We start from the raw sequence: 285,634 nt of genomic DNA on the forward strand, positions 1-285,634 counted from the left end.
GGGCCTACTAAATAGGGATAGAAATCAAGAAAGTGTGGTATCAGCAGAGGGAAAGACATAGATGAATGGAACAAATCTGGAAATAGATCCACACAAATATACCCAATTATTTACACAGAAACAAAGGCAATTCAATAGAAGAAGAGTAGTTTTTTCAATAAATAGTGCTGGAACACCATCAGCAGAACATTCATCAGCAGAAAAAATGAATCTCAAGCTAAACTTTACACATATTAAAAACTCAAAAGGGATCATGGATTTAAATGTAAAACTTACCAGGGCACCTGGGTGGCTCAGTGGTTGAGCATCTGCCTTTGGCTCAGGTCGTGATCCTGGGGTCCTGGGATCAAGTCCAATGTTAGGCTCACTGTGGGGGGAGCTTGCTTCTCCCTCTGCCTATGTCTCTGCCTCTCTCTGTCTCATGAATAAACAAAATCTTTTTTAAAAATGTAAAACTTACATAAAATGTAAAATGATAAAACTTTTAGAAAAGAGCATAAGGAACAATCTTAAAAATCTAACACTTGGCAAAAGTTCTTGGACTTGACACCGAAAATACAATCCATGAGAGGAAAAAATGGGTACATTGCATTTCATCGAAGTGAAAACTTGTTCTGTAAAAGACCTAGTTAAAAAAAATCGAAGGACAAATTAGAGATTAGCAGAAAATATTTACGAATCAGCTTTCCAACAAAGGCCTTATACCTAGAATATATAAAGTCTCAAAAACTTACAAAAAATCCAATTAGAAAATCAGCAGAAGGGCAGCCCCGGTGGCGCAGCGGTTTAGCGCCGCCTACAGCCCAGGGTGTGATCCTGGGGACCTGGGATCGAGTTCCGCATCCGGCTCCTTGCATGGAGCCTGCTCCTCCCTCTGCCTGTGTCTCTGCCTCTCTCTTTCTCTCTGTGTGTTTCTCATGAATGAATGAATGAATCTTTAAAAAAAAAAAAAAATCAGCAGAAGACCTAAGACATTTCACCAAAGAAGACATACAGATCGCAAACGCGTGAAAAGATGTTTAACATCATTAGCTGTTGGAGAAAGGCAAATTAAAATCACAGTGATACCATTACACAACTATCAGAATGGCTAAAATGAAAAATAGTGATACTACCAAATGCTGGCAAGGATTCAGAGAAATTGAGTCATTCACATGTTGCTGATAGGAATGTAAAATGGGGCAACTACTCTGGGAAACTGACAGATCTTTTCAAAAGTAAAAATGGATTTACCGTATGACCTGACACTTGCGCCTGGGCATTTATCCCAGAGAAATGAAGACTTATTTTTACATAAGAACTTGTACATGAATATTCATAGCAGCTTTATTTATAGTAGTCCCAAACTGGAAACTACCCAAATACCCTTCAGTGTGTGAATAAAGTGTGGTACATCCATACTTTGAAATACTATTCAATAATAAAAAACAATACACATGATAACTTAGATGAACCTTAAAGAAATTATGCTAAGTGAAAAAGCCTGTGAAAAAGATATGCATGCCACATGATTCCATTTATGTAATGTTCATGAAATAGTAATTGTAAAGATGTTAGTTATTGATGGGGATTGAGAATGGAAGAGAGGATGGGGGTTACAGGAGTCTTGTGATTGCACTGTTGAGTATTTTGATCATAGTGGTAGTTATGCAAGGCTACACAACAAAATTGCATAGTGTGTGTACACACATAAATGAAGGCGCATCTAACTGGTGAAACTTTAAAAGCTTTACGGGTTGTACCAATGCCATTTGTAGATTTTTATATAGTTCTGTAGTTGTTTAAAATATTAACACAGGGGATCCCTGGGTGGCTCAGCAGTTTAGTGCCTGCCTTTGGCCCAGGGTGTGATCCTGGAGTCCCAGGATCGAGTCCCACATCAGGCTTCCTGCATGGAGCCTGCTTCTCCCTCTGCCTGTGTCTCTGCCTCTCTTTCTCTCTGTGTCTCTCATGAATGAATAAATAAAATATTTTAAAAAAATAAAATATTAACACAGTGAATTAAGAGAAGTGTGCACAGGACCTCCCTGTATATTTCTTTGCAATTTCCTGTGGACCTTTAACTTTCAAAATCAATAGTTTTAAAATTCTGGGGTTGCATTGATCATGTATTTAAGGATTACGTAGGTACTCCTTAAATACCTATAAAAAAGGTAACATTTTTGCCAGGGGTGGATAGGACACAGTGGTCTATGATGTGCAGTGTCATTACAATTATTCAAATTATCACCAGTGGCATCAAGGAACAAAGTGCAAGTAGAGGGCAGGCATTGGATGACCAAGTATCTGTGGCACTTAAGTGACAATAGCGATTTATAAAGACTCTAGAGTCCTTTGATTCTTATGGCCCAGTGAGCAAATTTAGGGGACAAAAGTTATGAACATATGATTAAAACTGGCACAGAGAACAAGAAAGCCTCTAAGACAGCTTTGAAGGAGTTCCTTATCTGGCATCACAGGGCAGGTAAGGATGAGGATCCCTGATATGACACATTCCCCTTGAGAACCTGCTAACCACTTGGTTGCTGATTGACTATATTCAACCCTTCCCATCATAGAGGATGCAGTGCTTTGTCCGCACTATGAATGTACATATTTCAGGTATGGATTTTCCTTCCCTGAACTCAGGCTAAGAGTATCACCATTTGTGGACTTACGGATGGAGTTTATCATCATGAAATAACACTCAACATCACTTTGAGGAGGAGATATATTTTTTGGTAAGTGAACTTGCGGGCCATAGGCTCGTGCCCACAGACTTCACAAGTTTTACCACGTGCTCCATCACCCAGAAGCAGCTGGCTTGATAGTTAGAATGACTTAAAGACTATTTATGGCACAAATTGGAGACATCTTGGGAAGTGTGAGTATTGTCCCACAGATGCTTTATATACCTTAGACAGAGGCCAATATGTGGAACCAACTCACCCATGCTTGGAATGTATGGGTTTGGGAATCAAGGAGTAAAAGTGAGAGTGCTCCCCCTCACTATTACACCTACTAACCTACTTCAAGGATTTCTACCTCCCAATAAAGTCCAGGATTATTAGTTCTCTATGACCTTAGCCTCAATCTTTTTGGAAGTCCAAATATCCAAAAGAAGAATGCATAGAGCAGACATAAGAGCATAATTCTAATGAATTGGAAGCTGAGACTCCCCTTTCACATCTTAGGGTTACTCAAACCACTGAACCACAGGAAGAGAAAGAGTTTGTTGTACCTGATATGATGATTGGTCTTATTTACCAGGGGAGAATTCAGTTGCTGCTACACAGTAGGAGCAATAATGACTATGTTTGGAACCTAGCAGATTCATGAGAGTACTCCTTATGACTGGCCCAATAGTCCTGGTCAAAGGAAAACTGGGCTAATCTGTACTGACAAGACCAGAAAGAACTCAATCTGCCCAGCCTTCATGCTGGCAGAGGTAAAGAGGAAAATAGAATGAGTAGTGGAAATGTTCAATTGTGATTATCAACATAGACCTTGTTATCAGATACGAAGATAGAGACTATAGCAACCATGCTATATGATTTTTTTTTTTTCAAATCTTTTTCCCATCATTATTCTATATGTTGGGTGTAACAAACTAAGGATGTTCTGACAAGTACCCAATTCTAAAACCACTAAGAGGCTTGATTATGAGTAAAGATAGACCTCAGAGCCTAGGCTTGAAGGGGACCACCTGGAAGGGGAAAGTGTTCTAAAATGTCAGTAAGATCTGATTTCTGGACCAGACACTGGGCAATGATTGGGCAAGAGAGAAAAGCAGTTACGAAGTACTGTGACTGGGTAGGAAATACTGTAGCAAGCTTTGTCCTGTTCTCAGCAGGACCTTTGGCTCAGTCCTATTTCTCTCAAGCCAAATATGTGAAGAACTTCAAGAGACCTTCCTCAGCTGACTCTAATAAAAGAAAACTCTTGGTAAGGGTGAGAATTTACCAGAGTCAAGGAATTAGGTGGGTGCCCAGGGTTTGGGAGAGCCTGGTTAGTAGAGCATGTTGTAGAAAAGCAGACCCCTACAGAAATGACAGGATTTGGGCCTTGAAAACTGATCATTGCTCTGGCCAGCATACAACCTTTTTTTTTTTTTTTTTTTTTTTTTTTTTTTTTAATTTTTTATTTATTTATGATAGTCACAGAGAGAGAGAGAGAGAGGCAGAGACACAGGCGGAGGGAGAAGCAGGCTCCATGCACCGGGAGCCTGATGTGGGATTCGATCCCGGGTCTCCAGGATCGCGCCCTGGGCCAAAGGCAGGCGCCAAACCGCTGCGCCACCCAGGGATCCCGCCAGCATACAACCTTAAGTATACCTTCTGCATCTGCTTCTCCAATCAATTTTTTCTTGTTGGTCAGGATTAGATTCCATATAGCAGGTCCCTTCTTTCTTAGTTCATCTTCTGAGAGTTGGAATTGTCCCTAAGGTAAGTCTTATACCAGATGCATATCTTTGAGTTAGTGTAATTTCCCCAAATGTTCAGAGTGGAAGTCTCTCCTTACCACCTCAGCTTGTGCTTGTACTACAGTCATCATCTCCATTAATCATGTTCTTCCCCGCTCCTTTAATCCTCACCTTTAAGCCTTTCTCAAATGAGTGTTGGTGAGGATTTCCATGCAGGGGTACATCTTCTTGATCTGCAGGACTCTCTTGAGTTCTGGTATTTATGCTTCTTTGAACCAAGGGTATCTTACACCACTTTGTTGAGCTTATGTAAGTACCTCTACTGTTAAAACCTCAAATGCTTCTGCATGGTATGAATGGTCTGAATGTTTGTGTCCCTTGAAATCCATATGTTGAACTCCTAACCCCTAAAGGTTAAGGATTAGTAGGAGAGGCCTTGGGAAGTATTTAAATCATGGATGTGAAACCGTCATGATTGGGATTAGTGCCTAAAAAAGAGGCCCCAGCAGATTCCTAGCCTTCTTCCTCTGTGTGAATATACAGTGAGAAGTCTACAACCTGGAAGAGAGTCCTCACCTGACCATGCTGGCACCCTGATCTCTACTTCCAGCCTCCAGGGTTGTGAGACATACACTTCTGTTGTTTATAAGCCATCTGATCTATATTTTGTTATAGCAGCCCAAATGGACTAAAAGAGCTTACAACATTTTTATAAATGCCAGAGACCATAAATATTGTGGCTTCATTTCTAAAGTTTTTTTTTTTTAAGTTTTTTTTTTTTTTTTAAGATTTTATTTTTAAGTAATCTCTACAGTCAATGTGGGGCTTGAACTTACAACTCTACATCAAGAGTCAAGTGCTGGGGCACCTGGGTGCCTCAGTCAGTCAAGCATCTGCCCTCAGCTCAGGTCATCATACCAGGGATCCTGAGATTGAGCCCTGCATATGGCTCCCTGCTCAGCAGGGAATCTGCTTCTCCTTCTCTCTCTGACCCTACCTCCCCCCCCCCCCCCCGCCTCTTGTGTGCTCTCTCTCTCTCTCTCTCAAATAAATAAAATCTTTAAAAAAAAAATTGGGGTCAAGTGCTCTACCGACTGAGTCAGCCAAGCACCTTGCATTTCCAAAGTATTAATCTTATGAAATAATAGTTGCACATTACAATAGTAATAGCAACTAACATTTATCGAATATTCACTATGCACCAGGCATATATATGCAAAACACTGTACTAGAATTCTCCAGAGAAACTGAGCCAATAATATATATAAAGAGATTTTATATAAAAAAAGAGATTTTATATATTAATATATAAAGAGATTTATTATGAAGGATTGGCTCTTGGGATTATGGTGGCTGAGAAGTCTCGTGATCTGCTGTCTATAAGCTGGAGGCCCAAAAAAGCCAGTGGTGTAGTACTGGTCCCAACCCAAAGGCCTGAGAAGAACTAGGGCAGCCAATGGTATAAGTCTCAGACCAAGTCCAAAGGCAGAGAACCAGGAGCACTGATGTCTGAGGACAGGACAAAAAGGATGTCCCAGCTCAAATAGCAAATTTGCCCTTCCTTTGCCTTTCTTCTATTCAGTCGATTTAGGCCCTCAGTGGATTAGATGATGTTCCCTCACATTGATGAGGGTGATCTTTTCTCATCTACTGATTCAAATGCTAATTTCTTACAGAAACAGCCTCAGCAGATACACCCAGAAATAATATTTTACCAGCTATCTTGGCAACCTCATCTCAGTCAAACTGACATGTAAAATTAACCATCACAAGCACTTATCCCATGAGGCAGATACTCTTCTAGTTCCTATGTTATAGATAAGGAAACCAAGGCTCAGGAAAGTAAGGTAACTTGCCTAAGACCATCCGTTAGTAAGGAGAGCTAACATTTGAATCCAGATAGTCTGACTCTAGAGTCATCCTTTTACACTGCTACAATTGTTCTTTTCTTGTCCTACTGGTTTTACAGTTTTTAGCTGAATCTCACTTACCTCCCTCCTCTTCCAAAGCTCTTTTTCCACTTAAAGCCAATCTCCAAACAGTCTTCTCAGTGTTTGTGAAACATACTCCATCTGAATGCAAGAGTGCATTTGTCTGGCATTTTAGGTTATGATCCAAAGAGCCAAAGCGTTTTCTTTGATGCTACTTAGGTCAGTGATTCCCAGTCTTTGGTCTGCAAAAGAGTAAGCGGAGAGTTTTAAAAAGCCAGACTCCTGGGCATTTGCAGACATTTTGGCTCAATAGATCTACAAGTACAGAGGGACCCAGGTGTCCATTTCTTTACAAGAAGATTCTGATACAGGAGACCTTCAGATTGACCCAACTTGAAACACTGACAAGTCAAATATTCACTTTTCTTGGTGTCTTTTCTTTACCCCAAATCCCAGCCTTCAGCCAAGGAAGGAACACTGAAAATGCCACCAGTACGTTGCCCTCTTAATTCCTGAAAGTATTCTTCCTTGTGGTGTTGTCTCTCCATGAATGAATAGGAATTCTTTGGTATGGAGCTTCAGAAAGCACTCTGCCTAATCTCTGCTCTAAGACACACACCACGGACCCTTCATACTTGCTCCCCCTCACCTGCATCAGCTCTGCCTGTGCCCTCATTCTGTACCTTTTAAGGGAACCAGCCATCACTAGGGCCAGCTGGGGCCTGGAAGAGGTTTCTTCACATTTGCTAAGATTGCTGCATCCTGGGAGGTTGTGGCCTCTTCCACAAGATGAGATAACCTCACTTTAGAAAAAGTTTAATTCCTATTCTATCCCACACTCCATCTGTTTCCTCAGAAGCTCTCTGTCTCATCCCCTCTCACTCTTTTCCTTCCCTCCTTCTCTCCCAGTGTGTGTGTGTATAAGTGTATCTGTAGGCTTTCTTTCATCCAGTCTAGAGACTCTTCACCCTCTGAAATAAATTCAAAAGGAGGGCTGTGCACACAGATGGACCCACTCACATAGTCCCAGAGCTGTGTTCTATGCATTTCAGCAGACAAGTTGCTCTCCACTTCCTACTCAAGGGGAGAGATTTCTGGGGGAATTTCAGACCAGAAGAACCAACCATCCATTCTGAACATACTCCTTTCGGCTATACCAGCACCCATACCTGAATGGATAATAATAGTTTCTATTTATTGTTTACCAAGTATTTATTATGGGAGATTCTCAGGAAGATCCCTTTCATGGAAGATTGAAATGCTCTGAAACTATCATGAGTTTTCTCCTTAGGGGACGCAGATAAAATGACCAGAGTGTGGGATCCCTGGGTGGCTCAGTGATTTAGCTCCTGCCTTTGGCCCAGGGCGCTATCCTGGAGTCCCAGGATCGAGTCCTGCATCGGGCTCCCGGCATGGTGCCTGCTTCTCCCTCCTCCTGTATCTTTGCCTCTCTCTCTCTCTATGTCTATCATAAATAAATAAATAAATTTGAAAAAAAAATGACCAGAGTGTAAGCAGGGTCTGTGGTTCTCAGGAACCTTTGCAAAGATCTGAGAGAACATAGACAGCATACACATTTTCCAAATTACCTCTTTTGTTAAAAATCTGCTTTTTATCGTTCTATTTTCTACAGGAAATAATATCAGACTTGCTCCTTGATTTCTCAGTGAGGTTGAGGAGCTCACCTTCCTTTTCTGCCCCCAAAACAATAAGCAGCAAAAGTGCTCTGAATGCCTGTCCTTTTCAACAATGGTCTGATTGCCTTGTTAGAGGCTCTGTGTATTTGCTTCCTGAGGCTGCTCTTACCAGTTGTCACAACTGTGGTGGTTACAAGTTCATACAGTTCAACCAACTGTGGTGGTTTCATAGTTCAAGAGGCCAGAAGTTCAAGATCAAGATATCTCTTTTTTTTCCCCCACTGCAGAATTTTCTCTACTTTCCATGCATGTGGCTTCTTCTGAGCCTCCAGTTTTATTCAGCTCAGTTCCAGCTACACACAGAGGCTAGTATCTCTCCATCTCAATTACAAATTCTTGGGAAGATACCATCAGATTGTTTCAGTGTTGAGTCGGTTGTTTTTCCCTTCTCCAGGGGATGATCTCAAAGAATGTGGTTCTTTGCCATATAGAAGAGACCCTAAACATGTCCTCCACATTGAGGAATAAAGTTGAGGTGCATTCTCACTAGGAATTTATTTCTGTACCGACTGGCCCTTGTGTAACAAGTTTGAAGAGGGAAGTGTCTGGACAGTTCAGTCAGTAGAGAATACAAGTCTTGATCTCAGGATCATGAGTTTGAGTCCCATGTTGGGGGTGGAGTTTACTTAAAAAGTCTGAAGAGAACTTGCCACATGAATAAATAATGTAGAGTAGTTGCAAGGGGGATATTTAACCTATAAAGGAAACTGATTCTGGTCAAATCACTTTAGTCACCACGTTTGCAAGCAGCCAGGTGCTTCTGAGATCCAATTTTAGCTCTACCTTAGAGCAGGTTCATGTTACTTTATACATCTGAATAGAGCCCAACTGTACTTCTTTAAAAATAGATCCTTGGGACGCCTGGGTGGCTCAGCAGTTGGGTGCCTTCCTCCGGCTCAGGTCGTGATCCTGTGATCCCGGGATCCCAGATGGAGTCCCGCATCAGGCTCCCTGCATGGAGCCTGCTTCTCTCTCTACCTGTGTCTCTGTCTCTCTCTTTCCGTCTGTGTCTCTCATGAATAAATAAATAAATCTTTAAAAAAATAGATCCTAATTTGGGCTTTCCCTGTATCAGCAGAGCCTCTTGTCCTTCTTCTCAATAAAATTACATTTTACTCCCTACTTGGTACCCATCTCCAAAACTTGAATCTGGCAAACTCCTGCCACATGCAAGACACCCTATAAATAAGTGTTCATTAACTGAATGAATGAACAAGTCAGTTACTTCATCCAAGCTAGAGTTGTTTTCTCCAACAACATATAATGGCCAAGGTTAGCAGCAAGAAATCTGATCTCCTCCACTTGCTCTGCAGAATGTCCTTTCTACTTCCTGCCAGCTTTCCTTTACTTCCTTCCAACCCCACTCTCACCACCTTGGGCCAGGTCACCATCATCTCTCACTTTGGCCCTCTACTGGAGCTGCTGCTGCTGCTGCTTCTTCTTCTTTTAAGATTTATTTATTTATTTATTCATGATAGACATAGAGAGAGAGAGAGGCAGAGGGAGAAGCAGGCTCCATGCCGGGAGCCCGACGCAGTGAGTTCAATAGCAGGATTTCAGGATCACACCTTGGGCCAAAGGCAGGCGCTAAACAGCTGAGCTACCCAGGGATCCCCCTCTACTGGAGCTTCTAACTGATCTCTTTGCCTTCAGTCTGGCCCTTTCTACTTCATTCTCCAAAAAGCAATTAGAGGGAGCTTTTGAGAAGCAAATCAGATCCTGTCATTCTTCTGGACTTCCTCAGGTTCTGTGTGGTTCTCTCAGCCTCACCTCCTCCATCCCTCCCTGTCTCCCCACCCCCAGCCTGGTTCTCCAGTCACAGTGGTCTTTTTCTTCCTATCCCTCTCCCCAGTGCCTTGACCCAGAGCAATCTGTTACTGCTCTAGAACACCTCTTTCCTCTGCCCCAACCTCAGTCTTGCCCAGTGAACTCCTAATTGGCCTTCAGATCTCATCTCAGATAGCTCTCATTGTCCCTACGATTATATGAGGGCCCCATTTTCTGTCCTTTTTTGCATTTACAGATTTGTAATGGTATTATGATTGGCTTGATTATTTAATGAGAGTCAGTTACCTCCACTGAAGTGGAAAGAAACTCCTTGAAACCGGAGACTTATATTAGTTTTCTCAAACTGCCATAACAATATACCTCAAACTGGGCAACTTAATAGAAATTTATTTTCTCACAGTTCTGGAGGCTAGAAATCCAAGATCAGATTATTGATTTGACAAATTTGGTTTCTTCTGAGGCCTTTCTCCTGGGCTTTCAGAGGGCCACCTCCTGACTGCATGCTCCTAGGGTCTTTTCCTCTGTGTGCATATACCCATGGGGTCTCTGTGTCCGAATTTCCTCTTGTCAGATGGAATTAGAACCCAGACTTGTCTTAATTTAATCACATCTGTAAAGGCCCTAACTCCAAATACAGTCACATTCTTAACTGGATGGTTATGGCATATGGATTAACATATGGATTTTCAACATACAGACTGGAGGGGAGGTGGGGAATTCAGCCCATAATAGGAACCATGCCGCTTCTGCTCATCATTGTGTCCCCATTACCCAGGACAGTACTTGGCATGTTGTAAGACTTGAAACAAGCCTGTTAAACGAATGACTTAATTTCACCACCATCCCCCCTTCTCTCCTTCCCAACCACATAGTGCTCTAGAGGCAAAGAAAAGACACACAAGTTGCTGCAGGAGGACCATAGGTAACCACAGGAAATGTTTGCTCTCCTGATCTTAAAATTACAGACCTTTCAGGGAATGTTGCTGCTACCTAGTAAAGCCAGTGGGGCAAAATAGCCCCTTCTTCCTGTCCTGGGTGTATGTGCTACTCCCCTGGGTTGCTGGAGGAAAAGTTTTGCTGACAGCTGCACACCCATTCAAACTGCCCTCTTTAGAAGCTGAGTCACCCTACTTTGGGGAGTGTGGATCTATACAGGTCCCAGAAAGCAGCTTAGTATTAGGTACTGGGACCTAAAAAAAGGCACGTCCTGCAACCATATTCCAAGGCTGAGAATTCAACCCAAGGAACTAGCAGAAAGGTCTCAAGGTGGGTTTATATCCCAGGCTTTATACAAAAAAAGTATTTCCCATTATTATAATAGTGTGTAACAATGGAGAAAAGCTTGGTAAATCTAGTACATTTGTGTGATACAAAATTATGCAGCTATTGGGCAGCCCCGGTGGCTCAACGATTTAGCGCTGCCTTCAGCCCAGGGAGTGATCCTGGAGACCCGGGATCGAGTCCCACGTCAGGCTCCCTGCGTGGAGCCTGCTTCTCCCTCAGCCTGTGTGTCTGCCTCTCTCTGTGTCTCTCTCTGCATCTCTCATGAATAAAAAAAAAAATGTAGCTACTTAAAAAATTGCCTATGAAAAATTTATAATGATGCAATAAAATATTACATGAAAATACAGGACACAGAACTGCATATACATTAATCTCAGAAATATAATAAATACTGTAATTTACACGCGCGCACACACACACACACACACACACATTCAGAGGTAAAAACCTGGTAAAATCCAAAAGTCAATACTATTTTTTTTTCAGACTCCAGAGATTTTATTTCCTTTGCTTTTGTGTTAAAAGTAACAGATGTTGCGTTTACAGCCTAAAAATGGGGGGACAGAGTTTTTAAGGCAGCGGCAGGAGGCGGGTCGTCGAGTCCTCACGCCGCGGGCTTGGGGGGAAGCGCGGTCGGTGCGCCGGGTGCCCCCCTGGTCCCCCGAGCGGCCGGCTGCCTCCGACGAGGGCTCAGAGGGCTCGAATCCCGGCGGCGGGCGGAGGCCACAGGCTGGGCGAGGCGCACCGGCGGGGGAAGGGCGGGGGAGGGACGAAGCCTTTCTCCCGTCGGCTGCGCGATCCCGACCGCGCGGGGCGCCCCGAGCCCTGGGCCAGCCCCCTGCCATCCCGCCGCCGTTCCGGCCAGGTGCAAAATGCCTTGTCATTGGGACAGTCCGCGGCCGGAGCATTGAATTACAGCTCAGCCGAGCCCGGATAGGGCGGCGGGGGTGGAAGATGAGCAGAAGCCCCTGTGCCCCGAGCGCCCGCCGACCAGCGGGATAAGCGCGGCCGGGGCCGGGGAGGAGGGCAGCCCGCCTCGCTTCCAGAACACGAGATCGGAGCCGCAGCCGCGATCCCAAGCGGCCTCCCTCCTCCAGCCGCTCCAGGGAGGAGCCCCGCGAACTGCGATCCTCCCCGACCTTCCCCAGCCCTCTCCGCGCCCTGGGCCCCCGGGGCCCTTACTCGTGCCAGTCATGCTGAGGGTCTTCATCCTCTACGCCGAGAATGTCCACACCCCGGACACGGACATCAGCGATGCCTACTGCTCTGCGGTGTTTGCAGGTAGGAGGGGCCTGCATCCTCGCAGGGCAGGGAGGGTGCGGTCAGAGGGAACCCCCGACCTCCACCCAGAGAGCGCGGGGATGGGAGAGAAGAGACTCCACGCCAAGCCTGACTGACTTTGGGGTGCTGCAGAGGCACGTATCCTCAGGAAGGAGTGACCCAGAGGGGAACTGAGACAATGAGAGAGGTGGCTGAGCTGCACTTCTCTTGGGGTCTGGAAGCTGAGCCCAGGTGGGGCTAAGGTGGGCCTGGAACATAGGGCCGGCTTCTGTCCTCTCACTTTCCTGGATCTCTTAAAAGAGGTCTTTCCGTGCTGTACTGCTAGGATCCCCTCCTCTCCAGGGAGGGCTGGGTCTCAGGCTTATTTATAGCCCAGCTCTCTTCCTGGGTCTGGGCCTGGCCTCTGTCCTAGGCCTCAGCTCTCTATCACAGCACCAGTTGGCAGGCAGGCGGCCACTGGGGGGCAGAGAAACCACCCACTGTCCAGGGACCCTACTCTTAATTTGGGAACAGGGTGGGAGAAATTTAGCAGCTGGTACAGCTGGCCCCAGCACCAGCCTCTTAGAACTTTCTTCCCTCTCCCTTCCCACCAGACTGGAGCTGGCTGGGGAGTGGTATCTGGGGTGTGGTATCTTCATCATCCTTGCACAAAGGAGCCTGCTCCCCTATCAGATTGGGAACTTCCACAGGAGAGTCTTCCCATGGTCATGACTAGATATTTCCTCCAGGAGGTGATGGCCAGGCCCTGTCTGCTTACCTGGAACCCCCTCAGAGCCAAGTCAGAGCTTCTGTCTGCCCAGCTGGGTCTTTGGGTTCCGAGCCATACTGGAGGAGAAAGACCAGAGTAGGAGAGTCCAACCCTTCACTAACCTTGGGGGTTTGCTCTTAATCTCCATTACCTGTTACTTCCCTTCTCCCGAAAGACCTGGCTTCATTCCAGGCCCCCGGAAATCATAGCCACATGGGTCCCTGACCATTCAGTAGACCTCTCTTTTCCACTTCACGAGCTCCTGGATATACCTGTTCCCAGACGCCTGTGTGCAGGTGTACTCCCAGACTTGTGTACACCCAGGAATGCATGTGACATTTAGGATGTTCCAAGGGATAGAGGTTCAGAGAACACAGGCGTGTGTCCACACAGATGTATCAGAACAAGGGCATATGCACACACACACACACACACACACACACTCCTGGATGTGAGATTTAGGCTTTCTCGAGGAGGCATCACTGAATGGACCAGTGGCCTGGAAAGCAGCCTGATCCAAGAGGAGGCACAGAGGGGGAGTGGGAGGTGACACTCCAGCTGTGCTTTTTTCGATGACATTCTGCTTTGACCTGTTCTCTACCAGTTTCCCACAGTTGCCTCCGGAAATGAACTTTATCCAGGTGTTTCCAGGGGGAAGACAAAGGCCTGAATGGGGGACTTCCATACTTCCTCTGCATCCTCAGCATTGGACAGGCCAGGCCAGCAGCCTCACCTAGGAATCTGGGCTCCTAGTTGCTCAACTCCAGGGAGCACCGTGCCCACTGTGAACATTCCCCCAGCTGAGTGGAAGGAGGATACCATCACCTTGGAGGGAGCGGGGAGCCCTGTGCATCTAATAGCTGCCTCTTGCTCCAGTGCCCCTTCCTTGTCACAGTGCCCTAGTCCAAGGTCCGAGCAGGCTTTGTGAATGGCACTCTAGAGCTGCCCAGTACATAAAAGAACCTCAAGGAGTGTGGGGGGGGGGGGGGGGGGGGAGCACCGTACAACCCAGCCCGTGTTCTCAGGGGTCTTGTCTCCTCTGGAGCTATTCAGCCTGAACCAGATTTTCCTTCCTGATCACAAGCTCCATCTCCCACCCCCCCACCCCCACCCTAATACACACATACCTGCCTCACACTGTGAAGTCCCTCTACCCAGGCCAGGCTCTGAACCCTAGCAAGAGAAAGGAAAGAATGAATAATGTATGAGGAAGCACTTTCTAACTGCTGAAGTGCTTTGCCCACAGGAGTACCACTGGTGTGGCTCCTCTTCTGTCTTATGATTTCAACTGCAAGGGCTGTCTGGGGGACAGTCTTGCCCATCCCCCATCTTCCATCCACCATGGGAGCCCCTGACTGAGTCCCTGCCCTCTCTGCCTGCTGCCCCAGGCTCCCCCTTCCCTGGGGAGAAAGGAAGTGGGTTGTCTATGCTGATAGAGCAGTGCCCCCAGTTGGGGCTGCCTGTAGCCCCCCACCCCCACCCATGGCAGTCACTGCCAGGCAGTCACAAGGAATATAATCCCTCCCTTGCCCTGGACACATTCCTACCTCCTGCACTGGCCAAGCTCTTAACCCATGTCCAAATTTGGCCTCCCCACAGCATTCAGGCCTGCTCACCCTCCCCGGAGCCAGGGCCAGGTTGGTGAATGATTACACAGAAGTCTGTGGTCTCAGGGACACACTACTCAGAGCAAAACAGCCTCCTGGGAAGTATTCCTTCACAGGCTAGCCTGGATCTGGCCTTCCCTTTAGGTTAGAGACCCATAAAGCCCCCTCCTTTGGATATCTGATTATAACATCCCATAATTATGCCTCTTCTGTGTGTGCATAAATTCATTTCATGTTCACAGCAGGCTTGTGAGGCCAAAGGGCAGGGATATTATTTCCCTTTAGAGAAGAGCAAATAGGCCCAGAGAAGTGCAGGGGCCTGGGTCACACGGGAACCAAAGCACCTCCCATCCTCACCCCACCCACCTCTCACTGCCCTCTGTTGTTCTCAGCAGCCATGGCTCATGAATAAGAAAGTGCTTTGGAAAGCATACCATGTGCTGCCCACAGCCAGGGCAGCCTGGGCCTGAGCCAGCACAGGGATGGGGACAGTGCTTGGGGTACCCCGCATGGGGCTGAGTCAAAGCAGGGGGAGTACAAGGCTGTAGGGAGCACCATATAAGACAAATGATCAAAACATGGAAGGTTCTGATTTTAAAAATGTCTTTTCATCACAAGGAGAGAGAATGGGCATTCATTAAGCACAAACAACAAACAATGTACCATTTTCAGATGCTGTTTCTTTAAAACCCTATGACAATCCTTTGAGCGAGACATATTTAACTGATACTGAGCTTATTAGGAGCTAGGCACTGTTCTAAATAGAACTTATTTACCATGAGCTATATCATGTTTGGCTAGAATTTATACCAGGCACTTGTATGTAGACACTTAACCCTCCTAGCAACCACATATAATAGCAACTATCATCACCCCCATTTTACAGATGAGAAAACTATGGCACAAGGAGGTTAAGTTATACACTGGTTGAGAGTGGATTTGGGAATCGAGCCCATGTGATCTGGCTCCAGAGCCCCATCTTTAACCACTTCACCATCTCCTTTGGGTCTTAGCTTTGATTTTCAAGAGACAAGCAGTAAAAGGTGGAGGGGCAGGATTTGAACTCAGGTCTGCTCACACCCAGGAGCCCAGTCTCTTTGAATACTGCTTGGCATTCAATACATTTTAACTATTATTATTCTTATATATGATTATACATATATTTATTATAATAATTATTAGAGTTAACACGTGTTGCACAGGTACTAAGAAATCACTCCACACACCCAAGAAGACTATCATTATCTTTTGCACCTGATCATTCTGATCATCAGCTGTTTGTCTAGCTACTGTCCTACCAGTCTGGGCACCATGGCTCATTGGTGAGTGGCCATCCCTTCTGCCTCAAGGGACCCTGGTCCTGTCTCCTCTGATTGCCTCTCCTGAATGGCCCCTTCTGAGCTGAGACATTTGTCCACCTGCCTGCTGTCTGGCTGTGGCCATCACCACGGGGCTAGTCTTTCTGGGAACAAATATCCCTTTGGTGACTCCTCAAGGCCACAGACCTTCTCAGGCCCTCTTCCCAGGCCAAACTCATTCTCTGTCTCTGCTACCTGTATGCCAATCTCTTCCCCAAATTGGTTCATTAGGATGAAATGTTAACCAGAAGAGGGCTACCACCCCTTGTACACCTACTGTGTACCAGCTACCATGCTGGAAGGACTATTGTTCAGTTCAATCCTCATAACAGCTCTGTGACATATTCACTTGATTTCACAGAAGTGGAAACAGACTCTGAGAGGTCAAGTCGCATGCTTCAGGTCACACAGCTAGAAAAGGGTGGACTGGGATGGAAGCCCAGGACTGTCTGATTCTTCCCAGTACGGGATGGTTCTTCCCAGGAGGTCACATAATCATGGCCATAGCCAGAGCCACTACTGCCTGTGCATTCTACACCTGAGGTGGACACGTAGGTGGCCCTTCAATCCAAGGGCCCATGGGTCCAATCCAAGGGGCCTACATGTCCAAGGGCCCATGGATACACAGACTCTTCAATGAATGTGAAGGGAAAGGGCAGAAGGATGAGTTGGACCATCCAGACTCTTGGAAGTGTTAGGGCTTTGGTACGTGTGCCCTAAGGGAATCCTGTAAACTCAACAGGCAGATTGTTCATCCCAAGGTTGATGTCACTGAGCAGAGGTGCAAGGTTTGTTTGCTTCCTGGTCACCCCACATCAGGCCTTGGTTAAAACAGAGACTGAGCCAGAGGAAACCAGCTGGCCCAACTCTAGCAGCAAGAAGAGGCTGTGTAAGAAGCGCTTCTTCTGTGACTGGCAGGAAGGTAGGACCCCTAATAGGTGACAGAAGAGGGGAGGGATCAAAAACTCACATGCTGATGGGAGCCTGGTGGGTGGTGTAGTAAGATGAAGCTGGAGGGAAAAGCACATGCATATTGGGTGAGTTGTGGCAAGTGGGGTGATCTGAGAGTGCATGCCCTGGTCCACAGGGGCCATCCAGAGCCAGATAATCAGTGGCAGGCAGAGAATTTGGGCCCATGTGCCAGCTACTCAGATTTATTTTCAAGAGCAGCTATAAATCCAGACTCGTGTGAGAAATCTCATAACATTTAATTACAGTATTATTTTGTTATAAAACACTGTGCTGCTTAAAGACAATAAGTCTGTAGGCTGGAGGCATCCCCAGGGGACACCAAAGACATCTGAAGCAGTGTTTCTTTAGGTCTTGGAGACTTTAGTCCCGGGCTCTTGGGACAATAGAGAGCCAATCTCCTCTCACTTGGGATTCTCAGGGAGCACCTGTCTGTGACTACACCGATGGGGCAATGGGGCAAATCGAGGAGTGCACTAGTCCCTTCCCCTTTACCTTTATCAGCCCTGAAATGTTGTTGCAGTTAATATGACATCTTAAATAAAGACTGGGCTTGCTATGCGACCTCAGCTTCCAAACACGTCTCCCCATCCCCTTACAACCTCCTGGTGGCTCCTAAGCTGGCCCTACCACCTTCAGAGGGGTACTGGAGTAGTTCAGGGTGCAGAGTAGCTGCCCTTACCTGCAGTGTTAAGTGGGATGCAGACCTGGCTGTCAGTGAGCTCTCACTAAACCATGCTGTGAACATGAGGGTCTCTCACTCACATAACAGTTGATGTGTAGGCAGTCCTACCCAGTAAGGGTCGGACCCATAGGCTGTGGGTCCTCCTGTTTTGCTGCTCTATTATCCCCAGGGATCTCCTTGACAACATGGTTGGTGATGGCTCACCATTACCACCTGTACTGCGGCATGGGCAGGCATGCCACTTCCCTTTAAGGGTACAACCAGTTACATACATCCCTTCTGCTCATCACTTGGTATCATGGCCATATCTAGCCCTGAGGGAGGCTGGGAAATGTTCTCTTTCTATTTGGGTGGCCATGTGTCCAGGCAAAACTGCACAATCTCTGTGGAAGAAGGTGAGAACATATAAGGAGGGGGATGAGTTGAGGTCCCAGCACACTGTCCATGAGAACTACATTCCTGATATGGGGAGGAAACCCACTTTAGGACTAGACTACACTAGAATGTCTCCAAGGGAAGAGTCAGCTGTCTCATCAGGAAGAAGTGAACAGCAGCCAGGCTGGGAAGCTGGAGGTTGTGATGGGAAAGAGGTGTCAGGAAGTGTCCAGGGCTCAGGCCACCAGCTGCTGATTCTCTGGTTTATGGAACAGGCTTGTTGAGCCTCTGTTCCTTGGACACAAGCTAAATGTTTGTACAAGTCCCTTGGAATATTCCTCTGGAAATATTAGATATGCCCCCTATAGATTTCCTGTGTTGCCTCTGATGGATTAGAGCAGGAGGACGTGGCAGGGTGTGGAGGGCTGCGGGAAAGGAGCATAGCCTAGAGTCACTGTGATAGTGAAAAAACAAACAAACAAAAAACCCGATCCCAGATCATCACATCCAAAATTCCCCCAGGGGGCAGTACTGCCCTCCTGGAGAACCACTAGCTTAGCCTCATCACAGGATGGAAGGGCCACTAAGGAGCCAAGTTCACGGTCCACACCACCAACCCCAGGCCAGCCCTTATTGTGCACAGGAAATGCCTGGCCCACTGAAACAGCCTGGGCCATTGACTCCGCCATCTAGCTAGACCTCAAACAGGTGATCGCACAGATGGTTGGTTATTCCTTACAGTTGTAGTGAGTGCCAAGAAGGATAAGTATGGCTGTCAGGTTGTTTGCTAGAGGCGCCCAATCTAGACCAGGATGTCAGAGACCGCTTCCCTAGGGAAGCCATACGAATGCTGAGGCCTAAGGATGAATGGGAGTGGCCCTGAAAAGAGAGAGGGGAAGGCATTTGTGCGTAGAGGGGACAACAGAGCTCCAAGCTGGAAGACAGCTCAGCATATTCCTGAAACTGAGAAACCACTGAAGCTGCAACTCAGGGAGTGAGGGGGTGGAGTGGCCTTTCCAGGTGGGTGGATGTAAGGGATTTGGGCATGATCCCAAGAACAAGGGAGACCTTTGAGGCCCGATCATATGTTTTAAGATTGCCTGGCCCCAGTATGGATAATGGACCAGAAGTCACCAGCCAGGAGGCCCCTGCGTGGCCCAGGCAAGAGAAGGTAGTGGAGGAAATGCCTCAGTGGAGACATTTGGATGCTATGGGTACATGGATGCTACCAAAGTCATGGATGTCAGCAAGGAAGATTTAAGCCTCAAGTAGGTAAAATCTTGTCTCAAATAGACTTTAATAGTATAGTCTTTTTTTTTTTAAGATTTTATTTATATATTCATGAGAGACACAGAGAGAAAGAGAGGCAGAGACACAGGCAGAGGGAAAAGCTGGCTCCATGCAGGGAACCTGACGTGGGACTCGATCCCAGGACTCCAGGATCACACACTGGGCCAAAGGCAGGCACTAAACCGCTGAGCCACCCAGGGATCCCCAATAGTAAATAGTCTTAAAGTGGTCCTCACTCCTAATACATGACCCCTTAGAAAGACCTCCTGTCGAGTACTAGGCTCCGGCAAGATCCAGAGACATAATGGGCTCTGGGCACATACAGCATACAGCTCCGCAGTCATCTTGCACCCAGGCAGACCGTTTTTCCCTCTGGTCTGCTGTCATTGGTGTCTGCTCCATCCTAGAGCTTGTGAGCAATTGGATCCACATGCTTCCTTATTCTCAAGAACCAAGAGAGGGAGTTGGGCTTGTCCATTCACAGAGCATAAGCCCAGCCCTCCTGGAGAAAGACTCAGGACATTTGCCTTTCACTACAGCAATAGCTATTGCCAGGAGATGGCTTCTGATAGAACAGGATCTACCTGGAGCCGGGGCTGGGGGTCATACCTGAACAGCTGGGTTCTGCTAAGAGGGAGGAGGGAGGTCTGAATGCTGGAGAGGAAGCAAGTGTCCACCTCCTTATGAGGGTGGGTGGGGTCGCCCAGGCAGAGTGGGAAAGTCAGGAGAACAAGGTCCCCCGACAGCTAGAAAAGGCACAACCTTTAAGGTTGGCAAGAAGACAGCCTCAGACTTGTCATTGAGGGAGTGAGAGGGGTAGGATCTCATGCCCATGTGGCCAGCTGGTCATTCACAAACATGGGAGAAAAGGCAAAGGATTTGGGCACAGATGCTGATGGGGGTTAGGAGGCTGGGAGCCTGGGGAAGTTCTCTACTCAGCAAATAGGAAGCAAAGGGAGAGTGAGGATGGCAGTAGCGTGTTATAAGTTTGGGGAGAGAAAAGTATGAAATGGTGGTTTCTAAAGAGATTGTGGAAAGATTGCTTGCTGGGCAGCAGGAAGGGTCCACTTGAATCAAGGGTCATGAATGTCAAGTGTGACAGGTGGTTAGCTGGGCGGTTCTCCAACACCTTCAGTAGTTAGAGTGGCGTGGGCAGAGTTGGATTTCACCACGTTGTGGTTTAGCCACATGAAAATGCTGGATCCTGTAAATAAGGGAGGGGACAGCCAGCTGAGGGGCTCTGCAGCAGAATGATGACTAGTCACTACATTCAGGCTAAGGGCTAGTGGCCTGCCCGGGTGCTGGGTGCTGGAGGGTAGGGGTGCAGAGAGATGAGACGCCAGCGCTCCTGTGGTCCAGAGGTCCATCAGCTGGAAAGGAGCCCGACGGAACAGGGAAAACGTGCTCAGGGCTGTCACCACTCTAGGCTCCCGCCTAACGCAATCCTCCTCCCGGTGGGGGCGCGGGGCCCGGAGGCTGCCGTCGGGCCGTGGCCGCGGGCCGGGTGAGTGGCGGGTGGTTCTGTGCTCCAGGGACCGCTAGAGAAGCCGGGAGGCGGGTTCGCGAGGCTCGGGCGGGGGTCTTTCCGGGGCGGCGGCGGGGCACCGAGGGCGCGGGTCCTGGGGCGGGCGGCGCGAGGCCCGGGCTCAGGGTGCAGCGTGTCGCGCCGCCGCTCCGGACACGCGTCCGCGCTCGCTCCAGCGGGGGGGGGGGGTGTCCGCAGACAGTACGCCCCCTCCTCCCGCCTCGGCTCCTTCCTCCTGCGCCCCAGGCTCCCGGCGCCCCCGGAGTGCGGGCCTGGGCAGGGCGCAGGGGGTGCGCGCGGGTGCGCTCCGGGCGCCCAGCGTCGGCGGCCTGGCCGGGCTGTGCGCCCCGCCCCCGCGGCCCTCGCGGTCCCCGCCCCGGGCCCCCACCCGCCCCCCAGCCGCAGGGCGGGTCGCGGCCGAGGCGGGCAGAGGGGTGGGGTGGAGGGAGGGTCCGCCCAGCGGGTGTCCAGTGTCCTCCCCGCGGCCTCGGCCGGGCGCGGGGACTCGGCGGCAGCGCGGCGAAGGCGACAGCCGCCCTGTGGCACGGGTGCGCGGAGCCGGGCGCTCGCTCGCCGGGGCCTGGGCCCTGCGCCCCCGCCGCCGCCCGCGCCGCGCCCCCGCGCGCCCGCTGCGGCCGCACCATGCTGTGCTGCCTGCTGGTGAGGGCCAGCAACCTCCCCGGCGGGAAGAAGGACCGGCGCAGTGACCCGGTGGCCAGCCTGACTTTCCGAGGTGAGAGCCCCGGCGGCCGCGCCCGCGCCCGGGCCACCCGACTCGGCGCGCACGGCCGCGGCTCCGCGCTGACCCCAGCCCAGGGCGCAGCGAGAGGCCTCGGCCCTGCGGGGAGGGCGAGGACGACCAAGCCCAGCCTCGTGCGTAGCCCAGCGCTCTGGAATTTTGGAGAACTGAAAGGGCCAGAGCCTGTCAACAGTCAGGACTTCTCAAGACCCGCACGGAGAGTTAATAAAGTTCGAGCGCTTACGGGGCAGTGGGAGAGGGGTGGGGAAAGAGGTGGGTGCGGGATGGAGGAACCAGGATCACTTAAAACTGGGCGTGTGGATGGTGTGTTTTTGAAACTGTGTCTTGATTTCATTCATTCGCTCATCTTTATTGAACACTGGCCTCTTCAATCAGCCACGTGTCAAAGAGCCTGCTCGCCCACGTGAGGTTCTTAGGCAACAGAGGGTCTCTCTCTGGAGCAACAAAGGACTCGCAGCTCTCCTCACCGGGCACCCTTAACCCATCTTCCTTAAGGCAGACATTCCCATGGGAGGAGGTGTCTCAGAAGGAGCAGATGGAAGAGGAAGGATGTGTTGAGATTAAGAGAAGGAGCAATGGCTGAGTCAGGATCCCAGTTCAGCAAAGAAAAATACATAAGGAGAGGAGAAGGGGTTTCTCTTTTACCAGGAGGAGTATCCTGTGGTTTTTGTGGAATTAAAAAATATGTGCATCACAAAAGATGGTCAAAAGAAGAGGGAAAAGTGGCTGGTGTTTTCAGGAGATTGGAAAACAGTGAGGGCACCAGGGGGCTCTTTTGCTCTGATCCACATTCTCCATCTGGTCCCCAAGCGCCCCAGAATAATAATGACCATAGATGGTAGGCACAATTCGGCAAGGTGAAAACGACTTGCTTTTATTCTTTGTAAGGGGACAATTTACATTTTATTCCTCTTTGGAAAAGCGTGAGTCAAAATATTTTCGAACACGGTGCTCTTTTCGTTAACTGGTGACATTCCTGGGTACCTACAAAGAAATGCCACTTGGCAGCAAGGTCGCTAGCTTATCTGCCTAAACCATTCCCCTATAGATACTGTGGGCTCATCCCCAGCTGGAAGAGAAGTTCTGTAAAGATCTTGAGGCCAGGGGCCTACAGCAGCCCAGATCTCTTGGATGCTTTAGGATCTGTTCACATCTCTCTTTCCCTGGTTCTGGAACAGTCTTGTTGTGGCTCCTAATCTCTCCATTCTGCAGATAAAGAAATGGAAACTCGGGGAAGTTATATGTGTACTTGGTCACTGCCTGGAGTGGGCAGTGCCCATGAGTCAGGAAGGTGACCAGATATGTTGAAGCCCCCCTTGGCGTCGTCCTGGCCCAGGTGCCCCATTCAGCTGCTCTCCTCTAGGTGTCTGCCATCCTCATCCTTTATTACTTATTTGCATTGATAAGGTCCTAGCAAAACTGACACACAATAGAATGTAACATCTCCAACTATTCCAAGCCTATTGTTTTTTCAAAGCCATGCAGCGATGCCACCTTCTCCAGGAAGGCCCCTGAGATTCCCCTGGCATTCATTAGTCTCTTCTCTCTAGGCGTACAACACTTTGCTAGGTCTGCCAGAGCACTCGCCGCAGCCAGCCTGTGCTCTGTGCTCCGAGCCACCCTTAGATGCCGTGACTCCTTGGGAGCAGCAGCCTGTCCTATTCATCAGCTGTCTGGCTGAGCACAAGTAGGTGCTCTGTAGGGTTTGTGTGCTTTCTGGCCCCGGCTCTGGCTGTCCTTAGGATGTGCCTGGGAGCCTCATGCAGTCTGGGCTGATGGTCCTTATACTTTCCTGTCCCTGAGAATCTTCTGGAGAGTATACTTCTTGAAATACAGATTTTTGGCTTCTGATCCAAGAGGTCTAAGTGACCTGAGACTCAGCACTTAACATCCACTTGATGCAGAGCGTTTTGGAACCACACCTTGAGAGAAATTGATGTGAGAGGGGGTGAAATGTGAAATTAATGTCATTCCTTCCCCCACTCCCACCCCAGAGGCTATCCATGCTGCAGTTTGGGGCCCAGTGGATGCTTAGGGAGAGAGGCCATTAGAATCAAACTCAGAATTTACATATCTTTTAGGCTGGGGCGCTCTTCAGAATCACGTGGAGAGCTTTAAAAAAGACCACTACCAACCTTCTTATCCTCTCCTCTCTTGAATCTCTGGAGGAGGGGGCCGGATAGAGGTGTTTCTAAACATTCTCCAACGTTTCAGATGTGTAGTCAGGGGTCAGAAGTCTTGAGCCCGATCCCCTCATGGTACAGGGGGGGGCTGTGGCCTGCTTGCAGAGAAACCAGCCTGCGCTGTGTGCTTGGCTCCCACTTACAGCCCCAAATGCATGGGCTCAGCTGGCCCCACTTCCCCTGCTCTTGTTCCCAGGGCATTCCAGGCTGCGATGTAATTTCAGGACCCGCCTCCCAAAATAGACTGTGAGCTCTGCAAGGCTGGACTCTGAGGGCACTTTCGGGTTTCCTTCAAGTGTTCAGGGTGGAGCCTATTAATGAATATTTATCATTCATTTGTTCTTGTATTAATTAAATAATTAGTTAACTAAAACTCTTATGAGTACCTGGGCTCTGGCAGATAGTTTCGACTGATTCTCTGTGTACATGAGCGGCTTCATTTCCTGTAGCATTTAATGATCTGTACCTCTCCTCTGTCCTGCCCATTTTCTACCAGCTAATGTGATTATTTATGTCTTTCCAAATCCACTGACCAAATATTTGTTGAGCACCTACTATGTGCGCCAGATACCGTTCAAAGTGCTGGGGATATATCTAAGAGCAAAACGAGGTCCCTCTTCCCTTGGAGCTCAGACATCTTATTTCCTTGAGGGTGTGATCTCCTGTGACCTGGCTTGGTGAATATCTACCCTGCTTCACCAGCTAGAAACTGGAGTCATGACTGCTCCTTCCCTTCCCTCATCCTCTCAGGGCCTCTCTTCCTCCCTCTGCCTCTTTAGTTGGCCCTCCCCCTTCCCTTCCTCTGCTCCCTTCTGTCTTTTGGTGGTGGTGGTGTGGGCTCTAGGCTCCCACCAGGAACCTGGGGGCATCTTATAGAACCCTCTGTATGTGGAAACACTCCTGAGGGGCAGATGTGACTCTCCTGTATAGGGAAGGTGGGCTCAAGGCACTGAACTCTCTGTTTCTGGCTTTTTACACATTAAAAGTGACTTTAGGGGCACCTGGGTGGCTCAGTCGGTTGAGCATCTGCCTTTGGCTCAGGTCATGATCTCTGGGTCCTGGGATTGGGCCCCGAGTCATGCTTCCTGCTCAACAGGGGAGCCTACTTCTACCCTTTCCTTCTGCTGCTCTCTCTGCTTGTGTCTCTGTCAAATAAATAAATACAATCTTAAAAAAAAATAAAAGTGACTTTAAAGCATTCAAAATAACATTCTACTTTCCGTGAACTCAATATGTACTCAATGTGGAAAAGGATCTGTTACAGAAAGGTATGATGCAAAAGTCAAGACTGGCCCCAAATCCTGGTACTTTGAATTAACTTGGTACTTAAGATATATTTCCTCGAAGATTCTTTTATCCTCTTTTTCAAAAAAGCAATTTCAGTTGTGAAATATAACACCCGAGTAAAGTCCATACAGTATAAATGTATGCTTCACTGCACTGGCTCTCAGCTGGGGGTGATTTTGTGCCTCAGGGGACATTTGTCAACATCTGGAGACATTTTGGGTTGTTGCCTCTGGGTGAGATGGGGGTAGGGGGTGCTACTGGCATCTAGTGGGCAGGGGCCAGAGGTGCTGCTAAACACCTACAGGGTACAGGGCCTCCCCACGACAGCCACAACAAAGAATCATCCAACCTCAAATGTTAATAGTGCCAAGGGCGAGACACCCAGCTTTATTTTATTTTATTTTATTTTATTTTATTTTATTTTATTTTATTTTATTTTATTTTATTTATTTTATTTTATTTTATTTTATTTATTTTATTTTATTATTATTTTTAAAGATTTTATTTATTTATTCATGAGAGACACACACAGAGAGAGAGGCAGAGACATGGGCAGAGGGAGAAGCAGGTTCCACGCAGGGAGCCCGACGTGGGACTCGATCGGGGGTCTCCAGGATCACACCTTGGGCTGAAGGCAGGTGCTAAACTGCTGAGTCACCCGGGCTGCCCAACCCCCAGCTTTAATGAGTAATGAAGAGGGGGTATCCATGTATATTACCAGGACAAGGAATAGAACCTTACTAGTCTCACTCCTCCATCAGAAGTCCCAGACTCCCTGCCTTCCTCTGTAGAGATAATCCCATCCCAGATATCTTTTTTTAAAATGTTTGAATATTTACATTTTCACTCAACAATAAACCAGGAGCATCTTTCTATGTCAGGAAAGATTCTTTTACACACCTTTTAAAATGTCTGCATAGTATTTTATTATATGGCTGCACCCTAATTCAATGAATCAATCCCTTATTGATGTATGTTTAAGTGATATTAAGTCTTTTTTATTTATATCCAGTGCTCAAGTTATACTGTCACTGTGAGAAATATCCTGGTGATTAAATCTTTGTCCACATATTTAATTATTTCCTTTGGGTAAATACTGGAAGTAGCATTACATCTAATATACAGGTTATAGATGTATATAAGGATTTGCTGCATTTCCCAAATTGCTTTTCGGAAAATCTCTACCAGCTTTACCCTCTCACAAACTGAGTAACTGGTTTATTTTCCTATAATCCTGCTAACACTAAACATTACCATGTTTAACAATCTTCTTTAACCATTTCTTAGGTTCACATAGTATTTGTGACATTTCAATGTTATTACCTACTTGCATTTATTTTTTTACTTTTTCATTTGCCCACTTTTTTGGAGGGAAGGTATCTTTTTTCTTAATTAGCTGTAAAGTGCTCTTTACATATTAAGGATGTTAACATTTTGTCATAGATATTTCAAATATGTTCCCCAGTTCAAATTGGCCTTTTGAGTTCAAAGACTACCCTTCTCAGAGTACATTCCATCACAGCCAGTTGATCCAGCTACCACCACCCCTTCCTGGCTAGCAGTTTCCTGGAAAGGGTGGTTTCAGTTAAGATTCAGAAAGATGGATATGAGGGTGAGTTCCTGAGTGTGAGAAGAGTAGGACTCTGCAGGGAGTGGTGGGGGGAGTGACAGCTGCCCAGTTCTTGAGGTGTGCAGGCTTGAATCAGGCACGGATGGTGGGCCAATGTCAGAGTTACCAGAGTCTACCTCTCCTTTTTGTTGGAGGTTGTCTGTACTGAGAAGTACAGCTGACCTTCCTTCAGCAGAAGCCAGAGCCATCTTTTCTCCTTTCAGTTGCCATTGCCTTTTGGTTTTATGCTGATACTTCAAATTTTTGTCTGATGGATATCCTAAAGAAGTGTCAACAGAATCCCCCAAACAGAGCGAATCCTTAGTACCTGTTTGTGGAATAGTCCAGGCTGCCTGCAGGATCTTAAGGTGCCATGCGGCTTCTGACAGTAGGTGTTGTCTCCTGCCTCATGGGCAGAAACAGCCTGTCTCTCTCTCTGGGAGTCCAGAGCACCCCATACCCTCTCCTGTATGCTCCGTCTCTAAGTGAATGGCACCACCAGCATGCCTACATCCCTCTCAGAACCTGAGACATGTTCTGCTCTTCACCCTTCTCCCTTCCCCACCTGGGTGCTGGTCAGCGTGCCCCAGACCCACAACCTCTGTCCTCACTATCTCCACTTGGATTTTTTTTTTAAGACTTTACTTATTTATTTAACACACATACACTGAGGGAGAGAGCACAAGCAGGTGAAGCAGCAGGCAGAGGAAGAGGGAGAAGCAGGCTCCCACTGAGCAGGGAGCCCGACGCAGGGCTTGATCCCAGGACCCTGGGATTATGACCTGAGCCAAAGGCAGATGCTTAACTGACCGAGCCACTCAGGCGCCCCTCACACCTGGACTTAAAAAAAATGTGACAAAATACACATAACAGAAAATTTACCATCTTAATCATCTTTAAGTGTACACTTCAGTGGTATTGAGAACATTCATATTATCATGTAACCATCACCACCATCCAGCCCCAGAACTCTTTCATTGTTCCCAACTGAAATCTCTACCCATTAAATAATAACTCCCCGTGTCCCTGGTAACTAACTGCTTTCACTTAGTATAATGTCCTCGAGTTTATCCATGATGTAGCATGGTCAGAATCTCCTTCATATTCAAGGGCTGAATCCTATTCTCTTGTATGTATAACTCACATTTTTCTTGTCCATTTATCTGTCAGTGGACATTTGGGTTGCTTACACATTTTAGCTGCTGTGAGTAATGCTGCTGTGCACATGGGGGTACAAATATCTGAGACCTCCTGAACTTTTATGAGAGTTTGTGACTGTCAATGTCTTTATTCCTACCACCCTCTGGCAAGGGTCCTGGGATCTTGAGTTTCTCTTTCTCTCTGTGTAGCCTCAGGACCTCCCCCACCCCCACAAGACCTAGATCTAGCTTGGTCCCTACCATAGAGTAGCTGGACTTCTTACATGGTCACTCAGGGCTCCTAAAGCCATGAAAGCAGAAACCACAGGTCCTACTTTGAACCACAGGGCCAGCTCAGATCAGTGTGGAGGTGTACCAGCTAAGTGTGTGAATGTTAGGGATGCCTGGGTGGCTCAGTGGTTGCACGTCTGCCTTCGGCTCAGGTCATGATCAAGGGTCCCTGGTATCAAGTCCTGCATCAGGATTCCTGCAGGGAGCCTGCTTCTCCCTCTGCCTGTCTCTGCCCCTCTCTCTCTGTTTCTCATGAATACATAAAATCTTGAAAGAAAGAAAGAAAGAAAGAAAGAAAGAAAGAAAGAAAGAAAGGGAAGGAAAAAAAATATGTGAATGTTAGGAAGCTGGCTCACTGGGGCCATCTTTGGAGACTACTATACCAGAGACTACTACTGAAGACTACTATTCCCTACATTTTCAGCTCCAAGAAGCAGGGACCACTTCCTTCTCCATTTGGCCAGGATAACAGTATGGCTGTGGTGACTGCAACCCCTTTAATTAGTCCTGTTCCCAACACAGTGCTAGGCACATAACAGGTATCGGTAAATATCTACCCATCTTTGTTGCCAATCATTCCCCTACATGGGAGTCAGTGTCCCCCATGAATTAGGAACAGCAACTGACTCTTAGTGTTGAGATGTTTCACTTTTTTTGTGCTTAAAAAAGGTTTTCTTATTCTGATAAAATATATATAATGCATCCTTTACCATTTAAACATTTTTAGATATACAGCTCAGTGGCATTAAGCACATCCACACTGTTGTGCATCTATCACTGCTGTTCATTCCCAGAACTTTTTCATCATCCCAGCCTGAAACTTCATGCCCATTCACAGTCATGCCATACTGTTTCTTCAACAGTACCTGCCCGTTCCTCCTCCCCTCAGCCCCTGGAAACCTCTAGTCTACTTTCTGTCTCTGTGAATTTGATTATTCTGGGTACCTCATGTAAGTGCTAGCATATAATGTTGTCCTTTTGTGTCTGCCTTATTTCATTTAGCGTGCTGTGAATTTTCAAGATTCTTTTATGTCATAGCATGTGTCAGGAGTTTCCTTCCTCTTTAAGGCTGAGCCACATCTCAATGTTTGTATATCCCGCACATTTTATTTATCCATCCATCTGTTGATGGGCATGTGGACCTTGGTGCTTTTGAGGTGTGTTGGGAAATAAATCAGCATCCCTCAGCTTTTCTTTGAACCCTCCTTTGACTGGCATAAAAACCTGCCAAATTACAGACTGAGTGCACCCTCAGTGAAAACCCCTGCTTCCGAGTGTGTCTTCTCTATGATCCCACCAGCCCCAAAGACTTCCATCATCATTAGTGTCACTGTCTGCTTCCCATGACCTTATAATTGTGTTGTGGGGAAGAGAGGCTACTGGGGGATTGCCAACTGGCTCTGCCAGAGGTCAGAGGGCTCCCTTCCATGCTGTAACCCCTGTGGGTGTCCAAGGCCCTGGGGCTAACATCTTGGGCTCCTGAAAGAAGCCTGTCACCACAAGATGGGCCTGGAGGTATGAGTGAGGCCTGGGGCCCAGACTGCTGGAGAGACAGTACCCTGGTCACTGACAAGTGAACCTCACCAGGTGGTGAGCAGAAGGTAATTATGTGGCTCCTCACATGATGCTATGACTATGTCAGACTCTAGGGTGGCAGGAGATTTGGGGCTCCCACCAGGGGAGACTGCTTAGCCAGGTGGCCCCAGGTGCCAGATGGGGCAGGATTGGGCTGTCTTCTTACCTTTGCTCTGCTCCTGTCTCTGAGGCCCCTCTCCCAACCTCTTCCCATAGCCATGGTCTTTATCAGAGCTGGCCCCTGCTGAGGGACTAGGACCAGATGGTGTGCTACATCATTCTTGTCACACCCCTTGGCTCTCAACAATGAAGGGCCAAAAGGGTCATTTCTTTGTTCTTCAGTTCTTCTCTGACAGTCTTCATTTTAAGCATTATTTTCAAACCTTTTGGATTGTTATCCACAAGAAACATATTTAATATCAAGACATAGTACACACATATAAATATGTATATGAAAATATAACCCAACTTTTCAACTAATAGTAATTTTGCAGTGAAAGATGTACTCTGATATTTTCTTCTCTGTTCTGTCATTAAAAAGACATATTGGTTATGTCACTCAGTTGATGTCATGGCCTATGAATGGGTCCCAGTGAGCAGTTTGAAAAACACTACCATCCATCAATAAGAGACTCTGGTCTGGGATAGAATCAGGGTGGGCAGGCCTGGGGAAACAAGTGAAGCATTTCCATGGGGACAAACTCTTCTGTCTACGGTAAGTTCATTCTTCTTCGCTGAGTCATTCAGTCTGGAGGAACACCACCAGAGGCTATAGCATAATTCTCATGAGGCCTGCTGGCCCCTAATTCTGCAGAGCAATCCCGGGAGAGGACATGGTCCTCTGTCTCCATCCCCAGCATGACCTGTGGGCTCTCCTATATATTAAACTCTTGAGTTGGTTAAATTATATACACAAAAAGCCATATCTATCAAGGCCAAAATTAATGATCAAGGACAGGACAGATTTAGACCCATGACAAGGAAGGAACTGTTTTCTTGACTGTTTCCTAATTAGCAGGATGCCTTCCCTTCCTTTGGCTTCTGTCAGTCATGTGATGTGCTGGGGTAATGTTTCACTTCTTTCCTGCACCTCTCTGAGGCTATAGCACCCTTCCATTGAAGTGTCCTCCCTGAATGTCACTCAGAGGGTCTCAGAGTTGGTCCTTCTAATCAGACCTAGTGAAATCTCACTGAAGGCCTTTTTAAAAAATATTTTCATTTAAAATCAGTTAATTAACATGCAATGTATTATTGGTTTCAGAGGTAGAGGTCAGTGATGACTCATCATTCTTTTTTTTTTTTTTTTTCATCATTCTTATATAATACCCAGTGCTCATTACATCACGTGCCCTCCTTTTTTTTCTTTTTAAAGATTTATTTATTCATTTATGATAGACATAGAGAGAGAGAGAGAGAGAGAGAGAGGTAGAGACACAGGAGGAGGGAGAAGCAGGTTCCATGCCGGGAGCCCGACGTGGAACTTGATCCCAGGACTCCAGGATCGCGCCCTGGGCCAAAGGCAGGTGCCAAACCACTGAGCCACCTAGGGATCCCCCATCATGTGCCCTCCTTAATGTCCACTACCCAGTTACCTCATCCCTCCACCTCCCTCCCCTCCAGCAACTCTCAGTTTGTTTCCTATGACTAAGGGTCTCTTATGGTCTGTTTTCCTCTTTGATTTCGTCTTGTATTCTTTTTTCCTCTCTTCTCCTATAGTCCTCTGTTTTGTTTCTTAAATTCTACATATGAGTGAGATCATATGATAATTGTCTTTTCCTGATTGACTTATTTCACTTAGCATAATACCTTCAAGTTCCATCCACATCATTGCATATGGCAATATTTCCTTTTTTGATGGCTGAGTAATATTCCATTGTATATATACACCACCTCTTCTTTATCCATTCATCTGTCGATTGACATCTGGGCTCTTTTCATAGTTTGGCTATATGTCCACAATAGCTCTGGGCATTGCTGCTATAAACACTGGGGTGCAGGTGCCCCTTTGAATCACTATATTTGTGTCTTTGGGGTAAATACCCAGTTCACTGAAGGCCTTTGTTTGCCTCATCTTTAGGAAAGCCAGGAAATGGGAAATGCTTGAAAGACACTTTGCACAGGGCTTGGCACTTGGCTTGTTCAATTAATACCCTCCAAGAGCACCAGGAATGCTTCCAAGTGGTCAACTCAAGAGCAGCTGCAAATGGGATTTTCCACATTACTCTTGTAGGTCATGGGAAGTTGATAGGGCAGAGGAAGTAGACACTTAGACTGAATCTCATATCTCTGCAAAACCCTATGAAGTAAACATTCTTCTTATTATCCATTTATGACCAAGCGAGATAAGGCCTAGAGAGTTAATAAGCCCTATCTGAGGTCACACAACAGGGGATATTATTTGAGTGACTTCAAAGCTGTGTCTGCACCCACTGCTGGAGACATACTAATGTGGCCCACAAGGATGATTTAGCCAGGCCAGGCCTGGACTAACTTTGAGAAGATAACTTGCCCCTCCCAGAACACCTCCTTCTCACTGTGACTCTTCTTATCCCCTATGTCCACTGATCTACTCCCCTACTGTTAATGCAGTGTGATCGCATTCCTTGGGAAGAGTGGTATCCCCTGGTGATGGAGTGAACCTGGGGATAAGGCATGGTGTCTGTCCTCTGAAGATCATAGTCCAGCTGGGGAGAAAGAGAAACCTATAGTTCTCGTATGTTCTGATATGTGGTCAGCCATCTCTGTCTGGAAGAGTCAGGCGAGGCTTATCAGAGTAAACAACTGAGCTGGGTATTGAAGAATCAGTAGGAGTTCACTAGATGCATCTGAGTGATGCAGGAGGGTGGGGAGGGCAAGTGAAATGAATTCATATTTAATTAGTCTGCTGTGTGCCAGGAACCTCACTCATACTGTCTTGTTTAATTTTCACAAAACCCCATGGAGAGGTATTATTATGATTTTATAGATGAGGAAACAGAGGCTGAGATATTCAATGAATTTCCTGAGAGTTTTTCCAAGTGTGTTACAGGGACTCCTGGGGGAATCCCCAAGACTCTTTGAGGAGGTTAGCAAGGTTGAAACTATTTTCAGAATAACCTGAAGCTCCTATGTGTCTTTTTCACTGTCAGTATTTGCACTGATAGTACAACAGTGATGGAAGGTAAAACCGCTGGTATTTTAGTCCTAGTGAAAGCCTTGGTGCAAAATTGTACTCGGCACTGAATTCTTCCCTTTCCTGTATTTGCACTTAAAAAAAGAAAGCTAGATAAGATGAGAAATGTCCTTGATAAAGCATTACAATTATTAATTTTTTTTTATCTTGATCTTCAAGTACATATATTTGTAATATTTGGAGTGTTGAGATATAAGTATGCATAGAGCACACCTACTCCACACTGAAAAATGATGACTGTTGCAAGAAGAAGCACATGTATGGCTGCTTGAGTTGCAAGCTGAACTAGCCAGTTTGTTTATTTCATGGAATATTGTTTTTACTTGAAAGAAAGACTGACAAATTGTGACTGTTCAGATTTGGGCATTTGACTGACATTTTCTTGAAAGTGAAAGCATGAGCTTTTTACCTCAAGCAGACATTTATTATTTGTTGCCAATCACAAAATTTGAGCTTTCTTTTCTTTTCTTTTTTTTTTTTTGTTTAAAGATTTTATTTATTTATTCATGAGAGACAGAGAGAGAGAGAGGCAGACACAGGCAGAGGGAGAAGCAGGCTCCTTGCAGGGAGCCCGATGTGCGACTCGATCCCGGGACTCCAGGATCACACCCTGTGCTTAAGGCAGGCGCCAAACTGCTGAGACACCCAGGCATCTCAAATTTGAGCTTTCAAACCAGAATGGGAATCATAGAAAGTTGTATCCTTCAGCTTCCTCATATTTAATGACTTTACTGATGAGATTGATGGTAATATTAATGAATATGATTTTTTTTTGCACTACACAATCAAATGTGTCAATCTTTGGAAGGTCCACATAACACAATGAGCAGAAACTTTCCCAGTAATCAAGGCAAGATATTGCAGAATCATGCAAGATTAAGATATTCATTCAAAGTGCAAGACAGAAACATGGGCTTCAGTGTAACAGAGTACAAAATGTTCATTGACCTGTTTTCAGGAATACTATTTGTTGAGTTTTTGGTGTAGTATCAAAGAAGATTATCCACAGTTATCTGAAGATTTATTAAAATACCCCTCTTTTTCCAAATATATGTCTCTCTCTTTTAAAAAATATTTTATTTATTCATGAGACACAGAGAGAGAGGGAGAGGCAGAGACACAGGCAGAGGGAGAAGCAGGCTCCATGCAGGGACCTTGATTTGGGACTCGATCCCTAGACTCCAGGATCACGCTCTGGGCCTGAAGGCAGGTGCTAAACTGCTGAGCCCCTCAGGCATCCCCTCCAACTGTATATCTCATTGGATTTTTCTTCCTAGATGTCAACCAAAACAAGACATCTCAACAGACTGAATGTAGAAGTAGACATGATAATCCAGCCAGGCATTAAAGAGATTTACAAAATATAAACAGTGGCACTTTTCTTTTTCCTTTGTTTTGGAAGTTATAGTTACTTTTCAGAAAAACATGTCACTTATGTTAACATGGATTGGATTTATTACTGTTAATTTAAGATTAGTTACTAAATAAATATTTTTAATGTAAAAAATTATTTATTTTAAATAGGCTCCACACCCAGTGTGGGGCTTGAACTCATGACCCTGAGATCAAGCCTTAGGCTCTACCCACTGAGGCAGCCGGGGACCCCTAAATAAATATTTTTAAATGCCTCAGTTGTTATTTCTTTTTAAAAAAATTATTTCTTTTTAAATTTAAATTCAACTTGCCAGCATATAGTATAACACCCAGTGCTCATCACATCAGGTGCCCTCCTTAATGCCTGTCACTCAGTTGCCCCATCACCCTACCCACCTCCCCTTTTGCAAACCTTTGTTTGTTTCCCAGAGTTAGGAGTCTCTCATGGAAAGTCTCCCTCTCTAATTTTTCCCACTCAGTTCCCCTCCTTTCCCTTATAATCCCATTCACTATTTCTTCTACTCCCCGTATGAGTGAAACCATATGATGTTTGTCCTTCTCTGATTGACTTACTTCACTCAGAATAATACCGTCCAGCTCCATCCATATCGAAGCAAATGGTGGGTATTCGTCCTTTCTAATTGCTGAGTAATATTCCATTGTATACATAGACCACAGCTTCTTTATCCATTCATCTTTTGATGGACACTGAGGCTCCTTCCACAGTTTGGCTATTGTGGACATTGCTGCTATAAACATCGGGGTGCCGATGTCCTGGTGTTTCAATACATCAGTATCTTTGGGGTAAATACCCAGTAGTGGAATTGCTGGGTAGTGTAGGATAGCTTTATTTTCAAATTCTTAAGGAACCTCCACAGTTTTCCTGAGTGGCTGTACCAGTTTGCATTCCCATCAAGAGTGCAAGAGGGTTCCCCTTTTTCTGCATCCTCGCCGTCAGTTGTTATTTCTTAATACCACAAAGGTCAATAGATACAAGCCATTCAAATAAAAGCTCTTTAGGATCCTTAGTAAATTTTAAGAGTTATTTCTTGTGATCAAAGAGTTTGAGAACCTCTGACCTGAAGTTTCATGGGAAATAAGTGTTCTGTGGTGGTCTGTGTCATTTTGAAGCCCACATTCTTTTTTTTTTTTTTTTTTTTAAGATTTTATTTATTTATTTATTCATGAGACACACACACACACACAGAGAGAGAGAGAGAGAGAGAGAGAGAGAGAGAGAGAGAGGCAGGGACACAGGCAGAGGGAGAAGGAGGCTCCATGCAGGGATCCCGATGCAGGACCCGATCCCAGGACTCCAGGATCACGCCCTGAGCTGAAGGCAGGCACTAAACCACTGAGCCACCCAGGCGTCCCATGAAACCCACATTCTTTTCCTACATCTGTGATTTGCAGCAGGCCATGAGAGGGGATTGGGAGTCCACTCTGCCCCACTTGGGAGAGTTTTATCCAAATCTCCCAAGGGACTCCCTGGAGGCTCAGCAACCATTTTCAACGTAATTGCCTTGGAGTCTACCAAATCCTGCTCGGCCTCTCTCCCTCAGATATCTCTTTCTCCACAATTTTCCTTTGCTTTTTCTTTCTCTATTGTTTCTCTCCTCCAGATCTTCCCCCAAACCCTGCTTGCATCCTTGATGCCACTCCGATTTTCTTTTCTTCCTGCTCTGAAACTGACCAGAGGGAGCTGAGCCTGCAGGTCACTGGCAATGCTTAGCTTCAGAGGAGGACTAGAGGGGTACCAGGAGATGTTTCCAGAGGCTTTCGGGGCTTTCATGGCCCAGACTCTATAAAAGTAGAGCAGTCTCAAGCCTCTCACTATAAAGTCTTGAACAGGCAGGGTGGAACCAGGTGATCGAATGTAAGTTCTGTATCTGACCACTTTTAATCATCCATTGAACACTGAATCATTTCTGTTCTGATGCTTACTGGAAGTGTTGGACGTATTTGTCCTTTTCTGTGCCTCACATCCACTCCTCCATGCCTAAGGCTCCAGAGGAGGTGCTTCGACTTGCTGTCGTCTGGGGCACTGTGGGTCCCACCTCAGCCCTAACATTGTCTGTTCTTCCTGCCATCTACCCTGAACCATTCTGCATTCCATTGGCCCAGCCATTGCGAGCCTTGGGGCAGCCTGCTTCAGACATACCCCTTCAAGGCAAGGGTGGGGGGGGGCTGTTTTTTTTATTGAGGCAAAATTCACATAGCCTAAAATTAATCATTTTAACCATTTAAAAGCACGCGATCTCAATGGTTTTGAGTATATTCACAAGGCTGTGCAATCACCCTCGTTCTAATCCCGGAATATCTCATTACCTCTGAAAGAAACCATTAAGCATTTGCTCCTTATTCTCATCTCCCCTCAGCCACTGGAAACCACTAACCTATTTCCTGTCTCTGCATTTGCCTATTCTGGCTGTTTCACATAAACAGAATCGTACAATATGTGTAGGTAGATGTTTTTAAAATGAAAAATATTTTCCATGCAGATCATTCATTCTCAGCAAATTTACAGTTAAAACCTTTATTTAGAAAGTCATAACTTCCCAACAATAGAATTTGTTATTATCATGTTATATTATCATAACATATTATCATAACAGTAACAAAGTCATTGAGAAGAGGCAGACTGGGTATTTTCCTTTAAAAACATCCTGGGGTTGGGATTGCTGTGTATCAGTCCAGAGCTGAGAGAGCAAAGGCGCATGACTGGCATTGGCCACTCCTTGCAGCCTGGTGGGGTTCTCAGGAATCCCTTGGTTGGGTGAGGTTTCCTCGGGGGCGGGGGGGGGCAAGTGGCAGCAGCCCGGCTCTCAGGAGCTGCCCCGGATTGGGTGGGAGGTGCAGGGCTGGCATTCGTCTCTCCACTCTCCCTTCGTGTCTCTCCTAGGAGTAAAGAAGAGAACCAAAGTCATCAAGAACAGCGTGAACCCCGTGTGGAATGAGGTATGCAAGATTTCCATTCTCCCTCCTTTTCATCTGCTGTCACTGTCTCTGCAGTGACAAGTCAGGAGCTTGAGACTGAGGTGGCTTTCTCAGGGGTATGTCAAGGAGGGGAGAGGTGGCTGGTCCCGCATGTCAACTAAATCTGCCTGGTGCTAGGAACCCGGGAGGACAGTTGGTGGCCTGGCCTGCCAGGTAAATAGAAGCATCTCCTCTGATGTGGGTGTGGCATGGGGAGGAGTGAGATGTCTTTGGTTTCTATTCCTCCCAGCTCTTGTCAGCCAGGTACAACTAGCAGCTGGGTCATTTAGGGGCTCTCTGGCCTGCCTTGGCTCCCTTATCCAGGCGGTTCTTCCTGCCCAAAGCCCACCTCCTCCCCTCAGTCCTCCCTGATTAACCAGGAGCTCAACTAGCTCCTTGCATATGACCCCCTGGTGGTCCTTTGGATGCCTTGTGGATAGGGCTGGGATTCACAGGGGTACCTTTGCTCTGAGGAGAGATTTAGGGCCTCTGGATAGGCATACCTAGTGTGGCACTAATCCATACTGCATGCCACAGGCCTGGCTTCTGCATGAGCACATTGATCTTGGTCCCCGAGGACCTTGTAGAGTCACCAGGCACACACACCATTGCCTCCACCTCTGCACTGTGCTCCTGGCCTGGTTTCCTGGTCATTGGTGGAATTAAGTTTGGGGAAGGAGGCCATAGGAGCCTGATTTCCTTCTCTTTTCTGCTCCCTTCAGCTTTTGCTGTCTCTTCTGAAGCTCTGGAATTCTCATTTATTCATGTATTCATTCATTCGCTCATTCATTCATCCACCCACTGTCATTGTTCATGGATGGCTGTTCAGTGCCCTGGATGGACCAGGGTGAACCAGACACAGTTTCTTCTCCTAAGGGGCCACCCATTGTTTTGTTCTCTTTTTCTTCCAGGGCTTTGAGTGGGACCTCAAGGGCATCCCCTTGGACCAGAGCTCCGAGCTTCATGTGGTGGTCAAAGACCATGAGACAATGGGGAGGAACAGGTGAGGTGGGCAAGGGGCACTCTGTGGCCTGAAGGCACAGGGGGGTTCGCGGTGGACATCGGCTCCAGAACCTGGGCCCTGGAGCGCTGGTGTTTCAACTCAGCGTGTATTGAAGATGTGTCTCTTGTGGGCCTAGTGGTAGATGCCCGGGAGGGGGCGTGCCTGTAGCCTCAAGAACTCAGTATGGCTAAATCTGAGAGCTGTCTTGGCTGCAGGGAAGGGAGATGGGCTGGAATCAGATGTGCACGTGTTTGCACGACAGCCTGCGTCCTAGGGAGCAGGGAGGAGAAGGATCCCCACGTCCAGCTGCAGCCCAGGGGAGCCTGGGTGCGGCCACCTCTCCCCACCCGGTCAGGCTGCTGAGGGCAGCAGTGCACTCCAGCGGCGGCCTGGCATAACAAAACTGCAGCTAGCAGGGAGCTCTTGAGGAAGCCTTCATGGAAGAGGAAGGACTGGAGGTGAGAGTTGGGGTTTAGAAGTCGGAAGGTATTAAAGGTTTGCAGTGGCTGTATACTTCCCTCTGGCCGACTTTTCTCTTGTTTAATGTATGGACTGTGGAGGGTTCCAGGCAGGGGCAGTAGAGGAGCAAAGCTTGGGGGTGGTGGTGGCGGAGAAAGCAGGCTCTTTAAAGGTGGGCAGTGGGTCCTGTCTCCTGTCATTGAACTGGGGGCCTTGCATGTGCCCGGGGGTACTGTGGGGGCGGGGGGCGGGACCAGCCAAGCTTGCAGCTTGATGGTGCTGCTCACTGTGGGGTCAAGTCATCTGGGAAAACTGCCTGTGAGGCCCCGTGGCCTTGTGGCCTTGAACGTGAGGGCAGGGTTCAGCATCCCTGCTGGGCATGGCTGGGTAGGGCTGTGTTAGGTGCCAGCAGGGAGGGGGGATTCCTGCTCTTGGTGTTATGTACTGAGGCATGGGCTTGCTGTTTTGTGATCTACTCAGAGGGGTGCCTTTGTCTGGGAATTGGGTCAGTCAGTATCTGAGGCCCAGAAGGCCTGGCTGTGTTACCCTGTGGTAGGAGAAAAGAGTGAGGGAGGAAGGGAAGAGTCAGAGGCCTAAGGGAGGCTAACGAGGGTCTCAGGCTGCAAAGCACCTGGAAAGTTTGGAATCTTCAAAAGCTTGGAAGAAAAATCCAACTGCCAGGGTCTCTCTGTGACTGTCCTGGTCATGGGTGCAGGGCATGGTATGTGTGAGGAGAGTGGGGGTACTTTTACCGGGACCTCCGCACAGGGGGCAGGGACTGGGATCCATTCACACTAATCGATCCCAACACAGACATTTTCTGGGAAAAAAAAGGCAGCCTCTAATAAGCATGGACGGTGGATCTGCAGGTGAAAGAGGGAGGGACGCTGGGTGCCGGACAGTCTTGGAAGGCTTTCTGGAGGAGGGCCACACAGACTGACTCCAGTGTTTTGGAGGATGAGGAAGGGAGGGCATTCCAGCATTAGGGTGTGGTGGGCCAAGGCCCACAGGCCAAGGCCTCACAGTTGGGGCTCGGTCACATGACACATGCAGCCCAGTGAGAAGGGAGCCGTGGGGCCAGATTGGGAGGGCTTCTCTGATATCAGCCTGAGGATAATAATAGCAAAACCACAACAGCTGATGTTGCCTAGTGTCTGGCCCTTTGCTGAGTCTTTATAATGTAAGATCTTTTTAAATCAGCTGGGTACTGCTGTTACGGTTGTCATCGTATGGAAGGACACTGTGGCTCTGAGAGATGGGGTTTTTTTCTCAGAGGCTGGTGATGGCAGAGCTATTCTTGAAGGCAGGTCTGCAGCATGCTCATAATCACTGAGTCCCTGTGCCTCTCAGAGGCTCCTGGAAGGCCCAGGCGGGTGCTGGACCCTCTGGAGGGTTCCATTCCCTCATGATGCTGGACTTGAAAGGGTGTAGTGAGGCAAGACAGTCTGGGGGCTGCAAGGTACATGGGTTTCATTTTCATGATCATATTCAGCATTTTACAGGCCCTGTGGGGAGATGTTTAAAATCATGGAGACCTGAGCAGGGGCTGTGAAGATATTTTTGATCAATTCAAGGGCCAGGCTGGTCCTCAGGGTGACACCAGACCAGTGCCACACTGGGGGCTAGGCTGCACTGTACCTTGGGGCCTTCTCATTGGCCCTTGTGGGTGTCCTGTAGTTCCTGGGGGGAAGCCAGCTCCCTGAACACCAGTTCACTGCAGGGCCAGTGCTGGAAATCAGTTCCTCAACATCAATTTGCAGAACTGCGAATTCTCAAACCTTTCCAACATACTAGAAACTTCTTTCTTGTAACCACTTTCATGTAGGTTTTGAATTTTCCAAACATTTCTTAATTTTGCACTCCTAGCAATTAAAAACTAAATTTGAATTAAACTAAATTTAAACTTATATTCATAAATACCTGAAGAATTTCAGAGGTTGCCCAAACCACAGTGTCCTGGGTGGAAATAATGGAGTCTGGCTTCATTATGGAACTCCTTGGGGTAGGCAGCCTCCAGAGTAGTTTGCTTGACTGTGAGGGGCCCGAGGGAGAAGCTGCTGGAGCAGTGGCAGGGGGGCAGGAAACCAGTAAGGCCATGCTGTGTGCCCCCGAGACCAGACCTCATGGACTTTCATTTTACACGTGATTGTGAGAAAAGAATCTGAGATAAAAAGTATTAACAATTCTAAAGCAGTAAAAGTAAGAAACAGACCAGGAAGTGACAAGAGCAACCATGGGACATTTTACATTTTGAAAGAAAGAAGGGAAAATATTCAGTGGTTTCACTTTAACAAAAAAATTAAATAGAAAACCTACTGTCTAGGGGCACCTGGGGGTGCAGTTAGTTGAGTGTGTGACTCTTGGTTTTGGCTCAGGTCGTGATCTCAGGGTCATGAGATGGAGCCCCTCATCAAGCCCTGTGCTCAGTGTGGGATCTCCTTAAGACTCTCTCCCTCTCCCTCTGCCCCTTCCCCACAAAAAAATAAATACATAAATCTTAGGGGAAAAAAGAAAAAAAGAACATCTACTCTCTGCTTTCACATTGTCACTGTCCGGTCAGGAAGCAAAGAAGGAAATGACAGGCGTGACAGTGACTGTTGTCATCTGACCCCAGGATTTCAGAAGGACCTACGGGGTCATCACACAGCCTCCCCCGTCATTTCTGACTGTCCCGAGCCTGTGTGCTGTGAGCTCATAAATGGTCCTCCTTGGGCTTCTCCAAATGAGGTGAATCTGAGCCTCCACTGCCGTTAATTATTGGTCTGCCTCTGTCTTGCCTCCTCTACCTCTGCCTAACTTCCCTGCTCTGCCTCCGTCTGTTTCTAGGTGTCCCCCAGACCTCCCTCATTCTTCATAGCCTCTCCCTCAGCACCACTGTCTCACAAGTACCTCACTTTGCCTGTCCTCTCTGCTCCCTCCATTCTTTCTCCCTTCTGGGTCTCCTTCACCTCTACCCTCTTCTCTGTCCCCAGGGTGCCTGTGGCATTTGACACTGCTGTGTTTCCCCTGATGACTGTTGGCAGTTTGATGTGGCCTCCTTATACCAGACTTGTCTGTTGGCCTGGGGTGGGAGCTTGGGGAGCCCTCCATGCCATAAGAGGGGAACAGGGGCTGGGAACTGCCTCCTGGCTGTTCAGCACCTACGCACACTGAGCACTGAGAGAGCCCAGAGCCAACAGTGGCGTTGGGCCAGCTTTGTGTTGATAAAAACCAGGTTTGAAATGCACAGAAAAGAAAATTCCACTCCTATGGATAGGAGACACTCCTGAAAGCCCAGCAGAGGTCCTGGACTCCTGTCTCAGAACAATTTCCTGCTTACTCTGGGCTTCTCATAGGGATGCGGTAAGGGTGGTGATGCTGATCCCTGACCAGCTGTTTTGACCACTGGGATGTTCATTTGAGAGGTTCCTAATCCAGGCAACACAACTGCATCACCTGCAGCTTTTACATACACCAGTGCCTGGTGGGCATCATTACCAACTCCCAGGTATTAGGTATTTCTGCTGTGCAGCCCAGGGTGAGAGCCACTCATCTCAGTCCAGACCCATGCTACATGATAGAACTTTCTGAGATAATGGAAATGTTCTGTATTGGCTAGTTTAACTGAGGAACTGAATCTTAAATTTTATTTCATTTTAATCAATTTAAATTTAAATAGCTAATGTACATAGTGGCTGCTGTGTTGGACAGCAGAGCTCTTTACAGCAGTGTTCCAACTCAGGCTGCATATTAGAATGATGTGGGAGCTTTTTTTTTCAAAGATTTTATTTATTTATTTGAGAGAGAGAGTGAGCACAAATGGGGGGGAGGGGCAGAGGGAAAGGGATAAGTAGATTCCCCACTGAGTGAGGAGCCCGATGTGGGGCTCCATCCCGGGACCCTGAGATCATGACCCGAGCTGAAGTCAGGTGCTTAATAAAAAAGATTTATTTATTTTAGAGACACACAGAGAGAGTGTGAGCAGACAAGAAGCAGAGGGAAAGGGAGAGATTCCTCAAGCTAGCTCCTTACTGAGTGCTGAGTGTGCTTGATCCCAGGACCGAGGTCATGACCTGAACTGAAACCTAGAGCTGGCCACTTAACTCACTGAGCCACCCAGGCCCCCTGATGTGGGAGCTTTTATTTTTTTTTTTTAATTTTTATTTATTTATGATAGTCACACACACAGAGAAAGAGAGAGAGAGGCAGAGACATAGGCAGAGGGGAAGCAGGCTCCATGCTCCGGGAGCCCGATGTGGGATTCGATCCCGGGTCTCCAGGATCGCGCCCTGGGCCAAAGGCAGGTGCCAAACTGCTGCGCCACCCAGGGATCCCGATGTGGGAGCTTTAAAAGAGATTAGTGTTTGGGTTCCACAGCAAACTGATTAAACCAGAAACTCTGGAGTGGGGTGCAGGCATCAGTGCTTCTGCAGCTGTCCAGGGGAGGACAGTATGCACCCGAGGAGGAACACCCACTGTGTTAGGGCAATGCTGGCCCTTTTGTAAAGAAGTGCTCTCAGTTTGTTCATGAATTAGCTAGGAAATAAATATAAACTGTCACTTTTAAAAATTTATTTATTATTTATTTATTTATTTATTTATTAAACTGTCACTTTTATTTTTTTATTTTTTATTTTTTTAAAATTTATTTATGATAGTCATACAGAGAGAGAGAGAGAGAGAGGCAGAGACACAGGCAGAGGGAGGAGCAGGCTCCATGCACCGGGAGCCCGATGTGGGATTCGATCCCAGGTCTCCAGGATCGCGCCCTGGGCCAAAGGCAAGTGCCAAACCGCTGTGCCACCCAGGGATCCCTAAACTGTCACTTTTATAATAGCATATGTGTGTAATTATGGGCAAAAATGATCACCACAAAATTAAAAACCACACACGGTAGAATCATGAAGGGAATGAAAGAGGTTACAATCTTGTTGGTAACTGTAAACCCTGACCTGGGGAAAATTGGACTTAATAGAAATAATTTCATAAGAGAAAACTCAAAATAGAAAGGAGCTTTATTTGGGGCACCTGGGTGGCTCAGTCAGTTAAGCGTCTGCCTTTGCCTCAGGTCATGATCTTGGGGTCCTGAGATTGAGCCACATCTGTTTTGCTCCCTGCTCAGTGGGGAGTCTGCTTACCCCTCTCCCTTGGCCCCGACCCCTGTTCGGGCTCCCTCTCACTCTCTTTCTCTCAAATAAATAAATAAATAAATAAATAAATAAATAAAATCTTTAAGGAAAAAAAAGGGGGGGCTATATTTACTAGAACTTGATATGAACCAAAAAATTGAAAAAAAAAATCTTTGAGCCAAATCTGTGCAGAGAAATTTAAACAAGAAATAGTTGTTACCAATGACACTAATTTCAGTCAAATAAAAATGAAGACTGGAGAAAAACGAACTAGTTAATTGCACTGTATAGAAAATATGTCAACAAATGAAATGTAGTTAGTTTAATTTATTTCGGAGAATGGTTTTTCAGTGGAAATTAATTAATGCAGGTGTATTTTTTATTTAAATATTTCGTAAATGTACACATGAAGCAAAAATCTCCATAGGGTCAAAACATCTACCTGTCAAAAAAACACCAGGATCAAGATGTTCGTCACTGGGTCCAGGCCTAGCCAGGCCTGGGATAGGGTGGCCAGATTCAACAAAGTGACATTCAGGATACCCAGTTAAGTTTGTCCCAAGTATTACATAGGACATACTTATTATAAAAAATTATTCATTGTTTATCTGAAAAGTAAGCCTAATGGGAATTCTGCATTTGATCCAGAGCCCGTTCTCAGGGTGGCTGTGCACCCTGCCTCCCTTTAAACAAGCAGTGTAGGAGGGCCCTTAACTTTACACTGGGAATTGAGCAGGAGGCGCTGATGGCCTTAGAAAAGCCTGTTCACAGGGACACCTGGATGGGTCAGGGGATGAACGTCTGCCTTTGACTAGGGGCATGATCCTGGGGTCCTGGGATCGAGTCCTGAATTGGAATCCCCTGCTCAGGGGAGAGTCTGCTTCTCCTTCTGCCTATGTCTCTGCCTCTCTCTCTCTCTCTGTGTCTCTCCTGAATAAATAAATAAATTTTTAAAAAAAGAAAAAAAAAGGAAAGTTCTTGTTTGTAGTAGCTATTTCTTTGGAGTACTTGGAACCTCTTGGTGACCTGGTGACTCCGCGAAGTGGGGCATTCAGGGTGTCTCTCACCCCCACACAGAGCTTGATTGCCCTCACTTTTCCGTGATCTGGGTCATCAGTCATGGTACCTGCAACTGGCCAGGGGCTCAGGAGGCAGGTTGGGAACCTCTCTGAATGCCTGCTCCTTCTCCCCTTACGATTTTTTTTTTTAAAGATTTTATTTATTTATTCATGAGAATACACAGAGAGGAGAGAGAAGCAGAGACACAGGCAGAGGCAGAGGGAGAGGCAGGCTCCATGCAGGGAGCCCGATGGGGGACTGGATCCCAGGTCTCCAGGATCATGCCCTGGGCCGAAGGCGGCGCTAAACTGCTGAGCCACTGGGGCTGCCCCCTACAATTTTTCTTTTAAGTTTTATTTGTTTTAAAGAGAGAAACAGCGTGGCACACGGAAGGAGGGGCAGAGGGAGAGGGAGAGAGAGAATCTCAAGGATATGCTGTGCTCAGCATGAAGCCAGACTCGGGTCTCAATCCCACGACCCTGAGGTCATGACCTGAGTGGAACACTCAACCCACTGAGCCACCCAGATGCCTCCTCCTCCTTCCTCTTGCAGCTGCTTCTCTCCCCACCATCACACAGGGTTTGACGATCTGGTCCAGTGGAATGAGTGTGGACCTTGGGGAGCGCTGGGCCCTAGTCTCAGCCAAGCTCCCTGAGCCTCTGTTTCTTCCTCCTTAGGGGGCGTTAAGTCAAATGCACAAGCATGTCTAAGGGAACTGCCATGGAGAGGCCACTCCATAAACGGCAGTTACTTTTGGCACATCCTTTCTCATATCTCTCCTGTGCTGCTCTCTGGCTGTGCTACTTTCTTTGGTTCTCACTGACTCAGCTTTTTCCCATCAAAGCCTGCTCTCAGCCAGTGATGGTTTGAAAAAAGACTAATTCATACTGAAGTGTTGGTGGCAGCCTATGGCTTAATGTTTTGCTGTTCTTAGGAGCCTGGGGGACGGTGCTGTCTGTGCCAGACTCTGTTTAGGCCAACAAAGGAAGGTTAATGGTGAGCGGCAGGCACCATGAGAAACCTCTCATGGAGATATTTTGGGAATGGCCAGCTTGCTGACTTCAGTGACTATGGTGTGTAGGGCTCCTCTGAGCCTGGACTAGGCCTTGGTGCCCTCAGAGTGGAGGTGGGGGTGTCTTAGTTCCTCCTGGGACAACAGGCTTAATATATATTAGGGAACGTGAGGGTTTCTAGGAAGGAGCTGACCAAGAGCCTGATGGAAGAATGCACAGGCCATGGCAGAGGCACCTGGGGGGGGGGGCCTGGCCGGCTGCTGCCTGTGGGCCTTGAGGGGAGTGTGTTGCTGGGGGCCAGGGGTTCCATCCTGGCGGGAGAAGGTGGACAGCCCCAGCTGTCCAGAGCCATGCAGGGCAGGGGTGGTGGCACAAGAATGAAGGTTAAAGGCTTCTCTCAGGGATTCCCTCTCAGTAGTGAGCCTCATCTTGACACTGCAACTTGCATTTCTCTGAACCCATTTCTCCATCAGGATAATGGCAATAACAGTACCTATGTTGCATGGTTGTCGCGAAACTTATGTGAGATAATGTGTGGGTGTTAGATGCCTACTTGGCACTTGGCACCTTGAAGGTGTTTAGAACATTGGGACTGTTGGATCCATATGGGTGCACCTATGCAGACCACACCAACTATGAACATACCACCCACACGCCCCATGTGGACACATGACCGTACTAGAGAGTGCACACTAACGAGGGGCACCTGGATGGCTCAGTGGTTGAACGTCTGCCTTCGGCTCAAGTCACGAATCCCGGGTTCTGGGATCAAGTCCCACATCAGGCTCCTTGCTTCTCGGGGAGCCTGTTTCTCCCTCTCCCTCTGCTGTTCCCCCTACTTGTCATCTCTGGCTCTCTCTGCATCAAGTAAATAAATAAAAATCTTAAAAAAAACGAAAGAAAACCCCAAGAATATACAAATTAGAAGTATTTTGTAATAAGCAAAAGTAACCTCCATTCTTAAAAAGTTATAAAGGAAGAAGTGCACTTTTCCTCACCTTTCCCCCTCTGCTGCTTCCCTTCCCTCCTGTGTGTCCATTGCTGACAATATGGTGCATATCTTTCTTGGTTTTTCCTAAGCCTGTGCGAGCATCTGTTTACATATGTGTGTATGCGCGTACTTAAAAATGGAATCATGTTGTATATACTAGTCATTTGCCATCATGGACCCTTCCCCAGGTCAGTCTGTATTGATCAACCCCATTTTTAAAATTTATTTATTAAAGATTTTATTATTTATTTGAGAGAGGGAGAGACAACATGAACAGGCAGAGGGAGAGGGAGAAGCAGACTCCCCACTGAGCTGGGAGCCCAACGCAGGACTCGATCCCAGGACTCTGAGATCATTACTTGAGCTAAAGGCAGATGCTTAACCAACTAATCCACTCAGGCACCCTAATCAACCCCATTTTATTATTATTATTTTTTAAAGATTTTGTTTATTTATTTGACAGAGAGAGAGAGAACGAGCACAAGCAGGGAGAGTAGCAGGCAGGGGGAGAGGGAGAAGCAGACTCCCCGATGTAAGGCTTGATCCCAGGAACCCCAGATCATGACTCAAACTGAAGGCAGATGCTTAACCGACTGAGCCCCCAGGCGCCCCCAGTCAACCCCATTTTTAAGGGTTGTGTGGCACTTCACCAGGTGGGTGATCCATAGTTTATCCCACCATGCCCTTATTGACTGGGATTCAATTTCTTTCTAATTTCTTCTCTGCCCCTTCCATGAATATCTTTATCCAAATGTTTTCATGTCCTTATACTATTTTTTTCTTTAAAATAGATCCATAGACGTGTGATTATTAGGTCGAAGGATATGGGTAAATAACATTTTCATAGATTCTGCCAAATTGCTTTTCAAAAATGTGTCCTAATTTATGTCCACCAACAATGTAAAAAGGTGCCCGTCAATTTTTTATTTTTGCTTAGTGCCATGGCAGGGGTGGGGTGGTGTGTGAGAAAAGTATCTTTAAAAAAAATTTATTTATTTATTCATGAGAGACACAGAGAGAGGGAGAGAGAGAGGCAGAGACACAGGCAGAGGGAGAAGCAGGCTCCATGCAGAGAGCCCGATGTGGGACTCGATCCCTGATCTCCAGGATCATGCCCTGGGCTGAAGGCAGTGCTAAACCGCTGAGCCACCCTGGCTGCCCGAAAAGTATCTTATAAACCATGTTTTCTCTCTCTCTTTTTTAAAAATTTTACTTTTAAGTAATCTCTACATCCAACGTGGGGCTCAAAGTTATGACCCTGAGGTCAAGAGTGCATGCCCAAATGACTGGGGCAGCCAGGTGCCTCCAAACTGTATTTTCTTGACTACTTGTGAAGTTGGGCATCTTTTCATGCATTTTATTGTCCATTTGTATTTCTTCTTCTGTCAATTGCCTATCCTTATATTTTGAGTTGCTTGTTTTTTTCTTACTGATTCATAGCAGTTTGTACGTTTGGGATCCTATCAGGAATATTAGCTCTCTGTGTGTTTTATGTGTGGAGGAGATTTTCTTCCTGCCTGAATGACAAATGCCATTCCCACATAAGAATAGACCCTCAGCCAGATGTGTGCGTGTACTCTTAGACATTTAAAAGGGCAGAGTGGGGGACGCCTGGGTGGCTCAGTGGTTGAGTGTCTGCCTTTGGCTCAGGGTGTGAGCTTCTCCCTCTGCCTGTGACTTTGTCTCTGTCTCTGTGTCTCTCATGAATAAATAAATAAAATCTTAAAAAGTAATAAAAGGGCAGAGTGGTGATTTGCTGTTGCTAGAAGTTGGGAAAAGTAGGCCTAAGTTTAACCTCTGGGTTTCAATAGGCTGGCTTCCAGGTCCCCCTTTCTGGAATACTTGGGAGGCAGGAATATTCACAGTTCACCATCTCATTGTTCTCAGCATGCTCGGAAATGTTGACTGTGCCCTGATTTTCCAAGGATTTTTGTAACTATATTTTGTGCTGAATTCTATCCAGGACGCCCCTGGGGTTCAGAATAGTTTTTCTTTTGTCTTTCTCTGGATTGAAGTGGAAAACTATTTAGTTACCCTAGGGCAGTCCCTGGGGAATCAGATATTGGCAGGAAGACTGCCAGAGGCCAGGTGGGCTCAGGGGGCCGGAATGTCCGGCTGTCCCTCATTTCCTGCCCCTCACTGCCAGGCACACACAGCTGAGGGCTGGAGAGGCCACAGCTCACGGCTGTCTCTTCACAGGGACCTGAAATCTCCCCCGAGTGCGTCTGCACAAGCGTCTGTGCGTCCTGCCAGGACAATGGCTCTCTGACTCCTGTCATGCCTGATTCATTGACTTCAGTTGAGGGGAAGGTGCCTCTGAGTCAGTGATGAATGGGTTTGAGTTGTAAAATAGGTATTTGTAGTTGACACATCCTTTTCTTAGTTTAAAAGATAAAGAATGAGAAACAGATACATGGAAATCCTTCTGGAGCTTTTTTAAGAAATAATTTCGAACTTATAGAAAAGTTGCAAAAATAGAACAAAGAACATCCATATACTCTTTCCTCAGAATCATTAATGAACATGCTACCCCATTTGCTTTATATTATTCTCTCTCCTCTCCCTCCTTCCCATTTTCTTTCTTCCTTTTTTCCTCTCTCCCATTTGAGGCTAATTATAATCATCCTAGCCGTTTATCTCTAAATACTTCAGTGTATATTTCCTAAGAATAAGGATATTTTTGGGACACCTGGGTGGCTCAGTGGTTGAATGTCTACCTTTGGCTGGTTCAGGGCATGATCCCAGGGTCGTGGGATCGAGTCCTGCATCGGGTTCACTGCAGGGAGCCTGATTCTGTCTCTGTGTTTCTGCCTCTCTCTGTGTCTCTCATGAATAAATAAATACAATCTTTAAAAAAATAGGGATATTCTTTTATATAATCACAGGGTAGTTATCAATTTCAGTAAACTTAACATGGCTACCAGACTTCTACCTACTTCACCATTTGTATTCTCTTCTAGCAATTGACCAAATAATGCCGGTCTTTTTTTTTTTTTTTTATGACTTTATTTATTTATTTATTTAGAGGGAGAGGAAGCCAGTGAGGGTGGGGGGAGGGCAGAGAGAGAGAAGAATCTCAAGCAGACTCCTCACTGAGTGTGGAGCCTGATGCAGCGCTTGATCTCACAACCCTGAGATCATGACCTGAGCTGAAATCAAGAATTGGATGCTTAACTGACTGAGCCACACAGGTGCCCCTGAATAATGTCTTTTATAGCAAGCCCCCTCTCCCTCTTTCTCAGTATGGAATCCAGTCTAGATTCCCATATTGAATTTAGTCATTATATTTCCAAAGCCTCCTTTAATCTGGAACATTCTCACAGCCTTTTTCTTTTACAACAACTTACATTTTTCAATAATATAATATACAAATGTTCTTAATTTGGTGTTTGTTTTCATGTTTTTCTCATGATTAGATTCAGTTACTAATTCCTGGCCAGAATATTTTGTAGGTGTGTTGTGTCTGTCTCAGGCTCTGGAGGCACAAGATGTCCCTTATTTTGATCACCTGTCAAAGTAGTATAAAAATATCCTATTCCTCATTAAAATGGGCCCCTAGATTTAGCATCTACAGATGACTCTTCCTGATTTGGTCTTTACCATAATGGTTGTGAACTGGCTTTCCATCCCCAGCACTTCCTCCACATTTACATTCTGTGGGAGGTTCTTGTGATCATGGGGACAACTGTCTAACCCCACTGCCATCACGTATTGGTCCCACTCTGTGCTGGGCCTGGTGCATCAGCCACACAAGCTTCATAGGAGCCTTCCCCCTGGGCAGGTATGTCAGCCAGAGTTGAAAAACTTACGAGCCATCAAGCTAGGAGTCTCATTTTTTCCATCTTTAAGGACAGTGTTGGAGTCAGTAAGAAGCCCATTTCAGGCCTGGATTATTCTATTGAACCATGTCTTTCTCACTGAGACTTTGAGGGTCTCATTTCTATTCTACCATCAGGAAAGATCAGAAATAAATCTAACCTCTTCCGTATGACAACCCTTGAAGCCATGATCTAATGTGGCCCTCACAGTAATTTGGTATAATAGGTATGTGCAGAGAAGGACAGGTTGGTGGTGAATGGGTAGGTGGGCAGTGGGGGAGGAAGGGAACTGTCGTTTCCTAAGCCCCATCTATGCTCTAGGCACACATAAGGGTGTTAGGTGTGTGAACTCAAGTTTTACAAGAACCCTCTGAAGTGTGCACTTTCCCCAGAAGCTCTGATGGTGAGGGAATGGTTGTCCAGTTTGTTTAACCAGTGTCCCCAGTACTTAACAATAGTACAGGACCCATGGTAGGCACTCACTACATATTTGTTAAGTGAATGAATGACTCTGACATGTGAGGAAACAGGCTCAGGGAAGTTATGTCACTTATGCTTAGCACACAGCTGTCATGTGTTGGGCTTCTAAAACACTGGTAGGATGACTTGAGAGCTCTTATTGTTTTTTTTTTCTTTCTTTCTTTCTTTCTTTTTTTAAGAGCTCTTATTCTTAATCATGCAATGATAAATATTTATTTTTGGAGGATGAGAGGAAGGATGCTTCCAGAGCATTGTTATAGGTTGAAAGATACCTGGAAATGTTAGGAGTGACTCAACATGTGAAAATGATGGTTGATGTGATGCTCTAGAGGCTGCCACCTGGGATGTCCCCTGAACCAAATAGAGAGCAGGAGCTGTGTGTTCCAGACGCCTTCCAGGGCCAGTTTTCTTTGGGGCATTTGGGGGAGGGGACATGTCTTACCTACACTTTTTCGTCAGTGTTAGTATGAGCTGTGCCCACTTCTCCCATCTTCCTGCTCCCTGCATGGCTACTGGTGCCTGGGGCTCTTGTCTACCCTGGGCTGCTGCACCCCTTCCTTCTACGGCTCATAGCACCGAGGCATAGGGGAAGGCTTGGGTAACTACGGACAGTCTGCCACCCTCTGTGGGTCTTGCACTTTCTCTCATAAATAAATAAATAAATAAATAAATAAATAAATAAATACTTAAAAATAACAGCCCTATTTAAAAAATACAGAAAAATAAAAAGGCATAATTAATACTGCTTGGAATTAGTTTTTTTAAAAGATTTATTAGAGAGCGAGCGAGAGTGAGCCTGCTTGCACAAGTTGAGGGGGGGGGGCAGGGGAGAGAATCTTCGAGCAGACGTGAAGGGGGACTCAGCCTCTCAATCCCATGAGATCACGGCCCCTTGAGATCTTGCCTGAGGGTTAACTGACTGAGCCACCCAGGTGACCCTGAAATTAGATTAAAAAAAAAAAAAGTTGAATCAGATTAAATATGGAGGCTGGGCCCCCCTTTCCATGCATGAAGCAAGTCAAGGACATCTTGGTTTCTTTCACCATGATGTGTTTCAGTTCATAGTCAGGGAGCTCTCAGGTGCACCAGCAGACCCAGCATAGGTCTGGCAAAGGAAAGCCTTTGGAGTCTGGTTCTGTCTGCCTTGTACTTTGTGTAAAATCAAGTCAGATGCCTTTCTGAGTCCTAATTTTCTGATTTCCTGTCTGTAAGATGAATTGAACCAATAACAGTGCCTACCTCATGGAGCTAGTGTTATTTTAAACGAGAGTGTGGGTAAAGTGCTCGGCACTGTGTCTAACGTGTACTTACTCGGTAGGAGGGGAGCTGTTATTAGAAGGAAGTTCCATGAGGGCAGGGACTGGGTTTTGGTGGAAGTGGTGAATAAGTGTTTGCTGAATGAATGAGTTACAAGATTTTCAAGATTTCATGTACGTTCCTAAATTTAAATTTTGAGTTGGTAAAAAACATAAGGGGTTATAAGGACAGGAACTGTAAGAAAAAATGCAGTGAGAGTTCTCCCTGTTGTCTTTGTCTCCCATCTGCCCTGTTCTTACCCGTTGCCTAGAGATAACCATCATCCTTAGTTTCTTTTGTGTCATTCCAGAGCTCCTATGCTATTGCTGAATCACCAGGAGAGATTTTGACTTTCCTCTTTTTTACACAATCAGTAGCATATTTCGTTATTTATTTATTTAAATAGATTTTTTTTGGGGGGGGTATTGTGGTAAAATACACATAACATAACGATTACCATCTTAACGATTTTAAAGTGTGCGTTTCAGTGGTATTAAACATGTTCTCAGGATCCCTGGGTGGCGCAGCGGTTTGGCGCCTGCCTTTGGCCCAGGGCGCGATCCTGGAGACCCCGGATCGAATCCCACGTCGGGCTCCAGGTGCATGGAGCCTGCTTCTTCCTCCGCCTGTGTCTCTGCCTCTCTCTCTCTCTCTCTCTCTCTGTGACTATCATAAATTAAAAAACAAAAACAAAAACAAAAAAAAACAACATGTTCTCATTGTTGTGTGGCCGTCACCATCATCCATCCCCAAAACTTTTCTCATTTTGTAAAACTGAAAGTCTGTGTCTGGTAAACAATAACTCCCTGCTTCCCCTCCTCCCAGCCTCTGGTCACCACTATTCTACTTTCTGTCTGTGATTTCCACTAGTCTAAGTAATAGGTAGCATATTATACACACCTTAAAAAAAAGATTTTCTTTATTTACGAGAGAGAGAGAGAGCAGGAGCAGAGGGGGTGGGATGGGCAGAGGGAGAGAGAGAGAGAGGCAGACTCCCCACTGAGCAGGGAGCTGGACATAGGGCTCAATCCCAGGACCCCAAGATCACGATCCGAGCTGAAGGCAGACGCTTAACTGACTGAGCTACTCAGGTGCCCACACTCTTTTGTACTCTGTTCTTCACTTTACAATGTATCTTGAAGGTTTTCCAAATATAAGTCTATGGTGTAGGTCACATTATTTTTATAGTTGTGCAGTATTCCATCATATGGTGTACTGTACTTTATCTATCTTCTATGATGGACATTTGGGTTGCCTCCTGCGTTTTGTTCCTTTTTTTCTTAAGATTTTTTTATTCATGAGACACACAAACACACACACACACACACACACACACACACACACACACACAGAGGCAGAGACACAGGCAGAGAGAAAAGCAGGCTCCTTGGGAGGAGCCCAATGCAGGACTCCATCCTGGAACTCTGGGATCATGGCCTGAGCTGAAGGCAGACGCTCAGCCATTGAGCCACCCAGGCGTCCCCTGTGTTTTGTTCTTATAAACAAAATTGTAAAAAAGCCCAATGTTTTGAAATAAAATTGTTTAGATTTCTTTGTGCTTCATTAAAATAAACTTACTTGGCCACTTTAATTTATAGCCTCCCACTTAAGGCTCAGATTTGGAGGCCACTACCCCCTCCTTCTTCCATCTCCAATAGGACAGTAGCCCTACTGGGTGATGAGTCTGGGAACAGTTCTTTATCTGTGGAGGAAAAATGTGTGCGTTGTCAGTGTGTGAACTGCCTGGACCTTTCTCTCCCTCCCACATGCCAATTCCTGACCTCTCTCTCAGTCTGTGGGATGGCAGTGGCGATTTCAGCCCTCACATTTCTCCTCTGCCCACATTCCAGTGGCTGCAGAACCCAGCACTGCCAGTAGGGATGGCCAGGTCTGTGGAGGCTGGGAAAGCAGTGACATTATCCTCCTGTGGGCTGTAGGGGCTGGGGCCCGGGGCCCATAGGGTTTCCTTCCCACCTGCCTGAGCTGGCTCTGAGGCAGCCTGTGCAGGACCCCCAGGCCCTTCCTTGCCTCCTTTGACCCTTACTGAATCCTGTCTGCCACAAGTGGCCATTGGTTGGTGCCAGTGCCAGTGCCACTGAGGCGGGCGTCGCTGGTTCATGTAGGCCCTGTGCCTTAGTCTTGATCTCTGGTTGCGGTGGGTCTCCCTAAGGGACTGGGCCCTCCTCCCCTGAGGCTGCCCTAATAAAGCCACCTCTCCTCATCCTGTGTGAAAGAATGAATGAAGAGCAGCCACTAGGGTTTCCTGTGCTCAAGCTTCAGACGCGTCCAACCTCCCCAGGGTGTCCAGCCAACCCAGCCTGGTCTCCCAGGGCAATCCTGGGGCAGCCCGCTCCTGAGGCCTGGGGACAGGCAACTGCTGTGCTGCCTCCAGCCTCTCCCCCTAGGGGAGGTAGGGGCTTATGAAGGCCGCGTGGCTTCTCCAAAGGACTGGCCCCAAGGCCCATGGCTGGGTGGGAGGTGGGGGCATTTCAAGGTCCAGCAAGACGCTGAGGGAGGAAATAACAAGCCGTGCCTGCTGGCCAGGTCTCCCCGCCTCCGCCTCCGGAGGTGCCTGGGCTGGCAGGGGTGGGGCCGCGCTTCCCGCCGCGCTTCCCGCCGCGCTTCCTCGCATTGTTCCCGCCCCACTTCCGGGAATTCTCCGGGGGCGGAGGGCTGGCGGGCCCGCGGCCAGAAAGGGGCGCTGCGGCCCGCCCCGCCCCGGAGGGAGCGCCCCGCGCGCGTCTGCACCGCCAGCGCCAGCGCCAGCGCCGGGCGGCTGCGCGCTCTGCCTCCGCGTCGGGCGGGCGCCCCAGGGCCGGGGCGCAGCTGTGGGGCAGGCCCGGCGGGCACCTGCGAGCCAGGCCGCGGCCCCGGGGCGCATGGACTCACTGGGCTTTTGCGCCCACTGTCTTGCCTGGGTCCTGCGGTAGCCCCACTGACAGGAGTTTGCTCCACGCTGGGGCAGGCAGAAAGTACACCGGGTGGAGTTGTCGCACGAAGGAAGCTACTGACAGCAATTAGGCTCACAGGGCACACTTCCAAGTCACGACCCCCCACCCCCCACCCCGCCCCCCAGCAAGGGGTGACTGGGTTTCTTTTATCTAAAATATTTAGGTAGGGGAGGCTGGCCGCGCGTGCAGAGGCAGGCGTGAGGTCGGTGATGCGCCTTAAGGAAACACGCCCCTACTAACATTGTGCGCTACCTAGATGAGGCTTGTGCTCCAACCTGGGCAGAGATGTTACTATTATGAGGGGGTAAAGAGAAGTGTCGGTTGATCCGTGGGTCCTTCCGTGGCCCATCTGCGCAGGTGTAAATGGAGAAGTAAGCTGGGACTGGTCCGGGCGGTCTGGGCTGCCAGGACTCTTCACCAGGGCAGTCGTTCCGGTCGGAAGGGCAGCTTCGGTTTCGGTCATGGGATGCTGTGCCAGTGGGGTCTTTTTCTGAGTTGAGAGAGAAGTTGTAGAGAAGAGCTAATGGAAAAATGTGGACAGAGGTCGGTGGGTACAAGCAAGTCAGCGGTTAAAGATCAGCTCTTGGGATCTACCTGGTGACACTGAGGACACTTCAATCAACACACTGGTGCCAGGTGCCTTCCCCACGCTGGCCCTGGGAGGTAGACACTCCAGGAGCCTCTGCTTAGTAAGCTGTGCTGCAAGCCTGCTCTGTGCTGCAGAGGAATTTAACACACGCCACTCCAAATTGTAGAAAATGTGACTCTTAGCATCAGAGGAATGAATGTTAGTGAAAATCTCTTTAGCCCTTTCTTTTTTCTTTTTTTTTTTCATTTTTCTTAATAAAGATTTTACTTATTTATCCATGAGAGACGCAGAGGGAAAAAGAAGCAGAGACACAGGCAGAGGGAAAAACAGGCTCCATGCAAGGAGCCTGATGTGGGATTTGATCCCAGGACTCCAGGATCACACCCTGGGCCAAAGGCAGGCACTAAACCGCTGAGCCACCCAAGGATCCCTAGCCCTTTCTTTAAAGAAATGTTAGAAAAACATTACAAAATTCAGCACAAATCAGGTTACTGCCTTGCTAGGTAGGGAACGTGTAACGTGGCCACGAGTCTACTGGTTCCAAGAAGAATGGAGTCAAGTGATTTTATTGAACAACTGTCAATGACTAATTAATAATTAATAAGCAGCTATTAATTGTTCTTATCATGGTAAAATAACAAAACTAACCACTTTGACTATTATAAATGTGCAGGTCAGTGGCATTAAGTACATTCACACTGTTGAGCAACCATCACCACCATCCATCCCCAGAACTTTTCCATATTCGCAAACTGAAACTCTATAGCCACTAAATAATAACTCCCCATTTGCCTGTCCTTCAGTCCCTGATAACCTCTATTTTACTTTCTTCATGAACTTGCTTGATCTGGGAACCTCACGTACATGGAATCATACAATAGTTGTCCTTTGTGTCTGGCTTATTTCACTCAGCACCACATCTCCATGGTTTATCCATGTCCTAGCACCTGTCAGAACTTCTTTCTTTTTTGAAGCAAAATAACATTTCACAGTACATGTGTTTTAATTTATTTTATTTTAATTTTTATTGCATTTTATTTATCCATTCAGTTGTTTATTTAGGCATTCATCTGTTGATAGATACTTAGGTTACTTTCATTTTTTTAGTGATTGTGAATAATGCTGTTATGAACATGGGTGTACAAATATCTCTGAGTCCCTGGTTTCAATTCTTTTGGGTATATACCCAGAAGTGGAGTTGCTAGATTATATGGTTTGATCCATTTTTGCATTCCTTTTTTTTCCATGCGCATCAACAGAGCACAAGATTCCAATTTCTCCACATCCTCACCAACTTTTGTTGTTTTCTGTTTTTTTTTTTTTTTTTTTGGATAGTAGCCATCCTAATGAATGTGAGGTGGTATTTCCTTGTGAGTAGCCAGTGTTAAAAATCAGCTATTTAGGGGGCGCCTAGGTGGCTCAGTCGGTTAAGCATTCTACTCTTGGTTTTGGCTCACGTCGTGATGTCAGGGTTATGAGATCAAGCTCCACATCGGGCTCCATGCTCAGCTCAGAGTCTGCTTAAGACTCTTTCTCCATCTCCCCTTACTGCCCCTTACTCCCCTGCACTCTCTCTCTCTTTCAAATAAATGAATACATCTTTTTTTTTTTTTAAATCAGCCATTTAGATCAAGACTAAAGTTGTATTTCAATAAAACTTCATAAAATTTATATTCGAATCAGTTGTTATGGACACTAGAAAAAGGAAGGTCCCAAATGGCAGGTGTGCTGTTTATTCATCAGGGAAAAAAAATTCAGAAGCAGAAGATGAGAGCAGCCCTGTGGCTGCCGTTCACCATCCATCTTGACAGTCCTATGCAGGAAGCACACAGGAGTCTGATGCAGACGGCAGGCAGCGGTTCTGCCCTCTTGCCTGCAGAGGTGCGGAATGCACTCTGCCCGTTTCTTAGCCTAGGGAACACAAACTCTTTCCTTGGCACTCTTTGGAGGGTCCCTTCAAGGATCATCGCTCAGTGACCTACTCTTTCCTAAGAACCCATACGTTTATGGAGATGCGGCCTGAGGTGTGTGTGCTGTGACAGTCCCAGGCCTCTCTTGGGAGTGGGCTTGTCTGCCCTGTCCCAATTTGCTTTTCTCCCTGTCTCTGAAGATAGGGAAGACGATTTCTCAGGTATAATCATTGCTGGCCGAGCCCTGGGAAACTGATGTAGGCGGCCTGTGTAGATGTGGGTCACATGAGCTACTGCAGCTTAAGAGTGAGCAGATGTTGTGGTGGGGAAACAGCCCTGCTTTCAGGAGACACTGACCTGGTGGATTGCTGAGGTCGGATGGGCAAGGCAGCCCTTATATGGGAGTACCCAGGTGGACAGGGGTGGTGGGGCTGCGGCTCTGAGGAGAGGCAGGGAGTTGACTTTGGGAGAAGGGAAGTTGTCTTTCATCCTTGTCCAGGGAGAGGGGCCTGGCCCTCCAGGGATGATGCATGGGGTGACTGGGAGCAGAGTGCTAGGGAGCCTTGAAGGGTCCTAGGGGACTACGGTGTTCGAGTCAGGTCAACTTTGTCTGCAGGGTGTTTGTTTTGTAAGGTGGTGGTGGTGGTGGTGCTATTTTGGGTGAAGAGCCAGACACATTACGTTAGTTCTCTACAGTCTGCTTTTCTCTCCACTTAGGTTCTTAGGGGAAGCCCAAGTCCCACTCCAGGAGGTCCTCGCCACTCCTAGTCTGTCTGCCAGCTTCAATGCCCCCCTCCTGGACGCCAAGAAGCAGCCCACGGGGGTAAGTGCCCAAAGGGCCTTTGCACCAGGTTAGTGTCTGGTCTGAGGCCTTGCCTTTCTGACCCTAGTGGTGTATCATAGTCCAGCTGCCAACAACTAGGCCTGGCCCTCCCTGGCTGAGGCTGGGGGTGCCAGGGAAGGGAACTGACTGGAAGAGTCAGATCATCTCCTGGGATTGTTTCTTCACTAGAAACCTGATGACTCCCCAAGGTTCCTAAAGGGCCTTGGTTACGGCTCTCCCAAGCCCCTTGGTAGCCCATCCTTCACCTCCCAGCCCCCATCTCCAGGTCTGGAATATCTGAGTCATCTGGGTCACAGATCATAAGGGAAGGGAGACAGACATCCCCCTTCCCAGCCCGCCGGAACCTGTCAGACTCTCTTCCTTTCCTTCATTGTCCTTCCTGCCCCTCCCCCAGCCTTTCCAGTGCTCTTCCAGTCCTAGCAGACAATTCCCAGCCCTCATCTCTGGCTTCCCGTTATTTTTAGGGAGCTAAATATACTCTGCAGGGTTCTTTCTTCCTGGTCAGTAGAATTCCTGACCTTCCCTCTGGGTCAGCTCTACTTCCCAGGATGAACTGGGGAGCTATTCATTTGGAAATACTTCCTCCTGGTGAGGCCCTGGGGATCTGGGCCCAGTTCTCTTAGACAGAGTGGGGCTACTGTGTGTGTGTGTGTGTGTGAGGATAGGGACCCTTGGCTGGCTTGTTGAGTCAGGAAATAGTAAATCTGGGCAGAACTCTGAAAGGAACCACCACTGGGTACTGGGAGCTGGAGAAAGAGAGTGACGGACAGAAGTCACACAGTGAATCCATGTCCAGATGGGGCCAAGTTGGAGTGTGGCACACCTCAACTCTCAGGGCTGGGAGGGAGAGGGACTTGAATGGACTTCTGGTCCACTGCCTTTCTGATGCTGGAATTTCTTCCTGAGGCATCTTACGCCAGTGATGGCTTGATGCTTCCCTGATGAAGAGAGGTTACTTCCCAGGAGAACCCATCCCTTTCTCAAACAGTGCTCAACGGCAGAGCATTGTGGTTTGGTGCGGTGATCATTTGTAGGTTTGTAACCTCTTCAGGAGCTTCCCAGGTGAAATCTGGAACCAGCTCCCCGCCATTGGAGGCGGGGAAGGGCCAAGGAAAGAGGCAAAGCCACTCCAGACTGGGAGGCAGCAGGGTGAGTAAGCAAGGGAACTTCTTAACCTGTGAGGCTTATCTGGCATGGCAGCAAGAGCAGTAGGTCTCTGCACCCATCTACCAAATCTTCGGTTTACATAGAGGTCTTAACTGGGTTCAGCTTGTATACCATCCAGATAATCTTAACACCATGTCACTAGCTCAAGACTACGCCTGGGGCAGCCTCTGGGAGCAGGGATGGCAAGTGGAACTTACATCCCACCAATCATGGAGGGGGTGAGGAGCCTCAGATTGCCTGGGTTTAGCTCATAGGTCACCTAGTGGGTGGGTTCTCTCATGGCCTCCTCAGCATCACTGAGCTTGTCTCCGTCACCTGCTGAATCTCCCTTGCCCTCCCTGGGCTCTCCAGTACTCATGCAGTCTAAGGGTTCTAGTGCCAGTTTCCAATGTGCATGTGTGGGTTCCCCTCCACACCACCAAGCAATTCTCTGACACCAGCTGGGCGTCCTATAATTCAACTCAATTCTGACACTTGTCTACCCAGAGATAGCTCTGGGTTAAGGGCTAAGTGCTACAAGATCTCTCCTTCCCCTTCCGATGCCAGTCCCAAGTCCAGGTTCCCCTGTGCTTCTAACCAACTGGCTCTAGATGGGACATTCCTATGAACCTCCTGGGGTTTGATTAATTTGCTAGAGTGGCTCACAGAACTCAGAAGAACATTTTGCTTACCAGAACAATTATTATCCAACTTGAAAGCTCTCCAATCCCTGTCCTTTGGGTTTTTATTGGAGGCTTCATTGGCAGTTGAACTTACTCTCCAGCCTGGATCCTCTCCTGGAGGTGGTGAGGTCTGAAAGTTCTACAACCCTCTAACCATAAGGTTGGCTCCAGATCTAGCAACCAGATCCTATCCTTAGGTGATTTCCAAAGTCACCTCATTAGCACAACAAAATTCACTTTTATGGCTCTTATCACTTAGGAAATTCCAAAGAATTCATAAAAGGAGCTCTGTGCCTGAAACAGGGATAATGACCAAATACACACACACACACACACACACACACACACACACACACACACAATTATCACAGTATCCCATCCGTATAGTCAAGCAGGACTCCAAGAACTTCTGGATCCCTAAGAGGACCATAGCTTTCTCTAAAGGTGGAGAGCACTAATGGAGGAACTGTAGATAGGAGCCAGGAATCTTCTCCAAACTACTCCAGCACATCTCAGGGCTGGCCTGCCCCTCTTTTAGAGTTCCTGGACCCAATCTGGGTGTGTATTGGGCCCCTCTTTTAGAGTTCCTGGACCCAATTTCAATGGGGGATGCCCCCCACAACAACATCAACTCAATTCTGACACTATCTACCCAGAGACAGTATCAGATTCCACAGGTTAAGGGTTTAGTCCTACAAGATTGCTCCCACCTCCCACTTTATTTATTTTTATTTAACATTTTAAAAAAAGATTTATTTGTTTATTTGACAGAGAGCATGAGCGAGCATAACCACAAGTGGGCAGGGCAGTAGGCAGAAGGAGAGGGAGAAGCAGACTCCCCACTGAGCAGAGAGCCTGGTGCTGGGCTTGATCCCAGGACCCTGAGATCATGATCCAGGCCGAAGGCAGGTGCTTCACTGACTGAGCCCCCCAGAAGCCTCTCCACCTCCCATGTTAGATGCCAGGCCGTTACCTGTGGTTCTGACCAACAAGCTCCAGATTAGAGGCTCCAGTGATCTCCTCCTTAGGTTTAATTAATTTGCTAGAGCAGCTCACAGAATTCAGAGAAGCACTAACATTTACCAGTTCATTAAAAGATAAAATAAAGGATACGTCCAACAGCCGGATGAAGAGATACATAGGGCAAGGTCCTGAGCAAAAGAACTTCTGTCCTTGTGGAGCTGGGGGCCCTGTTCAGCGGCATATGGAAGTGTTCTAGTTCCCTCAGCATGAAGCTCTGCAAAAAGAGATGAAAAAACTTGAGTTTTTAAATAGAAGCTTCGTTATAGTCATGATTGACCAAGTCACTGGCTGTTGGCTAATTCGATCTGTAGCCCCTCTCTCCTCCCCAGAGGCTGTGGCAGATGGGTCTGAAAATTACAGCCCTCTAACCACATGGTTAATTCTCCCTTCCACGGGGTGCAAAAGTCACCTTCATTAACAATGAGACACCCATTGTACCTTTATGGCTCTGAAGTATTTTCAGGAACTGTGGATGAAGACCAAATCTAGTGGAGGAATGTAGTTTGGTCACCTGAATGATCGAATATATGTTTCTTGTAAATCATTAAATCAGCCCCTGATGCCTCCAACTGGGGTTTCTAGCTTCTGGCTAAGCTGCTCAAACATCTCTCTACTACTGCCATCTGAGCATCCGTGACTGGTGTTTCTTGCAAGTTCTCCTGCACTTGCACCCCTCCAAGCTCAGATGCCTGTCCAGCCCTCTAAGACACAACTTTTCACACCTGGTCCTTGTCCACAGGGCTGAGCCAGGTTCGTGACCATCCCCAGATGCCTCCCCTCTCCTCTGGCTCTTTGTTTCCATGCTCTGTTTGCACTTCATGCTCACCAGCTGGGAACCTGCTGCCTTCTCCTTTCTGGCTAGGACCCCTGCCTATCTGCAGAGATTGCCAGTCCTTCACAGACAGTCTCTAAGAGGGTACGGCAAAAGCCAGAAGGATGGATGGGAGAGGAGGGCTGAGCCCTGCCTGGTTTAGTCCCCAGCTGAGTACAACCTGGGGGAGGTGGCCAGGAGGTAGCTCTGGTCTGTAGAGAGTGTCTGGGTATGTCTTCTCATGCCTGTGATAGTGCTGAGTCACAGAGCAGCCCTAGGTCCTGAGATCCTCTGAGTTAGGGCTTCCCACCTAGGACCGGGGGCTGGTTGCATGGCAGCGGGAGGCTCAGAGAACTGAGGTTGTTCTCAGAGAGAACAGAAAGCTCTGTCAGAAGTGCAGGATTCTCACTGGCTGTTCATCGAGGCTGACGTCTGGGCTGGGCCCAATGGGCAGAGCACGCCAGGCACACCCAACTGAGTTCAGCTCAAACTGTCAAAGCAACCTGCTGAAGGAGTGATGGGAGTGAAGACAGGCCTGTGGGATCCTTGGAAAACCCTGGAAAGACTGAGAGGAGGAAGAAGGCTGCGGGAGGCCATAAAGTCTTGCTGCAGGCTGGCCTTGGACTCCATTGGCCGGGCACTCAGTATTCTCACCCAGATCCCTTCAGAGGTGGGTCACTGCGCTGTGTGCCAGGAGAAGATGCCAAATCTGTCCTCAGATTCTAGACTGAAGGAGACAACACTATCCCTGTCCCGGAGGAGCCTCCAGGCCCGTAGGGATGCTGGACACACATGGAAGAAAGTCTCTGCATACTCACAAATGTACTTTGAGAGCAGCTTGCTAGTGAGGGTGTGGACACCCTTCAAATTGTCGGCATTACTTCAATCTTAACAGCCAGAGGCAGATCAGAAGAAGTGAGACCTGCCGGGTCACAAGGAAACATGAACCCCAGTGGTGTGGAGGGCTGGGGATACAGGAAGGCACTGGAGCAGGGCCCTATGTTGGGAGTGAATGCTTGAATTTCTTTCAAGTGGTTTGAAAATGCTGCCAACCACCCCTCCCTCCACTCAGGGCCACATCTTACCCTCCCCCAACTTCTTGGTGTTGTCTGAAGGAAATAAGATGCAGACACATATGGAGCTTTCCTGCACTCATGAGTGTGCATTGGGGGAGGTGGGAGTGGGCTGATCTGGGGTTTGGTCATGCTAACTAAGCTCAGTGTCAGAGAAATGTGGCTCAGGAAGCAGGCAGTAAGCAATGGGGTTGGGCATGATCGTGTGGGCAAAGGACCCCAGAGCTTGGCCGCATAACCTGTAGGAGGATCTGCTGAGGTTGTCCTCTGTCTTTGTCTTTGGTTTCCTAGGCCCTCCCAGCCTGGTGGCCAGACAGGACCCTCCAGAGTTCTGTGATATCGTTGACTGTGGACCTCAAGATGGCAGACATGAGTGACAGGTTTACCTGCTTCAGGACAGTGTGTTCTGGTGGCCACATGACTAATGACAATAGTCTTGTAACAGGATGACTGCATGGTGGTGCCAGGGCTGGAGTCTTGAGGAATAGGGCTATCAGGTGGGGTACCTTGATGTGGACAACCTAAGAAGGACCCTAGGCCAAGGTCACGTGGTTTGGGAGAGCTTGGAGTTCATAGACATCCCATAGGAAGAAAATCTCAGCTCTGGTTATGTCTAGAGAAGGAGATAGGCAATGAGGTATGACATCACGGTGAAGGTGGGAGGTCCTGACCTGGGTGGGATCCACAGACATGCTGCTATAGATCCCCTATAGAGCTACAGGACTCTAGTATTAATCACCTGTGGTCTTGAAGCAGTGGTCCTCAGAGCCTGTTCTAGGTCCTGGCTTTAGATCCTCTGAAGGTGCCAGGGATGTCCTTGTGGCTCCTTGATGGGTAAATAAAAGGTGGAGCTGGCTCTGTGCTGGGAGTCTCATTCAAGTGCCCAGACCCACCAGGATGTTGCCATTTCCTCAGGAGATTGGTGTGGGGCTCTTGGTATGGGGGTACCTGATACTCAGGAAACCCTGGGAAGGGCTGCCTGGGTGGTCTTCCAATGCCGGGGCTGTTGCTCCTTCCTGCTTCTCCTGCAGGCCTTCCCCTGAGCCTCCATGCTGAGGTGTGGCACCCAGGCCATGGAGTGTGGCAGTCGTTCTCCTGCGGGCCCACCTCTGTGCTCAGCACAGAGTAGATGTACGAAGTCCCCTGGGGTGTGTGGAGGGGCTGGGTAGGCAGGGCCTACTCTGAGAATAAGAAGGGGTGTTCTCCAAGGGAATCTGTTCCTAGCACCAGGGGACCTCAGTCACCAAGTGTTAAAAGAATAGGATGGGGTGCCAAGAGGCAGCCAAGCAGCGTCCCCTCCAAAGTCTTGCCCATCTCTCCTCACCTCAGTGGGGTCCACTCAGACCACTTGATTTAGCACTGTGGCCTGCAGCCCCGCCTGCCGCCCTGATCTCACTGACTCTGGTTTACTTTTCTTTCTGACATGCTTTATAAGTTTCATATCTATTTCATTTATTATTTATTGTCTATCTCCCCTGCCAAGATGTCAGCTCCATGGGGACAGAAGCCTTTGCTTTGTTCATAGAAGAATCCCCGTATCTTGAAGAGCTTGGCCCTTTGCAGGTGCAACGTATTTATTTGTGCAGGGAATGAATAAGCAAATTCATGGAGGAATGGGTCAGGCCCCGTGTGTGTGGGGAGGGGGGCGGGGGGGCGGGGAACGACACCCTCCGACCTTTCAGATTCCTGCCCAGCTTAGATTGAGCCAAGCAATCACCTCACGGGCTGTTAGGCCCTGCACTTGGTTTAATTCTCTGCTATTGCCATCTTGAAATTCCTAATAAAATTTTAACAAGGGACTTTATTTTCGTTTTGCACTTGGCCTCACACTACTGGAGAGTGGGAATCAGCATGAATGGCAGGGGGTGGGGGAGTGGTGAGGGGCTTTTTTTGTCTGAGTGAGATTCCTATGATTAGAGCAGAAGCAGGTTTCGGAGATTTTTAACCTTTTTATTTTAAAATAATTTAAGTTTTAGAGAAAAGTTGCAAGAGGAGTACAAAGAGTATTTTGCTTTAAACCCTTTGAGAGTAAGTCGCCAACGTCCTGGCCCATCACCCTGAATTTACTGTGTATTTTCTCTGATGAAGGACTTTTTCCAAAGAAACCTACAGCTTTCAGAGATTGAGGAGATGAATTTTTTTTTCATTGTATATTTATTGCCTTCTTAATTTTTTTTACATTTTTAAAATTTAAATTCAATTTGCCAACATATAGTGTAACACTCAGTGCTCATCCTATCCCCCCACTAAGCCCTCTGATTAGTGCCTGTCACCTAGTTACCCCACTCTCAGGAAATGAATGTTGATACAGCGCTACCATCTGAGCCACAGACCCCCATTCGAGTACATCAGTTTTTTCAGCAATATTCTTTGTAGCAATATCCAAGTAAGGATTATATGTTGTATTAGTTGTTTGTCTTTAGTCTCCTTCCCTCTGGGAGAATTCCTCATTCTTTGACTTTTACAGCCTGTGACCTTGACTTTGGCTAATACAAGCCAGTTATCCTGTAGAATGTCTCCCCGTTTGGGTCTGTCGGAGGTTTCCTTGTGATTAGATTTATTAAAAAAAATTTTTTGGGGGGGCATTTGGGTGGCTCAGTGGTTGAGCGTCTGCCTCTGGCTCAGGGTGTGATCCTGGGGTCCTGGGATGGAGACCTGCATTGGGATCCCTGCAGGGAGCCTGCTTTTCCCTCTGCCTATGTCTCTGCCTCTCTCTGTGTGTCTCTCGTAAATAAATAAATAAAATCTTTAAAAAAAGTTTTTAAAAAAGGTTTTATTTATTTAAGAGAGATTGAGAGCCCAACTGGGGTGAGGGGCAGAGGGAGAGGGAGAAGCAGACTCCCCACTGAGTGGGGAGGCTGATGCAGGGCTCCATCCTAGGCCCCTGAGATCATGACCTGCGCTGAAGGCAGACACTCCTCTGACTGAGCCACCCACGTGTCCCCCTTGTGAATAGACTTAGGTTGAGCATCTTTGGCAGGAAGAGAACACAGTGAATATGTGCTGCCCTCGTATTCTAATTAATGTGCTCTTAACCTTGAGCATCTGATTAACATTGCCTTTGCTGGCTTTCTCCGCTAATCACCAATCCATTCCCTTTTCTTTTTTTTTTAATTTTTTATTTATTTATGATTGTCATACAGAGAGAGAGAGGCAGAGACACAGGCAAAGGGAGAAGCAGGCTCCATGCACGGGGAGCCCGACGTGGGATTCGATCCCGGGTCTCCAGGATCGCGCCCTGGGCCAAAGGCAGGCGCCAAACCGCTGTGCCACCCAGGGATCCCTCCATTCCCTTTTCTAATAAGAATTCTGGGGGGAGGTGACTTTAAATACTCTGGTATTTAATACCTTGTGACTTTAAATACTCTGCTCCTCACCCAACTTTTACCTGGCAGTTTTTACATCCATTGCTGTTTACTTGGTTAGATTAATTATTGTTTTGATTGTTGTCAAGTAGTGATACTCTGAGCCAATTATTTTTTTCTGCATTTATCAGTTGGTATTTCACTATAAGGAAAAGATTTCTTCTGTCCTATTTATTTCTGTGTAGATTAATACATTCTTATTTTATTCAATGGTTTGATCTGCTACTATATTTATTTTCATATTTAAATTGTACCAGATTTGGCTAGTGGGAGTCAGTGAGAATAGTTTTCTATGTCCTTCGGTTATGTTCTATCATTCTTTGAGTATTTCCTTGCTTTCTGGTACAAAAGGGCTCCAGAGTCATCTACTTTCCCTGGCCTAACCCTAGAATTAGTTACTTTTCCAAAGAACCAACTTGCCTTTGGATGAAGTGGGGGAAAGTCCCAGGATGGTTGTCAAAAATTCAGCGCCTGGGTCCACTCTAGACCCACTCTAGACCTGCTGACTGGAATCTCCAGGAGTCTGCGGTGGCTGTGAGTAGGTCTGGACAACCACCCCTCCCGGCTGCTGCCTTCCCCCACCTGAGTGGGGCCCCAGAAGCTGTTCTTTCCTTTTTGGGTTAGGGTGTGAGGCCCGCTGCCTGTTCAAGTGGCGACACCTGCTGGTGGTTCTCAAACCTGGCAGCAGGCACTGAGGGCGTGCCTTGCTTCCAGGACAGAAAGGGTCTCATTGCCCTCTGGCCCCACCCTGGGTCTCCTGGGAGGGGAAGCTGGCTCTGGCTAGCTTCCTTCCTTAGCGTCCGAACCCTGTCCTTCCACTGGTCCTGCCCTCCCTTAGCCTGGCTGCCCCAGTCTGGGGGTTCAAGTCCCAGACCTGGAGCCATCCAGTACGTCTGCCCTTTCTGTCTCAGGACCAGGATTTGCCCCCAGAAGTTTCTGGAATCCCTAATATTACTCAGTAGAGATGTCTAGTGAATGATACTGAACCTCTCAGAGGATATTATGCATTATTAACAATTATCTTTGGGCAGCCTGGGTGGCTCAGCGGTTTAGCGCTGCCTTCAGCCCAGGGTGTGATTCCAGAGACCCTGGATTGAGTCCCGCATTGGGCTCCTTGCATGGAGCCTGCTTCTCCCTGTGCCTGTGTCTCTGCCTCTCTCATGAATAAATAAATAAAATCTTAAAAAAAAAACCCCAACCAATTATCTTTATAAAGGATTTGTCAAAACCTGGGAAATGCTTACTAACATATAAAATATAAAAGCATTTTAAAAAGATTGGAGAGAATTATATCAAAATGTGAATGAAGGTAGAATTATGGAAATTTGTTTTCTCTTTTTTCTTTCTTTTTAAAGAATTTATTTATTTGAGAGAGTATGCATAAGTGTGCGAGTGAGTGAGGGATGGGGGAGAGGGAGAGAATCTCAAGCAGACTCCCTGCTGAGCATTGAGCCCTATGCAGGGCTTGATCTCAACACCCATGAGATCATGACCTGTGACATAATGGCCTGAGCTGAAACCAGGAGTCTGTTGCTTAACCGACTGAGCAACCCAGGCACCCTGCATTATTTTTTTTTTCCTCAAGGATTCTGTACACTCTAAACTTTCTTAAATAGAACATATTATTTTGATCCATAAAAAGGCTGCCCCAGGAGGCCTGCTGGACCTATGGCACCAGGGAAGGCTGGGCCAGACCCCCACTGGTCTAGGAGCTAGAAGGCTGGAGAGCCTGCTGAGGGGCCCTTTGAACACTGTAGGTCTCTTTGGAGGGCGGTGCATCCGTGGGGTGAAAACACAGAGCAGGCTTTCCTGGTCCATGAGAATGGAGTGACCAGTCACTGTCCTCTTGGCTGGTAAAAGCTGGAACAGCTGAGGTTGAGGTGGGGGACAGGGGTGCTTCTGGGAGGGAAGAGGGCTCAGAAAGGTGAGCAGCACCCTGGGACTCTCTCAGAGGTAGCTGGCACCTGAGCAGAGCAAGGCTGAGCTGCCTGTGGAGAAGCAGGGGAGGGCCCCACAGCTAAACAGAGGGGCCAGGGGGCTTTTTCCTGAAGAAAGGCCTAGGCTGAGGGTTTAAAATCCTGCAGGAGAGGTTGAATTGCTGATCCATTTATAAAAGTTTATGATGTGCTTTATCAGCTCATTTAATCCCCACTTGACCCTACGAGGAAGGTACTATTGCTGTTAGCACCCTCATTTTACTGATGAGGGAAGGGAGGCATGGGGAGGTTATTGGGCTTGACCAACATTGCTCGGCTTCTGAGTGGTGGAAGCTGACTCCAGATTCTGTGCTTTGGACCACCTGACCATGCTGATAGGCCCCTGGGGGTGGCTTTGCCCCAGCTTCCTGCAAACCTGACCCCTGTCAGAGCCATTTTCTTTGATGAAGGAGTAAAAGGGACTGGAAGGATGCTGGCCGGTGGTGGTCCGAGGCCAGTGTACTAACCTGCTGCCCTCTATCCCCATCTCTTCCAGGCCTCGCTGGTCCTGCAGGTGTCCTACACTCCACTCCCTGGAGCCGTGCCCCTGTTCCCACCTGCTGCATCTCTGGAACCCTCCCCGACTCTGCCTGACATGGATATGGGGGCCGGTGAGGAGCCTACCCTGGCAGGGCCCCTGGGAAGAAGTCCAGCAGCAGTGCTTGAGTCTGGGTGTGGGACGCCTTAGTGAGGCTTCGGCCAGCCTCTGCTGCCTTCCCCAGGTTGGGGGCTGCCCAGGCCCAGGGAAGAGAGGACACCAGTGGGTGGGGAGTCCTGAGAGCTGCCTTCTGCCCTGCAGAGAGAGTGCTACTAGGATGAGCATGAGGAAGCCCTCCTAGGGAGGGGCCCTTTGCAGGCTGCTGCTCTGCACTGTGCTCTCTCCATGGGTGGGAGCTATGGAGGGCATGTCTGTGCAGGGGTGGAGCCTGTCCTGCTCCTCAGAGGTGGATGCTTCCCTGCTCTGGCACTTAGTAGACCTTTGGTGATGGCATGTGACAAAAGAACTGGGTTTTCCTTGAAAGAGCCTTGGGCCGATGGCAGGGGACATGAGTTCCTTTCTTGACTTTGGCACCAGGCAGCTGTGTGACTTTGGGCTGGCCTTTTTCCCTCTCGGGGCCAATAGTCTATCATTTGTGAAATGAGCAGACTGAGTTGGCAAGTTCCAAGGTTGCCTCAGTTCTCTTCACTTGCCTCTGCTGGCCTTGTCACAGAAGGATCCCGCCCAGGGTGCTTGGTGTGCCAGTATGAGGGCTGGTGAGACCCCATGTGGCCCAGCCTGCTGGAATGTGCAGGAAGCTGCACAGATGGACCAGGTGGGGACTTGGCCATGGGAAAGAGTCTGCAGTTTCTCTCCCCATGGAGGGAGCTAGAGGCAAACATGGCATTAACACCTGAGCAGCCCCTGGTGGGGGTGTACCCTAATCTGGCCTGCCCAGGCATCTTGGATCTCCATGCTGGCTGAGCTTGGATATAGAGAGGTCAAACTGGACTGGGGCACGGGTTGCTGGGGAGGGCAGGCAGTGGGCAGAAAGAAGGGGTGCTCCGGGTGACAGAGTGAGGAGGGTGAGGGGTTCGTGTGCTCTGGGACCACCTTGGAGGTGGGTCTGTCAGAGTTAGGGTTCAGGCCACTCAGGCAAGGATCCCCAAAGTGACAAATTCCCAGTCCTTCTTAGCAAGTTGGTGAGAAGGGACAGTCTCTGACAGACATGGGAACTGTTCCAATTTTGTACCAGGCTGGGGCAGGTAGGGACAGCAGGCTTGGGGTGGGGGTGCCCTAGGTTGGCTACCCTCACCCAGCTCCCTCCTCCCCTCCTGGGGCTATGCCCTTGCCCATGTGCCAGGTGGGGGACAGAGCCGGGCTGAGACTTGGTCCCTGCTCAGTGACAGCACCGTGGATACAAGATACTCTGGAAAGAAGTGGCTGGCCCCCACGGGTGAGACGCGGGTCAGGCTACCCCGATCCTGATCCTTCCACCTGTAACAGGCTTGTCGCTGCCATCTGTCAGCTCATGAGCGTGGGGCGAGGTGGCCAGAGGGGCTGATCCAGCAGACGTGGTGGGGAGGGCTAGGGCCATTCTGTTTCCTTCCTGTTGACTAACTGGATAGACTGCCCTCACGTTTCAGCTGTTGGAAGCTCCTCTTCTTTCTCCCTTATCCATCCCAGCTCACTGACAGGAGGGGAGATGGGTGGTAGAACTTGGCGCCCAAGCCCTTTGGCTCCTCCATTGGCTGGGCAGGGTCCTGGGCTCCGGACCAGAGGGACCAGCCCTTACTAGCACCCTCTCTGCCCAGACACAGGAGGAGAGGAGGACACTGAGGACCAGGGGCTCACTGGAGACGAGGGAGAGCCATTACTGGATCAGAGTGGCGTCCCAGGCCCTGGGGCTCCCACCACCCCGAGGAAGCCACCTTCCCATCCGCCCCCCTACCACCCTGGGAGCAAGAGGAAAAGAAGTGCTCCTGCAGCCAGAAAGCTGCTGTCCGACAAACCGCAGGACTTCCAGGTAATGGGCTGACTCTCTGACCACAGTCTTTTCTCCTAGCTAATGTCTGTCCAGCCTGAGGCAGGTCCTAAGGGCTCTCCTAGGCTGGAGTCTGGGGTTTCCCTGGACCCCTGGGGGAAGATGAAGAATGAGCAGGCCCTGGTTTAGTTCTTTAAAAAGTTAGGGGTAGGGTGGGGATCCCTGGGTGGCTCAGCGGTTTAGCACCTGCCTTCGGCCCAGGGCATGATCCTAGAGTCCCAGGATTGAGTCCCAGGATCAAGTACCGGGATCGAGTCCCACATCGGGCTCCCTGCGTGGAGCCTGCTTCTCCCTCTGCCTGTATCTCTGCCTCTCTCTCTGTGTGTCTCTCGTGAATAAATAAATAAAATCTTAAAAAACAATAAATAAAAAGTTGGCAGAGGGGGCAGCCCCAGTGGCTCAGGGGTTTAGTGCTGCCTTCAGCCCAGGGTGTGATCCTGGAGACCCAGGATCGAGTCCTGAGTCGGGCGCCCTGCGTGGAGCCTGCTTCTCCCTCTGCCTGTGTCTCTGCCTCTCTCTGTGTGTGTGTGTCTCTCATGAATAAATAAATGAAATCTTTAAAAAAAAAAATTTGGCAGGGGCACACTGCAGAGATTCAGCATATCTTTACATTTGTTATGCGTTTTCCAACTGGGGTTTATCTGGCCAGCTAGCTTTTTGCTACTCATAGTGTGGTCCTTCGACCAGCAGCAGAAGCAGTACTTGGAAACCGGCTGGGAACATAGACCACCGGCTCTGTGAGTCAGAATCTGCATTTTAACAAGATCCCGAAATCTAAGCTCTGTCTGGCTCTCTTTTCTTTCTTGATCCATTCCCTTCCTTATAGCCATGGATTCTTTGGAAGGCCACATAGAATTTGAACTTGTTCAAGGTCTTCACAGAATAAAACTGTTAATATTAACCCTTTGGCATATTTTATTTTTTAAAAGGTTTATTTATTTGAGACAGAGAGAGAGAGAGCATGTGTGCGTGAGCAGGGGGAGGGCAGAGGGAGAAGGAGACAATCTCAAGCAGATTCCACGCTGAGCATGAAGCTTGATGCCGGGATTAATCGTCTGGCCCCAAGATCACAGACCTGAACCAAAACTGAGAGTTGGATGCTAAACCACCTGAGCCACCCAGGCACCCTAACCCTTTGGCATATTTGAATCCAAAATCCATTCCATTTTATTTGCATTTTATTTTGGTCCTTTGCTTATTCTTTTTCTTTTCTATGAAATTTCCCATGTTGGTGGGATTGCATTTAGTGATATTGAGCTCTTCAGAAGTACTTTTAAAATTAAAAACAGGAAACTTAGCTTTTCACTAAGTGCAACAAATTATAAAAATACATTTTAGTTCTAAATCGTGGTAATTTAAGCAAAAGTTCTAGCTGTAACCATTGTGTATTTGCCTGAGAGACAAAATTCTCACATTATTTTTAGTTTAGTCTCAAGTACTTACTGCCTTTTTTCTCCTTTGAATATTAATATAGGTTTATTGTAAAAAATTTATAAAATACAGGAAAATGAAGAGAATAAAAATCATGGATCTACCTTCCCATTGTTATTAATAATATATTTTTCTATAGTATGGCTTTTAAAAAGAGAGTGTTGATCGATCCATCAATAAATCATCTCTGATTAAACTTAAAACCAGTAAACATCTTATTTTTCTATGAAAATTGTCCTAATATTTTAAAATATCATGTTTTAAAATATTTTGCCTTGGGGCAGCCTGGGTGGCTCAGCGGTTTAGCACCGCCTTCAGTCCAGGGTGTGATCCTAGAGACCCAGGATCGAGTCCCATGTCGGGCTCCCTGCATGGAGCCTTTTTCTCCCTCTGCCTGTGTCTCTGCCTCTCTCTCTCTCTCTGTCTCTCTCTCTCATGAATAAATAAATAAAATCTTTTTAAAAAAATAAACATTTTGCCTCAATTTGGAAGCACAGATATTCCCGAAAACTTTCTTTACTTAAAGTTCAGTGGATAAAACTCTCAATTTATTTCTCAGAACATGAGAGAACATTGTATCTCATAAAGCAGAAAGTAGGGTCACTTCTCTATAGAAGGTCAGCCTCTGAGGGGACTGTCAGTGAAGAATGTCCAGGCCACCTAGATGTGTTGGTGTCAAGGGGTCTTGAGGAAGGCCTTGTGCCAACAGCCGCACGAAATGATTTGGGATCTGGGTCCTTAGCCCAAGCCTGGAATTTGATGCTGGGAGCTTGCTTGGGGCAACATGACAGCTCTTGCATGGAGTTATGGAATTTTATAGATGCAAGGGACCTTGGTAGGAAAATACGACTGTTTCTGTAATGCTCTTCCTCATAACTTGTTCATGCCCTTCCCCAGAAGCCAGCAGTGAGAATGGCCCCTGAGATTTCCAACTCTCCTGGGGCCTGACTACTTACCCTCTTCATCCCATTCATTCCTTCTCTTGGCTTTCAGATCAGAGTGCAAGTGATCGAGGGGCGCCAGCTGCCAGGGGTGAATATCAAGCCTGTGATCAAGGTCACTGCTGCTGGGCAGACCAAGAGGACACGGATCCACAAGGGAAATAGCCCACTCTTTAACGAGGTAGGAGGTGCTGGCTCTTAGGACTAGGACCATGGTGGCCCTTACAAATTGAGAGTGCACAGCAGACATCCCACAGTCCCTTTGGTTTTTGTAGAGAGTGTTAACTCTGTTGACGGTAGAGATGTGCTGGGTCCTGAGCAGGTTATCTGAGGATGTGGAGGAAGAGTTCTAGCTCTTATTCCTGCCTTGGACTCCCAGAACTCCCCATCTCTGACATGCCATAGGCCCAGCCACCCACCCTGTCCCTGCGATGACAACCTTCATGAGGTTAAGGGTGGGATACCCCAGAACTTGTGGAATCCCCAGAGCTCACTGGGTAGAGCTCAGTCCACACTTCTGTGTGAACAGACCTGAAGGCGGGGGCGGGGGTGGTTGACCCTCTCCTCAGTCCCTGGGGGCAGCAGGCACTCATTTGTTTCCCTTTGGCCCTGAACCACAGACTCTTTTCTTCAATGTGTTTGACTCTCCTTCGGAGCTGTTTGATGAGCCCATCTTTATCACGGTACGTCTCAGCAGTCAGCATTTTCTGTGGGTTACATGTTCACTCATACATATGTCACCGTGCATGTGTGTATGTGTGCACATCAGTGTGTGTGTGTGTGTGTGTGTGTGTGTGTGTATGTACCTGTTGTGCACGTGAGCGAGTATGAGAAAGAAGCCATACAACCCAGGGCACCGGTGATGTGGAGCAGCTCACTGGCAAGCTCTGCTGGTCACAGAAATATCATTGGCAGCTCAGATGGAGGCAACAGCCAAGTGGGGAACCTCCACTGCCCAACACCCTCACAGGGTCAGGGTCCTGAAATCATTCTTTTTTTTTTTTTTTGAAAAAAAGATTTTTATTTATTTATTCATGAGAGACACACACAGAGAGAGGCAGAGACACAGGCAGAGGGAGAAGCAGGCTCCATGTAGGGAGCTGGATGTGAGACTTGATCCCAGGACTCCAGGATCACGCCCTGAGCCGAAGGCAGACGCTCAACCGCTGAGCCACCCAGGTGCCCCAGCAGTATAGTTTAGTTGTTGAAGGTGTGGGCTCTGGAGCCACTGTCTGGGCTCTGGTCCTGCCTTGCCTTTTAGGGGTTGTGTGATTCTGTATAAGTCCTGTAGTCTCTCTGTACCTTTGTTCCTTCATCTGTAAAATGGGGACAATACTAGTCCCTATTTATGGGGTTCATGTGAGTATTAAACATTGCTCAGAACAATCTCTGGAACAGAGCAATCGCTGTATGTAAGTGTTGGCTGTTACTGTTTGGGAGGGAAGAGATGTTGTGTTGGGTCCTGTCTGGGCCAACATTTACTTGTAAATGAGAGTTTTAATTTATTTCCCTCCCCCACCCCCCCGCAGGTCGTAGACTCCCGTTCTCTCAGGACAGATGCTCTCATTGGGGAATTCCGGGTAACTTATTTCATTTTCTTTGAAGGCAGTTAGTTCTTGCTAATTCATGTTAGTGGAGGCTCTGTATATAATGTGCAGAAGCTGGTGCTTTAGGGGTCCTATTCCTTTTTGGTCTGTGTTGGGGAAATATAGTTAAACAAAAAAAGACAAAATCTTCTCTGAAGTCAGAAATCCTCTCCACAAAGGTCATAGACAAAGAACAGACTTTTATTATCGAATAAATATCAATCCAGAAGGTGATGCACACGACAGGAAATGCACCAGGAGATTTCTCAGGTAAATGATCTGAAAGAAAGGATGGAGAGGGAAATCTCTTCCCATGTGTCTAACAGGGGGTGTTGAGCTTCTTACTTATGATTCTTATTTGTCCTTACCTCTGGGAAGACAGCATGAAATTGGTGGTGAGGTGACCCTCTTCCTGATTCTGACTTGGGCCAGCTCTGTGCCCTGCATGCACCCTCAAGCTGGCTTGGGAGTGGAGTCTGGGGGGATCAGGGTGGGATGCAGGGGAAATGGGGGAGCCTGACCCCCCCATTTGTCCCCAACAGTGCAGAAACAAGGAGTGCACTGCAGAAAACCAAGGACTGCGTAGGACACAGCTCTCAGGGAGGCATCACCAAGTCTCAGAAAGCAAAGACAACTAGCAATGGAGACCTTCACGAATAGTGTTTTAATGCAATTCTCACTGATTTTCTTGTTTCTGAATCTTCAGGCCTTTATCAACTGAAAGAAGGGGTACAGGCTTATTTTAACCTCCCCTTGCTATCCAAATAAAATATGGCTCCTTCTATGGGAGGTAGTCCAATATAGGAAATGAAGTCAAAAAAAAAAAATGAAGTCAATTTTCCTGGAGAAGCAGTTTTAAAAACAATGGGATTGAACCTGAGTCATTCTGTAATAAATGCAGTTCTATGTCTTGAGTCTCTAATCTTTGAAGCATATTCTTGTTCTGAGAACCCAGAGGTTAGGGTAGAAAATTATTTTCTTTTTTTGTAATTACAAAAGTAATCCACGATCAAAAAAATTCTTTTTAGATTAGTTTTAGGTTCATAGCAAAATAGAATGGAAAGTACAGAGTTGTCATGTACTTCCCAGTGGCCGCCATGCACATCTCACTGATCTATGATTTTATATGGAACATTATGAAATACAGGAAAGAAAAACTAATAAAGTAAATCTACCACCTAAATCTACCAGCCAGAGATAGCACAGTTATCATTTTGTTGTGTTTCTTTTGCTCTTTCTTTCCTATGCATAGAAATATCTTACCAAACTTTGATAAAAATGTATTGTGCTCTTTTTTTCCATGTAATGTCAGCTGATGAACATTTCCTCATGTCTCCAAATGGTCTTCAGAGCATGATTTTTAATGTGATGGCATAATGCACCATACTTCATCTAACCCTCCAGGGGCAAGAGTTTGATTTGTGTTTCTTGGTTTGATTTCAGATGGATGTGGGTACCATCTACAGAGAGCCCCGTGAGTCACATCCTCATCACCTTGACCATATCCTTGCATTTTGGTTATGGAGGCTGTAAAGGACAACTATTTGGGACAACCACCTTTCTTCCTTGAGGGTTTTGGAATTTAGAGGCAGAGTCATCCTGGAGATGAGAGCTGCAGAAATGAAGAGAAGGCAGGCTTTCATCTTCCAAGTAAACCAGGCCCTCAGAGAGATCAAACCTTCACATGGGTCCCAGCTGGCTCAGTCAGGGATGCTAGATTTGGAAGGCCCCAAGCAAGGGCTGTTGGAGATGAGGTCACCTCCTACAGGGGTGGGCCATTTTGATAACAAGTCTAGGATTTCTCCACACTGTGGCTTCTTTTTTGGTCTGGTCACTTCCTGAGAGGGAGATAAATGGCCTGGGATCTGGCTTTGGCAGCTTCTTATAGGTGCCTCTGTTGACATTTCTGACTTGAACATTCAAAGTCTGGCCTCCATGTTCCTGTGAATAAATCCCTCATCTTGACTCAAAGAAAGTCGGCCTCAGGCTTCTGGATGTGGTTGCAGACTTGGGTCCTTCCAATTTGGCCATCACCAATGGATGTTGTTTCTCTTAGGACATGCCTATCTGAGGAAGTGGCTGCTACTCTCCGACCCTGATGATTTCTCTGTTGGGGCCAGAGGTTACCTGAAAGCAAGCCTTTATGTGCTGGGGCCCGGAGATGAAGCGCCTGTGAGTATATTGCCTAGGTCCTCCTCATGGCTCCTCCAATTGGTAGGAGAGGCACCAAACAAACAAAAACACAACTTGAATTATTCTGATCTAAAAAAAATACATGCTAATCATGAGAAATGTAGACCACGTGCAAAAATATAAATAAAAAATGAATCACTCCTAATTCTACCATTCAGAGACAGCTGTGATTCCTATCTTGCTGCATATCCTCCCAGGAGGATGTACATATGTATTTTTCTACTTTGAAAAAAATTGGTATATTTTAGAGAGAGAGAGAGAGAGTGCATGGGTGGGAGGGACAGAGGGAGAGGAAGAGAGGATCTCAAGCTAACTCTTTGTGAGCATGGAGCCCAAGGAGGGGATCTCATGACCCTGAGATCACGACCTGGGCCAAAACCAAGAGTTGGACGTTTAACCTACTGTGCCACCCAGGCGCCCCATCTATTTTTTTTATTACTTTTTAAAACTGAGATATAATTGACATATAACATTATATTAGTTTCAGCCATACAACATCACGATTCTTTATTTGTGTATATATTGTGAAATGATCATCACAGTAAGTGTAGTTAACATCCATCGCCTTATGTGGTTTCAAAAATATTTTTTCTTGTGATGAGAGCTCTTAAGATCTGTTCTCTTCAGTAACTTTCAAACATGCAATAGAGTATTATTAACTTGAGTCTCCATGCTGTATATTACATCCTCATGGCTTACTTATCTGCTAACTGGAGGTTTGTACACGTTGACTCCCTTCCTCCTGTCCCCTCTCCCCTGCCTCTGGCAACTACTGATCTGTTGTATATTTTTCTTTTTTGCAAAAATGAGATCATTCTCTATATTCTACTCCAACCTGAATTTTATCACTTGAGAATATACCATTATCATCTTTACACACCAGTAAGTCAAGTTCAAGTTGGAGATGGGAAGAATGATGAGAAAGGTATGCAGAGTTGGGGAGGTATTGGCATCTTTGTATGTTTGGCAAAAAGAGAGAAGGTTTGGAATAGTTGTGGGAGAGGAATGAAAAGTTACTTCCAGGTAAACAAAGATTTCTGAGCATACCTGAGTGCAGTACCCACTCTGGGTTGGCAGCTTTGTGGTAGAGCCTCATGATACTCGGTGGCCTGGAAGCAGGAGGATGGATGGCAGAGGTGTTGGGCGTGCACAGGGCAGGACTAGTGGAAGCACAGGAATGAGATAGCCTGGGCATTGGGACATGGCTGGTGGTGCTGGGTGGGCAGGATGCAGGAGTGCAAGGCTTTGTGCTGATGAGGGGGACAGAGAATAGCAAAGGGTTGGGGATGCACATTTATTGAGCACCTGCAATGTGCCAGGCTATGTTGGGAGCCCTGCTCTGAGTGGGAGGTTGGAGCAGGCAGATAGGTTGGCAAGCTATATTCAGAGACGGGTTTTAGTGGTCAAGGTTTTGCTAGAGGAAAGGCTGAAAGGCTCTGAGTGGCTGGAGATTTGAGATATGGCCATGCCTCTAACAGCTGAAGGGCAGGGGACATTAAGGTGCTGTTGGTGGAGGAAGGGGACCATGTTGGTGAATGACTTGACCACATGGATATTGATTATCTTATGGGAGAATTGGAACTCAAACAGGCAAGTGGTGAGGCAGGTACTGAAGTCATCAAGGAAAAGTGAGCATGTGTCCTTGGCTTGGTGGATGGTAGAATGAGAACTAGGGGACAGAGTGGCACATGTGGGTGATGGGCCTTCTGGATAAAAGACATGGTGGAGTGATGGTGGGTGCAGGTGCAAGGTGTGGCCTTCTCTTCCCAGCCTGTGATAGTCAAGAGGAGAGGGAGAGGCAATAGTGGGGAATGCATATCTCCAGGAGAAAAGAGCAGTGAGAGGCAGAGGGAAAGTTCTCCAATGATGTCAGGAATAGGAGCAGACTGATGACAAGGGCTCCACAGTGGAGAGGGTTAGGGGATGGAGAACCCAGGGTTCTATGCTGTGCAGGGGGCTGATGGAGCTCCAGTGGACAAGCCCCACCCAAAGGCACCTGTCCATCTCTCTCATTCCATACAGTCCGGTCCTGTCCTTCTGTAGCATGTTTTTCCGAGACATTGTGCCATCTTGCTCCTTCTCATGGCGTTTCTGAGTCTATTATCTTTTCCTAAAACATTTATTTCTCCTCTTCCTATTAATTGGAACCTTGCTTTTTCCTGATGAAACCACTTCTATTGAAACCAACTCAGAAAAAAGCCCCTACTTTCTGGTCCGACTCTCCATGGGTTCTGGAGTGGGAGGAGCAGCCATCTCTGGTTTCCTCTGCAGCCTCCCAGCCAGCAGCTCTTCCCAGCATCAGCACTGCCTCCTCTTTCAAAGGCTGCATCGTTGGTTGTTTTCCCCTCTTCTGGGCTGTTACGTACCCCTGGCATAGACAGAGCTGTCCAGGGGGCATCCCTGCTTGCAGATTCTCATCTTTGCCATTGTCCTGAGGTGTGACACATCCTCACTGATTAGCCACCAACATCTGACTTTTTTCCTTTAAGACCCTGAGCTCAGAAATCGCTCTCTCCACCACTCTTTGCCTTTTTTCTCCATCGCCCTGGCTGAATGACAATCCTTCTTTCCTGGTGTTACAGCCCCCTGATCCCTCTCTGTTTGCCCAGTCCATTAGTGCCCTTCTGCCACTCTCCCCCCTTCTCCAGCCTGGACCCCATTCTCCATCACAGCTCTCATCATGTGCTTACTGGTTCCATACTAGGGGTTTCCTACCACACCTCATAAACCCACTGTCCCCCACTGTCTACACCACTCCTTGGTCCGTTTTGGTGACAGAAGTCACCTGGAAGTGCTGGCTAGATGAACATGGGTGCTATCAACGTCTTCTTTGACTTGGTTGTGGTTTACTCCTTATCCCATTCTCCACAGTGGCTGTTTCTAAACTTTGCTGTCTTTCCTAAGCCCCAACCTCTGTCTCCTTAGGCAGAGCTGCACAGTGGTGAATGATGTAAACCCTTGGAGCTCCCTTGATCCTCATTCCTGACTTCAGTTGTCTTCCCTCCCTTCCCCATCTTCCTGCCTCCTTTGTCATGTGCTTGAATCCTCCGCCATCTTGTTCCCTCTGCCTTCCTGGTGTCTTCTCTTCTGCCCTTGGATCTGTACCAGGCTCAAGATTTCCCCACCTTCAAACACCTTTGTCCATGTCCCCCATTTCTCCCACCATTCTTCTCCAAGCTGCTTGCAAGCTGCTTCCAGGCATGACCAACTTCTTCAGGGAGTGTGCCGGGTTGCTCTTCCCTACTCCTCTACCAGCTGCTCATTCCTCCTCCTCTTCACTAGGATTCCTGCCACCTTCCTTCCCTGAAACCACATGCTGGATGGAGGGTTACCATGGCTAACCTCAGGGGCTCTTTTCTGCTATTAATTTGCTCCTTTCCTCCATAGTATTTGATTCCAGAGCCCATGACTTATTTTAAACTCTCTTCTCCCTTAGCATTGGTGATTCTCTCAAGTCTTTCTCCCTTTCTTAAAAATATGGATCCTTCAAATTCAGTGGCCGAGTAAAATTCCCTTCCTTGCCTCTTTGCTGTGTCCTTGACCCTCACTTTCAAGGAGTCCATCTCTGTCCATCTGAGACCCCTAAATTGTTCATGTCCAGCTTGGCTCTTCAGAGCTCCAGACACTCAGTTTCAGTTGCTCTGTAATAAAGCCACATTAACGCACCCATCAGGCCCCTCTAGTTTCACATGCAAAAACCCAGGATCACCTGCTGTGTGCTTCTCACAACTGCACCCATCCTGGGCTAGGTGACATCTTAGGAGATGGCACCATTATGTACTCAGTCTTCATGGCCAGAGGCCTGATTTCATCCCTCATCCCTCAATCCCACATCAGTCAGTTCACATGCAAGTGGTTAGTCAGTCTTGTTGGTGTGACCACCTCAGAGCATGCTTCTCTCTCCCATCCCAAGACCAGAGTCCAAGGTCTTGCTCCCCTCACATCTCCCCTGGGCCACTGTGTGAATTAAGATATAGGTTCAAAGATACCCTAAATCATAGGCATTAAGAAAGATAGAGGTGTGCTTCTCTCCCTCCTAAATGCCTGGGGAGGCAGTCCAGAACTGGCACAGTGCTCCCACGATGACCAGAGACCCAGGCTCCTGGTCTTTGTCCTATAGTCATCATCATGCAGCTTCCATCTCATGGTTTGCGATGGTTGCTCCAGTTCCCATCATCAGGTCTGTATTTCCAGCCAGTGGAATGGCGGGATAGGAGCTTGCTTTAAGGGGGGCTTTCCCTGTGAGTGAGCTCCATGGGGACAGGACCTCTGTCTGCCTGTTCACTGCTGCATCCCTCCTCCTTCAGCACATCCTGGTGGTCACTCACTAACACCAAATATTTGTTGAGGGAACAAACACATGTTATTGAAGACAGAGAGGCCAGTTTAGACCTGTCACTTCTGCACTCTTGTTAATGGGTGGAGCAGGAAGGAGGCCAAGGTTCATGAATGCCCACCATGTGCATTGATGCATTATGGAAGTTGATTTGCCCAGCAGCCTGTGAAGTCTGTGTTACTGTTTCCACTGTCCAGGTGAGGAAGCAGAGAGTCTCGGTGGGGAGGAACCTGCCTGAGATCCCATGTTAGTAAGCAGCAGGGCGAGATCCACCTTTCTTTAAAATGCACCGTGTAAGAGATGTCAGTTGAAGAAGGGAAAATATTGTGCTCAAGAGCTCTTTAAGGAATCATATGTGGTTGCATTGTAGCTGGAGAGAAAGGACCCCTCTGAAGACAAGGAGGACATTGAAAACAATCTGCTCAGGCCAACTGGCGTGGCCCTGCGAGGAGCCCACTTCTGCCTGAAGATCTTCAGAGCGGAGGATTTACCACAAAGTGAGTCTGGGTTGGAGGCCTAAGACTGAGATTGTGAGTGGGGTCCCCGGGCAGGGGAAGGTCACTGAGGTGTTGGCAGGACTCAGTGTTGCGACGGATGAGAAACCCATCCACTTGGTGACCCATCATGTCAGTTTGCCTGGGACTGTCCTGGTTTCAGTGCCAAAAGTCCCCCATCCTGGGAAACCCTTCAGTCTCTGACCACCCGGGGCAGTGGGTCACCCTAGCTGTGGCCATGTCCTTATCCTTTCAAGAGAGACAGGGTGGCCCCTGCTTGGTTTTTCATAATGACTGGCCCTGCACCACCCCCACCCCCTGTGGGCTCAGTGAATGCTGGGGGAACTATGCTGAATATTTTAAAGTCTTGAGTGTCAATCCAGGCACACATTAGAATGACCTGGGGATCTTTAAAGGTGTACAGACCTTTCCTGTGTTTCACACTGACTGGCTATGGAGTAGGGTTCACACACTGGGCATCGTTAAAGGGTAAACCACTGTTTTGAAGCATGTATTGGCGTCACCAAGCAGTTCTGTCCATAGCAGAGTCAGGGAGAGCATTTGCAACTTAGGTCCCTGTATATAAGTTTTGCATAAAGCTAATTATTTGAGGTTTTGCTCAAACTTTGACTAAGGACTCAATAAAAGATACACATTCCTTCCGTACAAGCTTCACTGTAGCAAAATCACGGGGAAAACCTTTAAGTAAGTAATTGGTATTAGATGGGCATTACAATACATGCTTAATAATATTCTTCATTTATTGGCTGACACTATGCAGAAGTGAGGCTGGTGAGCTCCTGCAGAGGGCCGGGGAAATAGAAATGTTTGCTTTGTTCATGGTGAATGTACTTTGTATTTAATTCTCTGCAATCTTGTTTAAATATAAATAAAATGAAATAGGTGGTAAATAGGACATCAATATTTGCTAATTGTTGTTATCTGTCTTATTCATGTACACAGCAGCTGGTATAACTGCTCCTCTCATTCATACACACATAGACTTTGATACATACCAGAAATATACATGTGCACATATCCATCTATCTGTGTATACATTTGTAAATAATATGACTAATTCAGTAAAATATTGGTTTGCAGCAGCATAGTTAAACATTCTTTTTTTTTAAAAAGATTTTTTTTGGTTTTATTTGAGAGAGAGAGAGAGCAGCAGCAGCAGAGGGAGAGGGAGAAGCAGGCTCCTCGCTAAGCAGGGAGCTGATGTGGGGCTCGATCCCAGAGACTCTGGGATCATGACCTGCACTGAAGGCAGATGCTTAACCAGCTGAGCCACCCAGGTGCCCCCAAAATTCTTTAAAAATAAAAACACCAGAATTAACCTGTTGGTTAACATCAGATCAATCACTGTGCTATGGATTTAAAGGAAATGTCAAACAGGCACCAATGATGGGATACTATTATAACAACTTCCAGCCCTTTTCTAGATTACCTGCCCTTAGTGATGTAGATTGCTAATCAATCAATCAATCAATCATTTGGTGACTCTATTTGGAAACTGCTTGAGAGCAGGGGCAGGAACAAAGCTGTTCAGGCTGGTAAGGGAGGAGTGTGTGTCCTCAGGAGCTGCTGTTCTGGGGGTCCCCCAGGCTGAAGGGGTGCCACAGCATCTCTCTCAGGGAGTCTCAAGACTGAAGAGAGGGAGGGAGGTGGAAAGTCAGGTTTTGGAGGTTGGACGGCAGGCGGGCACTGACTAGCATGTTCTCCCCAGTGGATGATGCCGTGATGGACAATGTGAAGCAGATCTTTGGCTTTGACAGCAACAAGAAGAATTTGGTAGATCCCTTCATGGAAGTCAGCTTTGCGGGGAAAATGGTAAGGAGCAAGGAAGTGGGAGGATTCTCTTGGGAGAGTGACCACTGGGTGTCCCTGTGGATGAGTGCTGAGCAGAGTAAAGGCTGATGTGAGGCACGCACGTAAGAATGTGCATTTGGGGATCCCTGGGTGGTGCAGCGGTTTAGCTCCTGCCTTTGGCCCAGGGCGTGATCCTGGAGACCCGGATCGAATCCCACGTCGGGCTCCCCGTGCATGGGGCCTGCTTCTCCCTCTGCCTATGTCTCTGCCTCTCTCTCTCTCTCTCTCTCTCTCTATCATAAATATATAAAAAAAATTAAAAAAAAAAGGAATGTGCATTTGGAGGGGCTGACTGGGTGACACATGGTGAGAGACTCACCCAGACCTGGCTCTCCGGGGCTGCCATGCACACGCGTGTGGATGGCTCTGCTTGGGGTACCTGAGACAGACACACAGGTAGTAGACACGGGGTGGACAGACAGTGGACAGATAAAGGACGGTTTGGGGGGAAAATTAAGCACTAGCATGGAAACCAGATGTGAAGGGATAAAGATAGGGAAACTTAAAAAAAGGTAACAGAAACAATGATTATTTTAAAAAACTGTGGCAGGAGTTGAGTGGAGAAAGTCCACTCTGGTGGGGGCCCCAGGGATGAGTCACATCTCTCTTCCCTGCAGCCTGCCTTTCTGCCCAGAGGCGGGGCTATAACTGGGGCTCCCGTGGGCCCCCTCCCTCCAGCCCACCCCAGGCAGGCAAGCCCTCTCCAGCCTCCTATGCCCATCCGCCAGGCTCCCCCTGGCATCTGGGCCACCACCAGGCTTCAGCCTTACCCCTCCACGGCGGACTCCCACAACTCCCACCCCCACTCCCACAGCCCCAGACCTTCCCGGGTCTCTACATCTCTATCTGCTGCCCCCTGGGCTCTCTGCCCCGCCTGCCCCCTCCCAAGAGCCTTCATCCTTAGCCGGTACCACCATCAAAGGCAGAATACGTGGGCCTGCCCTGATTCTTCCCTTTGTTCTAACCTCCTCACATCAAACACACCCCTTGCTCTGGACCTCTCACCTGCCCCAGGGCCCTTCCCTCCCCTCCGCCTGCCATCAGTCTCTTCCCAGGACCACACAGCAGCCTGGGGTTCATTCTCTCCTCTGGGTTCTCCCCACAGAAAGCCCCAGAATAATCCGTCTAAAACAGCCCCGTTTGCACAATGAAGCTCAAACCGCACAATCCAGCCGAGCTTTCTTGAACTTTCTTGCCCGCCTCCCCTGGCTGGAGTCAGCGCCCTTTGTGCGCCGGGGAAGTGGCGCCCCTGCGGGAGCACGCAGCCCTGCAGCCGCGGCCCGAGCGCGCAGCCCCGGGGGCTCCCTGCCTGCACCCCGGGGCGCGCCTGCTGCTGTGGCCTCGGGTCCCCGCGCGTCCGCCCTGCCCCTTCCCTCCACCGGTCACGCCGCCGGCCCTGGCCGGGCCCGTGCAGTCCGGAGCCCTCGCGGCCCCGCCGCGCCCAGTCCAGCCGCTGTCAGCCGTCCAGCCGTGGACGTCCAGCCGTCCTCGGCGACCCACGGAGCCCGAGGCCCTCTGCAGCCGGGTTTCCATTCCTGCCCGGTCATCAGCGTCTGTTTCTCCGACTTGTGGGCGAGAACCCGGTCCTATTATTTAGCTCCAACCTCAAAGCAGAGATCACGGTGGAGATGGTGGGGCAATGACAGGTGGGCGCAGACTGCCCGCGCTCCCAGAGCGCCCAGCCCCTGCCCCCGCGAGGGGTGGAGGACGGGGCCGCCGGCGTGTGTCGGCAGGGTGGGGGCCTCGCAGGTCGGAGGTCGTGCCAACCTTGCGGGGTTCCACCTGCCGCAGAACCAGGGCTGGGAGAGCTGAATCCCTTGGCTTGCAGGAAAATTGCCCCGGGGCAGGGGAGAAGGACTGAGAATTTGGGCTGGGTGGCGGGAGAGTGGGTGCCTTGCAGCCCGCTCCTCCTTTGCTCCCCAGGCAGAGGTGCGCAGGGGGAAGAAACCCCGCAGGTGTTAATAGGACAAGGGGGAGAAGTTTTAAAAATGAACAATAAACACTAGAAGTTGAGGGTGGTGATGGACGTGGTGTGGGTTCCCATTCACACAGCACTTGGCAATTTTCCTTTCACTCAATCTCTTCTTAGATTCGTTTTAAAAAGGAGCGGGATGGGCCAGCCCATGCCACCAACAAAGGGAGGCTCTGAGCTGGGAGTGGGGGACGGGGAGAGAGGGGTGTCCTGTCTGATGCCTACCAGACTTAACTCCCCGCCTTTTGTTTCTTTTCTCCTTTTATTACTGATGCACATGTTTACTAGCCCAGTTTGAAAATTACAGAAAAAAAGTAAATGAAATTACCAACATTGCACCATACAGAGTTCATTTTTGGTGCCCGATTTCCAGTTTTTTTCCTCATGTATAGGTAATAGACATTTTCCCCAGCTCTTTATTTTGACTATTTTAAAACATTGAGAAAAGTTAGAAGGGTTGCTCAAGGAACATCCCACCCACTGGTATGACCTTCACTTAGATTGAAGCAACTGCTAACATTTTGTTGCATTTACTTTCTATATATAGATACTTTTTTCCCCCCTGGCTGAATCATTTGAAACCTAGTTGCAATCATTTGAAACTCCTAAAGACTTCAGGATACATCTCCTGAGAGAAAGAAAATTCTTTGTAACTCCAGTAATCTTATCACACCAACCAGGTTAACAATCATTCCCTAATATTATCAGATACTGGCTCATATAAATTTTCTCTGATTATCCCCAAAATGTCCTTTACAGCTGGCTTAATTTTGTGCTGATCTAAGACCCCACTAGAATTCATGCTCTGCATTTGGTCCTCTGTGGTCTTTCCTGTAACAGCTCCTCCTGACTTTCCCCCCTCCCCCCCTCCAACAATTTTTCTCACCCCATGACATTGATCTTTTTGAAGAGCCCAGGCCATTTGTCCATGTTCTGGATTTGTCGGATTATTTCCTTCCAGTGTTATTTACCTTGCTCCTCTGGCCCCTGTATTTCCTATAAACTGGAAATTAGTTCTTGAGGCCAGATTAGCTTCAGATTCAGTATTTAGCAATAATGTGTCAGAGGTGATGTTGTGTGCATTGTATTGCATCACAACAGGAAGCAACGTGAGGTTGTCCCATCACTGGTGATGATTGATCATTTGCTTAAGATATATCCCTTGTCAAACTACCCGTTTGTACTTTGCAAATCCTAGGGGTGGTATCTTGGCACTGTGTGCATATCCTGTTTCTCAGCAACTTCTTACCTAATGGTCTACGCAGCCATTGGCCTCCTTACCTGAGCAAGTCATTTACTTGGGGTTGCAAAAGTGGTGATTTTCTCATCATTCCTTCTCTCTTTATAAGTTAGTGTTTTTCTGGAAAGAAGAGCTTTCCTCCCCCCCCCCCCCCACCCTTGACCCCTTTGAATATTACTGTGGACCTCAATACTTTTTTATTACTTCAACATGGTAAAATCAGTCATTGTGCTGGATGTATGAACTGTCCTGAAGTTGGCCATTGGGGCCCCTACAAGCTGGCTCCTCCATCTTGAGCCTAACTCAGGGTCTCAGTGAAAATGTGGGACAGGTAACTCCGATCTTAAACTCTCTCACACTGAGGTGTAAGTGATCACTGTGGGTCCTCACCCAAGTGCAGTTCCTTGCCCAAGTATGAGGTCCTCACCCAAGTGCAGTGTTAGTTTGGGCTTGGGGTATGGGTCTGATGGCCTGTATCTAGCCTCAGGAGGGACTGTAACAGAATGAATGAAGTCGACAAGGAAGTGGGAAGGTGTGGCTGGACAGGCTTGTGCGACACTTCCACCAAGGACTGGGATTAATTTCCCAATTTGACAGATAAAGAAAGTCATATTTCAAGATTGTTTTTATTTTTTATTTCACATTCTCCAAAATAGTAGGGTGCTTTGATGGTGGTGAGAAGTAAGACTGACCTGCCTTCAAATTAAATGGCTTTTCCTGGAGCTGAGTCTCAGACTTCTGGGGCTCCTGGCTACTTCTGGGTCCTCATGGCACCTTGATCTTCCAAGGTCTTCTGAGATGCCCTTGGCTGGCCCTGGGGGGTTTTCTAGGTAGGTGCAAATGGCTGTGGGAGATGATGGAGGTCGGGGATCCGACCCAAGCGAGGGACTATATAAAGCTGATTGGTGAGCTAGTTTCTGCAAGAAGCTACATCTCCCCCACTTTCCCCCTAGAAGGAAGAGGCTTATTGTGATGGAAGCAGTTGAGCCCCTCCTTTCTGAAACCTTCAGCCTATTGGGTTCCCCTGGGGTCCCTGGACCTTTGTGTCACCCCCCTCTCTCCTCCAGCTACCCTTACTACCTGTCTCATTCTGCCTGTCCCTCTCCCTCAGCCTACCCGTGTGTTACTTTTTCTCACTACAACTTAATCTGGAGTCCTGGGATTTTGTCCTTTGCAAGCTCACCCAGCACAGCCTGTCCCTCATTGCACTTCCTCCTATGGACACTTGGTGGCACTATTATCCATGATGTGAACCATACCAGATATTACACAAACACACACCTGGTGAGAAGGAAAGGAGAGGTACTTGGGGGGCAGGGTGGGAGACTTTAAAACAACTTTTTTCCTGAATGCAAGAAAAAAAGTATCGGTTGTAGAAAAAATTGGAGAAAGTCAGAGAAAATTGTATGAAAAAAATTAACCATATTTCTGTACCCTTCGTCAATGTGGAGATAATCACTGTTAACATTTGTGTGTATTTCCTTGTAGTATGTTTTTTTCTCTCCCCTGCTTTCACTCCCAACCCTCCCCTCTCCCACGCTAGAAAAAAGATTGGATTTAGATTAAGTTGATTTTCATTATTCGTGGGTCCCATATTTGCAAATTCACCTACTTGATAAAATTTATTTGCAATCCCCCTATTTTTTAAAAGATTTAATTTATTTATTCATGAGACATAGTGGCAGAGACATAGGCAGAGGGAGAAGCAGGCTCCCTGTGGGGAGCCTGGTGCAGGACTCCATCCCAGGACCCCAGGATCACGACCTGAGCCAAAGGCAGATGCTCAACCACTGAGCCACCTGCGTGCCCCTGTAATCCCAAAATTAATACTTATGGTGCTTTCCTGAGTGTTTGCAGACTGAATTGGAACAGTGTGAGTCTGCCTCTTTGTTTCAGTTCTCATCCTATAAATATGTGTCCTTTACTTGGTCTACCTGGTGTCATGTTTTTCTCATTTTGGTGCCTTTTTTGTGATATTACTGTTTAAAACACGTCCCCCACCCCCACCCCTGAGTAGTGCTGAAAGGCTGTCTGATATTTCTTTGTGTGAAAAGGCTGGGATGTACCTTATGAGAAAATATGCTAGATAAGCTTAATTAAGGTATGAGTTAGTGCTGCCGATGACGAATTCAATGTTAATGAATCAACAATATATATTAAATAAGATATCTTTAAACAGAAATGCACACGACACAAGGTTATGTATTGATTAGTTGACAAAAATGTTGTGACAGATGCTGGTAAGAACCCAACCCTGTAATTCCCCCAGAGCAATGGTTTAATATTCATGAATTCAGTGTTCTTGGTGATTTATAGAATGTGTAACTACCATCAGGTGCAAGAATCTACTGTATGGGGACACCTGGGTGGCTCAGTGGTTGAGTGTCTGCCCTTGGTTCAGGGAGTGATCCTGGAGTCCTGGGATCGAGTCCCACATCGGGTTCCCTGCAGGGAGCCTGCTTCTCCCTCTGCCTGTGTCTCTGCCTCTCTCTTTCTGTGTCTCTCATGAATAAATTAAAAAAAATCTTAAAAAAAAAAAAGAATCAACTGTATCTCTTCAGTTTGGTCAACTGTTTTTATAGGCTAGTATTTTCTTAGGTTATTGAACAGCTTTTGAAATAAATTTTTGAGCATGATGACTTGACTTACCTGCAAAATGATTGTCATAAGTTTAGTTAACATCCATCATCTCATATAGGTACAAAAAAAAGGAAGAAAAAAGTTTTTTTCCTTGTGATGAGAACCCCTAGAAACTACTATCTTAATAATTTTCAAATACACCATACCTACTCTACCATAGAATCATCATATAGTACATTACATCCCCAGTACTTGTCTTTTTCTATTAACATAACTTGGAAGTTGTTTCACATTATAGAGCAGTCCTCATTATTTTTAGAGCTACATAGTACCCCATTGCATGGATGCACCATCATTTATCTAATCTGTCTTCTACTGGTGGACACCTGCGTTGTTCCATATCCTTGACACTTGAATAACCTCATTACGTGTGTCATTCTACACATATGCAAGTATTTCTGTATGATAAATGTCTAGAAGTAGAACTGGTAAGTCAAAGGGTTTTTGCATTTGCAATTTGGAGAGATAGTGGCCAGTTGCTCCCTGGAGGGTTGAGGTATTTTTTTCTCCCGCCAGCAAAATATGAGAGTGCAGTTTCTCCATAGCCATGCCAACAGAAGGCTATAAGATTTTAGAGAATTTTATGAATCTAATGGGTGAGAAATAGTATCTTGGCTTTGTGTTTCTTTTCTTATGAGGGAAGTTGAGCATCTTTTTATGTGCCTTCAACTCTTCGAATTTTCATTCACTCTCTGCCCATTGTCCCATGAGATTGCTGGTCTCTCTTCTTTCCTTACTCCTTTCTTTGCTGACACAGGAGCAAATCATGGCACCCATCTTTGACCCCCAACCTTTGCCTGCGCTTTTCTCACAGGGAGGTTGGGAGGGTGGGGACAGGGGCTGGCATTGAGTGAACCAGGGATGGATACAAGGTCCTGGGGCCCCCATGGAGGCTGCACCTTCATTTGACGGAGGAATTGAAGCCCCCAGTCATATGCTCATTAAATGAGATAATGCACATAAATGCTTAGCATGCTGCAGGGCTCATAGCAAATGCTCTAAAAAAGGCTACAGGACATGCACACCTACCAGGATGTATGTATCTGAAATAGAGTCTTTACCTGTTGTCCCTGTGGGAGTACAGGATGCCCTGGAGCTGGCTAAGAGGCCTGGCACCTCCCCAAGGGTTCCAAGTGCAGGTAGAGCACATAAGCCATGATTTGGATCTAGTTTCCACCTCTGCTAGGCTTCTTGATTGGGGAAAGCCCAGTCTTAAGAGCAGGGCTGATCTGAGGCAGACTGGCTTATGGGGTTTGTATGTTCATGATTTCTCCTCTCATTTTCAGATGCTGGCACCTGGGCCCCAGGCCCTGGCCCTCCAGCTATGATCTCCCACACCCCCCACCTCCCATCTCTAATCTCTTAGGGCTCACAGTCTTCCAAAGGAACAGGTGGTCTGGGCTGACTGGTGCCCAGGCCTCAGGACCCCCAGGACAGCTAGTCTGGACTTAGGCCCCCACACTAAGGTCATGGCCATATGGGAGGTGGGGGAGGAGGATTTCCAGCCAGAGGTAGGAGATAAAGGTAGAAGGACTGTGGAATTCAGGCAATGTATCCCTCCCACCCCCTCCCCCTTTCCCCTGCCACCCCCACCCCATCCCCTCCAGCTTTGGGTCTGATTTACCATGTAGCTTTGCCTCTGCAGTTCCCTGTGTCTGAGCCATCAAGGCTCCCAGGCTCTTCTGCCCAGCCTGAAGGGTGGCCAGCATGGCAGAGAACAGCCCCTGGCTGGTGAGGTGGTCCCTAAGGGAATCCATAGTCCTCTCGGAGCTCCATCCACCTGTCCTCTGTGTCTTCTAGCTCTGCAGCAAGATCCTGGAGAAGACAGCCAACCCTCAGTGGAACCAGAGCATCACTCTGCCTGCCATGGTGAGCCTTGCCCGCTCCAGCCCATTCCAGGAGGCCCTGCGCTCCTGGCCTCCCTGACGTTCTGCCTGTATCCTGGACTTCCCCTTCTTTAAAAGAACCCCACCTCAACACGTGTCTTTTCCCTCTCAGTTTCCCTCCATGTGTGAAAAAATGAAGATTCGCGTCATGGACTGGTGAGTGCTGAGTCTCAGAGTCTCTGGAGGTGGCTATCTTCAGGGCTCACTGGGTCCTTCAGTTTCCCTCAGTTCAGAGCATATAGTGGGAGAATCTATTTCAGGTGAGGGAGTATCCGCTGCTGGGAGGCCAGAGAAGGAGAGGGTGTGGGCTGTTCTTGGGAAGCTCACTTATAGGCCTGCCCCAAGGCATAGGAGGGCAGCCAGATGGGTACCTGAGATACCTTAGGGCAGGGGATGCCAGGAAGGCTTCCTGGAGGAGGTGGGGTTTTGTTAAGTCCAGCTTGAGGGCATTCCAGTGAGGAGAGGATCATAAGCAAAGGCAAGGAAACTGCAAAGAGTAGAGCTTCTGGGTGGATGGACCATGACCCACCCTGCCCCAGCCCTGCCATGGGTTGCTGCCATGAAATGGTGTGGAGTCACTGCAGGCTTGGAACAGGTGAGGGCAAGAGCTTGTGGACATCTTGGAAAAGTGCTCTGCCATCTGCTGAGCACCTACTGTGTGCCAGACCCTGTGCTCAGCAAGTATTTCACATGTGTGACATTGCCTGATCCTCAGCTCGACTGACTCCTGGCTACTTTATAGATGAGGGGGTGACCTGTCTGAAGTGACAGCTGGGAAGCAGCTGAGGCCAAGATTGAACCCAAGCCTGCTGCTCCCAAAGCCTGTGTTCTTAAACACTGGGCTACCTGCTTCCCAGTACGCTAAGGTGATCTCTCTCACACCTGGAAGGCTGTTAGGGGTCCCCACGCAGGAGCACCAGGACCTTTCATACATCAGGCTTTCCAAAAAGAGAGTTGTCCTTTCTCTGCCCCCAAAAACTCTTGGCCATGTGGTTCCCAGCATGTTCTCCTTTGGTCTCAGGCCACGGCACCCCCAGCCAGCAGGGTAATGAGAGACCAGGGAAAACCCCCAGGCCACAGAGCCATTAAAATGTGTGCCAGTTCCCCAGGCCGAGAGAAAACAGCTTGTGGGAATTAGAGAGGAAAGCAGTAGCCAGGAGGGCCAGGAGGGAGAGGCCTCTAGGGCCCTGACCGCAGGTATGTTCCGTGGGCAAGTGGTCTGGGGCAGAGATGTGTTCTCCGTCCCCAGAACCACCTCTGCCTCTCAGTTCATGGTGTGTGTGCACCTGAGTGCGCTGCGTTGATGGGGGCCGATTGGCTGTCTGCGTCTGTGTGTCTGTGCGTGTGGACTCTTGTGCGCACATGCACACGGGTATGGTTGTCTTGTGTATGGTGGGTGGGCCTTGCTGGGTCCATGTGAGCTGTGTCAAAGGCATCAGCGTACTGTACAATCCAAACACGTTACGGAATCTGGTGGTTGCATCTCTGGTTTGGGTTGAAGTGGCATTTTTATTGTGAGTCTATTTTCAGACTTGCTGTATTTTCCAAAAGCAACCCCAAGCCCTAAAACCCAACTGTTGGCCAAAAAGTGTTCTGCTGCTGTGCTGCAAGTTCTTATCCAGAAAAAGTGCTTCTCCAACCCCTGCCCCCAAAAGACTCAGATAAACTTTTGTTATTACCTGAATCCTGGAAATATGATATGGTCCACATGGCCTTTCTCCTGTAACTTAATCTTCCCTTTGATTTTTAAATATTTGCTTTTTTTTGTTAAAAAATGAAAACTCAAAAGGCTATTCCCATCTCATACGAACAGAATTTCCCTCCTCCCGTTTTCCTGCCTTTCTCGCAAGGCTCAGATAAGACCAGAGGTGAGAAGTCCCATTCTTCTCCAAGGTGCTTCTCTTTTCCAGGGCGGTTGCACAATCCCTCAGCTGCTGGTTATCTGGTGTTGATGATCTCATTGTAGGGTGTTTAAGGAAATTTTTACTTTCCAGAGCTTCTTGACATCATTCATCAGGAAAATTGATGAAGCTCTGCTGACAATTTGGTCTTTCTCGTTAGCTCCCTGCCCCATGAAGCATTTTAGAATCAAAGCTTAATCACCTCCCTGGGAAGGCGAGTATGAAGTATGAAAAGAGGAAGAGAGGGAGCAGCAGAGATTAGGCATCCCATGGGTATGAGATGTAACAGGAAAATAAGACAACTTTGCCCAAGCGTGTCTGTCACAACAGGGCTTGGGTGTGTCGTTGCTTAAAGAAAGGATGCCTGTGACCAAGGTACTCCCAGGAGGGAGAGAGAGCCTACAGAGCTCCAAGGAAAGCGGCCCCCAGGGAAATTTCAAGGAAGGAGATAGGTCTTGCCTGGTCCAGCCTTTCTCAATTTAGCACTATGACATTTGGGGCCAGAAAATTCTTTGCTGAGGAAGATAGGCCTGTGCATCATGGGATGTTTAGCAGCAACCATGGCTTCTCTCTACTGCCCCTGCCACTGCCCCTGCTCCCATCCCCACCCCATTCAAAATTGTCTCCAGATATTGCCAAATGTCCCTGGGGTTGAAATCACTGCATTGAGAACTTTTGCTCTAGCCTGACAGTAAGCAGTGGGTGGCTGTGATTGAAGCTCTGGTTTCCGTGTCAGGCAAATCTGGCTCAAATACTGGTTTTGCCATCTAGGCAACCTTTGTTCCATCATTTGAAATTGGGGCTAATTGTAGTACCTGCCTCATAGGGCTGAGGGAGGTTAGAGCTAATTCATGTGACGATTTTAGCATACTGCTTGGCTTTCAGTAGGTGCTCAGTAAAAGCCAGCTATTCTATATATTATTATCAAGGGGGCAGGTGTGGGACACAGAGGGAGGGTCTGCGTGGGATGTTATTGGCTAATGGACTCATTAATGATAGTCAGTCTGCTCGAATTCATAGCCACAGTTCCCATAATGGTTGGAGGGGAGAAACCTTCCTCCTGGGAAGCCAGACAGGGACAGGCCCCCGTGTTGTGCCCAAGAGCAGCATGGCAGAAGCACTGGACCTGGAGTCAAGACATTGGGGTTTCCGTTCTGGCTCTGCCCCTCCCCACAGGCTGACCTTGGGCAAGGACCTTCTATTTCTTTTTCTTTTTTTTTTTTTAAAGGTTTTATTTATTTATTCATGAGAGACAACAGAGAGAGAGAGAGAGAGAGAGAGAGAGAGAGAGAGAGAGAGACATAGGCAGAGAGAGAAGCAGGCCTTCAGGGAGCCCGATGTGGGACTCGATCTCAGGACCCTGGGATCACACCCAGAGCTCAGTGGCTCAGCCACTGAACTACCCAGGTGTCTTGAGGACCTTCCATTTCAGAGCCTCAACTTGCTCATCTCTGGAATGGAGAGGGTAATAAAAGTACTCATTCCTCAAGGTTCCTGAGAGGGTCCTTTGAGATAAAAAAGGTAAAAGTGCTTTGTCACATATAAAGTCAGATACAAAGCATAATTGTGCATTAACTAATACAAGCTAATTTAAGATGTGGCCTTGGAGATAGTTTCTTCTTGGTCACCTGGTTTTCTCCTGGTCTGGATTATTTCTTGAGCTTCTGGAACTTTTCTCTTCCTGGGTCGGGGGTCTGGCTCCCTGAGCAACCTCCTGCTCCCCCACCCTGCCTCCTGCCTCTGGCCTCTTTCCTTTCAACCTGCTTATGCCTCCCCAGTCATCCAGGCTGGCAGCCCAGTGTTGGTTGGCTGATGTGTGTTGGATGCTGGTGTTTGGTCAGATGGACTAATTCCTTCCAGAGGAGTCTTAGACAATGCTTCTTTCCAGTCTCTTCTTCCTAGGATTATCAGGCCTCAGTAACATACCCAGCGTGAAGACTGGAACCCCTAAAGATGTATAACTGAGGCCCTCTCCTTCCTGAGTGGGCTGTGGCCTACAGTCCTCCTCCTGTGTTCATGCCCTTTCAACCCCCTTATTCTAGGGACCGCCTTACCCACAATGACATCGTGGCCACCACCTACCTGAGTATGTCGAAAATCTCTGCCCCTGGAGGAGAAATAGAAGGTAAGATTCCCCACTTTGTTCTGCCCCCTGGTTCCCTGCACTCTCCCCTGATCCACTCCTGTCTGTTTCACACCTCTACTTTTGAGAGTGCAGAAATAGGAATATTAATTATCAGGCCTTTGCAGCCTATTCTCCATGAAGAAGGGCTGTGGCCGATTTGAACAATGGGCTTACAAACATTTTAGATGCTCTACACCTTGGCTGGTGGGACTACACCACTGACTGGTACAGAGAGGCTAGTTCACTCCTACAGCCATGCCATGCACCAGATTCTGTGTTGGCCAACTGTGCCCTAGCAGTTTCTATTTTGAAATAGCTTTCATTGGTCAATTAAAAAGTAGGCCATGATCATTTTGTAAAATTTTAAAGATAATGAAGAAGAATATAAAATTGACCCATAGAATTACTCATCTGCTTACCTCCCCCCAGATAAGAGCTAATTATTAATATTCTGGGAGTCTTCCGTGTATATGTATGTATATGTACACATACAGGTGTGTGTGCATTAAAAATGGTTTTGAAACAATTGTTTTGAAAATTGCTTTTGTTACTTGGCAATACAACAGAGATGTTTATTCGTGTGATTAAATATTCTTCTACAATATAATTTTAAGTGAATACACATATTCCATTATGTGAATGTACCATAATCCATGTTAACTAGTTAATGATGAATACTTAAGTGGTTTCTAATTTTTGTACATTATAAGCAACGAACTTTTACTGAATATTTTTGTAGCTGAATCTTTATACAAGCCATGATTTTTTGAGAGGGATTAATACCTAGAAGTGGAATTGCTGTATCAAAGGATTTGTACATTTTAAAGCGATTTGTAATATATCAAAATTGCCCTTCAGAAAAAAAAAACTGGACTAATGTATACTCTGGTCACTCACATGAGCTTCTTTTGCTGTACCTTCACCAACACAGGGTAAAAATAATATTAAAAAAACTTTGTTAATTTGATGGGTGAATTTTATTATTGCCTTTATTTTCATTTCATTAATAGCTGGTTAAGTTGATGAATGCAAGTTTAAAAATATTTTAATAATTTTTCTGTATTTATATATTATATATTTATATACTCTATATTTATTTTATTATAAATTGCCTGTTCATTGTCTTGGTCCATATTTCTGATGGTATGTTTGTCTTTTTCTCATTGTTTTGTAAGAGTTCCGTGTGTGTGTGTGTGTATGGATGTTAACTTTCCCCATCATATAAGTGGTAAATAATTCTTGTCTACTTTATTTTACCATTTAATAGAAATTGATGTATAGAAATTAAAATTTTTTATGTAGCCAAATCTTTTAACCTTTCCTTGGCCACTAAGGCAAGGACCTAACATTTTTTTCACAATTGTTCTTTGGTAATACCAACACTGTATATTGAAAAATCTTTCCCCTCTATTTTGAAATACTACCTTTATCCACTACTAAATTCCTAACTGTGTTCTTGGACCTGTTTCTTGATTTTCTATTATCTTTAATTGGTATGTCTGCTTGTTATTTCTTAGGTTTTGGTATCTGGGTAATGCTGGCTCTGTAAAATTAATTGGAAAGATTTAAAGTCGTTTCTAACATCTGGAGCAGTTTATATAACATAAGAATATAGTCTTTTGAGGGTTTGAAAGAATTCATCCATAAAACCAGATGGGCTGGGTGCCCTTTTTGAGTGGGTATAGTACTAACTCTTTAAAAACTTTTCAGTTTCTCCTGTGATCATTGTTATTTTTAGTTTGTTACTTTTATGATAGTCAATTCTAGGATATCTTCCTGGAAGAGTATTTGCTATGCTGAGCTCTTCTGATTTCTTTATATAACTATTATAGAGAACAGTCTTTTATAATTTAGATAATTCTCTCTACCTGGGGTCTTTTCTCCTTTCTTATTTCTAATGATATGTGTTTGAGTTTTCTTTTTTTCTTGATTAGGTTTGTTGTAAGTCTCCACGCCCTCCACCCTACCACACATACACACATACACACTTTGTTGGACTTTTCCAAGAATCAACTTTTGGATTTATTTATCAGTTCTAATATTTTTTCTTAATTTTCTAATATTTTTCTTTTCTAATGTTTTATTCTCTCATCTTTTTACTCTTTTTGTGTTAAAAGAGTAAAAGATTCCTCTTAAAAGTTTCTAATCAACATCTTGTAATTACTTTTAAAATCTCTTGTCTAAATAATGATATGGTCTCTGCTCCAGAGGTGATGCTTTTGGTCTTCAGCAACCCCCAAGGTTATATTTAACTCAAACAATGAGTTAAAATTTAAAAAAATTTTTTTTACATTGAAAAATTTAGTTTATTTGGAATTTATTTAGGTACACTTTTTGAGTCTGATTGGATTTTTTTGTAGGTAGTCTACTTTTTTCTAACTAGATGCTGCTGGTAGGGATGCATCTTTTTTTCTTATTGCTAAATTACTCTGAAGTACCTAGGTACAGGACTCTTTTCACTGAATTTTGTCTGAGACATAGCAAATTCTTTAAATCTGAGTTGGGGAATAATTTATTCTAACATGAGAACATGAGCAGTTGAAGGCAGGGTGGGGTAGGAATAAGAGCCTGGAGCTCTGGAACCAGGCAGCTTGGGTCTCAGTTCTGTTTCTTTGTAGCTAAGTGAGTCACTCCCCTCATCTCACCAGTCCTGGCCTCATAAGGTTGTTGTAAAGATCTAGTGAGATTATAACTGTAACATTCTTAGAGTGTCTGGTACACATGAAATCCTAAAGTAAAGTAACATTTGCTGTGTAGTATCATTATTATTGGCTTTCTGCATCACTAATCTGATTTTATTTCCTGTACCAGTTCTCCTTACTGCTTTCCATGTGGTTTAAAATCGGCCATTGCATTTTTTAGTTTCTCGTCCCGCCTTCTTTTCCCTCTGTTATTCCTTTGATATGTTCATTTTCTTTTTTGTCTGTTCTCTCCCAGAAGATTTGCTTAGTTCCACAAAAGCTATGCCTTCTTGCCCTCTGTTGAGAATTCCAAATCATTTCTGAGACTTTCAGGTAAATGTTCTTTGGAATCTTACAGATGCTGCTACCCTCTCTTGGTTGGCACCCTGGGAATCTTCCTTTCTCCTTAATTTATGCTCTACCAAGACCTGGTCAGTGTTGGTGTCTTTCTACAGAGAGGGTGCCTTGTTCTCTGTCCAATCATCCTGACAAATCTTTATCTGGAGCACAGGTTAAGGTGCTCAGTTTCTGGAAGACTCCACCTAGGGCTCTTGAAGTTGAGCAATCCCTTCTTCTAAGGTTCTCTGAAACATAAAAACACCCCCCTCCCCTGAAAAAACAAGCCGACTTATAATGATAGAAAATTCAAACATACACAAAAATACAGAACTGTGCGGTGGAATTCCAGGTGTCCTCACTCAGTTTAATGTCTAGCTGCTCTCTGCAGCTCTGATTTCATCGTTGATACTTTTAATTGGTGAAATACACAAAAACTGCCTCCCACAGGGCTCTGCTAGGAGGACCCCCCTGCCCCCGCCCCTCCCCCTTCCAACTGGGAACAATCATCCCAAGATGCGGTAGTTGTATCCCGTTCTCCGCCGCCCCCCCCCCCTCTAGTGCTGTTCAGATAATTTCTGAGAATGGCTATTTTGGATGGACAGATAGAAAGATTTGAGGTGGGGGGCAGTGCATTATGAGGATGGGGTGGGAGAGAGACTCCCTGTAGATCGAAACTCCAGGTATGTAAGGAACTTTCTCCAATTTTCCGATTGGTCCTGACGCCCCCCCCCTACAATCCAGGGGCGGACCCAGATAGAAGCACACAGAGTGACCTTCCGACTGTTTTCCGACGGCTACCGTTTTCAGGAGGCCACAGCTGCGCCTGCCAACAGCTAGCTGCCCGAGGGAGAGTTTAGATCCCCGTCTCCCCATCAGTCTTCATTACGTCTGGTGTGGTTGGCCTGGATCTCTTTCAGGGTCACTGTGAAGGTTTTCGCAGGAATGTGAGGAAGAGGTTTATGTGGCCACTAGATGGCGCTCAGGTCATGGGCAGCGCCGCGTCCGCGAGGTTCAGGGCGGCTGGCGGAGCTGGGTGCAAACGCTCCCGCAGGTTGTTTTGGGGATCCGTGAGAATCGTCTCGCAAACTATGGCTAACCGGTTCTAAATGTGTTATTAAGTAGCTTGATCTCTGGAACAATACAAGAGTGTAACTTATTGCTCAAAATGGAGCCGCCCTTCCTGGCGCTTCTGGTGTCCCTTCCCTGAGAGATGGGTCCCTATCTGAGAAGCTGCCCCTTGGGATTTGCCTTGCTCCCTGCCCCTTCTCCCATGGTCCTGAGGCCATCTCAGGACGTGTGGCTCCGCCTTTCCTTTCAACTGTGTGTATTTTTTCCTTCCCTTTAGGGGATCTAGCACATTCGGGCAGCTCGTGGCACCATCTTCTCATGGCTCCCAGAGCCCCAACTAAACCAAACTGTAAAAACCAGTTGTTTCTCTTTATTTCCCCACCTCCTGGTTCACCAGATTATTTGGCCCAACCGGGAGTTTTTGTTTTTCTTGCCAGTGAGGACAGAACCTAACACTGGCCTCTTAAGCACTTCTGCCCACAAGTTTGCCTGGGCACACTTAAGTATTCCTTGGACCCTGTGCTCCAAAGCATTGAGGAAAAATTTTGTTTTCTAAAAAGGAGTGATTTCCTTAGAAGGTACAGTTCTTTCAAAAGGTAACAGGCACCTAAAACCCATGAAATGACACAGATTCTTTTATAACTTTATACATAATGGAAATTACACTACAAAGATGGCACTTGTATCCTACAGTTTTTTCTAAGAAATCCGAAGTTTTTTTGTTTTTGTTTTTGTGTGTGTGTTGGGGGTGGGGGTTTGGAGTGGTTTTTTTGTTGTTGTTGTTGTTGTTGTCTTTTGTCTTTGGAGCATAGATGATGATTTCCCAGCACTTTTTGGCTTCTTCTCCTGTCTGCATGGTCTGGTGTCAGGCCGCCAAACCATGGGCACGGGCGATGTGCTGAGAGGGGGAGCTGGCGGGGCCAGTGGCAGGTAACGGTCCCAGCTTCTCCAGGAGGACACACGGCTGTCTGTGGGCACTGTCCGCAGGGCTGTGATGTGTGACTCACGGGGTCGGAAGGGCCTGCTCCTGATCTTCTCTGGCTTCCCATGGGTGAGGGAGTCAGGCTTGGTGGCTCAGGCCAGCAAACTGGGAGTATTCATGAGTGTTCTGGGGCTTCTACAGCCACAGTTCCCCAGGCTTAGGGAAAATACAGCAGAACCCTTGCGTTTTGGCAGAGTGATGAGGACTGAATGGTAGTTTTGTCTTTGGTGGCTTCACTGGTCACTGTGCCCTCGACTTTATGAGCTGTCTGTAGACACAGAGGAGAGAACCTAAGATGATCCTCCGTACCTGGAGACTTGTGGCCCTGCCCCCAAATGAGGAATCATTGGTCAGAGTTGTCAGCAGGGCCAGGTCTTATGTGGTGCCCAGCACCGTGCCTGATTAGGTTTGTTAAATGAATGAACGAATGAGTGAAGAAATAAAGGAATTCATGAGAGGCGCCATTGGGAAATAGGCTGGTCAGCTGCCGCCCTCCAGTCCTTCTTGGCACCAGAGGCGTGTATGGGTCAGATGGTTGGCAGGGCGGGGGCGGGGAGACGTCTGTGTCTAGGCTGGGCACCGGTTTACGGCCAGGATTCAGAGTTGGTCTGTGGATGTGGAGCCGAGTTTACCTCTGCAAGAAGCACATGCAGTCAGAACTATGACCTCGGCCTCATTAGCCTGAGATGACTGACCAGGTCTGTTTGTAATCATTTGAAAGGAGCTTAAAATGGAATCTGTTTCCTTTGGGTGGGCTCTGGCTGCTGTTCTCCTTGGGGCCGCAGCTGTGCCTGTGTTGGTCAAAGCTCCCCTGTGACCAGAGGCCTGCTCCCCCACTGATGAAAACCTATTTCTGTGGATATGAAAATGGGCCTGAATTACGGTTTTCTGTAATTTGGCTTTGACTTCTGCTAGCTGGTATTTCTAGCTGAGGCCTGGCTGCAGAGAGCTGTGGGGCTGGGTCCCAAGGCCTGGACCCCTGGCAGCTGTGACTCACCCTCCTGCTGCTTTATGCACCCGTGGGTCAGCCCATGTTCCCCTTCTCTCTCTTCTTCACTCTTTTTTTTTTAAATTTTTATTTATTATTTATGTATTTTAGTCACAGAGAGAGAGAGAGAGAGAGAGAGAGAGAGAGAGGCAGAGACACAGGCAGAGGGAGAAGCAGGCTCCATGCACCGGGAGCCCGATGTGGGACTCGATCCCGGGTCTCCAGGATCACGCCCTGGGCCAAAGGCAGGCGCCAAACCGCTGCGCCACCCAGGGATCCCTCTCTTCTTCACTCTTTATCTCTGTGTCTCAGTCTTCCTTCACAATATTTTGCTTAACTCTTGGCTCTTAACTACACTCATGGAGTTATGGGAAAGTAGTCATAGATCTACTTTGAGGGGAGGAGACAAATAGGTAAAGGTGACCAACGAATGGAAATCATCAAAGATTTCACCAGCCATATCTACAGGCTTGGTCATGACCCCAAGCCTGGTTACATTCAGTTGGGTGGAGGAGGAAACACGGAGGGTCAGAATGCAGGAAGAAGCTGGAGTCTGAGAGGACCATGGAAGGATACTTAAGGGTACCCACTCCCTGTGGAGTGTCTTAGATCTGCCTAGAAGTGAGGGACAGATTCCAAGAGCCCAGAAGGATGCTAGAGCATCTTGTTCCTTGCTTCTCTCATTTCTTGCTTCTCCTTCTTTGCCTCTCTCATTTCTAGACACTCCTTATCAGCATGTAAGGGCACGTCCAAGTGTGTAGAACCTTGAGCTCAGGGACAGTGTCTGGCACTGTGCTTCACTCACAGTGGCAGGTGCCTGAAGCCAGATACCAGTTCCTGCTGTTGTGAAAATGCAACATGGTGTTCTCAGTGGCAATCATGAAAATGACCACGAGATGGAGATGTTGCCCTTTGAAATGCGGTTGCTCTGTATACTTGGTCCCAAGTGTCAACCTGCCTGTTGGGTGGAGAGCTGGGTGTGCCTCACTGCCTTTTCGTGTTTCCCGCACCCTTTCTTTGTGTCTGTACTTTGTTTCCCTCACTTATTTGGCTATAATATAGAAAAAAAAAAAAAAAGCACAATTTCTTTTCTGTGTTTTTTACTTGAATGTATTAAGTTCGGGCCCCATTTTCAATTGGTGCACAGAGTACACAGACATAGGTAGGCAGACAGTGGTGGGGAGGGACCTTAGGGTTCACCCTGTAGCTAAGGGGAGGGAAGGGTAGAGTGGTGTGGTGATGACTTAGTTTGTGATAAATTCACAGCTGGGAGGGGGTGGGACCCTGGGCCACATCTGTTTCCCACACGGGACTGTCTTTCCATCCCTGCCTGCCAGCTCTCCATCCACATGCCTGTGCACGTAACCAGTCCCCGTCTCAGTCATGTCCATCCTAACCCCTCTTCCATTTCTTTATGCTTCAGAGGAGCCTGCAGGTGTGGTCAAGCCTTCTCCAGCCACGGACCGTATGTGCTTTCCCCCTGGGGATGGCAAGGGGGCAGGCCTCGGGGTTTAAGCTGGAGGGGAGAGGGTGTTGGTTGCTGGGAATTTTTTAGTTTGCCTGAGGTGGGGCTGGGATTCACCACCCAGTCTCTGAGCTTACCTGAGGCTGTTACCTCTCAACCGAGGTTGAATGTGAAAATCGCTGGGAATGCTTTAAAGACAATTCCTTCTCTCCCCCGCCCCCCCCCCCCCCCCCCCCCCAGTCTCATCCCCAACCCTTTCCTGAACCAACTGGGCTCCAGCTTAGGCTCAAATGAGTACACACTCTCAGGCAGGGAATGGTGGGGTGGGGGCCTGGACGAAAACATCCTGGGGACCAGGGGGAGGCCAGGGGGAGTGGAAAGCTCTTGAAGTTCACAAGGTAAATCATAATGGAGAGGATTAGTACGAATAATTAGTAAAGCTCATGTTAGTTTTCTCAGCCTGGGCCTCCCACCTTGGTCCCAAATGCCAGAGCCCTGTCTGTGCTGGGCACTGGAGGGAGAGTCAGGACAGTAGCTTGGCAGCTGGCTCTGTGGCCGGGTGTGTGTGTGCGTGCGTGCGTGTGCTCCTGCGCTCTGGTCAGTAGTATCTAGTTCTCAAGCCCTGTCCCTGCCCACCCCACATCACCTCAGGGGCCTGGCATGTGGAGGGACTCAGGGTTCACAGCTCCTGCCCTTAGCTCGGGCTCAAGCATGTCCTTTCTGAGGCCATTGATTCTGTACCTACCTTGCTCCCTCCTTGCTCATATGTATTGGATCATCCCAGATGATTCCTGCTCGTGGGTCCACTTCCCGCTTTTGGCATTCTGGAAACAGCTTGCCCCCCTACTTCCTCTGGAAGAGACACCCTGGCTTTTTGAGGTTCTCAGAATACACCCAGTGAAGTCCTGTCCTAGAAAACTTGTCTGTTGGCTGGAAAATCATGACATAACCACAGAGGGCCTCTGAAAAGGAGGGAGGATTTCCCTCATCATTGTGGGATTCTCCTTTTCGTTCTCCTCCCACCTGTGCTACTGAAAGGTTGTTCTTTGCACAATGTGGGGAGGGAGACAGGAGGCCAGCATGAATTAGGGCTGTTAGGTAATCTGCCTTGACTTCATAATGATATTGGGGGTAAGGGAGACATGTTCCCTGGTGGGGGGTTGCTTGTGGATTGGGACACCTAACCAGGTTCCTGCCCTGGCTCCAGGGATAGCTTCTATGGTCATCAGATTTCAGGGCCTCCTTTGTGCCTCCCCTCACTCCTGTGCAGGAGGCAGTGGGCATGCAGGATGGGATTTGGCCTAGGAGGGGCAGGGCAGTAGAGCTCCTAGCTTTGCATGCTGGCTGCGTGCATGGGCTTTGGGGTCAGATCATTTGGAGTTATGCCATTTTGTAGTGAGGTGTTCCTTTGCATCTCTGAGCCTCAGTTTTCTCATCTGTAAAATGAGATAATAGAAATAATACAAATCTCCGTGTCTTAGCAGAGTGGTGTGGACTAAGGGGTCTGTGAGAGACAATGGTCAGTGTCATGATTCTTTATGCCTTTCTGGGCACTGCATCCTGTGCATGTTCAGGGAACTGAGGGCCAGGGATGGATGCAGGTCTGAAGCTGGTTGAGTTGAGCACTAGAAGGCCCCGCAGGGCTGGCTCCTCTGATCCCCACCTGTGTCTCCCAGTGGATGACCATCTGGGCTTCCTTCCCACCTTCGGGCCCTGCTTCGTCAATCTCTATGGCAGCCCCAGGGAATTCACTGGCTTCCCGGACCCCTACGCGGAACTCAACATGGGCAAGGTGAGCCTGCCAGCATCTCCACACCCCATTTGCCCCCCACCCCCACCCAGCTCCAGATCCCCAGGCCTGCATGCAGGGCTCTTCCAGCCTGGGCAGCACCTGCTCCATTCTGGATGCCAGCTGCCTGATGGGGCTTGAGTGGGCCCAGGGCCAGACAGCCCGTCCTCAGAGAACCCTCTTTCCACCTGGCCCCCTCCTGGTCCCCTCCTCCTTCTCACACCCCATCCCTTAGCTTCTCCTTCTGGCCAGCCTGGCCCCCTTATCCCTCATTTTCCTGGCCCTGGAGGGACCCAGGCCTCATCTGTGTCAGGTTTCATCTCATTTGTCTGGGTTGGAGTCTGTCTGGATGGCTTGTCACATCCCCTTGAACTCTCTGGGCCACCTTTCCTTATCTGCAGAGTGATGAGGGTAGCCCACAGCCTTCCTGGTTGCCGGGGTGATGAGCAAGTTCAGGGCCAGATCAGGCTCCTTTCCTTGCTCTCCTCTTCCTCCTCTTTCCTTGCATCTCCCCTGTTCCTGGTGACCCAACCTCCCCTCTTAGGGGCAAGGCGTGGCCTACCGAGGTCGGCTTCTGCTCTCCCTGGAGACCAAGCTGGTGGAGCACAGCGGCGAGCAAAGGGTGGAGGACCTCCCTGCTGATGACATCCTTCGGGTGGAGGTGAGGGGTGTGTGGCTCTGGAAGGGCTGAAGGGAGTGGCAGCCAAATGGGACTGGCTCCTAGTGTCCTGGTGGAGGCTCAGCTCTGCCCACAGTCTGTGCCTTCACCCCTCTGTGTGCCAGTGCCTCAGCTGTGAGGTAGGAGTAGCCCCATGGCACCTGTGCTTCCCTGAGGAATATTCAGAAGTTCAAGGAAGATTAATAAACACATTCTAAAAGCCTAGAGCTTGATGCAAAGTGAGAGGTCTATTTTATAACAATACCGTGGGAACAGCTAACACTTATTGACCACTGTATGTCAGACACAATGCTAGTGACTTGATGTCACTGAGTCCTCCCAGCACCTGTGAGGTATATGCTTTTAGTATCTTCATTTTATAGATGAGGACACTAAGGCTCAAATGTACCAGAACAGCCTCACAAGGCCTCCTGAGCCTTGTGCCCAGGAGGCAGCTGGATGGGGTCTTCATGGTGGGTTAAGCTTTCAGATTCTAGTGAGAAAGCGCTGGTTTGAATCCTGGCTTGACCACTTACCAGCTCTAGTACTTTCCTTATCAATGAACTCAGGATAGTGAGTAGACCTACCTCCTAAGGTTGTTGCAAGAATTCAATTAAATCAAAGATGCATGCCCTGAGCAGTTAGTAAGCATTAGCTGTTATTACTATTTGCATTATTCAACCACCCAGTTGTGCACCCCTCTTCTCTCTGCCTTCTATGAAGGGGACCACAAAGTCATCTTGGTTCAAACCAGGGTATGTGATTGAGAGCCTGCCATGTCCTCAGCCCTGTCCCCGAAGCCTAGAGGAGACATTCCTCTCCAGCATATGGTAGTTTGTATATAGGGCAGAACTGGGTGGCGTAGTGGAGACCCTGACTGGCATGGGGTGGGGAGCTATGGGCAGCGCATGGTGCTTTAGAGCCTTCAGCTCCTTTTGAATGGCAGATGCAGGAGCCCAGGCTTCCCTGGGGTGGGGGTGGGGGGCGGTGCCATTGCTGCTGGTTTGGATTAAGGAGCAGCATGACCTTGGAGGAGCAGGCCTTATTAGAGGAACATGGCCAAACACACAGGCCTGGAATGAGTTTGCTCAGTTAGTAACCAAATCTGGGCACTGTTGCTTAGCTGGACCATTTACCACCCATCTGTCCAGCCAGGATTTATTGGGCGCCAGTCACGGCCAGGGCCTGCCAGACATGTGACCCCTCCCCACCCCAGTGTCTTCCTTCCTTCTCCCATGACCCGTCAGCTGCCGTTTCTGCCCCCAGAAATACCTCCGGAGGCGCAAGTACTCTCTCTTTGCCGCCTTCTACTCGGCCACCATGCTCCAGGATGTCGACGATGCCATCCAGTTTGAGGTCAGCATTGGGAACTACGGCAACAAGTTCGACACGACCTGTCTGCCACTGGCCTCCACCACCCAGTACAGCCGGGCAGTCTTTGATGGTGAGGCTGGAGGCCATGCGCCTGGCACAGTGGGGCCGAACCCTAAATCCTGCTTCTCATGGAGAGTTGCTGGAGGCCCACCTGAAGGCGTTGGCCCAAGCAAACTGATTTAGGGTGACTCCCTGCTCTGTCCCCTACTCCCCCGTGCCACCGCCCACTCCCCACTCACCTCCAGGTGAGTCTCTGCTGCCAGGACCACAGACTGGGCTCCTGGAACTGGCTGTGGTCGGCACTGATCCTGACCTATGGCAATAGTCGATTTCATGGTGGCTATTTGTTTGGTGTAGAGATTTTGGAGAACGTGGGTTTCCCATGGTCTTTTTAGCAACCTCTCTAATAAGAGTGGTAGCTGTTTGTTCAGCCCAGGAGGAGGGAGTACAGGCACTTTGCTTGGCCACTGGGGTATGTGGGCAATCCTATATGTCCAAGGGAATTCTTAGGGGGAAGGAGCAGGTGTCTGTATCTGTTCCGCCCTTGGTCCCCTTCCCACCCACCTCTGTACTCCTGGCTCAGTACCAGGCCTTTCCTGTCCTTCCAGGGTGCCACTACTACTACTTGCCCTGGGGCAATGTGAAGCCTGTGGTGGTGCTGTCATCCTATTGGGAAGACATCAGCCACAGAGTCGAGGCTCAGAACCAGCTGCTCAGGATCGCTGACCATCTGGTGAGTGGAAGCTGCCTCACACCTGCACATGCCTTGTGCCTGCCCCCTGCCCCCATGGGTATCCATAGGCCAGGACTCCATGGGTGCAAGCACTTACATGTAGCTATATCTGCAGACTTTCATGGTGCCTGAGTCCCTTGTATCCTGACTGTGGCTTGCCAGATCTGTGATCTTGTCCTGCTGCTGGCAAGGGAGTGTGAATGATCTGGGGGGCCCAGTGAGGTAGGAGACAGAACAGAGAAGGAGCTGAGAGAAGGGAAGCTGGAGCAGCAAGGTGGAGCCTTGTACCCATTCATTCATTCATCAAATGCCTTTGACTCCTACTACGTGCCAGGGTTTGTGCTGGAGGCTTGTAGCCTCAAGGTAGACATGAACAAGGAGTTACCCTGCCGTCAGGAGTCAGTCTAGTGAAGGCAAGCACAGGCTCACCCACACCCCTCATACAGAGGTTCCAAACCGAGGTGCAGACGACGCTCTAGGAATACCATGAGGAAGGATGGGGACTCAGAGGAGAGAGAGGGTGCAGGAGCATCTGGAAGGCGTTGTGGAGGCAGTGAGGAGACAGAAAGCAGGAGCCCTTTTAGGGGCCATGGAAGCGGTCCAGGAACAGTGATAAGGCACTGGGCCAGCGGGTGGGGGGAGGCGGGGGGGCTCTGGGACAAAGCTATGAGACTTGGGCTAGTAGGACTTGGTGCCTGGGGACTTGGGAAGGCAGGGAGAAATAGAGTTTATGAGGTCAGGCAGTGAGTGCTGCTTTGGAGGTGATCAGGAGATCCCCTCGAGGGTGATCTGTGGCTGCTGAGAGCTGAAGGCCTGGCTCTCAGCCAGAAAGTGGAGGAGAACAAAGTGGCCAGAGGTGTAGAGGCCCAGGCGGGTGGTTGGTGATCCTGGTGGTGGCTCCAGGCTCTTTCTGTGTGTGCACAGCCTGGAGTGTGGCCTCTGGGAACCTGGGGAATGCTGTTGGAGTGAGCCAGGGGCAGTGGGGTGGAGGGAAGTGGTTGTAGAGGTGTGGGCATGTCAGTGGGTGTGGAGGTGAGCACAGTGAGAGGCAGGTGAGGGGAAGGGGAGGACGGTGGTCTTGGAGGGGCAGGAGGGGATGCAGGCCTGTGGGAAGGCATGGTGGCCAGCCTTCCTGAGACTGGCAGCTCTTGGGGAGGAAGGAGACCAGCCAGCACCCAGGTTCTGGAGGACTCAGAGTCCTTGCTCTGTGAGTCCAGATTTCATCTTCTGGGGTGGCCATTCTCTCACAAGCCACTCCCTGAAGTCTGGGACTGTGAGTTCTTCCCAAAGCCTGTCCTCAGAAAAATGGCACATGTCCAGTGAGGCTGATGGGTGGGGAGCAGACCTGAGGGGACTGACCTGCCGTTGACCTGACAGGTATTCTGTGACAGCTGTCTGCCTCCATGGAGATGGCTGCAGAGGAGCTCCAGGAGGAGATGGATGTGACCTGGGAGTGGCTGGGCCTTGAGTTTAGAGAGGGAACTCTCTGTTCCTGGAGGTTGTCTGAGTGTTCCTGAAGGGAGGAGGGGATTGAGCCTGCTTGGGCAGGGGGATTTGGAAGGGATTGCACCTTCCAGGTGGAGACTGCTGTGGGCTCAGAGGGTCCCTCACCTGTGACCTGGCAGGCAGGCTTGAGGGGCTCCGGGAGGGGCAGTGTGCTAGAGTTGTGCTGGAGTCTGCACACAGTACTCAAGTCCTTGTGATCAAGGCCTGTGGGTGCAGTCCCAGGCTTGAGAATTTGGATCTGCTTGGTGTGGGGAGCCCTGGAAGGTTAAGGTGAGAGAGACCCTGGCTTTTTGGGTCTGGGTGCTGCCTTCTCTGTTCTGATGGTTCTCTCCTTTGGCTCAGGGTGAAGATTCAAATTTCGGTGACAGGGCCTGGGGGTTGGGGGCCTGGCATATACCTTGGGCTCTGTGGTGATAGTCCCAACCCTTGCCTGCCTGTTCCACAGGAAGCTGGCCTGGAGCAAGTCCACTTGGCCCTAAAGGCGCAGTTCAACACAGAGGATGTGGACTCCCTGTTGGCCCAGCTGATGGATGAGCTCATCTCAGACTGCAGGTAGGGGTGCCTGGCACCCACGTGCCCTCCCCTCCTGGCTCACCAAGGCTTTCCCTAGGAGTGTTCGTGTGTGGCAGTGAGCGACGGCACGTCTCCCCAGCCATGCTTGGCCAGCAGTCCAGCCTGTGCTGAGTCCAAAGGTGGTGGAGCCAGCATGGGGAGTTGAAAAGGTGACATTTAGAGCAGGTCATAAATCTTCCTGCAGCCGCGGCAGCTGTGGGCCTGGGGCAGCCCGGCTCACCTGAATGGGGAGCATTGTGTCTCTGATCCCCCCACCTCTCAGTTCCCTGATGGAATCTCCAGGAGGAGCTGGCTGGTGGGGGTGACGGTACCCCTCCTCCCCAAGGCCAATTCGGGGACCATGGGTTCCATTTAGCCCTCTATTGACATGGCTGATTGTCAACTTTAGGAAAAGAGGGCTCTGGGGGTGATGGGGAATGGGGGTGCTCAGAGGCCCAGCAGAAGGGGAGGCAACTCAGCATCTCCTCCTCTGCTGGGTGATTTGGGGCTCACCGCCCACCTGTTCTGAGCCTTGCTTTCCTCATCCTCAACCTCATGTTAAGAATAACTGCTAATAATAGCACATAAGCAAAATGCTTGGCCCTTGAGGAAGTATTTAATAAATGGTGGCTATAATTACTATTAGGAAGAAATGTCAGGAGACTTAGGTTCTTGTTCCTTTAACCGGGCATTGTGCCTTTGGGCAGCTTCACTTCCATGGACCTCAGTTTTCTCAGCTGTGAAATGGACTTAATGATAAATAGTTGCTTTTCTACTGTATGGAGTTAAGGGCAAATGTATGAAAGTGTATTCTATGCTCCCCTCAATCTTATCATCCCACCTTCTGGGGACTGAGAAGTACCTTCATGCTCAGCCTCATGCCAAGCCCATTCTTGTCCTTTGTATTTCAGCTGGGGAGTGCATCTTTATCAAACAAAACATTACTCCAAAGACACCCCCCCCCCCCCCAGTCACAGAATTCCAGGCAGGTCATTCATGCATTCCCCAAACCTTCCTGGAACCTAAAGCAAATTGACAGGGCTGCAGCATCAGCCCCCTCCAGAGGTGACAGATGCAAAAATGAGCAAAGGAAGCAGAGTGTATTGAGGAGTTAGAGAAATGAGCTGTAGGAGCTCAGAGCAGGTGCATCAAACTCAGATTGAATTCAGGGAAGCTTCCCGGAGTGGGGGATGACCCTGATGTGAACTCTGAAGGAGAGGTAGGAGCTAACCTTTGGAGAGGAGACCGTCTAGGCAAAGGTGCAAAGCCTGAAATGCCCGTTGCCTCCGTGGGTTGGCAGGGGAAGCAAAGCCCAAATGGGATAGATAGGCCTTAGGGTCCGCTAAAGTGAACTCAGCCTTGGGAGGTTTTACGGGGGAGCACAGGGTTCCCTATGATTCAGATGCTCATTTTGGCTGCAGAGTGAGGGATGGATTGGTGGTGGTGGTGTGAAGAAACTAGATGGTGTCACCCAAACCAGACACGTAGGGAGGGCTGGGGGCTGAGGGAGGCAGAGGGCAGTTTGCTGTCTTTAGGGGGCATCATAATGACAACAGCCTAATAATGAACACTTCCTGTGTGAGGTGCTATTATGAAAATTTTACACGTATGAACTAATCATAAGCACCTTATGAGCTAGGATGTAGAGAGATCCACATTTTATAGATGAGAAAACAGAGGCATGGAGAGGTTAATTAACTTGCTCAGATTCACTCCTCTAGTAAGTGGCTGAGCCTGTTGGCTGTATCACTCTCTAATAAATGAGACTTGCTGGTGGAATGGATGTGGGGGCCCAAGGAAGGTACAGAATGATCTCCCAGCTGTGGCCAGAGCAGCTGGGTAGACAGCAGGGCCATTCTTGGGGGATCAGTGGGAGAAGAGCAGCTTTAGGGGAAGTTGAGAAGCTTAGGACTGGCTGTGTTGGGTGGGAGATACCTAAAGACATCTGTGGTTTGGAGGTTGGAGGACAGAGTGAGGCCGGAGGAGCATACGGGGGCATAGTCCGTGTGAGAAGTGTCTCTGAATGTACCACTGGCTGGGCCTGACAGCCCGGGTGTGGAGGGCGGGCCAGGGCTCTGGGTTCTACCCATAGCACTGCTCATGACTCATGTGTTATGTGGACCTTGGCAGGTAGCAGGTGCCTGAAGCATCTGAGATGGGTGGGACCCAAGTACTGGGCTGCCCTCACTGCCTTTCTCCGGGCTCTGTTCTCAGAGGGTTCAGCTAAATCTACTTCTGCCAAAGCCCGGGCCTCTTTGAGTGACTCTGCTGGACACAAGGTGCCTGGGGGCCCCTGGGGGCATTGGTCTCAGGTCAGGAGTGGCTAAGGGAAGCTTCCATTCTTCTTGGAATGGACACATGGCTCTCCAGGGAGAAATACCAAACCTCAGGACCAATTCCTTCAAGGCACCACTTGAGGCCACCTGATAGCCGTGGGGCGGCAGCAAGAGGGCTGCCTTCACCTCGGGCTCTGTGCTGTCGAGCAGGGTGGCCAGGCATCGGGACCCCATGCCAGTGTGCCAGAGCCGACCACTAGCTGCTCCCCATTCCTTCAGCCAGCCCCTGTCCTGCCTCTGAAATCAGTGTCCTTCATTCCACACCCTCCCTTTTCCTGGCTTCTCTCCCTCTGAGCTGGTCTCCCCCTGGCAGGGTCCCCCTCTGTTCCTCCAGCCCAGCCTTCTCTCATCCTTAGACCCGAGCTCTTGTCTGCCTGCCTCACATCTCTGCCTGGTTGTTCTGGCAGCACATCGGTTCAGTCTCTGGAGTCTTCCTAAAATTGTGCCATGCCACCTGGGCTTCAGCCCCCAGCAGCTCCCACTGCCTTCAGGAAAAGTCCCAGCTCTCATCCTGGTGGACAGGCTCTCTCGCCCCACTAGGACCCCAGCAGTCCCACCCTCCAGCCCTTTGGAGCCTCTGTGCTGGCTTGTGCAGCTCTCGCTACCCCACGTGTGCTCCCTCCTGCCTCTGAGCCTTCATCTTGTGCACATACTGTTCCTTTGGCCAGAACACCGTCTGGCTTTCTGTGGCCTGACTGGCTTCCTCCAGGAGGTGCTGCTGACTCTGAGGCTGCTCAGTGGGGAGTTAGCCTATTTGTCTCTGTTTTGGGTGCTGAGGGCAGGCCTAGGTCTCTGGACCCAGCCTCGTCAGGACCAGCAGAGCTGCTGTTCATGAGGAATGAAATGAATGACCCCTGGGCTAGTTCACCTTTCAGGCTGGATACTGCCCCGGTTCACAGCAGGGGTCGGCAGCGACTTTGGTAGCCATCCAGCTCTGCCCCCAGCCTGCGCCAAGCCACCATGGGGCTGCCCACCATTTCCAAGGTGACTGCCCCGTGTTTGGGGTTGGGGTACCAGCCTCCTCTTCCCAGTCTCCCTTTCCTTCCTTGGGCTTTCCCGGGGCGAGAAAGGGCCAAGACATATTGTTGGTGGCAGTCACGGGTCCTGGCTGTTTTGGGGGCATTTTGGCTGGGCTGCTGGCCTCCATGAAAATCTCCCTCTGGTGGTCTGTATGGCAGTCCCTCCCAGCTCCCGACCCAGGCTAGGAGCATAAATCACCCTGGTTGGCTCCATTCTCCAGATCCGACTCCAGATCTGCCTGCCCCCGCCCTCGGGCCCACTCAGGCCTCCTTCCCAGGCAGGCCCCAGTCCAGGACTCTGGCCCAGGCCCCCCTTTTTACCCACCCAGCGTGCCCCTCCACCACGATCGAGTGGGCTGGGGATGGAGGCCGCCCCTCTCTTGGCCTGGGGCAGCCCCATCCGCGGCACCCTCGGGGCAGTAAATATTATATTACTACAGGGTGTGCGGTACGTGACCTGAGACAGGCCCCGGGGCTTAAGTTTCCCGAGATGGAGTTTGCGTACCATTCCCCCCACCCTAAAAATTCAATTAAAAAAAATAACAGGAAAAATGTAGTGCGCCGAGGGCCTGCCAGAGTGGTGTATCTGGCGGCGGCGGTGCCGCTGCGCTCTGGCGGTAATTGGTTCTGCATAGCTCGGGGAAATTGGCAGAAAAATAAATCAGCCGGGAGCCGGAGTCGAGACACTGCGGGGAGGGGAGTGTGAGGTGGGGGGGCTGCAAGTGGCGGGGGCAGAACCAGCGGAGCGGGTTTGACTGATGTCCTGTTTGGGAGTCAAGGGCTCAGTGGGGGTGGGGCGGGGGTGGAGCAGCCCCCACACCCCTAGGCAGGGATCATCTGGAGAGCTCCTGCACAGTGAGGGAGAGCACAGACACCCCGCCGCACCCTCCCCGCATGACTCTGTGGGGGTAGGGACTGACCCCCAGAGGCCTGGTATGGTGAGGAAGAGCCATATGAAGAAGCACATCTAGGGGGAAGGACCCAGTGGGATGAGGTGGGGGGGGAATCAGAGTTCTGTGCCTCCAAGCAGGATGGAGTTTAAGCCCAACCCCCTCTTGGGGCCCAAGGCTGTATTTCTGAGGCTCTATGTACCCCCTATCTCTTCTCCAAAGGCTTCCCAAACAGAGGACTCTGGGAGGGTTGTCATGGGGCTGCCCCAGGTCGACACATCTGTATCGCTGGCTGCTGGCCTTCCCACAGCGTCTGCAGTGGCTTGTCAGGGATCCATAAATTTCCTTCCTGAAGAAAGTGTGTGTACAACAGAATAGATTCATTTCAGCCAAGGGCAACCTAGCACTCGGCCTCTGCTCTAGGAGGATGTGGGGGGCCCAGAGGGACCTGTTGGGCCCTCAGAGGGCTTGTGGCCATCTGGGCAGAGGGGCACACATGCCAAAGAACTCATAAGTTCCAAATAGCCAGCTCCAGAATAGAAGGCTGAGGGACTTCAGAGTAGGAGGCATGTGGACTAGTGTAGTTTGGGAAAGCTTCCTGGAGGAGGTGAGGATGGAGCCTGACCCACATACCTGTACCCCCAGGTAGCTGGGCTGTGGAGATGACTGCATGTGGGTCAGGCTGGGGAAGTCACCTAGGGCATATAGAGCACCCAAAAGACAGGCTGAGGGTGTGAGGTTTGTTTTTTACCGGGGGGGAGGGGGGGCAGGGTCTGTCTGTGTACACGTGTGTATAGCATGTGTGTCTGGACCTGGGTGAGTGCCAGCTTCATCCCATCTGTCTGTCCCTCACAGCCAGCCCCTAGGCAATGTCCAAGAGATACCCTCTGCCACCCACCTGGACTGGCACCTGTACAGGCTGCGCACCCGTCACCTAGGCCAGATTACTGAGGCGGCCCTGGCTCTGAAACTTGGGCACGGCAAGCTCCCTGCCGCCCTGGAGCAGGCTGAAGACTGGCTCCTGCGTCTCCGTGCCCTGGCTGATGAGGTAGTAGACCCTGGAAGGTATCTTCCTTCCTGCTTGAGAATGTCATAACTGGGAGGGACGTGGGGACTGTCTGCACTATGGCCCAGCTCTGGCTCTACTGCTGGGTAAGCTTGGACAGGAGACTCCATTTTTTTGATCCTCAGTGTCCCCTATTCGCAGCCGAAGGAGAGAGGATGCAGCCGGATACTGGGTGTTCTGGGGCCTAGCTGGTGTGTAGTAGGTGTTCAATAAATGCCCCCAATGTGCTCAGTACGTGTGCTCAATAAATATCACTGAAGTATGTCAGAGACAGAGCTGAGACCAGAGACCTGGGCACCCAGTTCCAGGTTCAGTGCTGGGGCCTGTGCCCCTGGGGACCTGACTCCTCCTTGCCAATGGGGACCTGTCTGCATCTGGCCTCAAACCTGCCTCTCTGGGGGTCCTGTACTTCTTGCTCTCCTGGATGCCTTCTGTCCCCAGACCTGAGGAGGCTGCATTTGTGGTAACTGTGAACTTTGTTGAATCTGATCACAGAGAAGTGGGTGCAGTTTGTCCCCTGCATACCACCCATGCCCCCTTGCCCCAGGTCAGATGTACCCACCCAGTTCCCAAGGCAAGCAAGCATTCCACAGATTTATCCAGAATGAGGATAGGGTTCTGCTCATATGTCACAGGCGGACCAGCTGCTGCCCAGTCCACCCAGAGGTGTGTGGTTCCCATGGAGGGCTGGGGCTAATGAGGAAGGATTTCTGCAGAAGGAGTGTGGGGAAGGGCAGGGCCCAAGAGGGGCTTCTGGAGGAGCCAGTTGTTGAAGGGGAGAGGGAGGTGTTGCAGGTGGGAGGCTGCTTGGAAGGGGAAGGCAGCCCAAAGAGTTGGTCCCTCAGAGTCAGCCTTAGACTCGTCCTGAGCAGGCCTTGGGGCATGTGGCCAGTTACCTGGGGCAGCAGTGTTGCCCAGCCACAGGCTGACCCCATACAATGGTTACAGACCATCCTCTTGGACTGGTCAAAGGCTGCCTTCCGTAATCTTAAACTGGATGGCCCCTGGAACTCTCAGCGTGGATTGTGCTATGGCTGGGAGGGGTTAAGGTCAAATGGGTGCTACTGTCGGCAAGGGAACCCAGAGAGTCTTTCTCCAATTTGATAGTGCAGCAGAATCCCCTGAAGGGCTTGTTAAAACAGGTTACAAGCCCTGTATGACCCTGCATGTCTGGGACAGAGCCTGAGGAATTGCATTTCTAGCAAGTTCCTGGGAGCTGCTGTGCCGCTGCTCTGGAGACCACACTGGTAGAGTGGTTAGGAACCACTCTCTAGAGGCTGAAAAACCTGGTTGGCTCCTACTCTCTTTGAGCTTGAATTTCCTCACCTGGCAAATGGGGCTGCCTATCCATGCCATAGGGAGTGAGTGAGCCTGTGGCATGCCCAGTGAGGCCCCAGGAGCATCAGCTCTCAGCCGTGGTCCTGGTTAGAGGTCCCGTGCCGCCTCACTGAGCACACTTTGCTCACCAGCCTTGGTGGTGAGGTGGGCTGTACCCAATGGTTCTCACTCAGAGTTAGTGGCTCTGAGGGGTGCTCAGGCCTTGAAGTTTTGTCCTGATCTAGTCACCATTTTCAGAGCCCAATGCCTCTAGTCCCAGAAAAGGACCAGACACCATGAATCCCTGCTTTAGAGGGTGGAGGAAGGGATTGTCCTTCGGGAAGGACACCTGTGGATTCATTGCTGCTCTAGGGTAAGGAAAAAGGGTAGCATCTTAAGTGTGATGTTATCTCTCAGGTCAAATCAAATCCTCCAATCTCTGCCCTCCAGGAGCACCTATTTACGCAGTGGAGGGGATCTAAAAGCGTTAGCTCTGGCCTCTAGTTAGAAGCCTCTCTTCCCAGAAAATGTGAACTCAGCTCAGTGAATTTTTGGCAGGCTCCTCATGCGAGCAGAGGCAGCCTCATGCCCCAACTGTCCTTGGGGGCTCATAGCCGCTGAAGACAGAGGTGCCCAGCCAGCCATGGGAGGTCAAGGAGGCTCTTAGGAGTGGGCAGAGGGGGAGGAGAGGCCTCCAGTGGCTCATGGTGGGCTGCAGGGTGTGGGCCTTCCCCACCCTGACTGCCACCACCCTCTCTCCAGCCCCAGAACAGCCTGCCCGACATCATCATCTGGATGCTGCAGGGAAACAAGCGAGTGGCGTACCAGCGGGTGCCTGCGCACGAGGTCCTCTTCTCCCGGCGGGGCGCCAGCTACTGTGGCAAGAACTGTGGGAAGCTGCAGACGATATTTCTGAAAGTGGGTTCTTTTTTCTCAAGTCATGATCATATTTCCTCCCAGGTAGTTCCCTTCCCCTGCCATGTCTCCTTTTCTCCCTCTGACAGTCTCTGGACTCTCAGAAGGGGTGGAGGGCTTTGTGCAAAACCATTTCCCTTCTCTCTCCTCTGTCAAGTCCCTGGGCCCCATATACCTGGTCTAGAAAGTTGGCAGGTGAGAGCGGGAATCACAGGATGCTGGAAATGAATGAGGCAGGGTCTATGCACCCCCCCACCCCCCGCCGCTGCCCTTAGGCTGTCTGGAAAGGGCTGACTCCTGAGGCTGCTCTCCATCTCAGGGTCAGGTCTCTGGGAGGGCGGGGTTTAGCCCTCAGCCCCGACCCCAGCCTCTAAGAACTGGTACAGACCTCATTGCCCTGCCTGTGTGCTTTGACCCCGACTGGAGTCAGGCTCAAGTTCAGGTTCTTCCCTATGGGAAGGCTGGTGTCTAGGCGCTGAGTGTGCCTGTGGCTCTGGCCCATCAGGATGCTGGGGGCTCGTGATCCAGTGCCCCTCATGTTGTCCTGCCCGCACCTCTCCTTTCCTTTATGTTCTTCCAGCCCCCATCCTTGCTTCCTGCCCATCTTCTTTCAGGGTACTGGCCAGGCTCAGTCTGGGGTCACGGATGTAAGCAGCTGCCTGAGTGCCCATGATCCTCCTCTCTAGATTAATGTGGGGACATAGAGCCAAGGCTGTTTTGGTTGGGGCCATGTGCCTGGTGGCCAGGACACAATTTAGGAAAATCTCTTCCTGTGCTGTGATTGCCCTGGGTCTGAAGGAGGGGGGCGGGGTCCCTGTCTGGAGGGCTGTCACTGAGGCTGTCCTGCTGGAGGAGGAGTGGCGGTGGGAGGCAGGCCTTCCCCTCGCCACTCTCCATTCAGTTCAGATGGCTCTGTTGGCATTATAAACTGCCTGGCCTTCCTCCCAGCCTGGTCCATCTGCCCCGGCCCCTTGCCTCTTGGCCTTCCCTTCCCCACCGCTCTGTCCATCCACACCAGGACCAGTGTCCACCTTTCCTCTTCCAGGAAGTCATTGTTGGCTAGCCTTAGCCTTGAGCCTCTCAAGTGCCTGTGGGTCAACCCATTCATATATTGGCCTTTCTTTCTTGTCCCACCCTGGCCTGAGTAGAGAGGGCAGGTTTTGACAGAACAGTGAGTGTGGACAGGTGGCAGGGTTGGCTGGAAGCCTGTGTGGCCTTGGGTAAATTGCCTACCCTCTCTGAACTTCTGGCTGTCTTCTCACCTGTAAAATGATCATCGGACTGCCCACTTGATGTGTGTTATGGATTGAATTAGGTGACACAGCTCATGGCTCTGGCTAAACTGAGGTGATCAGTAAATATCAGTTTCTTTCCTTCTTGTCCCCTTTACCTTCTGGGGTGTTCCCTTGCTCTCAGGGGAGAGGAGGCTCCACCAGCATGACTGGAGGCCAACATAAGGCAGAGGTGAGCAGATACGTGGACTCAGGGCTGCTGGAGAGACCAGCTTTGCTCAGAAAGAGCGTGAGGATGTGTCAGGCAGTGGGCTGCTGCCTCTCACCTGCCTATAGGGCACGTCCCTGGTGCTTTCTTAACCTCCTAGCATCCTGCTTCTATCTCCTAAGCTAACTCCTTGCCAAGCAGGACTGAAGGGGAAGGAAGTCAAGGAGCTGCCACATTGCATTGGGTTGACCAGGAAAGGCTGTCTGGCTAGAGTGCCAGTGGGGATGCACTTGAGCAGGATGAGCTTCAGGCTCTGACCTCTTGGCCCTGCAGCCTTGGGGAAACACAAACTGAAAAATTTTCCCTGATTCCAAGCAAAAAAAAAAAAAAGATATAGAATTGTTTCTCGAAGTCTTCCCCACTGAGTTTATGAGCCCTGCCAGTAGCTCCTGAGCAAGCTCTACAAAAATGTTGGCAGCAAGCAGAGACCAAGAAAACATTGGTGTTTCTTAACTTAAACCAAAGTTGGAAAAAATGAGCACTAGTAGAGAGGGAGAGGAGCCCCAAACTAGACATTTCTTTATTTGCTGTTGCTATTTTGGGTCAGGCAGGCTGGCCCCGTCTGGGGGAGGGCAGGGGAGAGACCGGCGGTGGGGGGGTAGGGGGGAAGGGGGGTTAGGCATTCCTGCCATCTCCCTGGGGCTGGTGGTTTGGAGGGAAAAAGGCCACTAACCACCCCAGGGAGGAGACGGCTGAAGCAAATGGTCATGGGAGGTTGCCAGGGGGTGACATGTGGGTTCAGGGCCTCCTCTGGGCTTCACCGAGGATGAACCAGAAGCAGAGAGGCTGGGTGACGGGGGAGATTGTCATCACCCTGGCATGTCCTGCACCCCTTTCTTTTCCCCGTACCTGGCTTGGCCTCTCCTTCTAGGGATCCAGGCCTCCTCTACCTGTTGGTGACCTCTTACCTTGGCTCCCCTTTCCTCTTCTGAAGCCATCAAAACTCCTTTCTCTTCACATTCAGCCTCCTGTTGCAGAGGAGGTACCCCTCCAGGCTCATGTACATGAAACCTAGGGCCTTCTTCTTGTGCTACTTCCTCTAAGGGATAATGTGTTGTTCTAAGAGTGAGGAACTTCTGCTCCTTAGGCTGTAGCTGACCATTGATTTCAATCACACGGTAAAGTAGTTGCGGGGAATAAATGTTTAATGTTGGGCTGTTGTGGTTATTGCATTTTGGCAGAGCTTCTGAAAGTTTCAGGATAATAAGCAATTGAGGACCAGTGACTAGTGGTTAACTTGCTGATAAGTGCCTGAAAGGGTAGTGGTATCAGATGGTATACTAACATCTAGCCAAAAAATAACAGTGCCCCTGAAACAAACTAAATAAAGGAGGAGGTTTTAACCTCTTCCCCTTCCAGACCTGGATCATTGTATCTTCTTTAAAGATATGTTCTAGAATTGCACTATCCTACATGGTTGCTGCAAGGGGCTATTTAAATTTAAAGTAATTAAAATGAAATAAAACTAAAAATTGAGTTCCTCAGTCACACTAGCTGCATTTTTTTTTAAAAAAGATTCTATTTATTTATTCATGAGAGACACACGGAGAGAGGCAGAGACATAGGCAGAGGGAGAAGCAGGATCCATGCGGGGAGCCCGATGCAGGACTCGATCCCAGAACCCCAGGATCACGACCTGAGCCAAAGGCAGATGCTCAACCACTGAGCCACCCAGACGTCCCATACGAGCTGCATTTCAAGGGCTCAATGGGCTCACCACATGGGGCTAGCATGATTGGACCATGCGGATATAAACTATTTTGTAGCAAGAAGTTCCACTGGGCAGAGTTATTCTAGAAGAGAACAGAAATGGGGATGTGGTGGGAGAGGATAGAATGAGGGGTGCTGGTCTAGGCCTGCCTCAACTGAGCACCTAGGTGGAGATGATGTGGTCTCCTTTGGAGATAAGGAATCTTGGCAGGTATGGAGAAGCCTTCTTAAGTATATATTCCCTTTCTGTGAATTTCTAATAAGTCCTCCAACAGGACATGTATCTAGGGGGGGTCAGGCTGCTAGGCCCAGTCCTTGGAGGACCCCACCCCGACTCAGTAGGGACATCCTGATCCTAAAGGGGATCGGGGGTTTCTGTCCTTCTCTGGTATCTAGTATCCCATGGAGGGGGTGCCCGGAGCCCGGATGCCAGTACAAATACGGGTGAAACTCTGGTTTGGGCTTTCTGTGGATGAGAAGGAGTTCAACCAGTTTGCTGAGGGAAAGCTGTCCGTCTTTGCTGAAACTGTGAGTGCCTGCCATCCTGCCGTCCTGCCCTTTCCTGCCCCTGCCCCCAAAGCTGCCCTGGTCCCCACTCACTTCTCTTTATCCCTTGCTCTCCAGTATGAGAACCAGACCAAACTGGCCCTGGTTGGGAACTGGGGCACAACAGGCCTCACCTACCCCAAGTTTTCTGATGTCATGGGCAAGATCAAGCTACCCAAGGATAGCTTCCGCCCCTCAGCTGGCTGGACCTGGGCCGGAGACTGGTTCGTGTGTCCAGAGAAGACGTGAGTCATGGACAGGGAGCCTGGGGGACCCCCTCTGCCCTAGTCCTTTCTCTGAAAGGCCATAGTCCTATAAATGGTTCTACTTGCTCCTACTGCCCCTATGCTGGTCACAGGGGCTTGCACTTGAACTCTTCCGGGGCTGGGGGCTTGCTAGGCAGCCTTGTTTCTGGAAAGGCTCGAACAAGGGGGAACTTCTTTAATATTAAACTAAAGTTGGCCTCTGTCTGACTTTGCATCCACTGGTTGCAAACTTCTTCTCCAAGAGGCCACAGCCTGTTTCCTCCTCCCTGTATTAACCCTTCCTGTGCCTGAGCCTTCCCCACTCCCGTCCCCCCCGAGTACTTCTCAGAACAAAGCCCTCCAGCTGCAACACTGTCCCTACCTCTTTCTCCTCTCTACTTTCCTGTTTGGTTGACATTCAACAAACTGGGTTTCTTTCCTTTCTTTTTTTTTAATTGAAGTATAACATATATTATTTCAAGTATGCAAATCTTAAGTATACAGCTTGATTGCCTTTAACGTTTCAACAACTAATAGTGGGTTGTTTAACTACCCACCAGGCTTTTGGTGTCTTTGGCTCTTTCTCTCTTTGGTGTCTCTCTCTTTCTTTATGTTGGGCCCTGATGTATTCTTCTGTCTGTGAGCATCTCTAGGTCCACCTGAGTCTCCTTTTGCTCTTCTCCCTTGATGCTCTGCCCCTCCTTTTCCCTCTCCTCTCCACCTTCTTATTGGTTGGGTGAGGCTGATGCAGGAAGCTTGGCTAAGGACCCAAGAGTGCTCTGCTGAAGGTGGTGGGTGGGTGGGTGGGTGGGCTCTCTTCAGCAGAGGTTCTGACCCCCCCCCCAGCCTACTCCATGACATGGACGCGGGCCACCTGAGTTTTGTGGAGGAGGTGTTTGAGAACCAGACCCGGCTCCCTGGAGGCCAATGGATCTACATGAGTGACAACTACACAGATGTGGTGAGTGGATGCTCCAGGGACAGGGAGGGTTTGCTTTCCTGGGGTCCCAGACCTTTGGGCTCAGGAGGGGCCTGTGGCTAAGAGAAGATGGGATGCTACCCCCTGCTCCCATGTCCCCATCTTCATGCTCTGGTTTCTAGAGAAACAGTGTGAAGTCCAGTGCCGGTAGGACACTGATCTGGAATTGCACCTGGGGCTTCAAGAATGTATGTTGTCAAGTTGCATCTTTTCTGCTCCTCTGATAACATCTGTCTCTTCTCATGCTTGCCTGTCCGGTGTTGCCCTAGAATGGGGATAAGGTGCTTCCTAAGGATGACATTGAGTGCCCACTGGGCTGGAAGTGGGAAGATGAAGAGTGGTCCACGGACCTCAATCGGGCCGTCGATGAGCAAGGTGGGCAGCACGTAGAGCCCAGTGAGATCCACCCCAGCAATCTCAGGAGGTGTGCTGGTGGGACAGATGAGCTCAGGGCCTTGTGCCCTGGGGCACTGGCCTTCACTGGGCTTCTTTATCTGGGGGACTTTCTGAGTCAGGCCTCATTTCCAGCTACAAATTAAGTTAGTGGTCAGTCACGAGCTTGTGACTGTGCCTGGGTGGGACAGCTAGCCTCTAGAGAGATGGGGAATGGCTGGGCAAAGGCCAATGGGTACCCTTCCTCCAGGCTGGGAGTACAGTATCACCATCCCCCCGGATCGGAAGCCAAAGCACTGGGTTCCTGCTGAGAAGATGTATTACACGCACCGTCGGCGGCGCTGGGTCCGCCTGCGCAGAAGGGACCTCAGCCAGATGGAGGCACTGAAGAGGGTGAGTCTGGCAGATGGTGGTGGGTAGGGGTGAGGCCCTGGCTGCAGGAGGCCAGCTGGGCACAGGTGCACACCTGTGTGTACAGACACATGCATGTGTGCTCAGGACATGTATCAGGCATATGGGCTCCCTGGAGATGCTCATGGATCACACCTAGCACGTGTACTGCTGCTCACAGGTTATAGCACACACACAGATCACACCAGTACACGTCCAGATACCTGTGACTGTGCAAGGAGACGTGCTTGGGATCACACACAGACCCAGAAAGTGCAAAGACATACTGAGACTGGGTCTGTGCCTGGGGGTCCTGGAGGTGGAGTCTGAGACAGGGGTTTGGCCACATGGAGCTTTTAGAAGAAGCAGTGTGGTCAGGAGTGCTGGGAGCAAGGATGTGGTATCAGGCCATGTCAGTTTTGGCCTGAGCTGTGGCTTGGGGAGGGGCACACCCTGGAGCACCACAGAATTGTCCTCACCTGGAGGCAAAGGGGTTGGGGTTGTACCCCACAAGCTCTGTCACCAGCCATAGTTGCCGGGAGTGGGCTGAGGCGGGTACCCTCCCCATGGAGCCTGCTCCCTTCAGCATGGGCAAGTCCCTGTGGAACGGGGCCACTGGAGCTAGTAGGTGAGGATGTATGCAGCATGTGAGTGTGCTGGCTGGTAGAGGGGCCCCGGTGGGCTCCGTTGTTATTCACTGGAGAACATACACAGTGCAAGCACACAGATCCATGGGTGTGCCCAGGTACCCACAGGACAGAGGAGTAGAGTAGGCATGTATAAGTGCACACGATGCATGTACCTGCTCTTGGAGTTCACCAAATGCCCATGTCTCGCACAGCCTCAGCATCTGCCTCCCCGGATCCCTCTTGTTCCCTCTTGTTCTTGTGCATTCCTTCTTCCCATGCACGCATCTGATTTTGGGCCCAAGAACCAGGCCTCCATCAGTCCAGGAGTAGTCTTTGGCATGACCCAGATTTCTTCCTTTCTCTTTGGGCACAGGGAATCTGGAGAGGGATGTCACTGGGTTCAGGGAGAAGCAAGGCTTTGGGGCAGCAAACTGTTTGTGGTGCCGTGAGCCAGACAGACTCTGCTCTGCCTGTTGGGGCACCCATGGGATAAAGGTGACCCTTGTCAGACAGTGTGCCTTGCCTGCTCCATCACTGGTGAGGGATGTGGCTGCCCTCCAGGACTGGTACTTGTTGCTTAGTTCATGGCTTGAGCCTGAGGGGCACCTGAGGACGGTGTCAGGTCATCACCTGGATAGGAAGGGGCTTCCAGAGGTCCCTCTAGGCCTGGGAGAGGGTCCCCTCAAGGAAATACAGGGAGGCCTTCCACACTGACCTAAGCCTAGCTTCAGGAAGAAATAGCCTGGGGTTGGGAAAACAATCCTCATTGACCCCCCTCAATTTTTATAAGCTGGGATGTGAAGAAGAAAAAGGAAATGACAAGAAAAACTTGGATTCGTGAAATCCACCCATGATCCAAGTAAACAAACCCAAAGCCTGATGTTTTCATCCCTGCTTTAGCCTACCTGCCTTTTCTGGCTCCTCGGATCCCCACAGCCCAGGGAGCGTTTTCCCCTCCTGATTTTCTGATCCGGACTCTTGTCATTGCAGAAGCTGCTCAGAGTCCCCCTCCTCTAGGTGGCCTTCCTAGCTGTTCCCACCTGGAAGGTGCTGGTGTGGAGTGGGTAGGGAATCATGGAGGGCAGCCCAAGGACTCCCTTCCTGCAGGCCGCCGGAGCAGTGCCTGAGTCTGTCCTGTTCTCCCCATGCAGCACAGACAGGCAGAGGCAGAGGGTGAGGGCTGGGAGTACGCCTCGCTCTTTGGCTGGAAGTTCCACCTGGAGTACCGCAAGACTGATGCTTTCCGCCGCCGCCGCTGGCGGCGCCGCATGGAACCACTGGAGAAGACGGGGCCTGCAGCCGTGTTTGCCCTTGAAGGGGCTCTGGTATGTGGCCGGGTCGGGGAGGTGTGGCTTGCTTTTCCAGGGCTATAGCGGGAGCCCCCCAGGTTAGGACTTTGGATGGAACATTGGTCACCTTGGCTTCAGTTCCTTTGGAGGTGCTTGTGGGGAAAGTGGAGGGCAGTCTGGGTGTCCTAATACAAAACAGCTCCCTTCTTGACACTGGGGGACTTGCTGTTTCTTTTTGTGATCAAGATGGGAACAGGCAGAGAGGATCTCTGTCTGATAGAGGTCACAGGTCTGAGCTATGTCTGGAACCAAGGGATCCGGCCCTTCTTGAAGAGGCTGGCTGCCACAGAGTGGGCCTGAGAGGATTTGGCCTAGGCCCTGGGAGTAGCCAGAGAGGCCTGATGATCCCTGAATGGCCATGTCCTTAGTTGGACATGAGTCCTCCTTGGTTGGACAGAACCTATCTCCTGGCATCCCTGAGATTTTTGGGGGGAGAGGTGTACCCCAGAAACTGAACATCAGGCTGGCAATCCTGCCTTGGTGTATACTTTCTGGAGCCAGTAGAATTGAGAAGCAAGCTGGATGTTCCCTCATCAGCTCAAGGTTCCCAGCCCCAAAAGATGAGCAGGCCCTTCCTGGACAGTCTGAGTAGGGCCATTCTCCACTCTGTTTTGATCTGGGGATTCCTAAAGGTGGGAGGAGATGCCCAGCATGAAGCCCTTCCTCTGAAATCCAGCCAGGACTGCCCACCACTTGGGGCTTTGTTATGTGACTCCGAGAGCAGGTCCCACCAACTCTGATAGCTGATGGGATCTGAGTGTGTCCATGTGTATCAGTTTGGTGTGTGTGCATGTATGTGAGGAATCAGTTGGAGGGAGGAACAGTGGGGCCTTGCCCTGAGTCAGGGAGTACAGAGAACAGGCCCAGGATCTGATGGGATGGATCCAGGGAAGGGAGTTGAGACTGGTGGTGGCCCAAGAGGAGCTTCCATCCCTCTCGGGCCTTGATGGTGGGCCAGGTCTAGGGGTGGCAGTATGGGAGAGGAAACCCTCTGAGGGTCATATAATGCTAGATACCTGATGATGTCTTGGGGCCAAGTTGTGGGGTGGCTGAAAGGAGACAGCAGATCTCTGGGCTGCTTGGGCTCATGCTCAGGCTAGGTGGGAGGAAACTGCTAACCCAGCTGGAGCAGCCCCAGCTAGAGGTCTCATGGGCCAGAGATGGTGTTTGTTGACTCCCCCTTTCCTGTCAGAAAAGGCCTGGCTTGAGCACAGGACAGGGCCTAGGGATAGTCTTGTGGCTCCAGCTGAGGGGTGGGCTCTTGGCAGAGCTCAGAGTCAGGGCCAGGTCTGAGAAGCCTGGGTGGACACCCTGAGGAATAGAAACTCAGTGATATGGGCTACAGAGAGAAAAGGAGTTTAAGGGCTCAGATCGATGGGAGAGACCAAGAGGCGAAACCGGCATTAGGCCGGGCAGGAAATGGGGGTTCACACAGTACCTGGAATTCTGTTTCTGACTCGCCCCTCTGTCTTGGCCTCATTCTCACACTGGCTCACTCTGGGTGGTAACAAAGATGGTGCCTATAAAAAAGGCCAACATCAACTTTACAGCCAGCAAAGCCCTGCTAGATAAAATAGCACAGCCCACCTGGCATCCTCTATTTTCCTCACATCTGGAGACCACAGAGAGGAGAGTGCTATTTTCTCCATAATGCCGTGACAGTCTTGGGTGTGACTGACTGGCTGTCATGGTCATGTGCCCATGCCAGCCTGAGGGTGAGGAATGGAATGTTCTGATTGGCTCTCCTGGGTCATGCTCCTTTTTTGTAGTTGACAGCACCATCAGGAGGGGGAGAAGAGCATCTGGGAAGGAAAAAAAAAAAAAAAAACACAAAAATCCCTGCAAACAGTGCTGGGCAAAGAGCTACGGATGATGGCCACAGGACTCAGTTCAATGAACAATAGGGAGCCAGCATGGATTGTTGAGCAGAGGAATGCTCTGGTTAGAGCTGGACTTCTGGGCTATTAATCAAGTAGCCATGGAGGATGGTTGGCGTGGAAGAATGGAGACCATCAGGAGACCATCAGGAGTCTTGGCTAGTGATCTGGGATGAGGTGACATCTGTGGGGGGAGCTGGGGGCCAGAGTAGAGGGAATTACAGTGGCAGAGCTTGGGGAGGGTCATAATGGCCCAGAGGTTCTGCTGGGTGCATGGCATGGCTTCTCCCACTGCCGGGCCACAGGGTGGGCGGGGTGGGCCTGGGGCTGCGATGAGTTCATGGTTGGCCCTGGCAAGTCTGACACACACGGTTAAGTGCTGTGTGAAGAAGGCGGATCTGGCAGCTGCTTTCCAGGCCGCCCAGTGCAGGGAGGCCAGGGCCGTGGGAGAGAGGACGCGAGGCTGGAGGTAGCCAGAGACACATGGACGGAAGTGTGGATGGGTTCTGGGGCTGGCCAGGATCTGGGGGAAGAAGATGAGCAAGACTGGGGACCCACTGCCAAGCTTTCATGGCTCGGTGACTGGGAGAATGAAGGGGGGCACTTCCCAGAAACAGAGAAACCAATCCGTTTATTCTTTATGCGGGAGAGAATGTCGTGAGGGAGCATTGAAATCAAATGTCAAGTCAACAGACATGGGGAGGTGGTTGATTGTGAAGCTGATGGGACTCGCCTGTGAGGCACAGGAGAAGCCAACATAGTGAAGCCCTCTGCGTCCTGGGGGAACTTGGCTGACATAGAGAACCAGAGGCAGACAGTGGTTGGAGAGGCTGGATCCCACAAACCTGGAGTTGGAGGACACAGTTTTGGAAAGTCTTTAGGTGTGGCCAGCATTTGGATAGGGCCACAGGCCCATTTGACTGTAACTATCTGGACCACTCTGTACTTCAGTGAATGAATCTCCATCAGCACCTACACACACACACACACACACACACACACACACCTTGACCCCTTCATGGTTACCCATATATGCGCCTGTCCCTGAATCTGCTGTCCTCTATCCTGGGAGGTACTGATGCTCCAGCAAGGCACCAGGGCTAAAGTCCACCCTGCATCATGGGAGCAGATGGTACAGTCGTCTGAGTGCCAAGACCCACCTGCTGTCTTGAGTACTAGTCCTGCCCACTGCTCATTGATGTCTGCTGATTCACTTAGTGGGAGCCATGGTGGGATGGGCCAGGCGTCCCAGTGGAGCAGGTTTGGCTTGAATTCTCCTTCCTAGCTGCAGACAGGTCACTTATCCCTTTAGCAACTCTGTTCCCTCATCTGTAAAAGTCACCGCATCCTAGGGTCATTGTAAGGGATAACTACATGACACATGTAAAGAAGTGCTTCTCGGACTTAGTGAATGTGGGAACAGTGTGTGGGGTCTTGTTAAAATGCACTCATGATTCCATGACTGGGTGAACCTGAGAGTCTGCATTTCTAAGAGGATTCCAGGTGAGGCCAATGCTGCAGGTCTGAGGACCATCTTTGAGTGGTGAGGATGTGAAACAACATATTGTGCATCAGGAAGATGAGAGAGGTGGTCACATCATCCCATTCCCCTACTTGGATGCCTTTCTGAGAGAGGCAGGGTGTATCTGTTACTTGGTGAAGGTGTGTGGCCAGGGTCCTAGAGAGGGAAGCAGGGAATGACGACATGTTCTCCTTGCTCTCTGGTGAGAGAAAAGTAATCTTCACTTCTAAGAATCCCCTGATCTGATGGTGGAGGCCTGGCCTATGGAGTCTTGGCTAGTGATCTGGGATGGAGCCCCTCCCTGTCTGATTCACACATGAGTACAAATAAACCCAATAGGGTCTGCATCTTTGCAGTGCTGGAGGGCAGAATAAGGGTCATTCCAGAATGATGTTGTCTAATGAGGGAGGCTTCTTGGAAGAGGATGTTTGGAGGCAGACCTTGAAAGAGTCTAGGGAGGCACTGTGGGTGGTGGTGGTCAGGTGGACTTCCTGGTAATCTGACATTTTTGGATGTTTGGGCCTGAGGACTAGGCCTGCGGCGCCCCCTTGCCTCCTACCACCCCTCTCCTGGCCCACAGGTCCACCAGCAGGCTGCGCCTTGCTTGCCAGTTTTCCTCTTGAAGACATCTTGCTGGAAGGCAGGCCCTGTCTGCTCATTAGCACCGGCAGCCTTTCCCTGAAACCTTCTGCTGGGGCCAAGCCTGGCTCCCTCCGTGGAGCGGGAGGCCCTGGCTCCGTCTGCTAATCGTCTGCTGTCTCCATCCCGAGTATTATTTTATTTTCGTATTATTCTTTTTCCAGCTAATATCCTGGCATTCCCAAAGACACCGGTTTCATAATCTTCCTGGCGTTCCCAGGGAGCTGGGAAGCAGAGCACAAAGCTGCTATTATAGCCTGTTCCATCCAGCCTCCCTCTCCTCGCCCCACACCCCTTGCTGCCGCCACCGCCGGCTCCCACCCAGGCACCCCTTCCTGACGCCACCAGCCTCTCTGGGAACTCTGGTGACGGCTGCTGGGATGAGCTCACAGAATCCATCCTGTCGCCCTTGCCCTGGGCCTGCCCTCCATGCGCAAGGATTTTTCCAGAGCCCTGTCTCTGTGCTTGGCCTCGAGTGTTAGGAAAGGTTTTCTGAGATGCCGGAGCTTGGGCAGGAGGGAAGGAGATGGAGACTCAGCAACATGTGCTCATAGCCTTGGAGATTTTTAGAGCTGGAAGGAACTTTCATGTTTGAAAGGTGCTCTCCACCTGGCTTTGGATCCCCTTGAAATTGGACGCATAGTTATGGGTGTGTGGGTGTGATCTGTGTGTGCAAGTGTGTCTGATGTGTAAACACATGGATGATATGTGTGCACACACAAGCTGTGTGCCATGTGACTGTGTGTGTGATATGTATGTGCCCGTATGTACGGGTGTATATGATGTGTGCACACGTGTGATATACGTGTATGTGCAACGTGTGTGTGTGTGTGTGTGTGTGTGTCTATGATGTGTAAATTCAGGTCTAGGGTCCGTGTTTTTTTCCAATTCTCAAGGGACTTTAGAACCCCAAAGAGGATAAGAATTACTAAAATCCATTTTACCATGCGCCAGAGATCAGGCTGACAGCTTTATGTGCATGGTCTCATTTTATCCTCACAGTGCCCCCAGAAGACTGGATTCTATTATTATACCCATTTTACAGTTGGGGATACCAAGTTTCCAGAACTGTACTGCCTAATACAGTAGCCACGAGCCACATGAGAGTATTTAAATTTACATTTAGAGTAATTAAAATAAGAATTTACTTCCATAGTCACATGAACCACATTTCAAGTGCTCAATAGCCACACCTGGTTCATGGCTACCATATTGGACAGTGTAGCTATAGAACAGTTTCATCATTGCAGAAAGCTCTGCTGGACAATGCTGTTCTAGAACAAGTCTGAGCCCCTAATATTACTCCAGAAGAAACTGAGCTCTGAGAGGGGGCTTGCCCAGTGGCATAGAATGGCTAGTTCTAGAATCAAGGCCGGACAGTGGGCTCTTTTGTCCTCTGTCCCCAAGTTCATACTCCTATTCCCTTTAGGGCATAATGTCTTCCTCCTAGAGAAGGCCCTCGAGTGGGGTCCTAGGGAGGGTCCTGGGCAGCTGGCTGGAGTCTTGAATGTTAGCATCACTTTTCTTGTGTAGCCATGTGACTTGACTTCCCTGGAGAGGCAGGGCAGCTAGAGAGGAAGGAGCTGGCACCATGTCCCCCACCCTGAGAAGCCTCTAGTTGGTTGTCCAAAGTCTGAGTCCTGGCCGGAAGTGGAGAGGATCTACAGAGACAGGATAGCAAGCCCAAGCCTAAGGATGGAGATGGGCAGCTGGGAGTCAGAAGTGCTGGGAAGGGGAGTCAGGGAAGGGTAATGGTGCCAGAGAGGAGTAATTTGGGATTTGAGCTGCCTGAGGAGGAGGTCAGATGTGGGTGAGGAGGGGAGAGTCCATCTCTGTGCCTGAATAAAGCCCTGCTTTTTGCAGAGTACCCAGACCTAGTTCCTGGAGCAGGCATTTTGACCTGCTCATCTGAGAGCAGCATCTGAGAGGTGAGAGGGGTTTGCCTCATAAAGTAACCAAAATCCCCACTGAGTCTGCCAGGCAGGAGAGGTGGTTCTGTGTTTCCCTGGATTCTGTTTCTTGAATATGCTACTTGAGCACCTGTTCTATACCTGGTTTTGTGCTAGCAGGAGCTGATTGAAGGCTGGCTGGTCTCTCCAGCAGGGGCATCCCTGCCCCCTTGCTGTCCCACATGGAAGGACCATTTGGATAGTTCCTTCAAATTGGTGGACCCCAGGATCTGTCTCATTCAAGATTTGAAGGCTGACGTCTGGAGGGTCCAACCGTGTGTCTGTGTGCTCAAGACAAAATGGCAGCACACAGGCATGCATGGGTGCTGAGGAGTGTGTGTGTCACAGCTGGGCAGATGTGTTGGGTGCCCCATCTCTGTACAGTATCATTGTATGCGCACTGGGGTCTACATCTTTGGTTGCTAGGGTGACCTTATAACTTGTTGTCTGAGACACTCTTCATAATTATGCTGGGAAACAGGCGTAAGCTAGGGCCATCCCAGACAAACGGGGGTTGTCCTAATTATGGAGGTACTCTGACAGGGGTCAAACCTGCTTGAGCATTCTCTGCAGCCTCCAATTTGGAGACACGGAAAGCCTAGAGGGGCACTTGTGCACACATGCATACGCGCAGATGCTTGAGCCAGCCCACACGTGGCACTGTGGATTCTCCAGGTTTCCTGATTCCATTCCCAAGCTCCCCAGGGGCTGGCCGGTAGTTTTGCAAGGATTTTTGCAGCTGCTTCCAAGCTCCTGCTCCAGCTGTAAATTAAATGGGGTTGCACCCTTTCCTGCTATTCTACTTAAGGTTGCAATCAGCCCTGATTAGGAAGGGAGGTCTGTGTTCCCGAGTTCCCTCTTTTAAAGTGTTCTCCTTTGGCCTGGCCTGCTAGCCTGTGTGGGGTTTCCCTGGAAGCTGAGGCTGGGCGGCCAGGGCTGTGATGTGGGCCCTGGGCTCCCCAAGGCCCTGACTTGGCGCTCAGCCCTGTCCTGCCCCTGAACCCTGCTCAGGTGTCTGGTTCTGATGGGGAAGCAGAAGCTGGGAAGAGCCCTGAGGGGCTGCTGGGAGACCCCCGGCTCTGCCAGTTATTTTGTTGTACCATCCTAGGGAAGACACTGACCTCTCTGGGCCCTAGTTTTTTCACTTTCAGGATAGAGGTGATAACAGCAAAAATAATAAGCTCCCTTTACAGAGCAGGGGTTAGCAAGCCATAGCCTACAAGCCAAGTCCATCCTCGGCCGTCTTGTGTAGACAGGGCTTTATTCACACATGACTGTGCTCATTTGTGTCTTCAATGTCTGTGGCTGCTGTCCTGCTACAGTGGCAGCTCAGGAGTTGCGACAGAGACCATATGGCCTGCAAAGGTGAATGTATTTACTCTCTGGCTCTCTATGAACAATGCTAACCAGCCATTCTAGAGCCTATGCCTGTGCCAGGCATTGCCCTCTGCCCTGTGTTTTATCTCCTTTAACTCCCCCGTGATCCCGAGAGATAGGGCTTATTATTCCCATTTTATAGATGAGCAAATTGAGGTAGAGAGAAGGCAAGTCATAATGATTCTAGTGGTGTTTCCTCACATGACTGTTACGAGAAATTCTATGGATAATGGTGGGGTTGTACAGAGTTTATAGCATACTACCCTACATTGCTGTTTGTTACTTGGATGTCCCAGCAAAGCCAATAGTGAAGGAGAGGTCCTGGCAGTTCACCCCAGAGCATACTAGTCAGTGTTTAATAACCAGAAAAAGAACCCAAAAAACAAACCCAACCCAGTTTGTAGTACGTGTTGGTTTCCATGGTGTAAATATCCCTGCTGTGGCCAATTTCAAGCTAGCCGTGTGACGTCACCGAGAGTGGAGATAGGAGGAGATGGGCCATAGCAGATGGTTATATAGTGTTTCCAGCCCACAGATACATTAGATATAAATACCCCCAGGAGTGGAATAATAGTCAAAAGTTGTAAAATGATTAGGAAGTGATGAGTTTGAGTATTTATCACCTTTTAAAAAAAATGTATTTATTTATTTTAGAGGGTGTGGGGAGGGACAGGAGGAGAGGGAGAGAGAATCCCAAGCAGGACCCATATGCAGCACAGAACCCAAAGCAGGGCTTGATCCCACGACCCTGAGGTCATGACTGACCTTGAGCTGAAATCAAGAGTCAAATCAAGATTGACCCACCTCTTGAAAAAAATTTCTGTAGTTATAAATTTATAAGACTTAATTGTTACAAATGGCCGTGTTTAACACCCAGCTTGCAAAACACCTGAAAACTTAATAATCTGCTCTTCTGATGATGCAGGCCAGCACCAGCACTTGGTGCTTTTGGGGGGCCCTGATGCTGTTTACATAAAAGATAGGGTCCCCGGTAATAGCCTTCTTCCTAACAGCTCTGTCACCTGTGTTGTCTGGGCCCATCAGGCACTGGACCTGAGCCCTACTCAGGAAGCCAGGAGGGTGGCTGCTTGACTCTGATGGCACAGAGGGTTTCCCAAGAGTCCCCTGAGATCCCGCCAAGGCCCTGTTGTTTCCTTCCTGACCTCCATGGTGTGGCTGTGGTGGCTCTGTCCTCTGCTTGTTCGGCCCTGGGGGCCCTCTACTCAGCCAGTCATTTTGCTTCATTCACCACTGCTCTTGCCCCTTCATCTTCCATCCTGCCTCCAGGTCATAGATCCTGAGCCAGCTCCCTGAGCCCTGTATGAATGAGGCATTGGACCATGCTAAAGGGAGAGGGTGTGTGTGTGTGTGTGTGTGTGTGTGTGTGTGTGTGTATGTGTGTGTGTGTATGACCAACAACCAGTGCAATAGGAGGAATTTTACACGTGCTAGAGATCTGGTGCTCCGTCTTGGATCCAATTTAGGCGGGACGAGGGGTCCTCTTCGTAGGCTGCTTGTTTTCCCAGAATTGCTCATCTCCTCCTGGTGTGGTGGCTGCATCAAGGTCCTGGGGCAGGAGTCCTTAGCAGATAAGGTGGGTTTGGCCACTGGCTCTGGGGACCCCCAGGGCAGCCCTGCCCAATCTGGGAGGGAGAGAGTTCCTGCACTCTTGAGATCAGGCTCTTCCCGGGAGCCAGGGCTGCCAGCCGGGCAGTGGTGGGTTGGATGCTTCCCAGTCCCCTGGGCGAGCAGCAGGATCCCTTACACAGCTAGCCCCAAGATGGAGTGTGTGGCCACAGACCACAGTCTGGGAGTCGCATCGGCATGAGCTATGGAGGCAGGAATGTGGCTGTGGGAAACCCAATGCCCGGGGCCTGGTGGGGCTGGGGAAGAGAGAGTGGTGTGTGGGGCGGGGGTGAAGGGTGGGTGGACACAAAGCAAAGCATCAGCTCCCACTGCAGCCTGACTCTCTGCCCAGGGCTCCGAGCGAGAGCAGAAGCAGGCTGCCTTCCTCTCATAGTTTTCCCTGCCCCAGCTTTTCCCCTTCAGCTGAATCTTCCCCTAAGCTCTGGGGGATAGGCATCTAGCACGCTGCTGCTCCCCTTGTGCCCACACTCTTCTCTTTCCCCTCCTCTAGGAAGCTTTCCTGAATGCAACCTTCCAAGGGGCCACTCCATGGATGCAACCTTCCAAGGGGCCAACCTTCCAAGGGGGCCACTTCTGTTTCACCCTCAAGATGGCCCCACTGGGGGGTGGGTCCATATCGCTTGCTCTTTCTTTTTTTTTTTTAAATTTTTTTTTTTCATTTTTATTTATTTATGATAGTCACAGGGAGAGAGAGAGAGAGAGGCAGAGACACAGGCGGAGGGAGAAGCAGGCTCCATGCACCGGGAGCCCGACGTGGGATTCGATCCCGGGTCTCCAGGATCGCGCCCTGGGCCAAAGGCAGGCGCCAAACCGCTGCGCCACCCAGGGATCCCTCGCTTGCTCTTTCTGCAGTGGCATCCCGCTCTGAGCCCCCTGCGGGAAGGAAGGTGCTGTCTGATGTACATTTTCCTGACTCTTCTCCTGAGACCCAAGGCCTGAATGCTGCCCACATGGTTTGGAGCAAGGAATGCTGGTGATTCATTTTATGTGACAAATCTTCATTGGATGAATGCTAAGTGCCTGATGCTGGGCTGAGTAAAGGGGTTAGAGGAGCGTATGTGCCTTGTCCAGACACATCAGGTGATGGATGCAGGAGACCTAGGAGATGCTGAGGAGGGACTGCCACTGAAGGCATGGTGGCCACAGTGGTATCTAGAACTCTGGTGACTGAGGTGAGGGAAGAGCTCAAGGTAGATTACCTGAGAGGGCACTCGAGGTGGAGAAAACAACCTGTGCAAAGGTCCTGAGGCAGAGAAAAGGTGATGGATTCCAAATTTAAAGAAAAAAGAGATTAAAGAGGGGGAATATATTGTTTTAGCATGAGACTGGAGAGTTGAAAGACTCAAACTGACTCCACCAGCACCCTTTACTGAGTGCTGCTTATGTGTCAGGAACCTGCCAAGGGCTGTGGGTGCCTCACCACATTCAATTTTCAGCAGTAGGTCTCCACTGGGGGCAATTTCTATCCCCCATCCCATCCCTCAGGGGACATTTGACAATATCTGAAGATATTTTGGGTGGTCAGGGAGCTATGGGGATCTAGCAGGTAGAGACCAGGGATACTGCTAAACATCCAACAATGCACAAGACAGGAAAGGACTAGCAGGAAGAAGGTGCCTCCTAGAAGCTCTCAAATCAGGTTTCCTTCTTTCTTTTTTGGGGGGGATTTGTTTGTTTTTTTTTTTACATTGTTTTTTTTTTTTTTTTTTTTTTTTTTTTTACATCAGGCACTTAGCATTCATCCAATGAAGATTTGCTGGTGGAGTCAGTTTGAGTCTTTCAACTCTCCAGTCTCATGCTAAAACAATTTTTTTTTACATTTGTTTTTATTGAAGTTCGATTTGCCAACATATAGTATAATAACCAGTGCTTATCCCATCAAGTGCCCTCCTCAGTGCCCATCACCAAGTCCAAATCAGGTTTTCATGAGGCTTCATCATTTGCTTTGAGAGAAATTCTGGGGTGTGAGCCCCACTTTTGTACACATGAAAACCAAAATGTACCTCCTAGTGAAGGAAGCATGACATGGGAATATCTGTTACTGTATAGACTGATTGCCCAACGTGTGTGACAGGCTGGCTTTTGTCACCAGCTTCCCCCCAATCCCACCCCATAGCTTACACTGTTGCTCTCTCCTGAGGTGACCTCCTTCTCTTGTTCACCTGCCCTCCAGGTGTGTACCGAACACCTGCTGTATGTGAGGGGACCTGGGCTGGTGACAGAGACCTCACAGAGCTCTCAGTGGGAGGGCACAGATGGGTGAGCGGGGACAGGGGGTGCTAGATGCCCTAAGAGGAAGTTCAGGGCATGGTGGAAGCACATGGGAGGCGAGCTTACTTGTCCTTGCAGGGTGACCTTTGAGGACGAGGCTGGACACCTAAGGAGAAAGAAGGGAAAGAAAGCAGCAGACAGACCCATGTGCAAAAGGCTCAGGAGCAAGAAAGGGGGGTTGAGCCTGAAGGTCATCAGGCTGGGGGTGTGTGGGGGCATCCAGACTTCTGGGGGCTCAGTTCAGAGGCCGTGGCTAGGGTGGGAGGGAGGGCTGGCCTCCCCTTTGCTCGCAGGGTCTGAAGAGGATGCATGCAGAGCCCGGGCTGCCCTGTGAAGGTCCGTGGACCAGAGGATGGAAAGACATTGGCCAGCGGTGTGGGTGGAATCCTGCCCAGGGTGGGAAGCAGGGGGCCTGCTGGGCTGGGGCTTCGCCGGGAGGGACTGAACTTTAGTGCATGGTCTCCTAGCCTGGCTGCTGGTTCTCCTGGCTTCTTCTCAGCAATCCCCATGTGTCCTTTTGAGCTGGGGGAAGAAGGAAGGGAGGAGGCAGGTTTGTCCTCGAGGGGCAGACTGGGGGCTGGGGGGGGGTGGCAGAGAGCCCCATGGCCCCCCCACTCTGGAGGCAGGACAGGTGGAAAAGCCCCTGCCATGTGGGGGCATTCCTCCCTCTGATGGACATTATTACTCTTGGCCAAGCACTGAGCTAGGTCCGAGACACCTGGCACCTGCCTTCATAGAAATCCCAGGGAAGGGGACACCTTTTCTGATCACAGGAAGGTGGACTGCCTTTGGACAGAGACCCAGAAATTGCTGCCCGAACCCCAGACAGAGGTGTTTTGGTGGAAGTGGTGCCCATGGGAGGCAGCTGGGGAAGGCTATCTGGAGGAGGCATGGGGTGAGTGGAAATGTGCACTGGCAGCTATCAGCACATACGGAGGTCCCTGTAGGTACTGGGAGGGGGCAAAGGAGTTACGGGTCCCCTGGGAGCCAGAGGCAGCCTCCCTCCCTTCACTCACCTTAGCACCCGACTCATGGGGGGCACAAGTGTGTTGCCAGGCTGAGGCAGAGGGGCCACAGGGTCCTAGGCCTTCCACCCTGCCTCCAGCTGAACTCCCTCCCACTGAAGCGCACTGTGATGCAGGTGTTACAGGTTGTTGCACTCAGGGGTAGGGGGCGCTGGCCACTGCACTGCTTCCAGTGTTCTGCTCTGCTTTCCTTGGTGTCATGCACCTGACGCCTGGGGTGGCCTGCTGGGCCCCCTAGGTCCAGCCCTATGTGCGGCCTTGCAAATCCTGAAACTGGGAGCTGTCAGCTGTTGGCCTTGGTGCATGCTCTGGCGGGATGCCAGGGTAGCATGGCCAGGCCAAATGCCTTCTCAGGGGTGGGGGGACGCCCAGGATGCCTTGGGTCCACACCTCTTCAAGAGACAGGAGTTCAGGAGTGATGGCCTTTGGGCCTTTGGGTCTTTCCCTGTCATACTATAGTATGACATCCCTCCCTGTTATCCTACTTTGTGCGCGCGTGTGTGTGTGCATGTGTGTGTTGAGAGACTGATTGCTTGATTGATTGCTTTTGATTTCTGCCCAGGGCTGTGGCTCCTGAAATGTCCACTTTTCCAGCTTCTGGAATAATTTTGAACAAGTATGAGGTATATGGATACCGCCCCTGAGAATAATTGCGAGTTTTATAGTTTATGACCTACTCTGCTCCTGCCCCACCTCTGCCTTATTTCTCATATAAGATCATTAACAGCAAACATTTACTGAGCATTTATTATGTGCTGGGAGGTGTGCAAAGAACAACATGTAATGTTTCTCCTTAACAACCACAGCAACTCTCTGAGATAGATACTGTAGAATTATTCCAAGTTTACAGAGACTTACTTGTTCAGAGAGGTTAAGCAAGCTGCCCAAAGTCACACAGCCAATAAATGTCAGGACTTGAACTGGAGTCCCAGCAATCTGGTTCTAGAGCTTGTGTTGGAGTTGTGATCAAAGTAAGGGGGCCACTGAAGGGGAGTGTCCTGTGGTGGGATCCAGAGACAATCTGGTTGAAGCTGGACCTTAGTGAGTCCCCTGGAAGAGCAGATGAACCTGTCTTTCCTGCGTGGGTGTTTTATGAGCCCTTTTGCAGGAATGGAGCAGAGGAAGACCTGGCCAGCTTTAGGATGCATTTCTTTGTTGACCCAGAATGACCAGGGCAGGCTTTCCCTGGGTGTCTTAGGACAGGTGGAAAAGCCCCTGCCGTGTGGGAGCATTCCTCCCTCTGATGGACATTATTACTCTGGGCCAAGCACTGAGCTAGGTCCAAGACACCTGGCACCTGCCTTCATAGAAATCCCAGGGAAGGGGACACCTTTTCTGATCACAGGAAGGTGGACTGCCCTTGGACAGAGACCCAGAAATTGCTGCCCGAACCCCAGACAGAGGTGTTTTGGTGGAAGTGGTGCCCATGGGAGGCAGCTGGGGAAGGCTATCTGGAGGAGGCATGGGGTGAGTGGAAATGTGCACTGGCAGCTATCAGCACATACGGAGGTCCCTGTAGGTACTGGGAGAGGGCAAAGGAGTTATGGGTCTCCTGGGTCTTAGGATGCCCTGAAGATGGGGATGGGGGGTAGATTGGGATGGTCAGTGACACTTCCAGCTAGGGAACAGCAAGAGCTTGTGATGGAGCAGGTGTGAGTCTTGGCCAGCTTGAACTGCCTACAGCTGAGGGTTGCGTTTGGGGGAGGGAAGCCCTGGTGTTGAATGGGAAAACGGGGCAAGTAACCTGAGGTCTGATCAGGACCCTTCAGGTATTGAGTGCCAGCAAAGGGTTTGGGCTATGGGTAGCAATGCTGGTTCTGGTTCTGGGTGTGGGCAGATCCGAAGTGAGAAGGGAGGCAACCAGGGAGGCTTCAAGGAGGCAACAAGGGATCTGGGACTGGGCCCTAAGAGTGGGCGTGACTTGGAGAGGAGGGTGGGCAGGGTGGAAGGTCCTGGCAGGTGGCCACTCTGGTTGGGCCAGTCCAGATGAACAGGCCATTGGCGGTGATGCCAGAGTTTTCATTCACACACAAGGGTTTGTGTGCTTGTGTGTTGGGAAGAGGAACTGGGCAAGAGAGTGGAGTAGGTGACAGTGGGGGGGTGGGGAGTGGTGGAGATGGGTGAGGGACCTGGAGAAATCTCTCAAAATGCAGAGGGAACAGTCTCCAGCTCTCCGGAGTCCCTCTGCTGGGCTCTGGGCCATAGGATGTTGGTGAGCTTGCCAAGAAAGCCAAGTCTGGAGGCTGGGCTATGTGGTGACCAGCATATTTCCTATTCTTGTGGGTTGTGGGGGCCTTGGTCCCTGCTGGGTCCCTGAGCACCGCCCCCAAACCATGCAGGATGCCAGTGAGAGGCTGCAGTGTGGCAGAGGTGGTGTGGGATACACCTGAGGGGTAGGCATCTAGTCCAAGGAAGCTGGTGTACGGCCCAGTGGTTAAACCCAGTGCCAATGAAGACAAAGCCAGGGGGATCGACAGGCTAGTTTTATGTGCAGTACACTGACAGACTGGCTTCCGAACCTGAGTGCAGACCTGCCCTGCCTCTTGTTCCTGTCCTTGTCCTGGCCACAGTCTGCACCCTCCTTCACCCACAGCTCAGTGGGAGCAGTGCAACTACTCCCAGAGCTGGGACCCAATGTCCAGATATGCAGGGGTAGACAGAGATGGTAGACTGGGCCCTCTAGATTTGGCTTTTCTTAACTCATCCTGGTGGGAAAATCCCCATTGGATTCTCTTCCCTAGAGTCCTTCCTTCTATCAGACTCTGACCTCCTGGGCCATAATCACTCAAAATTCCATTCTGGCTTGTCTGGCCTCCACTAGAAAGGGAGAACAATTTCCCTGTGAACTTGACAGTGGAGTCTGGGGATGATGTAGGAGGATGTGCTACCCTGGTTAGTAAAATTAGGGACTAATGGCCCAGTCTCAGCAGCTGAAGAGTGTTGTCTAGAGGTTTCCTGCCCTGGGCATCTGACTCCCTTGTACTGGTCTCCTGGCACCCCCAGGCTCTGGGACCTGAATCTGCCATGACCAGCTCTGTTTCTCCAGGGTGGTGTGGTAGATGACAGGAGTGAAGATTCCATGTCCGTGTCCACCTTGAGCTTTGGAGTGAACAGACCCACGATTTCCTGCATCTTTGATTGTAAGTGATGCTTGGTGGTGTCTTTGGGGGTGATGTGGATGGGTGTGTAACCTTATGCTTGTTTTCACGGGGTTATGTGGTCAGGTGTATACAGGGGGCTAGGGAGAATTGAGTCTATGTACTTTGTGGTGGGACATTGTCTTTTGTGGGGTGGGCATGTGCACACGCACATTTGTGTGCACAGGCACACATCCCTTTACGTGTGGCATGTGCATCAACTCTGTGCTCAGAATCAGGCATTCAGGGCCCTGTGCATTCTGGCTGCCCCCATCATTTATTTGGCTTCTCGTTCTCCTTCTCCTCCATCCTCTCCTCGCAGCTCTCACCAGGCCCAAGGACATGACGCTCAGGTGTCTACCTTTGAGCCGTGGTCTGTTCTGATCCTGTGAGCGGCTCACTCCCACAGAGTGTGACATATGTCATTTCTATCACTCAGATCCTTCATCTATTGCCCTTCCTAGGGTAGACTCTACCCTTGCCCCAGCTGTAGCTCTTAGCCACCCCTGGCCCCTCACTTGGTATCTCTCCTTCTTCCTTGGTGCAGATGGGAACCGCTACCACCTACGCTGCTACATGTACCAGGCTCGGGACCTGCCCTCGATGGACAAGGACTCTTTTTCTGGTAGGTGGGAAGGGAGTCGGGGACCAGGGATTGAGAGTTGGGAGCTGAGCCAACAGGTCTTTAGACCACAGGAAACGTGGCGCAGGGTTTCTCCTGTGGGTGGGAGCGTGGCCGCTTGTTGGATGCGTGGAGGTGGCTGATGTTGCCAGGGTCCACTGTGCTTTCTGGTTGTCAGGTGGCCTGCTCGACTCCTCTGCAGGGTTTGGCTTTGTTGACCATCACCTCCTTCTGAAAGTCCCTCTGGCCTTGGCCCCCAGGAGAAGTATCCAGGGTCCCCTGCAGCCTCCTGCTGCTCCACCTGCTCCTATTCGGGAGCTTCCCAGTCTGATGGTCCTGATGGTCTGCCTGTGTCTTCTCCTCTGGGCACTGAGGTCCCCTCACCTTCCCTGGCTTCAGGGACCACTCATGTTAGAGAAGCTTCTAGGCCTTTAGTTCACAGGAGCCCTTAGATCCAGCCACATCTTAGGTAGCTCCCCTGGATGCCTCACTGGCTCCTTGGTTCCCATCCACACTGAACTCCCTGTGCCCCTGCCCCTGATCCAGGCCTTTCCTCATCACCCACTGTGGTCCCGGCATCACATCAGCACTTGTCTATTGCCTATCAGTTTGGAAGCCATGAGTCATCTAGTCCTGTTGATTCTGGCTTCTGAATCTCTCTCGGAGATATTTCTGAGGACTGGCCTCACCCCTTCTTACCTGGACACAGGGTCATCTCCGGGCCGCCTTCACCTTCCACACTGCCTCAGAAGGATCTGGTCACGTCACTACTCTGATTTCCCATGTAGACACTGGGAGAGAAATCCCCAACTCTCAGCCCAGCAGACAGCTCCTTTGTGGATCGGACCCCCATGGACCTCACCGGTGGCACCTTCCCCTAGTTCGCCTTTAACCACTAGCTCTGGCCTCACCAACTTTCATCAATGTTTGTGGAGCTCTCCCATGTTCCTGGCCTTCATACTCAGTGCTCTTTCTGCCTCGAATGCATTCTCTCCCAATTTTTAACCCAACAAACTTCTATTCATTCTTTAAGATCCAGCCCAGATGCTTTGACTTTTCCCTGGGCCCAGCTGGCTGTTCCTTCCTTAACACTTGGCAAGCGCCTCACCCCCACCTTTCTCAGAGCCCTGACCACTGTGTGGACCGATTGCTTCTTTCTTTCCCACCCTGACTGTGAGTGGCTTCAGGAAGAGCTTTGTCTTGAGCCCACAGCACTAAGTATCTAAAGAACTAACACTTACCGAGTGCTCACTATGAACCCAGGCATTTCCCTGGCATCAATGCATGTGACCCTTACATCTCTCTCAGACATAGGTGTTTCATGTACCCATTTTACAGGTGAAGAAACAGAGACGCAGACAGCATAACTAAATTACTTGAGGTCAAATAGCCGACAAGTGCATCCCAGCCTCCAAATGCTTGCCACTTAACTTGAGTAGAAGTGACTTCTTCTGTCAGAGGGGTCTCTTCTGTTCCTAGGATGGTGCTGCAGCTCAGAGCCACCTGCCTCTCCTGCTCCCAGCCCTGCTCCTCCCCCACGTGGGGGACCACTCTCATTCCTCACCCCCAGCAGCTATGTTTCCCTGCATTCTCTCCTCTCAGTGGCCTGTTTTCCAGCCCCTGGCAGCCAGGCACATGGTGAATAGAGCACTTTCTCTTCTGTGCTTGGGGTCCTGGGGGGTCTGACAGCACCTTCTGAAGAGCATATGCAAAACCCATATGTAGAGATTGGTGGGCCCCGGGTGGATGTGTGCAACTGGCCCTTGCTGGGAACCTGCCAGGTTGCTCAGTGACAATCGGAACGTATGCCATGCGGAGAGAAAAGAGGTGGATTCATTCATAGCCTTGCTTCTTCTTTGGCGGGCACAAGAGGTGGGGATGCAGGTGGCGGGGTTGTGTGGGCATGTGGCGAGGGGGTGGGCAGCCTTTGCCCTCCTTGGTCTGGGACTGGCTGAGGACCCTGCAGGGAGGGAGCCCCTCCTAAGGAGCCCATGCCAGGAGGCAGCACACACCCCTGGGGACCACAGGCAGGGTCAGCCTGGTGCTGGCCTGTGGGAGATGTCACACTTTCCATCCCAGCCCCACCCCCTCCCCCAAATAAACATCCCCTGAGCTTTGAGGGCACTACCCAGGGCTTCCTCAGAGGCCGCTGGCTTCTGAATGAAAGGCCTGATTGACCAGCTGCTGGAAAGGAAAACAGCAGCCAACATGGGTGAACCTATAAAATCCAGAGTGTTTATTTTCACTCCCAAACCCTAAACCAAAGCCATTTTTCCCCTGGCACTGACCCTGGGGTGGCTGGCGGCTGGAGGCTGTGCGTGGCCACCAGCTGGCATTTCTCGGAGGAAACTCATGTGTGAATCCAGAATGTCTGGGGCCGGGGGAGGGTCTAGTGCAGTGTCTGTGGCTGGTATCCTCCTCCAGCCTGCCTGCTGGGTGTCTGGGGTGGAGAGGGCTCTCCTCCAGAAGTGCTTGGTTGACTCTGACCTGTGGTGCTCTGGGCCTTTCCAGCAGCAGTGGGCTCCAGGGGCCCCAAGCTGTGCTCTCCACTTGTCCCCTGAGGGGTGGGCCTTGAGGCTGCCGAAAGGCTGGGGCTGTGTCTGCCTCCTCCGCTCTGGACCAGGGTTTGGAGGGACATACTGGAACTGCCCAGGAAACACTTATTGTATAATATTAAACTCAGGCAGGAAAGGGAGGCTTGTGGAGATGCTCTGTCCAGGTTGCCTGAGGATCCCACCTCAGGTGTGGTTTGAATGTATAGCCAGCATCAATTCTCCAGACACTAGAAGGATGTGTGTGGCTTGTGGTTGTGAGGATGTGTGGCCTGTGTAGCAACTAGGCATTAGGAAACATAAAATGATGCTTGATTCAAATGACTTCTCATTGATATTGGGTTGGGATTGCCCCTGCTTGGTGAGCATCCATAGTATGCACTGAATTCAGTTTGAATGGAAAAGATATGACGCTGGAGGACTTAGAAATCACAGGTTCTCCACGCTGTATCTAGTGGGCAGCAATGCTTCAGCTGAGCTGTTCTTCATTGGAACCTGCTATATATCAAAGGAAATCAGGAAGAAACCTGTCTGATGTGCCCGACTGTTCCCCAGGGAATTCTGCTTTGCTCTCTCCTCCAGCTGGGCACAAGAGCTGTGGTTTGAGGGAGCCATAAGCTCTGCTTCCAGAGCTCCCATTGAGACGGACAGCCCATTGGCAGCTCTGTTGGGAGATCACTACATAGCAGAAGACGGCCCTTTGCTTAGGGGAATCAGAAACTCCTCTCACAGATCAGTGGGCTCAGGGGGCCTGCCTTGGCATGAGAGATGTTAAGTAGACCAGATGCCAGGTTATTAATTTACCAGCCTGGGGTATCTGTTAAGACAGCAGAAGGTTCTGTGCCCTCTTTGCTGGCCTTATGGTTCCTGGGAGATGAAAGGTATGTGCCAGGTGGGTGGTCCTGAAAGGTGTTACTCCAGGGCAGGCCACAGTGAGGTCTGATGGCCCATGGCTGCCCCGCAGCTGATGTCACCTCTTTGGGGACCGGTGCTTTAGTTTTCACCCAGATCCAGACTCTATCTTGGGTGGAGCTGGGGAGTTCTGTTTTGGGGCTCATTGTGTCTGGACTCCAGTCATAGCCCACTCCTTCTCAAAGCACAGCTTTTCTATTAAGTTTGGCTCTGGCCAGGGGAATTCTCCCACTGAGCTCACGGAGCTGTTTTCCAAAGTGCATTGGAGGCTTGTGAAATGCTCCACTTAAACAGGGTTCCTGAGCAAGGGAGACTGGGGAACACCGCACACTTCCAGATTTACAATGCACAGTGGCATTGAGGGCTCTGCAATGGCTGCAGGGAAGGAGCTTGTCTGACTTGTTTAAGCACTCGTTAGCTCCCCAGAGAACTCACACTGACGAAGAACACATTTTGGGAAACACTGATCTATAGGATTCAGTCCAAATTGCTGCGCTTGTATCTGGGACCTTAGTGATATTTCCAGCTTCCTTCTCACTCTTTCATCCCCACTGCCCTGGGCCCTCACTTCCTCCCTCTGGCTGGACCAACTACTTGCTGTTCCCAAGTGCCCGTGCTCTTTGGCATCTTTGCGCATGCCGTGCTAGTTGTCTAGAATGCCCCCCCTTTCCTTGGTGTGTCTTGGTTACTCTTCATTCTTGAAACTCAGGGTAGGAGACCTCCTTTGGGAAGACTGACTAGATGCTGCCAGGCTTCATGGGGTACCCCCGCCCACAGCACCTTATCCATTCCCTGAGTAAATTGCATATCACCTTGGATTAAACTGCCCTGTAGTTACCATTTTCAACCAGTAATCATGATCTTAAGAGCCTAGATTGAGTCTCCTTCATTTCCATATCCCGGGTACTGTGCTTACCCACTACGTGCTGGTCAGTCGGTAATTACATAGTGAATGAATGATGGAATCCAAATAATGTGGGAATGAGCATCTCTGCATGTATAGCTTTTGGTTAATTTGGATGATTCCCAGGAATATAGGAAGCAAGGTATAAACAGTTTTATGTTTTTTAGGGCATATTGCCCAGTTACTTTCCTGAATTGCTTCCAGCAATAAAGGAGAGTACCCATTTCGTCCAATAATTGCCAACACTGGGTTTTATAATTCTGAACAATTTTTCTTAATTTAATAGGAAAAATATTGTTATAGTTTTCATATGCACTGCCTTACTAGTGATCTATTTCCCTCTCTCTTAAAAGTTCTTTTCCAAAGAGCATGGCATGGTGGAAGGAGCACTAGATTGGGAGTCAGGGGGGTCTAGCCCTGGTCACCTGTGAGCTATAGGCTAGTAACTTAGTCTTCGTGGCTCAAAGCTCTCTCTTCCGATGAGTGGAATGATGCTGCCTGCTTTATCTCCCAGCCCGGTGGTCTGAACTGGGAAGGTGGGAAGGCCTATGAGGAAGGCTTACTGTATCATAAAGGTTTTAGGAAGGCTCTAGGAAGGTCTGAGCAGCAGAGGTCGGGTGCAGGGCTCTAGGTCTGGCAAAAGAACCACCTGCTTGGGGCTGCTTGAAATGATGGCATCCAGTAGAATCATATGTGTTCACAGCTGGAGCTGCCTAGGGCAGCTAATGGTCCTCCAAGACCTCCAGTCCAGCCACTTTCTGCTTCAGCTCCATGTGGCTTGATGGGTGAGACCTGAGGGCCAGTGCCACCTCCTTCAGTGGGAGTGGGCCTGGGAAGAGTGCTAGGCTGGAGTGGACAGAGAATAATCAGCCTCTTACCTTGCCCTCCACCTCTCCTTGGGATCTGTTTTTCACTCTTCTGGGCCTTCCTGGAAGAGGGATGTGTCTGTGCGTTTGTCTGGCTTTCCCTCATCTGACCACCTTGCTTCAGCAACACCCCCTGGCTCTCCCTAGTTTCTTTTTTGTGGAGGGGCTGGGCCCTGTGGGGGGAGAAGCCAGGCCCCAGCACACAGTAGCCCAGTGTCTGAGGCCCCAGGCCTCCAGGCCTGCTCTTTACAATGCCTTTGTTGTGTGTTTTTTCCTCCCATGGGCGGGCAGGGTGCGTGTGTGGGTCTGGGTGATTTTTGTTTGAAAGCCACCCCCTCCCCATTCCCCCAGCGCTGAGCTCATTGCTTGGGTTGCTGGGGCTGCTAGAAGGAGTCGGCCTGCTGGGGTGGGGGGGTTAGGCAGCGTGGGGGGTGCTGCCAACACCAATACAGCGTGCACAGCCGCTACAATGTGCAATTGTGATCTTTGTGTAAACGCGGTCGGTCTGGGGCCCTCGCGCTTATAAAAATAAAGCGTTGGGAAGCACAGGGGGTGGGAACAAAAGGGGCTTTTTCGCCGGCTCTCTAATATGGTTTTATTTATCGGAACGCGCCCTCTTTCCCTTACTGGAACCAGGGAGAAGTTCTCTGCCGAGCTTGGAGCTGATGGTATCACAGCCAGACGGTTTCATTAAATGCACAGACGCCGCTGGGCCCTGCCAGGGGCAGGAGGGGAAGTGCTTGGGGCCAACCCTACCAGGGCCGGTGCATGGAAGGGGGAGCCCCATGCCAGAGAGGCTTCCACCAGGTGGGGGTGGCAAGACGGGTGGGCATGTCTCCTCTGCCCCTTCCCCTGTCAAGGGCCTTGCATTGCCCTCTTCTATTCCCAGAATCAGGTTCAAAACTGGTTTCCTTCAGGAAGCCCTCCAGGATTGACTGCACTGTGCTTTTGTGCCTGAAGGCTGGTTCCATGCTGGTGGCTACCTCCTGTTAGCCAAACCCAGCATTATTCAGCCATTGAGTGCCCATAGTTCCTGCCTCCTAACTTAGATCTCCCCTACCCTTAAAACTTGGATCCTAATATCCTCATGTCTTGATGGGAATCGTCCCCAACCTTCCTGCCTCTTCTACGGTTACTCTCTATCACCTCCTGAGCAACGGCCGTAGTGTGCCACTTGGTCTCCATATGGCCAAGGATCCTGTCCTGCTCCCCTTCCTGTTTTGGAGAAGTGCTATCTCCCCATCGCAGCCCCAGGATTACAGTTGGACATCCCAGCACCGGACCTCTAGCGCTCAGGCTCTCTTAAGGTCACATGAGGATTAGGGCACATCTGGGGCACTATGAGGCTCAGAGGGTGAAGGGGGCTGCAGGCTGGAGTGGGGAGCCAAGGGTGGAGGGCATGTGTTAGGCTATTTGGGCTCAGCCCTCCCGACATCTAGCATCTAGCCACCAGCTCTCTGCATCTCAAGACTTTCTTGTCCTTCAGTATTTGGCACCTTGAGTCTTATAAAGTGGCAGTGAATTGGACCTGCCCCCCAGTCTGACATCCTAGTGAGAGAAGTTGGAGGAGCCCCTCCTCCAACCCTTTGCCCCTATCCCAGATTACATGTACTCAATTCCATAGGACTTTCTCCTACACTAGTTTCCCAAGTGTGGCCCTGGAAAACAGCATCAGTTCCCTCTGGGAACTTGTCAGAAATGTAGATTCTCAGCAGCAGACCCGATTAATACGTCCCTGGGCGTGGGGCCCAGTCTGGGTAAGCCTTCCAGGTGATTCTGTTGTATGCTCACATTTGAGAGCCATGGCCCTAGAATCTTCTCTAGTAACACTAATTTCCCTTTGGGAGCAGGCAGGGGGAATGACTAGCGGGTGGGCCCCAGCTGGCATGGCTGGGGCTGGCAGGCTTTAGAATAGTTTGGAGCTGCAGGGATCTTAGGGTTCCTGTCACATCACCCACTGCTAAACAGCTCTTGAGTCCATGTGCTTCCCTCTAGTGTGCTCGCCCATCTGAGAACCACCATCTTCACCTGAATCCTGGCAGAGGCCTCATTACTGGTGTCCCTGCCTCCTCCAGGCTATTCTCCATGTGGCAGCCGGAGTGGGCTTGCTAAAATACAGGCCTAGGCACCCTAGTCTGATGGCACCAGCATCTCTCCTCTACTCTCCCTTTCTCAAGGAACCTCTTTCACGCCACTGTGACTTTTATCCACTTTCAAAGCGCTGATCAGAATTGTAGTTTTATAGTTGCTTGTATGGATTATGGTTTTGCTCTAATTGCATTCTCAGCCCTGAGCTCCTAGCTCTTGGCCTGGCATGCAGAAGGCACTCAGTAAATGCTTGTGGGATGAATGAAGGAACGCATCATCCAGGCACTCACTTCTCCTAGCTGGACCTGGCTCCCAGTGGCCAGTCCGGTAAGAAGCCCAGAAGGGAAGTTCTTTGGTTCTCTGAGCCTGCTCTCCTGGACCTCGGCTCCATTTCTCCCCTGTAGCCCACCAGCTGGCCTTATTAGAGGACTGGGCCTGGGGTGGGGTGGGTGGTGGTGGCTGGGGAAATGGGCTCCAACCTGTAGGTTGTTGCTCCAGAGCAGCAGCCACGATTCTGCTCCGGCTTTGTGACCCACATGAAGCCCGAGCAGAGACAATTCTCACGGTCCCTGCTATGTCCTGCCTCCCTTCCCTGGGCCTGGCCCACACAGATCCCTACGCCATCGTCTCCTTCCTGCACCAGAGCCAGAAGACAGTGGTGGCGAAGAACACTCTGAACCCCACCTGGGACCAGACGCTTATCTTCTATGAGATTGAGATCTTTGGTGAGCCAGCCAGTATCGCTGAGCAGCCGCCCAGCATTGTGGTGGAGCTGTATGACCACGACACCTACGTGAGTCCACCTGCCTTCCTCTCTCGTCCCCTCACTGCCTGTGGCCTCCAGGAGCCAGGAGGAGACACCACTGGGAGGGGTACCCAGCCAGATGGTCTTTCCCCTGACCCCACAGGCTACAGAGCAGTTAAAACTATTCCAGAGTAATTGATAACGGATTGCTTACACACGTGCTGTGCATGCATCAGGGAAAGGGGATGGAACTGGAAAGGGTATTTGGCTGTGGGTCAGGGTGTCTCTGCCTCTAACTTGCTTCTAAGACCCCAGGCCAGTAGTCTCTTCTCCCCATCGAGAGATGCATCGACTCTCCAGTTATCAAGCACTTATGTGCTGGGCTGAGTGGCTAGCACTTGGAGTTCCCAGTGTAGGTGGGAGGCGAGAATTACCCACAGAGCAGAGATGCTTCCAGTGGTACAGGGAGGGCCTCCTACAGAACCTCCTGCGGTGTTGGCAAAGCCCTATGGCCCTGCTGCGCTGCTTGGAACGGGAGCTGCTCACCACAGGTGGCAATCAAGCAGTTGAAAAGTGGCTACTGCAACTGAGAAACTCAATTTTAATTTTTAGTTGTAATTAATTAAACTTTATGTTTAAACAGCCACAAGGTGCAGCTCTAGAAGATTCCCAGGAGGGAGATAAAGCCCAGGGCTGGAACTTGAGGGAAGGCCTTGGGAAAGACCCAGGCCCTGAAGGAAACATGATTGGGGTATTAGGGCATTCCAGCCCAGCACAGGGCAAAGGGAGATAAGGAGAGCCGAGAGCAAGCTGGGAAGGAGGAGACAGGAGTAGGAAGCCTGGGGAGAAGGGGAGTGAGGTGGTCAGGCAACATTTTGAAAAGAAGAGAAGGGAGAGACGGGTTGCCTGACAGCATGTTTGGTAGAGGGGCCTGAGGTTGGGTGGGGTGGCAGTGGATAGAAGGGGAGGGGCAGGATTTGGAAGATATTTCCAGAAAGAGTTGCCATGGCTGGATGTCAGGTTCTCTGGGAAGGTGTGGTAATTAGGGGGTGGGGCAAGGTGATGCTGTTTGGGGTGTCCCACCAGGTGGAGGGGGCCAGCTGGCAGTGGGCAGTGAATCATAAGCCTGAGCTGGGAAGGTCCACCTATGGGCTCTTCCCTTGGCTCTGTCAGGGGGCTGATCAACTGGAGGAAGAGTCTGTTTGGAACTGTCTGGGGAAGAGCACAGGGCCTGGCACCTTGGGGGCAGAAAGAAGGGAGGAGCGGGAGGACCAGGATGTGCTGGGCCAGGGGCTTGGCAGAGGAGCAGGTGCGAGTGCTAGATCAAGGTGAGCCGGGAGCCTGGCTGCACACAGCCTTTCTTCCAATAGCATCCCACCTCCTCTTTTGAAAATGTTGCTCTGACCCTGTCTCTCTCCTGCAGGCCAGGGCCTGAGGGTCCCAGGGGGAGAAGAGCCATGGCATCTTCCAGGTGGCTGGGCTCCAGGGTCCTGGGGCAGAGCAGAGGCTGCATACCTTGTTAACATATCAAGTGACTGTAGCCATTGCCTGGAGCTCCTGCTGGCCTGGCTGCCCAGGATCCCCTCCCCATAACCTCTCCATGAACCACAGCGAATGGGGCAACCCACAGGCCAGAGGGGCCTCCAGGACCCCTCCCAGCGCTGTGGCTGCTGTCTACACTGAGTGGTTGATGCTGGACTATCATCTGCTGTGTGGGACATCCCCAGCAGTGTCATGACTGCAGTCAGTGGTGCTTCCCAGAAGTTCTGCTCCATCTCTCCAGATGAGGGCCTCGGCAAGGCACCAGGGCTTGTAAAGGCTGCAGCACCATCTGGCCAAGACCCCAGTCCTGCTGCTGCCACCTTGGGGATGCTAATCACACGGCTGGAGGTCACAGGACAGTGAGGTCATGGAGGCCCATGACAGAGGGCCATGCTTGGGCAGGGCCATGGGTGATGGCTGAGAAGGTCAGAGAGCAGCACAGCTGGGGAAGATGGCTCATGTGAAGACCAGGGGCTGAGAGGTCAATGGAGGCCAGCAGACTGGAGCAGGGGGTGTGCGGAGGGAATGAGGCAGGGCGGGAGAGGCAAGTAGGCTCCAGTGAGGGGCTTTCCATGCCAGGAGATGGGGGTTCTATCCTCCAGGGAGTGGGAACCATGGAAGGTCCTGAGCAGATGAATAAGACTAAAATATCATTTTAACAAGACTCATTTAATTTGATGAGTGATCACAATTTCCCAGCTAGGAAGTGGGGAATTTAAAGGAGATGCAAAAGCCTTTGGAAATGTAAACACCTACCATGCTGAGGGTGTTAGCAAAATGCTAGGGAGCTGTCACTGTGGTCTCTAAGGGGCTCAGAGCTTGAAATTAAATCAAGGTGAGGCTAGTTAGACATATGGAGGCATTTTTGACCTTGATGGGGATTTGAAGTGGTTGCTAAGGGGGTGGGGGACAGAGTGTACCATTCTGCACCAGGGGCTGCCACAACTCTTGAGTCCCTTTCTAGTTCAGGAGGCTGGATATAGGTCTGGTGGTTGCTCTGAGGCCACTCAGAGTCCTGGACTGGGAGATGCTGACTCTTTTTTCATGCCCGGTCTAGGGTGCAGATGAGTTTATGGGACGCTGCATTTGTCAGCCCAGCCTGGAGCGGACACCCCGGCTGGCCTGGTTCCCACTGATTAGGGGCAGCCAGTCGGCGGGGGAGCTGCTGGCCTCTTTTGAGCTCATCCAGAGAGAAAAGGTGAGGCTGGTTCATATCCATATTCAGGCAGGGAGTACATACATAGTAGGGGTGACAGGGAGCCCAGGGAGGGGATGCCCCTCTGGAGTAGAGGGGACTGCAATCAATCCCTCTTCACTGATTGGAGGCCTGCAGTCATTGGGGAACACTGAACAGTCACCTGCTGTCAGGCCTCCTGCTAAGGGTTGGGTTTTGCCCATCTTTTCTGAACCCCAAATCACAACATGCTCTGTTAGGGAGAGTATTGGGATCCGGATTGTGCTAGAATGCCTGAATCTTCTGGCCATTGGATATCTTTATCGCTGGGTCATAACTTGAGGTGGTTTCTGGGAATAGGACCTCTGTGATCTGGTTTGGGGAGGCTTAAGTGTGTTGGGGGCATCTCCACGGGCAGGTAAGGGCAGGGCCTCTGGTCTAGTGCCACCTCTGCCCTGGCCTAGCTCCATGACCCAGGGCCAGCCACCTCCCTGTTATGAAAGAAGGCGTTTGGTTTATAGCCACATCTCCAAACTTCCTCTTACTGTGATGTGAACCTCACAATGTAAGCCAGGTAGAAATAGGGCTACTCTGGGTGAGGTGTCTGGAGGGGAGCACCACATACCACAAACCTGGCTTTCCTTTGAGGTTACCCACCACCTCCAGATTCCTCTGACGAGTCCCCTAGGCCTTCGAGGACTAGACTCTGTAAACCCCTGCACTGTCTGATCACTGACGCATTCCATGAGTGTCATTTTGTGGTGGGAAATGGGTTTGCCTAGCCAGGGCAGAAAGCAGGGTGTTGAGGGCTTGGGTGCCAGGCATCTGACCAAAGCTCTCTTTCTTCTGTACCTAGCCGGCCATTCACCATATTCCTGGTTTTGAGGTAAGTCTTGCTCTTCCCTTTTCTTCTGTAACCAATTGCACCTCTCTTGGCTTGCAGGGTTCCCCCCCCCCCCCCCCCCCCCCCCCCCCCCCCCGCCGCCCAACCACCCCGGGCTAGGAAGGGCCATCAGGCATACACGTGTCACCACCATCCTGCGGCCAAGCAGAGGAAGGCCCCAGGGGGGCCACGGGGTAGGGTGGGCAGGGGCTGGGGTCCCTGTCTGGCTCTGGTCTTTCCTGCCCTTCTTCCCGGAGAAGCCCGAGAATCACAGATCTCAGAATTAAATGACCTTGCAGTCACCCAGACCAGTGGCTGTCATCTGGGTGGCATATTAGAATCCCTGGGGGCAGCTTTAGAGATCACCAGTACTCAGGCTGCACCCCAGACCGATCAAAACACAACTTCTTGGAGGAGTGGCCCAGGCCTTGGTAGCCTTTGGTGTTCCCTGGGGGATTTTTTAAAAATTAAAATTCAATTTGCCAACATATAATATAACACACAGTGCTCATCCCATCAAGTGCCCTCCTTAGTGCCCATCACCCAGTTACCTTATCCCCCCACCCATCTCCATTCCCCACGGGATTTTAATGTGCAGCCAGTGCTGAACACTGTTGAGGTGTGGTAAGAAATGCCAAGTCTCAGGCCCTACTTCAGACGGGCTGAAGTGTACCTTCAGGGGACAGGGCAGCAACCCTGTGTACTCAGAAGCTCTCCAGGGGCTCTGAGCCATGCTTGGTCCCCAAGTTGTGATTGAGACACTCTTCCTTGGCTCCTTGTTGCCACCATGACCTGGTTTTCTTCCCTCTGCTTTATTCCCTGCTCCCTGCTCCCCTTCTTGTGGGGGTCATGGTAGAAAATGTAGAGCTTTCCTGGAACCCTGCTAATTTGATTCAGGAAGTACTATTCTCTGCCAGGCTCAGCTGCAGTTTTGAGAAGTGGTCCTTTGGGCTGTGTTTGGAGGCCTCCCCCCTTACGACGAGGCAGCCTGCACAATTTGCAGACAGTTCTTACTCAGCGGGGCTCTCCTTTATTGCTTGTTCCCCACTCTACCCCTCTACTTCTCCCCTCCGTCCCCCCCACCTCTTTGGCTTGTCTCCCTCTCTCTCTCTCTCTCCTGTCCAGTCCAAGCTCCTGCTCTCAGGCCTGCCTGCCCCTGGGGATCTGGGTGGTTTCTCCTTGCCTCTCCAAATCCATATGCTTCAGCAGAAACAGCAGTGCCAGTGGGTGAGGCCTGGCTGTTTCCTGGGGGTGCTGCACAGGGTCTGCGACCCTTCCCACCACCTGTCACCTCCAGAGATGCCAGGGCTCTAGGTAAACACTTTGGCCTCTCCACCAGTCTCTGCATCGACACCCCATCACACCTTCCTTCTCAAGGAACCATGTGGAAGGCATGGCTAGATGCACACCCCCCATACCCTCCATGGGAGGCAGTTTCTCTTGGCTTCTCTTAGGGTGAATCTGATGTGTTGATCTCTGCCCCAGCCGAGTCTCCGTGTCACTGATGGTAAACTTTTACCCTCCCTCCTCTCTTCCCTCCACCAATCTCCTGGACATGGATCATCCCATGCTGCGGCCTAGGTACAGGATATGTCAGGAATCCTGGAAGAGGTGAGCTGGCCCCTCGCAGCTGGGTGCAGGAGGGCAGAGGGAAGGAGAAGGCTCGCCTCTGGGCAGGTGCCGCAGAGCCTTCTGGGTTCCTGGTGCCTCAGTGGACATCTGCCACTCAGAGACCTGACTGGATTTCACTCCCCTTACTCTGTGCTGATCCAGGGCTGCATGGGGGTATATCCTAGTGTGATTCTGGCCTCAGAAGGCTTGCTGCCCTGTCGGAGGCTGAATTCATCTAGATCTCCTGGCAGAAATGCAGGGTCTCATCTGGCTGAGTACCAGGTGGCATGTTTTCAAGAATATAATCTTCATAAGGGGGCTAGAGTAGTCAAGGAAGCCTTTCTGGTGAAGGTAGCGTTAGCCAGACTTTGCTGCAGAAAGACGGGGAATGCGCCTTTGGCTCAAAGGGCCAAGCACCAGTTTAGGGCCTGGCTGCTTTAGGGGCTGGTGGGGTTGGGGATTCCTAGGTTCTGGAAGAAGATTGGGATTGAATTCCAGAGGAAGTAAGGCCACATCCTTTGCCACGAGGGATAAGGAGCATGTTCCCTTATGGCCTCCTGCACCCCCTCTGTGCGCAGGTCCTCAGGAGTGAGCAGGGGCAGAGGCCTGGGCAGAGGCCTGGGCAGGGAGACAGGAAGGAGAGCCCTGGTCAGATGGGCTGGGGAAAGGGCAGCCACTTCCTGCCATCAGGGAATCCCCAGGCTGGGAGCGGGCACCCTTTGACATTTCCAGTGCAATTTGGACTCGAAATGCAGGGTCAGGATGTGGGATCCGCAGGCCCCGCGCCCCTTACCTCACTTCCTTTTGCTCCCAGACCAAGGTGGGGTCCGCCAAGTGAGCTGGCTATAATTGTGCCTGACAGGCAGCCTCCTGCTTTTGGCCGCAGTTGCGAAAGACTGCCGATTTGGAAAGGGGAGCCGAGCCCTGTCCAGGGAAGCAGCACGGAGCCCTTCCTCTTGATTGAAAGCACTTTGTGGCCAAAACCCACAGCCTGCTCTGAAGAAGACCCAGCCCAGGGATGAGTTATTAAAAAAAGCTAAAGTCCTTAATAGCTGGATTTGTAATATGTAACAGTGAAGGCTCAGATTCCGAGAGCGGGGCTCTGGCTGTGGTCTTGTCAAGAAGCAAATTAAAATCTGCCGCTTTTGGGCCAGACCCTGAAGAGGGCCAAGTGTCCTGCCACAGAGCCAGCCAGGCCACAGGCTGAGGTGGGGTGTGGGTCAGCAGGGTGAGAGGAGAGCAAATCTTGAGGGTCTGTTGGGCATGGGGCTGGGCTGAGTCAGCAGGTTCAAGGGGTCGAAGGCCCCATGGGATGAATGGAGTATCAGGCAGTCCAGGGAAGAACCCCAGAGGATGATCTTGTGGATCACCTCCTTCTCGGGGGCCAGACCCAGGGCTCCATGGCTCAGCCACTTGCCTTGCACTTGAAGGCTAAGCCTCATACCGAGGTCTTGGGTCCTATTTCATTTCAAGAATCTCCAGGGATAGGTTAGTCCAGCTGCTGCTGCTGGGTCCATAGGAAGCCTGATGCCTTAACAGAAGTTTTCTGTCTTTGCTGTGGCCAGACTCCTGCCTTGCATCCCCCTCCCTTCAACTCCCTCCAGGCTCCCGGCCTGATCCTCGTGAAAAGTGCACCAGCTTCCCTGAGGCTGTGGGAAGGCATTCAGGCAGTTTAGATTCTGGGCCACTGGCCCTTGGAAGTCTGGGAGCAGACAGGGCACTGGCCCTTGGAAGTCTGGGAGCAGACAGGGCAGATGGGTTCGTTTGGAAGCTAGTGGCTGCAGGGGGTGTGGGCTGGGGAGCAGGGGGCAGGACCAGGTAAGAGGCTTTTGTGACTCTGAAGGATGCTTTAAGGACAGCCTTTCTGGTGGGGAGTGCCTCTGGCCAGTGCATTCCACGCCAGTGTGGGGGACAGAGTGTCTGGGAATGACATCTTCCTAAGCTGTGCTGATGGCTCCCAGAGCCACTGGAGGACAGTGAGGATGGCTTCCTGGAAGAGGTGACACTGAGCTAACATCAGAAGCAGGGATTGGCAGAAGGAGTTGGGGATTGGGATCTAGGTGGAATTGCCTTGGGCTGGGGGCTTGTCACCACCTGGGGCCATATTGTTGTGTGGCATGATTTCCCCTCCCCCAGGCTTTATGCCCATCTGGAGCAGCCCTCTCTGGGAGCTCTGGCCCGGGGAACTGGGACTCTTGCCTTGTGTCTTTGAGGCTTCGTTGATGTCTGGGAGACCTGGGTCCTTGCAGAGAGCATGGGTGAGGGGAGAACTTCCGTCCCCAGCTCCCCAGTTTCTGTCAGAGTAGAGCAAGAACACCCCCGCCCCTCGCCTTCCTGAGCCTTGCTCACCTTCTCCTCTTCCGCTCTCCCTTCCTGTTTCCCTCTTCCTTGATTTGCTCCTTGGCCTCCGGCTCCTTCTCTCCCTCCTTCTTCCCGCCTCTTCTGAGCCCTCTGTCTCGTTTCTTTTCCTTTTTGTCTGGAGAACAAAGGCGGTCCGTGCTGCCAAGGGGAGTGAGTTCAAAGAAACTGCAATTTTAGATTTCCTGAGAACTGGAGAGCGTGCATGTGCGCGAGTGTGTATATGTGTAAGAACGCACACACGTACACACCGGTGGCAGAAGAGGTGATGGTGGTTTCCTTAACAACGGGGGGCCCCGAGGATGTGGGACTCTGTGCAGAGGGAGATCCCACTGGGGGACCCAGTGGGCACAGCTGAGGCTTGCAGACCTGACCATTTAAGGGGGCGCTCTTCGGGGTATTACCCTTGGTCCTGCCGCTCCTGTCTTGCTCCGAGGCGGGGGATGCCCTGCTAGAAGGGACTGCACGCTCCATGGCTGTTTTTCCCTGAGGGCTCAGGGGGCCAACCGGATGTCTTTCTGTCCCCTTCCAAATCCAGGGTATGGCTTCTAGTTGGAGACGTACACGAGGTACTCTCTGGCACCCCCAAATCCACGAGAAGGAAATTTTTGGTGTTTTGCAATCAGGAAAATAAACCCAGTGGTCCCCCCATCCCCCTTTCCCTCCCCCAAGGCCTTAATTTAAAACACTGTTTTTCCTGGGAAGTGTAATTAGAGCAACATGTTGTTCCTAACGAGCTGGGTGGGGCAGGCAGACAATGGAGCCCTCCCAGCACGCCTGGCTGCCCCCGCCTGGAGCTCCCGGAGGAGCCAGATCTGAATGTCTAGAGGGTCCTCTGACCGTCCTGGCTCGGTGAGGTGGGAGTCTCTGGGGCCACTGCTAACAGGACAACTTTGGTGTGTGTGTGGGGGGAGGTCAACCCTTCCCCCAGCCCTGCCCTGGGAATGAATGTCTGTCTAGTGTGGTGGCCCTCCGACCTAGGGGAGGAAGTCCCCCTCAAGGCTTGTCCTCAGCTCTCTGTGCTCAGCTGGCCTGCTGAACAGACTGAAGGGGACATAAGGGTAGATTTTGCTCTGACGGGGGAGAGAGCCTCATCTGTTCTTGGGTCCCTGTCCTCTTGATGTGAGGCAGTTCAGTAAACACCCTGCACACCTGTAGGACCCATCAGTGGGGTGGCCCCAGGTCTGCCTGCACTCAGGGTGGCAGGGGGTGGGGTGCGAGGGAGGGATTGGTCATGGGTGGCTTCATCTAATTAGACTTCCTTGTATAGCTGCCCTCCAGGTTCGTGGTCCTCAGAGTCCTCGTATCACATAGGACAGTGAATTAGAATGTCCTGGTGATACTTGGAGTCTGCGTCTACCCTCTGGCAGTGTCGATATGCTTCCCTGGATGTGATAGGATCGCTGCAGCCCCCCACCCTCCCCGAGAATCACTGGCCTGGAAGAGGGTGTTGAGCCCCTCACATTGTCTGGACCAGAAGTTGAGGAACTCAGGCTCAGGAGTCTGGTCATCTGGCCAGGGCCACAGGACTCTCACAGTGAGGTGTCACAGACCAGTCAGGACCTTATCATAGGGTGGTAAGAAGTTTCTGGAACAGTTGGGAGATTTTCTGGAAAATGGAGAGCTTGAATGAGACCCCGAGAGATGTGTTAGATTCAGGAAGGTGGTCTGGGAAGCCCATTCAGTCAGAGGGAGCGAGGAGCAGGCATGGGGAAGGGGGTTGGTGAGGACCCATGGAGCAGGTTGATGCAGACAGGAGTGCTGGGGAGGAAGGGAGAGTGTGTGGGTGGGTTCTTTATTCAACCATCTGCCCACCCATTCATTCCTCTGCCATCCCTCCCTCCCCTCAAATACTCATTCATCATCCTGTAGTCCTTGGACAGGGATTTCAGCTGTGGTCCCCGTGGGCAGAGCTGCCAGTGGAACACACATGGATGGCACAGGGTGGTGTGTCTTTCAGTGGGAGTGAGGCAAGTTGCTGCGGAAGCCATGGGGCTGCTTATCTTGAGCTCAAGACACCAGGGAGGATTTAAATGGAGATCTGAAGTCTGAGAAGGAGGTGGCCAGTTGAGGTGGGCTGAAGAGCATTTCAGAGGGACTGGCAACTCCAAGCCTCAAAGGAAAAGAGAGTGTGCTGCCTCTACAACTTGCTAGTGTTCAGGAGGGCCAGTGTTGAGCATGTATGGGGAGGTGGCTCATCATTCTCTGGGATCCCAGAATGGAAGATTATCTAGTGGGAGGCAGGACCAGAGAAGTCAGAAGGAAATAGAAGATGAGGGGTCTTGGAGGCCATGTTAAGGAACTTGGACTTCATCCTGAGCAGCTGGGGAGCGTTTGACAGGTTTTAAACAGAATGAAATTCTTAGAACACTTCCCCTGGTTGCAGAATACAGCACACATTGGCTCTCTTGGGAAGGAATTTGCAAAACCAGATGCAAGGAGACCACTTAGGGGGATGCTGGTGAATGCAGGTGAGGGGGTGAGGGAAGGAGACAGGTGGATGGGCATGTGAGAAGTTTAGGAGACAGAATCATGAAGGCCAGGTGGTCCATGGGACATGGTGAGAAGGGGAGGAGAGCCAAGGGTGGCGTGGGGCTTTTTGGCTTGATGGTCAAGGTGGATGGTGCGGCTGGTTTTGAGATAACATGGGGAGAGAGCAGGTTTTGAGGGGATAACTTGATCCAGTTTGGGACCTGTTCAGTGTTAGAGGCCAGTGGGGCACATGGGCAAACTGAGCAGGAAGAGGTAGGCAATGTGGGTCTGAAGGCAGAAAGCCCAGGAAACTGGCTGAGGAGACTCAGCCAACAGAGGGGGGTGAGGGGGAAGGGGCAGCAGAGAGAAACCACAGAGACAGTCTCAGGAAGGAGGCCGAGGTCAGTTGGCAGGATGCTGCTGAGGAGAGGGAGAGATGCGAGCCTGCCAGTGGCCTTTGGGTTGAGCTACAAGCAGGCTGTCGTTGATTTAGGACAGTGAAGTTTCTGGAGCAGGCGTGCTGGGGGCAGAGGGCCTTGTGGAAGCAAGAGAGGGGAGAAGGAGGGAGGCTGCTGGAAGACACAGAGCAGGGCAGGGATGGATATGAGAGACCGTCTCTAAATAGGGAAGGAAACGATCCAGCTGCTGGGGAGCTCGGGATTGGACGTGGCTGGAAACAAGGGAGGCTTTAGGTGTGGCTGTGCAGCGATAACTCCAGAGGGATGAATGGGCATGTGGGTGTGCACGCTGGGGAGGAGGATGGGGGCTGTGGTGGTGGCTTGCAGGCCGGGGCTGTGGAGTGTGGGGGTAGGCTGCAGAGGCAGGGTCCTGCTGACAAATGGCAGGGAGCAAACATGTGCCTAGACCCCTGGGGGGATGGTGAGGTGGACAGAGATGGGTTTGGGATGAGAATGGTGGCCTCATGCTGTGGCAAGGAAGCTGCCCATGGACACACCTCTAACCACTGTCTCTGCTTCTTTCTTCCTTCTGCTTCTGCTGGGCCTGGTGTTCCGCAGCTGTGTGCACCTGCCTTCTTCCTCCAGGGCCTCCTCCAAACGGTACTGGAGCTCAAGCCTGCTCAAGGCTCTTGTTCCCTGTCCTCACACACAGGTTCCTGAAAATGGGGAGCCTGGTCCTCAGTCTGTAGAGGGGAATGTCGTCACCATGGAGCTCAGCAGAGCTGGGAGGAAAGCCTGAATGTGCAAATGAGGGATAAACAGGAATCAGAGGGACACTGCCCAGAGTTTGGGGGGCCTGGAGAGAAATGTTCAGGGTGGGGGAATATATTAATGAGTTTTTCTCGTGATTCAGGAGAACGGTATAAGCATGTGAGAAGGGCCTGATCTTTCTGCCTCCCCAGTCCCTTCTTTTTTGCTCCTTTCGGTATTGGGGTTTGGGCCTTGGGCCCCTCACATCGGGCTGGGCACCAGCCTTAAGCAGGCCACAAACAGACCATGAGCAGACCTTCAGGCAAAACCTTTCTTTTAAAGGGCCCCACCTCCACCCTCCAGGCCACTACTTAAATGAACTGTGACATGCCCAGCAGGCCATGGAGTTGTGCCCTGTGGCAGCTCCGCACATTGCCACTCCTCCTGACAGTGTTTGTCTCCCAGCCAGTCCAAAAATGTAGGCATTTCCTATCCCATGTCACCTGCTTTGAAGGTCTGGAGGAAGATTATGAATTCCTTCACTTGGTGCCTGTGTGACATAGGGGTAGTTCGGAAGCCAGTGTTGTTCTGAGAAATGCTACTGGGGGCCCAGTTCTCCTCAAGTCACCCTGGGAGAGCAACAGCCCTCCTGGTGAAAACAATGGTACTGACAACAATAATGCCATCCTTACAATTGCTGCCATTGACTGAGCAGCTCCCGGGTGCCAGACACTTGAGGTTTGTTCTCACTGAATTGTTGGAGCAGGCTCGAGGGGTATTGTTATCCTGGATCTTCATAGGAGGGTAATGAGTCACAGGCATTGAGTAATTTGCCCAAGGTCAAACAGCTAGAAGGCGGCAGGGCTGGAACTAGAACTGAGGCCCAACCAATACTAGAAATGAGCTTCTTAACCCCTGCAGGTTGGGGAAGTGTAGTGTGTGTCACAGGGCAAGAGTGACAACTGGGGTTGGTTGTGAAGTGATTCATGGAGGCAAGGGGAAGCCCATGTGTCTCAGTGCTCCAGCTGCTCCCACCATCTACGTCAGAGCATTTGTACATGGGTGCACCATCCTTTGAGAAGGAGCCCAAAGCAAGTCACTTGGAGAATTAATCCACTGATTCCATTGTTTATTAAATGAGGTTACACAAGGCAGGCTCTGTAAAGTGTCCAGCCTAGCTCTTTTATTTAATAGTCAACATTTTCTGAGTGTCAGGGCCTTCTTGTATGGAAGTGTGGGTTGTGCACTGCACAAGGGCACTGTGTCTAAGGAGATACAATTTCCAGTGCAGGCATTATGTATTTGTATTTATTATAACAATTTTCCAGTAGGTGGCAGTAAAGTGTCTTGTTCTAAGAAGCTAGTAAAATACGACGATTTTCTGAGGTGGAAGTAAAGAGTCTCAAGGAAGGGACATCTTTCTTTAATTGCCACAAAGGTGCAATGTGGGCTCGGAGACCTGTTGAGGGTCCATGTGAACCAGGTGCTGTTCTAAGTGTCAGTATTAACTTCTTCAAGCCTCACATTAATCTAGAGTTTTGGCAACTTTTTTTTTTTTCCAAAGATTTTATTTATTTATTCTTGAGAGATAGAGAGAGAGGCAGAGACACAGGCAGAGGGAGAAGCAGGCTCCATACAGGGAGCCCAACGTGGGACTCGATCCCAGGACTCCAGGATCAGGTCCTGGGCCAAAGGCAGATGCTCAACCGCTGAGCCACCCAGGCATCCCGAGTTTTGGCAACTTTTAATAACTATTTTATAGATCAAAAAAATGGAGCCATGGAAAGATGAAATAATTGATGTAAGTCAGTAGCTGGTGGAGCCTGTGTTCCTAAGCATTGTGAGACTTGGTAGTTGGTTCGTCTACAGTGACACAGCCTGCTTTGCCCCTGATGCTTCCCTGTGTATTTCTTCATGATCATGGGGGATTTTTGGCTCAGTCTTTCTGGCAAACCCTCAGTCAGCAGAGTTGACACATGCTGCTCTCATCTTTGGCCTATGGTGGTGAAGGACCCTCCCCAGCAGTTCCTGTTAGCACCCGTGAATAATGGGCACGTACATCCCCTTCTCCTATTTGTAAATTCTCTTTCTGGCTCACAGAGCGAGTGTTCTGTCTTTGTGGTGGACAGATGTGAGAAGTAGGGGTTCAGGGCTGGCAGGTGTCTGGGTGTGGTGTGGGGGATGGAGGAGGGACACCAAGGTGGTTGGCACGTTGGAAGTGCCTGAGCCTGGGGGCAGGAGAACCAGGCTAGCGGGAGAAATGTGGTCCTCTCTGTGCCCAAGTGAGGCTGGAGTGGATGTGCTAGGATGAAAGTGTGCAGTGTGTGTGTGTGTGTGTGCGTGTGTGTGTGTGCATGTGTGTGCATGTGGCAGGGATGGGGAGACCCTCAGCAGCACACTGGTGCCTCTGAGACTGCATTAGGGAGGAGGGGTGACCTGGGGTTCACTTGAAACAAGGTGACCTGAATCCCAGGCCAAGGTGCTCAAATTGTGATGGCTGGAAAAGATGGTGCCTGGCAAAAACTGACTTGGTTTTCTCATTTTTGCCTGCCTGCTTGCCCAACTTGTGTGCCTTTGGCTCTCTATTTCTGCCCTCCACCCTTGTCCTTTCTGTCCCAACTGCCTCCCCCTTCTTTTTTATCTCTCTGCCTTGGTCTTCCTCCTACCATCTCTGCTCCACCTGCCATCCTCTGCAGTCAGAGGACGTAGACCTGCCCTACCCGCCACCTCAGAGGGAGGCCAACATCTTCATGGTCCCCCAGAACATCAAGCCTGTTCTCCAGCGTACTGCCATAGAGGTGAGCTGGGCCCTGGCATGGGGTGGGGGTGGGGATGCAGCCTGGCCCTTCCCTTTCCTGGCCCCAGCCTTTCCTGGGGGCCGGGGCCTTTCCAGCTGCTCTCCTCACTCTGTGTCCCCAGATCCTGGCGTGGGGCCTGCGGAACATGAAGAGCTACCAGCTGGCCAGCATCTCTTCCCCTAGCCTTGTGGTAGAGTGCGGGGGCCAGACAGTGCAGTCCTGTGTCATCAAGAACCTCCGGAAGAACCCCAACTTTGACATCTGTACCCTTTTCATGGAAGTGGTAAGCCTGGCCTTCCTGCTGTCCCCTTCTGTAGTCAGGGGCTCGGCTGTCTGCTCTGCCTCCCTGTGGGATCCTGGCTAGGTCATGGCATCTTTCCCATCTCATTTGTCTGTGGAAATGGGGAAGCAGTGCTCACCATCTCCTCCCTGGAAGAGTTGAAGCCTGTGAGCAGCATGAATGAGGGTCAGCTGGCTTCTTCCTACCCAGACAGGCATGCACAGGAGTTGTAAGGACCCACCCTTCCCTGCTAGGGAAGTTCTCAGCCCCCTGGAGCTCCCCTCGGGGGGCCTGCCAGGGCTCTGACCTTCCGTGCTTCCTCCAGACCTTCCCTGACTGGGTACTCCTCTAGCCTTGCTGTGGACTCCCCCCACCACGGCCCACAGGCCCTCAGGCTCTCAGCCTTCTGCAGCTCCCCAGGCTGCCTGGGCCTAGTGGCCGGAGTGAGGCAAGTCTGAGGAAAGGAAAATGGTTTGCAAGATGAAAGCGCTAGAGAAATTCCAGGCCCAGTGGCTGTCAACAGGAGCCTCCTCTTGGCCGAGCCAAAGCCGCCACCGAAGGAGAGCATATAAATTATTTCAAGTTGTGTTCAAAGTGCTTTTGGGGCAGGGGTTGGGAGGAGAAGAATCTGGGTCTGTAAGCCAACTCTTGAGTATCCACTTGGGGGGGACTGTCTGCAAGAAATGTTGAGTCCTGGGCCAACTTCTCCCTTCTTCCCCTCCCCAACCAGTGAGGGTTCAGGGAAAGTAGACTTGTTTTAGCTTGAGGCTGAGCTGGATGTGTCCGGAAGGTAGAGCTGTGGGGGAAAAGTCAGCCTCTGCATACAGCATTCAAGAGGCAGACTGAAAAGGTGTGTGGCTTCTCTTCCCCTGGCCAGCTCCTGGCTTCGGCCAACCACCACTTTGGATTTATGGCTCTTGGGGGTGATGTGTGGGTTTAAAGTCATTCTCTGTTCCTTGAACTTGTCCTGTGAAGGAGAGCCTTCGCCTCCTCTAAAGTCTCCAAGAGGTGGGTTCGGGCCACAGCCCAGAGCTTCCCTCCTGCTCTGCCCAGATGCTGCCCAAGGAGGAGGTCTACTGTCCCTCCATCGTGATCAAGGTCATTGATAACCGCCAGTTTGGCCGCCGGCCTGTGGTGGGCCAGTGTACCATCCGTTCCCTGGAGAGCTTCATGTGTGACCTGTACTCCGAGGAGAGTCCGTCCCCACAGGGCGGCCCAGGTAGGGGGTAGGGCTGTTGATGGAGAGGGCCAGGGCTGAAGGGCTGGGGCAGGTGGGGCTTCCCAGGTGAGACGTGGCCTGAAGCCCTTCTCTTACCTGGATCTGAGCGAGAAATGGTTTTTGCTCAGCTGACCAGGAGGGTGGGAATCTTGCCTTCCTCAGGGCATCGCCCAGCTCTCGGCTAACTGAGAGGCCAGGGCTAGGGTGGGATGATGTGGGGGAAGAGTTGAGGGAGACAGAAAGGCAGGGATTCTATGAGATGAGGAGAGAGAGAGAGAACCAGGTGGGGGTGGGGCGACAGTGAATGTGAGAGAAGATGGGAGAGGGAAGAACTGGATAGGAAGAAAAGGACACAGAGGACATTGAGAAGTGTGGAAGGCTGAGGGCCTTTGGTCTCAGTGTCTTGCCTGAGTGTTGTGGCTGGAGAGGGGCGAGTACCCTGAAGGAGCCCCTCTCAGGCATGGATATGGCTCTTCCCTACAGATGATGTGAGTTTACTCAGTCCTGGGGAAGACGTGCTCATTGACATCGATGACAAGGAGCCCCTCATCCCTATGCAGGTGAGATGAGCACTGGTCCCCCGGGAAAGACACTGGCTCTGCTGGCCTTGGCTGCCTCTCCCCCTTCCTTGTCTCTCCCACTCTTCCTCCCTTCCCTTCCTTACCACATGGCCTCTGCCTCTGTAAGACATCTCCCTCGTACCCTGGTGGCTGGACAGTATATAGGTGGAGGAACCCAGATGGGAGCTTTCAGTCTGGTCGGGAATGGGGTGGAGGGGTTGGGGGAAGGCGATGTGTGGTCACCTGGGCAAGACCCAGTCATTTTCTCCAAAGCATGCCAAAAAAAAAAGTACCCTCTACCTAGAGGGCCATGGTGAGGGCTCTCTCTGAAGATTACTCAGGAAATCATGTTGGGCTCAGCAAATGAAAGAGAAGGAAGACAGGGGAAAGAGTGACCACACAGTCTTGAGTGTGCTCTAGCGCCATTGCCTTACCCCAGCCAGAACCCTGCTTGGGGGTAAGGTTTAACTATAGGCTCAGGTATGGGGGCACCTTGAAAGCAGCTGAGAAGGAGGGGTGTGTGTCCAAGCCAATAGTCCCTCTTGCCCCATTCCTGCCACCTCCAAGAAAAGAAAGGGTGAGGGGAAGGAGGGGGATCTTATTCTCAGGGAATCCAACCCTGTGGAGAGTTAAGAGGCATCCCTTTGCTACATACTCAGCAACTGAGTGTCCCAGGGCCAGCTGGTGACCCAGGCTCCAATGCCAAATAGCATGGTGGGAGGACTGTGGCACCTCTTACTGAGCAGGGAGCACTCTCCCCACCTTGGGCCCTGGGTTGCTCTAGTTCCTTAGGGCCAAGATCACCCAGTCCTTCCCACGGTGGAGATGGGGAAAGGCCTCACAGTGAGCACCAGCCTTGAGCTCTTTCAGGTTGTCACCCTCCTCCTGGCTTTGCATGATGCTGGTCACTGGTCATACCCCTGGGACCTGGGGCTCCCAGAGCTTCCCTGCTGCCTAGACGGAGAGTGTCCAGGCTGTGTTGGCAGTACTTGTTGTCCATAGGCTCTTGGCCTATTTATTGACATAGGGCATCCAGGAGATTCCATTTTCTCTAAACCACCACACAAATATTGGCCTTGGGAGCAAGAGAACACACTGGGGTGCTAAGTTGGGCTCAGGATCCTCAGGGCTACCCTGGAGCTTCCCTCTAACATTTAGGGCTGATTTCTGCTTCTTTGTTGCTTGTGCATCTTTTACCTTTCTGCCATTTCCAAGGGAACAGCTCCAGTGTGCACCTGGGTCTAGCTGCTGCTAAAACAAGAGGGGTTCTGCTCATCATTCTTTCTACTGGGGACACATTCTGGCCTACACCTGCTCTTTCTTTAAGATTCAACTTAGGTGTGGTCACCTCCTTCTGGGATTCGTCCCCGGCTTCCCCCCTTCTCCTGCAAGTCCTGTCTATATCTTGGTCACTACCTTTTCTTTAGGTCCTGATTATCTCTGCAAATGTCAGCACCTTCCCCAGACCAGGTTCAGGGTAACCACCAGGGTGTATTTCTTTTGTGTCCTCAATACCCAGCATGAGACTGGTTAAAAGGAGGAGTTCAGTGAAGTCTATCTGGACGGGCCATTGTGAGGGAGGATAGGTGGATGCATGGATGCATGACCTGCCTACTCTCTATGTGGGTCGAAGAAGGAGCTTCTCTAGATTGAGAAAAATCCAAGTGGAGATTTTGGATGGTCCTACCCAGGATTCAGCTATGTTCAGTACTAGTGCCTTCTGGCCTCAGTGGGGGTTTGTAGCTTGAATTAGGCAGATAATTAGCCCCAAATTCTAGGCCTCCCAATCCTGGCTCCTGTTTTCTGCCCCCTATGCAGGGAAGTATAGGGCCTGCCCAGCAGCATTTCCAGTCTGTATATGCTGCCCTCAAAATATTTACAGACTCAGATGGTGGGGGGGTACTATTTTGATTCCTGCTGGCTACAAGCCCACAGTCAGATGCAGATAGTGAGAAGGCCCAGTCTGGACATCCTCCTGGCATTGACATGGGTGAACCGAGGCTGGGGCCTGAGCCAGTGCAGGGGCTGTGCTCTTTGTGGGAACACATGGTCACTTTGGCTAGTACTGCTGGCCAGGCAAAGGGTGAGGAGCTGGGCTCTGGGCTCCTGGAGGTGTGCCCACATGTGGGGAGGCGGGCTCCCAGGGCCTCAGAGGTGGCCCAGGAGATGGAGGAAGTGTGACATGCCTGCTCTGATGGAGGAGGCTTGAACCTGGCCCTCCTGAGCTCCTGTCCCTACTCTCATGGACCCGTGAGGCCAGCAGGGACACCACCACTGGTCTCCAGGGAGCCCTGGCCTGATGGCGTCTGATGGAGGAATTGGGGAAAAACCAAGCTTGTATTGTGTTTTTCTCCAAGATCCACTGATCCTATTTGGTTGGACAGGAGATCTTTTGCTCCCCTGTCTCTCCTGCACACCCCTTGGCAATTGGCAGGACCAGGCATTCTGAGGCAGATCCAGGAGGCAATGCGTACCAGTTCCAAATGGTTTGCCAGATGATTCTGGCTGGGCTTATATCCCTTTCCCCCTCCCCCACACAAAAAAGTCCCTGCCCTCTGGGGACAGAAGGGACAAGAAGTCTGGCTGACTTTGGATTTTGCCTGGCTCGTGTTTGTCCAACCCGTGTTTCTCAGCAGCCCGTTTCATGCTCATGGTGATGTCGTCCTCACTGCTGAGCTCACTAGGTCCTGGCTGCACATCCACTCTGGCCAGATCTGGCTTCTGTCTCAGTCCCTCTGTCTCCTTCCTCAGTACTTCCTCTCTGCTAAGGAATGTCCTTGGCATCATTGGCTTGGTTCCTGGGAGGCACCTGCCACACCTTAGAAATGTCATCTGACTCTTCCCTGATGTTATCATTGGGCTGACACGGCAGAGGGTTTTTCAGGTTTCAAGAAATGTGTGGTTTGTGTCAGGAGTGGCCAATTCTAGAGATGGCCCAAAATGTATGTATAAGCAGATCTGTCCACTTGGCCTTGTTGGACTCCTAGGTCAGTACCCCTGTCCCATGTGGGTGGGTGCCTGGCCTCTTGAGTTCTTCTCTGGTGATCAGGGCCAGGAGGAGATAGGCTTGTGTGAATTGACTCCATAGTTTATCCTTGGTTGGTGCGGCTCTCCTTTGCATAGATTTTAGACCTGTAGCCTGGGGGTGGGGTAGTGTGTTTGTGTGCATGTGTGTGGTGTATGCACATGAGTGTGTGTGAGAGGTGGGAGCGGCTGGGGGCAGGTGTGTGTGTGTGTGTGCAAGCTCCCGAGGGTGTGTCTAGACACAGTGGTATTGTAGGAATCAAGGCCTTGACTTTTAACCTTCTGAGGACAGGCCTGGGTATGTTCTCAAAGAGGCCATAGAGCTTATTTCATTCCATTAGTGCTCTGCTTTAAAAAAGGATATATTAATTCTTTTTCTGGCTATAAATATGTGTTAATTATGTAGAATTTGGAAAATGTAGGATAATTATGAATAAGTAGGCATTACTTCCAACCAAGGACACTATCAAAATGAACTTCTATCAACATATCCTTCTCTCCTTCCCCTTGCCCTTGCCTGGGCTTCTCTTTCTGTCTCTGACTCCGACTCAGACTCCATTTCTCTCTTTAAAACAAAATTGGGAGTCTCTCTTAACTACTCTGCTTTTTCATTAAGCTGGTTCTTGGTGTTCTAAATATGAAGAGGTGAAGAGAAAGAGGAGAAAGAGTGTGCAGGACACACACAAAGCACCCCCCCCCCATCTCTTACAGAGGGTCTGAAAGCTCAGAGCAGAGGTGGTGCCCCTGCCCACCCCACAGATGACCCACCGGGCACTGAGATGCCCCTGGAGTCACCTGGTCAAGGGTGACTCTTCCCTATCGTTCTGAGAGCCCACACTAGGTAGGCGATCTCCTCTGTAAGTCTCCAGAGAAGGAGGATTTCTGGGTTTGGGGGTGGGGACCATGTGCAGGTTGAAGAGGGATAAAGAGGAAAGAGCACCTTGAAATGTTCACCCCAGTTGGGTGAAATGAGAGGTATGTAACTGATCTCAAATGAGACACTTTATCAGCAAGGGACAGAGATCGTGTGCTTGTCTTGGCCCTGTGAGTCAGCGTGGGCTAAGAGATCAGGAAAATGCCCGGGAGGGGCTGGCCCCATAGGCCGGCGGGGTTAGAACAGCAGAGGGCGGGGGGGAGAGGAGAGGAGGGCTTTCCTGATGGGCAAAGGAGTGGAGCACAGGCTAGGCAGTGGGACTGCGTGTGTGAGTGTATGTGGATGCATGTGTGTGCGCGTGTGTGTGAGGCGGGCAGGTATCAGAGGAAGTGCAGACTGGGTGGAGAAGGCATCAGGAGGCGTGAAGACCCACTCCCCGCACTGTGGGGTAGGGTGCTGAGGCTGGCGGCTCCCAAGCTCCCCAGCTTGGGCTCATTTTGGGCCTGCTGCTCCAGTTATAGTCTCTGGGACGCCATGAAGGTGGCAACGTGCTCCCAGAACTGTAGCGGCAAATTATGCCTGAGTCCCAAAGGGAAACGTGTAATTTCGGAAGCGGGACCAGATCTTTGGAGCACTATGTTTAGCTTTATTTTTTTTCCTTTTGCTTGGGTGAACTGCTGGTTTCCCTCTCACCTTTCTAAAAACAAACTGTATTAAAAATAACAAGAAGGCTTCTGTGAGGTTCGGGATGAGAGCGGGAGGGGCAGAGGCGGCCGGGGAGTGGGGGGTTGCGTGGAGTTCATCTGGTCTATGCCAGGGGTCACACCATATCCACCAACACATGTGGCCAGTCCCTGGCACCATCCAGCGGCCTGGCCTGGTGCTCACTAGCCACTGCCTGTGCTTCTGGCTCTAAATAAAGCTAGTTTAGGGGGACTAGGGTCCCCTTCAGTGATTCCCCCTTCACAGGGCAGAGTTGGGTCTGTGGGTTCCAAGACTCCCCCCCAGATCCCAAAAGACTTTATCCTGGCCTTCCTGAGCCCTTCTGACCCCCAGGTGACTGTGTCTCCCAGGTTTTTCCAGCCAAGGATCGGACAGCCACCCAGGGCTCAGGCCTCCTGTGGAGTCTCCTGGAGCCCTCTGCTCGGGGTTCAAAGGCAGAGAGAGTCTGACGCTGGGAGTCTGTTTCTTGGCTCATCGTCTCAGCCCCCCTAGCCTCATTTGTCTGCTGCCCAGTGCCTCCTTCCCGAGCTGAGCCCTTTGCTTTCTTGACTGTGTTGTATTTTATCCTTCTGCTCCTTTGCACTTGTTACCCCCTCTGCCTGGAAAGCATCTCCTGGTTTTGTCTACCCAGACTGGTGCTCATCCACCCAGAGCCCCATCACCTTCTCTAGGACCATTATAGTGGTCTCTGACAAAGTCACCTGTCTCCAGTCCTGCCTTCTGAGGCTCTCTGGACCCTGCAGCCCAGGGATTTATCCTAGAAAGTACTGAGTCACAGTACCAGAGGCAAGGCAGGTACTCCTTGCTGGCAAGGATCTGATGCCAGAAAAGGATGCAGGAAGTTTTCTCTAGCATAGCAAAGGGGCGTTGGATTATAACACTCTTCAAGCCTCCCTTTTACAGGCTTTGGGAAAGTCGGATGATGCCCTGGTTCTTGTCTTTGTTTGTTTTTTTTTTTTAAAGATTTATTTACTTATTTGACAGAGAGATAGGAAGAGAGAGAATCTTTTTTTTATTTTTTTATTTTTTTAATTTATGATAGTCACAGAGAGAGAGAGAGAAAGGCCGAGACACAGGCAGAGGGAGAAGCAGGCTCCATGCACTGGGAGCCCGATGTGGGATTCGATCCCGGGTCTCCAGGATCGCGCCCTGGGCCAAAGGCAGGTGCCAGACCGCTGCGCCACCCAGGGATCCCTGTTTCTTGTCTTTTAAGAGAAAAGACTTAGGAACCATGCCCAAGCAGGGGTTGGTGTGGTCCAGCGGTTAGAAGAAACCACCAGGACTGGTGGGGAGCTTGGAGTATGTCTGCGATGGGGAGGTTTGAAAGATAGGGTGGGCATGTGAGGATGGTATTGAGTAAGTGGTGCCAAGGGCAGTGAGAAAGTGGGCGAGAGAGGGGCATTGGCTGAGCAACTTTCATGTGCCTCACCTGTGCTAAATATGCATGACCTTCAACTCCTTATACTCACTGTTGCCCTGTGACCTGGGCTTTGTACCCATTCTATGTTTGGGATGCTGACCCAGAGAGGTCAGGGGGCTTGACCAAGGTCACATAGCTGATAGAGCAGTGGGGCCAGGATTTAGACCCTGCCTTACCTAACTCCAAAATACACGTTCCTCCTGTAGCTTTTATAGCCTCCCTGCTTGGAGAGCTCTACTTCCTTGGGGCTGTCCAGTCTTCCCTGAAGTGGTTTCCCTAACCCTGTTGCTAACCAGCGTGTTTAATTTGTAGCTTGCAGATGGTCTGTCGGGCTCTGCCCCCACTAACATGGCATCTTCTCCATCCAGTCCTCATGTATGTATTGTTTACCTATTTGCGGGCTCTTTGATTTCCCTGGGGGGCTTGGGGTGGGAGTAGGGAGTTAAGGAAAGGAACAGAGGAAGGGGAGTGGGAGGGAAAGAAAGGAAGTACATTAGACCTTGAACAATGTGGGGGCAGGCACATTGGGGCACTAGTCCCTGCACTCTAGAAAATTCACAGGTAACTTTTGACTTTCAAAACCTTGGCTACTAATAGCCTACTTTGACCAGAAGCCTCACTGATAACATAAATAGCTTATAAACACAGACTTTGTATGTTGTAGGTATTACGTACTGTATTCTTATAATAAAGTAAGCAAGAGAAAAGAAAATGCTGTTAGGAAAATCATCAGGAAGAGAAAATAGTTATAGCACTGTGCTGTATTGGAAAAATCTGTGTATTAGCGCACCCATGCTACTCAAACCAGTGTTGTTCAGGGTCAACTGTATTTCCTGGGATCCCACGGAGAACAGTGACCTGCCCTGTGTGATGGATGAGGAATGGGGAGCAAGATAGGGGAAGATCCTCAGAAACAGCACTGAGTTATCTTAGTTTGTCTTGGGACTTAATCTTGTTTACTGGCATGAGGGCCAGAGGGTTGGTTGGGGTTGCAGGGGACAATGGAAACAGGGAAGTGTCTAGATTAGAGCTGGACTGCTGGAACATGGGACGTAAAAAGCTTCTGTGGGCAGTGGCATGTTGATTTTCTCTGCCCCTCCCACAGACATGAAAACTGTGTGTGACCAAGGAACCTAGGTTGTCTGGGGAAGGTTCTGAGATGTTTGCTGGGGCCCACAGTCTGCAACTGGGCTGATTTCCTTGCTTGGTGTCATATTTAGGGGTCGTGGGTCCCTCTGGGAAGATGACTTGGCATTTAGCCTTCACCACACCCTCATGAAGTCTCACGTTCAGAGCCAGAGCAGCCTCTGAGCTGCTGGGGGAGCCATATGAGATAGGACCTGCCAACAATTAAATTCTGTTCATGGTGCTGGGGGAGGCATTGCTGTATTGGGCATCTTAGGATTTCTAGGAAGAGGCCATATATATTTTTATTTTTTTCTGATTTATCCATTATAGAAAATACAGAAAAGACAGTGTAAAGCAGAAAGTGAAAACCACCTGTATTCCTACCAGTTGGAGACAAGCACTGTTAAGATTTTGATGTGCTTACATTTTAAGATATCTTTTTTGCATGTGTACAGACTTTTGTTTAAAAACATAATTGTAGTCATGTTGTACCTTTTTATAATTTGCATTTTCTTTATTTAAAATTATGTAATGTTTTTCCATATTGGTATATTCTTTAAAGACATGGCTTCATGTCATCTCATCATATGGAAATCTACAAAATTTTAACTACTTCCCTATCATTGGACATTTAATGATATTAATTTCCACCGGGGCCTTTTGTTTCTTAGAGGAGTTATTTTTGTTTACTTTAGACCAGCCCATTTCACGTTGAGTCCTAGGCATTTTATAGCCTTTGTTGCTATCTACGTGGAATATGTTTTTTTAGTGATTTGGTCTAATTGCTTATTGTTAGAATATAGGGAGACAATATTTTGTGTATTTCCTTTGAAACAGACTCTTTAGGAAGCTCCTTTATTAGTTCTGAAAGTTGTTCATTGATTCTGTTGGGTTTTCCAGGTAGGTAAGATGGTTTTCTTCAAACAGTAAAAAATACGTCACTATCTTTCTAATAATAATTATACCTTATTCCTTTTTTAGAGTAACAGTTGATAATTGAGGTGCTAGTGAACAAACATGTTTAGTTACCGATTCTAATGAAAAGCTTCTGCCATTTTTCCATTAATTGTGATAATGATTGGTAGTTTCAGATAGATATTCTTGATTTTGTCAAGATCGTGTCTTTTATTATTAGTTTATTAATAGCTTAAAAATTAGGTATAGGAGTTAATTTTATCCACTGCCATTTGTCATTTATCAAGATGATTATTTTGTTTCCTATTATTCTGTTAACATAATGTGTAATTGTCTTGCATTCCTGGATACTTGGTCATGGTATTATAATTTACTATAATTGAAGTCCTCTTATCCAGTGAAATCAAGACAGGTAGTTGATTAGCAAATCGAAGAAGTTAATTGAATGGGGACTGATTAAAAGCCATGTGTACACACCATAAACATTTTATATCTAGCCCTATCTATGTATCTTTCTTTACCAGTCATTTGACACATGCCAAGGCTTCTTTAAATTTGGATCTGTAATTAGAGTACTGTGTCATCCTTCTTGTATAAACCACATCCAAAATACATTATCTATGATTTTTCCTTTAGGTTTATTAAAGTTTGATGAGATTTTTCCACAAAAAAATTGGACCGTGGAGTCCTTTTAAAAATTTAAGATTCCTCCCTCCCATACCTTTTCTTTAAAAAAATCTCACTCTTGATTCAACACTTCCATACAACACTCACTGCTCAGCACAGCATGTGTACCCCTTAATCCCCATCATCTATTTGAATTCATCTATTGAAGCACTATATTGTGATTCTCCTGAACCTAATATTATGCTGTATGTTCACTACCAGGAATTTGAATGAAAACTAAAAAATATCATTCTTAATTTTCATCAGTTAAAAAAAATCACTAAACTCATTTTCTAGATAAGATACCGTTTCTTTTAAATTCAATTTTTATGTATTTTTGTAATATCGACTTATTGATCTGATTACCATGTGAGTACAACTGGCATAAACAGGTTTGGGAAGCAGCACAGTGACTCTTGTAAGCATGCAGCTCCTCTATGGGAGCTGTAGCAGCATACCAACCTTCAGTGGGCTCTGTACCTCAGATTGTTAGCAGGGAAAATGGATAGTGTTTGTTGATCCTGGTTAAGGGCAAGTTTATAAGAAATTCTAGTCTATATCATGAACTGCATTTGCTCTTACTTATTTAGGATTTTTGTGTCTCTATTAATAAGTATCACTTTTGTCTTTGTTAGGTTTTGATATCAAAATTATAATTTCATAGGACAATTTTTTTGAGGTGTTCTCTCATTTTCTGTGCTCTTGAACAGTCTAGTTTATATGGCCTGAGAATTAGTTTCTTAAGGGTTTGAAAATACACGAAATACGAAAGCCACTCTATGACTCTGAAATATGCACATTGGAAGTTGCATGATATACACATTTATTTATTTATTATTATTATTATTTTAATTTTTATTTATTTATGATAGTCACGCAGAGAGAGAAAGAGAGAGGCAGAGACATAGGCAGAGGGAGAAGCAGGCTCCATGCACTGGGAGCCCAATGTGGAATTCGATCCCGGGTCTCCAGGATGGCGCCCCAAGCCAAAGGCATGCGCTAAACCGCTGTGCCACCCATGGATCCCTATTTTTTTTTAATAATAAATTTATTTTTTATTGGTGTTGATATACACATTTAATAGAAAAAACCTTTAATAGTCTTGCTTTGTGTACAAAATGTGTAGTAATATGAATCAACCTAAATTTGAAAAATGATTAACAATCATATAATTTAAAAGGTGGTGGTCAAGTGAATTGTATTTATGGTTTAGTTGGTAAATAGGATACTTACCATTTTTTTCTTGAAAATGGTGCTATTTGGGGTGCCTGGGTGGCTCAGTTGATTAAGTGCCAGACTCTGGATTTTGGCTCAGGTCATGATCTCAGGGTCATGAGATTAAGCCTCCCATTGGGCTCCATGCTCAGTGTGGATGGAGTCTGCTTGAAATTGTTTCTCTCTCTCCCTCTTTCCCTACTCAGGCACACTCTTTCTCTCACATCAATAAATCAATCACTCTTTAAAAAGTAGAAAATGGTGGTATGTTATATGAGTTTTGAATTTTAGATTTTTAGGAATGCATATCTTGTGTAATTGTATAAGATGCACCCACCCTGTACTTTTTTTGGTAAAAAGTGGGCCCAGGACCTATTTTGGAAGGGGATTTTTTTGGATCACTCTTTACTTCTGTCAATTTGGTAGCTTAGATGTCCCCAGGTATTGTTTATTACATTAGTATAAATTTGTATATATTACTACAATCAAGGAAAACATTTCTGTATATGTTCTATTTTCATCCTCATTTCTAATTTGGTGATTTGTGTTATTTATCTTTTTTACTTTTATGGTTGTTTTTCATGCAGAGAGTCAGCTCTTCAAAAATTTTGTTATTGGGCAGCCCCGGTGGCACAGCAGTTTAGCGCCATCTGCAGCCCAGGGCGTGATCCTGGAGACCCGGGATCGAGTCCCACATCGGGCTCCCTGCATGGAGCCTGTTTCTCCCTCTGCCTGTGTCTCTGCCTCTCTCTCTAGCTGTGTCTCTATGAATAAAAAAAAAAAAAAGAAAAAAGAAAAAAAATTGTTATTAGGTTAGTTTCCTTAATTTCTAGTCATTTTTAAAAAAGATTTTGTTATTTATTCATGAGAGACACAGAGAGAGGCAGAGACACAGGCAGAGGAAGAAACAGGCTCTCTGAAGGACCCCAATGTGGGGACTCGATCCCAGGATCCCAGGAGCATGACCTGAGCCAAAGGCAGATGCTCAACCACTGAGCCACCCAGGTGCCCAGTTTCTAGTCATTTTTAAGCTTTCTTCCTCTGAAATTCCTGTTATATATATTTTGGATCTCTTAGGCTATGACTTCATATCTCTGTCTCTCTCTGCCTGCCCCCCCATCTCTGCATTGTTCAGCATTTTTTTGAAGGGGGTATTAATCTACATTTTGTTCTCAAAATTCCAGAACTTTAAAATCTTGTTTTTTTTCATACTTGAGTCCTTATTCCATCTAGAATTGCTTTGTGTTGTGTACAAAGTCTGAGATAGAGATTAGATTTCTTTTTTTTCCCCTATGTAGCTAACCACTGAATTCATATCATCATAGAATGACCTGTCCTTTCTTGATATATAAGGACAATTGTGTCATATGTGAGGTTTCCATATAAGTGTGGGTTGGTTTGTGGTTCTCTATTCTGTTCTGTTGGTCTTTCCCTGTACTCTACTGTCTAATTTTACTGTAGCTTTATAACAAGCCTTCATATCTGGTAGAGGAAATATTTTACCTTGTTCATTTTTAGAAGTGTCATTGCTATTTTTGTCCTTTGCTTTTTCCATCTCAATTTTAGAATTAGCTTGTCAACGTCTTTAGAAAAAGTGTTGTGATTTGTGATTGAGTGAATTTCTGGATCAATTTGGAAAGAACATTTTTATAATATTCTCTTTTGAACACATACATCATATATCTCTCCATTTATTTGGGTATTTTTTAATGTTTTCAATAAACTTTTATAATTTTCTCCAAAAAAGCCTGGTACAACTTTTATTAGATTTCATTCCTCCCATTTTGTGCTTTATTGTTATTTTTACTTAGATTTTTAAGGGTACATTTTCTGATTATTTTTTGCTTGTATATAAAAGAAATTTATTCTCATATACTGATATTATATTCAGAAACTTTGCTAAACTCTCTTATTAATTCTGCTGATTTATTTTTTTGAGGTTTTCTGTGTAATCTATCATATAATTTGTGATTAATCTCAGTTTTGATTCTTCTGTTTCTTTTAATTTCTTTTTCTTTTCTTTATTTCCTTTTCTCATATTATTGCACTGTCTAGGATCTTCACTTTAATGTACTATGTAACTGATAATAGAATATTCTTATCTGCTCTAATTTACAAGTCAATATTTTTATGTTACACCACTGGTGCAGCACGTGAATGATTACTAGTTAGCTGAGAGTTTTTATCATGAATAATGTGAAATTTTACTGAATATTTTTTATGTATCTGTGAGGTGATTGTATAATTTGTTTAATCTGTTAATCTGTTAATGTGAATTACATTAATAGATTCTTTAAATGCTAAAACAACTTTGCATTCCTGAAACAATCTATCCTGGTCATGATACATTATTTATTATTATTATTATTATTATTATTATCTACATTGTTAGATTCAGTTTGCAAATATTTAGTTTAGGAATTTTTTTGCATCAGTTATTGTGTGGGTGATAATGGCTTGAAGTTTCTTTTTCTGATACTGTTTTTTTCAGGTCTTGATATTTAGTTAACACTAATCTTATAAAATGACTTGGGGGTATATATACTCTTTTTCTAATCTTCGAGTGAATGAAAAAAGATTAACATTATTTGTTGCCTGAATGGTTGTAGATTCATTTCTAAAACTAGTATTAGTTTTCTAAATCATTTCTAAATCTAGTAGTTTTCTTGAGGTTATTTTAAATTGCTGATACAATTTGAAAAAAATGTTTATAGGAACTTTGAGGTTTTCTTTTTCTATGTGAGTCACTTTTGGTGATTTATATTTTATTGCAATTTATCCATTTCTTCTTAAATATTATTGACATAGCATTTCTCACAATAACTTTTTACTTTTCAACTTTTTTCTTCTTCTATTTATGTTCCTTTTAATTCCTAAGGTTATATTTTATTATTCTTGTCAGAATTTTTTTTTTTTTAAATTTTATTTATTTATGATAGGCACACAGTGAGAGAGAGAGAAGCAGAGACATAGGCAGAGGGAGAAGCAGGCTCCATGCACCGGGAGCCCGACGTGGGATTCGATCCCGGGTCTCCAGGATCGCGCCCTGGGCCAAAGGCAGGCGCCAAACCGCTGCGCCACCCAGGGATCCCTATTCTTGTCAGAATTTGTCAGATATTTTTTTAGTCTTTTCAAAGAACTGATTTTTAATCTGTTGATATTTTATTGTTTCCTTGTTTTCTAGTTTATTAATTTATCATTTCCTTCCTTCTGTTTTTGGGGAGGGTTATTATATTTTTAACCTCTTAAGGGCTATGCTTAGTTCATCAATTTTCAAATTTTTTCTTTTCGGGGATCCCTGGGTGGCTCAGCGGTTTAGCACCTGCCTTTGGCCAGGGGCACAGTCCTAGGGTCCTGGGATCGGGTCCCGCGTCGGGCTCCCGGCATGGAGCCTGCTTCTCCCTCTGCCTGTGTCTCTGCCTCTCTCTCTCTCTCTCTCTATGTCTATCATGAATAAATAAATAAAATATTAAAAATTTTTTTTCTTTTCTTATATAAACATTTAGGGCTATAAAATTTCCTCTAAGTACTGCTTTATGCATCCCACAGGTTTTGATGACTTTTTTTGTTGTTTTTTGGTTATTTTCCAGTTCTGAGTATTTACTGATTTTTGCTATATTTCTTTTTTGACACCTGATCACTAAAGAGTAGGTTTTAGAAGTTCCTAGCTTATGTTTTAAGTTATCTTTCTGCTACTGGTTTCAGCTTAACTGTGCTATGGTTCAGAAAATATGGTCTGTATGTTATGGTTCTTGACATTGGCTTTATGATCTATTACAAGATAAATGTTTGCAACTCTGTGTGTGCTTGGAGAATGTCTATTCTCCAAATGTGTTTTATATATAACACATCCATTTAGATCAGACTTGTTAATTGTGTGATTTAAATCTGTTTTTATTCTGATTTTTGTATGTGTCATTCATTAATTTCTGAGAGGGGTATATTAGAACATCTTGCTTTGATTTGATATTTGTCATTTTATCCTTATGATCCTACCCACTTTTACTTTATATATTTTATGCTATGTTACTAGCCATAAAGACATTTAGAATTCACATATCTTCCTGGAAAATTGAATCCTTTAATGATATGTAGTAAACCTCTGTCCATTTGCTTTTTAAAATCTCTATTAATGAGACTGTTTTGTCTGCTTTGTCTCTTGTAATACAGCTACACCAACTTCCTTTGGTCAGTATTTTCCTAGTATACCTTTTTCTATTGCTTTACTTTCAACTTTTCTGTGACTTTATGTTTTAGGTGTCTCTTTGGTGAATAGCAAATAGACAGATTCTGTTTTCCATTCCTTCCTCCCTTTTCAGGTTTGAAACTATACATTGTTTTTATTCCATTAGTGATTAATATAGAAACTCTATCATGCATATTCAGCTTAACAAAGTCTAATTAATATTTATAGCCTCCTCCAGAATATTACAAGGAACTTAGAATACTTTCATTCCAACCATATACCAATTTATAAACTTCAGTTCAATATTTTAGTTTTACCTTTATAAATGATATTTAGAAAACAGTATCATTGGGACGCCTGGTGGCTCAGGGGTTGGGCGCCTGCCTTCGGCTCAGGTCATAATCCTGGGATCTGGGATTGGGTTCTGCATTGGGCTCTCTGCAGGGGGCCTGCTTCTCCCTCTGCCTGTTACTCTGCCTCTCTCCTCAGTCTGTGTCTCATGAATAAATAAATAAATCTTAAAAAAACCCACATCATTTTGAAAAGTAATCCATTTTCTGTTAACTATACTCACATTTACTATTTTGTTTTGTATGCCAGTCTTCTTTCTCCTGGGTCGTCTTTCTTTCTGAATTAGAGCTTATAGAAATTCCTAGAATTAGAATCAATTCATTGTAAACTTTCTCACATTTTAATTATTGTTTGAAAATATTTTTATTTCACCTTTATTTTGGAAATACTAGTTTTACTAACTAGTAAATAAAATTAATACTAGTCTTATTTCACCTTTATTTTAGATATACTAGTTTTACTAACACTTATTTTCTAACACTTATTTTTCAGCAGTTTGAAGGTACTAATTTACTATCTTCCTGCTTCCATTGTACTGTGGTCTTCCTAAATCTGAGAACTGTTTTTTTTTTTTTTTCCATTTTATTAGTTCTGGTAAGTTCTCAACCACTCTCTCTTTAAATATTACACATTCCGCATTCTCTCTATTGTTTCCTTATGGAACTCTGATTAGATAGATATATGGTGGACCTTCTCTGTTCTCCATTTTAGTTTTAACTCTCTCTCATATTACTTGTTTCTTTGTGTTGCACTCTGACTGATTTTGAAGACAGATCTTCTAGTTCATTAAGTCTTTAGTTGTTTCTAAAGGCTATTAGACCCCATCTATTGAGTTTCTAGTCTTAAGAATTATATTTTTATCTCAAAAGGTTCTTCCTGCAATCAGCTTTATTTTTGAAAGCCTCTTGTTCCTTTGGCATAATTTTTAATGTCTTTTTTTCTTTTAAACAGCTTTGTTTCCCCCCTAAATAGTCCTATTTATGACAATTCTGTTTCCTATTGTCTTCACAGACCTGATATGCAGTTGGTGTTTCTAGCTGACTCTTGCTCATGGTGCCTTGTTCCTTATGTGTTATACTATTTTTGATTGTGAACTCATGTTCCTTGGAACTTTATCTGAGAGTTTTTTGAGGCCTGGATGAAAGTTACATTCTTTCACAGAGGATATGTGTTTACTTTACCAGATGCCTGGAAATGCTACAAACCCAGATTCACTAAAACTAAATGTTTGGCTGGGGCTTTTTGGGCTCCACAGTTAGTTTGCATTTTGGTGCCTTATTTTTTGGGATTTTTGCTTTCTCATTTTCCCCCAAGGATTTTTTTTACATTCCCATCAGCTAAGGCATGCATTTAAAAAGAATTTTAAAGATATCTTATCTGTTAATTTGGGAGTTCTTGGAGAGTTTCTCTGGCCCTCTTGTTTGTCATTTTGCTGGAAATCAATGTCTTTGTTATAGTTTTACATTTAACAGTCATATTTGTCTTCATGCAGGTTATATGTCCTTCAGGACTGCATGCTCCAACTTCATGAAACTTCCTACCAACATAAAGTAGCCATTTGTTTACTTCTTTTTTTTTTTTTTAAGATTTTATTTATTTATTCGTGAGAGACACACACACACATGGGGGGGTGCAGAGATATAGGCAGAGGGAGAAGCAGGCTTCCTGCAGGGACCCTGATGCAGGACTCAATCCCAGGACCTCGGGATCATGCCCTGAGCCAAAGGCAGATGCTCAACGGCTGAGCCACCCAGGCTCCCCTGTTTTCTTCTGTCTTTTACTCAGTTCTTTAACATAACACTTGTCTTCATCCTCCTATTACTCCATTTCTTTTGAACCTTATTCTCTTCTATCTGTCCTTACAGAGGAAGTACTTGCTTGTCAAGTTCTGGAAGCTCAGTTGGCTCTGTCCATCATTGCATGGGCCCCCTTATCATCTCAAACTTTTATAGAAAGAAGAGGAAAATAGTCTAAGATGGCTATATCTTGCCCTGTGAGGAATCTAGCAGGATAGAAGTAAGAAGGAAAGCAGGATCAGAAGTTTTCCCCCTCGGACTGAAGAGCTTGTTTTCTATGTTTATCGTGGCAGCTGGGTGTTAACTAACTAGGTTAGGGCCATGGTTCTTGCCAATGGATGCTTATGTAAGGAGTTTCTGAAGTAAAAGAGAGCTGACTCTCTCCCATCAGGCCCACCAAGCAGGGTTATTCTTTGGGGAGGTTTCTATAATATTGTGTGTGGATCCTCACCCTTGTGGGTTCAGACACTTGATGAGTCCATTTTCTTAGGTCAAGATACTTATTATTCAAGTCTCAAACTGAGGTTGCCAGTTTATGAGTTTACAGTGAGAACTACTCCTGCCTGAGGGATGTGACATATTATGGCCCAGCCCATGATATCTTACAGATTCAGGAACTGGGAAGCCAAGGTGTGATGGGAGATGAGTAAATAATCAGAATGAGGAGAGATAGTTCTGTGACTCGAAACTTCGTGGCAGCTGACCAAGATGGACAGATCCACCTATCTCCAAAGGTTCAGGCCATCCCAAGGGTGCTGATGTGCACAACTGTCAACAGTCAACCCTTCCTTCTCTTGTACTTGTGGACCTGGCCAATTCCTTTTCTCACCAACATATTCTTTCTCTAGATGTATTAATACAGCCTACCCATTTAGGGTTAAGGCTTAGTGTAAGAGCCACTCTTCTGCTTTGAGGTGATTTTGCCTGTCCTTACCCTGAACCACTCTGCATTGATTTCACGGTCTAATTCTCCGAGGGCAGCCCTATTTCTCTTAATTCCAAGTTTTGGGGGGAATGCCTCGTTGCAGCTCATGAATACTGACAACAATTTATCCAAAGACTTTGAAGCAAAGGTTTTTTGAGCAAAGGAATCAATTACAGGGTGTGGCTCCCAAGTGAGGAAGCATTTCCAGAAGGCATCCAAGGCAGTTTGTCTCAGAACTTCACGGTTGCACCTCTGAACTTGAGCATTTGAGGGGGAGTGTTTTAACTTCAATAACCGAATAGTTTTACCTGTCCTTTGGTATCTAGCAGATGTGCTAATTAGGTAGATACTTATCTCCTCCTTAAAGTAAGTTTCCTAAGGACATGCATTTGGCAATATTGGTTTAGCACGAATTACTGTATGTGCTTGAAAGTACAAAACTGTACTTCTTCAAAAATATCTCCGGTTCAGATGTGTTGCCAGAGCAGCCTGGCCTCCCCCCACTCCCATTAGTTCTGATGAGAGAGGTTTGATGCCTGTCACTGCGTGTAATCTGGACCTTCCTTTGTGAGTCATTCCTTCTCTCATTTTCTCAGAGCAAATACAAATCGCCCATCAAATGACAAGTGAAGGCACAGGGGAGGCAAGGGGAGGGAAATCAGAGCCGAAATCTGTTAGCTATTTGGAGTAATTGGTTATTTGCTGTGTTTGCTGGTTGGGAAGCAGAGCACATACTTTACGGTCTCTCCTGTTACGGGGGCTGGAGTCACCCGCAGATATTGGATCCTCGTTGCCGGAGCCCTTGGCTCCAGGCGCCTTTCCCCTCCTTGGCATTCCTGTGGTCTCCTCGGGGGGTGCACCCCTCCTCCCTCGATGCACACTGCAGGGGGGATAGCCCGGGGTGAAACTTGTCTGGCAAACTCCAGGGCCTCATCAGGCAGGAGGAGGCCCCAGCCCCCTGCAACCAGCCCTCCTTGTCTCTGCCTTCACCCCGTCATACTCCCCTCTTCCCAGAAGGTCTTTACTCTGGTCCACGAGGGACCTGTTTTCCCATCCAAAGAAAAAAAATTCATCTCAGAGACAAAATTCTCGACTCCCTGTGGAAATCTGCAGGGTGACAAGTTCTCCCTGAGGTCTCATTTCATGCCTTCCTATCTGTAACTGTCCTGTCCCTGTCTCCTCCTGCCCTCTAGCCTGGGTCAGGACAGTGCTTTGAACTTGGTGCAGTGCTCATGGCTGAGTAAAAATCCCCCGAGGATGTTCATTGAAGCTTATTAACCAAGCCAGTGTTTTTAACACCTCTCTGACATTAACTGAAGGGTAGGAAACCAGACCGAAGTAACAGCAAGTTCAAAATAGAAAATATTTGAAAAGTAATGTGATTTTGTGTATGAAAATGCACACAGTAACTAGAAAGTGGGTTGACTTTGGCACATAGTAGGTTCCCCCAGAATACTTTTAAAATAGAATTTAAGATAGCTAAGATTAGTGTCTGTAGTTTGATGAATGCTTTAGCAGTCCCGGGAAAGCCTTCAAAAATAGTTTTTCTCTTAAGTAGATTGTTGGAACTCTTGCTGAGCAAAACTGTCTACATAAGCAGAATGAAGAAGGTAAGGAAAACTTTTGCCCAGGCCCTACTGGAATCATCACAAAATCTGAATTCATGATGTCTCATTGCTTTCCTCATAAGTGAGAAGACTGTGATAGAATCTTCTTTCATTCACCCTACTGGATAGATCTCATTCCTCTAGGCTTTCTGCATGGGTGTATATGGTCATGCTGTCCTCAGAGGATCAAGTCATGAGCTCATGTATCTTATCTACCTTAGGCACCAGAGTTGGGAGAGGACTAGTAAGCTGGCATTCCACAGAGGTTCCCTACCCCACTTGGGTCTCCCATCCGGAACAGGCCAGTAGTCAAATTATTAGGTCCTGACCCTTCTCTGCTTACCATCTGCTTGACTTTGCTAGATTTCAGGCACACTTACTCACTGGGCCTTTTGGAAACAATTCAGCATTTTGGTTAAAGGTCTTCCCTTCCCTCCCACTTCTGCTGGTCCAGCTTGAAGTCAGAGTAAGCAGAGTAATGATCTCTATGACAGACACAGACGTAGGAAGACTATAGGGAATGTCAACAAGAGGTTGAAAGCCCAGTGTTTCACTTGTGGAAATAATTAAGTCATTTTTGTTGTAAGTATGTAAAGTTCTGCTGAATCAACATGGTAGCTGGCTGTGGGAATGTGTTTGTGTGGGTTTGGGGGGCATGAGAGGTTTAGTATGAATGGGGGGGCAGGTTTGAAATTGGGGTACTTGAATGTCTGGAGGTTTATCTGGTCTACTTGTAGGCATAAGTACTCCAATGCTACGTCTGCATTTGTATATGTGTGTGCACAAGCAAATAGTCTCTGTTGCTTAAAACTTTGGGCATTAATTAAACAATGAGAGGCATCATATCATTATTCTAGTTATGCAGATGTTGAACTTTAGGGCAGTGTTTGGGGATCAAACTGATGATGTTGGCAGTATCAACAAGGATATTTGTCATGGTAAACTTTACAGGTCATAAAGCCTCTTTGTAGACATCAGTTTAGCCTCACCATAATCTCAGTGTTGTGTTATATTATTACCATTTTGATGATAATGATTTGTGCTAAGAGAGAACTCACTTTCAACACACACTAGAATATCTACCTCTGGGTTGCCATAGGTAATGAAGTCCTGCTTAAAATTACTTTTAAAAAATAGACTTATTTTTTAGAGGTGGGTGTGAGTAGTTCCATATAGTGACCCAAGCAAAGTGTAACATTATAACTTTGGTGATAAATGGATTTGACTGGGAACTTTTCTCTTTGATTCAAATGGTCATCCTGGGAGAGAACACAAGTGAGACCCCTTCCCACCCTCAATTTTCCTCACTTAACAGAAAGTCAGGTTTAGAATTATTGTTGTCAGTTTTTCTGTTTATATTCACGAGATGTGTTAGGTCCACTGAATGAAAATAGGAGATTAAATGTTCAGTGTGTGCTGTGCTGATTTGGGTCTTCAGAGGGATTAGACTACCCATTACACTGGATCAAGCCCAGAGAAGCATGTCTTTGTTACATGGCTCTGGTTGCTCAGGAACTGAATGCTGGCTATTAGCTGAAATTGGAGAGGCTGCCAGTCCGTGCCTTGATCAGACTTACTTGCTTGGCTGGCTGAACGATGAGGGGCTTTGAACTTTGGGTACGGGGATATAAAGTTTTGATGGCCAGATTTCTTGCTAAAGCCTGAGATGACACTTAGCAATCAAGCCTTTTGCATTTGTTTTTCCTCCTTGCCATGCTCCAAGACTAGATGCTTGGCTATTGCAAAGTAAGGTCAAGCGCACACTTGGAACTTGAGAAAATATGCCCATTACCCTTCTGGAGTTTTGGATTATGATTCCACTGACATGGGGCAGGGGGTGGAGCTGGCTTTGATAATCAGGGTTAAGACTGGAAGGGCCATCCTATTTCTGTTGGGCTCATTCTTATAGGTGTGCTAACTTATTCTGGGACTTTCTGAGGGAGAGAAGGAAGAAATGGGCTTGAAATAACTCTACCAGAAGCCAAATTAGTAAACTAGCAGGAATGGTATTTTCAAGTCGTGTCTATGAGTGTGTTAAAAACACAACTTGATTTTCCTGTAATTCAATTTAATTTTGAGCTCACATTTTTCCTGATGGCAGAAAAGCCCTGGTATCCTTCAGCAGTTCAGGTTTAAGTGAGTCAGTTCTGGGCTCTTCTTCCTTGCCCTTCACTTTGGGAGGCAGTTAAATTCTGGATTGGGCTTCCCTAATGTTATGACCTCCACAGGCAGAGATCCCTGATCACCAGTATGTGTCTGCCCTGCCAACATAGGTCTGTTGATTTCTGGGCACTTGGACCACATAGATAAAATATTATCTCAGCCATAAGATCCTTTCAGGTCCCCTGGCTTTCTCTCTCTTGACTAATTTTCAAGCCCTTCTGGGGAACATGGTACAATGTGGCTGCTCTTTCATGACACTCTGGGGTCAGGAAATGCTGAGGGCTCTGTGGCTCTCTCTCCCATGACACCCATGCAGTCATCTCTGCCAAATGCTCCCTGTGCCCATTCCTCTGGTAACTCCTGGGCCGCTGTTTACCAGATCCCCAAAGTTATGGAGGGGTCTCTTCCATACACACTTTGGAGCTAACCTGGGATCAAAACCATCACAAATCTCTTAATTCTTTATTCCTCCCATGCTCTATGCTTTTATCTCCTCTAGATAGGGTGGGAAAACTGGCTGGACAAAATATCTTCTTAAACCTATTTTTAAAAAAGCAATATTATCTGCTTTTTGGAAATTTAAAAGCCAAATATCTCCCTTCATCCCTGCTGCTTAGGCATTCATATATTCATCAAATATTTACTGAACTCCAAATATGTGCCAGTACTAGGGATGTGTTTGAAGTACTGGGGGTATAGTGTTAAGAAAGATAAAGGTCTCTGCCCTCATGGGGAAGGAGATATAACAAACAAGTACCTAAATAAAATATATGGCATGTCATATGGTAATAATTGCTAGGGAGAAAAAGCAAGGAAGAGGGGATAAGATTTTCTGGGGAAAAGGGTCATGATTTAAAGTCTGGTGAAGAAGGGGGGTAAAGCAGATTGTATTTGAGTCAAGGCTTGAACGAGGCGAAGAAGTGATCCATGTATCTATGAGAGGAATAGAGCTCTTGGTTAAGAGCAGGTGGGTGCTGGAAGTGCTCAAGGACCAAGCAGGCCAGTGTGGCTGGATGTGTTCCACCATACAGGACTATTGTGTTGAGGATATTTGGGGGGACAAGGTTTGAAAGCAGGGATACCAGTTGGTAGACTAGTGCAATATTCCAGATGGTAGAGAACAGGAGGGTAATGATTTGGGAGAAGTGGTCTGATTCTGAATATGTACTGAAGCTGGCACAAAAGGATTTGCTAATGGGCTTGATGTGGGGCATGAGGAAATGACTCAAAGGTGACCGCAGGGTTTGGGGCCGAGTATCTGGAAGGAAGGTGTTGCTATTTATTTACATGAGGGAGACTGGAAGGAGCAGGTGGGTGGAGGATGGTCAGGAATTGGATTCTGGATGTGATACATTTGAGATGCTTATTAGATGTGCAGTGAGAGATGTGAAATGGGGACTGGAATTCAGAGAAGTCATCCAGGCTAGAGAGAGCTCAGCATGGGATCTATTAGCATCTGTGCCATTTAAAGATGTAAGTCTCAAGGGGAATCCCAGGGAATGAGAGTGGATGGAAAGAAGAGGTCTGAGCACAGAGCCTTGGAGCACTCACATGATCAAAGGGTGGGTGACCAGGAGTGATCAGTAGAGACTGAGAAGGCTTGGCTGGTGATGGGGGAAGACACCACCTTGGTCCTCTGCAAAGCGAGGGGGATGTTTCAAGGACAGAGTAGTGACTGCTTACATCAACTACTGCTGCTAGATTGATCATTGAAGTCACTGGTGAGCTTGACAAGTTTCGGATGAACAGAGACAATGGAAAGCAAGAATTAGACACAAGTGTAGCTGACTCTTTGTAAAAGTTTTCCTGTAAAGGGGAGAAAGAGATGAGCTGGGAGCCAATGGAGAAAGAGTGTTTTCTTTAAATGACAGGGAACTAGTCACATGTTTAAATGCTGATGGAATGACCCAGTAGAGATGGGAGTCTGGCCTGGGCTCTGGTGAAGAGGATCATGGAGTGGTGCCCTTGAGTAGGCCAAGGGCACGGGACCTAGGGCACGAGCGCAGCCGTTGGCCTTGGGTTGGGATGTGAGCCGAGCATGCGTGGTGATAGGCAGAAAGGCAGGATGTGGTGTAGGGGCTGGTGAGGGCTTGAGGATGGTCTTTTCTGATTGCTTCTGCTTCCCAAGAGAAGGAGGAAATAGGGTCACTGCAAGAGGGAGGAGGTGGAGGACATCTGAGGAAAAAGCAGAAGGTATAGGGTGGTGGTGTTAGGGGATGGGAGAACTCAAGGACTGGGAAATTAAGGTGGTGTGGACGGCCAGCTCTGGGACCCACTTGAGGCTGTGATGAGAACTTGGAGTGAGAGCAGCACCTGGCTTGCTGTTTCCCTCTGGCCACATTTGGTTGTACGGGGCACATGCGCCCTTGTGTTAAACCCAGGTTGGGTCGGCTGGGAGTATGGAAGTATGTTAGTGCTCCAGAGAGGGGCAAGGGAGTAGAAGCAGGGAAGATCAAGGGGTAGGTAGAGGATTGTAGAGGCAAAAAATAGCTACTCAACATACAAATAGAAGCAAAAAATACATATAAATAGAGGCAAATAATAAACTAGTTACCATACAAATTACAATTCTGTTGCACATATCATTTCTGCCCAGGGGGTGGAATTAGAAGTTAGCCTGTGGGATGCTGGCTGAAAAGGGGGACAGGAGCCACTGAACGGCAGGCCAGCTGGTGTCACCTGGAATGAGGAAGGCCACCACCTGTGCTCCTCACCAGCCCTGTGTCTGCCAGGGAGAACCAGCCCCTGGTTCCTGCCTGGAACTGTGAGGGATGAGGCAGTTACAGCTGGGAGGGGTTCTTGAGGATGACTGGGTGTGCTAAAATTTAGATCTTTTTCGGTGACCATTTGATCTTATAAAAATTTTTTTTGACTCTTATTTCTTTAAGATACATACTTGAGATTCCCGCTTTTGTAGTTGTTTTAGAGATTATAAGCTTGTATTTGATCATTTGTTTTTTTTTTTTATTTCAACAGCTCCATTGAGATAATCCACATGATATAAGTTCCTATTTATTGTACAATTCAGTGTTTTTTAGTATATTAACAGAGTTGTGCAGCCATCATCATCATCGATTTTAGAACATTTTTGTCACTCCAAAGAGATCCTGTACCCAAGGATACACCTGCCAGCTCCTCCCAACCACTCCCAGCTCTAGGTGACCACTCATCTACTTTTTGTCTCAGGTCTGACTATTATGGACATTTCATATATATGCAGTCATAGAGTATGTGGTCTTTTGTGACTGACTTGTTTCACTCAGCTCATTTTTTTCAAGGTTCATCCATGTTGTACTGCCCATCAATTAATTCTTCACTGCTTTTTATTGCCGGATAATATGCCATTGTGTGGATATATCACATTTTCTTTATCCATTCATCAACTGATGGACATTCGGATCCAATGTTTTGTCTGTTATGAATGATACTTCTCTGAACATTTCTGCATAAGTTTTGGTGTAGATGTAAGTTCTCATTTCTCTTTGGTTTTACAACTAGGAGTAGAATTGCTGGGTCATGCGATAACTCTCTGTTGAATGTTTTGAAGAACTGCTAGATTGCTTTCCAAAGTGACTGTACCTTTATACATTCTCATCAGTAATGTTCCAATTTCTCTGCATCTTCACCAATACTTGTTATTATCTGACTTTTTATGATAGCCAACCTGGTGGATGTGCAGTGTTTTCTCACAGTTGTTTCAATTTGTGTTTCCCTGTTGGCTAATGATGAGCACCTTTTCCTGTGCTTATTATCCATCTATTGATTTTCTTTGGAGAAATGCCTATTTAAATACACTGCTCCTTTTTGGTTGGGCTTTTTGGCTTTTTATTATTGAGCTGTGTGAGTTCTCCATATAATCTGGTTACAAATCTCTTCTCTGGTATACACTTTGTAAGTATTTTCTATTGTTCTGGGATTATCTTTTTATTTTCTTGGTCATGTTTTTTCTGAGGCATCCTGGTATTATCCTTTATTTTAAAAATCTTTAATTTTTAAAATTATGGAAGGAATATGTGCACACCATGAAAAATTAGAAAATTTTGAGTGATGCACAAAAATAGAAGGAATAAACAAAACATTTATAATGTCATTCAGAGGTAATTGCTATGAACACTTGGGGCTTGATCTCTTTACTAAAATGAAATCAAATTATTCATTTTTTAACCTTTTATAAATCTCATTTGTTCTGAATAACTTTCCATGTCAATAAATGTATTTCAACAGCATCATTTTTTATGCTGCATAACATTTAATCATGTGGATGTTCAGTTTCCCAAACAGTTCCTTTCTGTTGGATACTGAAGTTGTTTCCAATTTTTACTATTATAAATGAAGTTAAATCTTTATGTATATCTACCATTACTTTCTTTGGATAGATTTCCAGAACAGGTTGATGGGTCAAAGTGCATGCACACTTTTAAGGCTGTGGAAACATGCAGCCAAATTGCCTTCTGGAGTAGACTGTGGCCAGCTATGCTCCCACTGGCAGTTTTGTGAGAGAGCCAGCCCTTGCCCTAGAAACTAACCTGGTCCACACCAAAGACACAATAATATCATGATCAGTGATAGCTGTAAATACTGACATTGCCCTTATGTGCTAGGCACTGTTCTAAGCTCTTTCTACCTATTGACTCACTTATTCCTCACCATACCCCTATAAAATTGGTACTATTATTTATTCATTTTAAAGATTATTAAGGCACAGAGAAGTTAAGTAGTTATCCGAGGTCACACAGCCAGGAGTGGCAGGATTTGAACTCTGCTAGTCTGGCTCCCAAATCCTGGTTCCCAATCACCCTGATTTACAGCCTTTTTGTGTCCACATCACATGAAAATTATTGGCAGAGGCAGCCCTATTTACAAAAGCCCAGAAGGGAGAATTTCTGGTACTATTAAGCACAATATTGCCCATTGCTTTAGGATATTCTTTATAAAATGCTAAGAAAGCTTCCTTTTATTCTTAATTGAACGAGAGTGAGTAAATGGGAGTGAATGGAGAGTTTCATTTAAAACTTAAAAACTGGGATCCCTGGGTGGCGCAGCGGTTTGGCGCCTGCCTTTGGCCCAGGGCGCGATCCTGGAGACCCGGGATCGGATCCCACATCAGGCTCCCGGTGCATGGAGCCTGCTTCTCGAATCCCACATCAGGCTCCCGGTGCATGGAGCCTGCTTCTCCCTCCACCTGTGTCTCTGCCTCTCTCTCTCTCTCTGTGACTATCATAAATAAGTAAAAAATTAAAAAAAAAATTTAAAACTTAAAAACTGAAGATTTTATCGTTTGTTTCTCCCCCTTTCTTATTTGCATGTTATAGATTAGGGGTGGCAAATTTTTTCTTAAAGAGTCAGGGAGTTGGGATCCCTGGGTGGCGCAGCGGTTTGGCGCCTGCCTTTGGCCCAGGGCGCGATCCTGGAGACCCGGGATCGAATCCCACGTCGGGCTCCCGGTGCATGGAGCCTGCTTCTCCCTCTGCCTGTGTCTCTGCCTCTCTCTCTCTCTCTCTGTATGACTATCATAAATAAATAATAAAAAAAAATTTAAAAAAAAAAAAAAAAAAGAGTCAGGGAGTTGGGAGTGCCTGAGTGGCACAGTCGGTTAAGCATCTGATTCTTGTTTTTGGTTCAGGTTGTGATCTCATGGTCAGGAGATCGAGCCTCACTGCTCCTACACCAACCCCACTTTCCTTCTCTCAAATAAATAAATAAAACCTTTTTTTTTTTTAAAGGGCCAGAGAGTAAATATTTTAGATTTGGGGGATTTAAGGTCTCTGTCTCAACTACTCAACTCTGCTATTGTAGCTGAAAAGCTGCCACAGATTATATTTAAATTATAAAAGCAAGTGGCCAGGCCAGTAGGCAGTAGTTTGCAAATTTCTGTTATAGATGATCATGTTGGTTTTCCCTCTTTAATCACTGATGTCAAGCCACTCCTGCATTGTGGAATAATCCCTCTTGACCATGGCAGATCTATTGCTGTAATCTATTAGTATCTTAATGTCTCTATTCAGGAATGGGATTAAGCTGTGTGTGTGTGTGTGTGTGTGTGTGTGTGTGTGTGTGTGTAATAAAGAATGATCTAATCTTTGAAAGACTGATAGAACTTTGTTCCAAAGGAACCATCTTGGCCTGATGTCTGTTTGGAAGTACTTTTTCCATGTTCAGGGTTACTGATCTCTTCATGTTTTCTATTATTTTTGAATCAATTTTGGGAATTTATGCTCTTCAAGAAAATTTCTTGCTTTATCTACATTTTCCATTTTGTCACTGATTTGGTTGTAGTAAATCTCTTAATATTTTAATTCTCTCTATAATATTCTATTTGATCTTTCTCATTCCTCATGGTGTATCTGCTTCTAAACATTAGATTTGATAATATTTATTTTATTGGTCTTTGAAAGTTTGCTCTGAGATTTAATTATAATTTATAATACTCTTCTCCTTCCTAATATATTAGTTCTACTTGTCAAATTTTGGTCTTCTTATTTTTCATTTTGCAATTTCTAGAGCTATCAGATTATTTTCATTCTTTTTATATAAAAGCAAGAGAACTTAAGATTGAATTTTTCTTTGAAGACTTTTTTTTTAAAGATTTTAATTTATTTAGTCATGAGAGACACACAAAGAGAGAGGCAGAGACATAGGCAGAGAGAGAAGCAGGCTCCCTTTGGGGAGCCTGATGCGAGACTGGATCCCAAGATCTCAGGATCACAACCTGAGCGAAAGGTGGACACTCAACCACTGAGCCACCCAGACACACCTCTTTGAGGACAAATTTGCTCTAACCTGAAAATTTGGGGGCAGATTCCTCTCACTGTTGGTATTTTCTAAGTATCTATGATTTTAGTTTTGATTTTCTCTTTGACCCAGGAGAGTTTAAAGTGTGCCTTTAAATTTCTAAAAGGTTGAGATTTTTCATTCTTAAATTTCTCATTAGTTTCTAGTTTTACTGTGTTATGCTAAGAGAATGTGACTGATACGGCTTTTTCTTGTACTTTATTGAGATTTGCTTGTGGCTTTTAATTTTTTCTAAGTGCTCCAGTGGTGTTGGAAAAGAAGGTATTCTTTCTGTCTTTAAATCACATGTTTGTCTTCTTAATTGACATTGTTAGTGGTATTCAGATTTTCTGTCTTAATATTCCTTTTTAAAAAAATTATTGGGTTTTTCAAGATTGTGGGAAGTGTAACAACTCTCCCACAACTAGTGTGCTTCTGTTATTTCTTTGGACAGAACACACTGGTTGGTTGCCTATTTGTGCCTGACTCTGAGCCTGAATAATAAACTCAAATCTTTACGTATCTGGGCTGGGGAAAAGAAGAAAGACTTAGGAGGGATTAGCTAAACTGGCTTCCAATCTAGCCATTTCTATTTGTGTGCAATATATGCTTGCGTGTTGGTGTGTGTACTTTTGTGGGGTATATGTGCATTGCAGTATAAACATCTCTCTTGGGAATGTCTATGTAAATATATTTTTCTGTGTTATACCTTTGGTATATATGTCTGCATATGTTCAGTCACCCATGGCATCTTTCTCTTTAAATTAAACTTACCATATCAGGGCTAGGATGGGCCTTGCCTCAGTGCTGGCTTTTTCTAGAGTGGTTATAAGCCAGAAACTCTGCTATGCTGTCTCTAACTCATCTGAATGGCCTTTTCTCTCCTCTGGCTGCAGAAGGCCCTCCTGGTAAGTTGTTCTGACAATGATGCTCTGTAGATTCAGCCTTACTCTGATACCCATACTCTGTGCTGTGTGTCTGGGGATCACATTCTGGCCACACAGTGGGTGATAGGGCCACACTACCAGTATGGGTGGAGACTCTGATAACCTCATCCTACCCTGTCCCCTTTGTGCCTGCTCAGGTACTGTTGGCCTGGTTCTAGCTGGTTCTCACCCATAAGAAGCCAGAACTCAAAGGACTGAACATTAATTTAAAGGGAGCCACCAGCATTTTCACAATCTCAATGATTTTATAGTATCAGAGCAGAATTTTGGGAGATCTCCTAGCATACCCCTATACAGAGGAGGAAAAGCAAGTTCCAGATGGGCTTTCCTCACACCTTGTCTTTGGCCCTTCCCACTAACTGAGTGAGTTTTAATGGTATTGACAGGCACAGAATGAGTGCCCAGCTCCAGGGAGGATTTGGAAGGAGACTGAGGAAGAATGACCGTCCTGCCTTCAGGAGGCTTGCTGACTCCCTGGGTGATGGGACAGTCACGTCTAGACAGGACAGAGCTGGAGGAACATTCTAGACACAAGAGCTAAGAGAGACTATAGACATACCATGTGCAGGATGTGTGGAGCTGAGGAGACTGGTATGTGTTACAACAGAAGGACAGGGGAGAGAGTGTGTTGTCACAAACTTCTTTTCTTTTCACCTAATTTCCTTCATATAGCATACTGTCTTTTGCATAATGGGAACTTAGTAAGCATTTGTTGATTTTCAGGAACTCTGCCTTGATTTGACCTTGGGAAGGCCAAGTTCTGATTTTTCATGCTTCTTCTTTTTTAGGAGCTGGGAAGGCAGGATAGCTCTTTGGGGTCTGAATTCTCCTGGGTCTACTGCATTTATTCATAAATACCACATTACTGACATTTTCCATTAAAGAGTTACTATATGTACCTTCTGAGGGTATGACAATGATCATGTCCACATTACAGAAAGGAAAAGGGAGGACCAAGAGCTTAACAGCATCACACAATGAATGAAGGGCAGAGCCAGGACCAGAGCCTCCTCCCAAAGCCGAGCAGGTGTTCAAATGTTTTTTCTGATCTGGTCTGCACAGTCTGTCCCTGGAGTGATGGGGAGTTCTGGCTGTCTGCTTCCTGGAACTCATCCAATAGGAGAGCTTTGAAGTCCATGCCGGCCCATCAGCCTTGCTATGTGTCTGGTCCAGAAAGGCCTTGCTCGACAAATTCTGTTTCTGAAGTTATCTCTTTTTTTTCTATCCACTTAGGAGGAAGAGTTCATTGACTGGTGGAGCAAATTCTTTGCCTCCACAGGGGAGAGGGAAAAGTGCGGCTCATACTTGGAGAAGGGCTTTGACACTCTAAAGGTGAGGCCTTTCTGCAGTGTGCTCTTTGGCTAAAAGACCCTGGGCACACATGAGGGACAGTGGGGGTGCCACAGAAGACAAAACATATACTCATATGTAACTTCCTTTGACTATATGTGTGTATCTCCTCATTCGGTGCCTGAGAGCCGATGAGTCCTGATGAATTAATTGAGGTGAGAAAGCTCACCCACTGATTTAGAGCAAGAAGTCAGTGTGGGCTGGAATTACCAAGAAAGTATTTTTGGAAGAATGTTGAAAAATACTGAAGTATTTATGGGTGAAATAATGCCTGGCCTGGGGTTTGTTGGAATATGCTTTAAAAAAAAAAGAAAAAAGAAAAGAAAGGAAAAGAAAAAGAAAGAAAGGAAAGAAAAATAAACAGGAAGATAGATGATATGAGTGGCCCTCTGGTAGATTTTCAAAATATTAAAAATTATGAAAATTGCAAAATATTGAAAACTGTTAAAGCTTGGAGATGGGTACTTAGGGATTTGTTATACTATTCTGTTTCTTTTCAAGTTATTTGAACTTTTCTATAATAAAAAATTTGTATTAAAATGAAAAGGAAAAAGTCAGCTTGAGAATGTAGCTCTGATTACTCCACCCCTACAGTTGGGACAGAAATTGCCTAAGAAATATAAAAATATGGTAAACTTTGTTTCCATTAAAAAAAAGCACCCCCTATCTCCCCCCAAAGCCAACCAACCAAACAAAAATAAAGCCAGGCATGAGTCAGCCAAATTCTGGTATTTTGAGGAAATTCCATAAATACAATTAGGCTTTTTAAAAGTAGACTCCTTTTAAAAAAGATAACCAGAGGTGACTCAAAGTTATACTCCGAAGGAGTCGGGAGGATCCTGGAGTGGGTTGCCAAATGCATTCAGGATGCTGTTACAGTAGAATTGCAGATAAACAAGGAATAGTATTTTAGTATAAGTATCTTACATAATTATTAGATAAGTATGTCTTATGCCCCAATTGCATGTGACATACTTATCTAACAAAATTACTTGCTATTTATTTGAGATTCAAATTTGAATGGGTGTCCTGTATTTTGCCTTGGTTTATCTGGCATGCCAGCTTAGAGAAAGTATGCAAAGGCTGTTAGAGACAGGAAAGGGGCCCGAAGAGCACCCCAAAGAGGACTGGCTGAATGGGATTGGAGGTCATTTGGAGTGGTGGGTGGTCTGGGCTTTCAGGTAGCTCTGCTGGCTGAAAGCCTTTGGTGGCCACTCTGGAGGGTGATTCTACAAGGTGGCAAGAGTGGTCTCTGACACACTAGGGGCCTCTGGGTGAACTGTGGCTGGAGGCCTGGATGTGCAGAGATGAGGAGAGCAGTGGATCCAAAGGCATAGGCCTCCTTAGGCAGCAAATTCTTCATTGACTTACAGTTGGGTGTGTGAGGTTGGGCAAAGAGACTAAACTATTTGTGTACCAGGAAGAAGGTCCGACACATTAGGTCTGGCATGTGGTACTGTGGCCTTGCCAGAAAATGAGAGAAACCAAGAGTGAGGACTCCTGCCAGCGTGGCCCATGGCCCTGGCCCCTTTGCTGCTCCCTCAGAGGCCGGACATAGAACTGGCACCCAGCCCTCCAGACTGACCTCTCCAAGGAGATCTCTGACAGTGTCCAAGTGAAGATGGACCATCCCAAACAAAACACATTCAACCTGTTTCTGGGGGAAAAAAACCAGACCTGGAAGGAACACTGGTCCTTAAAGCATAAGTAAATAAAAGAAAACCACCACCAAGAGTTTTTGTAAAATAGCCTGTAGCAATATGGAGAGAATGGACAACACAATGGGTAGGGAAAAAAACTCATATTTTGGAAATTACTAGCATGGGGGAAATGTACAACTCATAGTATCGGTAGCAAAGATAGAAAACAAAAGATACAAACAAGAAAGCATAAAAAAACAGAAATCCTAGAAAAACACAATAGAAAAAATAATACATATTTCTTTTCCTAGTAAATGAAAATGTATTAAGCTTCTCTAATAAGTGATAAGGGCTCTCAGATGAAATAAAATTCAAAACTCACTAGACTGTTCTTAAGAGGTATGTCTAAAATAGTACAACTCAGAATATCTAAAAAATAAATATTTTGGCAAACAAAATAAGTGCAAATAAAAGAGAAACATATAATTTAAAGTAAGAAGCAAAGGAAGCAAAATGGGGTGTTTTATATAAATAGAAGATACACGTCTCAATGAGAAAATGCCCACACATTCATGTACAGGAAAATAAAGCTTAGAAATATTTAAAGCAAAAATTGCTGGAAGTTCTAAACTCATACCTCACACAAATGAAAGCAAGAAATGAGAGAAATTAAAGTTGCAGTAGGGTCTTTAAATGCTTTTTTAAAATTTTTATTTATTTATTTATGATAGTCACAGAGAGAGAGAGAGAGGCAGAGACACAGGCAGAGGGAGAAGCAGGCTCCATGCACTGGGAGCCCGACGTGGGATTTGATCCCAGGTCTCCAGGATCGCGCCCTGGGCCAAAGGCAGGCGCCAAACCGCTGCACCACCCAGGGATCCCATGCAGTAGGGTCTTTAATGCACCTCTCTCCTAGGCAGATAAAGCAGAAAGTAAATAAATAAGGAAATAAGAGATCTGAATAACAAGGTAAATATTTTAAAGCTACATTAAAAGTAGATTTAAAATAGAGAATAAAAATAATAAAAAATAGAGAATATAATTTTTCCTAATGCTCAGAGAATATTTACCAAATTTGATTCCATATTAGTTTAGCAATAAATTACCAAAAACAGAAATCATACAAGACAGATTAAAATGCAATAAAATGAGAAATTAATAACAAAAGTTTAAACAAAAAGACCAACCACTTGGAAATTTAAAAAGTATTTTATTGAGACTTCCAGTACGAACATGGCTGCATAAGTCAGCATTTTTTCCCCTTTTCTTCTGGAAATCATTCAAACCCACAAACTCCATTTTCAGTAAAAGTTGGAAACAAATAAAACCCGCAGACTCCAAAATACATGTAAGGGCTGTCCAAAGGCAACCAAGATTGGGTAGAAGCCACTCGGCAGTAAATGAAGAGAAAATGATGATAGGTTATAGTGGTAGCAGATCTCAGAAAACCCCATCCTTCCTAATAAAAGAATGTTGAGAATTATTGAAGACAAGTTATAGGCTCATGGGTGCTTGTTATCGGTTATCTTTACTTTTGTGTGTGCTTGAAAACTTTCAAAATGAGTAGTGAAAAAAGAAGTTCCTGAAGTTGAGGTTTCACCATGAAATATAGAAGTGATCCACCTTGTTCACAACAATGGATATGCGAACGTTGAAGTCAGGTTCAGGCTGGTGACAAATGCTTCTCACACCTGGTCTGGTTCAGAGAAGCAGAGAAGGCGGAGCTACACAAGAATCATAGATGAGCCATATTTGCAGGAAGCAGTCTGCATCTGTGGTTGGAACAAAGGAAGTAATCGGGCCAAGAGAATCCAATACATTTAGTGACAAGTAATTGTAAAAGAACTATTAGGGCATTCATTCAGAAATACCATGAAAAAAAGAAAATATAAATTAAAACTTAACCAAAAGAAGAGGATCTATACCTATCAAAAATTTTGCCAACAGGCAGATGAAATGAAATACGTTGCTATGAACTTTACAGAAGTGGGACAGTCAGCATGCAAAGCAGAAATGAAAGAACTCAACGGGTGATGAGATAAGAAAAGATAAACTGAACTGGTAGGATTCTGGAAACAAGGAGAAGAACACATAAAATTGGAAGGCATGCAGGGCAGATGGCCACAGTGGAAAACACAGGAAGGGGTAGAGGACAGAAATGATGAGAGTAAGCAAAATGATATGGGAATAACAAACAGAGATATAAAACAAAAAAGAGAAAATGACAGATCCAGGAGTCGGGAAAGGAGATCCAACACTTGCATAATTGGAGTCTCTAAGAAAGACAACCAAAACAATGAAATAAAACAAATAGACATTGAAGAGTTTAATGTAATGTCACAGGAATGAAAGAATACTCAAATATATACACTACAGTGTCCACTGGGAGTCAGGAAAAATCGACCCAGCTTGGTCAACCCTGAAACATATCCTAGTATATGTTATTGGACTTTAGGGATAAAGAATTTTTGTGGCAGTCATACTGACTGCCCATACACGACCCCCAAAACATTAAGTCATTTAAAATAGGAAATAAGTCAAGGTAGCTTCAGTTTCTCCATTACAATATTTAATACCCCAAGACAGTAATGTGCCATGTGTAAGACCTTCAAGGAGAGAAAGGGTGGCCCAGGATTTATATTCAGCCTACCTGCCTTTTGGAATGATAGCTACAAAGGGTGCATATTCAAGAACTGGGGTATGGGTCTCGTGCTCCCATCTTGAGGAGCTCCTAGATATTGAACTTAGTCAATTAGAAGATAACTGGGAAAGCCAGAACAAAGGGAATGGTTGTGATCATATTTTGCCTTAGACCTACAATGAACATAAATGGAAGAATTAGGGTAACTGGACAGAACATAAATATATACAGTAAAAATGTGGAAGTAACAAAAATCAGGCGCAGGGGTGCCTGGGTGGCTCAGTTGGTTAAGTGTCTGCCTTCAGCTCAGGTCATGATCCCAGGGTCCTGGGATTGAGCCCTGCATTGGGCTCTCTGCTCAGTGGGGAGTCTGCTTCTCTGTCTCCCTCTGCCCTTCCCCACTGCTCGTGTGTTCTCTCTCAAGTAAATAAAATCTTGAAAAAAATTAGGCACATAGAGAAGGAAGAAAGATGACGGGATACAGAGTAAGTACATGGATTGCCATGTTATAGAATAGATAGAGTTGACAGATAATATTTAAAATTGGCAAATCAAATAAGAGGAGTATAAGCAAATAATAAGCAAATAGTATGGAGTAAATACTGCTTAAAATTGAGTGAGGGAGAGAGAGGGAGATAAAATTCCATCATTTTATCATTGCTCTAGTAGGGAACTCATAGATATTGTCCCTAAAGACATACAGAACTTAGAGAATTTCTGATATATATAAATTTATAATAATATTAGAATATAAACTCAGCTGATCAGAAATGTACACACACAGAGTAAACAGACCACGCAAAATGTAAAAAAGATTAGCAAAATTGGAAACTGTAACATAAACCTATTATATGACTATGTAAATATAATATAAATATATGTAAAATAAAAATATAATAATATAAATATATAATATAAAATATGTAATATAATATAAATATAAACCCAGATAATATCAATGCATGTCATATCAATCACTCAATTACAAAATTTAAATCAGATCTCAAAGCAAAATCTAACTCCAAAATAAGGAGATTCATGGAGGTTGAAATGAAAGATGGTGAAAATGTGTGTCTGGCAAATGCAAGTGAAAAGAAAGTGGAAGTCACCATCTTCTTATTAAATGAGAATGGATTCAGGTCCCCCAAATTAAATGAGACAAAGAATGACACTTTATAACATTAAACCATGCAATTCCAGGAGATGACAGTTATGAGGATATCTATGTGCTGAATAATGCAACATGAATATTTACAAAACAGAAATTACAGGAGATGGAGATGGAGGAAAGAACTAGTAGGTAGGGGAAGCTTATTTTTCTCTCCTCTTAGTTTATGTCAGTTTCAAGGGAACACAAACATAAGAGGATACAGAAAAGATATAGAAAAGAGCATAGTTATTCACCTGATTGACTCCTGTAGCCTGAAAACAAAGGCCATACCTTTGGCACAGTTCCAGAGATGGACCACATTACACATCCTGAAGAGAACTTTAATAAAATTCAAAAAATGGCATACCTCTGACAATGATTTTTGATTATAATGCAGTAAAATGAGAACTTAATAACAAGATCAAAAGCCCAAAAGTTCTTTCCTACTAGACAATTAAAAAAGAAACCAACCAAATCTCTCTTTTAACAGTTTTTGGTGAAAGAGAAAACACAAACCCACACTGCAGAATATCTGGGAAACAAGGATAAAATGCCACATACTAGTATCTACTTGTTATAGCTAAAGCAGCATTCAGAGGAAATTTATAGCCTTACAAGCTTATCTTAATTAAAACAAAAGAATGAAAAAAAAGCATCTAGCTCTTGGATCAAATAAAACAAAACAAATAAAACTGTAACTATGGCATGGCAAGAAAATGAATATGATAATGTCACAGTCAAAACAAATGAGACCATGCCAAAGCAGTAGTAAGCAGAGACAATTTTATAGCAACAAGCAGTCTCCTTATCAGAATAGGGGGAGAAAAGTAAATAAAGCTTCAACGGAAGAAGTTACAGAGAATTAAAAAACCCTTAAAGCAGGGGGAAGAACTAAGTAATAAAAATAAAAGCAGAAATAAACAGAAATAAGGAACTGGAGCAGAGGAAGTAGTATAATTGACAAGTGAAGGAACTGTCCTTTGAAATGCTTAAAGTATATAAAGGGATCAAGAACATGTTCAAAATGGTACTTATCAAATATTAAGCCTATTTTTGAGAATCAAAATGAGAGACAAAAATAATATTTTCTTTATATTTGCTCGTATTTTCGAATTTTTAATAATGAACCTGCCTCACTTGCATCATTAATTAATTATTTCTTGGAAGAGATGGAATTTGGTCTGTCCTAAGTGAGGAATAATAGCCGTATGAGAAAGGGACTTACCTGGAGCATCTTGGCTGTCAGTGTCAGGTGTAACCAACCTAGCACATATATTAAGTTTTTAATGTCACCATTAGGTATGTTTTATAATTTGTGATAGAAAACTACTGCTTCATTTAAGCCTAAGCAATTCCAAAAACTAGTCTAACAAATAGAAGTCAGTGGCTGTTTGAGAGGAACAGAATAGATAAATGGAGTGCACAATTTATTTATTTTTATTTATTTATTTTAGATTTTTTATTTTAAAGATTTTATTTATTCATGAGAGAGAAAGAGAGAGAGAGAGAGAGAGAGAGAGAGAGAGAGAGGCAGAGATACAGGCAGAGGGAGAAGCAGGCTCCATGCAGGGAGCCTGACGTGGGACTTGATCCCCTGGGTCTCCAGGATCACACCCTGGGCTGCAGGCAGCGCTAAACCGCTGCGCCACCGGGGCTGCCCTATTTTAGATTTTAAGTATTTATTTGAGAGAGCATGCTCAAGCAGAGGGAGAGGCAGAGGGAAAGGGAGAAGCAGACTCCCTGCTCAGCAGAGATCCTGATGCAGGACTCGATCCCAGGACCCTGAGATCATGACCTGAGCTGAAGGCAGCCACTCAACTGACTGAACTACTCAGTGCTCCTGGAGTTTACAAATTTAAAGTTGTGCTTAGAAGGCCCCTGTGGCTCAGTGTTTGGTACCACCTGGGCGTCCTGGACAGGGAGCATCTGTGGCTTGAAACATGGACCTGTAAATTTTCCAGAGTTCTGTCTAGATCTTCAAATGAAATGTCAGTTAAGTTTTCATTTGTGTTTGTTGGATTTGATTCTCTTAAAAAAATACACCAGCCATGTAGGTGATGACTCCTAGATACCTAGGATGTTGGATTCACCAGAAAGCTGTCGCTAAGGGTGCTGAACACGTGTCTTCCCCTCTTCCCCCCATCCTACCCCTCCTGTCCCCCACCTCCCCTCTTTTTCCTCTCCACTCTTGGCGTCATTTTCATCTCCACCTCTGCCCTTTCCTTCTCTGCCCTCTCTGTTCTTGGCTGTTCTCACTTCCCTCTCCTACCTGCCTTTGCTTCTCACATATGCACACGGCCCTTCCCCCATTCCTTTTCTTCTCTGTTGCTTCTTGGCAATCTTCTCTTAAATACTGCCATGTTTCCTCCTCCTTGGCTGGCCCTCTTCTTTCTCTCTTTCCCTCGTCCCCCTTTCTTGTCCCCACATGTGGCAGGTCTATGACACACAACTGGAGAACGTGGAGGCCTTTGAGGGCCTGTCTGACTTTTGTAACACCTTCAAGCTCTACCGGGGCAAGACTCAGGAGGAGACAGAGGACCCATCTGTTATTGGGGAGTTTAAGGTAAGTTCTTAAGAACAGGTCCCTACCTGGGAGGCCTGAGACTGTGAAGTGGCGTCAACAAGTGAAAGGGGTGGGATCAGGGATACTTTAGTAACTGCAGTAATGACCGTGGTGTTGATGTTGGCACATGGTGACCATGTGGGTGACAGTGAAGGTGACATCGCTGATGCAGAATCTGATGGTGGTGTAGGGATGGTGGTGAACTTGGTGGTGATCTCAGGTGTCATGACTCTGGCAGAGATGAGGGTAATGGTCATGATGGTGGTTGTGTTGGTGATGATGATGATGAATGAGATGAATTCTTTTCAGGGCCTCTTCAAAATCTATCCCCTCCCAGAAGACCCAGCTGTTCCCATGCCCCCGAGACAATTCCACCAGCTGGCTGCCCAAGGGCCTCAGGAGTGCCTGGTCCGCATCTATATCATCCGAGCATTTGGCCTGCAGCCCAAGGACCCCAATGGGAAGGTAACATTCCGGGAGCTCTCAGTTCTCCCAAAACAGCAGGCTGGGGTGCACACGGGTTGCAGAATCTGGATACAGCTCTCCCCCAGAGAGTTAACAGGTCAGTACATACACTTCAAGATTTCTTCATGCCACAACTGACCCTGAGCACACTCTGGACCTAACTGGAGGCTATGGCTTGCAAGAGGCATCTGGGGCAGACCAGCCTGGGCTGGGTTGGGCTGAAAAAGTCTGGCCATCTCTCTCCCTTCGATATCCTGAAGCAGAGGTCACAGAGAGGACCCTAGCTGGCTCAGTCACATATATAATGCAAACTGCTGTGTTTCTGAGGATATGAGCCTTGCCCTCACTCACCTTCTCCCAGTAGAGCGGTGGTTTAGGAGTATGGAGGACTCAGATCCCCCATTTCCACTGCTAGATTGTAACTAGAAGTCCGTTTCAGGGCCAGTTAGTGTGGTGGCCTGCAGGATGGGGCCCTTGACTTGGCACAATGGCAAGATGGCAACTTCTTGATGGCTGGCCTCCTACCTCCATTGGGAGGCAGGGGACCGAAGAAGCCTCAGAAGTGTGTTGGGAGAGTGAATTCACTGAAGTCTTTCTGTCTCTTCCTTCAGTGTGATCCTTACATCAAGATCTCCATAGGGAAGAAATCAGTGAGTGACCAGGATAACTACATTCCCTGTACTCTGGAGCCTGTGTTTGGAAAGTAGGTTGGGAACAGCTTGGGTCTGGGGGGTAGAGGTGCAATCTGGATAACCCCCAGCCTAGTGTGGGATACGCGGCTGCCCCTGGGAAGTGCCCAGTTCCTGCCCCAAAGCTGTAGCCCCTAATCTTGCATGTTTGTAGGGCTGTAGGGGTGTAACCTCAGCTTGCTTTTCATTATGTGCTGAAGGCTTGAGTCCCTGCAGAAGCTCCTACTTAATCACATAAACAATTACCTCAAAGATCAGAAATCTAAATGGAAACTCAGAGCCTGCATTTGCTAAATATTCTGTTTTTTAGATTAATTTTACTTTTGAATAATTTTAGATTTACAGAACAGTTGCCAAGATAGCACAATTTTCATATATGCTTCACACTCAGTTTCCCTCAACATTAACATCTTAACCCATGGTTCATTTTGTCAAAATTGATATTTTACTAAATGCTCGACTTTATTAGAATTTGGCCAATTTCCCCACTGTCTTTTTACTGTTCTAGGATCTAATCCAGGATCCCATGTTGCATTTAGTCATTGTTGTCTTTTATTGTTGCATGTTCATCTCTAGAGGATAGACCGAGGAAGGTAGTAAGGTGCTTCTTGAAATCTAAGAACAGGGAAAGGAAGAATCAGTGCCCCTTACATGGGCACAGCTCCCAGGCAGCCTGAATGGGCTGGATGGGAGCTTATTTAACTAGACTGGAGAAAGGGCAGATTCACAGAGGGAAGTTGGTGGCTATTTCTCTAGCACTGGTAGAAGATGTGTCATTCTGATATTGACACATGACACCTTGAATTCATAAGCCGGTATCTGCAGGGTTAGCTGTGGGCCATTCAGCCCTGTGGCAAGGACTGGTCAGCCTGGGGAATCGCCATTTGCCAGTGATGAGCCTCTATGATGAGTGACAGGCTGGAATGGGAGGGAAGGGCAGCAGGGAAGAAGGTGGGGAGGAGCTCTATTTGGTGAGCTCTAGTGGCTGGCAGTGAGGCCATGGGCAAATGGTGACTGGGCAGCAGATTGGGCCTGTTCCACAAGTCAGGTGGAGGTGTGTGTCAGGGCCCAGTGCCAGGTGGGGGAGTGAGTGAAGAAACTCCTTTGTATAACTCATATGCTGAACATGCACATGTATGTTCCACATACATGGAACGTAATGAGAACACACCTTTGTCTTTGTCAGCTCATGTCCTGTGAACATTTATTTTGTGGGAGTTACCTTCCTCATTTTGTGAGTGGAAACCGTGCCAGGCAGGTGACTTTCCTGCTTACTTTTAGGCAATCTGCTTTGTCCTAAACCCATTCTCAAGGTGGTAACCAGAATGTCCGTTCATGTATAATCATGAACCTGACAGGCTCTATCTGGGGTACTCGTTTCCTTTCCCAGCTAGGTCCACTTTGGGTGTAGCTGCATGCAGCACATGGATGTGTGTGTGTGAGGGGCAGGAGGGGGCTTTGCCTCTCTCCCTGTCCCATCTAATGTCTCCTCTCAACCTCCAGCTAGCCCCCGAGCTTCTGGATCATGCGTGGCCAGGACCAGGGGAGCTCCTGTGAGAGGAGAGCCCATGTGCTTATTCACTGCCCTTGTATTTCCTAGGCACTCTGGGTGGCAAATGTTTAAAGCTGTTATATTTTCTTCTAAGTGCTTTTCCAGAAAGCCCCTCTGAGCCCACCCACTGACTCTCCAGGGAAGTGGCAGATGCTGTGTCCCTTTACTGTTGGCCCTTTTCAGATGGGCTTCTCCAGAGTCTCACTGCTGGAGCCCCAGGTCCCAGGCGATGGGATTCCAAGTAGCTTGGGTTTGGCCTCATGGTGTCCCAGCCAGGATGGGAGCAGTGTAGCCTCTGTCTTCTCCTGTCTGCTGCCATCTGCTTTCTCTTCTTTGAGTATAAGTCAGGTGCCAGGCTTGTGTCTCCCACCTGTAGGGAGATATTTCAGGGGGGAAGGGGCTATACCTCCACATTTGACCTTATAAGGGGAATGGGGATCTCAGAGCACAGTGGGAGCTCCCTCCAAAGAACTCTTTTCACAAATCCTCCTTCCCACACTACAAGGAGGTGTAAAGCCCTACATGTCCTCAAAGTAGGGGATGGTCCCAGGCCATCCCCTTGGTAAATTCCAGAGCTCTGGCAACCTGACATCCCTTGCCTCCTGGTGTCATGGTAAAAACTTCAGTTTAACTTTCTATTCCAATTCAATTTGTTCATTCTGTGGTCCGTTGGGCACGTACCGTCTATATGCTCAGCCCAGATTATCTGGGGACATCTGACACCCATGTGTGTATGTGCACAGATACACACACACACACACTCTCAGGAAAGTGCAGTACCAGTAGAGTGCTGGGAATAATATTTTAAGATATACAGGGGACCCGAGGATGGTGGACTCCAGGGCCACTCTTGGAAGGGGAGGAGAGGGCCAAGGAAGGCTTTTAAGCCCCTGCTCTTATCCTGCTTTCCCTCTCTTGAGTACCCACTGTGTCCAACAACACTGGTGAGCCTGTAGCTTCCTGACCTCTGCCCTGGGCCCCCTACAGGATGTTCGAGCTGACCTGCACTCTGCCTCTGGAGAAGGACCTGAAGATCACACTCTATGACTATGACCTCCTCTCCAAAGATGAAAAGATTGGGGAGACAGTCATTGACCTGGAGGATAGGCTGCTGTCCAAGTTTGGGGCTCGCTGCGGACTCCCACAGACGTACTGTGTGTAGGTGCACGGGGACTGGTTGCTCCTCTGCCACCCGAATCCTGAGCACTTACTGTGTGACAGCCCTGTGCTTAGCACTTGATAGGCCTTCTCTCGCTAAAGCCAACTGGCGTCTTGTCCCCATGGTACAGATTAGGAGACTGAGGCCCAGAGATAGCACAGTTTGTAGTGGTGGGATTAGCATTTGAACCTGTTAGTCTGACTCTAAGAACCTGGCTCTTCATTGTGTTGTCGTAATCCAGTTCTCCTTAAGACACTACCAAGCCCCTGTAGAGGAAAGAATGAGGAAGGACGGAAAGGAGAAGGGAGACAGACAATGGGACACATGGGCCCCAGTTGAGCTTATGGGGATCCATGTCAGGTGAATTCACGCATGGACAGCCCCTGCCCACTGTCAATTTGGGGCTCATTTGAGTCTGATTCTCTAAATCTGGAAATTGGCAATATCGAGGTTCTAACTCAGTATGTATTTAAACAAGTCCTGTTGTCTCTGGGCTTCAGTTTCTCTGTGTGTGAAGTGGGTCCTCCCGTCATGGTGAGTGAGGGCACCCAGTGTGAAAATGAAGGGTGGGTGGCTATGCATGTGGGGACACAGGTTCCTGTGTACCCCTCTATCCTCGATGGCGCCCTGCAGCATCTCTTCTTTGCCTTGTGTTTGGGCCTCAGCTCTGGACCCAACCAGTGGAGGGACCAGCTCCGCCCCTCCCAGCTTCTCCACCTCTTCTGCCAGCAGCGCAGACTCAAGGCTCCTGTGTACCTCACGGACCATGTGGTGTTCCAGGATAAAGAATACAGCATTGAAGAAATAGGTGAGCTGTGCGTGACCCCAGAACCATGGTGGGCTCTCCCTCTGCCTAAGGGGTCAGGGCCTGGTTGGGGCCTTTCTGAAGGCAAGATGAGGAGTGAGTGTAAAGCCAGGTCAGGGTCATAGGATCAGTTTGCTTCTGGCTTTGGGTGGCCAGACTTTAATTGGAATTTGGGGTCCAGATTACCTCTGAGATTGTTTTCTACTTGAATTGCACTAGCTAACCAGCCTGGCCTTCAGGGTATCTTTTGAGCCCTCCCAACCTCCCCACTGCCCACCTCTCCCCGCCCCCCCCCACAGGGTCCTGTACCTAAAGCATCCAGGGGGCAAGCAGGAAGCCCTGCAGCCTCCACCCCTGCCTCTCATCTGCCCAATCCTCACCCTGAGAATTCTGCTGCGTGCTCCCTGCATGTCTGAGGTGTCCCCAGGCCTACATTGTCTACCAGGAGCAGCTCAGACTCCCCCGAGGTGTTTACAGGCCTAGGGAGCCCCTTGCTTCCTGCTGGTTTCAGAGATGTTTGATGTCAGAGCTGGTGCTGAGGTTATAAAAAGGGAATGGTGGCTCTGATTCCCCCATCCTCACCTCCCCCTCCTTCTCATTCTGTTTTCCCGACTCTTCCAGGTCATGCCTGAGCCAGCTCCTCTCCATTAGAGGACTTAACCCAACCCCCATTCTCTTTTCCTATAGAATGTGCATCTGTTTTAGGGGTGGTCTCATTTCCTTCTGCTAGTCTGTGAGCAGCTTCAGTGCAGGGGCCAGGGCTCATGGTCACAGATTCATAAGAAAGGGGAGCCAGAATCTATTGATGGTGACATCCCACATCTGCCTATTTTTGCAGATGAGGCCACTGAGGCCAAGAGTGACTAACGACCTGCCCAGAGTCACCCAGTTAGGAGCAGAGCCAGATTCCTGGCCCAGTTGTCCTGCTGCAGTGCTGGGCTGCTTCCTTTGTGGTACCTGTTAAAGTGAGGGGAGAGGCAGGTTTGATACATGAACTGTGCATATGTGAGTGTGTGTATGCACATGAAAATCTGTGCTCTTGAGCATGGGCACACCTCAGTGCACATACCCGTGTGTCTACTTGTGTGTTTGGACACACATGGACCCTCCCACCCCCTGTTCAAGTTTTTGTAGTGGGGGCCCTAAGTTCTTGCTGCTGGTTGGTTGGCTGGGCTCGTCTGGGTCTGAAACACCCGTATGTCCTCATCATGTCCACAGCACCAGTCCCTGACCCACTCCCTGGCAGGTAGGAGCTGGACTTGGAAGCACGAGGCAGAAGAGAAGGGCATTCACAGACAGTCACTCCCTTTTCCTAGATGAGGGTGTGATCTCAGCTGCCCTGCTGTCCAACCATGTGACTGCTCTATGCTTCATTTCTGTCATCTGTAAAATGGGCATGAAAATAGCAGTTACCTTCTAGGGTTATTGTGAGGATAGAACCTGTTAATATTTATGAAGAGCAGTGTCTGGTTTCTGCTTTGTCAGTGTTGGCTGTGACTACTATTGTTTTAGCTATTGCTACTAATAAAACAGATTGTGTGAACTGCAGCACCATAGTACTAAAAGCACTTAGATGGCTGATCTGGGAAGAGAGGTTGCTGGAGCAGTCAGGGAGGGCTTCCTGGAAGGGATGAGCTTTGGTAGGCAGGGAGGATTTGTATTGGTGGCAAAGAGGAAGAGCTGTATGGAAGAGGCTTGGTAGAAATGGTGGCAGTGAGGTATCTGGATTTTCAAGCTGGAGCCAGTGGACAGTGAGGCTTCCCTTGCAGAGAGTGAGACCTGAGGATCAGAAGTGTGTCTTGGTTGGGGGGTGAGGGTGTAGGGGTTAGGGCCTTCCCGAGGCCTCCAGGCAGCCCTACCATACCTTGCTCACTCAGCCCACAACTTTTTTGTCTTCTCACTGGAGCAGAGGCTGGCCGGGTCCCGAACCCACACCTGGGCCCAGTGGAAGAGCGTCTGGCCTTGCATGTCCTCCAGCAGCAGGGCCTGGTCCCTGAGCATGTGGAGTCCCGGCCTCTTTACAGCCCCCTGCAGCCAGACATTGAACAGGTAGGACATTGCCCCTTGGGCCCCTGGGCCCTGACCCCAAGCTAGCCCTGTCCTAAGGACAACATGGATATCCAAGAGGTGGGGAGCTCAGAATTTGGCCAATCCCTCCTTGACATGTTTTTCCACAGTTTGAGTGGTGACCACTGTTGGCCTATGAGGGGACTCCTTGGGCTGGCCTCCCCTGGCTACCTGCAGCCCCCTCAGGACCTGGGGAGTGAGCCTGAGCCACTGCTTCTATCCCCGTGGATAGACCTCTGGCTTCCCAGGAGTCATTCAGGAGTCAAACAGAAGCCTGTTTCAGCCTGCCCTCAGGATGCCCTTGCCTACTATCTGTCAGTGCCATCTAGGTGGCTGGCACGGGGCTGAGCTGCAGAGAGGAATCTAGACAGGGAGCCTGGGATCCTATGACAGAATGACAGAGCTGTCACTGAGAGCAGTTGCCAGGATAGCCAAGGGCATCCTTCATGTAGAGGGAGGGGAAGCAGAGGGACAGTTGGCCCGGGACTAAGACCAGGAGGCTTCCTGGGGGGCGGGGGGGGGGTGAGTTCAAGGCTGGATTTTGGAGGAGGAAGAGGGGGAAAGAAAGTTACAGGCAGAGAAGGGCTGAGGTAGCAATGAAAGTGCCTTTGTAGACAGGCAGGAGACATGATCTCTATTGTTTGGAACTGAGCTCTCTTCTTGGTATGTGGTTGCCAGCATCCCAAAGTGGCACAGCAGGTGTTGATATATGAGCTTTCATTCTCTATCTAAGTACCCTGGAGAAGTTACTTCGATCCCTGCTCTTTCTCTGTGGGATGGGGACAAAAATAATACTTAGCTTGCAGAGAGGGAGGGAGCTGAAGGCTGGCAAGTAGAGTGGTTTCGTGTTGTGGAAATCGTCTGAAATTCTTATGACTAAACCGTGTCCTCTGACCCTCCAAAACTTTGTGTGTGCCATTGCCTCAGCTGGAAATGCCCTCCCCCTCCTTTTTCATCTGCCACACTGAGACTCAGCATGAACATCATCATCTTGGAGAAGCCTGTCCTGCCCCCCGCCCCCTGGCCCCCGGCACGGGGCCCACATCATCAGCCTGTGGGGCAGCCGGCTCACTGCTGCAGTTGGGCCTGGAGTCCCATGTAGAGCACCTGCTCTTTGGGGTGGTAAGCCTCTCTATGACAGGCCTGGGTGTTCTTCATACTGTGCTCCACCTACATGGCACAGAGCAGTTGGTTGGTAGGTGTTGGTGGAAAGAAAGAGGCGAGGAGAGAATGGGGTTCTGTCTCCCCAGGGGAAGCTGCAGATGTGGATCGACCTATTTCCCAAGGCCCTGGGGCGTCCCGGACCTCCCTTCAACATCACCCCGCGGAGAGCCAGAAGGTGACTTACCCCAGCCATAGGCTTGGAGCTGAGCAGGGTGATGGGATGCTTACAGCTAGCCATGGGTGGGACCTGGAGGTCACTCTTGGGCCAGGCGTTGGGCCACGGGGCATCACTTTTGTGTGGGCCTGGCCAAGTGCCCAGCCAGGCAAGTATCAGGGTCTTGTTGGATAAGCCAGCTTTTTGGCTTCTTAGTCAAGGACTGCCGTCCCTTTGGTGGGAAATCCGTGTGGACTTAAGCCATTCTTCTCCACAGGTTTTTCCTGCGTTGTATCATCTGGAACACAAAGGACGTGATCCTGGATGACCTCAGCATCACAGGGGAGAAGATGAGTGATATTTATGTGAAGGGGTAGGGAGTCATCTGCCTTCTCACCTGTCCCAGTCCCATGGTATTGCCCTGCTCCCTCTGGGGTGGTGGAAAGGGGGAGCTCCTGTGTAGGGAATGGGGAACCAGAAAGAAAGGAGGGCCTGGTGGGCGTGCTCTCTGCCTTTGGTGAGACTTTCTCCCACGGGATTGCTTCTACAAAAATCTTTGGGTTGAACTTCCAAGGTTTGAGGATGTCCCTCAAGAGAGATGTTAGAATGTTTTAAAATTAATGGCACATTTTGGTGCTTCGTGGAGATTTCTGGGGAATGGGTTTTGCTTTACCCTCTACCAAGTTCATTTACCTCCGTAATTCCTCATTTGTCTGAGTTGGGCATGCATGTTGTGGTGGAAGCCTTACTTAGAAATGTTCTCTAAAACGTTGTCCAGCTGGATGGTTGGCTTTGAAGAGCACAAGCAAAAGACAGATGTGCATTACCGGTCCCTGGGAGGTGAAGGCAACTTTAACTGGAGGTTCATTTTCCCCTTTGACTACCTGCCAGCCGAGCAAGTCTGCACCGTCTCTAAGAAGGTGAGCGTCATGCGCACCCCCAGGGGTGCTGGTCCTAGGGGTTTCTCTTGTGGGTGTCATTGCCCTGGCAGCGTTGCCCCTCCCCAGCACCCACCCCTGCCAACGTTGGAGTCCCTACGGCCACCCCTGCCTGATGACCACCACCAGTGCCCTTTCACCTGTCTCCCCACCTGCATTTTTGCCACTTCTATCATTACTGCCATCATGAGGATCACTACCCCTACAACCACACCCGCACTAGTACTACAACCAGCGTATGTTACTCCATCCAGATCCTGAAACTACTGCTGTCTTCCCTACTCCAGACAAACCAGGCAGCAGGCAGGGCTGCAGGGTCAGAGTGGGAAGAACATTCGAAGGACACACAGCATGGCTGTTGAAGGGGCAGTTGAGCAGACCCCATAGAGAGAGCTTCCCTGGAAGGCTGACCTCGCCTATGGATTGGCTTGTCCACAGGACTGGGGTTGCTTAGCTAAGCCCCTCCTGCTATGTCATCGTGCACATTTCTGTGTCTGGTGCCTGTGGTCACTGTCCAAGCTGGGCAGTTCCTGGGTGCAGCTCAGGACTTCCAGGCCAGAAGCCCTTGTCTTCTTTCCTCCCTGAGCTCATTGCAAGCTGCAGGCCCCTGAGGGACCTGATGCATTAACCAGAGGATGGAGATGGGTCCTGGGACCTCAGCATCTCCTCATTGAGGTCTCATCTGGGTGGTAAAGTCTTGTCTTCTGCAGTAGGCAGATCCTGAGGCAGACCTTCCTTCTGGGTGGTCCTGCACCTGCCCTTGGGGAGAGCCCCCAGAGCACAGAGAGGCCTCATAGCCAAGCTGACTGCAGGTGGAGAGCACCTTTGTTGGAGCTTCTGACCACCTGCATCCCACCGAGAACCCTTCCACCTTGAGGTACTCTCTATTGGGCAAAGTGAATGCCTCTCTAGTGTTTAGATGAGATTTCCTTCCCAAAGTGGCACAAGGCTTCAAGCCACCAAACTTCTGTGACTTCTTTCCTGAATGCTCGAGTGTCTCATGAAGGGTGTCTCTATATACTCATGAAGTATATAGAACATACTTCCTGGGCACTGCTGAAGTCTTAGCTCTCTTCATTTCATCCTCCCTGCATGACCCCTGCCCAGCCTGACACACAGGATCATCTGCATTTTAGAGAAACCAAAGTGTTCCAGTGAACATTCTGAAACCATCAAACCAAAGAAAATAGGGTTAAACAAGGTTAAATGAATGCTTTCACCTGGATATTGCTTGCACAGTGCCTGCCAGAAGGCAGAATTTAGCAACAGCCTTGGGTTCTGTGCAGTCAAGGACAGCCCCAGCCTCTTTGTAGGTTGAATCTTGTTTGTCTTTGCTCAGAGTGTTTGTCTATTACAGGTTGTTTCCATAACAAAGCAGTTGTGGTGTTTGTTGGGGAAGAGCTCCAGATCAAACACATACTTCTTTTTGCTGTGGGCAGAGGGAGCACTAGGACCAGGAAGTGGGGCCTCCATGTCTGGTGCTCCGCACGCCCAACAAGGGGCTAGGTAATGGATGGGAAACCAGGCTGAGAGGTGCGGACTGGCCTGCTTCAATGGGAGGCGGTGCTACCCTCTTCATTGTAACAGGTGGAGATGTACTCAAGGAGGCATGGGAAGCAGAGGCTGTTTTCTCTACAAAGTAGGAGGAGGGAGAATCTCCTGGCACTTTTTGGCAGATGACTTGAGATAAGTGGAAAAGGCTGGAAGCAGTCATTGTGCTGAGCAAGGGAGCGAAGGGGAGTAGAGCAGAGAGGGAGAGAAAGGAAGAAGGGGAGGGAGAGCTAATTGTGATGCTAGGATGGTTACCTGGAAGTGCTGAGGGCCCAGTTGAAGTTGCTTGTTAAGATTTTGAGATGGTTGATTCAGGCAGTGAAGGGAGTTTGATCTCTCTGTGATAGGCACTGGGAACGCAGAAGAGAATCCGGCTGACCCACTGTAGCATTGCCCATAGGCGAGGGTCAGGCCTGGAAGAACCTGGAAGCCTAGAAGGGCTGCTTGGGTGGAGAGAAGGAAGAGGAGTCAGGCAGTCCAGGAGAGGCCCCCCCAGGGGCAGGGCAGGGGGAATGGATTTCTGTGGGGTGCCATGCCCCAGGAGAGTGTGCCCGAAAGGAAGGGTGGAGGAGGAGGCTCTGGAGTCTGGAGTCAACCAGAAGAGCAAGAGAGGACGTGGCTTGGCCCGGGAAGAGCCAGTCGGTCGTTCTGTGGAAGAAGGGGCCTTGGAGGCAGGTGGAACTGTGTCCATAGTGGGGCACCAATAAGCTGGTCTGGGCCAAAGAACTGAGTCTGAGAGTGGGATGGTGCAGGGGTACAGCACAGCCCCTGGGCTCCCCAGTCCTGCCACAGAGCCAGCCTTCTGCCGAGGGGTTCAGGGCCTCTGGCAGGCAGGCCCTCCGGGGACCCCATTAACCAGACGAGACTGTCGTAAAGCACAAGGGTCTCCTTTCATCCGGCCGCTTTGAACCGCCGCTGGTTGCCCCGGCCTGGCTCCCCACCTGGAGCCCAGCACACCCACTGGGGCCTGCTTGCGAGTCAGGCACCCACCCTGCAAATAAACAGCTAGTAAAAGGGCCCAGACCGGGAGCGTAATGAGCGCTTGGGACCTGGAGGGCCATTCCCCAGGCTGGAGCCCCAGCCCAGCTGCTCCCACCAGGGGCTGTTTGAACCTCTGGCTCATTACTGAGCCCATAAACCGGGCCGGCCAGAGGAATGGAGGATGCTGGCGGCCTGTGCAGGCGGGCCTGCGAAGCTGGCCATAAAAGCCCCGCCAGAGAAGGGAGGCACCTGCAGGAGGGCTGGGGCCCGGAAGAGGGGAGGCACCAGACGTGGGCCAGCTGGGGGCCCGAGCCCCTCGCCAAATCAGGCAGTAGGCCAAGCTGCAGTTGTGTGCTTTGCAAGGTGACTGTTCCTTGCAGGGCATGGTTTGTGGTTCAGGAGCTCTGTGGGTCTGCATGACCCGGGATGGCCACTCAGTAGGCACAGCCCCGGCTAGGCAGCCAGGCCGCGGGTACAGGGCACCCAGCGGCAGGCAAACCCTATGGGATCAGGAGTTCTCACTGACTCCCCATGGAGTCTGTCTCCTGAGACTCAGGCCAGGCCCCTGCTGTGACCTGGCACTCAGGATCTGGCACCCACTGTCTGCAGGATCGTCATAATGGTTCCTGTCCTTGCCACTCACTGAGGAGAAACTACAATGAGGCGAGAGAACAAGCATGAGTGGGAAAGCCCAGTGACAGTCATATGGATTGAGCAGGGCTGAACACAGGCCTCAGCATGCCTATCTTCATCCTTCAGCTGCTCTAATGAGGCCTCTGGGGGAAGAAGCCCACATTATTGCTGGTCCAGGCTGAGTGGTCAGAGGGGGGTGGGGTGGGGAGAGCAGGAGGGTAGGGAACTTCCCAGCCCTGGGGGCTTTGGGTTTGTCCCAAGGCAAGCTCTTGGAGATAAAGATGGGGTGGGGTGCCACAGCCAGGGAGGAGCTGGGGTTATTGTTCCCTAAGTCAGCTTCTTATAGCAGTGTGTCAGGGGGTCCTTCTGGTGACAGCTAGGATGCGGTGGGGGCCCCAGGTTCGCAGTCAGCCAACCCTGTCCCCAAGAGCACTGGAGCAGAGGAAGATTTAGAGGTGAGAGCAGGACTCTGGGACCTGACTGCCTGGCTTTGAATCCTGGCTCGTCACTTCCTAGCAGTGTGACTGGGGCAGGTCCCTTGCTCTGGTTTCCTCGGCTGTAAGGACAGCATCTCCCTTATAGGTTGTTGGAAGGATATAAATGAGCTCATAGTGGTGAAGGGCTAGAACATAGGAAGTGCAGGTTAATATTATTATTATTAGCTGTCAGACCTTGGGCACATTCTTAACTTCTTCAAGTCTCTGCTTCATCATCTGTAGTATGGGAATGAAACCTCTGCCCGTGGCACTGAGCGGCTTAAATGAACCGTGTCATGTGAAGCCAGCCTGTGTGGTTCCTTCATGGGTCCTTGAACACTGTCCACCGGCATCTTAGCAATCTTCCCACCTGGACGTGGCGCTGGCAAGTCCCTAACAGCTGATGTCCCATTCACTGCCTTCTCCAGGCAGCCTTCCGGGCTGTTTCTGTCTAATCGTGCTTCCCTGCTTCTTCCTTTGGGCCAGGATGCTTTCTGGAAGCTGGACAAGACTGAGAGCAAAATCCCAGCACGAGTGGTATTTCAGATCTGGGACAATGACAAGTTCTCCTTTGACGACTTTCTGGGTGAGCACCGTTTCCAGTCAGCACCTTTCTGCATGTTGGGAGTGGACCTAGAACCCCTACTTTTGTGTGTGTGTGTGTGTGTGTGTGCTATTCTTGGGAAGGCTGGCAGGAGGAGCAGTCCTACTTTCTGTCCTCTGGGAGCTCAGGGTCACTGCTCCCCAGTGCTGAGCAAGGTCTGTAATGCAGAGGAGTGCCCAAGTGATCATAGTGGCCTGTAGGGGGATGGGAGGTGGCATTGTATGCTGGGCTACATCGGATGGTAGGAGTCAGGTAAGGAAGGCAGGAGAGCACAGGTCAAAGGCAGTGCAAACAGGAGCTGGATGTCTGGCCTTGACGGGATGCCTCCACCTCAACCCCTGTCTAGACGGGGCAGCTTGGGCCCAGTGAGTGAGGAGCCCTCTTTGCCCTTGTGCCTGAGTGATGAGTGAATGAGCTGTTGTGGCTCCATCCTCTGGGCCCCCAGGCAGGCTTCTGGTCTGGAAGAGGTGGTAAGAAAACTGAGCTGGGAGCAGGGAGTGCTGGGCTGGAGGATGTGGTAAAGACAGGGTGAGACGTGGGGCAAGGAGGATGGTCGAAGGGGCCAGGAGGTGGGACTTGAGTAACAGCCCTGTCACAACTTGCCAGAGTTACCCAGAAAGTGTGGTCTATCCACACAGTTGGATATTACCCACAGAAAGAAAGGAAATACAGATCCACGCTACAACCTGGACAAACCTTGAAAACATGCTAAGTGAAAGAAGCCAGTCGTGACAGGACTTGTAGCATGTGATTCTATGTATATGAATTGTCCGCAGTAGTCAAACACAGAAAGAGAAAGTGGCCATGTGGTTGCCGGGCATTGGCAGGAGGGGAATGAGAGTGACTGCTAATGGGTCAGTGGTGTAAAACCCCTGAGTTTTACACTTTAAAATGGTTAAATTGGTACATTTTATAGGAGTTTTAATTCAATTAAAAAAAAAAAGTGGACCTTGTGAAAAAGGCAGCCTGGGAAGTCAGGAGTCCTGAATTGTCAGCCCACACTGCTACTGGGAGCAGGGTGGCTTTGAATGCATCACGGAGCCCTTCTTGGTGGCCCTTGATTGCAGAAAGGTGAGCTGGTCTTTGCTGAGCCCTTGGGCCCCTGCAGGGGGAGTGCTAAGGAGCAGCTTCAGCAGGGGTGAGGAGGAGGCCTGCCTGCTTTTCCATCTCTCCTGCCCCTGCCACTCCCTGCCAGGTCACCCACACACTCAGAGGACCCAAGGGTTGTTGTAGGGCATCACTGGAAAAGATTCAGGCTGTCAAAATCATGGCATCCAATTGGACTTTTGTTCTTTTACTGATTTATCTGCAGTATATAATTCCTGTAGAAAATTGGAATATACAGATCAACAGTGCCTCCTTTTATTTATGTATTAAAATTTCACTACCCAGAGTTAACCTCCACTCATATGTTAGCATGTATTTCATATATAAGCAACCACATGTATGTTGTATATGTATTTATACACACATATAATCATGTATACATAAATGGGATATATATATATAAATACACACACACACACACACATATATATGGCAGAATGAGTTTTATCCCACATATGTTTTCTATCCTAGCTTTTTGGAAAACTTAATATTTCAAGAACATCCTATCTATTGGTAGTTGTCTGTTTACATTTATATTTGCATCATCATACTTAAGTCTTGCCTGTCCCTGGGCCCTGTTCAGCCTAACCAATCTTTTCTTGGTGGGTACTCAGCTCATCTTTAGATCCTCCACTGTGAACGATACCTTTAGGCACACAGCTCTGAACCCTTTGTGCATATCTTTCCTGAACTGTAAGTAGGTTTTTAGAGTCTTTGTACATTATCGTGGCTTTTGAAATATTTTATTCAGTTGTTATTTGATTTTTACACTGACATTTTACTCCCCATGTGTGCCCTTTTTGTATAAGGGAGCCATTTTCCCTAAATTTTTGTTATCAATGTTATCTTTTCTGAAAACATTGCCTACTTGACACCTCATTTTAATTTTTGTTTTCATCTCTTCTTTACTTGTGAGGTAGAACTTTAAAAATATATTTATGACCCATACTATTAGTGAGATTTTATTTTCATGTTTTTGTTTATCTTTGATTTTTTATTTTCAGAGCTTTTTACATAGTAAGGACACATTACAAATGATTCTTCCCCTTTCTTCAACTGCTTTTTAATTTTTTTATGGAGGCTTTTTTGCTTACAGACTTAACAGTTTTTTTTGGCATCATTCTCTCAGCCTTTTCTTTATGAGGTGAGGCTTCAGAAAATTAATTTTAAAAAGAAAAACAAAGAAAGCTGCATTTTTATTGAATGAGAAAACAGCGTTCAAAATTAAACAAAACAGGTTCATCTTTTGTTTTTAAAAATAAAAATAAAACCATTAAAACTACCACTTTTAACTTCATAAGATTTCTTTTTTTCTCCTTCATGTGTTTCTAATTACATATTTTGCTTTTTAAAAATATTTATTAAAATAATAGCTAATATCTGTCATCTTGCCATCCAGAGATTATACAATGTTTCCTTACAGTCTTTTATGTAGATCACACTGGGATAATTTTTTAAAATTTATTTTTTATTGGTGTTCAATTTGCCAACATATAGAATAACACCCAGTGCTCATCCCATCAAGTGCCCCCTGCCCCGTCACCCATTCACCTCCACCCCCTGCCCACCTCCCTTTCTACCACCCCTTCCTTGTTCGTTTCCCAGAGTTAGGAGTCTTTCATGTTCTGTCACCCTTTCTGATATTTCCCACTCATTTTTCTCCTTTCCCCTTTATTCCCTTTCACTACTTTTTATATTCCCAAGTGAATGAGACCATATAATGTTTGTCCTTCTCCGATTGACTTATTTCACTCAGCATAATACCCTCCAGTTCCATCCACGTCGAAGCAAGTGGTGGGTATTTGTCGTTTCTAATGGCTGAGGAATATTCCATTGTAAACATATACCACATCTTCTTTATCCATTCATCTTTCGATGGACACTGAGGCTCCTTCCACAGTTTGGCTATTGTGGATATTCCTGCATAAACATCGGGGTGCAGGTGTCCCGGCATTTCACTGCATCTGTATCTTTGGGGTAAATCCCCAGCAGTGCAATTGCTGGGTCATAGGGCACATCTATTTTTAACTCTTTGAGGAACCTCCACACAGTTTTCCAGAGTGGCTGCACCAGTTCACATACCCACCAACAGTGCAAGAGGGTTCCCCTTTCTCATACTGGGATAATTTTGTGTATATACACACATACATGTATGGTTTAATATCTTGATTTTTTCTTAATGTTATATTAGGACTATATTTACTATGGGAAATAAACATTCTTTTTCATTTAAAAAATATTTTATTTATTCGTGAGAGAGGCAGAGAGAGGCAGAGAGACACAGGCAGAGGGAGAAGCAGGTTCCATGCAAGGATCCCAAAGTGGGGTTCGATCCCAGGACCCCGGGATCACGCCCTGAGCTGAAGGCAGATGTCCAACCACTGAGCCACCCAGGCATCCCACATTCACCTACATTTGAGGGATGGAGAGACATATGGGCAGGGGGATAGATAGATGAATGCTCATACAGAATTGAATGAATGGATGGACAGAATAACAGCCTGATCAATGGATAGATGTAGTGCTCAACAAATGGCAGCTGTGGAGGGATGGGGTTAGTTAGACCACAGTGGATGGGTAGGTGGAGGGATAAGTGGATAAGTGGAAAGAAAGAAAACCCATCGGTGGATACTTACAGTAACCGAGCATTCCACACTGAAAAAATCTAATCTCTTTTGCATGGTATTCAAGAATTTCTTTAATTTGGCCTCAGAAAACATTTTTTTAGATTTATCTTTCTCACTTAATCCCTTTAGCAGTTTATGCTCCAGTCCCATTGACTTCATCATGTTGTTGTGATTGGATTAGGTGAAACCACATGAAATTGCTGTTTTTATAGGTCAAAGATAGTTGAATACCATTTTCATATGGTTCAACCAAAAAGATGGAGCTATATAGGGAGATGATTGATAAAATGGACGAGTAATAAACAGTATAGAAAGATGGCTGCTTGGAGAACTAGGCAGGCAGATGGAAAAATGGGTGGATGAAACACAGTGAGATACCACTTCACATCTACTAGATGACTCTAAAAAAAGAAAAACAGAAAATGGAAAACAACAAGTGTTGGAGAGGATGTAGAGAAATTGGTACTGCTGCTGTGGAAAACAGTTTGGCAGGACCTTGAAAAACCAAACACAGAAATTACCATATGACCTAGCAATTCTATTCTCTTACCCCAAAGAATTGAATACTGAGGCTGAGACACTTGCATGCCAATATTCAGAGTAGCATGATTCACAATAGCCAAAAGGTAGAAACAACCATCGACAGATGGGTGGACAAACAGAATGTGGTCTCTCTGTACCATGGACCATCATTCCACTATAAAAAGGAATGAAGCACTAATACATACTTCAACATGGATGAAACTGGAAAGCATGCAATATGAAATAATCCAGACACAAAAGGAGAAATATTTTAGGACCCACCTACATGAAATATCTCAAATAGGCAAATTCATACAGAAAGATTAGAGTATCTCAGGGACTGAAAGGAAGGGGTATGGGGAGTCATTGCTTAATGGGGACAGATTTTCTGTTTGGGAGGATGAAAATGTTTTGGAAATTGGTAGTGGTGCTTGATTGTATGATGATTGTGTGAATGTAATTAATGCCACCCAATTATACATTTAAAAATGGGTAAAGTGACAAATTTTATGTTATATATATATTTTACCACAATAAAAGCAATTTAAAAAAATGGATGGATGGATGTAGACAATGGGTGAATGAATGGATTTGTACAACGTAAGCTGAAGTTGAGCATCATGCAGGAAGCTTCATGAAGGGTAAACCAGTAAGGGTAGATAACTGAGCATATGGATGCATGAGGAGTTGGATGCACAGCTGTGTATGTGGAGTGAGAGGCAGTGGGTGGGGAAGTGGAGAGTTTGTGGGATCTGACCTGTGGCTAAGCCCATGGATCCAAGCAGAGGACGTGATAGTTTTTCCTGAAACTGCCCAGCCCTGGGATAGCCCCAGGCTGGCAGTGATTGAGAAACCCTCTGCCAAAGAACCCCTCTCTACTGCAGGCTCCTTGCAGTTGGATCTCAACCACATGCCCAAGCCTGCCAAGACAGCTGAGAAGTGCTCCTTGGACCAGCTGGATGACACTTTCCACCCGGAGTGGTTTGTGTCCCTTTTTGAACAGAAAACAGTTAAGGGCTGGTGGCCCTGCGTAGCAGAAGAGGGCGAGAGGAAGATGCTGGCAGTAAGTGGGCTCCCTCTAGCCTGGTGCAGGCGCCAACTGGCTTCTTCTGTAGGGATTACTGGGCACGTACTGGGCGCTCTCCCTCTCCTACCCTGCCTCTCCTGTCTTCCAAGGTGCTGTCGTGGTTCTCTTCTAGTTCCCAGCCTCCAGCAACTTGAGGTTTGCATCCCAGGAAGCCTATTTAAATGGAAAGATACTGTTAACTCCTGTGGACATTGTTTAATTTATACTCTGCTCCTTGGCCTCTGGGGATTGTGCCTTCGGCTCCTAGGCTCCTCTCTGGCTTCCCTCTGGCCCGGGCTCTCTGTGGAGGACTGGGGGAGTGTTTCTCCCACTGGAGCAGGATCCTTCCAAGGACCATCCTTGTACTACTCTCCTCACCCAGAGGTCTGCTCAGGGGTGCCATGACACTGGGGAGGATTGTCCTTCCTCTGGAGAGGAAGTGAATCCCTGAAGGTTTACTGAGAAAGCGCAGGCAGATGGCCAACCCCTAAAGTGGACTTGAAATAAAATACCCTTGTTGTAGAAGGAATTATAACACTTATTAAGAAGACTAGCACCTCAAAAGAAAAACCAGCAAAGATAATACACAAAAGAAGTAGAAATGACCATTAAACATTTAAAAAGTTTCATTTCTCCTAGTAATTAAAGGAATAATTTTAAATGTGAAAATATTTTTGCCTATTAAATTAGACATTAAAGAAAAAAACACCCCTCAATGCTCATTGCTGGTGAAGACACAGAGGCAAGCCCCTCATTTACCTCTGCTGGGAGGGCTAATGGTTTTACCATTTAGGGAAGCAGTTTGGTAATATATAGCCAGGGATTTAACAATATTTATGCCCTTGGATGCTGTCATCCCACTTTTCAAAATTTCCCCTAAAGAAATAAATAGACACAATTAAAAGTGTAGGCTCTGGGGTGTTTTTTTGCAGCATTATTTATAACATCAAAGAGTTGGAAACAACCTAAATGAACCAAAATAAGTAGTTTACTAAATAAATTATGGTCAACCATCCCATAGAATGTTTTACAGCCATTAAAAAGCAAGCTTTAAAGAATATATGATTATATAGTGAAACATATTTCTAAGTGAAAGAAGCAAGCTCTAGTACGATATATACAAAGGGGTATATTGCATATACTTGCAGAGGAAAATAGCTCTGGTACATAAAAATATGAATGGTGCTGGTCTCCACATAGTGTAAGTAGGGCTGATTTTCTCCTTGTACATTTCTGTAGTTTCTAAATGTTCTACAAGGAGCAGTAGTGCTTTTTTTTTTTTTTTAAGATTTTATTCATGAGAGACACAGAGAGAGGAAGAGATATAGGCAGAGGGAGAAGTCCCAATGTGGGACTCGATCCCAAGACTCTGGGATCATGCCCTGAGCTGAAGGCAGACACTCCCCCATGGAGCCCCCCAGGTGCCCTTCAGTAGTGCTTTTGTGATCAGAGTAACCCTATATCTTAAAACAAACAAACAAACAAATAAATAAAGTGGCTCTTATGTCTGTTCTGGCCGGATTCCTCTCCAAGCCATGACACAGAGCCTTTGTGCACCTGACCAGGTCCCCTCTGTCCCTTCAGGGCAAGCTGGAAATGACCTTGGAGATCGTAGCAGAGAGTGAGCATGAGGAGCGGCCTGCTGGCCAGGGCCGGGATGAACCCAACATGAACCCCAAGCTCGAGGACCCAAGGTTAGTGCCCAGTCCTTGACCCCTGATGCCCAGGGGGCCAGGAGGGATGGTTTAGGAGGCAGCCATAGTCATGCAGAAGTCACAAGGTCCAAATGACTCAGGAGGGATGTGACTTGTCCACAGTCATATGAGAAGTTAGGAACAGGGGATAGGCATCATTTCAGGAAATGCTCTTCAGCTAATATGAGAAGCAGGGGCTGCTGGGTAAGTGTTGGTTGTGTGCCGAGCATGTGGTCATGTGGTAAATGTATGCAGTGGTATGGAACCTCCCTGCTGGGTGGTTATTATCTCCATTTTATAGATGAGGAAACAATGTTAGCAAAGTTACATAAGGTCATTCCACCTGGAAAGGGACGCTGAAATTCTCACACCTGCTCTGATTCTCTCTGGAGCCCAATCAAGGTTTTTGCCTTGGCCTGGCTGCCTTCCGGGGCTCACCTGTGGTGTCACTGTGGCTTTCAAACAGCCTTCCAGCCTTCATTTTCCCAACTCTGAATCCCTGTCTTCCCTACCTCATAGGCTCCTTACGGATATAGACCAATCCAATGGATGTAGAGGCCTTGAGGGCAGTTACTAGGGCCGGGAGGATGGCTGTGGGGGCAGTGGTGAGAGCTGCATCTGGCCACCCCACAGGCTGGCTCAGGTTAGACTTGCCACAGATGGGCCATTTATCATGGTGATTCCCTAGTGCCGTGGGGCTGGCAGAGCTGTGAGAGGCGTCCCTGCCCAAGGCTTTTGGGATCTGGGTGAAAGGCAAGAGAGACCCAGGACACCCAGTGATGTGCACTCCGGTGTTACAACAGCCATTGTTGAGACACAACATCCTGCATGCTCTCTGAGTTGGCAGGTGACCTAGGGAAGGTTTCAAGGTTCTTGGCTGTGAGTGGGAGAAAGCCAGTTTTCTTCCCATCATCCTTCCCTGATCATGGACCAGCCATGTGCATGTAGGTGGGTGCTTTGGCTCAGCTGGGGCTCAGGGGGCTGTCACTCACCTAATGTGCCAGCCCCTTGAGGCTCTGCCCAGCTCCCACAGCTGGAGAGCTGGGGATTAAGTTCTGGGTCAGGGAGAGGAGCTGGTGGCTGAGAGCTGGGTCTCAGAGGGTGCCTAGCGCTGGGTGATGCCAAGAGGAGAAGGCAGCATGGACAAGGCTCCCACTGGAGCAAAGACTCAGAGGACAGGGGAATGGAGAGGGAAAGTACTGGGGGCACTGAGGCTGAGCTGGTCCTGGGGGCCAACTGTGGAAGGCCAGGGTGGTTTGGGAGCAGGGTTTGGAGAAGGCAGCCCAGGTAGGGGATGCCTCGCTGACCTCTGGGGTCTCACTTCCAGGCGCCCTGACACCTCCTTCCTCTGGTTCACCTCTCCATACAAGACTATGAAGTTCATCCTGTGGCGGCGGTTCCGATGCACCATTATCCTCTTCATCATTCTCTTCATCCTGCTACTATTCTTAGGCATCTTCATCTATGCTTTCCCGGTGAGTAGGCCTGAGGGGGAGGCCCAGACACTGTCTTGGAGGATCCTCTGGTCTGATGAGGGAGACAGAACCCCCACTCTGGGGAGTCCCCAATCTGGGAGAGACAAAGTCCTGCCCTTGGGGCAAAGTCCTTCTCTTCGTCCAGTGGGAGAAACTGAGTTTTTGCCTTCAATGGGGAGACATAGCTGTGCTAAGCAAGCCCCTAGACTCTGGCAGAAGGTGAGGCCCCTTGGGCAGGGGTGGGCAGTGGGCAGGGGAACTTTCTTGATGGATCATGTTGAAGTGGGTCTGGAAGGGAAGGGTAGGTATGGATGCAGGGCTGAGGTGAAAACCCTTCTGTTCATAAGAATGGCACCTGTTGATGTCCAGAGGAAGGGAGGCCCTAGTGCTGGGAGAGGGTCTCACTGTCTGCCTGAGGACCTTGATTGAGTGTGTCCTGCCTCTTGCGGTGGGGTGGGTATGGGGGAAGGCGTGGGCAGGCCCGGGAGCCTCTCTCCAGGGCACGTTGGTGTTCGGGGTAGGAAGCCAGCTGACACCCGGCAAGGAGCTGTGGGGCCAGTTTAGCAAGCGCTGCTATACCACCAGCTCCGCTGGGCCCCTCCCAGAGAGGAGTAGTAGGACCTCACCTTTGTTTCCTGTCTGTGCTTCCCTGCCCTCACAGATCATCAGGGAGCCCCAAAGATGCTCCAGCTCCCCATCCCACTGTGTCTCTGGAACCTCAGAGTGTGAAGTGTTCCCAGGCTGATTCCTGATTTTTAATGTTCTTTACATTTTTTTCAAAACTTTTTCATATTCAAATGTCAAATTGATTAAAAAAAAAAGTAGAGAGAATGGCATGATCAACCCCATGTCACCCTGATTCTAAAGGCAAAGAAACAGACACCCAGTGATGGAAGGGACTGGCTCAGGTCTGCACAGCAATCAGCACAGTTCTGGTCCTCGGTTCCAGCCATTGCAGGCCTCTGTCCCTATCAGCACCAGGCTGCTGGCCAAGGGTGCTGTCCCCACAGCAGGCAGTCTGCTCTGGGATTGACAATTACTTGTCTGAGTGCTCTTTGCTTTGTGAATCCTCCAGAGGACAGGGAGGATGGAGAGCTCTCTCCCACTGTGGCTGGTGGGGCCTTATATGAACAGCATGCATCTCCTACCAGGAAGACAGTTAAAACCACAAAGCCATCCCCTTCAGTCCCTAATATCATGGACTGTGAGGAATAGCAGGGGTACCATCTGTCCAGGCCCCAGCTACTCTCTGGGGCCATAAGTGACAAAGGAGGGTCTGGAGCCAGAATGGCTGATGTGTCCAGCTGCCTGTGGTCACCTGGAGTGCCCTGCTGAAATGTGTTCTGGGAAGAGTCACAGGCAGTTGGCTAGCTCTGACTGTGGTCTAGGGGAGGGTCCAGGTGGTAGGGACCTGAAACATGTGCAGTTTGGCGGGGGCCTCTTGAAACCAAGGAAGACCAAAGTCACAAAATCACCAATCTGGGGCCATGGAAGGGCATGTGCAATGTGGCAGCTGTGGCTCCGGACTCAGGCTCAGACTCTGCCTCAGTATCTCCCCCGATTTGGGCAGGCCTGGGTTGCTGAGCCAGGGAGGCATGGCTCCCCTCGCTGGCCTGTCCTCAGGCTTCCTTCCACTCATTTTGGGTATATCTGGCTGCCACTCAGTTCAGGTGAGGACTTCCTTAAGCACAGTGTGTGTGATGGGGTTGAGGGAGAAGGTGACGAGCTCTGTGCTGCCAGGGAGTGTGGTTCTTGGGGAGACACAGCGAAGCCAGTGAACAAGGGATGGGGCTCCATCCTGAGGCTCAGGCCAGGGGAGTTTAGGCAGAGGAGAGCTGGCTCAGACCCTCACTCTGCAAGGAGGTGGTCTGAGGAGCAGCAGCGGTGGTCCCAGGCTGCTGGTCAGAGACGCAGGGTGCTGGACTGGCCCTGGGTCTGTTGGAGGGAGCCTACCTTGGACACATGGAGGTTTGCCCCGCTATGTAGGATGGGGCTTTGTGCTTGGAGCGATGTTGGCGAGGCTCCAGTGTTGCCAGTGACCTCCTGGGTGACCTGGGCAAGGCTCTCCTAGCCACATGGGGAGGGGCTGGGCTAGCACTGCTTGGACCTGCTGTGACTAGGACTGGGGTCAGGGGAGTTCTTTTACCTTCCCTGGGGGTGCTGCATCTCAAGCTAGCCTTCTCCTGAAGAGCTGAGGGGAGGGCAGGGGCAGGTCCCAAGTGTCATCACTGCCATTCTGTGACTAGCTCCAGCTGGGTGGCAGGCCAGGCCTTCAGGGACCCAGGGAAGGAGGGCCTGCTCCCTGGCCGGGAGGGGGAGAGAAGATTTCCAGTCACTGCCAGCCTGTGGTCCTTCCTTACTTTTGGGCAGCCTGCGGGCAGGAGCAGAGGAGCACTTTGACAACAGCCCTTGTCAGAGCCCTCCCCTGTCTTGTCCCCCAACCGTGGCATCACTCTCCTTGAGTCCTTCTGGAAATCGTCCTCTTGCAAATACCAACTTTGCCTCCCTCTGCCGGAGCCGCACGCGAGAGCCAGATCCTTGGGGAGGGTCCAGGTCTAGAGGGGCAGCACAGGCCTGAGGCTGCAGACCTTTTTTGTGTGTAGCTCTTTACTACAAGCTGGGCACATCCTGCTTCCCTCCAGCCAATTGCCCAGTCACCTAATAGGGCCCAGATCCTCACCGGGCATTTAGGCCTTAGGGGCAGGGGGTCTGGTGGAGAGGGACCCGAACAAAGCCAGGGCTGCAGCCCCTCGGTCGGCCTAACTCCCCACCCTCTTGGAAATTACCTTGGGAGGGGGATGTGGAGGACAGCCTGTCTGATCCTCCCGGCTCCCCCCACGAGAGCCAGCCGGGAGCAGGGCCAGTGTGGGGAGGCAGGAGGCGATCTGGCGGGGAAGGAGCGGTGGCTTTGTTTCCAGACTTGGCTTTCCCGGGCCGGCGCTGGGGAACATACTGTCCCAATTAGGAGCCCTGTGTTGTGTTGTATGTGTTTTCATGGTTTTTTGGGGGGAGGAGTGGGGAGGGGAGATTCCTGTCAGTCCTGCAGCAGGCAGGGCTTAATCAGGGGTGACCCATCTCTGGCGCTGACCTGCGTGGTAGGTCGCCCCATACACCCCACCCTGCAACCCTCTCTCTGTTTTCTGGATGGCAGTTGTGGTGGCCAGTGAGTCCATGTGGGTTCCTGTGTAGGGCCCATGGGAGGGGTGTGGTGAGAATTATGGCCATGCCTTCAGGCCACCTGTCTGGTGGAAGAGACCACGGCATGCCTGCTTCTGACCAGGACCTGGGTGATCAGTCTTCTTGGCAGGTGGTTGGAGCATGGAAGTGGGCAGAAGCAGAGCAATTCAGGCAGCTGTGGCCCTAGGTGGGAGGGTGCAAGCAGAGTTTCAGGAGGGTGTGGGCTTGTGTGGTTGGCGAGAGCCCCAGTAGGTGGGGTGTTGAGCTGAGTGTGGCACAGGGGGTGGTGAGGGTAAGGTGTGGGCAGGTGGTTGAGTAGGTGAGCCACCTTTCCCAGCTCTTGCGCCCCCCGGAGGCTGTCATCATGTGTTGCTGCCTCTTCCCTCCCTCCAGAACTACGCTGCCATGAAGCTGGTGAAGCCCTTCAGCTGAGGACTCTGGCCCAGGCCTGGCTGCCTTCTTCACCTACCTTCGCTGAGCTCCTCCAGACCTCCAGGCCTGACCAGGCTGCCAGGGTGGGCAGACAGACTGGCACATGCACCAAGAGTTGGTGACATCGAGTGCTGGGATCATTGCTGTTTCATTTCTTTCTCCCCCAATCCAAGAATCAGCCCTTTTTGGATCAGCCCATAGATATTTCAGTAAAAAAAACCAGTTTGAACCACAGGGCCATGTTGGCTTGTGTGTCCTTGTAGTACCTGAATGAGGTGTGACCGTGTAGGGTGGGGTCTCTGGCTGGGTGGGGTGCCAGTGGGACATGGGTCATCTCTGGCTTGGTATTCTGAGGGAAACTTTATCCTTTGACAAGATTGGTCAGGGTGGGTGGGTTTTGAGGCTCAGGGTCTGGTCTGCCTAAAGACCCATCATGTTCTGGTTCTCTGAGACATTCCCCTTCCCCGCCCCTCCCCCACTTAGGCTTCTCCTCCTCCTTTCCCGGGCTTCGCTTTGCTTAGACGGGGCAGTTACTATACCTTCTGCTTTCTTTGACCATGCCCAGGCAGAGGGTCCACTTTATACAATTGGAGCACCATGGAAAGGTTTGGGACAGAAGCTCTCCAGGCAGGGAGGGCTGCTGGACCTTTGGCTGTGACCTTATCCCCCACTATTTTGGGATTTCTTGGACTCCCTAGCTCTGCTTCCTTACCCTGCTTCGAGATCTGGTCTGCACAAACACACCTTTCCTTGTGGTCTGTAGCTTAGCATTAGTTCAGAGTCAGTTGTCTCCTGCATGAATCAGGCTTAATCTACGGGGGCAGCAGGAACATACTTAGAGAAAAAGCAAAGAGCACGAAAACATTGTGTTTCCAAAATAAGAGGCCTTTGCTTCTCTCGCCTGAGGGGCTGGAACTCTGGAGCACCGCGCTGGCCGCCTCCTCTCCTGTTTCCCAGGAGGGCTTCTCCTATTTCCCACTGTGAGTCTGCTCCCTTGGCCTGGGCCCCAAGGCCCCAGAGTGATCCTTCCAGGGCACTTGGCTCTTCACTGCACTCTGGGACCCAGACTGAAGCCCTGCCTTGTTTCACCTGATTGGCAAACTGGGGGGATTGGCACAGGACTGACATCCTGGACCCTTCTGGGAGAACTATACTTCAAAGAATGGTTCTCTCAGAGAGTGATTCTCTCTTCAGGAAAGGTTCAGGCTGGAAGTGCCCTCAATATTCAGCTGGGGAAGGAAGATCTGAAAGGCAGGGTAGGAATCATTCGCTCATTAATTCATTCATGCTCTTCATTCATTCATTAAAGAAATGTGTGTGTGTGTGTGTGTGTGTGTGTGTGTGTGTGTGTGTGTCTAGCCATTTGTGCACCAGGCAAAGGGCTAGGCTCTAGAGATACAATGTTGATCAAGATAAACATCGGTTTGTAGAGATGGTTCCTGCCTTCCCACACCTCACCACTGAGTCAGAAAGGAAGACAGGTAAATAGGCAATTACATTGCACTGATGGGTGAGCAGGGGTTACAGGGTCAAGGGCAAAGAGTGGAAAAGAAAATAGAGAGAACAGAGGGTGTAAAGACTGGCCATAGTCGGAAACCAGTTCAAACATCTATAAGAATTTCCATGTGGGCACCGAGTTCTCAACCAGGGGCAGTTGTACCCCTCGAGGCATATTTGGCAGCTCCTGGAGATGTCTTAGATTGTCCTGGCTGGAGGTTGAGTTGGGGTGGGGTGAGGGTGCTACTGGCATCCAGCAGCTGCTAAACATCCTTCAGTACATAGAACAGCCCCTATCTCCCCAAAATAATTATCTAGTCCAGAATGCTGTTCCTGCTCCTGTTGAGAAACTCTGGCATAGAGATAGTGGATTCCAGAGATACTGAAAATTAGACTTGAGAGGCCCAGGGGATTGATTGGCTAGGGCTGGGAGTGGGGTGGGGTGCTATAGGAGATACATGCCAAGTGGGATAAATCTCGATTTTCTGTCTTCATGACTGTTGGTACCATTCACGAAGTCCATTTTGACCAGGAAGTCCAGAAATATTTAGTGCAGAGTCACAATACCCTTCCTGCCCTCCATGTCTCCTTGCAGTGATGGTCTCTCTCCTCCCTTCTCAAAGTTCTAGAAAGCATCGTCTGCATTTGTGTCTCCCTGTTCACACCTCACACTCACTCCTCCACCCACTGTTCTGACTCTATGCCTGTGGCAGACTCTGCTATTCCTCCTTGCTCAAAGAATCCTGATACTACTCAGCTTTCTCAATGGCCAAGTACTGAGAGAGGAGCCGCGCCCCAGCCCTAGTGGGAATTGTCTTCTTAGATAAGACCAATCACAGTGACATCATCCCCCTTGCCAGTGATTGGTTTAGGAAGACACAGGTGATTCATTTATGACCAGTGAGACCTGAGGGGAAAGTGGTGGTGGTGGTGGTGGTGGTGGTTGTTTTGGGGAGTGGGAAGCAGCTGGGAAAATTTTTAGGAAACTTTATGCCCAATAACAAAGAGCATGCAAGGAGGCTCATCTTCATCCTTTGCCTTTGAATCATGTTGTGGAAAAATGTTAATGACCTGAGCTCTGGCAGACATATTGTGATCATGAGGGGCACAAGCCTGAGGAAGGATGCTGGCACACCGAGGATGGCAAGGACCTGGTTCTCCATGAAGCTGTTGAGAAGGAACCAACTCTGGAACTGCTGCAACTTTTAGTCATCTTGCTACATGGGGTCATGAATACCTTATCTTGATTGTGTAGTGTGCTACCCACAGCTTGCCGCATGCTCACTGGTCAATCTTCTGCTCTCTGGAACACTGTTTTTACTGCACTGCCAATAACCAGGGCTACGCTGTGCAGGCACCCCATCTAGGATGTCATACATTTATTATTTATTATAACAATTTTCCTACAGATGGCAGTAAAGTGTTTTGTTCTAATAAAATCAGTGTGTTACAATAGTTTTATCACAGATGTAAACTACCTTGAGGAAAGAGCACCTTTTTCCAATTCACACCGGGGTCCCATCTAGCCCCGGTTGTTAAAGCTGCAGCCACTTACCCTTCCAGCCTCTGCACAACAGCTGGCAGCACTGAATGTGCCTCTGGTTCGTGAGACACTTTAAATCTTTGGCTTCCATGACATCACAGAGGTCCAGCTTTCCTCCTCTCTGTCCTCCTCTCTTTCTAGGCATCCTTCTCTGTTGGTCTGCCGTGCTGCCCAAGCTGTGGCCGTGGCTCTTTATTATACTGCACACCTCCTTGGCCACCACATGTGTTCCTGTGGCTTTGATTGCCCTCCAGGGGCGACTGACCCTGGAATCCCTATGTCTAGTCCCCTTTCTGCTCTGTGCTGTAGCCATGTCATCCAGCGTCTTAGCCGGTGGGGTGGGGTGGGGGGCATCTCCCCGGGAGCAATTCCCATGCACAGCAACCTCGAGACTCCCACTCAACATCTCTGTTCTCCACCCCGTGAAAGCAGCTCCTGCCCTGCCCTTCCTTCCATACACTCAGTCACTGGAGCTGGACGCATGGGAAGCGTTCTTGGGACTTCCTTCCTCCTTCCCCCTTACCTAACACATCACCAAATCCCAGATTCTGGCTCTCGAGTCACTCTGCATCAAGCTACTTCCCTCCCCATTCTCACCATTCCCACTTGCAGTGAGGCCACCAGCAGGCTGGCCTCATGGAAACCCAAGAATCCTTCCTTTCGGTCCTCCTCCTCTCCACCCCCTGGCCCCATTGTCCATAAGCAGTGGAAAGGACCCTGGGATGGTTTTCCAGCATCCTCAGGAGGGAAGTCAACCATCTCTGGCCACTCCTTGCTTGCCTCTCTCATGTCATTTGCTGCTCTTCCCTCTGCTCTGCGGAGCTGAGCCAGGTACAGACCTGGCCTTGGCCCATTGTCCTCTGGGGTGTCTCCCCTGACCTGCTCTGGTGTGCAGCCCTCACTGAGATCAGGCTGACGTGATTCTCTCGGCCTCCCTGCCCCTAGTCGGTGCCCCCAGGGCTGAAATCGCATCACAGTCCTTCATGAGATGTCTGCTTCCTTTGAAGAAGGAGCTTTGCTGAGTGTTTCACTGAAAGTTCTCTTGAAGTAGCCAGGCCCTCAGAGCCATTTAAGATGGGTTGTTATGTTCTGAAATTTGAGACCCTTTCTGGCTGCAAGGTGGCGAATAACTCATCGGTTAAAAAGGGGGCTCAGTAAAACTCGATAAGCCTTTTGTATTCAGAATACTCAGCTCCCCACCTTTGGTTTCTCTGATGGTGTTTTGGGGAGAGGTGTTCTGCGTGCATGCGTGCACACAAATGTGTGCATGCTCACACACACGTACACGCACACACCGTTTTCTGTTCCCTTTCCTGGACTGTGTGGATGGCCCAGCAAGGGTGGCAGGGAGGCGGGATGGACCAAGGGAGCTGTAAGCATAGCCCTGGCCTGCCCCGGGGCCCACACTCCCCTCCCCATTTTGCCTCCACCCCTAGGGAACCCACACGTGTCTCAATCCTCTCTCCATGTGTTTCATAAATGTAGGATTATGGGATTTCCAGAGGAGCCAGGTGGGCATCCCCCGACAGGGGCACAGGGACAGTGCAGGAAAAGTTTCCTGCTTGCAGAAGACAACTGGGGAGGGGCCGGGTCGGCCTGACCTGTTCATCCTTAACTGGCGGTGGAGCCACTGACATGACCAGGGAGCTTCCCTCTCCCTCCTTTTCCAGTCACCGCTGTTCCTTCCTCAGGGACAACCAGCTGCAGCTCCTAGTCCCTGTGGCTTGGCCCGGTGGGACTTTCATACCATTTCCCCGCCTTTGTTTTGGTCTCAGTTTTCCATGGTGTGTGTGTGTGTGTGTTTGCGTGTGTAAAAGAGAGAACAGATGAGACAGATGTAGAGAGACACAGTCATGGTGAGGGACAGGCAGAGACAGGAAGACCATGGCAGTGGGGACAGGATAGAGGCCAGCACCTCACGCAACTGCTGGAGTGTTTCCTCAGCTGTCTTTTCCTTCCTCCGGGGCCAGAGCCGGCTCCCTTCTGTCCTCCCCATGGGCTCCCAGGCTCATCCTGGCGGAAGCAGAGGAAGGGAGGAGGAGAGAGACAAGTCCCCTGCACTGGTCTCCCTCCATCAATCCAGTTGGGGAAGCCCCATGTCACATTTCCCTCAGAACCCAGGAGTTCATTGTAGGTTGCATTGATAACCCTGGTTCCACGTCCCTTCACTCTGCTGTGCTGGCGTGTGTGTGTGTGTGTGTGTGTGTGTGTGTGTGTGTGTAGTTGGGGGCAGTGATTGGTTCAGCGGCTGGGCAGAGGGCCTCAGTGCTTGCCCCCGCCCCCGACCAGTTCTCCATGTTTCCATGATCAATGTAGGGCCAGAACCTGACTGCCCATTCCTCCTGCAGGCAGAGGGGACCACTGTGGGGCCCTCTGGGAGCTCACCTGTGCCCCTACCCCCAGCCTCCTGAGCCCATTCCATCCCTCTGCTGGCTCAGGCCTATGTAGGAAACTCTTCCCTTTACTGTTCAGGCTTCAACAGAGATTTTCTGGGATCTTCTCTGAAGGAACTTGACCAAGAACCAAGGGTGAGACAAAAGACCAAAATCCACAAAGAAATCACTCACACTTATAATGAGTAAGTCTAGTATCCTCTACCTCTTTGCCATCTACACTTTCTTCTGTTTTCCCTCAAGCACTTTTGCCACCTCTGCTCACTGTCCAGAGAACAGGAAGAAGCTGTCAAGAGATCCTTCAGGATAGGGAAGGCAGAGGATAATGCTGCCTGAAACTCCCAGGAGGGGCCCCCTCAAGGGTCTCCCTGGAAGTGGGAATGCAGAGAGGTTTGTCCTCTGAGCACTCCCACTGAGGAGACCCAAACTCACCTGTAAGACACTGTCTGGGAGCAGAGCTTCAAGGACCAAAAGGCTTCCTCAGTCTATAAAAGGATTCCCAGGCTGACAGATCCCTGGTCAAAAGAGATTTTACTAGAGGGTGGCTTTTATTATTATTTTTTTAATTTTTAAAGTTGTTATTTAAATTTCAGGTAGTTGACATACAGTGTGATTCAGTTTCAGGTGTACAATATGGTGATTCAACAATTCCATACAACACCTGGTGCTTGTCACAAGTGGCCTTCTTAGTCCCCATGGCCAGAGTGTGGCTTTTAGAATCAGGCACACAGGGGTTCAAGCGCTGCCTCTGCCACTTAGCTTTGTGATCTTGGACAAGTCACTTTACCCCTAGGTCTCTATTTTCTTATCTGAAACAGGGAATGATGGTGGCTTTTCCCTCACAGGGTATTGCAGGGATGACCCGTGATGATGTATAATGAGCACTCAAATTTGTTTTGAAAAGGAGCTCTGGGCTGACCTGGATGTTGGGGAGCAGTGAGAACACTACAGAAGAAGACAGGGCAGGTTGGAGATGGCTCCCCTCTTGGTGGGGGCTTCTCCAGTGTGGGGATGATGGTAACCCCATTTCTCTGCCCCGAGGGTACTGGGTTTGCTGCTCTCTGAATGAGAACAGGGAGTGGGAGAAGCTGTGCAGCTGCCCTGACCCCCGGGCTGTGCCCACTGCACCATCCTGTCTTGGCCACTGTGTCCAGGCTTTCCTTTCATAGCAAAGCAGCATGGCCTCAGTTACTCTACTTGGGTTTTGGGTGAGCTGGGGGAGAGTTGCCCACAAATGACCAGACTGGGTGCCCATGGATGTGCATGCTGGAGGCCCTCTGCCTCATGCAGGCCCACTCAGGCAGACGGCTGCATCCGTCATGCTGAGACCCACCCAGAAAGCCCTGTGCTCTCAGACACAGTCACGAATGCAGGCACACGCACACTCCCAGCGTGCACTCAGGGCACACATGCTTTCTCTGTGTGTGTGTGTTTCCCATTGTCAGCCAGAATGCTCTGGAAACCTAAGCAGAAAGGAGCGTGTGAATGTGGCCATCATCAGGGATAAATTAATCCCAGACATGTAAAGGGTTTTCTTTCTTCATTCTCAGCCCTACTGCAAATTCAATTATGACTCTCTGCCAGCTACTGAAATGAAGGGACGAGTAAGTGCGTGGCTGAGCCTGGAAAATGGAGCAGGGCAGGGGATACTGATCCATACCCTCATTCCCCTTCCCTCTGTCCAGGATCCAGGAAAGAGCTGCAATCATTCCTGGATCCCCCACACGGATCGAACCTGGGGGCAGCAGCAAGGTGCCATCCAAGAACCAACACAGAACTGGCGGAAACCGAGCTGCCCTCGGAACTGCGCTAGGAAATGACAGCATGCGGGACCAGAGCGTAGGCTGGCAAAGGCTCCCTGATGAGGTGACTGGTCCCAAGGCCTGGCAAGCCTTCATGGAGCACATGTTCACCCATCTAGAGAGAAAAGTGTGAGTCTCAGACACCCACCTTGACTGTGTCCAGGGAAGAGAGACTTGGCTAGGGGCCCCTTGACAAGGCTTGCTATTCCTCGAGGCTATGAAGCGCTGAATTCATCCCTCTTCCTTCCCATTTGTGGGCAAACCTCTGATGCTGTTTTGGCTTCCAGCGCAGGCCTGCTTACAGGGAGTGCGTGTGTAGATCGTGCCGACGCTAGCTGCGCCACTCGCTGATCACTTCCACACTGGCGTTTTGGTTTATCCACCCCTTTCTGAGTTCCATTAACAAGGGTCTGCTCCTGGGAGCTGGACCCAGCTCCCTCAGCCCCACGCAATCAGGAGCTTACCTAGCAAGCCTAGAGATGGGGGGAGCCCAAGGGTGTCCCTCGAGAAGCCTGCTGGGGGTTGGGGAATGTGAACAGCCTCTCCTGACACCCTTTTTTCGGGTTGTGGGAGGTTTGGGACGTCCTGTCTAGCCCACACCAGGATGAAGTGCATCCCCTCTCAGTCTGAGGGGCGGTGCTCTCTGTGACCACTGCCTCGTCCTCTCACTCTTTTGGAGGCAAGCAGCAGGTGGGGGATGGAGTTACCTTCAGGGGATTGCAGGGATGGGGGCGCTTGGGTGTGTTTGATTCCATGAGAATTCCTGAAGAAGGTCAGATGAAGCTGGTTTTGAAAGAGGATGGGTGAATCGGCGGAGACTGGATTTCACGTGAGGGTGCTGTGTTTGAGTGGGCAGTAGGGAGTTTGAGGCTGGAAGGAGCAGGTAGGTAGAAATGGCCCTGGGACCCTGAGCTGAGAGCTGCCCCCACCCTCACCCCCCCCCCCCCACTGGAGGTCGAGGCTCGGTCTGCCCCTCCCCCAGGGCTTCTGGGGCCTCTTACATAACCCAGTCCTGGCCAGGGAGAGCTGGATTTTCACAGTTAGGCTCAGGCTGCCAGAAGAATGAGAAAAATGGGCCTGAGGGAACACCTCCACCACGGAGAATAGGAGGGAGGAGGCCAGGGAGGGCAGCCAGGCAGCCAGGGGTGTGTGCACGCGGGGTCTGTGTTATGAGCATGGTGTGTGTTGTATAATGTGTGTTGTGTGTGCATGTTGTGTGTGTTGTGTGCATGGTATATGTGGGTGTGTTTGTGTGGTGTGTGTATGGTGGGGGTGTGTGTAGTGTGTGTGTGTGTGTGTGTGAGAGAGAGAGATAGAGAGACAGAGATGGAGGGAGAGGGAAGGCTGGCTGTGTCAGCCCCGGGTCAGTCGGTGCCAGGCCAGCCGTCGGAGCTGGGGTCCCTGCCGTCCCTGCCCCCAAGGACCATGTGGGAGGTGGCTGCACACCATAAAGAGGCTGTCTCAGATGCCAGGCTCACCTCCCACCGGGCCAGGCTTTCAGGCGGCCGCACCCAGGATGAGCCCTGCCCTACCAGCTACCAGCAGCTCTCCTCTCCCGTTCCCAGCGGGGTCAGGGGCTGGAAGCTTGGGGAGAGGGAGGACGTGGGGGGGTGGCGAGTCGGCTCAGCTCTGGGGTGAGGAGGAAGCTGGAGGCTGCTGAGAGGGGCAGCCCTCGGCTACGGAGCACCAACTGCCAGGCAGGTGCTCTACGAGGCACACGGTCCCCTTTAATCCTCACCTGTGAGAAGCGGCTCTTTTGAACCCCATTTTAGAGCCCAGAACACCAAGACTCAGGCCCCACAGCTGCTAATGAAAGGCAGGTCCCGCCACGCTGGCTCAGCGCTTGCTCTTTCCGCACTGCTTCCCTGCCCGCTGCAGGCCCAGGCCCTCCCCGCCAGACCCCAGTCTCAGGCGGCCGAGCCCCCTCCCGATGGCTGGGCCCGGAAGCAAGGAGGCGATCGATCGTGCGTGGGGGTAGCCTCGGGCGGGCGCTGTGAAGTGTGCCCAGGCTCTGCTCTAAGCACAGAACTCTTGCCCTTGTGAAAGCTCCCAGTCAGGGGGCCGGACAACAAACAATTGCAGGTAGTGAGAAGGGACATGAAGAGGAAAAGTAAAGCAGAGGGAGGAAATGAAAGTGACGATCGGTGGGCAGTGGCCCTTCCCATGGGGGATGCCCTCCGAAAATAGGACATCAGAGTAAAGCCTGGCTGAACTGAGAGAGTGAGCCGTGCAAAACGTGGGTGAGAGCATTCCAGGCAGAGGGTACAAAGGCCCTGAGGCAGGAAGGAGTTTGGCCTGCTGGCCTGGTCATACTGTTCGCTGCTTGGGAGCTGCCTGTCATCTCTCATACAGCTCGTCTTCAACTCTTCCGGGCCAGGGAAGGCGGGGTCTGAGCAAGTCGTCACTCCATTCCTATCCCTCCCTGTCTGCCCTTGCCAGGAATGAAGTGGGTGCCCTCACCCACTCCAGGCGAGGCTAAGTGTGGCACACAGCCTCCTTGGCTATCTTCTTTCCCATGGTCTGCTACTTGGAGAAATGCTTCCAGCGTTCACACTCCTCACTGCCCACTCTAAACCCTGCTGGGGATTTGGGCAACACACTATTTCCAGATGGGCAAGGGTGACTATTTATTTTATTTTTAAAAATAGCTTTTATTGGTTTTTGTCTTATTACAGAAGTATTATACGTTCATTATAGAAATTTGAGAAATCGGCTAGCAACAGGAAGAGTATAAAAGAGCCACTAATCCCATTACCCAGAAAGAACCACTGTTGGCACATAGGTATCTCTAGAATTTTCCATGTGAGTATGAAATATATGCTAGTATTTTTAAAGAACATGATCTCACTATACACGGTGGCTTGTAACCACTCTACCGTGACTCTCCATTCACATCACTGAGTGTACGCTGCACCATGGTTTTATGGCTCTGTGATAGTCTATCATTTGGATAAGCCATAGTTTATTTAGCCAGGTCCTTATTGATGGACTTCTGGTACTTTCCTTTTTTTCTTCCCTTTTGGAACATCTTGTCCATAGGGCTTTTCACTAGCCATTCTGGGAGGCTATTTTGAAGTGCCTTGAAGCGTCCTTGAGATAGGAGGTGGGGTAAGATGCCTCAGGATGCCAGAGGTCAGGACAGGGCTCTGGGCTGAGCGTGTGGGGCCACGCTTCCTTCTGTAGGGCATGGGTCCTTTAGGTCTCTCAGCCACCCCCAGGCAGAGGCTGAATCCCTGGGAAGACTCAGGAAAGAGGATTCACTAAAAAAACTAGGTTTTCTCTCCAGCTGTCCACAGTCAGTGCTGCTCATGGAAGGCCATTCCAGGCTTCCAGGCTGCCTCCAAAGACCTGGGGTTGAGGGCTGAGGGCTGGGGTGGGGCTTAGGAAGGCTGGTAGGGGAAATGAATACACAGGATGGGGAGTGCAGGATCACCTGCCCTCAGGGGAGAGTCCTGAGTCTGCAGGTGGCTGATTCTCCAGAAAGCTTGACAGGAAAGCTATGGAGGCCGGAGGTGGTGAAGTGTGTCAGGTGAGGACCCCAGGGGAATGGGAGCGTAGGTCTGGGCAGGAAGAGGGAGTCGGTCGGAGCATCACCAACTGTGGCAGACCTCCCTTGTCTCTGATGCATCCAGCAGGGTAGGCTCAGAGCCTCAGCCCCTCCCTCAGGGCCCTCACCACCCTGCTGACCGTCACTGTGGTTATTTGGGTCAGCCTGAACTTGAGTCCCACCTCTCTGGCTTCTCTCCCCACCACCAGATGCGGAGCGGTCGTAGCTCCTTTGGAGGAGGGTCACCCTGAGGGCCAGAGGACAGGAATGGAGAATGTGGCACGTGGTAGATGCTCAGTGTTTAAATATTGCTTTTACATTTTCTTCTCCTACCAAGTCTCTAAGGGGATATAAAATGTTTCCTCCACCCCTTTGCTTCCCCCTACCCTGGCAGTGGGCTCCGGGGACCTCAGGAGGCACACAACCCTTTGCTGGTGTAGGAGAAGAGAATACTTACAAAATCGAAGCTACTGCCCTTCCCCAGGATGTTATATTCAGATCCATCCTGGACTCCTCTTATGCCATGGGACAGATGGGTACAGGTTTTACGTCAGGTAAATAGGTGTCCTGAGGGAAGGGGTACTTGGGAGTATCACCGTTGTTTATCAGCTTCCCATGTATTAGCTTTCCATGTGAGCCTGCTTAAGAGGATTTGCAGATCACAGGATCCGGCCTCCCAGAAGTGGACCCAAGGCTTAGAAAGACTCCTGCCATGGAACACTGCTGGGAGGTAAGCTAACGACGTGAACAGAAGAGGATAGCAGGGCGAGGGCAAGCTAACCACACAAAGCAGAGATGCCCGCAGAGCTGACGCACACATCTTCTACCCCAGCAAGGGCTCATCTGACCGGTTGCAGCGGGAGGTGAGAAAACAAGCACCTCATTAGATCTGACAAGAAGTCAGTAATGCGAACTGAGCCATCACAAGGACTAGGAGATAGGCCCCGCTGAGATCAGGGTTCATGTCCGTTACCTGGTCCAGACCCTGTCCTCAGCACAGTGTGCCCTGAGGAACGGACTCATGCGGGTCGTACTAGATGTAGTCTATGGGGAGAGAAATAGGTTGGGAGTGCAGACTCTCCACTGACAGGGTTTGCTAGTAAGGGGACTGGAGACAGCTGCCCCACAGCCTCCAGCACCAGGCCTGGCACGCAGCAGGGCTCTGGAAGCTTGTGTGGGGCGGACCCGTTCTTTGTGTGTGTGTCTCTAAGAGGTTTTTATGACTGCGTTAAGTGTTCCGCTCACCTCCCTTATTTGGAGACTCTCCCCTCCTCCTCCTGCCCCTTCCCCCAACTTTTCCTCTCATTTATCCTCTCCTGCCAGTGGGTGCCCCTGCCTGACCCTCATTAACTCAAAGTGTAAAAACCATTTGTCTACAGCCTCCTCCCCCCTCCCCCCAGCTGGTGGCTGGGGCCAGCGCCTTCTTTCCTCCCATCGGCTGTCTGCACTCAGACCTCTGTGGTTTATGAGCTAGATCCCAATCTGCTGGGCCCCATGGAACAGGCAGGACTCGTTAGGGGACTGCCTCAGGTCTGTTCAGAAGACCTATAAAGCGTGAGTGATGCCCCTGGGGGGAGCCCAGATCTGTCCCTCGTTCCTTAGAAGCTGACAGGGCTGCATGAGGAGGCTGCCCAGGTTGTACAGTGCACGCCTCCAAGGGCCCTGGCCTTAAGGACAACGAGAGAGATGGCATCCGTCCCAGGGCTCTGTGGGACCCAAGCAGTGCAGCCATGTGTGGACGTTGTTTTCAATTGTCTCCTCTCCACCCCTGGGGTAGCTCCTGCCCCAGGACTCCTGCCCCCAACTTTCTCACCTAAAAGTGGTGATAGGCCAGAAGACAACTCTAGAGAAGTGTTTGCTATTTTGTCAGAGAGGTGATGAATCCGGAAGAGGTGCTGTGGAGTGAGGTCGGTGGCCTATGGATGGCAGGCTGTCCCCAAAGGAAGGGGGAGCCTTCCCAGAGTGGAGTACAGGGCTCCCGGTGCTGCTGGGGTCCCCCCCTCCCCCGGGCAGGGGACCCATGTCCTTCCCTGGCTCAGCCTCAGCAGGCTGCCTGAGGGGCTGGAGCCTGCCTTCCTTGGGGTTGCCCAGCAAGGTAGGCAGAGGTGAGCAGAGCAGAGGTGGGGGTGTCTGTCCTCCTCTCCCATGCTGGCCGGGGTCCAGAGGAATCTGGGAGTGTGAAGCGGATCCAGGGTTTGTGGCTGGGAGCCCAGCCTGGCCCTGCACAAGAAGGCGTTTGAGTTTTCATTACTCAGGGGGAGCCACAAATTGTCTTGATGAGCGTGGTTTGGTTTACGTAACATAAACACCTCAGCACACAGTATCTCCCTCACGGGAAGGACAGGTGGGAGCCTCAGATGCTGGCTGCCACGGGCAGGTGGCGGGGACTAGCTGGCCTCCTTAGAGGCTGGGTAGGGGCCACCCAAGCAGGGTGCCAGGCTGGTGCAGAGTCTGAAATTCCCCCGTTATGCCTCACTCCCTGGCTTCAGCAGCACATCTCTTGGCTCCCTATTTAAAGGCCCACCCACACTCCACTTCCAACTGTGGGTAACTCAGCAGGCATCCCCATCAGGGTAAGTTGCCCGAGACTCTTCTTCCTCTACCCTTACTGATGTCGATAGGCCAGAGCATCCCCAGGGACCTTGGGGGAGGTGGGTGGTGGTCCTTCATCAGGGTTGGCATGGGTGTGGGGGCTAAGCTCCACGAGTGTTTGGCTTTGTTCCAGGCTAATTGTGTCAGGCTGCAAGGACCTGAGTGACATTGGGAGAGCAAGACTGGAGATAGATGCAGTGCCCTCCTGGGCCTCTTTTAGGGAGGCTATCTTGCTCCTTGGCCCACCCAGGCCTGACTGGGTGCTGCTCGGGTGGGCCACCTGGGTGGCCCCCAGCTGCCATGGGCTGCCCTCCCCCCTTCCCTCATGACTGTCCCAGCCCAGGCCCTCACTGGCCCCTGTGGTGGCTGCTCTGGGACTCACTCAAAGCCACCGCTGAACTACCTCCCCACCCGCCTGGGTAAAAATAGATGTTTCCACCACGGCCACCTCCGCAACCTCAACTTTCTCCTACTTGAGCCCCTGCCAGTGCTCACTCAGTGAGTGAAGCATGAGTTGCAGCCTGGCGGCAGGGCCCCGCTGGGAAGCCCAGTTGCTCCTGAATGCCCCATTGTTCCTGGAGGTGACCCTGTGCACCCCTCCTCTAGGCCGGGGGCCTGCTCTGCTCACCTCCAGGTCTCTCCCCATTCCCTTTGGCTTTGTGCCCTTCCAGCCTCTCAGCTCCTTGCCCTCTGCCTCAATGAGGAGTCATGGTACTCTCCTCACAGTCCAGCCCTAGGGAAATGGGACCTGTGCGCAGGGCCTTGTGCTGAGATGGGCCCTGCCTTTGCCTGAATGCTCTCCTGTCACTGCCTAAAATTCTTAGTGCGTTTTGAATAACGGGCCCTGCATTTTTACTTTGTACTGGGTCCTATGAATTATGTAGCTAGGTCCGCTCCATTAGGAGCCACTAGTCTGATGGGGGAGACACAGGTCAAATGGGAGAGGCACATCTTCTGCCTTAGGGATCCCACTGATTGGAGGAAGAGGCATATACCGTCCAAGGGGAGACATGGTCTTTGTTGCTTGTGAGCTCCCAGGCCAATATAGGAGATACAAGACTTGCTCTCAGGGACCCTCAGGCCACCAGCCCCTGGACTTGAAAAGACCAAAGATTAATGGAGAAGGCAGTGCCCTTGGAGAGCACATATTCTGATGGGGGAGGTGGAACCTCCAGAGTCAAATAGCGGAGGTGTGCCTCCTGTCCAAGGAGACCCTTAGAACCATTGGCAAAGACTAGAGAGGTATGGGAAGTAGGCATGTCCCAGCTGAGACTCAAGGGCATTAAGGTGGGCATGTGGGGTCTGACCAAGAACAGGGCAAGGGAGCCCTGGACAGGTGCTGATTCCTGTGGGAGCTGCCAAGGAGGAAGAGCTTGGGCCCGGGCCCTGGTGGGAGAGGAGGGGAGATGAAGGAGAGTAAGGCAGTGGTGCTGATGCTGGGCATGGTGTAAGCTGACTGGGGTGGGGGAGCAGGACAGTCCTAGGAGGGTTGGGAGGGTTTTTCTGAGGACTTCAGGCAGAATGGCAGAGCGTGGAGGCTCTTGAGGATGGCAGCCCCAGAACAGCATGTTCTCCTGACACAGCAGCCCTGGCCCTGAACGCTGGGGTGGGGTGAAGAACGCAGCAGAGGCTGGGAGCATGGCAAGCCCCAGAGGGCTAGAATCACTGAGCCCCTGGGACCCACTGAATTTTCTAGGGCTATGTAGGGGTGAGGGTGCTCACCAGGGTACTATAGAATAATTAGTAGCTAGGCACAGACTTACCTGCCTCCCAGGTCCAGGAAAAGCAAATAAATGGCAGTAGCTCTGCCCTTGCCCCTGGGGCCAAGGGATAACCATAGAACACAAGAAGGAGTTCCCTTTAAGGAAGGGGAGGCTTCCTGGAGGAGGTAGCCCAGGGGGTTGGACTTTTGGAGCTCTGAGAACACTTCTGCCTGCCTCCAGAGCTCTACTTCTTTAGGGGTGGCTGCACATTGCCCTCTCAAGTCTCCTGGTTTACCATGACTCCCATGGGGAGCCCACATGAGGCGAGGTCTTTCCAGTTCCCCTCACCTCCTGAGCTGCTGAAGTGCTCATGGGCAGAGACAAATGGCAGAGAAGGTGAGCCCTGGGATCTGTGCTCTCCCTTGGAGACCACTTCTCCTCATTGAGAGCCTGGCTGTAGGATACTGGCTTGTCTCTTGCAGCTTCTTTGGCCTGGCAAGGACAGCCAGGCTTTGGGGGAGCTTCTCATGGTGTTCCCACCATGCAGAATCCTGGGAAACCCCTGCCTGGCCTCTGAGGAGCCAAGGAAATCCTGTCCAAGGCTGTGTCCATAGCGCTGCTCTGCCCCCAGACCAGTCCACCAGCCAGCCCTCGCCCCAGTGAAGTCTGTGAGAGGCATTCCCAGAGAAGGCTTGGACCTCAGGCTTGGTGGGGGCCACTGGGGTTGCAAAGCAGTTCCTATGTATACTTCTCAGCAACAGCCCATCAGATCCTACCATGTTGGGGAGTTAGCAGCCTTCCCACTCCCCGTGCATCTAGTCCAACCCCCTGAGGCCAGAAGCAGCAAGGAAGTTACCTAAACCTGCACAGCTGAGCAGGGGGAGAGAGAAAACAAGACTTCATGCTCCATCTCCCAGGCTGCTGGTTTGGATGAGCGCCACCATTGCGTTCATGTAGTCATCCAGTCACCAAGCACTCAGGGAGTGTGTGCTGAGCACGGAACCTCGTGTAAGAGGGTAGACAATTGAGGCAGATGCTGCTTTCCCTTTGAGGTAGCGGATAGATAGATCTGTGCAAACAAGATTGGCAAGGCTGCTTTGGGCCAGTCGGGGCAGGGGTTGTGGTCAATCCTACTGGAGGTTAGGGGCTCCCTCGGAAGAGTTTAAGGGAAAAAAGGCTTCTCCCCAGGGCTTGCGAGATGGGAGGATGGGGGCGGTATGAGCTGAGGCTGAGGGCTGAGGAGACTTGGGTTGGTAGGGGGACCTCAGCATCCAGCTCTCCCCTAGGACTGCCCCCCAGGATTGTGGGTCTGACCTCTGCTTGACCTCTGGACCACTGCTTCCCCAGGCACCTCCAGAGGAAGTGTCCCCCTTACCTCCCCAGGCTCTCACCTTCTCCTCCCCTCCCTGTCACCTCCACTCCAGAAAGAAGCCTTCACTTTCCCCACCTGCCTCTCTCTTCTCAACCTCCAGCATCTGTTGGGGAAATTGGGCCATTTGAAGAATAAAGAGAAGGCAGGAGGGAGGAAACTCCTGTCTGAGGGCCCAACCCACAGCTGGGGTGAAACCTGTTCCTTGTTAACACCCTGAGTTGGGACCAGAATGGGGGATGTCGTGCCTTCTCAGTCCTCCCGCAGGGACCAGGAGCTGAAAGGCATGTTGGGAGATGTTAGCTCGACTTATTGGGAGCAGATGGGAAGGGACGGTGGGAGGGGCAGGGACGTGAAGGGGGAAGAGGGTCAGCCTAGGCGTGAGGGTTGGTGGGATTATTTGTGGGAAAGGACTGAGCAGACCTTCACCCAGACCACTGGGGTCCTGAGCCAATTCTTTAGAAATATCTTCTCCATGGAAGTCCTTTGGTCCAGACGGACAGAAATTCCAGATTTAGGATACTGAGAAGCATGAGCTTGTCTGTCTAGGGAGTGTCCCACCAGAAGCCCCAGCATTTGGACAATGGGGACTCACACCACCTGCCCCTCTTTTAAGCCCTTCAGGGCACTAGTGGGGGTAGGGTGAAGGGTGGGGGCATGTGTCAAGGTGTGGATGGTGTACGAGGGAGCTGAGATCTGCTAGACCAGAAATGGGAGGTGGGTATTCAACGTGGTGCAGGTGGGGAGAGGCTGGCAAGGGCATTACAGACCAATGAGTAGTGTTCATGGGTTGATGGTGATAGTGATGTTGGTGACTGTACTTGTGACAGTGCTGATAGTGGCAGTGTGGCGATGGTGATGAAGTAATAATGGTGGAGACTGATGGCCTCAGCTTCGCTCCACCTGGATGCCCACATCTTTGGGGTGGAGTGTGCTGTCAGGTTGGTGTATCTTTCCCGACTTTCTCTTCACCTTGATCTTGCTCCCTCATCTCCAGTCCTCAGACACACTTTCAACTTAGCTGGACAGAGTCCTTGTCTTTGCCCCTATCCCCCTAGTCCTCAGCGAGGAGCTGACCGATTCTCTTTGCAGAGAGCAGTGGTGTGCTGTCAAAGTCCCTGGGCACTTTGGAATCCAAGGAACTTAGGTTCTGGAGGAAGGGGTGGGGCCAGGCAGGGTGGGGTCAGAGCTGTAGCTGAATCCCTGCTTGGCCCCTGCCTGCTCTTCGGCCAGGCCTAGGCAAGCCCCCGGCCTGCACTTCCTGTGCCACATGGCTTGGGCCCAGATTCCTCCTCCAACGTTTTAATTAGATCCTGAGCTCATTAGCTGCCCAAATGCCTTCCAGACACCCCACAGCTGCTCAGGCCCTCCCCACACCTGCCTGTCCAGCTGGGCCTCCCCCACACCTGGAAGCCATTGAGGCCTCCAGCCAGGGCCCCAACTCCAGCCCCTCCTTGTGGCCTTGAACAGCCAGGACTGGGAGAGGAGAAGCCAGTGTTCATTGGAGGGGAGGATAGGAGGCCACTGGAGGGGCTCCTGCAGGGAAGCCTGGGATTGAGTTGTGGTCACAGCATAGGAGACAGGGCAGTAGAAGAGAAAGCAGGGGATGATGCTTCTTGTCTGTCATGGTCAGGGGATCCAGGTCTCTAGTCCTCTTCTGCCACACCATGCTGAGGCCCTAACTGCCCTAGAGAGTTCACCTTCTGTATGTGCCTCGTGGCCAAGAAGGTGCATGAAAGAGGCAGATAGCTCAGAAAGGGGGCTGTGGGAGGCTGGGCTTTGATCTCAGCAGGCTCTCCTGCAGGATTTGCCGGCCCAGATCATCACTCAATGAGTGGCAGGTTCACATCCAAGGTCATGGAAAATGACCCAGGCTTGAACTCAGATACCGCCTAGTAGCAATCACCCTTCCCAGTCCACTGGTTCCTGCTGACTCTGGGGGCATCAATCACACAGAATCAAATGACTGAATTCATGTAATATTCACTGACCTAGCACTTAGGAGGAGTCAGGCACTGTTGTAAGTGCTTTTGCAGATAGGTACTCACTTCATCTCACCATAACCCTACTGCGAGCTACTGTCTATCCCCACTTAACAGATGAGAGCCAGAGCAGTCGAACAGCTTGTTCAAGCTTGCATAGGTTGTAAGAGGCTGGTAGATTCTATTCCTTACTTCAGTTCTCAGTCTTCATATCCTGCTGCCTCTCTAGAATGTACCATGAATAGTGTTTCCTGGACTAGGGCAGTGGTGGCCCTATTTAAGACTTCCTCCCAGTAACTCAGAGCTGTTAGTATTGTTGAGACCCCAGGGAAGATGGGAGATCCTGGCTGTGTGATTAGGGGCAGTCAAGTTAGTTCGCATCTTCCAGACTCAATTTCCATAGTGCAGAAGGGGAGAAGCATCCTCAGCTCTCAGAGCTGCCTTGAGTATAAAGTGGGGAATGGCAGGGCTTCCCTATGCTTTCTTTGTCACCTGTGATTCCTGCCTCGCGGCCCAAAGTGTCAGCTGCAGCTCAGCACCCTTGCCCCCCCTCCCCCACAATCCCTAGAATGCTCTGTGTGTTTTTTCTTTTTAAGATTTTATTTATTTGATTGAGAGAGAGGGAAAGAGAGAGAGTAAGCACAAGCAGGGGGAGTGGCAGAGGGAGAGGGAGAAGCAGATTCCCTACTGAGCAGGGAGCCGATGCTAGGCTTGATCCCAAGACCCTGAGATCGTGACCTGAATAGAAGGAAGATATCCATCCAAGTCCCCTGATAGTTTTTTTTTTTAAGGATGTAGATCCCTTTCTCTGAATGAATGTATCAGGGCCCCAATTTGTTAAGGTAGGTGAAAACTGAGCTGAGCTGGTTTAAGTCCGGTTTGGATGGCAATGATGGGGGTTGATGTGGGATGGTTGCCCCCCAGCACTCCTCTGCCCTCCAGGCACACTGAAGAGCCCCCTAGGACTCCCCAGACCTCAGAGTCATTGTCCTGAAGGGCCAACTGACCATATTGTGGGGAATCAGCTGGTGCCCGGGCTTGTGTCCCAGCCAGTTCCCCCTGAGTCTGCCTTAGGACTCTTTCCCTCCCTCATGTGGTGACAATTCCGGACTGAATGACTGTATGAGTTGGTCTGGGAGGATACGTGGAAATGAGAGCAGTGAGCTAGGGTTCATTTACCTAATGAACCCTAGGGTTCATTTACCTAGGGTTCATTTCTCTAATGAACCCTAGGGTTCATTTACCTAGGGTTCATTTCTCTGTGGGGAACAGAGAAGGGGAGCAGAGAGCCTCCCTGCCCAACAGCCATCCATGCTGTGTGTGTATGTGTGTGTTTTTTGTACCTTAAATAGTTTTTCCATCCACCCTCCACCCCTCATTGTCAGTTTCCCCAGCAGGAGGCTGGGAGGAACTAGCTGCCAGGACCAGCTCTAAATGTCAAGGCATGGAAAATCCAACCATCCCCCAGGGCCCTACATTCCTACCCCAGGCAGCAAGATTATGGGGGCAGGCATGGAAGGAGGACAAAGTTAACCCTCCCATCCTTCCACATTCCACCTCTGCAGGGTCACTCCTCTGTTGCTCTGGCTCTTGGGCCTCTCACAACCAGGATCCTTCCCAGCCATCCCACATACCTAGACCAACTCACACCATGTCATGCCCTGCTGTTCAGGAACCTACTCTGGCTCTCTATTGCCTAGCAGGGAAGATATTTGGTCCTCAGCCTAGTATTTAGCTCCTACCATCAGCTGGTCTCACCAATTTTGATCCTGGTTACTTCCAACACGACCACTCTGTGCGCCCTTCTAGAATCACCTTTTCCAAGAAACCTTTGATCAATACCAGTTTTTTTTTTTAAGATTTCATTTATTTATTCATGAGAGACATAAAGAAGCAAAGTCACAGGCAGAGGGAGAGGCAGGTTCCCCACAGGGAGCCTGATGCGGTACTCGATCCCAGAATCCTTAAGCATGAGCCAAAGGCAGGCACTCAACTACTGAGCCACCCAGGTGCTTCACAAATTTATCTTACTATGCAGTATGTGCTTAGGGGGACAGCCTCCTCTTTATTATGAATGGGAATATCATACCATGCTCATTAGACTACCGCTGCTGGACAGTGGGAGACTAGTCTTCTGAGCCGATCACAGTGAGTTTGAATTCCATGTGCCTAGTCCTGCCCAGCTATGTGACTTTGGGCCACTCACTTCATGTTGTGGACTTTCATTTCCTAGACTCCAGATGCGGATCACATGAACTTCTAAATCTCCTAGAAGATGAAGCATATGAAAAGCATAAGTCTAGGGAATCCCTGGGTGGCTCAGCGGTTTAGTGCCTGCCTTCGGCTCGGGGCGTGATCCTGGAGTCCCCAGGATAGAGTCCCATATCGGGCTCCCTGCAGGAAGCCTGTTTCTCCCTTTGCCTATGTCTCTGCCTCTCTCTCTCTCTGTGTCTTTCATGAATAAATAAATAAAACCTTTAAAAATATATATTTAAAAAAAAGCAAAGCACAAGTCTAATCCTGATTTCCTTCTTCTTTTTTTTTTTTTTATCCTGATTTCCTAAAGCAAGTTCCACAGCATGCTTATAGATATATTAGTCTGCTCAGGCCTCCATACAGAATACCAAAAACAGTTCTGGAGGCTAGAAGTCAACGATCAAGGTGTTATCAAGGTTGGTTTTTGGTGAGGCCTCTCTCCTGGCTGGCAGATGGCTACCTTCTCACTGTGACCTCAAATGGCCTTTCCTCTGTGTAAGCAAATGCGGAGGGAGAGCTCTGCTGTCTCTTCTTCTGCTTGTAAAAACATCAGTACGATCGAATTAGGGCCCCACTCTTATGACCTCATATAACCTTATCTCCAAATACAGTCATATCAGAGGCTTCAACTAGGAATTTTGAAGAGACACGGTTCATTCCATACCAATAGGTTAAAGAGAAAGAAAATTCCATGGTTGCTTAAGTGTGAAAAATGATGAGTTCAAGCAAATTATGCAGGGTTCTTGACTCTTAGTCTTCTTGTCATCTTACACTGTGGACAAAAATACTCCACGTGAGGCTCGAGGAGATAATCTATTTCCCAAACATGTTTGCTCTTGATGCTCATTTCTGGTTGATCTTCTTGAGCTAGTGTCTTGTAGAACTCTATTTGGGACCCACTGCCTTAATCAATTGCCTCTAGGCAAGGTCAGCATTGCTCCAGAATGGAACAGTAACAAGGCAGCTCTTCCTGCTTAATGCTAGATTTCTGAAAGTAATCCCAGTTTGACATGTCAACCTTGCCTCCTAGAGTGCTGAATGAGGTCCTCAAATCTATAATATCTTTTCTTTTTTCTTTTTCCCTCTCTCCCTCCTTCCCTCCTTCCTTTATCATGTGAGGCCTAGCTAATGCCGACTAGCAGTCATACCTCACATGACTCCTAGATCATAGCTGCTCAGCCTGGGGCCCTGGAAGGCAGCTCTTTGCCATCCTATGCCATCATGTTTTTGCTACATTTCAGGTGCAGCTTTGCCTGGAGGCTGAGTGATGGACAACCCTCAGTGTAGGTAGCCTTCATCTTCCCCTTTCACCTTGCATGTGTGATCCCTAAGCCTCTTTGGTGAACTTGGTGCTGACTAGGAAGTTGTGATCTGGGGCCTTTTTCTCCAGGGTCTGGGGACCAATAGCATTCTATCACTCAGGAGCTTATTAGAAATGCAGAGCCTCAGGTTCCATTGCAGACCAACTGAACCAGAATCTGCATTTAGCAAGCTCCCAGGTGATGTATAGGCAGGCTTATTGGAGTTTGGGAAGTATGAGTCTGGAGCAGTGGTTTTCAGAACCACAGGACATGACCCATGGTAAACAATGTGAAAACAGTGCCCTGGGTTGCAATCACTATTTTAAAAATAAGAGTAGAATTGAAAATACAGGACACATTGACTTAACAAGGGCAAGTATTTTGGGAGAATCTTTATGTGTTCCAGGTTGCGGCCTAAAAAGTATGTCACTATCAAAAGTTTGAAGATACAGGTCTAGGGGCACTCGGGGTGATGAGACAGGACCAGCTATGGTGACCCATGCCTGGCCCTGCCCACTCCCACCCCCACCTGGCCTCTCCCCGGCTGCCCTGGATGCCTAAGGGTTTCCAGCACTGACCACACACACCTTGTCACCACACCCTGTGGCCCAGTGCCTGAGTGGGGGGAGCTGGAACCCAAATGGGTGACTTAAAATAGGTCCTTCTCCAGGTTTCTTTTTTCTCATGTCCCTCTCCCCCTTCCTTTCCCAGCTCCTTGCTCCTTTTCCCTCTCCTGTTCCAAGCTGGGAGGCAAAGCCAAGTCCAGCTCATCAGAGATGGGAGTCTCTGCCTCTACACTGCAGATTTCTCCTTCCCAAGGCCCCTCACCCCATGCCGAGGAGTCAAAATAACCCGGCTGACCCCGAGCCGGCAGGGCCATTCCTACCTCTGGCAGTCGGCCACCAGCCCCACGTCTGCCAGAAAATTTATCTGATCTTTGAACCTAGCACTCCCCTGGAGATAGACCTGGGCGGCTGCTAAAGGCATCAGTGCGGCCTTCCAGCCGGAGAGCCAGGGCACACGGAGGTGAGCAGGGCGGGGAGAGGCCAAGAGGCCCCGCCTGTGAGGCCCAGCGCCCGCCGGCCGGCCCTCCCCTCCCCTTCAGCCCCTGGCCCGTGGCCAAGTGGAATGCCTGAAAATCTAGCAGGCCTCGTCCCTCTGCAGTCCCTCCCTCCTGCTCCTCATTATCACTGCTGTAGATGACACAGAGAGATCGCAGGTTATCGGTGATCACACGTCCCCATTTGCCTGGAACGGTGGGGACTCATACCTGCTGTCTGGGTATAATTATTAATAGTGTCCCCTTTCACTCTTAACAGTGTTCCAATTTGGATTTTAAATTGTCACCGTATACAAGGAAGCTAAACTAAAGAAAACTTGGCCAAAGGTCATCAAGCTAATGGACTTGACCCAAATCACAATCTCCTCCCAGAAGGCCTCCCGCTCCTCCCAGGATGCCTCATGCTCCTCCCAGGATGCTCACACCCCACCCAGAACTCCTTACCCCCTTCCCAGAATGCCTCATGCCCCTCCCAGGATGTCCCATGGCCCTCCCAGTGGGCTTCACAATTTCTGCTTCTCTGTCTATCTGGTCGGAAAGGTGGTGTATATCATCAGAGTGTGAGCCTGTGTGCTGGGCCCCTAAACTCCTGATAGCCCTTGAGAGGCAGATGAAGTCACTTCACTCTCTAATAATCTTTCCCAGCTGTAGGGTGCAGCAGAACCTAGGTTTCTGAAGCCTCAGATTTTGGTTCATGGGTGGCAGGATGGAGAGGAAGGTTGAAGTTTTGCCCCAGGGCGTGGGACATTTTCTCAGGGTGTTCTTTGGTTCCCCCCACCCTCCTCAGCCTTGCTCAGAATCCTGGCTGTGGAAAATGTGAACTTCCTGGGGGTAGAAGACACACAGGCTCCCTCTTCCTGTTCTAAGAGGGTGTATGGAGTGTGGAGCAAGGCAGGTGGAAGTGGGAATCTGTGATGGAGTGGGGAAGCAGGAGCTAGTGCTTTGCTTGCTGGTGGGCTTGGAGCTTGGGGTCTGGGGCTTGGAGCAGGATTTCAGGAGAGAACAGCAGCATTAGCTGCAGGTGCTGAGTGCTGGCAGTAGCTGCCCCATGAACTTGGGCTCGGTGTTGGGATAATAACTTTGAGGCAAAAGGCTACCCCCAGAGGCTCTTGCTATTCTTGTTCCTCCAGCCACCCATAGGCACTGAACTGCTGACAGGTTTCTGGCTCTACCAAGGTTACTGGCCATGGACTCAGGAGGCCTGGAATGTTGTCCCACTGGACCAAGCCCTGAGACTTTGCTGAGAATTTGCCACATCCGGTCCAAGGATTGTGCAGGAAGCACAGGTGAGGGGGCATTGTCCCAGGAAGCACATTGCTGGTCGGGGATGGAAGAGCAGCAAATTCTCAAATGCACACACATAGACACACACACACACATTCCACATGTACCACATTCACAATGCCCACATAACCAATGCACACCTACACACATGCACACATGCCAAACACAGGCACACTCACATCTAGATACCTCACACATACCTCTAGATCCATATCTATGTCCATGTATACATATACAGGTGCACATGTACACACAGTCACACACACATGCATGCAGATAAATATGCATAGCAGATACTCACGTGTGTGTGCAGTGTCCCCTAGCCAGCCCTGCAGGAATGGGGACTGCTCCCTGCCATGAGAGAGGGGAAGTGCAGAGCTCTGAGAACAGAGGCTCTAAACGGAGAACACTTGGTTCTTAAGGAGTCGAGGCTCAGGAATACAGGAGAGGAAAGAGTGGGTGGCACTTGGAGCTTGGGTGCAGTAGTTGTCATGGGAAGATAGCATGACCATGCACCCTCAAATTAGCTCCCACCCCACTGTCCACACTCCCAGTGTCCCAGGAATGAACATCTTGTTTCCTTTCTGCCCCTTAACCCTCTCCTCCTGACTCATTGGAAGAAAGAGAACAGATTACTTACAAAAAGAAGTAACTTACAAATCAAATTGGCACCAGACTTCTCCCTGGCAATGATGTACACAAGAAGACAGCAAGATTTTATTTAAATAATTCCAGACTGGTCTCTATTGAATTGTGTTGGGGGAAACAAGGGGAAGGTGCCACGTCTCTTATTGAGTGGGAAGGTTGGAGAGAAAAGTCCTTCAGTGACCCCCTTAGCAGACACTTCCTGTCAGGATCATGCAGGTGAAAAACCTTTGAAAATGTAAGTGGAACATTCAGACCAGCCTCCGGGGCAGGTGGAACTAGATATAGCAGGATTAGAGTTAGCAGAAGAGAAGAAGGCCTGCTTGGTGGGGAACTCCAGGGCAAAGGCCTAGAGGCCAAGCAAGCTGGTGTGTCTGGCAACCGCTTGGCCCTTTCAGCTGTTCTGGAAGGTGCTTCTGAGTCATCCTGCAGTCACTCAGGACCTGCTTGCTACAGGTAGCCCTGGGTTTGCACAGGACAGACCCTCCTGCTCCCGCCCATATGGCTGTCACTCAAGTGTAGCTAGACTGGTGCACCTTTGGGCCCATGAGGCTGTGCTATGGTTTGGTGCATTCTACTAATCCTATTCCAAAGTCACAGGTCAGTCTGTGGTCAGGGTCAGGGTCAATTTTGTAGCTAGGGTCAGGATTCGTCTTTGGACAGGGTTGGTTTTGTGGCCAGTGTCAGAGGTTGGTCTTGGCTAGGGTTGGGATCAGTGTGAGTCAGTGTCAGGGTTGGTCTGTGGCCATGGTTGTGGTCAGTCTGAGGTCACATTGATGTGACCGAATTATGGCCGAGTGTGACTGGAAAGCAGTTTATCTTCAGTGTAACTGATGTGGATACGACTGACCTCACAAAGCCTTAGCTGATGAGAGGTTGCCCAGCACCTCCTCCAACGGAGACACATGCAATGTCTTGACATTTGCAGCTCTGAGTTCTGAACTCCTTGCTGAGACCTGGGGTTGGGGGAGCAGCAGATCTGCCAGGGCATGCATCCCTACAACTGGAAGGCTCCAGCTCACAACTGAAGGGACTTTTGCACATGGCTGCAGTCTGGGGGGTCCTATGGGAACCATGGCAGATGGAGGCATCTGGAGCTTGGCATCTGGAGGCCAGGCTTTGGCATGGAATGTGTCTCATCACAAGGGCTCTTCAGATGTGCATGGCTGTGTGTGGGCCTTCAGCGCGGCTGGGTGACAACCCTCATTCCATCCAGGCCTATTCTTCATCCCCTAAAACAGCCAGTGTATATGATGTTGCTCCTCTGCCCAAGAGAAGGGGCAACCTAATGGTTCCTTTGCCCCGAACTCATGCTTCTTTCAATGGGTTTTCCCAGAAACTACTTGTTCTAGAAGAAGAAGCAAGGAAAGGAAGAGGCTTGGAAGGCTGGGAAAAATATAGGCACCTCTCCTCTGGGTTAGCCCAGTGTCAGAACAAGCTTGCGGGGAATGGAGGGCTGGCATCACTTGAGACCTTGCTGTGCTCTAGGCCTTGGCCTAGACTGTGCAGGGAATTAAGAGGTGAACCAGAGAATCTGGTTCTGTCTTCACATAAAGGGCCAGAGAAATGGATCAGTTTACTCTATGCGGGCTGACAGCAAATGCTAGAGTTGCTCCCATCCTCAGTGGTCCTGAATGCAGGCTGCACACTAAAATCAACCAAGGGGCTTCTGAGAAATAGGGCTGTGTGCACTTTCCTCTAGACAAATTGTAACCTGAATGTGGATAAGTCAGCAACTGGGGAGGAGATTGCATATCTCCTAGGCCCCATGAGCAGAGGCTTCCTTAAAGAGAATCAGAAATGGCAGTGACTCTGATGCTGATGAATAGCAGAAACAAGAGTCCCTGCCTCGTGCCCCCAGATCCTCACAACGGTTGTGCTGGGTTTAAAGCATGGCTGCCATATTCTTTGACATCCTTTCCACTGAGAGATGGAGTCTATGTCTGCTCCCCTTGCACCTGGGTCTCTGAGGCAGCTTGGCCAACAGAATGTGGTAGAAGTACTGCTGTGTGAGTTTCTGGGACCAGGTCTTAAGAAACTAGTGGCTTTCACTTCCTAACCTTCAGGACATTTGTTTTTGAAGCCAAGCAGCCAAGCAGTGAGGGAGCCAGACAGCCACGTGGAGAGGTCCTACATAGGTGATCTGACCAACCATTCCAGCAGAGGAGGTCTCAGCTGCCAGCTGCCACCCACCGCCAGACAGGTGAGCAGGGCTTCAGACAGTGTCTTCCCCTGGGTGACTCACTCCCAGTCTCGAGCCACCTCACACGATACCCAAAGGAGCAGAGATAATCCCTCCCCACTGAGTGCTGCCCAAATGCAGATTTATGAGTGAAATAAATAACAGTTGATGTTTTCAGCTACAGGCTAGAAAACTTCCTCTGTAAAGGACAAGATAGTAAATATTTTGGGCTCTGTGGGCTATTAGGTCTCTGTTGCAACTATTTACCTCTGTTGTCCTGCAAACGCAGCCACAGGTAGCACATAAACGAATAGGTGTGGCTGTGTTCCAATAAAACTTTATGTACACTGAAGTTTGACTTTTGTATAATTTAAACATGTCATGAAATAGTATTCTTTTGATATTTTTGCAACTCTTTAAAAACCTAAGAAACATTCTAAGCCTGTAGGCTGTACAAAACCACAAAGCGGGCCGTGGTTTGCTGACCCCTGTCTTAAGTCGTTAGGGTTGAGGTGGTGTATTACTTGGCAGTAGATAACTGGAACAACAACCCTGCCGTGTAGATGGTTTTGTGAAATCTATGTGAAATTGAGGTACAGGCCATTAAGAAACTCCTTTGAATTCACAGCTACAGTAACTGTGAACTTAGCTCCTTGCTGCTTAATTCATTTATGAGAGGTCGGATGGGTTGGAATGGTGAGATTAGAATGACAAAGATCAGAGAAACAAGATCTGCCTGCTGTTCGCCAGCCATGTTCAAGGAAGAGAGGCTGAGGAAATGGGTGGTGGGACAGGGGTGGGAGGTCCACTTGCTGAGTTGAGATGTTTTATTGGGCTTCCCTAGAGCAAACTAAAATTTCCCTCCAAACCAAACACAGCTCTTTGTGAGTTCCACACTCACCAAGCCATCTTCTGGGTAAGACTTTGTCTTCTCAGGGAGTAGCTGTTGTTATGATTAACATTTATTGAGTGCATACTGTATGCCAGACACTGTTTTAACCTTTTTTTTTTTTTTTTTACAAATTTCTTTTATTATTTTTTTTTAAATTTTTATTTTTTTATTCATGAGAGATACAGAGAGAGGGGCAGAGACACAGGCAGAGGGAGAAGCAGGCTCCATGCACCGGGAGCCCGACGTGGGACTCGATCCCGGGTCTGCAGGATCATGCCCTGGGCCAAAGGCAGGCGCCAAACTGCTGCGCCACCCAGGGATCCCCTGTTTTAACCTCTTTATGTGTATTCACCCATTAAGTCTTCCCAGTAATCTATTATTATCCCAAATTTGTAGTGAGAAAATGTAAGCTCAGAGAGGTTAAGTTACAGTATAGGGCTAAGATTTGAACTCAGGCAGCCTGGCTCCTGACCTCATGTACTTAACTACTTGGCTATTCCGTTCCCCACCCTGACCTAGGGAAATGGGATCCTGGAATGTAGGGTGCATTCTAGGGACAGTCCCTGCTGCAGAAGAATTAATTGGCATCAGGTTTCTACTCTGGCTTGAGTAAATTGGGTTAATGCAAGTCTGTGTCAAGTTCACTGAGACCTTTCAGCCCCTGAGGACTAGAGAGGCAGAGGCCCCCACCTGGAAGGGGAGGCCCTGCAGCCTGGCTGGGGCCAGGAGGGCATCGATGGGGAGAATAGGCAGGCAGGGAGCTGCCATTGTGGCGGCTGCCATCACTGGTCATCTTGGTTCTCATTTCACTTGATATCTCAGCAGCACACGACTTTATTCTCATGCTTTTTAAAAAATCACTTTCTCTTATCCTTCTAAATCTTTATAGCATCTGCAGAGATGTCCACTTTCTTATCCTGTTGTTGGTTATTGTCTTCTCTCATTTTGTCTCTCTTTCTCTCTTGATCATTTTCATTAGTGGCTTTTCAATTGTATCAGTTCTTTCAAGAACTCATTTGTTCTCTTTGTCGAACCTCTCTATTTTTTTATGTTTGTTTTCTATTTCATCATTCTCTGCTCTTATTTTTAATATATTTTTATTATCTTTGGATTTATTTTGGTATTGTTCTAACTTAGCTCATTGGTGCTTAGCTCATTATTTTTCAGCCTTTTGAAATATATCTAATATAAGGCAGTAAATTTCCCTCCTTCTGCTTTGGTTGTGTCACAAACTTTCACATATAACTTTTTAAAAAATATTTTATTTATTTATTCATGAGAGACACACAGAGAGAGAGGGAGGCAGAGACACAGGCAGAGGGAGAAGCAGGCTCCATGCAGGGAGCCTGACGTGGGACTTGATCCCGGTTCTCCAGAATCATGCCCTGGGCTGAAGGCAGTGCTAAACCACTGAGCCACCCCGGCTGCCCTCACATATAATATTAATATTATTGTACAGTTGAAAATATTTCCTAGTTTCAATATAATTTATTTTTGACACTTAGGTGTTTCTTAATTTCCAAACATATGGGGATTTTTCTGTTATCTTTTTGGTTTTCCTCTTCTTGTTTGATCGCACTAAATCTGGGAGCATGCTCTATGATTTCATTCTTTTACATTTGTTGAGATTGGCATTGGAACCAAGTATATGGTCTATTTATAGGAATTGTTCAAGTGTGTTTGAACAAAAAATGTATCTTCTGCACTTGTTGGGTCCTGTTTCCTACATATGTGTATTAGGTAAAGTTTGTTAATCCTGTTTCTTTAACATTTCTATGCCTTTACTGATTTTTTTTTTGTTTTTATTGTATCAATTATTGACAGAATGTGTTAAGTCTCCTACTGTGATTGTGGATTTGTCAATTTTTTTGAAGTTCTGATAATTTTTATGTTTTACACTTTCAAGGCTCTGTTATTAGGTGCATAGAATTTAAATTAGTTATACGTTTCTGATGAACTAAATGTGTCATGATTGTGAAGGAATCACCTTATCTTTAGTAAAGGCTTTTCCTTAAAAATCTCTTGTCTGAAATTAACACAGCTATTTTAGCTTTTCTTTGGTAAGGCCCTCCATGGCATATATCCGTAGGCTTTTGATATCTTATGTAAACACATTTAATTGGATTATAAAGTCATCCTTTTTATGTAGTATAATAGTGGGAAAAACCAGACTAAAAGTATGATTCCAATTACATAAAATTTCACAGTGTGAGCGTCCTCGAACTCACCCAGAGATGCAAATTTGGTTTGTGGTTCCAATGGAGAGCCTGTGTTTATTGTATTACCACTCAGTGATGGGTTCCCTTGTCTTTCTCCTCTTTTCCTTCTTTTCTTTCTCTTCTCTCCACATCTATTCTGTGTCAAGTCAACTCTGCACAGTCCTGGGGGGCATGTGTTTGTATGTGCGTGTTTATGTGTGTGTGTGTGTGTGCTCGTGTGCATATTGAGCATGTGCACATGCCTAATCCTCTGATCTCATTTTCTCCAAGTGTCTCACACTACACCCTGGTCACACTGGTCTTCGTTCTCTTCCTCAAAGACTGCAAGCTCTTTCCTACTTGAAGCCTTTGCATTTTGATCCTCTCCTCTGGAAATGGCTTTGAAGAATACCCGACCCAAGGTAGGCCCTTTTCCCAAATTACCCTTTATTATTTATCCTTTTTCATTATCTTCAAAGCACTTGCCACCAGCTAGGATGACCTTGTATTTGTTTACATGTTTATTTTACATTGCCCCATACCACTGGATGGTACATCTCCAAGAGCAGAGAACTTGTATCCCCAATGGCTAGCAAAGGACTTCATGTGTGTTAGAAACTCGTTGCATCACTGTTGAATGAATGAATGAGTGAATGTTTTATTTCTCTCTGTCTCTCCTTCTCACATGAAACATTCACCATGTCTTTATGGTTTCCATTTCCTAAATATGTCGCAGGGCTGCTCACCTCTCTTTACCTCTATTACCTGAGTTCAGGCTACCATCATTGCTCACTTGGACATCTGCAAGTGCCTCCTAACTGGTCTGCCCACATCCTGTCTAGGGCCCCTCCCATTTACTGTCCATACTGTGACCAAAGGATCCTTCTCACACATAAATAGATCAGGTCAACCCCTACTTAAAATCCTTCAGGGCTCCCTGTTGCCCACAGGAGGAGTCCAGGGCATGATCTGGCCCTTACTCCCTCTTCTAACCTTGTCCTGCACCTCCTGCCTCCCCCTCTCATTCTGAGCACTAGCTATGCTGCCCCTTCCTCCACATCCTCAGATGGCTTCCCTTCCCCTCATTCAGGGCTTTTCATGCACAGGCTCACTGCCTAGAATTCCTTGCTCCCTCTGCCTACCTGATCTCTAGAGGCCTTCCCAATCCCTGTCCTCCACTGCCTGGGCTTCCTGCTGCCCTCCATCAAAGCTCTCGGCATGCCTGGCTATGAGCAGCTGCCAGGGGGCTCCTGGCTCTCATTCCCTCTGCTACTCTCAGTGACTAAGCATACCACCGGGCACATGGTGGCTCTTGGGGCATCTTTATGGAATGAAGGGCCTGTGTTGGGACATGGGACACTGGGACCCATGTGGCCCAGCCCCTTCCCTCACCATGTCACAGAACTTCTGACAGCCACAACCTGGGGAGGCTGAGGAGTGGCTCTTGGCACACTCCTTGCTGAGCTGCACCGAGTACCTGGCCCTGGCTGTCAGGGCCCAGGCTATCAGTGAGGGAGACCTGGGCGCTCTCACTCTTTTTTTTTTTTTTAAGATTTTGTTTATTTATTCATGAGACACACAGAGAGGTAGAGACATAGGCAGAGGGAGAAGCAGGTTCCCTGCAGGGAGCGAGCCCGCTGTGGGACTTGATCCCCGGACCCTGGAATCACTCTCTGAGCTGAAGGCAAATGCTCAACCACTGAGTCACCTAGGTGTCCTGCACTGTCACCTTCTAAAGTAGGGAGTGGAACATTGCTTCTTACAAAACCACACCCAAGAGAGATTCCTCCAAATTAGAAGGCTGTTGAAGGGAGGGCAAGCACAGTGTGCTAGGTGTGGATCATACTTTTGATAGAGAGAAACTGCTGGATGCTGTGGGATTTGGGGTCCAGGAAGTGATGCTTCAGGACCCATAGCACAGTAATGAAGTTGAGGATGTTCTCTTCATTTCTAAAAGATACTTTGATGGATCAGATCCTTGCCCAGGGATGACTGGAAGAAAACCAGTACTTTGACATTTGGAAGGGTTAATGACCTTGGGAGCTTGGGGATACCTGGGCATGGAAGGGGTTCTCAAGGGGTAGTGGCATCAGAGGTTGGGTGAGACTTCTTCAGATGGCTTATGGTGAGCAGACAGGTGAGAATACTTATTCCCAGCTGTGAGTAAGACCCTGCCTGGGATATCCTGGAAATGTAGGGGAACACCTCCGAGTAGGCAAGGGGTCCTGAGACCTGGAATCATGCACCTTCTTTATTACTGTCTCTAAACTCCTGAAGAAGGGCCACACAGACTCTCTAAAATTTAGAACTCAGAACCAAGCTTGTGCCCCAAAGGAGCAACTGAAAGATCCTGAGAGGAAACAGAGCAGAAGTTCGTCAAGGGTGTTGACTCAAGCAGCACCTTGGCTCATCCTGGGGTTGGCTGGTCCTGAGGGAGGGAAGGCCATGGCTGCTTCCTCTGGGGGCCCTGCCTGGGTCAGGCGCTTACTGTTTGCTTCAAAGATCCCTCAGGATTCTAGACTCCAGAACTTTCCATGTCTCTCACTTTCATTTCTGCCCTGGCCTGAGCCTTCTTGGAAAAGAGACCTTAGCATCAGTCTTCCTGGAATTGGAAGATGGATGGGGTTTGACCAGCTGATCTGGGGAATGAGATATTCTCTGTTTTCTGCCTCAGAGCACAGCCATGCCTCCCTGATCAGATTGGCAATTCCAGAAGGTGCCATCAGAGCCACTCTTCTTGGTGCCCCATTTGTTTGCAGACTTCTCCAGAACCTTGGACTCCATCTCCATCAAGATCCCTCCAGCTCCTCCCTTCATGTCTCTGGCTCTCATTCCCTTTGGGAAAAGGAGATCCAAGCCGATTTGGGAAATGCTGCCTGCAGAGGAGGCTGGCACCATGTCCGGGTCGGCAAGGCTATATTTAACTGCTATATTTGCAGTTCCACTCACTTGTCCCAACCCCAGCCCCGCCTGCCACCCCTGTACCCCCCCCTCAGAAGGCTGTCCTGCACCATCGGGGCCCTGTGTCGCCCCTGCTCACCCTGCTCCAGCTGTGCAATTGTGGTCTGGGCCACAGGCTATTTTTTGCTTGGTGCCAAAGATTATTCAGTTATCAGGAATGTGTGTTTAAGTGGCCGTCTCCGGAACGAGGATTATAAATAGGAACTTGGGGTCAAGGCCTGGGCCCCAGTGTCCTCCTCCTCTTTGTCCCAGTTCCTGTCCTGGCTCCTGGCTTTTACTTGGGGTGAACACCAGGAGGCCATGGTGAGGTTGTCTGGGGAAAGGACCATTGGCTGGAAGGCCAGAGGTCCAGGACTGACTGCATCCTGACAGGCAAGTCACCCAACTTCTTGAGACTTGCTTTCTCCTCTGGGAAATGAGGAGACTCAGACCCACTCGTTGAATGGCAACACTGGATCTCAGTCAGTCTGTGGAGGGAAATCTGGGTTAGACAGGTAGGTATGTGGGAGGGCAAAGTATCAACCATTGCATGCCAGGTTTTTTGCAGGGGAGAGAGCAAGGTATTAAGAAGAAAAGAATAAGAAAGAAATAGTCTTGAGAGCAAATATGTTGAAGTGAGGGGAGAGAGATCCAGAATTGCCTTTAGGGAGCTCTCAGTCTAATAGTAGAGCCTGGGCCCAGTCTCAGCCCCAGCATAGAGTGGCCTAAGCAGAATGGAGTGGGCACTTGGAGCACAGGTACTTAAGATGAGGTGAAATCTTTCTCTGACAGAGTGAGGGCTGATTCTTGAGATGCCAGTTCTCTTAGACAACAGCTCCGGGCCAGAGGCCCTGGCCCAGGCCATTTGGCTGGTAGATGTGGGTGAGGGCACCTGGTCAGGAAGGCTAGGCCTACTTCCTGATGACCAGTGGTGACCTCCTGTCCTGTGGAGAGCCATCCTCTATGACCTGGTTAAGGCAGCTTTGGCTCTACTTCGCCCTACCCAGAGAGATGAGGGACAAGGACAGAGCTCCACCAAAATGTAGGGCCAGAACCAGTGGCTCCATGCTGCTCCCCTGAGTTCCTTATCAGGCTCCTTTCTATGAAGAAGGGTGTCAGCAAGGGAAGGACACAAATGTCATGACTTTACCTCAGCTTTTCCATCTGTAGAATGACAGAAATAATGCACAACCTACCTCCCTGGAATTGGTAGGTATGAGAAAGATTAAGGGATGTTGTTACAGTAAATGGTAATGATACCCTGAGTAGAAGGACAGTGACTGGCCTAACAGGGTCCTCATGCTTTGGGTCTCAGTCTTCCCCTCAGGTGCAGTTCTTTCATTGTCCCTGCTTTGTCAGTGCTCTTTCCCACCTTCCTCCCTACTGAGGCCTGAGACCCTTTCTCCCCTCATTCCAGCTTTCTGGACCCAACAGACACTTAGCTCTTTGTCCTCTTTGGGTGGATCTAGCACCTGTCCCATATCTTGTTAGCAGGTTGGGGCTGCATTGGCAGGTATGGCCTAGGACCTGCAGCTTCAGCCCTTATTCTAGAGTCATCGATGTACACAAAAATCTCTTCCTTCTGATAATGTTGGTGCATGGAATGCCCACTATAAGCAGAATTTATTCTTTTTTATTTCTTGGTAAGACTTTCATTTAAATTTGCAAGTGAGAAAATAAAATCCTTTGGTAGACTACATATTTTGTTTACATTTTTAAAAGATTTTATTTATTTGTTCACGAAAGACACAGAGAGCAAGGCAGAGACATAGGCAGAGGGGAAGCAGGCCCCTTGCAGGGATCCCAATGGGGGATTCAATCCCGGGACTCTAGGATCACACCCTGAGCTGAAGGCAGATGCTCAACCACTGAGCCACCCAGGCGTCCCTACATTTTTTTTTAAGTGTATAGGTGGAGGAATGAGGTGTTTTGAAATGGAAATGGGGCTTGGGCAGGGGTTGCCCTACTCTGCCAGGCTGAAACAGAGGGCTCTGTAATGTGAGGAGGGTGAGTGGATGGTCAGGCTAGCCACCTGCCAGGATGGAGCTCTGGGGATGGCAAGCATGTGGAACATCTTCATGACAGGCTCATACGGAGCCCCTGCTGGGTCATTGCCAAGGGCTTCCTTTGCCTTTACTTCTGAGGACTGTTCTAGCTTGGTTTGACCATGCTGGGGGTCCTAAGGACCTCAGTTCAGTCCTCCACAGGCAAGAGCAGGTGACATTAGAAGGAATGTTCCAAGAGGCCCCCACGTGCAGTATTAGGGGGTGGTAATCAGGAGATAAAGAGGGAATCAGAGAGAGGGGGCATTCTTGGCTTTTTCAAGTCCTGGTCCCCACTCCTCACCTGGCCCCCAGCCCTGGCTGCTCCTCAGCTGGCTCATATGATAGCTTCAAGGATGGGAATGTGGTCTTGTACTAGGCAGCCACCTAGATCCAGTCATACCTAGGACTACATCAAGAGGGAGGCTTGAATAGTCTTCTCTGGGGGCATAGCTGCCCCTCCTTTTTCTGTGACAAGACCAGGATGACTCCTAGCCCAACAACTTCCTCAGCCTCTGGCTCTGTAGACCCTACAGGTAAGAACCTGTTTCCTTCCCTCTTCCAAGATCAATGCTGCCCTTGCTTCTTGGCTTGTGGCTTTGTCACTTTGGTTTTTGCTTCCATTGTCATACCTCCTACTCTTATTTCATCCTCTCTGTCCCCTTCAGTCCAAGCTGGCAGTGTTTCTGTTGGGATGACATCCTCCAGAGCCTCACTTAGGTGACCCAGACTGGACCTTCCTCCCCTTCCTGTCAGGCTTGTATCTTGAACCCTGCTGGCCTTAACCGCCTATTTTAGATAATAGGCCTTCTGTCGTCTGGCAAGGGGCCTGGTCCAGAGACACCTCTTCTCAAGAGAAGCATGACTCTGATCCCAGGGCCAGCACTGGGGGCAAGGAGAAGTGGTGTTGGCCAGCATATCCCCAGACTGGAGACTCTGGAAGGCAGGCCAAGATTCTAGACCTGGACCATATTACCCGTGGTCAAATCCACCCCTTTCAGGAAGAGTTAGGACCAGGGCACTGGGCCAGTACTCTTCACAACAGGTCTCTGAGGTGGACATTATAGAGCTGTTTATGGATGAGGAACCAGAAGCCCAGAGAAGAACAGGAGGTTACCTGAGGTCATATAGCCAGTAAAAGAGCTAAGACTAAAAGCCAGGTGCTGCTGTCTGCCCCTTAGAACACCTTACTGTAGAGGTATGAGGTGCCCTGCTGACAGCTTACTGCCTCCAGTCCCAGTACCATCCTCAGACTTGGGCACAGACCACCCTGTGCCTTGAAGTTCTTTCCTTGAGATATTGGAGATCCCCGTCTGTGGTTAGAACTGACCAGGGTTGGCAGTGCCCTCTGAGTGGGCCACCCTGAGCTTGGACTGAGCTTTAGATGAACCCCAGCCCCTCTTTCTCCTCCTTCAAGTACCCTCCATCCCTCTATCCCATGTGTGGGGCCAGCCAGATGCTCCAAGCTGCAGTGAGATTCATGCCTATGCAGTTATCCTGAGGCCTCATGGACATACTCAGAATACCTTTCAGAATGGTACTGACACACTGATTTTGACAAACTCAAATTGTCTACATAGATAGACCTGGCCAAAAAAAATTTCTGGGATCCCAGAAATTTTACACCTTAGGGATGGCACTGCCATTCCCCTGACATTAAGCCATTCTGCCATATTGCTGCTTATTGTATTTTTAAGATTTTATTTATTTATTCATGAGAGACAGAGAGAGAGAGGCAGAGACATAGGCAGAGGGAGAAGCAGGCTCCATGCAGGGAGCCTGACGTGGGACTTGATCCCAGGTCTCCAGGATCACACCCTGGACTGAAGGTGGCGCTAAACCGCTGAGCCTCTGGGGCTGCCCTGTTGCTTATTGTATTAATTGATTTTCTCTTTTGCCTTATAACCTCTTTAAAAAGACCTACACCAAGGGAGATTTCCCAAATTCCCTTTATTACCCCCACCATGTTTCACAATCCTTAGATTTTAAAATTGGATCCACATTTGACTTCCAGGCCTTAACTGTTCAGCTCAAACAATCTCCCTTTGTCCTGGCCTCTGTGGACAGTGCTCAGCCCCACCTGACCCTTAGCCTTCTTGCAAAAAAGCAGGAGGCCCTCACACTCTGGGATTTCCAGGAGCCCTAAGATGTAATAAAACCTGTCAGAGATCATATGGCTGTCCAAAGAGGTATGGGATTGTCAGTTCATACTTCCATCCTGAAATGGGGCACTCTGGGTTGTCAGTGGAGAACATGGCCAGGGGGAGACTAAGGGGCAGGCATCATTTGGGCCTGGCACCTGCTCCCGTTTCCTCTCTCTTCAGCCTTCTTCTCAGGGTCCTGACCCTCTGCGCCTCCTTCTAAGGCATGCTCTGGCCTGTACTCCCCAGTGAAATTGGGATGAGGGCTTGGAATGGAACAACCAGGGTCTGGGGAGTGATTGTCCCTTGGCAGAGAGAGGCAAATGGACCATCCCTCATCCCGGGAGGTCAATGCTGTGAACCACGTTTCCTTTCCAGCAGCATCTGCCCATGGGCCCCTCTCTGAGCCTCTTTGTCTCTCTCTTCTCAGTGGGGCTGTCAAAAGCTGAGCCTCACAGGTTGTGACTAATCACTAGCAGATTTTTTTTCCATCCAAGAAGAAGAAAAAGCTGAAGGAGATGAAGAAAAACCCCAACAGTGAATAACTCGGAAGAGTTTCCAACATGTGGGTGTTTTTCTGGGACCAAAGATCAGGAAGATTCCAAATGTAAACAATCCCAAAATAACTCAGCTCTCTCAACCCCAGGCATTCCCAGGACTGGATGTCCACACTCCCTCCCTCTCCCTCTGGGAACTCAAGGTCAGGGAGAGGTGGCAAGCTTGGGTACTATGAAGAGTTGCTTGAGTGAGGACTTCAGGCAGGGCATAGGCTCTGTGGGGCTGGAATTGAATCTTCTTTATCAGATAATAGTCTTTTTGAGAGAAGAACTTCTTTCTGCCCTATCAGATCAGGTCTTCCTGGGATCAGGGACCATGACTATGGCTCTCTTTGCTCAGAGTCATAACCCATTGTGCTTAAACCAAGCTCCTGAGATTTCTTGCCAGCATAGTGTAATGGAAAGAATATGGACTTTGAAGTCACACAGGGTTGGAATCTTGGCTCCACCACTTATTGTGTGGCCTTGAGTATGTTATTTAGCATCTGGGAATCTCAGTTTCCTCCTTGTAAAACTGGGGCAATGATTCTTACCAGAGAAAACACTCTAACTAATGTGCCTAGTAGGATGCTTGTTACTTAGAAAGGGCTCAGTAAATGTTCCCTTTCCCCTCTCCCTCTTCCCATGTAGGTGACTTAAGCTGGAAAAACCGGTAGGTTCTTTTCTACTCCTCTCTTTGTTAAAGGAAGGACTCTCTGTGTTCAAAGGTAGAAATCACCCCTTCTGATTTCAGAAATCACATTACTGAAAATCACTTGTGCAACTCCTATGGAAGAACATATTCAACATATTGTTAAGAAAATATTCTAGAGGCAATAATGCTTGAGGAGATGGTGGAAGTCTGGGCAAAGATAATGGAAGTGGTGGCTGAACTTGGTAATAGACATGCTGATGAGATGATGGTGGAAGGAGTGGTGGTGATGTTAGAAATGATAGTAGTGATGGACACCATGGAGTAGATGATGGAGGAGGTGGTTAAGATCATAAAGGTGTTAGGGGTAATGACATTTGTGTTGTTTGGGATGATTGTTCCAGTTGGTTTAGAGTCATGGTGAGATATGTGATCCGGACTACCTTCAACAGTTGTCTGCTCCAGAAGAAAGGCACAGCGGGGGCAGGCAAAGCAAGGTAGAAGAATTCCTTATGATTAACTGTTAGATTGGCCCTCAAATCCAATAGAAAACATTAGACTTCTCAATCATTGCTGATTGAACACACATGTTTATTTTGGCTACTTCCAGAAGCCCCACTAACATATCATTAATGGATTTTTTTTTTTTTAAGCATAAACCCACAGGGAAAAAGAGAATGGGAGAGGGAATGGCAGCAGACAAGAGAAGTCAAGAATTTGGAAATCAGAAAGTGTATGGATGAGTGGTACCTGACTTAGCAGACCACAGAAAAAGCTGAAACTCAAGCCCGCAAGGTTGTGGGGGTAGATGGCAGGAACTAATAGGTAGCAAAATATTTTTAGCCACGGATTCCCAGAAAAGCCTGGGAATTGGATGCAGCAGTTACTTCTGAAGGCAGGGGTTCAGAATGAGGGTGGAAAATAGGAGGATTGGTTTTAAGTTTTTTTAAAAAGCAGTAAGAACCTCCATATCCTGGGTTGACTCCTCTACCCTATGCATCCAGCTAACCCTATCCCCTTCCATGCTGGTGGAAGACAGATTTGTGCTCTGAGATGTTGAACCTGAAAGGCTTCACACATAGGAGCACCAGGCAAAGCTAGAGGAGGAGAGAAGAGTCATTCTGAAAATAAGGATTAAAGATAAGCCAGTTTCCTGAAAGGTGAAGCTCTCAGCTCTCTTCTATATCAATCCCCAGAGCAATGGAAGCCAGAGTAATACCACACAGGCAAGATATTGGAAGAAAGTTTCCTGGGGACACTGATTTTCCTGTTTTCTCCTACAGGTTTGGTATTTGGTCTCCCCATGAAGCTCTGAGTCCCAACCGATTACTCTTTGGTGAAGCCCGCATGTCAACAACTTTCTCTCTTCTTCCACTGCTTCCAATCAGAACTGCAGTGCCTCACACATCAATATGAATGGGCAGCTAAGAATTACTTGATATTTCAAGAAGGCCTCCAACATGATAGGCACACATCCAAACTAAGAGGAAAAAGGAATATAGAAAAAAATGGTGAAGAAGAAAAGCACAGAAACCATGATTAATATTTTTTTAGAATGATAAAAGAAGGTTATGCCTTCTTTAAATGAGAACTGGGGTGACTTTTTTAAAAGGAGCAGAAGAAAGAAAATTCTTGGACATGCAAATATAACATCCACATTTTATTAAAAGGCAAAGGAAGAGTTGGACTATAAAATCAGGACAAAATCCCAAAAAGTATAACAAAGAAATGGAAATTGACAGAAAAATGTAGATGGTCAGTCTAGGAGCAGCATTGTAAGTCCTAGAAAGAAATACAATTTTAAAAGGATGGAGGTGCCTGGGTGGCTCAGTAGGTTAAGCATCTGCCTTTGGCCTGGGATGGAGCCTGCATCTGACTCCCTGCCTGCTCAGCAGAGAGCCTGCTTCTCCTTCTCCCCCTGCCTGCCACTACCCCTGCTTGTGCTTTCTTTCTCTCTCTCTCTGTCAAATAAATAAATAAAATCTTTTAAAAAATAAATAAAAAGGAGGAAAATTTCCTAGAACTGCAGAACATAAATTTATGGATCAAAAATTTTCCTTTTTTTTAAAAAAGATTTTATTTATTTATTTGACAGAAAGAACACAAGCAGGGGGAGCAGCAGAGGGAGAGGAAGAAGCAGGCTCCCCATTAAGCAGCTAGCCTGATGTGGGGGTCGATCCCAGGACCCTGGGATCATGACCTGAGCCAAAAGCAGATGCTTGACCAACTGAGCCATCCAGGCACCCCAGGCAAAAATTTTTCTATGAGTATATGGCAGACCAAATTTAAACACAAAAACAACTCACCTTAAGGCACACTGCAGTGAAATCTCAGAACATTGAAATGAAAACTTCAAGAGTTTCCAGAATGAGGAAAGAAGTTTACTTACGAGTTATTGTGAATTAGGGTTGTAATCTCTACAATTACTGTGTAAGATAGAAAATGACCAATGCTTCTAAATCCTGAGGGAAATTATTTCCACCAATGCTTCTAAATTCTGAGGCAAGCTAGCAATTGAGTATGGCAATAAAAATAAAGATACTTTTGGACATGAATGGTCTTACAAATTTACCTCTTAAACAGTATTTTCCAGGAGGATCTTGGGGAATGTTATCCACCTTACTTAGGAAATAAACCAAGGAAGAGGAAGGACACAAAGGATATGTGATCAGGATAGAGACAAAGGGAAGTTTGTGAATGATGGTGAAGAAAAGTGTCAAGATGACAATCAAGTAAAATATGTGGAGAACAGTCAGTCCACATTAGCCATGAGGATACAGGACTCCAGGAGGGAGGTCTCCAAGAAGGAAATTAAACTGACAGTAATGTACATTCAAAGGAAAGTTTTAGTTCCATTGGAAAGTTCAGAGATGAATTAGTAAATGATACGTGGAAAATTAAGCAGATGGCAAAGCAAGGTAATTATTATTTCCAAGGGAAACCAAACAGTTGTACAAGAAAGGAAAAGTGGTTTAATTGTGTGTGATAGTAATATAGTGATAGTAATACAAATCCTGAATATGCCTGTAATCAATGTCAATGTTGCATGTGTGTGTAAAAGAGAGAGAAAGAGGGAGAGAGATGGTGTAAGAGAGATAAATCCTTATCTTCCATAGGAGAAAGTCAATAGATAAAACCTAATCCTGAAAAATATAAGAAATATCAGTATTACTATGTCAATTAGAAATGTTCAAATAAATACTAGAGGAAAGGGTTAAAATAATTCAAAGTGCTTGCCTCAGAAAAGGAGGACTCAAAAGTGAGCAAGACTGGAGCAGAAGTCTTATGGTTTTCATTATAAACCTTGTAGAACATTTTACTTTCAAAAATATGTACATGTATTACTTTGATTAAAAAAATAAAGATTTAAATAGAATATAAAAATGAGAACTCTGGTGAGCCATGCTAGATTATGTGGAGAACTTCTTGACCAAATAAGTCAGTCCAAATGGCTCAGAACCAAAATCAGCTGAAAGACCTGCTCCATCTACTGCCTTAGGTCCAAACCCAAGTCTTGGAAGTGTCCACATTCACCAGAAAGCCACAAAAGGGAGTGCAAGAAACACAGAAACATCTTGCATTTGCTCCATTTCTCAAGCCTTTCCAGGACCATGTGGCTGCCACATGGAAGAAAGAAAGAGGAATGGGGATAAAAGGTTCAAGCCAAAAATTAGGAGAGATGATTGGGCCTTCTCCCTGGGGAAGCAGGCCCTAGCCCTCATACTGCACCCATGTGTGCTAGACGTTCAGTCTGGCGCTCTTTCTCCCCAACTAGCACAGTGCACCATAAGATATTCTATTGCAGTGCTCCTCCTTGAGAATAGAGCAAAGAGAGAGAGGAGAGCTGTGAATAACTTCTAGAATCCAAAAGTGATGGTAGCAGTGAAACTGGAGGTGATAGAGGTGAGGAAGTGGCAATATCAATGGGAATTTATAAGCATAACAGAGGGAATGACTGGAGAAGTGATAGATGCAGAGATGGTGCTAGTGATAGTGGAAGTGATACTGACGATGGTATTGGCAGTAATGGTGCAAATAATTCTAGTGGGACAGTGAAAGTGATTCTATTCATGATGATAGAGGTGATAGTAGCTTTGAAGATGAGATGTTGGAGGAGGAGATACTAGCAATGATAGTGGAGGTGATATGGTGGTGACAGTGGCACGATGAGAGACATGGTATTAGTGGGGTTGATGGCAGAAATGGGAGCAAACAAGGGGAAGTGATAGTAATGTGGATGGCATTGATAATTATAGCAGTGGAGGTGGAATGATTATGGTGGTGCTAGGCGGTGGGAATGGTGGGAATGATGAGAGTGATTGTGGCATTGATGTTGGAAGTGGTAGTGGTCGGAATGTTGACTGCGATGATGGATGGTCATAGAGTCATTATGACCAAGATGGTGGATTTCATTATGGTGAGAATGGTGGTATTGGCAGTAGAGGCAGGGATACTGGACTTTGCAATGACAGACACAGTATTATAAATATGGGAATGTTGATCAAAGTCATAAGACATACATATGTAGGGCATTTAAAGACAACAGTCTGAATAGACTGAGTCATGTTGTAGTAACAGATAGCCCCTTCGGGAGTTTATATGGCAAGGTTTAATTCCCATGCTGTATATTAGAAGGTAGTTCTGCTCTCATAGTCACCTATGGGCTGTGCTGATGGAGGATCCAATTCTATGTGCTTTTTTAGGATCACTGTGGTGGTAAGAAGAGAAAGTGATGAATCATACATTGTTTCAGTCAGCTTAGGCTAGGTTATGTGGTGGTAATGCAAAACTCCAAAATTTCCATAGATTTCAACAATAGAATTTCTCACTCACATTCTATGTACATTGCTCAGAAGTGACACATATTGTCTCTGCCTACATTTTATTGGCTGAAGCAAGACTAATTTCAAAAGAAACAAGGAAGTGCGATCTTCTCAGGTGCCTAGAAAGAGAAGAACTGGGATATTTGTGCACTCTTTAATGACAGGCACTGTTTGCTTATTGGGTACAGGAGGGAGTAGGGACAATGTAGGTATCATGGAAGGATGCTATGGTCATAGAAGGAAGACTCGGTCATTGTGGAGGGGCTTATGGAAAGGGGAGGAGCTAGAGGCAGGACAGGTTATGGCAAAGTTCACAAACATGCTTGGCATTGTTCCTCAGTTCTCCTAGTATTTCTGGCTTCCCGGAAATCCAACAGATTCTAGGGAAGTTTGTTTGGAGCACAAGATCATAGGCAGAAACAGCAGAAGCCAAGGATGGAAAGGTCGGCTAGAGCCATAGCACGGAGGACTTTGAATGCCATGCTGAGACATTTTGCAACATAAACCACAGACAGAATGCTACATAGCCAAATAAGCTTAGGTAACGCTGCACGCTCTATCACACTCTTGTACACTGGCTCTCTTCACACCAGGAAACCCACTGATGATAACTCTGCCATCTTCAGCACGTGGCTTCCAGTTCTCTGGGTGTTAACATCCTGGTCAGCAGGATGGGGAAGAAGAAGGAGTGGGAGCATGGGAGAATTTTATGGGCTAGACCATGAAATAGTGCACATTGCTTCTGCTAAAGTATCATTGGACATAATTTAGTCATGTGGTTGCACATAACTGCAAGGAAGGCTGGGAAGGGTAGTCCAGAAGGCTGCCCAAATCAGGAGAGATGAAGTTTTGGAGGGCAGTAAATGTTCTCTTCACAACAGCTCTCCTTCAGCCTTTAAAGGACTTGAAAGTGAATGAAGGCCAAAGTTTTCAGTATTGCTTCAGGACTTCTTTGACCATTTTAACATAATCATGGACTATCAGGTTTGGGAGGGACTTGGTGCGGTCCAGTCCCCACTCCGGGGCTGGAGACCCACTTCCAAGAACTCTGTTTAGAAGCCTCTAGGGATGGAGAATTCCACATACGAGGTAGCTTGTTTCACTTCCAGAGTTCTGATGGCTAGAAGTATTGACCACGGAACTAAACGGAACTGTGAACAGGAGCGTATGAGCAAAGGCATGTATTTTCACTTCTTGTGTCAGTGCCCACTTCTGTGTCTTTCTCAACACCTTGTTGGCCCTTAGTTTTGTATGATGGACACCTCACCCCCACAAATTTCTTCATATTCCTAAGGATCAGGGTCACATATGTGGTAGGTTTTACTTACATTCCGGGGGTAATGTTTTAGAGGTTGGATCTCTGTAAGTGCAGTCCAGGTGGGAGCTTAAAGAGTGACCTCTAGCCTTTGCTGTTCTTAAAAGTCCAGCCTCACCCCTGTTGCTCATTCTTATTGGCTGTATTTCTCTGCAGGCCCAGCCTGGCTACCCTATATATTCCCAAGCTCCAACCCTCTCCCCATTCTCAAGCACCATTTCCTGTACCCTTGTGTTCTCTCCAGAAGCTGTCAAATTATTGTTTTCCTATGCCAAGAAAATGATTCCCCTTAGTGTCCCATCTCTCTTCCCTGAGGCCAGCTTTGCAAATCGTATGGCTCTTCAAGGTACTTTGCTTCACATGAAGGTGTCCACTTAGAAGAGGCGTTATATCATCCCTGTAGGAGGTGGGATCACTGCAGTTAGTCAGATGTTAGGTGACTTTGGCTTCTTTCTCCCACTGTTCAACCATCCATTCAGACCGTATTTATTGATCACTTACTATGTGCTGGGCATATAGGTAAAGTGCCTGCCACAGCTCAACGACTTAATAACTGGTAGCTCATTTCCTTCCCTCCCTCCCCTTAGAAAATTCTCCCTGCAGGTGAAGTGACACCACTGGGAGGCCTCTAGTTCTAGATGCTGGGGAGAGCTGTGCGGCTGTGGGATCAGCTGCCCCTGAGCACAGGGCATCCTGTCCTTCAGGCTCCCACAGTGGAGACAATGACCCAAAGAGGGGTCATACCTGAGTGTTCAACCTCTAAGGCCACTTGTGATAATAGTAACAGAGGTTACTCTGTGATTGACAATGGCAATAACCCCGACAGTCTGATGTCCCCTACGTAGACAGAAAATCCAGTCTTTACAGTTGATAACCACTTTACCTAGCCATTTTCCCAGCTGTAGGGTCAGGTCTGTAGGTCTGTGCCCCTCCCAAGAGCATCATCCACATCATGGGGGGCGCTTTGTTCTTACTGGCTACAGGGTGAGTGGCGGCGCCTGTGGTTGGACAATGCAGCAGCCATAGAGCAAAGGACACTGTATTTGCATCAATAATGTGCTCTTCTTGGGCGCAAAGAGCCATAAGCTTCCAAAGCCCAATTTTGTGTTTTCATTTGATTCTCAAAACACTCTAACGTCGGGTGGCATTTCCATTTCACAAAGAGGAAACTGAAGAAGATAGAACGTGGCTTCCCCTGGGTCATACAGCTATGCAGCAGTGGAGCAGGAGCTGGTGCTGGCTCTCTGCTCAGACTCTTAGCACGGTGCTCTAACTGCAGCATCGTGTGGCAGCTCCTTGCCTCCTGTCAGATGTCCCACCAGGAGTCGGCTCCACCAGACTCCTGCCATTCCGACTACCTCCTCTGCTCTGTTTCCTATTCCTTTTGGTTTTAGGACCCTCATTTCCAAAACAAGTATATGGTAAAAGGCATGGGCCAATGGGAGAGGACAGCAGTGCCATCTCTCCAGGTTACACAGATGTGTCTTTTTAGGGGCCTTGTCATTAGGGCTTCCTTGGTCCCTTAAATTGGAAAGTGAGGAGGGAAGGTAACACTGCTGTAACCGGCTGGCCTAGGATGAAGCAAGGGGGTAGGAGCAGTGCTGGGGTGGAGGGGAATCCCCCTGGCCCCCTACATCCAGACTTGAGTCTGTACCCCAGTCCCCTTCTTGTCCCCTTCTTGTCCTCCACTCCTGTCTGTCAGATGCTCCTGACATTCAGAAATCTGAGATGCCTGGAAAAGAGGGGAAGAGGCAGCAAGTGGCTATGAGCTCATCCTTACTGGCCGGCGCCGGGTGCCCCTGCGGGACCCTTTTTCCATGGCGGGGTCCAGGCTCCTCGGGTGGCGATGACTTCAGGGCTGGAGATTCCCCACTGGCTGCCCCGGGGGATGGACACTGGCTTGTAGTGCATTCCAGCCATACTCCCCTCAGCCCTGGCGACGTGAGAACCAGAACCCTCGACCCTCTGTCTCCCCGCTACTCTCCAGGGGAGCCTCAGGCCCAGTGTGTCCCCAGCCATCTACTCAACAACTCCTCCTGACCCAGACCTTTCCAGTTCCTACTCTTCCTGTTCCAGGGGTGGAAAGGCCAGGACCAAGGGATGGGTCCCTCCTTCTTCCCTTTGGCCTAGCTTTCCCTTCTGCCTTTCTCCTTTCTCCATCAGGTCCCCAGTCTGCCCCAGCAGACGTCAGCTTGGACAGATACAGTGTCCCCAACACCAGATGGTGATGGCTCCATGAAAGCTACCCAAGAGAGGCCATTGTGGGCAGCCCCTGGGTCTGCCCATGCATGCTGCTGATGGCACTTTGTGGGAACTTTGCTTATCCTTCTCCTTCCCAATCCTGTCACCAAACACTGTCTAACCCTGGTCTAAATCTGCCTTCTGTCTAGCCCCCAAAAGCCATTGATTCTCCTACCCAACCCACCCCACATTGCCTTTGCATTCTTTCCATCCTCTTGGTCTCCTTCATGATCTTGGGGTGTTTTGTGGGGCCTATGGATTGGGGTGTCCCTACCCAGTAATGACACTTCCCATGTCCATCCCATCACCATGCTCTAGCCTGGGACTCAGAGCATTCCCCTAATGGTAGGGCTTCCCTGTGCCCTTTCCCTCACCTACCAGTGCCTACTAGCACTCCGGGCCCTCTTATCACTGTTTACATACTGCTGGTAATGTAGCCCACAGCCCGTCTCTCCACTTCCACCCTCAGCCTGCCTGCTTGAAGCCGTTAGCAATTGCGTCTCTAATCAACTTGCATTTGCAGCTCAGCCCACTCCACTCAGACACAGGTCCCTCCACCCCACTGAGTCCGTGTTCACTGTGATCACCAGGGACCTCATTGCCAAGTCCTTCCTTTGACTTCTGTGGTAGCCAATTATACTGCCTATCCTCCTCCCTGGCCATTACGCTACCCACTGAGGCAAAGGACCCCAAAATACAGTGGCTTAAGCAGGATGGAATTTCATTTCTCTCTGAAGAAGAATGGGTGCATGCCTAGTGTGGTGGTTTGATGGTGTCAGGGTCTGGTTCCTTCTGCTTGTTCTTCATCTTCTGTGTGCCACTCACTTCTGTTTCTTGGTCCTGGATGGCTGCTCCTGACCCTGTCATCCGTGGGAAAGGGGAGATGAGGAAGGGAAACCATGCAGCTTCCCTTCAGAGGCAGGACTCCAAAGCTGCAATGTCACGTCAGCTTATGTCCCCCTGGTCAGAATGCAGCATATGGCCACACCTAGCTGGGGACCATGACAGAAATTCCATTGCCACTGTAAGGAGGACAGAACAGATATTGGTGGACAACCACTTCTGATTGCTCCTTGTTAATATTTTCCCTGGCAGTTTCCCTCTATTTTCCCAGGAAATATTGGGGTTCCCTTTTCTGGCCTGCCCTCTCCTCTCTCCACATGTTCTCTGTTGGAGTCTTAAAGCACCCACCGATCCAAACTCCTCCCTTCCAAAGTCAGGGGTTCCACAGTCTGTATCTTTGCACAGAAGTACCTCCTGACTCTATACCCACAATTCCACCCCAGGACTGGATAATTCCTTCTGGAGGTCCCACTAATTTGGAGGTCAACATCAATATGCCCCCCAAACTAACTGGTTCTTTTCTTCCCAAATCTCCTTCTCCATGGGCCGTTGCTCCTGTGTGTGACACTACCCCTCCTGCCCCAGGCTCTCTCTACCGGTTCCCATGCAGTCCATCCCTCAAGCTCCCTCACAGCCATCCCTTCCTCACCCACCCCCTGCCTCGGTCCAGGTGTCTTCACTTCCCTCCCGGCCTCACAGCTGCCGCTGCCTGTCCCCATGCCCCCCGTTTGCATCTGCACCCCCCCAGCTATACAGAGCAGCCAGGCTGTCTAAAATGTGCGCCCCCTGCTTATACACCTTCCATGGCTCCCCACTGCCCACAGAGCACACCACAGCTGGCCACTGCTCCTTCATCCAGCCTGTATCCTGCTTTGCTATTTCAAGTGGTTTGAGGAGCTCTGAAAACTGTACATCCTGTTTCTTGGTCCGTGTTTCTCACTCATCCCTTTCTCTCCATCTGCCCAAAGTGCCAGATATTGGCTCAGCCCTCAGGACTTGGTTTTATCCCTAGGTGTTTATCCCTCTGGGAAGCCCCTTTGCACGCCCTCCCATGCCTTCTGGGATCTCTGAGATGTAACTGTAGCTTGGTTACAATTGTAACTGTAGATGTAACTGTAGATGTAGTTACAACTACAACTGTAACTGTAGATGCTACAGATGTAACTTGGCTTCTATGGCACAGCCTTTGTCTGTGTCAGAGCAGAACTGTAACACTCCATTTCTGCATCCCTCTCACCAGTCTAGGGGCCCTCTGAGGGCATGTACTTTCCTTCTCTCTGGCCCCAGCATCAGGCACAAGGCTTAAAAAATAGGCAGCATTTAAAAGTGTTTGTTGAATGAATAATTGATCATGTCACCCTGGCTCAAAAAATATGAATGGATTTCCCAATATATACAGATACTGAATCATTATGTTGCATATTTGAATTAAACATCATGTTCTAAGCCAATTATGTCTCGATAACCAGCCAACTGAACAACAACAACAAAAATATCAATGGCTTCTCACTGACTATATTATATAATGAAGTCTAAGCCTCTTTCCAAGGAATTCAAGGCCTTCCATGATGGAACCATCAGGGTTTTCAGACTCACTGTTCAGTCCATCACCCAGACATACCATTTCTTGTCATACCCACTTACTCTTAAGCTCTTGTATCTTTTGTCCCTTGCTTCTCCCAACATGGAGGACCCTTTCTCCTTCCTTTACCTGTTTAACACCTACTGATCCTTCAACACTCACTTGCATGTTACCTTCTTTGGTCTTTCCAACTCAATCACATTTTCCTTGCTCTGGATTCCTGCTCCTCATGCTGCCATGATGGTTCAGTATTGTTCCTGTCAATAGAGTGCCGTGTCCAGCTGTGCTATTAACACCCTGCACACCTCCTTCCATCTGCAGTTTTCTCCTTTTTCTGCTGTCCACATCACCATGTGGCTGAAAAGGGGGGAGACTGCCTTGGTGTTTGGCAGCCTCGCCTTTATTAAGCTCAGTGAAGTTGGGTCTTCACCAGGCTGGGTCAATCATAGCTCCTTACCTTTCTGGTTCTAGTTCTTTGGTTTAAAACCAACCACCTCACCTAATCCAGGCTACTCAGAGCCATTCCCTGATATGTTTTTTAAAACAAAAACTAAGATGGGACATATGGGTGGCTCAAATGGTTAGGCATCTGCCTTGGTGCTCAGATCATAATCCTGGGGTCCTGGAATCCAGCCGGGTGTGGGGCTCCCTGCTCAGTGGGGAGTCTGCTTCTCCTTTGCCCCTCTGCCCCTCCCCCCTCTCATGTTCTCTCTCACTCACTTGCCTTCTCTCTCAAATAAGTAGATAAAATCTTAAAAAAACAAACAGAGAGAGAATGAGGTAGAAATAGTATGATATAACACTTAGAAGCTGTTAAAAGCCCTTTTTTTCTTTTCTTTTCTTTTCTTTTTTTTTTTTTTTTTGTATGATAGAAGCCATTGTGCTGTAAGAGAAGGAAACTAACATAGAGAGAGGCATGGAGATAGATAGCTAGAGATAGATATCGAGAGAGAGGCAGGAAGAGAGAGAGGAGAGAGAAAGAGAAGCAGGCCTGGAGGAGGATTCTTGAAATCCCTTTGCATTCTGGCTCTTGTCATGACTTGGTTGGATTCTCTGTGTAGATAATATCCATCTTTTTTCTTAATCTGGTTCAAGTTGTAACCAAGAGTCTTGATAAAACATACACCTCTTTGGCTCTGTGTAGTACTGTAGCTATCTGAGTGCAAATGTGACCCCTCCCCCAGTCTGTCTCCAAGTTTATAGAAGGTGCAGCCACCCCATTGGGTGCCCCCCTACAATAAGGCCGAGTCCCCTCTCAGGCCTATGGCCCTAGACCAGGGCTATTCCATCTTTGCTAATTCATGACTAATGAATTGCTAATTCGTGACTAAATGCTCCCACACAGGGCGACTGGGTTGCTGCTTAACCATGGCTTTCTTCCCATTTTAGGCTGCGTAAACCCATCAACAATAAGCAAATTATGTCTGTGAGCCAAGGTCACTCGTGGTTTGTTTACTGCAGCCGCTGTTCCCCTGGGCTGAGGAGTCCTTTCCACAGGTGTTTCTTCAGCCTGGCCTTAATTTATTCCTTTTCCCTTCCCTCCCTCACTCAGGATAATTATTGCTTTTGTTTATAATTGAGTTAAGTAAACTGACCTCCATCTTCTCCAGCAGAAGCCTCCATTAATGCCACTGTGGTGTGGCTGGCCATCAGCCAGGTTGTAGGACACCAAACATCTGGACACTGAGAAGGCTTCAAGGGCTGCTGCCGAAGGACAGTGTCAGGGCTGGGGGAAAGGGACTCGACAGCAGACTTTCATTGCCAGTGACCCGAGACTTGGCCTAGCACTCACACCAGATTATTCCTGAAGCAAAGTGGTGAGGTCAGCCTGGGTGTACATTTTGAGCCACGGGCCACGCCTGGGAGGGGAGCAAGATGTCTCCCTGGGAAGAGACCATGGAGTGATCTGTGAAGGAAGCAATGGCCAAAAGGTTGTGGCTAAACAGAGGAGGCTTTGATGGGAGAGGGGAGGACAGTCCTCTGCTCAGTGGGGCACTACCGGGATGGGCAATCACTGGCCCTTTCTGGGGCATCTGCCTGCCCTAGAGCTGGAGCTGCAGGGATTGAGTCCAGCACTCTTCAGGGACCCATAAATATTGGGTGGGTTTGGGTATAAAGACCAGACCCAGGCCCATCAGCAGGGTATTTTCAGCAGAAAGGAACAGATATACTCTTTCATTCTGACTCTCATGTGGCCCGGCATATGGGGAGCTGCCTGGGTGGGGGTTACCAACCAGAGCTTGGCTGTCCCCCAGCCCCTTGCCCTGAGCCCTGACGTCACATCCCAGACATCTGGCTGTCAGATCTGATTGAGCTCATGCTTGGAGAGAGCTGGCAAGCTAGGAAGCCTAACTCCGCACACATCCATGCCCACCTAGCCAGGATCTGCCTTCCTCCTGGGGCAGATCACTAACCACATTGAGCCTTGATGTCCTCATACGTGAAATGGGGTTAATGTATCATTAATGTACTCAGCATACAGGACCTGGAGATTGTAAACATCCAACTAGTGACAGCCATTACAGTATTATATAACAAGATGCTCCTCTTCCTCTCTGTGACACTAATGTGCTGTGTGACCCTAGGCAAGCCACTCTGTCTGAGTCTCACTTTATCTATAAAGTGAAAGCATTTCCATCAAGCTTCCATTACTAATCTAGAGTTTCACTATCTATAAAATGAGGATAATATTATTTTTTAAATTATCTAATGGCGGGGGAGGGGGCATGGAAAGAAAGAGGCTCAATAACATAGTCAATGTGATAAAGCTTTTAAAAATATAAAGAACTGTTTCAATTCAAGAGATAATAATGATAATGAGCAATAATTATGAGTGCTAATTAATGCTAGTGGTTTCCTAACATGCTTTGATTTGCTGGCTAAAGGGTTGGAGGAGAGAATTCCCAGTGTATGTGCTGAGGAGGAAGCCTGGCAGAGTGGTTCTGGGCAAAATGTAAATTTTGCAGGGATGTGGCTGAATTGGAGACATTCAGCCCACTCTTGGGATGTCTCCAACCCATTAGGTATGTGGTTTGGATAAGCTCTCCAAGTGGTTCTGAAGCTCTGGACTCCCACCCCCTTCCCCTTCTTGGGCATTCCTCACTTTAGCTCAAGGCTTTGAGGCTTGTTTAAAGTCAGTGCCCTAAGGATCCCATTCATAGCTATTGTCAGATACTCATGCCTGTGTGTGATTGAGATTCCTATAAAGGAAGAGTCTGGACTAAGAAGGGGGTAGACTTGGAGTTGGAATGTAAGAGGAGAGCACCACAGAAGGAAAGACTGCAGGCCAGTGCTTCTTTGGCCGATGGTCCTTAGGCTGCATGTCTCCTTTTGTACTGGTGGAGATAGTTCAGCTGCTGTGTTCTCAAGAGCCAGCACAGGGTCTTGACATCTTTAATCCCATATTTCTTTCTCTCCTTGTCCTCTTTTGATCTCCCCCTCTCTTGGAAGGAATCATTACTATTTTTTTGCATGTCACCATGACTCAGGCTTGGTGTGGTAAACTTTATTTCGCATATCTTGTATTGTGAGGACAATACACACTTCATTTTTCAAACAGACTATTATGATGTCAATTTTATTGGAAGGGTTGTGATAAGGATTAATGAGGATTATGAGCTGAATGTACTCAGCATGCAGGACCTGGCAGATTGTAAACATCCAACTAGTGACAGCCACTGGTAAACTTTATTTTTTATATCTTGTATTGTGAAGACAGTACACACTTCATTTTTCGAACATAGAATATTATGATGTCAATTAAGGTTGGGATCCCCTAGTAGTAGTATTATGAAAAAGATTTATATGCAAGTAAGGAAGTGATCTCTGAAGGCACTGAGAGAGTGCAGGAGTGAAAAAGGGAAGGGAAGAGACCAATAAAGGGAGTGCCATTGAGCAGCTATTGTTGTGGGAAACTGGGGCACAGTCTCACTGAGTTGTCCCAGGCAAGGGCAAAGAAGCTGAGGTATTTATGCTCCATCTCCCCATCTTTGGCTGAGGACTGATAACAGGATCCCTATGCCTTCAATAGCTCTGGCTTGTCCTCTGCACGGGCAGAGGCAGGTGCGAAGCAAGTAGTCTTTAGTCTGGAAGTGAAGACTATGGCAGAGAAACCAAGAGAACCTGCTGCAATATGCTTTTTTTTTTTTTCAATATGCTTTTACAAATGAGGTATATCCCTCACTCTTACCCTCAATCTCACCAAGACTCTGATGTGCAATGCAGAGTTTGGGATCTCTAGGCTGGTGCACTATGACAGAGTTTTGGACAGTGCCAAAGCTGGTCATTATGAGATGAATTAAAAAATCTATTGAGTCCCCTGTTGGAAGACAATGCTCCATGCATCATTTTTCTGCACATCTTTTCCAGCACAGACATGGGCTCTCTTTGTTCTTGACTGCCTTTTCAAGGTGGTTTGTGTAGTTAACAGTCTAGGAAGATAGAAGTGTCTCCCTGTGGATGAGAGAGCAGCTTTGTTTGCTGTCCAGAACGGTAAAGAGAATGTCCACTTCTGGATCAAAATTTAGGCATGATTACTGCTTATTATAAAAGATTCAGGCTCCTTAAGCTCAGAGATCTTCTGTAATGTATGTGTAGGTATCATGCAGCCCCCTGCCTAAACCTGTAGAAATTCGAGTTCCCAGGACTGGCACAAATGCTCATGCTCCAGATACTGTTATCACTGTCAGTCTAGAGTCCTTTGTGTCTGACCCAGGAGTCTAATGTCTTCTGCCAGCATCCATGAAATAGCGGCAGGCAAGCTTTCTAGCTTGCAAGAAGGGTGTGAATCTCAGGTCCTTCTTGACATCTCTCCTACCTGCCTCCCAGATCAAGTGTTTGGTCATCATGTAAATGATGTAGAGACATGAGACCTTCTGCTCAGGAACTCAAAATCTATTTGGGCAAATAAGACAGACAAATAGGAAGTAAAAAAAAAAATCATCTGCAACATAGATCACTAATAGCATAGTGCTTGAGTAAGGGCTTTGTGGCTGGGGGTTTGGAAGGAGAGAGAAAAGCTGGAGCAAAGCACAGAGGCTGGGAGTTCAGGCCAATGCAGTCTACACCTGGGCAAGCCCCAGCACCAGAGAGTCAGGAGTGCCCAGCTAAGGAATGCACACTGAGTTCTGAGGGTGATGGGGAACCCTGGAAGCCCTTATATCCTACTGCCTGTGTCTCCCATGTACCACTGTTATCTTCCCTGGGACTCATTGTTCTGACACCTTCATTTCCATTGACTCACTGTGTCCAAGGTGCCTTGGAAAAATCCCCACAGAATACGTGGCACTTTTGTGAGGCACTTTTGTTTGTGTGGCCTGGGAGCTGGGGTGGGGGCTAAGTCCAGAGTTCACTGAGCCCCACCCGCACTCCTGGGCAGCAGCCAAAGACCACCAGAAATGTCCAACAGGGAGATTTATAGCTCAGCTAGGAAGAGCATCCCTGTGAAGATACCTACACAGTTGTTTCAACGGGAGAATTTACAAGCGTCCGTCCTCCTTCGCTTGCTACTGAGTGGAAAAATACACTGGGCCCAGAGCCGTGAGCTCCTTGCCAAGGCCTGTGACTCATCCCTAAGTCATAAATAACGGGTCCCTCATGACAAAGCAAAGAAGGGAGCCGGGCCCAGGGCCACATATTTATTAGAAAAGAGAGTAGAACCATTAGTTGGGGGGCTTGGTTTCCGGAAAACTCAAACCACACCATGTTAGAGAAGGTCAGGAGGCACTTCCACAGGAATTTAGACCTGACTTTTTTTTTTTTTTTCATATTCTCAACCTTTCATATGGGGTAGAGACCCTTGATGCATCCACCGGAGGCATCCCTTAACCACACAGTCCCATGCATCAAGGCGAGGCTTTGCCATGTCCCAGGCCCTGCTGGGTGCCTCCTGACAGCCACGAAGGGAGGTAGAGACATGAGAGCCATGTGTCCCAGTGACCACTGCACCATGAGCATCAGGACACATTTACTGCCTGAAGTGTGACCTTTGGTGAGTTATGGTTCCTCCTGGGGCCTCCATTTCAAAACGCTTCCAGGGCCACTGTCAGAATGAGGTGGGAGATAGGTACAGGTGCTGTGTGGGCAGTGGAACTGGCTCACACTTGTGAGAGGCTGGTCTGGGGGCAAAAGGAAAGAGAAAGAAAGGTTTGCTTTTCTCGGGATGCACTCTCTAGGGTTCTCTTCTTGTCTCTGTGCCTCTCTCTGTCTGTGGGTAGATAGGACTAAAAATCCAAGGGATAATGGATGCAGACAGGGAGGAACAATAAATCATTTGCAGACTGTCAATGAAACCTTTAATGCTTGAAGGAAATACACGTGTGTGTGATTCAGGGAAGGCTGAACTTGTCATCTTCCCCCAAACCCTCTCCTCTGTGTTCAAAATACCTCCCTAGCTGCTCAGACCAGAAATCTGGGTGTCTAGGATGATACCCCACTCCTCTGCTTCCTGCACCTGCTCAGGGCACCACCATCTCTCACCTGATGGCACAGATCTGAGCAAGTTGCATTTCCAACCCTTCTGTGGCCTTCTACTGTCTTCTAGCTAAAGTCCACTTCCTTTGACATGGCTCCCAGGCCTGGTGGTGCCACACCACTGAAGCTGTCTGACTTCTGTCTTGTCCACCTGCCCAACACCTGCCCACTCACCACATCCCAGGGCCATCCCCTCTTTCTGCATGTTGCTTCCTTAGGGCCACCTTGGCCAGGTACACACCAAACTCAGCCTCCTGAAGCCTTGGTGGCCCTTAGCTGCTGCTACTTATCTGTGTCTCCACCCTGACCATGAACCCCTCTGGGCAAAGACTATCTTGTTCACCTAATCCTCCCTGTCCACACAGATCCTGCTGTACAACTGCAGCCAGGGAGAACTCAAGGAGTGAGCGATGAATGGCCAGAGAGATGAATGGAATGGTGAATCAACCCTGCCTTTATGACAGCCCTTGGCACACACAGGAATGTGTGCTGAGTCTGCTTCCCCTCACTGAACTGTGCCCTATTTTCATTGCCGCCTTCTGGCCTCCAAAGCCAAAGGCCTTAACTAACAACTGGCCTTGAGTACAGATGACTAACAGAAGCTCCATGCATGGGTTAGCTGTTTGATCTTTGCTACCTCAGCTATTAGGGAGACTGCACTCCTCTACCCTGAACTACACTGGGCAGTTCAGACACTGCATGAAGCCCACGAGCATTTATTAATGTGGGTTTCCAGGGCCCTGGTTTTCAATTGTTGTGGTTGGAAATG

General features: G+C 48.8%; 1 protein-coding gene and 2 long non-coding RNA genes across 25 annotated transcripts; 2 read left to right on the forward strand and 1 right to left on the reverse strand.

Annotated features, from left to right (window-relative positions):
• The first annotated feature begins 11,635 nt into the window (after positions 1–11,635).
• On the forward strand, positions 11,636–229,267 carry DYSF (dysferlin). 22 transcript variants are annotated; one of them, XM_041755218.1, is made up of 58 exons: positions 11,636–12,383; positions 37,233–37,288; positions 38,218–38,309; positions 58,701–58,806; positions 69,401–69,515; positions 70,746–70,838; positions 71,197–71,408; positions 73,851–73,979; positions 74,419–74,481; positions 75,328–75,378; positions 76,828–76,858; positions 77,441–77,556; positions 82,284–82,410; positions 84,137–84,240; positions 91,932–92,000; positions 92,130–92,173; positions 95,961–96,043; positions 103,525–103,566; positions 105,243–105,358; positions 105,900–106,016; positions 107,280–107,457; positions 107,996–108,120; positions 110,072–110,178; positions 115,279–115,471; positions 117,569–117,724; positions 121,328–121,459; positions 121,556–121,722; positions 122,569–122,683; positions 122,971–123,076; positions 123,345–123,487; positions 125,265–125,438; positions 140,816–140,909; positions 141,454–141,531; positions 149,462–149,643; positions 152,195–152,335; positions 153,168–153,197; positions 154,776–154,805; positions 160,652–160,693; positions 163,480–163,581; positions 163,703–163,864; positions 164,915–165,080; positions 165,564–165,640; positions 171,994–172,056; positions 195,585–195,683; positions 203,567–203,695; positions 204,005–204,160; positions 204,772–204,863; positions 207,389–207,559; positions 208,226–208,368; positions 210,275–210,414; positions 211,683–211,771; positions 212,028–212,123; positions 212,529–212,670; positions 216,816–216,915; positions 222,074–222,252; positions 223,840–223,949; positions 225,277–225,424; positions 228,995–229,267. In XM_041755218.1, exons 1-58 carry the CDS (start codon positions 12,296–12,298, stop codon positions 229,031–229,033), a joined length of 6,450 nt encoding a protein of 2,149 aa, XP_041611152.1. In that variant the 5' UTR covers positions 11,636–12,295; the 3' UTR covers positions 229,034–229,267. The 22 variants fall into 22 exon arrangements, with proteins under 22 accessions (XP_041611152.1, XP_041611158.1, XP_041611157.1 ...); XM_041755210.1 differs by lacking the exon at positions 11,636–12,383 and adding an exon at positions 21,448–21,673; XM_041755224.1 differs by lacking the exon at positions 70,746–70,838.
• On the reverse strand, positions 12,392–15,534 carry LOC121490957. Its single transcript, XR_005987812.1, has 3 exons — positions 14,679–15,534; positions 14,259–14,304; positions 12,392–13,208 (listed from the first exon to the last, which is right to left on the reverse strand). It is a non-coding gene; the product is annotated as an uncharacterized LOC121490957 (long non-coding RNA).
• Positions 229,268–252,699: 23,432 nt separating the features above from the next.
• On the forward strand, positions 252,700–269,487 carry LOC121491689. Of its 2 annotated transcripts, none has more exons than XR_005988021.1 (3): positions 252,700–253,364; positions 256,091–256,210; positions 268,874–269,487. It is a non-coding gene; the product is annotated as an uncharacterized LOC121491689 (long non-coding RNA). The 2 variants fall into 2 exon arrangements; XR_005988022.1 differs by lacking the exon at positions 268,874–269,487 and adding an exon at positions 259,571–259,689.
• Positions 269,488–285,634: the final 16,147 nt, after the last annotated feature.

Source organism: Vulpes lagopus, chromosome 5 (genome assembly GCF_018345385.1).
Source record: "Vulpes lagopus strain Blue_001 chromosome 5, ASM1834538v1, whole genome shotgun sequence".
Lineage (NCBI taxonomy): Eukaryota > Metazoa > Chordata > Mammalia > Carnivora > Canidae > Vulpes > Vulpes lagopus.

What these genes read in the sequence shown, in the direction of transcription:
- DYSF (XM_041755210.1), top strand. Translation starts at nt 21,583, where the DNA reads ATGCTGTGCTGCCTGCTGGTGAGGGCCAGCAACCTCCCCGGCGGGAAG. An exon ending in TCGGGCCGTCGATGAGCAAG is followed by an intron (nt 123,077 to 123,344) that starts GTGGGCAGCACG and finishes CCCTTCCTCCAG; the next exon opens with GCTGGGAGTACAGTATCACC. An exon ending in TCCAGCGTACTGCCATAGAG is followed by an intron (nt 163,582 to 163,702) that starts GTGAGCTGGGCC and finishes CTGTGTCCCCAG; the next exon opens with ATCCTGGCGTGGGGCCTGCG.